This window comes from Myotis yumanensis, unplaced genomic scaffold, assembly GCF_028538775.1.
Source record: "Myotis yumanensis isolate MYYU_CA2020_CCGP unplaced genomic scaffold, mMyoYum1.0.hap1 SCAF_1, whole genome shotgun sequence".
Classification (NCBI taxonomy): Eukaryota; Metazoa; Chordata; class Mammalia; order Chiroptera; family Vespertilionidae; genus Myotis; species Myotis yumanensis.
Genome location: NW_027223752.1, coordinates 94,285,573 through 94,536,430, shown reverse-complemented (window position 1 = coordinate 94,536,430; position 250,858 = coordinate 94,285,573). Strand labels below are relative to the sequence as shown.

Sequence of the window (250,858 nt, the reverse complement as noted above, 5' to 3'; positions counted from 1 at the left end):
CTGTTGGTACATGGGAGGATGCTCAACCAACCGAGTCACACTGGCTAGGGAATTTTGGGGATATTTTAAACTACACACACTGCAGGCTGTAAGAATTATTTCTCACATTAAGCAAATCCTGATTCCTTCTTGAGGTTGTATTTAAGCTGGGCCCTGAAAGACACATAGGATTTTTGGATGCTACATACACTTTTAAAAAAATATATAGTTTATTGATTTTTTACAGAGAGGAAGGGAAGGGATAGAGAGAAACATCGATGAGAGAGAAACATTGATCAGCTGCCTCCTGCACACTCCCCACTGGGTATGGGCCCGCAACCAAGGTACATGCCCTTGACCGGAATCGAACCTGGGACCCTTGAGTCTGCAGGCCAATGCTCTATCCACTGAGCCAAACCAGTTAGGGCTATACACTTTAATACTGGAAGGAATCAACTTCATTTTCTTTTTTTTTTTTTTTAATCTTTATTGTTCAGATTATTACATTTGTTCCTCTTTTTTCCCCCCATAACTCCCCTCCTTCCAGCTCCCACCCCACCCTCCACCCTCACTCCCCACCCCCTGTGTTCATCCATAGGTGCATGATTTTTGTCCAGTCACTTCCCGCATCTCCCACACCCCTTTTCCCCCAAGAATAGTCAGTCCATTCCCTTTCTATGTCCCTGATTCATTATAGTCACCAGTTCATTCTGTACATCAGGTTATTTATTCACTTGATTCTTAGATTCATTTGTTGATAGATGCATGTTTGTTGTTCATAATTTGTATCTTTACCTTTTTCTTCTTCTTCCTCTTCTTAAAGGATACCTTTCAGCATTTCATATAATACTGGTTTGGCGGTGATGAACTCCTTTAGTTTTTCCTTATCTGTGAAGCTCTTTATCTGACCTTCAATTCTGAATGATAGCTTTGCTGGATAAAGTAATCTTGGTTGTAGGTTCTTGGTATTCAGCACTTTGAATATTTCTTGCCATTCCCTTCTGGCCTGCAAAGTTTCTGTTGAGAAATCAGCTGACAGTCGTATGGGTATTCCCTTGTAGGTAATTGAGCCTCTTTCTCTTGCTGCTTTTAAGATTTTCTCTTTGTCTTTTGCTCTTGGCATTTTAATGATGATGTGTCTTGGTGTGGTCCTCTTTGGATTCCTTTTGTTTGGGGTTCTCTGCGCTTCTTGGACCTGTAAGTCCATTTCTTTCTCCAGGTGGGGGAAGTTCTCTGCCATTATTTCTTGAAATAGGTTTTCAATATCTTGCTGTCTCTCATCTTCTGGCACTCCAATGACTCTGATATTAGTCCGCTTAAAGCTGTCCCAGAGGCTCCTTACACTATCTTCACACTTTCGGATTCTTTTTTCATTTTGCTTTTCCAATTGGGTGTTTTTTGTCGAATCTTTGGTTTGATTCTCGTGCTCCTCTGGTCTGCTATTGGGTATAATATTCTTTATTTCAGTCCGTGTATGCTTACTTTCTAATTTCTTTATCGTAGCATCGAGGGTCTCATTAGTTTTCGTGAGGCTCTGCACAAATTTATGGCAAGCCCTCAAAATTGCGATTCTTAGCTCCATATCCTCCATTTCTGTCATGTTTTTTTGTCTCCGCATCTTTTATGCTTTCTTGGTGCACCCCCTTGTGGTCTCTGTGCGCAGTCTTGTTCTAGCCAAGCCTTAATTGTTGTAGTTAACACTAGAGGGATTTGACCACCAGGCCGACTGGCTGTAGGAATCAGCTGTTTGGAAAGCTTCTGTCTTCTGGGGAGGCGCTAGTCCAGCCCTTGCCTGAGGCAGTCGGCAAATGGCTGTGCGCAGGGTTTGGGCGGGGCGGGCTCAACAGGGCGGGGGGGGGGGGGCAGGGAGCAGCTATGGCCGCTCTCAGTCCTGTCCCAGCAACCGCTGCAAACCTCGGAGGGGCCGTAGCCAGACAGTCCCGCTTCTCCCGTTTGAGTCGGGGTCCCTAGAGACTCGCCCGGATCTGTAGCCCAGAGTCTGAGACTCACTCCTGAGTGAAAACGACAACCGCGCCCTCAGCCACCAGCCCGCTTCGCGCGCGCACCTCCGCACCACCGTACCTTTAAATTTTCCACACTGCGCCTCCTCTGTGCGTCGGAATGCTGTTGTTTTTGCTTCTAGTTGAAGAGTCTCTCCTCAGCCAGCCTTCCTGTGGTTCTGGTTGATGTCCGTTCCGACTTTTAGTTGTATTTTTGAAGTGGTTGTTTACGGCGGCAGTCTCCGGTGTTTACCTATGCCGCCATCTTCGATTCCCCGGAAATGACCCCCAACTTCATTTTCAATTCAAACATAAACTGAAAGCTAGAATTAGATGTGTTTTGCTCCCCAGGATATCTCAATGCCAAACGGTGCCTAGCATGAAGTACTCAGATCATTCACTGAATATGCATTCTCACTATTTGGGTTTTCTATTATGTTTGTTTTTTTTATTTGAAGAGATTTGTAAATAAATGAGAAATCCAGATCTCAAAAACTTTAAAAGATCAGAGATTTTATATTAGAATTTGAGATTTTTCCACATAGGCAAATGAATTCCTCTGTGAAATCTTTCAGAAAGACAAAACCCCTTCTGATTCCATTGCTAAGGGAAATCCCCTGGTAGCAGATTTCATTGGGTGCCAAGCAGCAGCTAAACTCCTCAACCAGGTGGACTTCCCCTTGGGTTGAGCTTTCACCAAAGTCTGAGTACAAATACTCCTGCAGCTTTAACACAAGCCTATGGGGGCAGACTTGCTGTGTTGGTGTGGAAAGTTTGATCTTCCTCTATGTGGGGCCACCAAGTTAGACTTTTTGAAATGACTTTCTGGTTTTTTGAAAAATTTCAGAGATGACTTGACATCTCGTGAATCTTGGAAAATCTCCTGGTGGCTTCCGTTTGGCAAGGCTCACATTCTCCCCTGGGCGTGGAGGTAGGTGGGAGGTAGGGGTTACCCAGAAGGCAAAGGTAAAGAGTGGCAGCGTAAGTTCCCAGTGACTGCAGACATGCCGAATGCCATGGTGTTTAAAGACAAATAAGAATTTAGCCCTTAGCTTATGATGCTCTGCTGGCAGTTTGAGAGCCAGGGAATTAAAAAAAGGAAACTTATCTGTGTTTCTATGTGACATTAGCAGGTGTTGAAACACATTGCCCTGTAAGTTGGCCATAAGCACTGGTAATAGAGCATCTTAGGAAAGTTAGGACTCCCTGATATTAAGGGGATGTGGCCAGGACAGAGCTAGGGATGTAGCAGCTCTGGGTGGACTGTTGGAGGAAGGTAGAGCTCTGCCCAGATCCCTGGCCAGACTTTCACCAATCAGATGCTTCCTCAGGGGACTAAGGGCAAGTACCAGGCTCTCTTTGAATCATTCTCAACCAATCTCGGTCCTGCAGTTCTTCCAATAACTATTATAGGCTGCCTAGGAATTGTCATTCTGGCTCAGTCTCTGGGAAGGAGAAAAGGGTGGTTTCTCTGTACTCCAGTTCTATCATTTATGGGCAAAGGAGAGGGACAAATGAAGCATCAAATGTGAGTTGGGGTGTGCTTTCATGAGGCATTTGATTATGCTTCTCCTCAAAAACCCCTTACCTGACCAGATTCCAATAAAGCAACACATCCCTGCCCCCTTGTCCATAAAATCTAGTTCTCTCACCCTCCAGTACTAATGATGAGTACAAAATGGTGTCCAGCAACACACCAGTCACACAACTGGCATTCCCCTCCTCCCTCCTTTCTTTAACTCAGTGCCTGGATTATAGCATTCATCCCAATAATAATAATAATAATAATACCATCCTTTGATTTGAAAGGGAATAAACTTTTATCAGCTCAACCCAAAGGCCATTTAACTACCTCTTCTAGAGCCCAAACCGTTAGCTTTCAGTTTACCATTGATTTTTAGCTATAACAACTTCAGTATTAGCCTCTTACAACTTTTGATGTTTTTCTTGTTTTACCAAATTCCCCCTTAAATGAAGACCCAGTGCTCAACTGACCAACTGATCTTTTGTTTCTGAAAGCCATGGACTTTGAGAAACACTGAGAATTCTTGTGGGTCTCCACAGAATACTGGAAGGAGCAATGGGAGACCCCAGCTGGCTTGGGCTTAACCATTGGTGGTATTTAACATACAACTTCCCCTTAGGCATGATAACAGGAAAGCCTTATAGCTTGAGAAAGCAGCAAATGTTCCAGTGAAAAATAAGATGGGGAAGGGAGGGACCTGTGTCTTGAACATGGTCAGGCTCTGTTCTGGGTGTCAGAAGCGCTGGATTTGAATTTGAACCTTGCCACAGACTAACCTGGTGGCTATGGCCAAAAGGTGAGCACGTTGTATCAACCTTAAAGGTACAGAGGACAAAAATGTTAATTACGACAGTGAAAGTAAGCCACCTACTAGTAAGCTTGAACTCAGTTTTTCTCTGTGAAAGGAGCGGGGACTGGTAAGGCCTGGATTGCTGGCTATTTTGCTTTGATCTATCCCTAATTCAGAAGGAAACCAAGTATTATACCAACCTGCACTGTACTCTGCTGTTGTTCAGAAGTGAAACTCAGTCTCTTAACTTGGAAAGCAGCCAATTCTTACCCACCCTGTCCCATACACATGCAACCTCACCCGTGACTGTGGACAGGAGGATGGGAACAGTAAGAATCAAACAGTTCATTGAGATTTTCAACTCATGGTGCTTCCCTACACCCTGTGGTCTTTATGAATGGTATTTAACTTTATTCACTCTGTTCACCATCCTCACCCTTACTCCCACCCCCACTCCAGCCCCTTAATCAGATGCGAAAGGGAGGTGCAGAGGTTGGCCAGGAACCAAGAAAATGAGCCAAGAACAGAGAGGAAATAAGACTCAACAGCCTTCCCTTTAGCCTAGAGATAGTTCCTCTTCCTTGAGGTTTCCTAATTGGCTTCCTCTAATTCCTATTTTCTTACCACAAAATTAAGTCATCTCTGATGCTCAGAACAAGCCAAATTCTCTTGGGATAATGGCAGGGAGAGCAAATACTAAATGAGGTTTCTGACCATTATCACCAATATTTTCAGTCACTAATTTAGGAACCGGTTCTTGAGAACCCAGTTATTGATGAGAAAGCAAAAGAGTGCTCTAGTTTTATTTTTCACTTGCTGTGAAAGGACTTGGTGGACCTCAGCTAAAGTCCCCAAACTTCAGCATCTGCACTTCATTCATAGTGGTGAAACAAAGGCAAGTTTCAAAAAAAAAAAAAAAAATCAATCACAGGCCCTGTGACAGTGAAAATAAGCCACCTGGCCAGGTATCTTGGTTGGTTAGTGTGTTGCCTGATATGCAAAAGTTGAGGGCTTAATCCCCAGTCAGGGCACATACAAGAATCAACCAATGAATGCATAAATAAGTGGAACAGCAAATCAATGCCTCCTCCCCCAATTCCCTGCTCTTTCTCTCTCCCTGTAAAAAATCAACAAAAACAAAAATCAACTACAGGCAGCAGATCTAAAACATTTTTTAAATTATTTATTTCAGAGAGGAAGGGAAAGAAAGAGAGAGATAGAAACATCAATGATGAGAGGGAATCATTGATTGGTTGCCTCTTGCTCCTTGGACCAAGCCAGCAACCCAGGCATTTGCCCTTGACCGGAATCAAACCTGGGATCCTTCGGACTGCAGGCTGATGCTCTATCCACTAAGCCAAATTGGTTAGGGCTAAAACATTTCTACAGATTAAGTACATTTCTAAAGATTAAGTATAGGGAATGCAGGAATCCTATATAATAAAAGGCTAATATGCTAATTGACTGAACAGAGGAATGACCAGTTGCTATGACACACACTGACCACCAGGGGGCAGGCGCTCAATACAGGAGCTGCCCCCTAGTGGTCAGTGTGCTCCCGCAGGGGGAGCACAGCTCGGCCAGAAGTGGGGCTCTCAGCTGGTGAGCGCAGTGGTGGTGGCAGGAGCCTCTCCCACCTTCGTGGCAGCGCTAAGTACCCCTCGGGGGAGTGGGCCTAAGCCAGCAGTCTGACATCCCCTGAGGAGTCCTGGGCTGCGAGAGGGCACAGGCTCAGCTGAGGGACTCCCCTTAACCCCCAAGTGCACAAATGTCGTGCACTGGGCCTCTAGTGTAGTAAATAATATTGTAATAACTATGTATCATGCCAGGTGAGTACTGGAAATATTGCGAGGAACACTTTGTAAAGTATATGATTGTCTAGCCACTATGCTGTATACCTGAAACTAATACAAAATAATGAATGTAAACTATAAAAAAATGTAAAAATATCAGAAAAAAAACCATTTTCAAGATTGAAAACTTTGGAATGTGGAATGATGTGTTATAGGTACAGAGCAAATTTTATCATAGTGCCATGTACATAGATGCCTAATAAGTAAACATTGAATTCATTTAAGACATAGGGGAGGTTTGACTATAATGGTATGACTATAGAGAGTGGCATTGAGAAATTATTTCTTGAGGATCAGTTAAAATATCAGACTCCAATGACTATGTTCTTGAGCTAGTCAGTACATACACAAAATACCTAGGAGCACCCTGGCTGGGTGGCTCAGTTGGTTGGAGCGTTGTCCTGTACACCAAAAGGTTGCAAGTTCAATTCCTGGTTGAGGAGGGTACAGGAGGCAACCGATGGATGTTTTTCTCTCTTTCTCTCTCAAAATCAGTAAAAGCATGTCCTTGGGTGAAGATTAAAACAACAAACAAACCTAGGAGCAAGAGGGGAATTCACAAAGGAGAAGTGGGAATCAGAGATAAAAATCAGGAAGACATTTTCAAACAACTTCTCCAAAGCAATTCAACTAACATTTACTGAGCCCCTTCTGTGGGCAAGAAGCTGAGCTGGCTACACTGAGACACAGATGGGGTCCCCACCAGAGATCAGTGAGGAAGATGAAACATGAGGCAGCTCATGATACATAAGGCAGGTTCCAACAAAGGACTGCAGGTGGGAAATTACCTTGGGCCATAGCGGAGGCAAGCTGCCTGATGGGAGAAGTATATCCGAGTACAGCTTGGAAAGACAAGGACTCTGACAGAGTGGGTGGGATCAGTGTGGGTGACATCACAATACAACATGGAATAGGAGTGGCATGAACAAAGAAGGGGGCCTTAGGGCGTGGCCATGGCCTACTTTGACTAGGACACAAAATGCTCTGGATTAGGGTACAAATGCAGGGAGGAGGCCTTGAATGCCAAGCTAAGGAACCGAGGGCTCTGGTTGGAAGGCGGTGGGGAGACATTTAATGTTTTCAGTAAAAGCAGCAGCGTGATTAGAATTATGATCTGGGACAGCGATTTTCAACCTTTTTCATTTCATGGCACACATAAACTAATTACTAAAATTCTGCGGCACCCCCACAAATATATTTTTTGCCAACCTGACCCCCCCCCAAAAAAGTGTAATTTTAATTCATTCACACCAGACAATTATTTTGTTGGCTGTTGTCATTTTTTTATTTGACAAAGAGAAAAGAGGTCAGTACCTCTGGCTTCTGGTAAGTAGTCAGGTATTGATGTTTTAAAAATTCTTGCAGCACACCTGTTGAAAATTGCTGCTCTGGGAAGACAAACCTGTGGCAGTATTTATGATCAACTATAGATAGAGGTATCAATCAGGAGGCTATTGCTAAGAGTCCAAGTGAACGTTTCTGAAGGCCCGAATCCAGGCAATAGTAATGGGAATGGAAAGAATATCTGCAAGAGATATTTTGCGTGTATTTTTTAATTAATTTCAGAGAGGAAGGGAGAGGGAGAGATAGAAACATCAACGAACAGAGAGAGAGAGAATCATTGATCAGTTGCCTCTTGCATACCCCCTACAAGGATTGAGCCCGCAACCCAGGCATGTGCCCTTGACCAGAATTAAACCCTGACCGTCAGTCTGCAGGCTGATGCTCTGAGCCAAACTGGCTAGGCTGCAAGAGATTTTTTATTTTATTTTATTTTATTTTTTAAAAATATATTTTATTGATTTTTTACAGAGGAAGGGAGAGAGATAGTCAGAAACATCGATGAGAGAGAAACATCGATCAGCCGCCTCCTGCACATCCCCCACTGGGGATGTGCCTGCAACCCAGGTACATGCCGCAGACCCGAATCGAACCTGGGACCTTTCAGTCCGCAGGCCGACGGTCTATCCACTGAGCCAAACCGGTTTCGGCTGCAAGAGATTTTTTAATAGCTCTTCCCCAATATTAAACATAACACATTATTCAAAGTACTAGAGGCCCAAGGCACAAAATTTGTGCAATGGTAGGCCTTCCTTCCCCCGCTGCCAGCACCGGCTTCCCTCTGGCACTCGGGACCCAGGCTTCTCTTGCAGCCCCAGCTTTGTCCAGAAGGTCGTCCGGAAGGATGTCCAGTCTTATTAGCATATTACACTTTAAAAAAATATATATATATATATTATTGATTTTTTACAGAGAGGAAGGGAGAGGGATAGAGAGTTAGACACATTGATGAGAGAGAAACATCGATCAGCTGCCTCCTGCACACCCCCTACTGGGTATGTGCCCACAACCAAGGTACATGGCCTTGACCGGAATCGAACCTGGGACCGTTGAGTCCGCAGGCCGACGCTGTATCCACTGAGCCAAACCGGTCAGGGCTACGCTTTTATTATTATAGATTCTTTGTAATAAGCCAAAGCTGGAAGCTATCCAAATGCCCATCATCAGTAGAATGGATAAAATTGTGGTATATTCACACTATAGAACATTATCTATATATATAAAAGCCCAGCAACCGAATAGTGGAACGACTGGTTGCTATGACGTGCACTGCAGCGGCCAAGTGGCCCGATTTGGCCCCGCTTGGCCCCCCCCAACCTCCTGTGTCCCCTCCCCCTGGCTAGCCCCACCCTTGATGGGCCACCCCACCCCGATCGGGGGTGGAGCTGGCTGGCCAACCATCCACGGCTTCTCCCCCTGGCCGTCCCCACCCCTGGTCAGCCCCCACCCCTCATTGGGGTGGGGCCTGCCAGCCAACCGCCCATGGCCCCTCCTCCTGGCCGGCCAACCTCCCAGGGTCTCTCCCCCAGGCTGGCCCCCCAATAGGCCTCGATCACTGGCCAGGCCAAGGGACCCTACCCATGCACGAATTCTTGCACTGGAACTCTAGTCTACACTAATAAAAGAGAAACATGGTAATTAGCGTACGACCGCTACCCTTTTCATTGGCTAATCAGTGAGTATATGCAAATTAACTGTCAGCCAAGATGGTGGCCGGCAGCCAGGCAGCTGGAAGCAAACATGAGGCTTGCTTGCTTCAGTGATGGCGAACTCCAACGTTCCCCGCCTGCGCTGCTGGCCTCTCAGCTGCAACTCTAAGCAACTATGTACTATGTTACAAATAAGAAGCTAAACAAAACCCCAGAAACCGGCTTTCATTCAGCCGGGCTTTAGCAACATTGTATCGATGTGTTCAGCGGGGAGGCCTCAGAGCTAAAGCTGGCCCAGAATAAAAAAAAAAAAAAAAAAACAAGGAGCGGTTGGAAGCTTCAGTCACTTGCTTCCGGAAAACAGCCCTCAGCCCCTCACCCAGACTGGCCAGGCACCCCAGTGGGGACCCCCTCCCTGATCCAGGACACCCTTCAGGACAAACCAGCCAGCCCCTACCCATGCACCAGGCCTCTATTCTATAAAGTAAAAGGGTAATATGCCTCCCAGCACCGGGATCAGCGGAGCAGCAAGGCTCCCGGCACCGGGATCAGCGTGACAGGGGGCAGCGCCCAAACCCCCTGATTGCCCTGCGGCTCTGTATGTGACAGGGGGTGGGGCCACAACCTCCCTATCTGCCCTGCTCTGTGCCTGATAGGGGGGAGCTCCCCAATCCCCTGATTGCCCTGTGGCTCTGTGTTTGACAGGGTGCGGAGCCCCAACACCCCCCCGTCCCCCACGGACCCTGCTCTGTGTGTGACAGGGTAGAGCCATAACCTCTCCATCGGCCCTGCCTCGAGTGTGACAGTGGCAGCACCCCAACCCCCTGATTGGCCCTGCTCTGTGGGTGATAGAGGGTCGCGCCCCAACCCCCCTCCACCAGCCTTGCTCTGTGTGTGACAGGGTAGAGCCATAACCTCCCCATTGGCCCTGCTCTGTGTGTGACAGGGGGGAGCTCCTCAACCCCCTGATCGGCCCTGCTCTGTGTGTGACAGGGTACGGAGCCCCAACACCCCTGATGGGCCCTGCTCTGTGTGTGACAGGGGGTGGCACCACAACCTCCCCATCGACCCTGCCTTGAGTGTGACAGGGGGCGGTGCCCCAACACCCCAATCGGCCCTACCCTGAGTGTGACTGAGGGTGGCATCGCAACCTCCCAATCCGCCCTGCTGTGTGCATGACGGGGCAGTGCCCAAACTCCCCAATCGGCCCTGCTCTGAGCCTGACCAGGGGCTGCACCTAGGGATTGGGCCTGCCCTCTGCCACCTGGAAGCAGGCCTAAGCCAGCAGGTCGTTATCTCCCGAGGGGGTCCCAGACTGCGAGAGGGCACAGGCTGGGCTGAGGCCCCCCCCCAGTGCACAAATTTTTGTGCACCGGGCCTCTAGTCTATATATATAAAAGCCTAAGCGACCATTCGACCAGTAGCTATGATGCGCACTGACCATCAGGGGGCAGATGCTCAATGCATAGGCATGGAAACATGAAACAGACTGATGAATCTCAGAGTGAAGGGGGGAATTTTTAATTTTAAAAATTCCAAAAAGCATTGGAAGAAGTTTTTTTTTATTTGACTTGTCTGTTGAGAAACTATTAAACATTTTTAAGTAGGAAAGTGATGGACACATCAATGGTTTTAAGAAAATTAATCTGTCAATCGAGTGCAGGATGAATTAGATGAGAAATTAGAGAATGCTTCAGATACAGCGGTTCTCAACCTGTGGGTCGAGACCCCTTTGGTGGTCGAACGACCCTTTCACAGGGGTCGCCTAAGACCATCCTGCATATCAGATATTTATATTATGATTCATAACAGTAGCAACATTACAGTTATAAAGTAGCAAAGAAAATAATTTTATGGTTGGGTCACAACATGAGGAACTGTATTTAAAGGGCCAGAAGGTTGAGAACCACTGCTTCAGAAGATGGTGGTTGTGCCCTGGCTGGTGTGGCTCAGGTGGTTGGGTGTTGTCCAATGTATTGAGGGGTTGCCAGTTCAATTTCAAGTGAGGGCACATTCCTGGGTTGCAGACTCGATCCCAAGTAGGGCACATGCATGGGGCAGCCTGTCAATGCCTTCTCCCATCAATGTTTCTCTCTCCATCTCAGGAAAGCAGAGACAATGCCCTGCAGAGCATCCAGCTTCTATTCCTCCTCCTCCTCCTCCTGCAGAAGGATATAGGCGCCTCCAACCATCCATCCACACAGCATACAAAGCAGCTACGCTCATGACACCATCGCCTTTGCCTAGACAAGTGCCTCCACTTCACTGGGTGCTGCCATCTTGGGGTCAGGGTCCTGCCAGTCTCCTTAACCAAAGATCTTATATGCATACTAGAGGCCCGGTGCATGGATTTGTGCACCAGTGGGGTCCCTTGGCCTGCCCTGCGGGACTGGGCCAAAACCAGCAGTCCGACATCCCTCAAGGGGTCCTGGATTGCTAGAGGGTGCAGGCCAGGCCAAGGGACCCCCACGGGTGTACACATCTGTGCACCTGGCCTCTAGTATAATAATAAAACCAAATGAAATACAATTACATGCCACAATATGAATGAAACTCATATAAAATTGAATGAAAGAAGCCAGCCACAAAAGAGCACATCTTAAATGATTTCATTTACTAGTATATAAAGTACAAAGACAGGAAAAATGAATCTATATTGTTAGAAGACTAGATAGGGTTATCTTTGTTGGGACAAGAAATGATAGAAGTAGGCACCAGAGGGCATCTGGGTTCCGGTAACAAGATGATGGAGATTGTGATAAAAAGCACAATTTGATTATTTGTTCTCCCAGTCTTCCTTTAGTCTTTCTTGCTTTTAGATAAAAACTCTGGAAGGTCTCATTACTTCTCTGTTTCTTTTAGGTAACACACAGTGCTATGTCACTTTAAGTAACAAATGCAGTCTCAATTCAGAAATTAGGATAGTCTCTTCTATAACAATAAAAATTCCAAAAAGCAGTGCATCATTTCTACTCTGCCAGTTTAGGTTGGTTTCAGACTAAAGCCTCCAGTGGAAAAGGGGTGGGGGCATGGTTAGCTTTTCCTCTCTCATCACTTGTAGCTCACCCCTACCCCCACCCCAGCCAACGTGGAGGATGGGCAGTGGACAGCTAGGATAGGTAGTGGTGGTTCAATGCTTCTAGGCAGATGTTTAAAGGCCTGGCAGATGTTTAAAGCTGGTGTCTCTGGCAAGCCTGGCAGACTAAAGCTGATATTTCCCCTCTTGGTCACTTTTTCAAGCTCTTCCAGTGCTTCTCTATCTTTATATGTAGGTAGCCACTTGTAGGTCCTTCCTCAATCCCTGGGCATCAAAAAGCTCCCCTTCAGCCCAAGACAACTCTAAGGAAGCTCTCTCCCCACCTGTCTGACCTCATCTGGCCCTCAGGAAACCTGCAGTGCAGACCAATTCCAAGGCAGCAGCCCTCTCTGGTTCCCATTCCAAAGCTCCTTATCATCTAGATTTGCAGGCAGTCAGGCCCCGTCCACAGAAGCTTCAGCTTTCTCAGTCATCTGCCTGACCCCCGCCCCCTGCATGCTGCAGGAGGGGCCCCAAGACCTCCTACTGAGGCATCTTTTCTGGGGTCCTGGGTTTAGAGGGATCAAGGAACTTGGAGGCTGACGATGGCTCTCTCTAAAGAAACAACTTTATCCTTTCCTTTCCTCTGACATTTTTCTACCTTTGTTCTGACTGAGGGGCCAGGACTTATGAGGCAGATTTTCCTTTATTCTTTTTGTAAATTCTGCATATGTGGCATCTGCCTCACACTCACCTGGGAATCTTGGTATCCATTGTATTTGTGCTGCAGTGGAAATTGAGGCAGGAAGAGTTCTAATCTAACATTCTATTACCCACATACTCTAACAATTTCAGACTGTGCAGAAGATAAAAGAAAGTAAAAATCATCTGTAATTCCAACACCCCAAAACACCTATTAACATTTGGAATCAACAAAATGGTACTTCTTTCAGATACTTTTTTCCAAGTATCTCCGTCTTTCCTTCCTAATTAGAAAAATGGGATCATACTAGACATACCATTTTGTATATGCCTTTTCATTTAATCTATGCTAACACACAAAATATCGTTTTAATCACTGTGACACTTAAAATTATATTTACTTCCTCATTCATTTGTTTTGAACATTTAGTTATTTCCAATTTTATTATTATTAACACTATTGTAAATATCTTCATGAACAAAGCTTTATAAAACATGACTATTTCCTTTGGAAGTAGTCAAGAGTCAAATAACTAGGCTACAACAGACATTTTGCAAGTAGGTATGCAAGTAGGGGAGAAGGAGCAGGAATAATAAAGTAAGGCAGGAGGTCGTTTTGTTGGGGTGAAGATGAGTTGTTTTCAAAGTGGCTGAGCTTGTGAGTCCACAGTCTACTCAAATGGAAATGCTCAGCTACAAATGTGGAATTGGAAAAAACCAGAGGTAGAGATGGCTTCTTCCTTTGAGAAGCTTGGCTACTAAACGATCCCTAGAGAAGCACCATTTCTTCAGGCTGGAAGCCTAAAGATATTTGTAGTTAGATGGAAGAGAGCCAGTAGAAAGGGATTAACGGAGAGAGCCAGGTCCCAAGTCAGCAAAAAGTGGTAGTATGGAGGAGGTAGAAAAGGGTCAGGACAGGAAAGTTATTGGAAAGGGCAAAAATTGCTGGAGAGGCTCATCGCACATCGCTTTTAGTTGCTGGTTAAGTCATCTTTTGAAAGTGAGAATGACCAGGTTATGACTCAGGACTTAGAATCATGAATGTATTATCATTATCATTTTATATATATATATTTATTGATTTTTTTTTACAGAGAGGAAAGGAGAGGAATAGAGAATTAGAAACATCAATGAGAGAGAAACATCGATCAGCTGCCTCCGGCACACCCGCTACTGGGGATGTGCCCGCAACTAAGGTACATGCCCTTGACTGGAATCGAACCTGGGACCCCTCAGTCTGCAGGCCGATGCTCTGTCCACTGAGCCAAACTGGTCAGGGCTATCATTATTATTATTATTAAATTTTAAAATAGCCTTGGAGCTTATTTGAGGCTACTCAAAATACTGTTCAAAATACGGTCTATATAGCATTGGTATCAGCTGGCACACCAGACCTGAACCAGAATCAGTATTTTAAACAACCCAGGTGATTCGATGCCCATTAAAATTTTTTTTTTTTTTTTTTTTTTTTGTGTGTACAGTCTTTATTTCAGATAATTGTTAAAATACCATCAGGTTATTCCTCAAGAAAAGAGCAAAGATCACTCTCTACTGAAACTTAGGAATTATGTACAGAACTTTACAAAACAGAGGACAACACGTTAGCTGAAGCCTGACTGCTGACCAGAGAATGAATTCTGAGTAGACCCGGCGAAGGGAAGCAGGCAGGGAAGGGAAGGTAGCCATGTGAATCAAACTTCAGCTGCTATCAGGGAAAGTCTTGTGATGGTCACAGATTGGAGGCTCTGTGTTTGGAGGTTCAAGTACATCTCGGGTTCCATGTGTCTATCTGGCTACACCCCTGGCTGAGGTGCCATTAAATCAATGTCACTCAAATTCCTGGCCAGCCAAACTCCTGCAGCGAAAAGTCCCAAGTTGAGGATCAAGTTCCTCCGGAAGTCATTCCGGTCGGTGGCGAAGCGGTAGACGCCCCGGAGCCAATCTCCCACGTTGTCTGGGATTTCCGGAGCTTCATTTGCCGAGGCGCCAGCGCTCACGCCGACCCCGCTGGAAGCCATAGCAGCAGCTCCCTAAAATTTGACAAGTACAGCTGTAGCCCATCTCCCCCACTTAATAGAAAAGGAAATGGAGGCTGCATGAGATGAGTTACTTTTCAAGTCAAAATGACAAAGGCTGGGAGAATTCCTTCAGGAAATTAATGAGAAATCAACAAAAGCGGAAAAGCGGGGGGGGGGGGGGGGGGGGGGCGGGGGGGGGGCGGGGGGGGGCCTTCACAAGGGAGTGAAATTCCAAGAGTATAATTTCATGACTTTTCAAAAGTCATGACTTAGCAATAATACACTGTATAAGAGTGAAGGAAGTAGAATGGTCTGGGCTTTCCAAAATTAGGTTTAGAATTGCTAAGATGGACACCACAGACGTAAAATGAATGAAATAATCTGCAATATCCCTGAGATGAATGCTTTAAGAGCGGGGTGAGGTGGGGAAGGCCAGTGAAGCCAGATGGGGATGGACAATAGAGGGCTTCAGGTGAGGAAGGGATAGTCCTAAGAGCCCGCCAAGGAACTGGTAGTTGGGATAGAAGAGTGGAGTGGGTAAGGAAGCTGTGGTCAAAATGAAGACCTTGGAAGTTTGAGCTCCTGAAACTGGAGCACTTTCAAGTAATTTAAAAGGCCCAGGCTGGCCATCTCACAGAAGCCCCCAAATCATCAGTTTAAGAGGTTAAGTAACAGTGAGACTGGAATGTGGATGGTGTTGAAATCTCTGGGGATAATGGTAGTGGGAGTGGAAGGGAAAAAAATCTATTGACATTTATAAAGCACAAACTGTTCAATACTGATTTCCTCACATAAACTTCCCTTGGTATGTCAACAAATACAAGGAGGCATGTGATTTGCTTTAAAAAAAATAGAAAGCTCTTTATCTGTGTGGTGACAATTCTTCCTGAGACTCTCTTCAAAAACTGGGTATGACCAGAGTTTATTTCTTTAGGAGTTCTGCAACTCAGAGGGCCTAACTTGGAAAAGATCCATTTTTCAAGGATTTGACCACTCCTGCCAGAACAGGACTAAGAGCCAAAGGACATGACCCTTAATTTGAGCCAATAGCTATTATCTGAGTGACAGCTTTCTGGAACACAAATTTCCTTCTGAACACAAGGAAACCTTGAGTAGTTTGAGTATGTGAATAATATTTTGCCCCTCTTTATGAATTTGTATTATTATGATGAGAGCACACAAGGAAAAAGCGGTAGACTTTTAAGAACAAGGGGAAGTTTTCATTTTGTCAGGTTAAAAAAAAAAGTTACAGCCCAGCTGGCATGGCTCAGTGGTTGAGTTGTTGACCTATGAACCAGAAGGTCACTGTTTGATTTCTCATCGGGGCACAGGCCCAGGTTTCGGGCTCCATCCCCAGTGTGGGGTGTACAAGAGGCAGCCAATCAGTGATTCTCTCTCATCATTGATGTTTCTATCTCTCTCTCCCTTTCCCTCTCTGAAATCAATAAAAATATTTTTTTTAATGTTACAAGAGTTTACTGTGATAATCCTTTAAAATATATATGACATATATAACGGGCATACAAATTTAATAGCAATAGACTGCTCAATTTTGGAGCAGAGGATACAAAAAAAATGCAGCTTTGGATTCTAGGACATGGTCACTGAAAAGAAGAAAATAAAAGAATGGTTCATTTCTAAAGAATTAGTAATACAGCATATCTTAAGTAACAAGTGTGAACAAGGGACTTACCTTCAGAAGACCTGCTATAACCATTTCCAAAGGAACCTGTTTTATGGAGGTAGAGGCTCCATTCTATTCTCCTAGGGTACACTCTGCCCAGAGAGCCATAGAACAGCAGAATCGCCACAGAATTCTATTGGCATCTATTAGGAAACTGACATTCTCTGTTCTGATACCGTCAGACAAAGCACAAGGAATCTGTTTTAATAATAGACTTTAAGTATGTAGATGTGAACTAAACTTGATACCTGGTACTGTTCTAGTTCAGCTGAGAGTGATAGAGCAATCTCACCTGTTCTCTTTAAAATGAACTTACGTTTCTATTATACTAGAGGCCCAGTGCATAGGAGGGGGGGGTCCCCTCAGCCCAGCCTGCATCTTCTCCAATCCGGGACATCCCTCTCACAATCCAGGACTGCTGGCTCCTGACTGCTCACCTGCCTGCCTGCCTGATTGCCCCTAACTGCACCCCCTGCTTGGCTGATCATCCCTAACTGCCTCTGCCTGCTGGCCTGATTGCCCCTAACTGCCCCCCTCTGCCAGCCTGGTCGCCCCTAACTGCCCCCCTCTGCCAGCCTGGTTGCCCCTAACTGCCCCCCTTGCTGGCCTGGTTGCCCCTAACTGCCCCCCCCTGCTGGCCTGGTACCCCCCAACTACCCCCCGCCCCCGGCCTGGTTGCTCCCAACTGCCCCCTCTGCCGGCCTGGTTGCCCATGCAGGCTGCTATTCAGTCATTTGGCCGTCCCTCACTAATCCCCCTGCTGGCCTGTTGCCCCATGCAGCCTGCTGTTCGGTCGTCCATCCAGTTGTTTCAGTCATGACGGCGCCTGGCTTTTTATATATTAGGATTAGAAATTAAAGCCCCCTACCAGTGATTTCTCAAATATTTGCTTCTTGGGCTGGACTTTAACAAACATCAAAGAGCTGACTGGGGTAGTCATTTTAATGTGGTTGAAATGAACTCTGTACATCAAATTTCTTGTCAGAAGCAAAAACCTTCATAGGACACTGCTATTCATAACAAATTATCATGGTTATCTTACTAACGTAATCTACTTGATAATAGTGCACTTCTGAGAGTACTCTAGTAGCAAAATTATTTTTAGCTGCCATCAGTGACTAGATAATTATCTTCCTGTTTATTTCAATTGCTAGTTGAAAGCCAGTTGTGTATGTTGTCTCTGGAAGCATCTGTCAGATCAAATATTGTCAACAAAGAACAAACTTGGGGAGAGAGGGCTTCAAGGGAATCCTGAAACACCGTAAAATAGACATGGTATGAGAAAATTAAAGATCATTTCTCAAGACTTCCTACACTTACTCTTTGGTGTCCCTGTCTCATATTTTCTTTCACCCCACTGTTTTCTATGGTTTCATCTAAGTAGATCTCTTAGTGGAACGCTCTTTGTTTACATAGCATAGAAGCAAGCAGACGGCTTATCATTGACTAGGACAAGGCAGGAAAAAGCTTGTCTTCTCTCCTTTCTTCTTTCTTCCTTCTTTTCTTATCCTTGCTCCCCTCCTGCCTCCTGCAGAACTGCTGGGCTATATAGATGCTCCATTTCCATTCCCCTTCCATATAATTCCCACCTAGGGTTGCTAGAATTGGCAAATAAAAAGATACAGGATGCCCAGTTAAATGTGAATTTCAGAGAGACAATTCATATTTTTAGTACATATCCTTGCAATACTTGGGACATATCTATACTAAAAAATGGTTATTTATCTGAAATTCAAGTTTAACTGGGAGTACTATATATTATCTGGCAACCCTACTCTCACCCTGGGCCACAGGAGGCTCCAGCAGCTGCCTGGTCCCTATTGCTGAGAACTCTATCTGTGTAAGTCCCATTCTGGAAAGAATACCCAAATCTAAATACCACCATCTCATCACAGTGGTCCATGTTCCTATACACCCAGTCATTCCACCAAGGGTTTCCCTTAGAAGTTTTTCACTCTGAATTCCAAATTGCTGAAGGATGGGCAAAACACCAGACCTGGACCCTATTTTGCTTTGCCCTCAATTACCCCAGTAGTTTTGATTTTTAGCAAATGAAGATAAGACTCACCATGATGGACCAGAATTAAGGTGCCTACACAACACACCCAGCCTTTCCACACCTGCTTTAGAATGAAACTATCAAGGAAAGAGAAACCTAATGTGAACACATATGATACATTTCATAGTACCTTAGGACAGTTTTGAAAAATAGTTAATGGCCTCCATGGCTTTGCTGGCACATACACACTCTTTTGTTATTGCCTGAGCAGCCGCGTTTTCGAAGAAGAATGGTCTGATGATGCCTCCAGACCCAAATCTGCACCAAACAGTGACACGTTGTGGATGCATTTGTTTCTCAACAATCACTCGTGAGTTTTCTGAACCCCAAATGTGACAATTTTGTCGATTAACCAAGCCATCAAGATGAAAATGAGCGTCATCGAAATTCAGCCACATTTATGCAAAACGGTCATGGAAAACTTCAACAAAAGAGTGCATATGTGCCAGCAAAACCCTGGAGGCCATTTACCCGATATGCTATTCCATTCATAACCCTATACTGTATACTTTATGAATCAATAAAACATTTACAATTTTTAATTATAAACCTGTGTTTTCTATCAAAATTACTTCTTGCGTGAATTTTGGGACACCCTTTAGAAACCTGCTAGAGAACCAAGGAAGCACTAATTATACTTCAGTGCAAACTTGAAAAGTTAATTTCAAGTGAAGAACAAGGCAGCTGAGGTATGGTAGTCCTGAAGGTCCCCTGAGAGAATAAACTCAGTCTTCTGTGAGATTTCCTCTTTTTTGGGTCTGAGAACAGCAGGAGGAAAGAACAGCATAAATTCAGAAGCATGCCAGAGGGAAGCACAGTGCCTTTTCAAAACCTTTGTTGTTTACAGCTGACTTTAAAGACACTTTCAATTCCCAGGACCGCTTTTTAAAAAACTTCTTCTTTGCATTGTGTCTTGGACCTTGCGTGACAGGTAGCCTGTTTGACTCAGGTGACCAGAATACACAAAGGCAGCTTATGTGTTTGTTGCCCGTCACCTTTGCTCAGAGAACCCCTGCACTCCCCAGGTTCCTGTGTTAGACTTACTTTGTGGTCCTAGGATGGTTCCCCCGGCACTGGACAAAGAACAGATGCACCTTAATGTACCTCAAGCAGAAATTAGGGTTTTATTTTTCAATGTTATTAAAGAGTTAAAAAATAATGTAATTTCTCTATTACAATTGTCTACACTGCCAGCCATTCTGGAACTGTGGGGCCTTAAAGAGGTACTTCCGGTTCCCTTCCTCTCATTCTCCCTTACTCTTAAGTGGCTAACAAAGTTTCTAATATAAATACTGGATGCTCTACCATTCAGTCTGTTTTTATGAACCACTCTAGCCTAAATCAGTGCAAAGAAGGAAGAATAGTTAGCTAGGAATCAAAAGAGGTGGGTTATGGTTGAAATAGCTTCACGAACTAGCTGTGGGACCCAAGGAAGACTTTCCATCTTTCTGGGTCTGTTCTTCCTTTATAAAATGAGCTTTATGTTCTTCAAGGTTCACGCCTGCTCTAAAGTTCTAGCTTCTTTTTGTATCCTCTCCCATCTCTGTGTTCCCTGTGAGACATTTGCATTAGGCTTTCAGAAAAGCTTATTTAACAAATGCTTTAAAAATATCAATGATGAGAGAGAATCATTGGTTGGGCGCCTCCTGCATGCCCCACACTAGGGATGGAGCACTCAACCTGGGCACTCGCCTTTGATTGGAATTGAACCCTGAACTCCTCAATCTGCAGGCTGACACTCTATCCACTGAGCCAAACCAGCTAGGGCTGCTTTTTTTAAAAAAATTTTTCTTAAGATTAGGATAGTTCCTTAAAAAAGGTTTAGCTCACTGAAAGCACAGTTTTCTAAGTATGTAGTTTATGAAATTTAGAAAATAAACATTGGATTTATGAGAGCTTTCTGATTCTCAGAATCTTTCAATGCTCTTATTTATCAAGTATTTTCATGGAGAGTTCTTTAGTCTAGGTGTGCAGCAGTGCTGAATCCAGTAAATAGTTAAGGAGTGAAACATCCCCTCCTCTGTTTTTCCTGATTGATTGTCTTTCTGTCCATAATATACATCCTACTTATATCCATGTATATTGTTTTATGTAAACAAGGTCATTTTTTCATGTAATAGTTATTTTCTTATGCTAACATATTTTTCTGAGGCACATTGTTGTAAATGCATCAATTTTAAGTGTGTAATGAATTTTGACATATATATTCATATATTCATATATATGTGTGTGTCTGTGACAGCATCACCGAGAACTTCCCATCACCCCTAGAAAGTTTTCTTGTGCCCCTTTCCTCAGGCAACTACTATTCTGATTTTTAAAAAATGTTTTTATTGATTTTTTTTTTTTTTTTTTGAGAGAGAGAGAGAGAGAAACATCCATTGGCTGCCTCCTACACACATCCCCTACTGGGGAAACCTGCCCTGACCAGGAATGGAACCAGTGACCTCTTCCTGCATGGGACGACAGTCAACCGAGACACACCAGCCAGGGCCTACTATTCTGATTTTTATCACCATAGATTGGTTTTGCCTGTTCTGAAATATTAAATCATATGGTATGTAGGAATAAGGAAAAAACTAAAATAAAGTGCTGCAGACATGATTATTTTCAGCTAAAATCAAGGCCCAGTGTGGTATCAACTGCCTAGCAAAGGGATAAAACAGAGAGGCAACTACTAAACGTAATCACTTAGTTAAACTAAGTCAAACTTAATTAAATGAAGAGAAGCCCTCAAAGCAAGTGATGGGATTAGTGTTCACAAAAGTTTGAACAGATTTGAAAAAGGCATGTTCTGCTATTGGTGGAGGTGAGGTCAGGAGTAGCAAAATACCAGAAGCACCTGTTTCCTAAGCAAGGGAAACAGATGGCCCAGTAAGACTAACATAGGCTTCACTCCTCACTAAGTTCCCTAACTCTAATTAAGAATGAATGAATGAATGAATGAATGAATGAATATATGGCCAGTGTGACTCAGTTAGTTGAGCATCCAGGAGGTTGCTGGTTCAATTTCGGTTGGGGGTTTCAGGCTCAACCCCCAGTGGGGGACATGAGGGAGGCAGCTGGTCTACGTTTCTCTCTCATCGATGTTTCTCTTCCTCTCTCTCTAAAATCAATAAAAACATATTTTAAAAAAGCAATGGATTGTGAAAAGATATTATAATGTATTTAACTAAAAAATCACTTTGTTGACATACAAACCAACTGGAACAAACAGAGCAGGACAGAAGCAATGGTCTAAGCAAGCATCAACTTAAGAGTCTGATGCCAACCAGGAGGGCACCCAATACAAATTTAGCATGGGGGTAAAAGTCATTATGTCTTCCGGTGAAGGCAAAGCCATTTGGTTGGCACTTCATAGGAATATCTTTCCACCAGGTCTTCATCATATGGTATGTGCCACGAGTCTCCAGTTGTTTGCACCACTGTGTCATAGCTGGGAATATGCTGTTGAATTAAAAAGGGAACCAAACATTAAGAACAACACTAAAAGGATACCTAGCTATTTCCCTTTCCTTTAAAAAAAATATTTTTTTAATTGATTTAAGAGAGGAAGGAAGAGGGAGATAGAAACATCAATGATGAGAATCATTGATTGGCTGCCTCCTGCATGCCCCACACTGGGGATCGAGACCCCAATGTGGGCATGTGCCCTGACCAGGAATCGAACCATGACCTCCTGGTTCATAGGTCCGATTCTCAACCACTGAGCCTCGCTGGCTGGGCTATTTCCCTTTCTTCTCTGACTACTTCTAAATTTGCTTCAGGGACATATTCCTTGTCTTAACAATGGATTTTCAAAGAGCAGCTAGCTCTGTAAAAATGAACCCAGGTATTAGGAGTTTCTTTTTTGGGGTGCTTCATTTTTAAGGTTAAAGACCCTCTACACCAGTGATGGCGAACCTATGACACGCGTGTCAGAGGTGACATGTGAACTCATTTTTTTGGTTGATTTTTCTTTGTTAAGTGGCATTTAAATATATAAAATAAATATCAAAAATATAAGTCTTTGTTTTACTATGGTTGCAAATATCAAAAAATTTCTATATGTGACACGGCACCAGAGTTAAGTTAGGGTTTTTCAAAATGCTGACACGCCGAGCTCAAAAGGTTCGCCATCACTGCTCTACACACACACACACACACACACACACACACACACACACACAATACAATATTCCCTTTGTTGCCTTTACTAGTTTTATATGTGACAGAGAAAAAGTCAAATATACAAAAATAGAGAAATAGTATCATGAACTCCCATGTACCCATCACCCAACTTCAACCATTATCAACCCAAGGCTAATTTTATTTCATCCATACTCCACCCACTTCCTTTCCTCTGCCTCTACCCTCACCCAAGATTATTTTGAAGCAAACTTCAGATATATAATTTCTTCTGTAATTCAATATGTATCTCTAAAAGATAAGGACTTATTTTGTAAATATAAGATTAAAGCCATTTTTATACTTAAGAATTAATAATTCCTTAACAATATCAAATTTCTGTTTAGATTTCCAATTATTATGTGAATACATATGTTTTACAGTTTGTTTGATCAGGGATTGAAATAAGGCTATTACATTGTGACTGGCTGAACTGCCTCTCAATTCTCTTTTAATCTACAGCTTCCCTTTCCATCTCCATTATTTTGGTAATTTTTTGTTGTTGAGAAAATTAGGTCAGCTGTTCTATTATTTCCTAGTCTTGATTATGCTGATTGCATTTCTGTGGTATCACTTGATACTCTATTTCCTATAAATTTGTTTAGTATATTTTTTGACCATTAAAGCACATTTACCACTGGCTAGTGTATTTTTCTGTAATAACTCGCCTTTGGATTTTCTCCCTTTGTTTTCACACAAGAGACATTCTTGTATTCACAGGCATCTAAACTAGAATCAAAAGAGAATTCAATTGAAACCAACCTGTAGGAGTGGATTAACCAGGAAAATGGAGTTACTTAGCAAAAGTAGAAGTATGAAGAACCATAGGGATAAACAACTTTGAGTTATTACAAATAAATAAGAAAATAAAAACCATGTATGAATATTTGTATTTGATAACATAATTAGAGCCTAATTGATGTTATCCCAGGTGTTTTCAATATGTCAATTAATGTGGGGTTGGCCTATAAGAACTTTTGCTCTAGTAGACTTTCTGTTTCCAGGAACTGGCTAATTCCAAATATCAAACTAAACTGAGAAAAATAAAGCACTTAGGATTGCAACATTCTTTGCTTATGCCACATTCTTACTATGTACTTGATTCTGTTGACATTATGTAAAGAACAGATGACATACCTGAAAAGTTATTTTTGATCCTGGAAACCTATTAATAATTGCCAGCTGATGTCCCTGCTGCCACTTAAAGAACAGACGTTGGGTCTTGGCATCAGGTAGACAGGCCTTATGGTCCCGCAGCAGATCTTTTGTGATAAACTTGCAGTGATTCCCTGAGTGCAGTGTGGCATACAGAAGGAACGGATCATCCTCTGAGCTGAGTCAGGCAAAAGAGGGGACACAATCAAGCACACCACTGAGGAGGCACAGGATAGCATTCTTCACCATGTTTTTTATTTCTTTTTTCTTTTTAAAAAATTATTTTTTTTATTATCTAAAGTTTTACATAAGTCTCCTTTTTCCCCAATTGACTCCCCGCCCCCACCAGCCATTCCCACCCCAGGTAAGTCCCCACAGCCCCAGTGTCTGTGTCCATTGGTTAAGCTAATATGCATGCATACAAGTCCTTTGGTTGCTCTCTAATCACCCTTCCCCCCCCCCCCCCCCCGTCCCCCCCGCCGCCATTTGTCTCTGGATCTATTCTTTTTTTTTTTTTTCTGGATCTATTCTTGTTCATCGAATTTTGCTGATCATTATATCCCACATATGAGTGAGATCATGTGATATTTATCTTTCTCTGACTGTCTTATTTTGCTTAGCATAATGCTCTCCAGTTCCATCCATGCTGTTTGTTTTTTATTTCTTATTGTACTTTCCTCAGAGGTCCTCTGCATTCGTAACCAACATAATCTCAGTGATACTTAGGAACGATCTTAGCTGGTAGGCAACACTACCTAGAACACAGCTGAGAAGTAAGGGGAAAGAAATGCTGCTTGGGACTCTTAATAGCTCAACTGGACTCTTCCACTAGCAGCAGCTTGCCAAGGTTCACAGCTTGGCCTCTCCTGGGCACCTCCTAGCCCAACACAAGTAGCAGTCACCTGTAGATCACTCTGTAGCTCGTACCAGGTGGCCCCAGGCAGGGAACAGGCTGTGGCTGACTTTGCACTTCTCGGGAGGCACCAGAGCCAGTGCATCCGGTGGACAGCTTCAGACCATATCAGATTATAACTCGTACCAAATCCACAAGCGACACACTCAAGGGCAGACTCAGCGAGCACCAAAGCCCCACTAAAGCGAGTCCTACTCCACAGGGATGTCTCTTAAACAGCAGCTTTTACACTGTAGTCACAGCTGATCTTCACAGCCAACTGGCCTGGGGGTCAATTCCTCCTGGTGATGGCAACTGCAATCAAGGCTCAACTACAACAAGACTGTGCCCACAGACCACACAAGGGCACACCCTGTGAGTGGGGAAACTGAGCCACTGGGCCCTAAAGGACACCTACTACACAAAGCCACTCTACCAATTCCAGGAGACATAGTAGCTCTACCTAATACATAGAAACAAACACAGGGAAACAGCCAAAATGCGGAGACAAAGAAACATGTCACAGATGAAAGAACAGAAGAAATCTCTAGAAAAAGAACTAAATGAAATGGAAGCACGCAAACTACTAGATACAGAGTTCAAAACAATGGTCATAAGGATGCTCAAGGAACTTAATGAGAGCTTCAAGGATCTTAGTGAGAATGTCAGGGAACTTGGTGAGAATTTCAAGGATCTTAGAACATCAAAGGACCAGTCAGAAATGAAGGCTACACTAGCTGAAATGAAGAATAATTTACAGGGAATTAACAGTAGAGACACAAAGAATCAAATCAGTGATTTGGAAATATGAGGAAGCAAAAAACACCTAATCAGAAGAGCAAAAAGAATCCAAAAATATGAAGATAGTGTAAGGAGCCTCTGGGGCAACTTCAAGCATACCAATATTCACATTATGGGGGTGTTGGAAGGTGAAGAGAGATAGCAAGATATTGAAAACCTATTTGAAGAAATAATGACAGAAAACTTCCCTACCTGGTGAAAGAAATAGACATACAAGTCCAGGAAATACAGAGTCCCAAACAAGATGAACCCGAAGAGGTCCACACCAAGACACATAATTAAAATGGCAAAGGTTAAAGACAAAGAGAGAATCTTAAAAGCAGCAAAAAAAAAAAAAAAAAAAAGGCAGTCAGTTACCTATAAGGGTGTGCTCATACGACTATCAGCTGATTTCTCAACAGAAACTTTGCAGGCCAGAAGGAAGTGGCATGAAATATTTAAGTGATGAAAAGCAAGGACCTACAATTAAGATTACTCTACCCAGCAAAGCTATCATTTAGAATTGAAGGTCAGATAAAGAGCTTCCCAGATAAGAAAAAGCTAAAGGAGTTCATCACCACCAAACCAGTATTACAAGAAATGTTAAAGCGTCTTCGTTAAGAAAAAGAAGAAAAAAGATAAACAATATGAACAATAAAATGGCAATAAATACGTATGTATCAACAATTGAATCTAAAAACCAAAATAAATGAACAAATAATCTAATGAACAAAATAAATTGGTGAATAACATAGAATCAGAGGCATGGAAACATGAAACAGATTGAGAATCAGAGGGAAGGGGGGGTGGGAAGAGAGTAACTAAAGAACTTATATGCATTACCCATGGACATAGACAATAGGGTGGTGAAGGCCTGAGGCGGCATGGGATTGAGTGGAGGAGGGCAATGGGGGGAAATTTAAGAGGAGGCAGGGACATCTGTAATACTCTCAATAATAAAGATATTTTTTAAAGAAGAAAAAAGATCAGGCATCACATTTTTAAAATATTTCTAATAAAAGTTATAAAAATAAGAACAGAATAAATGGTTTGAGGAATACTGACATATCTTGAAGTTATCACATTCAACCTAATGAAACCTAGACTTGGGCTGAGGCACACACATTATCCATGCAAAGTTGGAAATAAACTTTGTCAGCATATAATATGAAAAATTAAATGCATGTTAAAGTTCATTTATGCTGCTGAGGATCTGTCTCCTTCTGATTAGCTTCATTCTCCTCACTTTATGGACACTGTTCATATTGTTGTTGACCATGTTTTCCATACTCCTTTGGCTTCCTGAGAAGCTGTAGCCCATAATAACATTCCTTTGATATTTAGAATAATATCCAGGCCCTTTGCTTGTTTACCAGAGCCCCTGAGTTCCTTTGTAATGTGGTCTCTGCCTTCTCTCTGACCTCAGAACTTACCACTTTCTCTCTTGCTGCTACAGCCCATCTATACTGGCCTGCTTGCCTTCCTCATGCCAAACTCATTCCTGCTTTTTGAACACTTGATGTTCCCTCTACCTGGTATGCTCTTCCCACCACCCCTCCCCTTTTCTCAAATGACTCACTGATTTCCTTCAGACTTGCCCCCTCCCCAAGGCCTTTCCTGACTATTGCACCCACTCCCTGCTGACCTACCCCTAACTAATTCCTTGCTATCTACTTATTCTGCTTTAGTCTTCATAGCATTGAGCCTGGAATTACATAACTTGTTTACCTGTTTACTATAAGTCATACATCAGAGACTTGTTGGTCTTGTTCTCTTCTCCAAGAACAAAGAAAGTGCTCATATTTGTACAGTATTTGTTAAATGATCTATTTAGGACCTTATAGCATTCTGTGTAATAATCTCACTTCTGACTATATTTTTCTTCCATTCTTCCTTTATCCTGATTCCTTCATCTAATCTAGTTAAATTTATTCTGCCATAGAAACTATTTTTGTAAGCAGCCTCAAATCTTTTTTTTTTTTTTAATGAGACTGAGTATACATACATATACACTTAAAAAAAATGGCAAAAATAGATAATTAACAAACAGATGACAGGAGCCTGGTGTAATTCAATTATTACCTTCAATACTTACATGTTGTCAGCAAAGAAACAGCTGGCTTGCTTTTGCACCTTTTCCATCTCCTCCTTTCTCCACCGGGCACACTGTACTGTCATATGCTTCCGGCCCAGGACCAACACTCGAAGATTATGCTTGGCTAGTTGAGAGACCACATTCAAGAGCTAAAAAACACAAAATCAGCCCCCAAGAGGGTCAAGGGAAGAAGAATCTCAAGTAAGTGGAGTGATTCTTCCAGCTGATGATCTCAATAGTGAAACACTTTTTTTTGTAAGGGATAAGAAAAACAATGTCCATCTTTTTAAATCTGAGGAAAATGCTTCTTTTTTTACAAATTAATGTCTAACACCTGCCCAATGATCAGTTTCCATTGGAGCCAGGCTGTGTTTTTTTTTTTTAAATAAGTATAAACTAGATTTGTTTTTAAACTGTGTTCCCTAGAGTCCACTGGGATAGAGACAGGGAGGCTAAGGAAGATGGGGTTTTGTTCCTATATACTCCAAACCCTGTATCAACCAAAACAGCTCAGCTTTTGCAAATTTATATAATAGCATTCTACATAAGTTTTCATTCAAATAAAGGGTTCTGCTTCTTACTTTAAAAGTTTGTAAGTAGCTAGACTAGATAGTGCCGCGACCTTTTGCAGAGAGGATTCAAGATCTGGAGAAGGGGCTGCTCACAAATGGATATACTAGACAAGAAATATAAATTTAGAAGGCATGGGGGAAGCCAGGCAGAGCTCTTACTCTCTAGTGGAGTGACTCCCTGAATCTCCGGACCCAGAGCTTTTTATTTACTAGACTAGAATACACATTTGCCCTTTAGCAAAGCAAACTGTCATTTCAATGGTAAGGTTTGGTAAACAATAAAGGATTATCAGGTTAGGGCAGTGGTCGGCAAACTGCGGCTCATGAGCCACAGCGGCTCTTTGGCCCTTTGAGTGCGGCTCTTCCACAAAATACCATGTGCAGGTGCACATGTACAGTGCAATTGAAACTTCGTGGCCCATGCGCAGAAGTCGGTATTTTGTGGAAGAGCCACACTCAAGGGGCCAAAGAGCCGCATGTGGCCCGCGAGCCGCAGTTTGCTGGCCAATGGGTTAGGGCAGGGGTCCTCAAACTATGGCCCTTGGGCCCCATGCGGCCCGCTGAAAACATTTATCCGGCCCACCGGGTGTTTTTGCCTTCTGTGTGCATAGGAATTTGTTCATAGTTTTTTTTTCAACTATAGTCCGGCCCTCCAATGGTCTGAGGGACAGTAAACTGGCCCCCTGTTTAAAAAGTTTGAGGACCCCTGGGTTAGGGGATTGCCTTCAGTCATTCAGCCAGCAGCAGGTAATATTATGCTGATTCTCAGCCCTTGCTGAATATCAAAGTCCATCAGCCTTCTGACGGACTTCTTGCATTTATATGTTAACTACTTGTTGGTCCTTGACTCCAGCAAGATAGTGACTTTTCAGCCAACCTTTCCATGTCATGCTTCTGCTGAGACTGTTACCTTTCATTGGAATTAATTTTCTCCCAAAGGAATGTAAATGTCATCTTCCATCTTCTAGCCCACTTTCCAGTCAATGAATTTACCCCCATTCTTTTTATTCCCCACATGTCTTGTGTGCACATGAACTCCTCTTAAAAGTCTAGACTTGGATTTTTAGTAAATCTAGTACTTTGGTGAGCTTGCCTATAGTCAGTCCTTCATAAGGAAAAGTCTGAAAATTACTTTCTTTTTAAAAATATATATATTTTATTGATTTTTCACAGAGAGGAAGGGAGAAGGATAGAGAGTTAGAAACATTGATGAGAGAGAAACATCGATCAGCTGCCTCCTGCACACCTCCTATTGGGGATGTGCCCGCAACCAAAGTACATGCCCTTGACTGGAATTGAACCTGGGACCCTTCAGTCTGCAGGCCGACACTCTATCCACTGAGCCAAGCTGGTCAGGGCTGAAAATTACTTTCATGTAAAACCTATTAAACTAAGTCACTATATTAAATGAAATAAAAGCTACTGAAAAATTATAATTTATGTTATATAATAGCGTGTTAGAAATATAAAAGTTCTTTAATTTATAAGAGTTCCTGGGCCTTCGAAAATCACAAATTCAAAGTCATTGAAGAAATCCTTAATTTTCTTGGGTCTTGGTTAGAAAAGGCACTGATTTTAGTCTAGCTTCCATTTACTCATAATTTCTTCCCATGTAGATTTTCAAGATATTACTTAAAATTCTTTAATCAATAACATTTCTTTCATTTATTTGGTCAGTTGCCAAATATTGCTTTAGTACTTGTTATGTCTAATATACATTTAGACTGTCTGACAATCAAATAGTGAATTAGCAAGGGCTGAATTTTTAAATTACTGTTTAGTGCTTTGGATTTATATTGTGTGTTTTTTGTCCATTCTACTTTTCTTATTATTTTAGGAAACAGTAATTGGTTTTACTATTATTAATTCTAGAATCACTGATAGTAAATTACTAATTCTAGATTTAAGAGACAGAATAGATACAACTTGCCCATTGAATGTGAGTTAATAAACAAGCAGAGAAGTGTACCAAGACCAGTGTGAGGACTCTAAACCTAAAGCTTTACAACCAGTAAAATATAATTATTTTCTTCCAAGCTAGGAATAATGGCTTCTGTGTTCATTCAACAGTTATTTTCTTGGCCTCTCTATGTATAAGGCACATGGTAGGTATCATAGCCTACACAATTTTAAAAGACATGGTCCCTGCCTTTAGTGAGAAAGTACCTAATAATTTTCTTACCCAACAACCAAGCCTAGGAAAATATATATGCTGACTCCACATATATGGAAAGTTTAATAAACATTTTCTGATTAACTGAAGAATATGTACATATCTATTTTTATCCAGCATAAAATAGCTCAATTTGAAAACTTGAAAAATATAGACTAGAAGGAAGATGAAAGAGAACACTTGTATCTCACTACCCAAAGAGTATTAACGTGTACAGGGTGGGGCAAAAGTACATTTACAGTTGTGAGTACATGAAGCACAGGATTTACTCGTGTACTATTATTTATTAATTATTGTATTAGTTTCCATACAAATTAGTGTAAACCTACATTTGCCCATTCCTGTATATATATACATCAAGTGTATATATTACTATATTCATGTTAGGGCATTAAATATACTCCCATAGTGACAGAAAACAAAATTATATATAGATATATATTTTTAAATCCTCACCTGAGGATATGTTTTTATTGATTTTTAGGGAGAGAGAAAAAGAGAGAAAGAAAAATAGAGATAACTTGCCTCTCATATATGCCCCAACCAGACTGAGCCAGCAACCTAGGTATGTGCCCCAGATTGGGAATCGAACATGCAATCTTTTGGTGTGTGAGATGATGCTGCAACCAACTGAGCCACATGGCCAAGGCCATTCTTTATAATATAAACTAAGAGGTATAACAAAGAAAGTAGCTACTGGCAAGTAATAATCACTTAAGATTCTAGGTAATAAGTATTAATTCAAAGTTAATTCACTAGAATCCTAGGTTTCAAGGAGTATGGGTTGGAGAGAGAAAATATGAACACAAACTGTCTTCAATTTCTATTTGAAAACAGCTTTACCAAGATACAATTCATCTTTCCTATATAATAAAAGGCTAATATGCAAATTGTCCCCACGGGAAGGAGTTCAACCAACCAGGAGTTAGACGTGCGCTGACCACCAGGGGACGGTGCAGAACATGGCGGGCATCGGCGATGCAGCGCTGGCAGCGGAGGCGCTGCCGGCCCCAATGAGAGCAGGACCATGGCGGATGGTGGAGCAGGTGAGAGGGTGGTACCAGGCCAAGGCAGGTGCGAAGGGAGGCCCCAGCTGGTGGCGGCTGCAGGCAGTTGGGGGAAGGGGGGTCCCGGCCAGGAGCCAGCAGCCGGCAGCCGGCAGCCGCTAGGGACCCTACCTATACACAAATTTCGTGCACTGGGCCTCTAGTATATAATAAAATTCACCCATTTAAAGTATATAGTTCAATTATTTTTAGTATATTCACAGATAAGTGTGTTCACCACCAGTCAATTTTAGAACATTTAATCACCTCAAAAGAAAAGCTTGTACCTTTTAGCTGTCATTCTGCACCCCCCACTTCCCTATCCCAAGCAACCATGAATCTTTGTCTTTTACAGACTTTACTATTTTAGACTTTCATGTGAATGGAATAATACTGTATTTACTAGTCTTTTTATTCTATGTATTTAATATAACTTTATAAGCTATTATTTTATTAAAAGTTAGGCTAGTAATCAAAAGCAAACATCTACACTAAGAAAAGTGTAGCCTGCTGGTGGGAATGCAGACTGGTGCAGCCATTATGGAAGACAGTATGGAGTTTCCTCAAAAAACTAAAAATGGAACTCCCATTTGACCCTGTGATCTCACTTCTAGGAATATATCCCAAGAAACCAGAAACACCAATCAGAAAGGATATATGCACCCATATGTTCATAGCAGCACAATTCACCATAGCTAAGATCTGGAAACAGCCTAAGTGCCTATCAGTAGATGAATGGATTAGAAAACTGTGGTACATCTACACGATGGAATACTATGCTGCTGTAAAAAAGAAGGAACTCTTACCATTTGCAACGGCATGGATTGAACTGGAGAGCATTATGCTAAGTGAAATAAGCCAGTCAATGAAGGAAAAATACCACATGATCTCACTCATTCATGGATAATAGAGACCATTATAAACTTTTGAACAATAATAGATACAGAGGCAGAGCTGCCTCAAACAGATTGTCAAACTGCAGTGGGAAGGCTGGGGAGGGTTGGGGGGCAGGAGGGAGGGGGGTAAGAGATCAACCGAAGGACTTGTATGCATGCATATAAGCATAACCAATGGACATAAGACACTGCAGGGTAGGGGAGGCCAGGGGATTGTCAAGGGCGGGGGAAAAAAAAGGACACATATGTAATACCCTTTGTAATACTTTAAGCAATAAAAAAAAAAAAAAAGAAAAGTGTAGCTCATGAATTCAAACACCTCAAGACATCAAGGGTGCCTGTCCTTCAGAATGTACTTATAACATTCCTTTCTTAAAGTTATGTTGAGATTACAGATTACTTTCAATGATCCCAGATATAAAATGGCAACTGGCTTCATTAAGAGAAATGACAATTTTTTTAAAGTTTCTATATGAATTCCCACAAAGTTATTGTAAAGGCACACAAAAATATTCAAACAAACACAATTTTTGATACTGATTGTTTAAGTTTCCATGCAACTGAGAAGACATGACTTAAAGAAAAACACAATTGGGTCTTCAAATTTATACCGAGGTGTAGAAAAAATAGCCTTGAGTTTACTAATAGTAAGTTAAAGATAGAGGCTCCAGGAAGAGCAGTAAAGACAGCTTGAACTACTTTGGGGCACCATCTTGTGGCTGAGAAATATCTGCTAGAAAAGCTCTTTGAAAATGATGCAAACAAAGGAGAATAAAGGAAAGACACAGGAAGGAAGGATGAGTGTACAGATTAAAGGTACTGGACTAAAACTCTGTGACAGTCTAGCTATGAGCCTACTTCCTCTGGGGTAAATTCCAAGGCTTGATCAGGTGGGCTAGATCAGAGTGATATTACTCAGAACAGTAAAGAAAAAGAAAATTTACCTTAATTATATGTTAGATCAAAAATAAAACTAGGAGAAATGTTCACTTCTGGGAAGATGGAGTCAATGTATTTTTCTCTATTTTCCCCACTAATTACAACTAAGAAGCTCAGACATTATATATAAAACAAACATAAGACTTTGAAAGGTAGAATGGAAAAGGGAGATTGGCTAGGTACCTCAGGACATGAGGAATGACATGGTGGTGAGTTCCTTGGATTTTTTTTTTTGTCTTATATATCCTAGACTTTAAGTTGAAGAAGCCAGCAACCTGAAAACGCCAATTAAAGCAGACAAAAAAAGACCAACAAAGGCATGTTCTCTCTAGCCAATGAACTAGGAAAGAGACAGTCTAGCGAGATATAATATGTAATACCTAAAGCAACCATTAAAAATGCAATGCAAAGAGATACACTAAAAACCACTATGATAAAAACAAAACGAAACACTATAGATACATAAAAATGGAATTCTTAAAAAAAGTTCAAATAGCCCACAGGAAGGTAGGAAAAAAACACAGAAAAATTAAAAACAGAGATGACAGAAAACAATAAATAAAGTGGCAGGCATAAGCCTTAGCATATCAATAATAGCATGAAATATAAAGGGTTTAAATACATTAATTAAAAGACCGAGGCTGGCAGAGTGGATTAAAAAACATGATCCAGCAGTATGCTATCTAAAAAAACTCGCTTCTAATATAACAGTATAGGCTAGTGGAAAGTAAAAAGATGGAAAAAATATATAATGTAAACACAACGGAAAGCTGGAGAAACTACATTAATATCAAATAAAGTAGATTTCAGAGCAAAGAAAATTACTATAGACACAGAGGGACAATCTACACTAATAAAAGAGAAACATGGTAATTGGCGTACAACCACTACCCTTCCCATTGGCTAATTAGCGAGATATGCAAATTAACCACCATCCAAGATGGCGGCTAATTTGCATACTGCAGGCGGGGCCGACAGTGCCAACCGCCAGCTCCCCTCCATCCAGGGCTGGCGGCAGAGGTCCCTGCCCTCATCCGGGCCTCCCGAGGGGGACCCAGGGCTGGCGGGTGGGACCGAACCCGCTCCACCCTCATCCGGGCCTCCCGCAGGGGACCTGGGGCTGGCGGGTGGGACCTCGGTGTTCAGCACCCAATCCGCCCTCCTGCGGGGGACCTGGGGCTGGCGGGTGGGACCTCGGTGTTCGGCACCCGATCCGCCCTCATCCGGGCCTCCCGCGGGGAACCCAGGGCTGGCGGGTGGGACCGAACCCGCTCTACCCTCATCCGGGCCTCCCGCAGGGAACCGGGGCTGGCAGGTGGGACCTCGGTGTTCGGCACCCGATCCGCCCTCATCAGGGCCTCCCGGGGGACCCAGGGCTGGCAGGTGGGACCAGGGTGTTCAGCACCTGCTCCGCCCTCATCTGGGCCTCCTGCCAGGTCCTGGGGTTGGCGGTGGGGCCGCAGCTATCGGGTACCCACCCCGGTATCCGCTGTGCTACGGGCCGGGCGGCAGCAGTGATCTGCCCGCTGGCGCATCCCATGTGCTACCCAACTCGGGCGGGCAGGTCACGGGCATGCCTGGCAGCCTCAGTCAGTGCCTCAAGCCCCAGCAGCAGCAGCAGCAGCAGCAGCAGCAGCAGCAGCAGCAGCGGCGGCGGCAGTGGCAATAGCAGTGGCGGCAGTGCCCCCGACTTGCCCGCCCAGGTTTGAGCGGCCCCAAGCGGGCAGTGCTTTCCATCAGCCGATGGTTGGCGCACACGCATGCAGGTGAAATCACCAGCGCCTGCTTTCCCACAGGCCTGAGCCCCTCAGGCCTGTGGGAAAGCAGGCGCCCTGAGCTGGTGATCCCAAAGGCCTGATAGCCGGGCAGTGGAGGCCGTGTTGGGACTGGGGAGTGGTGAGCAGGCAGAACATGGCCCTGATTGGGCCAGTCGCTATGACGCCCACTGTAGCCAGCACACCGCCTGATCAGGGGGCCAGCAGCCAACCTTGCAGCCCCTCCCCCCTGCAGGCCTTCCCCTGATCAGACTCTCCCATCCACATGGAGAGCAGGGTGTTCAGAGCCTGGACCCTTCCTGGCAGCCCCGAGTCCTGGGGTTAAGAATTCTGATGGCCCTGCCCAGAGAGTAGAGGTGCCTGAGGGGCAGGGACAGGGACCACAGGCCTCCAGGGAGCACTGCAGAGTTGGCAATGAGAGGAGAGGGCCTGTGAAGGGGGAGAAGGTGAAGCCAGTGGACATCAGCCCAGAATCCAGCTCTTCCCCTCCAGAGGCAGCAGGACCTAAACCCCAAACCCCAGCCAAAATTGGAAGAGCCTGGGGGAGCTTCAGGAAACTCTACGAAAAGCTGCTCATTGAGAATGAGAGATTTCGTGAGGCCCTGACCCAGACCATGCTGCGGCTGGAGCAGCTCAAGGTGGAGCTGAAGCGCACCATGCAGAAGCAAGAGCACTTTGCAGAGAGGCCGGCCATCCTGGAGCTGGCGAGATTTGAGTGCAGGGCCCTGGAGTGCAAGGCCGCTGAGCTGGAAGAGGAGCTGAAGGGCCTGTCCAATCTCCGAGCTGACAACCAGCGCCTCAAGGATGAAAATGTGGCCCTGATCTGCGTCATCAGCAAACTGTCCAAGTGACCCCGGAGGACTTGCTCCTGCACCCGCATTTATACAGCTGCTTTTGCCACATGCACCCCTTCCCTGTGTGAACATGAATGATAGGGCTGTCGAGGAGTCTCTGAGAAGCCATAACCTTCCTTGAGATCTCCAGGTTAGGAGGAGAGGACAGAGCCCCCAGGAGCCAAGGGGGCCATCTGAGGCCAGGTAGGGGGACCAAGGCTGCAGGCAGGACCAGAAAGGAACTGGGGACCAGGAAGTGCCAAGACCAGTAGCCAGGACCAGAGTGGTCACCCAGAGGTCCCCTCTCACGTGTGCTGCCACCAGTCACCCCTCCAGGCCCTGAGCAGGGATCCTAGAATGTGCCAAGCATCCCGCCGGCCTGGGCCAGGTGAGCATGTATATAGGGTCTGTGTGCAATAGGGAGGGATGTCTTCTATTTTTTGCTGCCCCCTCCCCATCGCTCTCCTGGGCAGGGGAAGAAGGTCTTTTTCAGACATAGCATAGGCACCACAAATTAAAATTGTGGAGTTGCCAAAAAAAAAAAAAAGAAGAGCAGGCCGGCTGGCCAAATACCCCCTCTCTTCCCACCCCACCCCCCGCCAGCCACATCCTTGACCAACCTGCCCCACCACAATAGGCCCACAGCCCCTCCCCGTGGCTATCTGCCCCTGATTGCACCCCCGCACCCCAAGAGGGGGCAGGGCTGGGCGGCCAATGTCCTGCAGCCCCTCCCCAGGTTGGCCCCACCCTTGATCCCCCCACTCCAATAGGGGGCAGGGCTGGCCAGCCAATCTCCTGCAGCCTCTCCCCTTGCCCAGCCCCACCCCATATTGCCCCCCCACCCCCACCGCAATCAGGGGCAGGGCTGGCTGGCCAACCACCCATGGCTCTTCTCCCAGGCCACTGGCCCTGATTGCCACCCCCCAACCCATTTGGGGGGGTGGTTGCCCAGCCCACCAACCACAGCCCCTCCCCATGGCCAGCCCCACCCCCAATCGGCCCCCCAACCCCAATCAGGCTGGTGAGGGGGGGGGCAGTTGGGAGCAATCAGGCTGGTGGCAGGGGGTAGTTGGGGGCAAACAGGCTGGCAGGGGAGGCAGTTGGGGGTGATCAGGCCAGCAGTTGGGGGTGATCAGGCTGGCAAACAGAGTGGTTAGGGGCAATCAGGCAGGCACGCAGGCAGGTAAGTGGTTAAGAGCCAGCGGTCCTGAGTTGCGAGAGGGATGTCCGGCTGCTGGTAAAGGATCAGGCCTAAACAGGCAGTCTGACATCCCCTAAGGAGTCCCAGATTGGAGAGGGTGCAGGCCAGGCTGAGGGGCCCCCTCCCCCCCCCAGTGCACGAATTTCGTGCACCGGGCCTCTAGTATATGATAAAAGGGTTACTCCACCAAGAAGACATAAGATCCTAAACAGAGATGCAAAATAGGTGAAGTAAAAGCTGATAAAAAATAAAGAAGAAATAGACAAATCCACTATTATAGTTGGAGACTTTAACACTCATCTGTCAACAATTGAGAAAACTAGACAGATAATTAGCAAGTAAATATAAGTATTCAATACCATGTCCATCTTCAAGGATTGGAAAACTCAATATAGCATATAGGTGTCAATTCTCCCCAAATTGCTAGATGGGTCTAATGCATTACTATTAAAATCCCAGCAAAATTTTTTCTATAGATATAGGACAAAATTATTATAAACATATATGGAAAGACAAAGGAATAAAATAGCTAAAACAATTTTGAAAAAGAAGAATAAAGTAGGGAAAATCAGTCTACCTCATTTTAAGCCTTATTATACTAGCACAGCAACAGTAATCTAAAGTGTGTGATATTCCAGTTAAAAAATGGGCAAAGGACCCAAATAGGCACTTCTCTGAAGTGGACATACAGATGGCCAAATATGAAAAAGTCTCAAAGTCACTGATCATCAGAGAGATGCAAATTAAAATGACAATGAGGTATCACCTCACACCTGTCAGAATGGCTACCACCAACAAATAAACAAATGACAAGTGCTGGCGAGGATGTGGAGAAAAGGGAACCCTAATATACCGCTGGTGGGAATGCAGACTGGTGCAGCCACTGTGGAGAACAGTATGGAGTTTCCTCAAAAATTAAATATGGAACTGCTATTTGACCCAGTGATCCCACTTCTAGGAATTTATTCTAAGAAACCCGAAGCACCAATCAGAAAGAATGTTTGCACCCCTATGTTCATAGCAGCACAATTTACAATAGCTAAGATCTGGAAACAGCCCAACTGCCCATCAGTAGATGAGCGGATAAAAAAGCCGTGGTACATTTATACCATGGATACTATGCAGCAGTGAAAAAGAAGAATTTTTTACCCTTTGAGACAGCATGGAGGGACCCGGAGAGTATCATGCTAAGTGATACATACTAAGTTAGAGAAAGATAAGCATCACATGATCGCAATCACATGTGGAATCTATTGAACAAAATAAACTGATGAACAAAACAGATCCAGAGACATGGAAGCATGGAACAGAGTGCAGAATCTTAGCGGGAAGGCAGGGAGAGTGGATAGGAGGGAGGTAATCAGCCAAAGACCTTGTATGCATATATGCATAATCCATGGACACAGACAATAGGGTGCTGAAGGCTTGGGGCTTGGGGGGTGGGGATGACAGGGGTGGGCTGGAGGGGATCAAGGGGGGGAATAGGGGACATATGTAATACTTTCGACAATGAAGATTTTTAAAAAAAGATTAACTAACTATATAAATAAAGTATGTGATATTAGTGGAAGATAGGCATATATAGATTAACAGAACATAATATATGACACAGAAATAGACCCACACAAATATGCCAAGAAAAAATAGCCTTTTCAACAAATGGTGCTGGAGTAATTGGACATGCATAAGTAAAATATGAGCCTCTATTTAAATCTCATACCTTATAGAAAAAAAAAAACAAATCAAAATGGATCAATGACTTAAATGTAAACCATAAACTATAAAGTTTTAGAAAAAACCTAGGAGGAAAAAAATCATCATGACGTAGAGCTAGGTAGACACCTAAGATTTGACACCTAAAACATAGTCCATAAAAGAAAAATTAATAAACTGGATTTCATCAAAATTAAAAATGTTTGCTCTGTGAAAGGTCCTGTTAAAAGGATGAAAAGACAAGTTACAGATTGGCAGAAAATATTAGCAAACCACACATCTAACAAAAAACTAGTATCTAGAACATATAAAAAAAGTTAAAGTCAGTTTTTAAAAAAAGCAAATAATCCAAATAGGACATGAGCAAAGAACTTTCACTCAAGAAGATATATAGATAATAAGTACATGAAAATGTCTAACATTATTAGCCATCAAAGAAATGCAAATCATAACCCAAAGAGGTATCACTACACACCTATCAGAATGGCTAAAATAAAAAATAGTAGTAACACCAAATGGTGGTGAGGATATGGAAAAACTGAATCACTCATATAATGCTGGTGGAAATTTAAAGTAGTACAGCCACTCTGGAAAACAGTTTGGCAGTTTCTTAGGCAATTAACGATGTAACTATCACATAACTGACTTATTGTACTTCTGGGCATTTATCCCAGACAAACGAAGACTTATGTTCACATAAAAACTTGTACAAAATATTTACCTACTTAGGTTTATTTGTAACTAGAGGCCCAGTGCACGAATTCATGCATGGGTCGAGTCTCTTGGCCTGGCCGGCGATCGGGGCCAATAGGGGCCATCTCGCCTAGTCCCAATCAGGGCTGATCAGGGGGAAGGACCATGGGACGTTGGCTGGCCAGCAGCGGGGAGGGACCATAGGAGGTTGGTCAGCCGCGGAAGGTTGGCTGTGGGAGTGCACTGACCACCAGGGAGCAACTAGTCATTTGGTCGACCGGTCATAACGGTTGCTTAGGCTTTTATATATATACTAGGAACCCAGCACGCGATTTGAAATCGCGCGGTGCTGCCTACCCTCGAGTCGCCGGTCCAGCCCTGCCTCCCTCCCGGGCCCCGCAGCAGCCACGGCCGCTGCTGGTCTGGCGCTGCCTCACTCCTCAGGCCCCACAGTTGCCGTGGCTGCTGCCAGCCCGGCCCTGCCTCCCTCTCTGGCCCTTAAAGCAGCCACGGCTGCTGCTGATCAGGCCCTACCCCCGCACAGGCAAGCGGAGGCCCCTGCTGCCCCACCCCCAATGCTGTGTGCGCAACCTCCTCCTGTCCAGTAGATCCGTTATGGCATCCCGGTTAATTAGCATATTTCTCTATTATATATAGATAGATAATCAAAGACTGCAACAGGTGTATTGTTAAACTTTGTATATCCAAACCATGAAATACTCATCCTATATAATAAAAGCCTAATATGCAAATTGTCCCCTTGGGCAGTTGTTCAACCAGGAGAGTGGGAGTTCAACTGCTAGCTATGACGTGCGCTGACCACCAGGGGGCGGTGCAGAACATGGCAGGCGTGGGCGACGTGGCACTGGCAGCAGGTGGCAGTAGAGGTGCTGCCAGCCCTGATGGGCCCCGACGAGAGCGGGACCATGGTGGGATGGTGGAGGTGAGTGGGTAGAACCAGGCAAAGGCGGGTGTGAACGGGGGCCCAATCGCCCTGCAAATAGTGACCAGCAGTGGTGGCGGGGTGCCCAGCTCCCAGGTGCTGAGGGAGCTGGGCGGGGGACCTGGCCCCAAACAATTGCCCTGCAGGCGGAATGGTGGAGCAGGTGAGGGGCAGCACAAGGCCATGATGGGGTGCCAGGCGGGGCTGTGGGGCTGCAAGGCTGGGGGCGCGAGCTGGGGCTGCAAAGCTGGGGATGCAAGCTGGGGCCTGATCCCCGCAGGCCACCTCAAGGAACCCCACCCATGCACGAATTTGTGCACCGGGCCCCTAGTCTATCCTATATAATAAAAGGGTAATATGCAAATTGACCCTAATGGCGGAATGACCAGAATGATTGCTCAACCAGTCACTATGAGGCGCACTGACCACCTCTTGGTCCCTTTCCTCAGCTGGCAGGCTCTCATCGCCTGATGGCAAATGGGGAACCAGGGGTGGGTGGTGGGGGATGCGGCAATGCCAGGCCAAGGCCCCCACTCCACCGGTCACCCCCACACAGAGGGTGACCCACGGCGGGGGTGGGGCCGGCAAGCAGGCAGGAATGGCTGACCTCTCAGTGCCTCCCCTGGCCAGCAGGCTCTGATTGCCCGATGGCAAACGGATCCAGGGGTGTCTGACAGCAGGGGGTGGAGCTGGCTGTGGGCAACTGGGGAAGATGGCCCTGATCATAGGCCAGGCCTAGGGACCATACCTGTGCACGAATTTTGTGTGCCGGGCCTCTAGTATATATACTGTATATAAAAGCCAAGTGTCCGGAACAACTAGTCACTATGATGCGTACAGCAGCTGGGCAACTGGCCCGATGGGGGCAGGGCTGGGTGGCCAACCTTCTGTGCCCCCTCCCCCCGACCAGCTGGCCCCGATTGGTGTGGGCCAGCTGGATCCCACCTGTGCACTAATTTGTGCACCAGGCCTCTAGTAAAAATATATTAAACAAAATAAAAATAGTTAAAGTGATAAGTTTGTCTTTTTAAAAATGTATTTTATTGATGTTTACAGAGAGAAAGGGAGAGGGATAGAGAGTTAGAAACATCGATGAGAGAGAAACATCGATCAGCTGCCTCCTGTACATCCCCTACTGGAGATGTGCCTGCAACCAAGGTACATGCCCTTGACTGGAATCGAACCTGGGACCCTTCAGTCCGCAGGCTGATGCTCTATCCACTGAGCCAAACCAGTTAGGGCCAAGTGATAAGTTTTATGTAATGTATATTTTAACATAATAGAACTTTTTATTGTAGAAATTTATTTATTTATTTATTTATTTATTTTTTTAAAAAAATATATTTTATTGATTTTTTACAGAGAGGAAGGGAGAGAGATAGAGAGTTAGAAACATGGATGAGAGAGAAACATCGATCAGCCGCCTCCTGCACATCTCCCACTGGGGATGTGCCCGCAACCCAGGTACATGCCCTTGACCGGAATCGAACCTGGGACCCTTCAGTCCGCAGGCCGACGCTCTATCCACTGAGCCAAACCGGTTTTAGCTAAAAAAAAATATTTTTAAAAAATTAACGAGAACCTTCTCTGTCAGTCACTATGCTGGGGGTACTGATGATACAGATATAAAGACACATTTATCCCTAACCTCCAGTATTTAGCAATCAAATGATTGTAATATAATGTAGTGTTAAGAGGGAGCACAAAGGATGGACACTTAAATCAGACTGGGGCTGGGGAGCGTGGTTAGAGAAGTCTCCACAGAGGAAGAGATAGCTGAGCTGAGTATTCAGATGAATTATCCAGATAAGGAACGGGAGTTTCCAAGGACAAGGAGCAGCATGTTGTAGGTGGGGGCTCTTTATTAATATGCTGAATACAGGAACTGCAAGCGGTCAAATGTAGGTGTAAGAGGATGGCATGCATGAGCAATGCCAGAAATAAGGCTGGAAAATGAATGCAGGGGTTCAGATCACAGGCGTCCTTATAAGCTGTAATGAGTCTTTTACCACCTGGAAGCAATGGGGGAAAACAAAGTATTTAAAAGAGGAGCATGACATGACTAACAATTTAGAGATCAAAACTGTGGATTGCAATAGGGAGATCAAGTAGGGGCTTCCGCAGTAATTCAGGTAAGAGAAGATGAGAAATGAGACATCAGCAGTAAAAATGGAGAGAAGAGAGCCCTCTGAGTAAAGCAGAGCTGAACAGACTTAGTCATTGACCGGATATGGGAAATAAGGAAAGGCATACACCAAGGAAGACTTAGAGAGCTGGACAGATGATGGTAGCAAGACAAGGTCTCTGAGAGGGAAGCTGGTGATGTCTCCAGATGGGAGATGTTCAGAGGGCAGCCAGTTATGTGACTCTACCATTTAGGAGAGAGCTTTGGGCTGCAGGTAAAGATTTGGAGTCATCAGGAAACATGCAATGGTAGGAACCATTAGCAAGTAGATGAGGCATAATAGGATAGGATACAAACTTAGAAGGAAGAAAGCTGAGGATGAAACCTGAGAAATACTATTACTTAAAAGATAGAATGATTTTTTTCTTTTTAATTAAATTTATTGGGGTGACATTGGTTAAAATATATATGTTTCAAGTGTACAATTCTATGATACATCATCTGCATATAGAGTGATTTTTAAAAAAAACCCCATTAGTGGAAGCTGAGGAATGGCCACAGGGATAGAAAAAGAATGAGGAAGCAGTGTTCTCTCAGAAAGATTATAAGGAACATTTCAGAAGGAAGGAGAGGCTAAGTGTATCAGTGCTACAGAGACACCAACATGTGGCCTACAACCTGGAGGAGGCATTTTGATGATGCCATGGGTGGCAGGCAGGACTGAGATTTCAGTTGGTTCCCTAAACTCTCTATGTATAAGGGTGTAGTTTGTCCAGAGACACTGTCTTACAAGCATGGCTCTATTTGGCTTACTGAAAATAACAAATCAACTATGCTTTCCATTTCAGAGAGGTGTGGCCTCTTCAAAGCCTCCCACCTCCCAGAAGCTTTATGTGAAGAGAGGTTTTTTTTTTTTTTAAAGATGGAGGAGAATTGAGAATATTTATATCAGAAAAAGCCAGTAGCAAGGTAGATGCTGAAGATACAGGCATAGAAGAATTAATTGTTGGAACAAGCTTCTGAGAAAGCAGATGGAGGGGGAACCTAGAAAACTGGTGGAGAAATCACCTCTTGCACTGAGATGGATTTGAGCACAGACAAGTTTGGTTTGATTGTGTGTTGCTGCATGTGGGGGGTGTTGACATGTGAGGTCATTCCTCTTGATATCTCCTATTTTCTCTGCACAACAGAAGCTAAGTCATTGGCAGGATGGTGGAGGAGGGAGGAGCAGGAGACTTCAGGGCAGTGGTGCAGGTCAAATATAGCTGGTGTGAGATTGGGTGCGGGAGCCAAATGCAGATAGTGTAAAAGCCCAGGCGAGGGTGGAGGCTAGGAGTGACTAGTAGCAGTAGTTGGCAAAATTAGGAGATTTACAGAACTCAGTGCCCTGGCTGCAGAGTGAGAGGGCCAATGTGGATAATGATCGCCCCTTGTTCCCTATTAACATCTGGTCAGAGGCACTTTCAGGTGGAACCATACTTGAAACATCAGTCTTCTAATATTATTCTCCCTACCTACTATTAGAGACAACATTTTAAATTTATATATCAGTCTAGGATCTGTGGTTTTGGGTTATGGCCTGAGTCAGGAATTCCAAATTCCTATTTTATTTATTTGTTCAGATGTCTTTATTTATAAAATGTGAATAAGGTACTCTTTCACCATCCTTAACATTATTATTATTTATCCACAAGTCATCATCAACAAAAACGTAAAATGTCAACACTCACATACCATTTCTATATGAAATGACCTTTGGAGAAAGGATCTCAAAACCACCTCATTTCAGGGGAGACTCTCTCTAGCAGTCTCCTTTTAATGGCTTTAGGAAAGAAACTAGGGCAGTGATGGCGAACCTATGACACGCGTGTCAGAGGTGACATGCGAACTCATTTTTTTGGTTGATTTTTCTTTGTTAAATGGCATTTAAATATATAAAATAAATATCAAAAATATAAACCTTTGTTTTACTATGGTTGCAAATATCAAAAAATTTCTATATGTGACACGGCACCAGAGTTAAGTTAGGGTTTTTCAAAATGCTGACACGCCGAGCTCAAAAGGTTCGCCATCACTGAAGTAGGGGCTTATTTGATAAGGTGGTCCCAGGAGGCCGCATGTTATTTATAAACTTAAAATTCCATGAAAAACAGAAGAGAAACTCTTAAAATCAGCACAAATAGCCTAGATACTGTTCCAGCATAAAAGAATTTAATAATTAAATTAACTTATTTGGATGCAGTTTAATTTCCACGTTCAAAAGCTGATTAAAAAATTTCCCCCCGAGGTCTAGATCCAGTCCATGTACAGCAACAATTTCTAATACCAGTTACACACCTGTTTGGGAAACTAAAACCAGGAAATACCTATTGGCTTTTATAGTACTGCTTCACTGAAAACAATCTCATAATAACTTGGGGCTTGAACTGGGATGGAGGGTGGGGGTTTTTCTATTTGAGTCTGGCTGAATTCCAGGATATGAAGGATTAAGTCAAAGGCAGACAGAAAGCAAGAAAAGTAAACAAAGATTCTATGGATCCTTTTCTTCCACGTGCATTAAATAATTTTGAAAATTATTTCCCACAAACTAAGTGAACATAACACCACTTCCGGACACACACAATGACTGATGAGCTCTATGGAGGCAGTGTTCTTGGACTGAGAAGACCACAAACACAATGTTTATAATTGATGCACTGTGTTCTCCACAGCAGAAAAAAAACAAGGTAAGTCATAACTTACACTAGAACAATGGAGTTTCCTTCTTGTTTCTATGTTCCTACTGTCTGCAGGTAGCCTAATATCAAGTTCCATTCCCTTCCTTGTCTTTGTTCCTCTCATTTCCCTCTTACGCTAAGTTTTGCGAAGAGAATCCCTGTCCCAGAGATAGTCCTTAAGTGACTGCTATATTCAACATTTTCTGTGTACCTCTAAAAATGCCACCAAGGAAGAGAGGTGGGAAACCCAGTAAAGTTGTGGCTTGAAGCTGCTCATCATGTTTTCATTTGCCTGCTACTCACAGTTCTACCTTTGGTAGTAGTTGTTGCTTGCAGACAGAGATAATATATCACTGTTTTTTGAAAGGAAGATTAGTGACATTTCATTGCTGGAACTGTTAAGTAGCCAAAAACCATGTAAGACACAGATTAGCACTTGAGAAAATTAGAAGATGAGGAAAGGAAGTGTTTTAGAGAAGTAGAAGCAGCTTGGTGAGGAGGGACAGAGAAGCTTTCACTGGGTGGTATTCAAGGAGAGGAAGCTTCATAAGGCTGGTGGTGTAATTCCAGAGAGGAGAAGTGGAGTCTTGCTCCCATCTTTGGGACCATGGGCTTTGAGCACAAGAAAATTTAAAACTCTGATGACTAACTGACTACTAGTATAAAGCTATTTGAATCTCTTCAAAGAAAGTATATACACAAAACAGTATTACTTTATTATGATGTCATAAATGATCCCACTGATTTACATTAGTCTCACCATGTCCTATATCCTGCTTTCGTCAGTCTTTGGTATTTTAGGGAGATTTCAATGATATCATGTTGTCCTTAGTCAATGAAACAATTCTACCAAGGAAGAGAAATGCCCTTCCTGTCTTGGGAACATCCTGCCAAGTGTGGGATGTGTTTCCTGCGTACCATGTCCTCTTCTATGTGATCAGCACCCACACAATTATCCAGCCTTTTAAAAAACGATTAAATTGTTGGCCTGGATGGATTTCCCCAGCTAGCTGAGAGTCAGAGCTATCTAAAAGACTGAGGATTTGGCTCCTGACTCATAGTGTGACTTTTCTCCAAACATTTACATGCATTCTTTGGTCTTTTTTAGTTTCTTTATGACATTTCTGTTTCCTTTATCACTGAGAGACAGGAAAGGATAATATTTTGAAGACTCAAAATGAACTGTAGAAAGATTAAATTAACTTATTTGGATGCAGTTTAATTTCCACTTTCATAAGCTTATTAAAAAATTTCCCCTAGGGTTCTAGATCCAGTCCATGTAGAGCGACTAACTTGTTTACACTGGGAAAGTATACAAACACTTTCAGGCTCATAAGACACCATTTAGTGATTAGAGGGGAAAGAATATGATGAGAGGCTCTGGATGTTTAAGAATTTGTGCAGCCTCTCCATGGCCGCACTGATCCACATATCTTTCGTCCTGGTACAGAGCCACACACCATTGTACACTATGGCTATTGATTTTGTTTTCTGGAATAATCCTGTCAGTTAAAAATATATAAAAGACCTACATATATAAAAGACACCTTGAACATTTCCAGTTAATGTCCCAAGTCATTTATACAGCCCTGCAGTGGAAGGGCTCATACAGTATAGAGACATAAAAGAGACTGAACAGAGACATAAAAGAGACTGAATAGAGACATAAAAGAGACTTTTCCAATTTATATTTATTATGTAATAGTATAGTAATAGTAATTGAGCACAAGCTTTGGCATCAGGCTGCCTGTGTTCAAGTTCTGGTTCCTCTATGTCAGAACTATGTGACCTTGGGAAAGTTACATTTCCTCTTTGGGCCTCTGTTTCACCATTGTTAAACTGAGATACAGTACAAACTAGGTTATTATGAGGATTAATTTATTTTTTTTAAGTTTATAATGGTCTTGATTATCCATGAATGAGGATTAATTTAAATGAACATGAATGCAAAGCACATGTTAAAGTACTCAATAAAAATGGGCTATTACTAGACAGTACAGCCTTGACTAAGTCATTTAGATCTCCCAAGCCCCACTATATTTTCACCACCGCCCCAAAAGAAAAAGAGATTCTTTTGGCAATATCACAGACTTGAGCGATTTTTATGTTAATCTTTCTGTCAACACTTGTGAAAAGTAAAACACAAACTTTCAGATTAAAAGACAAAAGGAACACATGCATCTAATCCCACTGAAATCCCACTAAAACTATAATACAGAGTCTTTCTAAAATGATAAACCCATAAAAACTTGGAGAACAAGATGGGAGACAATAGCAATAATATGGACGCTCGAAAGGCAGATAGACAAGTTGGTACTTAACGTTGCAGATCCAACAGTCAGATTTGGAGAGGAATAAGCTACGAACCAACCCAATTTCTCAAAAGACTCTAGAACTGGAAGCAAAGGTGTGAGGCTAAATTGGAGGAGTTTGGCTTAAATTAGGAGAACTGACAGGATTCAGTTGAAGCTATTGAAAGCTGCTGAAGAAGCATTTGATTCCTAGATTTGTGGCTCCCATTCCCATCCATATTGTTTCTGCTAGGGTGCTAGAGAGAAGTCTAAAAGTTCATTACTTGGATGTGGTAAATCAGAGGGTCTCTAGACTGAAGTACCAAACACATTTGACAGTGTGAGTATCACACTGAAAATAGGAAGTACATGAATGTAAGCATATTGAATGCAGAATGCAGAGAAACCCAGACCTCTTTCTTCCCTTACTTGGCTCTTAGACACTGGCAGTAAGGCCTTTACCCTGCAGCCAAGAGACTGAAAACTTTCCTTTGGGGAATCTGATCAGCGAAAGAGAAAAAAATCCTAAAGATTCTGAATATTGGGAATTCCCCAAGAAATGGCCCATCCACATCACCCACTTGAAGCTTCCAATGAGCTCTTCAAATCATGTTTAATCAGAAGCAGACAGCAAAGAATTACCAGACAGCTGTGGAGAGTGTAAAACAAATAAGGAAAATCAAAAAAGTGGAAAAACAAAGATTGTAAAAGGAGAAGGTAAAACCTCACATTAAAATCCTATGAGATACATAATGCATCCATGAACAGATTTTTTTAAATGGAGAGAAGAAGAGCTCTTGATATTAAAACATGCTTGCAACCATGAATAAAAAGAATCAATTGAACGGTAGGAAGAGAACACTGAGGAAGCCTCCCAGGAAAGGAGCAAAGAGGTAAAAAAAAAATAAGAAATTTAGAGGACCAATCTAGGAGATCTGACATCTGAATGAAACAGAAAGATAGAACAGGGAAAACAGAGAAGGAGTCACTAATGGAATAACCAAAGAACATTTCTCCAAACAGAGATATATGAGTTTCTAGAATGAAATAGTCCATTTCATATCCAACTCAATGGATGGCAGATAGACCATACCAAACCACACTACTGTAACCTTTAAAAAAAATTGGAAACAGGTAATTCAAAAAAACTTCCAGAGAGAGGAAAAAAAGAAAAGGAGGTAATACAGAAAATATTAGGAGTCAGAATGTCCTCAGATTTCAAGGATACACTGGAAACATGAAGCATTGTCGTCAAAAAATTTGAAAAAGCAGCCCTAACCAGTTGACTGCAGGGTCCCAGGCTTGATTCCAGTCAAGGGGACATTCTTTGATTGCAGGTTCTTGCAGGCTCGATCCCGGCCCTGATCTGGGTTTGTGTGGGAGGCAACCAATCAATGTTTCTCTCTCTGTCTCTCCCTCTCCCTTCCACTCTCTCTAAAAATCAATGGAAAAATATCCTTGGGTGAGGATTAACAAAATTTTTTTTTTGAAAGAATATTATTTCTAACCTAGAGATCTATTTTTAGCTACTATACCATGTATAAGAATAATATAAAGGCATTTTTAGACATGAAAACTCTAAAAAAATTTACTTCCCATCCACCCTTCAAGTAGCACTTGGTGAATGTTTTCCACTATTGAGACTAATTCAAGAAAAAGGAAGATAGGAAACAGGAGATCTAACACAGGAAAGAGGCAATGGGAATTACAGGAGGATGGTGAAGGGCAATCCCAGGATGAGGGCTGTATAACAGATACAGAGCAATTAGTTCAAATTGGAGAGTGTCTGCAGAGATAGCCACACTGGGAATAGTCATAACCATGATGCCCATTGCCATTTTATCCTGAGCATAGCACAGAATGCCTGTGTGAGCTTGTACTTGGCTTGTCTTAACTACAGGCTGGAGTTAATATACTCCCCTCCATGCCCTGCTGCCTGGATCAGTGAAGACTTGCGTTTTACTGAAAATGCAAGAAATTTTTTCTTTGGCTTATTCCTGAAAGCTGGAGAAAATCCATGGGGAGTTTAGAGGCAGTAAACAGAACCTATTCTGTTTGACCATATTTCTGTCAAATGTCATGCACCTGGTCCAAACTATAGTTCTGTCATATGCCTTCACTATGGTAAACCCTCTGTTTCCTAAGAGTCATTCATGACCTTGATCCTGACTGCACAAGAAGCTCTTATATGCTCTCAGAGAAGCCAACGCCAGACCATGAGCCAAGGACTCTTCACCTTTGTGAGGGAGCTGTCATCTAATACCTGCCCTTCCTCACACAGCTAGGACTGAGCTCACTGCTCAGTTTTTCAAACCTAAACAATGAAAAGCAGAATAAAATTATTTATACTATAGTCGGGGTGATATTACCTGGCTGGGGGTAAGGGGGAGTGAGGTTAAAGGTTAGACAGGGCACATAGGGAGTTTCTTAACATGACTAGTAGGTAGAGGGGTGTTAATTTTATTACTACTCTTTACATTATACATTTAAAGTCTGTATAAAATGTGATGCATTTTACACACACACACACACACACACACACACACACACACACGGGTTTTGTAATTACAAACCATATGAAGTTACTAATGTTCTGCCTTTTTTAAGGTACAAAAAATAGCAAGTTCATATTTTTAAACTTGATACTTCAGGCTCAGCAACGTACTTTGTACCCTTAAGGCAAGTTAAGGGCCCAAGTTTCCCCATATGCAAAACTGTAGAGTGGAAAAAACACAGAGGATTTCTTAAATGTAAAGAACTCTCATAACTGTGTAACTCTCATATGTCTATGCTCAATACAATAATAATTCCTGTCCTATAAAGAATTAAAATGTAAGTAAGACTCTACTGGGGAAATTCCTTTGTGCTTCCCAGGAAAAGATCTGGCAAATATTATATTCACATAACTATAGTTCACTATAATGTAACAATGAGAAATTAGGAACAGCTTTCAGAAATCCCCAAGCCTTCACATTTCCCTCGCTTCTGCTTTTCTTAGCAACAATGGGGACACAGAACTGGAAATGACAGGAAGCAATAATGGGGATGTGATTTGAGAGAGAAGTGTGAGAGCAGGCATCAGATATGAAATGAGACAAATGTATTCACTTTTTTTTCTAATCAAGGTGGAGACATGGGTAGACTGAGTTGGTTTTCGATAGAAGAGCTGTTTAGAGCTCTTATTTTCAGTTTTATAAGGTAAAAGAAACATCCATTGGTTGCCTCCAGTACGTGCCCCGACTGGGGACTGAACCTGCAACAGTATGTGCCCTGACCATAGGTATGTGCACAACCTTTTTTGGTGTACAGGATGACGCTCCACCCAACCGAACCGCCTGGCCAGGGCTGCACTAACTTTTAAGATTAAAAACTCACAAAGAAGAATCTTCTACTTTCCTCCCTTTAGCTATGATTTACTGAGCAATTATGATGTTTTAGAATAACTTTAAATGTTTTTATAAACATCATCACACTTCATCTTCATAGATACCCTATGAATTTGATACCATTATCACCACCCTGTTCCTAATGCCCTTTTCCATATGAGGTAACTGAGGCTGAGTAAGGTTTAGGAACTAGCTCAAGGTCACAGACCAGTAAATAGTAGAGCTAGGTTTAAAACCAAGGCAATTCTAACCTTAAACGCATGCTCTTAATCAATAATCTTCTTATACTGGTACTATACAACTCTCAATCCCACCTCTTTTCCTTTAAAAAAATTCCCTTCTTAATCCTGCACCTTATTCTACAGCTAAATGTTACTATGATTTCCCCAGTAGCATCTACTGCTCCATCCTTCCTAAGTGAGTTGTGGGAAATCCCTAGGTACTTTTGTTTGAAAGCCTAACACTGTATTTCTCACACTGGGATACACACAAGAGCACTTGGCAATTATGTTGGGGGTACTTGGAAGCTATAAAAATAGCAAGACACATCCTCCTGGAGTGACACTTTTTACTTCAGGTTTTATTTTTGGGGAGAATCTCCTTGTTTTTCACTTTGAAATCAAAAACAGAGATGCGTAATCTTCAAATACAAGATCTGCATTAACTTTTTTAAAAAAAAATCCTCACCAAGGATATTTTTTTATTATTATTAATTTTAGAGAGACAGGAAGGGAGAGAGAGAAAGAGAAATATCAAGGTAAAAGAAACATCCATCGGTTGCCTCCAGTGCGTGCCCCAACTGGGGACTGAACCTGCAACATAGGTATGTGCCCTGACCATAGGTATGTGCACAACCTTTTTTGGTGTACAGGATGACGCTCCAACCAACCAAACCACCTGGCCAGGGCTGCACTAACTTTTAAGATAAAACTAATAAGCCCGGCTGGAGTGGCTCAGTGATTGAGCATTGACCTATGAACCAGGAGGTCACTGTTCAATTCCTGGTCAGGGCATATGCCCAGGGTGCAGGCTCAATCCCCAGTGGGGACCTGCAGGAGGCAGCCAATCAATGATTCTCTCTCATCACTGATATTTCTATCACTCTCTCTCCCTTCCTCTCTGAAATTAATACAAAAATATTTAAGAAAAGATAAAACAAATTAGGACTCCAAAGACATTTTGTATTTGCAGCAGGTTCATAACTTCCAGTTTCTGGGGGATAAGAGGTCTTCCTCCTCTGGAAGTAGTATGAGGACCACCAACTTGTAAAGATAAAGACAGCTGAGCACAGTATTGCACCCAGGTCAGGAACAAAGTCACAATATGGAACAAGGCCTTAATCTGACTGTTCAAAGACACTTCTAAAACTTTGCATTTGAAAATATATATATTAAGGAAAATGTAAATTTTAGGGCAATATGTTTAATAATGGCAATTTTTGTACAAAATAATTATGTATACATATGTGAAAATAGTCTTGAAAGACATACATTAAACTGATACCAGTGGTTTCCTCTGAAGAACAAAACTGAGAGAATTTTCAATTTCTATTACTTGATATTATTAGACCTCCCCCCCCCCGCCCCCCCCCCCAGTAAACATGTTTACTACTACCTTTGTAAAGAAAGAAAAACATCTGAAGGTTAAAAAACAGAAACAACAGAGTGGGGGAAAAATGAAGGTGGTCAAAAGGTACAAACTTACAGTAATAAGATAAACAGGTTGCAAGGATATAATGTACAGCCTGGTGACTACAGTTAAATACTGTATTGTATATTCAAAAATTGCTGAGAATAGATCTTAAAAGTTCTCACCACAAGAAAAAAATTGTAACTATTTGAGGTGATGGATGTGTTAATTAAACTTAGTGTTAATCATTTCACAATATGACACATATAAAATCATGTTGTACACCTCAAACTTGCACAATATTATATGTCAATTATATCACAGTAAAACTGGAGAAGACCTCAGCAGCAATAGCACACAAAGTAATCCCAAAAACCAAAGATAAAAAAGGATTCCTAGAGATTTTCCCACTATATCCCACTGAAGGATTAAGCCTTAAGATCAATATGAAAGCCAGCAGATCCATGCAAAGTAGGTTCTGCGTAAATTTATTCAACTCATCTCAACAAATATTTACTTTGGTGTCCACTCTATGACAGGTACAATGTGAGGTTCTGGGAGATATATACATCTTTATATCAGTAAGATTCACTTCTCTTCTTCTTCTTTTTTTTTTTAAATGGTATTTTTAAAAATATATTTCATTGATTTTTTACAGAGAGGAAGGGAGAGGGATAGAGAGTTAGAAACATCGATGAGAGAGAAACATCGATCAGCTGCCTCCTGCATACCCCCCACTGGGGATGTGCCTGCAACCAAGGTACATGCCCTTGACTGGAATCGAACCTGGGACCCTTGAGTTCGCAGGCTGATGCTCTATCCACTGAGCCAAACCAGTCAGGGCTCACTTTTCTTCTTCAAAAAATTCATTCCATAGTAGAAAGACAGACATATAAATAAATCACTGTGGTATATATGATTCTAATACAACTAATACAAATATTTATCAAACGAATGTACCTGCTCTAATCCAGTATTGCTCAAAGAAGAGCTAGACACAAGGAGGAACAAAACATAACCTCTGCCCTCAAGGAGCTAGCAGCCTAATGAAGTAAATACAAGGTGTTTGCAGGACCTCTACAAGTGAGGGAGAAAAGAGGATCCTATGCAAAGTTTTGAAAGCTAAAATGGAACTTCCCAGTCAGATGGGGGAGGATGAAGGGGAGAGCATTCTAGATTAAAGAATCAGCAAATGCAAAGGCACAGATGAATGAAGCAACATATGTTTAGGAGAACACAGGAATTTGAGGATCAGTGGAGTATATAGAGCACGGTGGGAGGAAGAAGGAGCAGATATAGGCTGAGATACACACAGGGGTCAAATAATCAAGACTGTGCACTGCATACAGAACCTCAGGCTTATGTGAAAAGAAGTCTCTGCAGGGCTCTAGCAGGGTAGTAATACTTTTCAGAAAGAGCATTCTTTCTGAGGCTTGGAACGACGAAGGTCAAATATTAGACCAGCACAGTTAGAGATGAAGAATCTGAGTAAGATAGAAAATAGAGAGGACAAGACAGACTAGAGCAGTGCTGTCCAAAAGAAATAAAACAAGACATAAATGTAATTATAAGTTTGGTAGCCATATTTTAAAAAAAGATCATGCTGACCAATATCACCCCAATAAATTTAATAAAAAAGAAACACATGAGATAAATGTTTTACTCAAACCATCATATCAAAAATATTACTTCAACATGAAATTAATGCAAAAATTACTCATGTGATAGTTCTTATCCCTTTTTTATACTAATTCTTTAAGAGTTGGTATGTGTCTCATACACAGCACATCTCCATTTGGTTAGCTACATATCAAGTACTCAATAGCCCCACTGACTAATGACTATGTTAGACAATGAAGGATTAGAGGGATTGACTTAGAAAGCAATATTGGCAGGATTGGTCGCCTTAGTGAATGTAGAGAATAAGGAGGTAAATATATCTGGAACTGCTGGCTTGGATAACAGGATGGAGAGTGGTACCATCAAACCAAGTAGAAGAAACAGAAAGAACAGGCCTGAGTAAGGAGGAGATAGAAATGTTGTTTTGGAGTGTTAACTCTGAAATGTCTGAGCATGAAGTTATTTGACGAAGGTGATCTAGCTAGTAAGTGACAGTCAGAATTTTTATCCAGATCTCTTTGATGTCAACCCCTTCCTAAGAATTCCTCTCAGTCAGGATGAGGCATGGAAGGTCAAAGTTTGCTTTTATTTTCATTCAATATAAAATTGACATGTGTCAAAAACAAACCAAAAAATTAAAAATTAAAAAACTCGAGACCACATGCGAGATCTCCAAATTAACAATTTCTTGCATTAATAGTGCAGCCATAATTTTTAATATTTTTAAAGAGATTTGCCCTAGCCGGTTTGACTCAGTGGATAGAGCATCGACCTGCAGACTAAAGGGTCCCAGGTTCGATTCCGGTCAAGGGCACATGCCCAGGTTGCAGGCTCAATCCCCAGTGGGGAACGTGCAGGAGGCAGCCGATCAATGATTCTCTCTCATCATTGATGTTTCTATCTCTCTCTCTCCCTCTTCCTTCCTTTCTGAAATTAATAAAAATATATTTTAAAAATAAATAAATAAACAAAATGCCCAATGCCTTAAAAAAGAAAGTAAGAGAATTTTTTAAATGTTCCTAATTTTAAAATCTAATGTAAAAATATACTTCCTAAGGTACTTTATCCTATTTTGTAAATATACACCTAGCTTGGAAGAAGTGGTATTTTAAGATTTCATCAAAATTATGTCTATACCATAGGTGAAGACATTAATTTCTAATTAACCTAATAGTCCCCACAATACTAAGACCTCTGGATATGTTGAAGAGTAGAAAAGCAAGGGGAGCCCTAATTGGTTTGGCTCAGTAGATAGAGCGTCAGCCTGCGGACTGGAGGGTCCCAGGTTCGATTCCAGTCAAGAGCACATTTCTGGGTTGTGGGCTTGATCCCCAGTAGGGAACGTGCAGGAAGCAGCCAATCAATGATTCTATCTCATCATTGATGTTTCTATCTCTCTTTCCCTCTCCCTTCCTCTCTGAAATCAATAAAGATATATATTTTTTTAAAAAAGCAAGGGGTTCCAGTCTATTCATTATATGCTAGATCAGGGGTGGGCAAGCTTTTTGACTCGAGGGCCACAATGGGTTCTTAAACTGGGCCGGAGGGCCGGAACAAAAGCATGGATGGAGTGTTTGTGTGAACTAATATAAATTCAAAGTAAACATCATTACATAAAAGGGTACGGTCTTTTTTTTTTTTAGTTTTATTCATTTCAAACGGGCCGTATCCGGCCCGCGGGCCTAGTTTGCCCATGGCTGTGCTAGATCAAGGACATTTATTTGAACTAAATTTTGGGTTCTCTTCTAATATGTGCATATATATATAATACAGCATAGAAAATGATGCCCCTAAAATGTAGGTGGTACCGCAGCTAACCCTAAGATTGTTTGCTGTCTCAAAATACATTGGTTGCCTAGGAAATGTCTGTGATCTCTCTCTCTCTCTCTCTGTCTTTCTCTCTCTCTCTCTCTCTCTCCCCCCCCCCCCCCCCACACACACACACATCTAAGAATGGGAATAAACAAGTAAAGAAAATAACCTGTTTTTAAAGAATGGTTTTCCAAAATAGAAACAGGTAAATAGAGAAAACTCACCTGGGTAAGTTTGAAAACAAAGAAAATAATGGGTTAAAAGCTGACCACTATGCAGGAAGTAGTAGCCACAACATTTTTAAAGGATGCTAAAATTAGAATGTGTGTATGCAGAATGCAGGGAAATTGTTTGAGTAGTAACTATGGTGGTAGTGAAATGATTTATGAACCAAGAACTCTAGGCCAGTCTGCACAACAATCCTATCAAGCACTCTGTTTCAAACTCTTTTCTAATTTTTTTTTTAATAGAGGCCAGCATAGAAGATCCTCGCTTTTCTTTAGTTGGACAAGGCAAGACAATTCCTTTTAGTGGGGAACTTGTTTCTACATGACATGCCACTAAGTTGTTGCCATGACTCTGCTATGGCTTTATTTACGTACTTCTAATAGGCAATGTTTGAAATGCAGAAGAAATAATGTGTCATGTATCTGTCACCTATCAAAGGGACAAGAATTCTGTTTATAAGTCACAGACAAGGCACCTAATACTAGAATATATTCTAGAACAGAGGTGGAACTTCCAGCCCAAAACCACTTGGTCTGGCCCTGCCAAGGCATTAGGGGTGAGTTAATTAAATGTTTGACCAAATATAGCAGGCTAATTTTTAAGCTGATAATTTTGTATGGTCCATGAATGATGTTATAAATATCCAAATGGCCCTTAGCAGAAGAAAAGTTCCCCACCCCTGTTCTAGAATATATTGCACTTGGGGACAATAATTTCTAAATACCACCACACTGGGTTAGGGCTTCAACATATGTATTGGGGAGGGGAGGGGTACTTTCGCACAATTCAGTCCATAGCGTATATTACTAATATATAGTCTGTTCTTGTTCTTCATTCACTCATTGCCCAATCTAACCAACACACAATATGCTGCCAAGCTGGCATTAAAATGCTGAGAAGAAAAGGGGCTCCAATTTGATAATTTGCTTTGAAAAAATACTGTTTGTTTTCAAGGAAGTAGAACATCTCTGAAAAAAAGCACAGGATATGGATTTAGTGTATTAACCCTTTGCACTCCGCTGTCCCCTCTCAGGGGACATCGGAATTCTAGCATATCGCTCGGATGTCCCCTCTCAGGGGACATTGCAGTTTATTAGTGATTACGGGGAATTGAGTTATTTCAACGCAACTTTTTGAGACATGCATGTTTCCCTGAAGTTTTATCTTGAAATGGCACAAGAAATTAAATCAAAATATCGTAAAATTACTAAGATATATACAAGAAATGTCAGCGGGTTTTGTGTCGGATTAAACAATAAACTACATAGTCCCGATGTGGGACAAAGAAAACGGGACTGCATTGTGTGTTCTAACAGGAAAACACCTGGTGGCAGGCGTCAAACCACTTATTACTGTCAAACATGCACTAATCAGCCTGCAATGCATATTGGGGAGTGTTACAAAACTTATCATACTGTACAAAATTATAAACAATAAAATATTGTTTTTTTTTGCAAATATACATTCCTCGATGTCACCCAATTCATATAAGTCCAATATCATTATAATACGTTACTTGGTTCCAAAATTATACTAAATAATACGAGGGTCTGTAAATGCACGTTTCTGCCAAAAAGTAGCGTCGAGTAGCTGGTAGCCAATGTCCAGAATGGTTCGGAGTGCAAAGGGTTAATAGAGAGCTGTTACCTCTGGGCAAATCACTTAGCTTCTAAGCTAGTTTCCTCATATGTAAAATGACAAAAATAGAACTATTTACTCCATAGGGATATATGAGGATAAAATCAGATACTATCTATGAAAGGGCTCAGTAAGCTGTAAAAGACTACATAGTTAGGCTATGAAAGCACAAAAAATATAGCACATTTATATACAGTTTTGATATACCCTAAAAGATTAAGATTCAGAGAATTAAGATTTCTTCATGAAAAGAGTTGAGATATCTATCTATCTATATAAAAACAGGTAATATGCAAATTAGGCCAGGACACCATAATGGGTCACGACCAAAAGGAGGAGGTTGTCCGGGAGTGGAGACGGAGACAGACACAAGGGGGCCTGCCTAAGCTGGCCCAGCGGCTCTGGCAGCTGGAGCAGACACAGGCAGGGGGGCAGGAGAGGCCTGGGGTGGAAGTCAGGCGCGGGTCCCAGCCGCCCGCCCGTGGCATGGGTCTGCCTGACTCCCACAGCAGCCCTCCTCGCACGGTGGGAGGCGGGGCGCCTCCTCACGCGATTTCAATCATGCGCTGGGCCTCTAGTATTTTATAAAACCCTTTACTTTAACTCCTTGCCTTAAACACATTCATTTCTTCTTTCTTAGTTCCATTGTCATCACCTTAGTTCAAGATGCCATTAGGTCTGCTGATTGGTTTTTCTCCTGGATCATTGTCAGGTTATTTTTCCTACAACACTGCTTTCTTCACATCATTTTCATAGTCACCTTAATTTCAGAATTGGCAGACTGTCTTAACCTGCAGGTGTTAAGAAACCCAGAGAACTACGGGGTGAGAGGAAGACGAGATATGTGGATTTGGGATTACAATTGTATACTGCAGAGCATAGTAGTGTGGCATAGAGGGAAGACCACACACTTTGGCGTCAGATTGCCATTTGAATTCTGGAACTGTTACTTGTTTCAATGATCATTGAGAAGTGACCTAATTGCAATTCAATTCACTCATTTGTAAACAAGAATTTAATTATTTACTTCTTGGGATTGCGTAAGCATGGTGTCCAACTTTAAAAGTGCACAGTAAGTTTTAGTTTCTGTCCCTTCACATAATATAGACAGAAAAATAAGATGTGCTAAAAATAAAATGGTTACATTTGTAAAGTTTTATCTGCTCTAATAATGAGCAGATATTATATTTAATTTTAAAGTTAAAGAAGATAAAAAGGCTACATTGGAAAGGGAAACAAACAAAAAACTCACATCAGTTACCAAAATAATCTTTTAATAGATTCAGATATTTCCCTGGTCAAAACACGAACTGTAAATCTATTGAATTTGCAGAGTTATGTGGTTGTTTTTTGTTGTTGTTAATTTTATTGATTTCAGAGAGGAAGGAAGAGGGAGAAAGAGAAACATCAATGATAAAAGAGGATCATTGACCAGCTGCCTCATGCACGCCCCCTACTGGGGTTCGAGCCCGCAACCTGGGCATGTGCCCTTGACTGGAATCGAACCTGGGACCCTTCAGTCCTCAGGCTGATGCTCTATCCACTGAGCCAAACCAGCTAAGGCGTTATTTTTATTTTTGCCTGTGGAATAGAATAGATTTGAAAGAAACAAAACTGGAGATGAAAATACCAGTTGGGAGGGTATTGTATGTATAGGGTGGGGCAAAAGGGTTACAGTTGTTCATATGGAAAATAAAACAATAATTAATAAAAAAATAATATAAGAATAAATTGTGTTTCACATACAACTGTAAACCTATTTTTGCCCCATCCTATATTTAAACAGATGCTAATAAGGATCTGATGACAAGACAATGAAATTGAGGAAGAGAAGATAATTGATTGAGAAATAATTAGGAGGAAAAACTGGGAAGACTCAGTGAATGACTGGATGTGGGGGTTATGGCGAGTCACAGATCATTCCCAGGTTTCCAGGTTGGCTGGCTGGACGAATGGTGGTGGTACTATCTGTAGTATAGAGGTCTGGGAGAAAAGCGCTGAGTTCAGTTTTGGACATCCTTAGTTTCAAGTATGTGTCAATAGTAGAGATGTAGATTTGGAATTTGACAGCATATAAAGAGGGGCCTAAGACAGCCTCAGGGAATAGCAACATTTAAGTAGGAAGAGGAGGAAGGGGGCTCAAAAATAAGTCAGAGATAACAAGGAATGATCAGAGTATAATGAAAAGGATAAGAGTACAGACTCACAGAAATCAAAGACAGATTTTCAAGAAGAAAATAATAATACATACTATTAATCCCCAGAGGGAAAGTCTGGGAGGGAGGGGGCAAGGGGAAGAGATCAACCAAAGGACTTGTATGCATGCATATAAGCCAAACCAATGGACATGGACAACAGGGGGATGAGAGCATGAGTGGGGGCGGGGGGGGGGGGGGGAGGATGGGGGTTTAATGGGGGGGGGGGGAGATAAGGACACATTTGTAATACCTTAACTAATAAAGAATTTTTTTAAAAAAGAAAATAGTAATACATTATTAAACGCAGAGAAAGGGTCTGAATATTTATGTGTGTCACCCCCCCCCCCCCCCATTCATATGGTATTTGATAGTATCTGGAAGTGGGGACTCTGCAAGGGGATTAGGTCACCACTTCCCATTCCCAGGAATAGGATTAGTGCCCTTAGTAGGCCCCAGAAACTTTCTCACCCATTCTGCCAGGTGAGGTTACAGTGAAAAGATGGCTATTAATGAATGAAGAATCAAGCCCTCATCAGATGCTGAATCTGTGGTGCCATGATCTTGGACTTCCCAGACTCCAGAACTGTGAGAATAAATGTTTGTTGTTTATAAGCCACCAGGCTATGGTATTTTTGGTATCGTAACCCAAAGAGACTAAGGCACAAAAATAAATCCACCAGAGTTGGAAATTAAGAAATTACTGATGGTCTTAGAAAGATGGGTTTCAATGCAAGTGATGGGGGCTAAGCCAGACCTTCAGTAGGTTCAGGGGTTAGGAGTAAATAGGTAGCAAGAAAGAAAGTGTATCCCCGCTATTTGGGAAGTTTAGATGAGGAGGAGAGAGACTAGAGCAAACGAGCTATTTATGAGTTAATGATTAAAGCAATGGAAGTCCTGAAAATCATGTCACAAAAAGCCTAGAGTGGTATTTCAAAAAAGAGGGGGTAGATTAATAGGTTGAAATATAAAGATAGAACAGTGTTTTACAGAAGGAAGAACATGGATTTGGGAATGAGATATGTTAAGCCTGTGGCTTTGCCATCTATTAGCTACGAGACAAGTTACTTTACTTTTTCTGAGCTTAAGAAGGGAATACCACTAATTACGTAACCATTGTGAGAATTAAATGAGGCATTGTATATAAAAGTGCCTAGTATAAAAGGTACAGAAGACACTGATAATGTTGAAGACTGTCAACACAGTGAAAATGTGTGTTAAGTTGCCCAGAGTTACAGCATTTAGTTATGAAATATTAAAAATAGGGGACAAGAACTGAAAGAGGAAGGGTCAAGGAGAATTAACCATGTTTGAAGCCTAAGAATGATGAATCAAGTAAAGTGCCAAGAGGGAAGCAAGCTAGGGGAGAATGGAAACCCTTGTTTCTTACATATAATTAGCATATTCCAAAAAATATTTAAAATAAAGGCCCTTCATCCTATATAACAAAAGCCCAGTTACGATAATGGCAGAATGAGCAGAATGACCACTCGACCAGTCACTATGAGGTGCACTGACCACCTCTTGGTCCCTTTCCCTGGTCGGCAGGCTCCGATTGCCCAATGGCAAACGGGGACTCAGGGGTGGATGGCAGGGGATGTGGGCGGTGCCAGGCCAAGGCCCCCATTCCACCAGTAGCCCCACACACAGAGGGCGACCTAAGACAGGGGTGGGGCCGGTGAGTGGGTGGGAACGGCCGACCTCTCGGTCCCTCCTCCAGCTGTCAGGCTCTGATTGTCCGATGGCGGATGGGGAACCAGAGGTGGGTGGTGGGGGATGCGGGCAGCGCCAGGCCAAGGCCCCTGCCTCACTCACCCCCCAACACCAGTCACCCCACACACAGAGGGCGACCCGCGGTGGGGGGTGGAGCCACAGTGGGCGGGACCAGCCAACCTCTGGGTCTCCCACCTTCCCACGGCCGTTGGGCTCTGATCACCCTATGGCAAACTGGGAACCCGATTGGGTGGCAGTGGGGGGAGCGGCTGGCTGCGGGCAGCCAGGGAACACGGACCTGATCACAGGCCAGGCCTAGGGACTGTACCCACGCACAAATTTCGTGTGCCAGGCCTCTAGTTCTATATAATAAAAGCATAGTATGCAAATTGTCCCCTTAACCAGAGTTCTTTTCAGGAGTTCGATCAGGGGATGGGGGCAGGGCCAGGGCTGGCCAGTGGAAGGGAGGGAGGCCCTGGCCAGCAGCAGCGGCAGGCAGCTGGGGGTAGGGAGGGAGGCCCTGGCCGGTGGTAGGTGGCCGAGGGAAGGGAGGGAGGCCCCGACTGGCAGCCAGCAGCTGCTAGGGAGTCCTACCAATGCATGAATTTTGTGCACTGGGCCTCTAGTTGGTCTATAAAAGAGGAGATTTGCAGCAGAGATAAAGTTTTAAGAGGCTGGTATGGAAAAGATTAAAGAACAAGCAAACAAGGACGCCTCAGAGAGGAAAGTTGTTGGTGGAGTTGATACCTGATGCTGTTGATCATGTTAGTAAAGATGTAGGAGACAAAATATTTGGGAAAAATTAGTTTCCAAAGCAGATTTGAATCCAAATATTCTTGGGCCTAATTGATAATGAATGTGAAGGACATAGCTAGGGAATTTGTGGGTAGAAAACATTCCCTGATTGCACAATCTCTAAACCTTTCCATCTGATTTTAACTATAACGACGTGCAAATAAACATACTTCTCAGTTTTTCCAACCTTACATGCACAAATAATTGCTCTCTTCAAACACACATTTCATTCAAATGAGTGTTGACATGATACCATTTTTATGTAAATTCACAGAGATTTTCCAGATTGAAAGTGGGGGTATTATTATTCGATATTTTTAGCTTCATATTTTGATCATAGGAAAACCTGAGCTTTAAAGAACTTAGAACTCAACAGTAATCACAAGGCAAGATAATGGTATAATGAAATCCAATGCTATTCTTTTTCCAAATCTCTCTTCCTAATAAATAAATGAAATGTAACTTTGTCTTCAAAATATAGGGCACAGACTTCTTACAAACTACATATTTACTGACCACAAATCAAGGTGGAAACCACTGCATAGCTCAGGGGTTAAAAAAAAAAGATGTTGTAGTCATTGTAAAGGAAAAGAAACTAGGAAAAATACCCCACGTTTTACTATGCAAAGAAAAAAGATAAAAGAAAAAATTATAGAACTCCTCAAAGGTAAAGAAAAAAATCCTTCAATTACTACTGAAGGTAAAGAGAGAAACAATAAGTGAATATTAGAGCAGCTTAACACAGGTAGTCTAGGAAAAGACAAAGGTTGGTTTCTCTACAAAACCATCTTCCAGCCCATGGAGAGGACTGTATGTTTTCCTTAAAGGAGGGGGTTGCACTCTGGCAGTTGTTGGAACATGACAACTGAATGACTTTATAAGAAATTAATTTTGACAAAAATCCAAATTAGCATAGTAGACAGGAGCACTACACAGAGCTGAGCTGGCTGTGCACTGCACAGCTGTAGGGACAATACGCACACAGACCACAACCTGAGAGGCCCCCAGTTGAGTCATGCACTGCAGCAGCCCTGATGGTAGGTAAGTAGTAAAAACAACGTGAGCCCCATGAGGGGGAGGATGTTTTCTCTGTTTGGTTCACTTCTGTATCTCTGGCACCAAGAATAGGACCTAATGCTTAACACTGTCAATACATATTTGCTGAATGAGTGAATGAATTAATGAAAGGAAAAGGGAAAATAGAAGTTTGAGAGAAGAGAAAGAGATGAAGTATATATTAGAGCAGAATTTCTTACACTTGGAAGAGATTGAGCAAATCAAAAAATACAAACCCTTGGAATAGAATTCCTACCTGTTATGGAAGAGGAGAAGGAAGGGATGACAGAACCAATTTGGACTTGCCAGGTTTCTGTGCTCTGGCATGGACTAATTATGGGCTGAACTAAAGTTATATAATAAAAAGTAGTGGAAAGACCATGTTAACACTGATGGAGATTTTCTTCTTAATTAACATGCTTAGTATGTCAAGAAAAGTTCACGCAATTGCTTTTTCCCTATCAAAAGCATCTACATGGCAATAACCATATAGGGAAGTAGAAACCAGAGATATGATTTTCATAACATGAACCCCACCCCCAAAATAAATCCATGAACACATGAACAAGTGAGATAAATACTGCAGAGCTGATCTTTAAACTTTTAAATGCTACTATGTTAGCTGTTTTTAATTATCCGATTAATAGAAACCGAGTTGATAAAAATTAACTATCCAGTTAATGTCTACTGATCATTTTGTGCTTTGGCCAATAGGCACGTATATAAAATAGACTAGAGGCCCGGTGCACGAAATTTGTGCACGGGTAGGGTCCCTAGAGGCTGCCGGCTGCTGGCCAGGGCCTTCCTTCGTTCCGCGCCACCCCCTAGTGGTCAGTGCATGTCATAATAAGTGATCGAACTCCCAGTCAGTCAAATGCCCGAGGGGACACTTTGCATATTAGGCTTTTATATATATATATAGATATAGATAACATACTATTCCTATACTTGATTTTCATTCCGTTCTATTTATCAAGTTTCAACTTGACCCAAGTTCTGTTTCTTTACAACCCTCAATATCATCCTTACGTGATTCAGAAACACATACAGAATTTCTAAGGACATGGGCTATGGCTGATTCTATAGAATTTCTTTTCACATTCCCAGTATTTTTTATTTATTTCAAGAGAGTTGAAACCTCTACATTAAGTCAAACTCCTATTATGACTCCTCCAATGGTATATCACAAACAATTCATTTTGCCAAGGAAATCGGCCAAGTTGCTCTAAATTCTGAGCAATGTGAAGGGACTTACTGAACCATATTTTTTCTGCCAGGGTTATTTGGCACACGCCATCTGTAATTTCTATTAAAACAACAAAACCAGATAAAACCCAAACACATAGCTCTTTGGTGTATTAAAAAAAAACAACTACAGTTGGCTCCTATGGGAGGAACCACTCCCACTCCCAGCCACTTGATGTTTCTGAGGATATGCTAGTTGAGAGCTGTGAAAAATAAAGAATGGGAACTTCCCTGTAACCAAAACAAAAAATGTTACTTCAGTGATCCTTAGCAATAGCCTATCCAATGTATGTTTAGTTTAGTAGGTTACACAACCTACCAAATAAAAGACAACTGGTATATACTCTCCTCAGATGTGGTAATGTGATATACCAAGGAAGTAAAGCTTTACTTTATTTTTGTATGGGTAATAAAGTCAGATGATTCAAACTGCAAAAGAAAGCAAAGAATAGCCCTAGCTGATCTGGCTCAGTGGACAGAATGTCAGCCTGTGGACTGAAGGGTCCCGGGTTCGACTCTGGTCAAGGGCACATGCTCAGGTTGTGGGCCAATTCCCAGTGGGGGGTGTGCAGGAGGCATTCTCTCTCATCATTGAAGTTTCTATCTCTCTGCCTCTCTCCCTTCCTTTCTGAAATCAATAAAAATATGTTTTTAAAAAAAGAAAGCAAAGGGTATTCCATTTCTTGGGTAGCCTTTTAGAGACACAAGAACAAATAAGTGCGTGTGTGTTTTCTTTCCCATTCTTTACACAATTGGTGGCATAATGTACTAGTATACCACTTCTAGGCAGACTCTTAGTCACTTCTCCCAGTATGTCATGGATAGGAAATAGGCTTCTTCTTGCATGTCTTTGTTCACTGAACAATAGTAGCTTTCTCAAGTGCTGTGTTGTGAAGAAATTTGAGGCCAGCAGACTTGGAAGTAAAGTATGTTTGTTATTGATGTCTGTTACAGCCATCTATTCCTGTTTTATGTCTTACTATATCTTCTACATGCCTCTGTTGTAGGAATTACCACACCTTTATTATACTCGGGAAGGGGTGTCTGACAGTAACATGTCCTTTCATGTACATAATACAGGATGCCTACCCAGCTCAGTGCCTAGCATATAATTAGTACTCAATAAATATTTATAATTAATACCACAGCAAAATTCCAAGGTTTAGGGAGACGAGAGAGCTTTCGGCATTCCTAAATGAGCTACTCTCTTCTATACAAAGATAGACATGATCAAGCTTAGAAGTGTAGATTAGTACCATAATGAAAGTGTTGTTTTGTTGTTGTTGTTGTTAATCCTCACCCAAGGATATTTTTTTCTATTGAGAGTGAAAGGGAGGGAGGGAGGGAGGGAGGGAGGGAGGGAGGGAGGGAAGGAGGGAGGGAGGAAGGGAGAAACATCAATGTGAGAGAAACACACTGATTGGTTGCCTTCCACATGTGCCCCAACTGGGGCTGGGAATTGAACCCTCAACCCTTCGGTGCTCAGGCCGATGTTCTAATCACTGACCCACACCAACCACAGCAGTAATGAGATGTTTTTGAAACATATGACAGTGCTTTCTTTGTCCCTATCAGAATTTATAGCAATGCCATCTGACACTCAACCTGCTTGAGAAAAAATGCACAGAACTTTACACAGAATCCTATCATGTGCGTAATCACCTAGTTTCCAATCACTGCCATCTAAAGAGAAAATGGTTGTATAACGTGATTTCTGAAACAAAAGTGGGGTGGGGAAGGTGGGGAGATGATGGTGTCAGAAAGTTGAACAGAGACATGAGTGAAAAAGAAAGTTTATGATTGCTTTAAAAAATCCAGAGTATGAGAAAAATCAGCAAAGAACATTTCGATTGAACCTTACTCATTTAAGACTCCAATCTACTAATCATTCTCAAATCTCTTACATAAACTTATATTTTCCACATATAAGCACTGCCATCTACAGTACATGTAAGAACCATGGTTGTAATTTTTAATGGGGGGAAATAACTGAAAAGTCTGGCATACTACAGGCTAACATCTCCATGCCCTTTTAAATACACACACTTATTAAAGCTGCAAGTTATATTTTTTCTTTATCACATAAGGAAAGGCAATAATACTCAATTGGCTTGTTATTATCTTTTCAAAATTAATATTGTAAAGCTAGGGCTTATGACTTAAAGTTGTTAAATTACACGAGCATAACTATAAACAATGAAGAAAAAAGGAATTTATAATTTTGAACGAGAATTTTCAGAAATGTTTCTAATATGCCCAATTGCCATTTATTTCATTTCGCTATAAGATACAAATTAAGACTATCCAAAGAGAAGTAAAGGAAGTCCCTATAAGAAGTAAAAAGACTCTCTTATTTTTGGTGGGATTCATCTTTACTGACCAGTGGGGTTAATCTAGGAATACACAGGATGAAAGAAGAGGAAGAACATCAAAAGCAAGCAGACCGACTCAGATTTATAGGTGCAAGGGAGGAAAGCCTGAATAAAGTTATCCCAAACCACATATAATTTTCATGCTCCCAAAAGGACATTGTACAAATATGTTGTTTTGTCATAACATGGCTTTTAAGATAAGTAATTGGAATCCATTAAAACTATCCTATCTAATAAAGAGGGAATATGCTAATTGACCCCCAACCCGTCGCAAAGATGTCAGCGCCCACAGCCAATAAGGAGGAAATGTGCTAATTGATTGTCCTGCCCTCAAAGATGGTGGTGCCCACAGCCAATAAGGAGGGAATGTGCTAATTGATTGTCCTGCCCTCAAAGATGGCAGCGCCCGCAGCCAATAAGAAGGAAATATGATAATTGACTGCCACACCCTCAAAGATGGCAGCACCCACAGCCACAAGATAGCCAGCAGGGGAGGGCAGTTGGGCGGGACCAGGCCTGCAGGGGAGGGCAGTTGGGGGCGACCAGGCCGGCAGGGGAGCAGTTAGGCGTCAATCAGGTTGGCAGGGGAGTGGTTAGGGGGTGATCAGGCTGGCAGGCAGAAGCAGTTAGGGGCAATCAGGCAGGCAGACAGGCAAGCGGTTGGGAGCCAGCAGTCCCGGATTGTGAGAGGGATCCCAGATTGGAGAGGGTGCAGGCTGGGCTGAGGGACAGCCCCCCCCCCCCCCCCCCAGTGCATGAATTTTGTGCACTGGGCCTCTAGTTTTTTTTAATTAAAAAAAGAAGTCTGACCAATGATATTAAGAGGGTGATGAGAATATTTCTGGTTTGTTTAACCAACTATTCTTTTCTTTTTTAAAAATATATTTCTATTGATTTCAGAGAGAGAGAGAAACATCAATGATGAGAATCACTGATTGGCTGCCTCCCACATGCCCCCCAATGGGATCAAGCCCACAACCTGAGCATGTGCCCTTGACGGGAATCGAACCTGGGAACATGAGACCTTCCAGGTCACAGACTGATGCTCTATTCACTGAGCCAAACTGGCCAAGGTAACCAACTATCCTTAACTGGGTATTAAATATCTTTTTGGGGGGGCTGGGTTCTTCTTTTATTATTATTACTAGAGTCCTAGTGCACTGATGGGGGTGTGGCCTGTGGAGAATGGCCCACTGTGCTGTGGGAGCGCAGCTCATCCTGGTCAGCCGAGCAGCTGTGGTCCCGCCCTCTGAGTGGCTGCTACCACTGTGGGAGCACCGCTCATCCTGGTCAGCCAAGCGGTGTTCCTACTGTGGGAGTGCACTGACCACCAGGGGCAGCTGTTGCATTGAGCATCTACCCTCTGGTGGTCACTGTGCATCATAACGACTTGTCAACTGGTCGTTCTGGTCATTCCACCGTTTGGTCGCTGGGCTTTTATTATATAGGGTTATTATTTTTTTATTTTTAAAATCATTTATTTATTTTTCAATTACAGTTGATGTACATTATTATATTAGTCATGTGTACACACCAGTGATTAGATATTACATAACTTACTGAGTGATCATCCAGCTAAATATCATACCCATCTGACACCATACATAGTTATTATATTATTGACTATATCCCCTATGCTGTACTTCTCCCTATGACCATTTTGTAGCAACCAATTTGTACTTTTAATCCCTTCACCTTTTTTACCTATCTTCTTAACCCCCATCCCATCTGGCAACCATCAAAATGTTCTCTGTATCTATAATTCTATTTCTGTTTTTGCGTGTTTATTTTTATTTTTTAGAGGCCTGGTGCACAAAACTTGTGCACTGGAGGGGGGGGGCATCCCTCAGCCCAGCCTGCACCCTCTCCAATCTGGGACCCTTTGGGGGATGTCCGATTGCTGGTTTAACCGGCAGTCGGACATCCCTCTCACAATCCGGGACTGCTGGCTCCCAACCGCTCACCTGCCTGCCTGTCTGATTGCCCCTAACTGATTCTGCCTGCCAGCCTGATCACCGCCTAACCCAGTGATGGTGAACCTTTTGAGCTCGGCGTGTCGGCATTTTGAAAAACCCTAACTTAACTCTGGTGCCATGTCACATATAGAAATATTTTGATGTTTGCAACCATAGTAAAACAAAGACTTATATTTTTGATATTTATTTTATATATTTAAATGCCATTTAACAAAGAAAAATCAACCAAAAAAATGAGTTCGCATGTCACCTCTGACACACGTGTCATAGGTTCGCCATCACTGGCCTAACCACTCCCCTCCCAGCCTGATCGACGCCTAACTGCTCCCCTGCCGGCCCAATCACCTCCAACTGCCCTCCCCTGCTGGCCTGGTTGCCCCCAACTGCCCTCTCCTGCTGGCCCGGTCCCCCCCAACTGCCCTCCCCTGCTGGCCATCTTGTGACCACATGGGGTGGCCATCTTGTGAGAGGGTGTGACGGTCGATTTTCATATTACCTCTTTATTATATAGGTTTTTTTAGATTCAATTGTTGATAGATATGTATTTAATGCCATTTTATTGTTCATATTTTTAATCTTTTTCTATTTTTAAAGAAGAGCCTTTAACTTTTCTTGTAATACTGGTTTGGTGGTGATGAACTCCTTTAGCTTTTTCTTATCTGAGAAGCTCTTTATCTGACCTTCAATTCTAAATGATAGATTTGCTGGGTAATCTGGATTGTAGGGCCTTGCTTGTCATCCCTTTAAATATTTCATGCCACTTCCATCTGGCCTGCAAAGTTTCTGTTGAGTAATCAGCTGACAAGTTTTATGGGCGCTCCCTTGTAGGTAGCTAACTGCTTCTCTTGCTGCTTTAAGATTCTCTCCTTGTCTTTAACCTTTTGTATTTTAATTATGATGTGTCTTGATATGGCCCTCTTTGGGTTCATCTTGTTTGGGACACTCAGTGCTTCCTGGACTTGTATGTCTATTTCCTTCACCAGGCTAGGGAAGTTTTCTTTAGTTGTTGTTGTTGTAATTATTATTATTATCCTCACCCAAGGATGTTTTTCCTTGATTTTTAGAGAGACTGGAAGTGAGGAAGGGGGAGAGAGGAAGAGAGACACATTGATTGGTTGCCTCATGTACGTACCCTGTCTGGGGCCAAGGACTGAGTCTGCTACTGAGGTAGGTGCCTTTGACCATAATCAAACCCGTGTTTATTATTTTATTTTTGTCCATAGACTGATGCTCTATCCACTGAGCCAAACTGACTAGGGCTCTGTCATTATTCTTTTTTTACATTTCTTGTTCTCTCTCTTCTCCTTCTGGCACTCCAACAATGCAAATGTTGGTACACTTGAAATTGTCCCAGAGGCTTCTTACACTATCCTTTTTTCTTTTTCTTTGTTTTTATTTTTTTATTCTTTTTTTCTTTTCGCTGTTCTGCTTGGATGTTTTTTGCATTCTTGTCTTACAAATCTCTGATTTGATCTTCTGTTCATCTACTCTACTGCTGATTCCCTGTACTATATTCTTCATTTCAGTTTATGTATTGTAATTTCTGACTGGTTCCTTTTTACGGTTTCTAGTTCCATTTTTATGTTTCCTATAGCTTTGCTGAAATTTTCACTAAGGTCATTTACTCTTTCCCTAAGTTCATTGAGCATCCTTACAGCCAGTGTTTTAAACTCTGGTCTAGTAGATTGCTTGTCTCCATTTTGTTTAGTTTTGGTGTTTTTTTTTTCTGGAATTTTGTTCTGTTCTTTCATTTGGGAGATGTTTCTTTGTCTCCTCATTTTGGCAGCCTCTCTGTGTTTGTTTCTATATATTAGGTACAGCTGCTACATCTCCCAGGCTTGGTAGAGTGGCCTAATGTACTAGGTGTTCTGTAGGGTCCAGTGGCACAGCCTCCCTGATCACCCAAGCTGTGTACTCGAGGTGCACCCTCTCTGTGGGCTATGTACATCCTCCTCTTGTAGTTGAGCCTTGACTGCTGATAGCATGTCAATGGGAGGGATTCACTCCCAGGTCAGTCAGCTGTAGTACTGGCTACTGACCACTGACCTCCAACCATCATGGAGGATCAGCTGTAAGTCCCCACAGAGCAGGACATACTTCAGCTGGGCTCTGATATCTGCTAAGTCCACCCCTTGAGTGTGTTGCTTGTGGATGTAGTTTGGTGGTGGTGCTTTGACATGGTCTGAAGCTGATCACTGGGTAGGTTGGCTCTGGGGCCTCCTGGGAGGTACAGGCCAATGTCAGCCACTGCCTGCCTTCTGCCTGGGGCCACTTGGCATGAGCTACAAAGCCATCTGCAGATGGCTCTACTTCAGCTGGGCTTAGAGGTACCCAGGCAAGACCAAGCTGTGACCCAAGGCTAATTGCTGCTAGTGCTGGGCCTGGGGCCACTTAGTGAGAGGTATGGGGCTTGCTGAGGCCAGATGCTGCTTGTTTGAGAAATTTTAGGAAATTCTGAAACATGAGCCAAGACAGGCTGTTCATATGGAAAAGCCACTGGAAATAGCTTGGGTGGGCCCCAAAATTGGTGGGGTGGAGTAAACAGCGTGAGCCAGGTTGATGGAGTATCATATGTGGTGCCCACCTGTCAGCTCTGTGAGGAGAGGGCTCAACAAAGGAACAATGGCTTCTGCCAGCACTTCTGTCTGGGAGAAAGCTGCCCTCCTAGCTCTTGCCCTGATGCCAAATAATTCAGTTTCTTCCCATACATCTCTAGTTCCTTTCAAGCTGCTGCCCCAGTACGGGAGCTCAGATTGAGTGAGTCCATGCACAGGCCCTTTAAGAGGAACTGCCAAGGCCTCCAAGAGCCCTCTGTCTCCCTTAGCCTCAATCCCCACTGGTTTTTCTGGCAGAAGTTATGAGGACTTATCTTCCTGGTACTGGGACCCTGGGCTGGGGGACTTGGCATGGGGCTGGGACCACTTGCTCCTCAAGAGGGAACCTCTGCAACCAAGATATCCCTCCTGATTTTTATCTACCACATGTGGGTGTGTGACCAGCCCATTCCACATCTACACCCTCCTACAGAATTAAACCCTTTAATTCTGTAGCTGTAGGACTTCAATTCAGCCAGAGTTCAGATGGTTCTGAATGATAGTTGTTCTGTAGTTTAGATGTAATTTTGATGTGGTTGTGGAGGAGGCAAGTACCTCGTTTACCTTGACTGGCAAATCCTTAAATATCATCTTTCTTTTAAAATCTCATCATATTAAAGTTGCCACAGGTTCGATAATAGGGAATAAGGTTAGGTGAGAGTCTTTACTTTTCTTGCATCTTTCACCCCTATCTCCAAAGTATTACAGTACTACTTTGCTACATGGTGCTATTTGGACAGTGTTGTCTGGATATGGAATCAGCCCCTCTTCTTCCCACCCACTCCCAACTCTAGTTATCAAGACCTAACCTAATCATCAAGACCCAAATTAAATGCAAATGTCTCCATACAGCAGTCTTTGATGCCTCCTTAGCTAGAAGTAGTTTTCTTAGCCTATGAATTCTTTTTTATTTTTTCAGCTCTTTTCTCAAACATTTCTTGGGGCCCTTATAAATAGTCTACATATTAAAAATGTGAGTATTTACAGGGTTATAAACTCCTTGGCAAAAAAAGACCTGCATTTTATTCATCATCTTTGCATCTGCCATAGTACCTAGCACAGTGCCTGACACAGGATAGGAAATGAATCAACATTTAATGAATAATGTATGCTTACTTTTGAAAGTTATGTGGCTCACAGTAAACCAAGCAAATAGTTCTTCTGAGAAACATCATGGCACAACGATCAAGAACAAAAGGGTGTTTGTTAAATATTTCTTGTACAAGGAAAGCTAGAATTTATGACAGTAAAATATATATACTACTACATAAGGTCATGGTTTTTATGAGTGTAATATTTAGTGCCATTAAGTCACCAGCAGTCTAGTGACAGCTTAATGTTACAGCTTGTTAGAGTTCTGGCTAGGTTAGAGGCACATGACTTACAAGGAACTAAGATCTTTAGTAATTGATACTTTAATTTATAGGTTAGACAGGTTGTATTGTTGCCAGGGAGATGTCACAACTACCAAAAAGGAAAGCATAAACAAATTTTTAAAAATATCACATGTTGAAAGGAAAGGCAAATATTCAACAAAATGCTTAGCTTTATGTTTACTGACTTAATTCCTTGGGGCTGCCTTCACTATAGTATAAAATGCTCTACGAAAGTATTCAAGTATTCAAACCCTCCATAGATTTATTCAGAATCCCTAGCAAGTTTACATATATATTATATCATACTATACAAAATTAACTACAACAGAATTTTTATTAAAACAAGGTTAATATATTTAGCCCTGGCCAGTGTGATTCAATTGGTTGAGCATTGCCAGTGCACCAAAAGTTTGTGGGTTTGATTCCTAGTTGGGGCGTGTACGAGGGCAATGGATCGATGTTTCTCTCTGTTTTTCTCCCTCTCTCTCCCCTTTACCCTCTCTCTAAAATCAATAAGCATGTCCTCAGATGAGGATTTACAAAAAGATTCAGCCATGGCCGGTTTGGCTCAGTGGATAGAGTGCCAGCCTGCGGACGGAGGGGTTCCGGGTTTGATTCTGGTCAGGGGCACATGCCTGGGTTGCAGGATCGGTCCCCGGTGGGGGGTGTGTAGGAGGCAGACGGTCGGTGATTCTCTCTCATCATTGATGTTTCTATCTCTCTCTTCCTCTCTGAAATCAATAAAAATATATTTTTTAAAAATTCATATATTTAGAAAAGAAGCACAGAAAATCTATACAGAGACATGGAAAAGAATTTCTGATACTAGCAAAATCTACATGGAAGGTAAGATTGGATGTCAACAAGGATAGGTAGAAATAATTAGCAGGCAAGAATTATTAAGCTAAAAGAGAAACAAATTAAAGGACATTACTGGTCTAACCCTGGATACAATCAATAAACTTCTCATTATCACACAACATACCACAACCAACAAAAAGCAGCTTGTGATAAAAGATACACAAACAAGAGCTAGATACAAACCATGTAATTTGAAAGTTGAGAAATAGGTGGAAGAACCAAGCAGGCAATAATGAACAGGGAGGGAACTTACCGGAATTAGGCAGCTTTGGGGAAAGTTAAAACTACAAAGGTCAATGTGCTACACATCTGACAAAATACTTAAGTTTTTTTCAACTAATGTTTCCTGCTCATTTGGTATTTTCTGGTATAATATATAAAGTTTTTCTGCATTGAAACTTCAGGAAGAAAATCAATTGGAGAAGTTGCATTATGTAGTGTTCAGGGTATAGCCTCAAGCTGGATTTCTTGAATTCAAATTCCAACTCTCTCACTTACTAGTTGTGACCTTAGGAATGTTATTTAACGTCTATGTCTCAGCTTTCTTATCTGTAAAATGGGAACTAATATTAGTTCCTACCTGATAGGAGGATTTGTTATAAGGATAAAATAATTAATAATTTGGACATATATCCCATAGTAAGTGCTATGTAAATGTTTGCTAAATAAAATATGACCTCAATAGTTTAGATGTTCATCTGATATAAGAAAGAATTTGGCCCCCATGATTGATAAGGTCTCCAGATGTATCTATTATGATGACACTAGGTGGAACTTGATTTTTTTTCCTATTTTTGAAGAAACCCTGCTTTGACTTTATTTTCTGTCTCCCCTATGATTATACCTCTATAATGCTAGTTAAATGACAGTTATCTGGGAAACAATATGCCTCTTGCTCAGGGTCCTTACGTGTTCATTTCCACCAAGTTTGCCATGTCCCTACAGAAATAAGAGAGGAAAAGAGGAGATATATCACTTCCCTTATTAGATATGACAGTAAGCATTATAGCTGATGATAAAATCAAGAAAAGCTTCCACACAGAGGTGCTGCTATGATACCTAAAGAATAATATAGTAAAGCCTTCCAATAATTTATTAAAGAAAAATCAAGCTAATGGCTTCATTCCTAATGACAATCTCTATAAAATGAATAATAAAAGCAGTCCGGCCGGTGTGGTTCAGTGGTTGAGTTTCGACCTATGAACCAGGAGGTCACAGTGCGATTTCCAGTCAGGGCACATGCCTGGGTTGTGGGCTTGATCCCCAGTAGTGGGTGTGCAGGAGGCAGCTGATCAATGATTCTCTTTCATCATTAATGTTTCTATCTCTCTCTCCCTCTCCCTTCCTCTCTGAAATAAAATATATATAAATAAATTAATTAATCAATTAAGAAAAAAAAAAAAACTTGAAAGGTTAACCCAAGAAGGCAAGTTTCTCTGAGACTCCTGACACGGGAAAGGTATATTCTATTTTAATAATACTGTTGTGGTTGATGCACAGTGATGCTTTCCTAATACAGATTACAAAACAGATAGACACAATATACAGCAGTAACAGGAAATGTCACCTCTCCCAGCATCAGGGAGAAGTTTTCATTCTGGTAAAAGTAGAGCACTTGATAAATTGATACCATATAGACAATTTCATTTCTCAGAAAGTAGAGGAAACAGCAAAGAGAACTGCTATTCAGGACTATAATGACTGACAAGAAGGAAACTGTCGGTGATGCAAAGTGACAAGAGCTTTAAAAGTGGTGATGGTGCCTCCTAACTTGGACTTTGTAATAGCAAAAAAAGGAACCCTTTTGCATGGGAGGACCCTAGACCCTAAGAGTAAATTTCAAAATGTTCAGAGATAGGATGGGGGCAATTCCAAGCCAGAAACTCTAACAGGAAGTGCAAACTAAGAGATATGAAAGGATAGGCTTTAAAAATAAAATGGTAATATTACTGGTTCTAATAAGGAAAAAAAGGAAGCAACTAAAGAAAAAAACAACAGGTGAGATGCATTTATTAAAGGGTTAATGCAAAGAGTGGCACAAACACACTGTAATACTATCAGGAAGTTAATGCCCAGAGTGAGGTAAATATTTTTTTCCTACCCACATAACCCCCCGTTGTCCCTTGCAGGTCAGAATTGCTGGTTAAGTACTGTCTAGAAGTGAAGATATCAAAGAATTAGAACCTCAGTCTGGGAAAAGAACTTGGGAGTCCAAAATGGGGAATAGGCAGTATATTTTACAGTCTTGGCAGTACCCTAAATAGGCTATTTTATGGCCAACAAAGTGGTCTGAAAGGACTTAATATCAGGACATGCTAATTTGGACTGAGACTGCCAGATGATCTATAGGGATCCGGAGACAGAGCTGGCTCCACCTGTGGATCTTGGTAGTATGCCCATATTTCTCTTGACTTTTCCCTCAGGTAACTGTTATTGTTGAGCTTCTTGTTGCTTTTACCCTGAATATGCTTGAATTTTTTTGTTTTTGTGGTTTTGCTGCAAGTTTCTTGAACCAAACCTATAATACTGTTGGATATATGCCAATTTTTGAGGCCACTTCTTCCAAAAAATGAAGTTTGGGCATGGGTTCTTATTAAAGAACTAAGGGCCTAGTGCACAAATTTGTGCACCTTGAAAGGAACTGTGGGCCGCAAGGCTGCAATGGGCAGAGCGGTGGGTCTCAGCCCATCCTCTGCATCCCCGCCCGGCCCTTCCCACCGTGGCCCCAGATCCCGTCTGCTGGCAGCCCCACTCCCACCACCGCCACTCCCACGTGCTGATGGCGCCAGTCCTGCTCGCACCTGCTGATGGTGTGGAAGGACTGGGACCAGTGCCAGCAGCGAATGCAAGCGGGAGCTGCTGCCCCGATCACCCCTCAGGAGCAGGGGGAGGTGAAGAAGCCCTCAGAGGCAATCGGGGCTGGCAGCTGTCGCTCACACCTGCTGACAGCGCCGAGTGATCAGGCCCGGCGCCAGGCGCCGGCAGCGGGTGTGAGTGGTGGCTCCGGCGCTGGCTGTGAGCAGGGCTGGCATCGGCAGTGGGTGCGAGAGGCAGCTGCTCGCCCTGATTGCCCTTCAGGAGCAGGGGGAGGTGGAGAAGCCCTGAGAGGCGATCAGGGCTGGCAGCCACAGCTCGCACCTTCTGATGGTGCCCAAAGATCGGGGCTGGCGTTGGCAGTGGGTGCGAGCGGGGCCGGTGCCGGCAGCAGGTGTGAGTGCCGGGCGGGACTGCAGCACACGGGAGCAAAGAATTTTTAGTAACCACCAGAGGCTCACCCCGATGACAGTGACCGGTGCCCTGGCTTGGTCTGGCATTCCCCGCACACCTGCTCCACCATCCCAACGTGGTCAACGCCCACCATGTTCGGCACACGCCTCAGGGTAGTCAGCGCACATCACAGCGACCGGCTGTTCAGTTGTTCCGCCGTTCGGTCTATTTGCATATTACAGTTTTATATATATAGATATCTCTAAATCTTCCCACTGTTTCTTGGTGAAGTATACTGTTCATTGCTTCCATGGTGCCTCTGGTGCCTGCCTTTAGTGAGATCCTGAGTCTGGTATCAGTTAATCTTTGCTGTTCACATATTTAGATCCAGTGACTAGTTATTATTAAGTTATGGAAAACAAAACATCCTTTTTACATGTTTGGAGCAGTTAGTGTAATATTAAGAAATGACAACTAAATGTCCAAAATTATGTTCAAGTTGGAAATGTCAGACAAAAGACAGAATGAGAAAAGAAGTGCAAGATAAGGGAAGGGACTGAAAAAAATAATTACTTCAAACAAGTTTTTTCTAGGCCTCAATGAATTTCATCTTAAGATACCCATAAAACTTACATATATAATCATGCAAACATTACTGGCTATCACTAAAGAAGGGAGAATGGAAGTACGGAGACAAACAAACATGATTTTGATTTTCAAAAAGGAAGGAAATTTAGATCCTGAATACCAGAACACCAGCTCAGAAATGGAATAAGATCAAGAGAGGCCAGAGTGGTAGCATAAAAGGTCATACCACAGTAGTGACAGACATAGACACAGACACACACACAGTCATGGTAGGGTAGGATACTGACCACTACTGTTGTTGCTGTGAAGTATCTCTAACCACATCTGTGCCTTTACACCCTCCAGAGTCAAAGCTCAAAGAGGGAGAGCCCAACTGGCTGGCCATGGATCTTGTGTGTATGTCTTAGTTACAGGGCTGGGACCAGAGTGAGGTGACTAAGCACCTGCCTTAGGCACAAAATTTAAAGAAGCATGAAAAAAACCCTCATTTTCAAGATAAATAGAATTAATGCAGTATTTTTAAAAATCAAAATTAATGTGAAAAAATCCATGATGAACAAAATATAAAAATTTAAAGAAAGGCTCAATAAATAGTGCCATACCAAGCCTTATTGGTGCCCGAGGTAAGGAAAATATCGATAATACTGATCCCATCTTTCTTCAAAACATCTCTTAATGTTTTATTCATCACATGTTTTTTGCTTTAATTGTGACTTTTAAAAAATATTGCAGCCCTAGCCGGTTTGCGTCGGACTGTGGACTGAAGGGTCCCGGGTTCAATTCTAGTCAAGGGCACATGCGCAGGTTGTGGGCTCAATCCCCAGTAAGGGGCGTGCAGGAGGCAGCGGATCAGTGATTCTCTCTCATCATTGATGTTTCTATCTCTACCTCTCCCTTCCACTCTGAAATCAATGAAAATATATTTTTTAAAATATTGCATTAAAATATTTCTTATGCAGTTTTTTTACTTCCCCTTAAATACTGCAGCTGAGATGAGTGCCTTGTTCGCCTCACCCCAACCACAGCAACAAGAGGGACTACCTAGAAGCATCTTTGATTTCCCCTATGAGAGGCATGGCTCTATGACAGGATGTGGGTATAGATGCCCTTTCTGCCTGGAACACAAATCTGTCCTGCCTCCCTCCTCTCTTCTTGATCTATAGTTCTCAGTTTAGATATCACTTCTTCACTATTGGTATTCCTCTTTGTGCTCCCTCAGCGTCCTATACTTAAGCTTATCAAAATACTGATCACAGTATTTTGCAATTTATTTGTTTACATCCTCTCCCAGACAACAATCTTAGGTGACACAGATTCTAGGATAGTCATCCATGCATCCTCTAAAACCTAAAAGAGTACCTGGCACATATTAGGCCCTGAGTAAATATTTGCTGAATGGATGGCTTAGAAGCCATGTCATAGGGGAATAACTAAAATTAAAAGTGTTGATTTGGAAAAGAACAGACTCAGGAAAATATAAATAGCTGTCCTAATCTATCTGAATGGCTATCATGAGGAAGAAGGCTGAGATTGCTGTTTTGCAATCTTTTGCCCACCCCCAACCCTCCTGGAAGGGATTCATTTACATATCCATCACAACTGGCTCATAATGGCATTGACAATACATTAAATCTGGAAAAAAAATTTTTTGAGGGTGGTGATGGTAGTACATATGCTGGAGAAGATCTCATACCCCCGTGAATACTGTGTTAGAAGAGCAGAGAAGTAGTGCTTGTGTTATTCTCCCTCGACCTGAATCATGGAACCGGTTTTTCTTTCTTTTTTTTTTTTAGTTCTTTTATATATATATATATTTTATTGATTTTCCACAGAGAGGAAGGGAGAGGGACAGAGAGTTAGAAACATCGATGAGAGAGAAACATCGATTCAGCTGCTTCCTGCACACTCCCCACTGGGGATGTGCCCGCAACCAAGGTACATGCCCCTGACCGGAATCGAACCTGGAACCCTTCAGTCCGCAGGCTGACGCTCTATCCACTGAGCCAAATCGGCCAGGGCTGGAACCAGTTTTTCTTATCCCCTATAGCTTTGCAGGAGAGACCTAGAACCCACCACCAAATATTATCCCAGCACAGATTTTGGCTCAATGTAAGGAAGAACTTTTAACCTTTGGAGCTGTTCATAAACAGAATTGGTAAACATGTGAAATGAAGAATATGCCATGACCACAAACCCTGAAATTCCTTGTCAGGGTGCTAAGTGAACCTGGCAGAAAGTGGAATGAGCTTAGGGTGTGGTATTAAACAGTGGACCTTGTCCTAATGCCTGGAACCCATGAATATGACTTTATTTGGGAAAAGGATCTTTTGTAATCGAGTTATGTTAAGGATCTCCTAGAAGAGATCATTCTGAATTACCGAGTGAGTCCTTCCTCAATCCAATGACCTTATAAGATACAGAAAGAGAGAAGCCAAGAGACACAGAGAAAGGCAATGTTAAGTTGACACAGGGGGGATTTAGACAAGTAGACGTATAAGAACTTCTATATCTAAGAATCTTTGTTTCTAGTCATTTCCTACCTTGTGGGGAGGAAAAGGGGTCCATGTGGCAAGTTACCAGTTCAGAAAGTTTTCTGTAATGTTTCTATAAACTGTTTCCAAAAACAGACATCTCTACTCTCCGAAGGCAACAGAGAAGAGATGTATCCTATATAATAAAGAGCTAATATGCAAATGGTTGTCACACCCTCATGCCGTGATGCCCTCATGCCATCACAATCCATTATCAGGAGGCTGTGTGCACAGCAGGCGCCTGTGGGTGGGTGGGGCTGCATGTGCGGCGAGGCGCACGTGGGTGGGTGGGGACTTGACGCTGTGTGCGTGGCATGGAGGCGGGTCATGGCAGCTCCACGTGATGATGCTGGGGGGTCCTGCGGCACAGAGGCAGGACCCCCGGCTCCAGCCTACCTCTTTGGGGCAATCCATCAAGGAGCCTCGAATGGGTGGGTGGGGCCTACCTCTTTGGGGCGATCGACTGCAGGGCTCCCGTACTGTGAGAGGGCACAGGCCAGGCTGAGGGACCCCCCCACCCTGAGTGCATGAATTTTGTGCACCGGGCCTCTAGTTTTGATACAAGCAAGTAGGCATATAGAAATTCACCAATAAATTAACTGGTTGACATTATACAGTTCACAGTACCTGCCTATCTCCAACAAAAGCACAAAGCTGTGTCTAACATGTAGGGTGCTATTAAAATAGTTATCTTAATTACTCAGTTTTTTGGCATCCCCTTAAATGTTGCAGCTAAGATGGATTCTATCCAAATATCATGGTAACTTAGGGAATAGCAGCTAAGCCAAATTATGCAGGTTAAGAAAGTGTGCTTTCTGAGTGGCCACCAAACACTTTTGAAGTCTTTAGTGTCTAAACACTGTTATATGAAGGCCACTAGCTTTCAAACTGCTATATGTAGAAAAAATGTGTCCATAGGCCGATCTCACTCTTAACTTGATATTAATTTACCAAATGGTCTTAAAAATATGAGTATCTCATATGTTTTTTAAAGAAAATGGGAATAACAAAAAAGAATGATGTTCTAATTTCACATCCTATTTTGGTTGTTAATTAAAAAGGAAGATAGCATAACTAAAACAAAGAAACACATCATGACTATATGGCACCAAATACTGTTTTTTTACAAAATTTTTTATAAGACACAATACTTTGATTAAAAAGAAAAAATTTTCTTCTTTCATTAAAATTTTATTCATTGATCACAAAACCATTTTCTTAAACATCCTTGTGTGTGATGTAGGTAGGCTGCAGACAAATAATAAGTGGTAAATCTGAACCCAGACACTTATGTTCCTGAACTCTTAACCATACTATTTGCCAATTTATTGTTTATTCTATTAGTGTTAATAGGATACCCTGAGTGAGCTCACTGGATAAATTTATTCTGTTCAGTATATTTAATAAAAGTGTACTATGTGAGAATGTTAGACTACAAACATAAAAAAACACGAGAAATGTAAGGAGTAGAGTGACAAGTGGGAAAGACATGTACATAAATAGTTATAATGTAAGGTGAAGAATGGCAAGTGCTACAAAAAAAGTAGAGACAAAGTATTATAGGAGGGAGAGACTACTTTTAGATTGAAAGAAAAGTAGACTAGTGGAAATGGGTAATAATTTTAGATGTGCTTATGTGGTATTTCTGAGTCAGCTCAATAGAGGAGATGAGCAATGGAGTGGTGATGATCATCATATAACATCAACTATTAATTGAGCATTTACGATGTGGTCAACATTTAAAATGGGTTTTTTAATTTCATTCTCACTAGCATCCAACAGGTAGGTATTTATCCTCCTTTTAGAGATGAAGTAATTAGGTCACTCAATAAATGACAGCTCATGGGTAGGGCACATAATGCTAAAATGTATGTTATGAATAATATGAGGGATGCTTCTCAAATGGCATCAAGCTATAGACCTAGGGGGTACAAAAAAATTGTATTTGGTTCTAGACTGGGGAATACAGAAGACAAAAGCAGTGAAAAAAGAGGGTTGAGATGGGAATTTACATCTTGGAACTAAAATAGTTGGTTTGTCTATCAACTTCAGTATTTTTAACAGGAAGATGACCATGCCCCCATGACATCTGGTAATGTATAGAGACAATTTTGGTTTCCAAAACTGGAGAAGTCAAGGAAGGGAGTGCTACCGGCATCTAAGTGGGCAGAGGCCACTTAGATACTAAATATCTTGCAATGAACAATATAACCCCAAAAAAGGGATTATCTAGCTTAAAATGTCTATTGTGCCAAGGTTAAGAACCTCTGAGCTATCCTATCTGGTCTACCTAATTAAGGTAGGACCAGAAATGTTATATGCTTCAGAGAATGAGTCAGAAAAAAGAAGAAAGGGGTAAAGAATGAGAATTTAGCAAAGAAAAAGAAAAAACTCTACAGCTCTAAGCTGGCTAGTTAAAATGAGAAACATTAAAAAGAAAAATTAAAAAGAATAGTTACTCTTCTTTTCCATGCTTCTGACACATGGAAAGAAGCAAAAACAGAGCATAGGAAAGGAAAGGAAAATGTAAGGTTTTCTCAAAATTAAAACTGAAAACGGGAATCAAGACTAATTTTCCTATATGAGGCTCAAGTAAGGAACCTGAAGTCACACGGTTCTACTGAAAGTGACATGCATGTGAATAGAAAGGTCTTTAACACTAAGTAAATCAAGCAAATTATAGCAAGGTATTTTGGTGCAGTTTGTGAAAAAATAAAAAAAAATAAAAAATAAAAAACCGAGGGATTAAGTTAGACTGAGAATATTTGTGATGTAAGTGTTATAAAATCGTTAAAAATTTGTTTTATGACTAATGCAACAGTTCTGTTGTGTATATTTTTAAATAAATGAGTTTTAAAATACCTTATTTCTAAATTAAGTTTAACTAACTTGGTTTTCTGAACTGAGGTGGCCAAGTTTCTTCTGATTTCCTAAGAATAATGAATTTAGGAGGGGGCAACAGTTTCTAAATAAAAAAGCAAAGAAAAATAATTGATTTGGCCTCTTAAAACTCAAAACTTCTATATACCAAAGATCATAACATTAAAAGTCAAACTGGGAAAATATTTGCAATAAATATAACAAAGGACAATACACTTACTTTATAAAGAATGCATACAAACAAAATACTGTTAATATTGGGTCGTAAGATTATGTGTATTTTTCCCTTTGAAACTTTATTTGCCAGATTTTCTAAAATAAACATGTATTTTAAAAGCTTTAAAAAGTATCAGTAACATTAATATTTACATCTAAACAGATTTAAAGAACCAGACGCTATTTCTCAAAGGTTGGGAGTCTAAAGATACAAAATGAGGATGGATTTCATTCTGTTCAGTTCCTTTCAGAAAATGCTAAAGCACTCAAGTACCAATAGCACCCTCTTTTGGAAGAAATGCAGTTTTTCACAGGAGTCTATTAACTATATTTTTAGAGTTGAAAGAGTCTAAAGATTATGAAGCCTGGTCTCCCCATTTTATAAGTAAAGAAGTGGGGTTCAAAAAGAAGAGACCTCCCGAGATCATAGAGAGAGATAGCAGCAGAGCTGGGAGCAGGCCCCATATCAGACAGACCATAGCCAGAGCTTATTTTTTCTGATCTTCCCATTGTTTATTCAATAAACATTTTAAGAATTTAAAAAATACTATTCTTCCAATCTTTAGTAAGTATGAAGGCCCATATTAAAAATGACACTCCTGGGTACCCAGCCATTTAAAAGTATTATTTTAGAAAGACATGCCCATTCTTGCCTGTTGCTTGATACAAATCAGAACAAAAATTTATAAAACTGCAAACCTCTGCACTTGTCTATTAATAATGTATCCTTATTCTAAAAAGAAGCAATAGGAGATGAGAAAGTATAATCATTCCGTTTAATTCTAGAAAACAAAATCTTAAAATGAGAATAGACTCAATATTCATTTGGGACTTCTGAGAAAATGTGTTACGGTAATTTCCTTAGTATACTAGGATATTATTCTGGAGATAAGTCTGACAATTTCATTATTTTGGCTGGTTTATAAATGACTATTCATAAAAAAGTAATAGTACATAACTCTTTTACAAAAACATAAATATAGGGACTGCCATTTTAGCTTTTTATCATTTTCCAATTTCTGGATCTTTGTATTCTTTGAAAGAACATCGCGTGTTTTCCTTTTATTTGAAGGATAACTGACAAGAGGAAACAAATGGACATTAAACAACTGATAAGAATAATGTATGGCCATGACTGGTTTGGCTCAGTGGACAGAGCGTCGGCCTGCGGACTCAAGGGTACCGGGTTTGATTCCGGTCAAGGGCATGTACCTTGGTTGCGGGCACATCCCCAGTGGGGGGTGTGCAGGAGGCAGCTGATTGATGTTTCGCTCTCATCAATGTTTCTAACTCTCTATCCTTCTCCCTTCCTCTCTGTAAAAATCAATAAAATATGTTTTTTTAAAAAGAATAATGTATGGCTTTTATCATTATCAGCATTAATGGCCTTTACAGTATGCTGAGCAGATGGACTGGGGATACAATACTCATTCTTAGCTGATCTTTATTTATTTATTGATATATCTGTAAACAGAAAAAAATGCATGCCTGAACTGGTTTGGCTCAATGGATAGAGCGTCGGCTTTCGAACTCAAGGGTCCCAGGTTCAATTCCGGTCAAGGGCATATACCTTGGTTGTGGGCACATCCCCGGTAGGGGGTGTGCAGGAGGCAGCTGATCGATGTTTCTAACTATCTCTCTCCTTTCCTCTCTGTAAAAAATCAATAAAATATATATTAAAAAATTTAAAAATAAAATAAAAAATGCATTCTCTTGACAAATATTTACTGAGCAGCCATTAACTGTCAGTCATGGTTTCAGGTGCTGGGAAGATAGCAGTGAATAAAAGAGGCAAGGTCCTTATTGTTATAGAACTTACATTCTTGGGAGGTGGGTACCTGCTGGTAAACAAAAACAAATAAATGAATGAGGTGGTTGCAAAGTGTGAAGACAATGAAGCATGTACCTAAGGACAACCTTAAAATAAACTTTACAGTATTATACACCCACTGAAAAATGTTCATCAGTTCCACTGTGGCATCCAAGCCAATCCTAAATATATCATTGTCTATTATGATGCAACTAGAGGCCTGATGCATGAAAATTTGTGCAAGAGTAGACCTTCCTTCCCCTGGCTGCCAACACTGGCACTGGCTTCCCTCCAGCACCCGGGACCTGGGCTGGCTTCCTCCGGGACCACCGGCAGGCACCTGGGACCCAGGCTGGTTTCCCCTGAGCCATCCGCAGGCACCCAGGACCCGGGCTGGCTTCCTCCCGGCCCTGGCTTCATCAGGAAGGATGTCCGGAATGACATCAGGAAGATGTCTGGTCTAATTAGCATATTGCCCTTTTATTATTATAAACTAGAGGCCTGATGCACAAATTCGTGTACCAGTGGGGTACCTTGGCCTGGCCTGTGGGATCGGGCCAAAACTGGCTCTCCAACATCCCCCGAGGGGTCCAAGATTGTGAGAAGTTGGCCATCCAGGAAGAGACCACGGGAGGGCTCCAGGGCATGTCTAGCCTATCTTGCTCAGTCCAAATCGGCTGGACCCCAGCAGCAAGCTAACCTACTGGTCAGAGCCTCTGGCCCCTGGTGGTCAGTGCATGTCATAGCGACTGGTTGACCGGTTGATGTCTGTCCCCTGGTGGTCAGTGCACATCATAGCGAGCGGTTGAGCAGCCTTAGCATATCATTAGCATATTATGCTTTGATTGGTTGAATGGATGATGGGACGGACCAGGCACTTAGCATATTAGGCTTTTATTATATAGGATTTCAAGATCATGTTTTAATACCTAATTAAAACCAATGAACAAACACCACTGATGGCTTTCCTTCCATTTATGAAGCCCGATTTTCTCTGTTAATAGAGCACATGTATGTAAAGCTGGCAAGGTTGACTTCTCCAGCCCCTCAGTTTCTACATCTGTAAAATGAAAATAATACCCGTAAGACTGTTGTGAGGATTAAATGAGATAATAAATGTAAGGTATTCAGAACAGTTCCTGGCACATGTGAAATTCCTCCCCCTCCCATATTTTCATTGATTTCAGAGAAGAAGGGAGAGGGAGAGAGAGATAGAAATATCAGTGATGAGAGAGAATCATTGATTGGCTGCCTCTTGCACGCCCCCTACTGAGAATGGAGCCCACAACCCGGGCATGTGCCCTTGAGTGGAATCAAACCCAGAACCCTTCAATATGCAGGCCAACGCTCTATCCACTGAGCCAAACCAGCTAGGGCCATGTAAAATTCTTAATAAATGTTAGCTAAACTAAGAAGAATAAAAGATGCTGGGACCATTACACATAAATTAATTGGAAATGCCATAAATGTTTAACATTTCTGAGCAACTGGATAGAAAGATCAGATTGAACTATAGAAAAATCTAAGAAATGTTACTTGCAGTTCCTGTGCAGCTACTGGTATAATTAGCATACTGATCCTATTCTGTTTTTGATCATAAACATTTATCTTTTTTCTTATTTCCCCTAAGAGATTACAAAATTCTTGAGAGTGTAGACTATGCTTCTTTCACTTTTGTACTTTTGATATACTTGGCCCAAAGCCTTAAAACAAGGAGGCCCTCAAAAATATATAATTAGAGGAATAAAATTAGAACATTCTGATTAATGTAGTTGGAGCAAGTGGAAACAGATTGAATAAATTTGGTATCTTTGTATCACAGCAATATATCACAAAAATATATTAAAATCATAAAGTGATTAGAATGTGATTTATTAAAGAAACTAAATAGTATTCTTAAGAGGTAATTTCGTGATTAAGGAGGCAGGAGTCTTAACATATGCCTTTAATTTGAGCACACAAAATTAAATGTTAGATCTTGTGGTCTCATTGACCCATTTCTCTTTCAGCAGAAAAATTTTTTTTCTCATTTCTTTCACATATTTCTCCTAACATTACTTTCCAGTAACATGAGCATGTGCATGAGTATCACCTTTACCAAAAGTTTAAAGTAAAAAAAAAATTTTTAAGGAGCAAAATAAGTAAGCAGAATATTACCTAAAAATATAAACTGTTTCTCTGCAGGAAGTTTTTTGTGGTTGCCAGATTAAAGGAGATAACAGATACCACTTATGAAATACAAAGCTTAAGATAACTACATAGGTGTACATATTTAGTGGTGCAGATTTAATGAACCAATTCAATAAGAAAACCTTAGGATGTCCTAGATTTTCAAGGCAGTTTTTTTTTTTCCTTTTGCCTCAACACAGTAACAAAATGATCAATTCTATTCAGAGAATACCCTTATACTAAAATCTGGATGTTATTAGTGGCAAGATCAAGCAAGATCAAAATAAGGTTTAAATCTATATTAACATACAATTTCTTTGCTCTTGTAGACTAATCTTCAGAAAGTACAAAGAACATTTTACTATCTAAAATTACTTCAAATTTATACTAAATGGAAAAAAAGCAATTAATTTTGAATATCTGTTATGGCTTCTCATGTAACAAGTGAATAGTAACTGATTTAGAATATTCAGAAGAAAAAAAGAAAAAAAATAAGAAATAAAAAAAATAGAATATTCAGAAGATAGTTGTGCTTTAAGGCAATATTTCCTCAAATGTATTTTGAAGAACTAATATGTCCTCTAAAATACTCTGTAAAGAAAAGTTCTATAGTCAAATAATATATCCTCTTTAGGAAAATATCTGCGTATCTTGTATTCTTCTTCCCTCCAGACCTCCTGTTTTGGCTAATTTGCTCTTCTATGCTTTGGACCTTATCGCTTTTCACCGTTTCAGGTACTTGACACTAGCATTCACTCCTTTTCTCTTATATAGTCAACTTCAACCACTCATCTGGATCTTCTCTCATTTGATCATACACTTCATCCCCCCCCCCCGGCGCCAGACACTGCCCTATTTCCATCCTCCCCACTTCACTGTCTCAATTTCCTTTATTACTTGTGAAATAGAAGGCATATATATTGGTCTCTGCCCTTGATTCCTGAAACAGAGCTTCTAAAACCCTTGTAATTTCCCAAGTGCTAAGAGCTCTAGGGACATCTTTCCTTTTAATATTTATTCTTTGAGCCTAGTTCCTGAGACAGAGCTCCTTAAATCCCTTGGAATTTCCTGGGTGATAGGGGCATTTTTGTTCTATGGAGTTGATTCTTTTTTTTTTTTTAATATATTTTATTGACTTTTTACAGAGAGGAAGGAAGAGAGATAGAGAGTTAGAAACATCGATGAGAGAGAAACATCGATCAGCTGCCTCTTGCACATCTCCTACTGGGGATGTGTCCGCAACCCAGGTACATGCCCTTGACCGGAATCGAACCTGGGACCTTTCAATCCGCAGGCCGACGCTCTATCCACTGAGCCAAACCGGTTTCGGCTGGAGTTGATTCTTGGTGAGTTCTGGATAGTTTCAGGATCCAGGCTGGTCACCAGAAAGACCAAACCATAATTGGAAGCTTGGAACTTTCAGTCCCGCACCCCCTACCCCATCCTCCAGGAAGGAAAGAGGGGCTGGGAATTGAGTTAATGATGGATCATATCTATGTGATGAAGCTTCCATAAAAACCCTAAAAGTATGGGGTTCAGAGAGCTTCTGAGTTGGTGAACACATTCAGTGTGCTGGGAGGGTGGCATACCCTAATTCCACAGTGACAGAAACTCCCACTTGGGACCTTTCCAGACCTTGCTCTATGTATCTCCTCACTTGTATCCTTTGTCATGTCCTTTATTATATAATAAACTGGTAATCATAAGTTTTTTCCTGAGTTCTGTAAGACATTCTATAAAGGATGGAATTCAAGGTGGGTCATGGGAACCTCCAATTTATAGCTGGTCGTTGAGAAGTACAGGTGACAACTGAGAGGGATGAGGAGTCTTGTGGGACTGAGCCCTTAATTTATGGGGTCTACACTAACTCCAGTTAGTACCAGAATTGAATTCAATTACAGGACACCCAGCTGGTTTTGCAGAGAATTGCTTAACGTGTGGAAAACCTACATATCTGGTGTGAGAAGTGACTAGAAAGCCAACCTTTATTTTCTATTTCCTATAACTTATTCTTACTTTCTAATACCCAATAAGCTTAAGCTTCCCATTAAGCTGTGTAACTGATTTTTTTATCTTTTATTTAAATCTTTATTGTTGAAAGTATTACATATGCCCCACCAGTGTGGCTCAATGATTGAACATCGACTTATGAACCAGGAAGTCATGGTTCGATGCCTGATCAGGGCACGTGCCCGGGTTGCCAGTGTGACCCCCAGTTGGCTAACAATTCTAGTACTATGTCGAAAAGGAGTGGTGAAAGTGGTCATCCCTGCCTTGTTCCTGTCCTTAAGGGAAAAATGGTTTTAGTTTTTGCCCACTGAGTATGATGTTGGCTATAGGTTTGTCTTACATGGCCTTTATCAGGTTGAGATATGCTGTCTCTATTCCCACTTTACTGGGATTTTTTATCAAAAATGGGTGTTGGACTTTGTCAAATGCTTTTTCTGCATCAATTGATATGATCATGTGATTTTTGACTTTCAATTTGTTTACATGATGTATCATATTTATTGATTTGCGAATATTGTACCAGTCTTGCATCCCTGGAATAAGTCCCATTTGATCTTTGTGTGTTATCTTTTTAATATATTGCTGGATGCGATTTGCTAATATTTTGAGGATTTTAGCATCTATGTTCATCAGGGATATTGGCCTGAAATTCTCTTTCTTTGTAGTATCTTTATCTGGTTTTGGAATTAGGATAATGCTGGCCTCATAAGAAGAGTTTGGAAGTGTTCCTTCTCATGGATTTTCTGAAATAGTTTGAGGAGTATAGATGTTAATTCTTCTTTGAATGTTTGGTAAAACTCCCCTGTGAAGCCGTCTGGACCTGGGCTTTTGTTTGGGGGGGAGTTTTTATTTTTATTTTTTATTTTATTACTGCTTCTATTTCATCAGTTGTTAATGGCCTATTCAGTTTTTATTCTTCCTGATTCAGATTTGAGAGATTACAGTTTTCTAGGAATATGTCTATTTCATCCACATTGTCCAGCTTGTTGGCATAAAGTTGTTCATAGTATTTTCTTACAATCCTTTCTATTTCTGTGGTGTCAGTGTTTACTTCTCCATTTTCATTTCTGATTTTATTTATTTGGGTCCTCTTTGTTTCTTGATGAGTCTGGCTAATATTTATCATGTCAAAGAACCAGCTCTTGGTTTCATTGATTTTTTTTGTATTTTTCTTCTTAGTCTCTATGTTATTTCTGCTCTAGTCTTTATTATTTCCTTCCTTCTACTTACTCTGGGCTTTTCTTGTTGTTCACTTTCTAGTTCTTTAAGTTGTAGGGTTAAATAGTTTATTGCTGATTTTTCTTCTTTTTTTGAGGTATGCCTGTAGTGCTATGAACTTCCCTCTCAGGACTTCTTTTGCTGTGTTCCAGAGATTTTGGGTTGTTGTGTGTTCATTTTCATTTGTTTCTAGGAAGTTTTTTTTTTTATTTCTTTCTTGATCTTGTTGGTAACCCATTGATTTGTTTAATAACATGCTATTGCTTCCATGTCTTTGAATGTTTTTGGGTGTTGTTACTGTAGTTGATTTCTAATTTCATTTGTGCTCTTTTCTTATTTTAACTTAGTTTAAATTTTATTTTCTACATTGTGCACATTATTATAACCATCTTATATCTCATAGAAAAAAGGGAGGCAGAAAAAAATCTATAAATAAAAAAATCCACTTTGGAGGAGAATACTATAAATCCTTCCCAATACTATCTAGAAAAAAGACACCCACCATGTCTAGATGAAACACTGCAATAAACTAAGATTTGAATCAATTAATCATAACTATTTAACTGGAAGAAAAATCAGCCTTTACAATAGTGAAAAATCTGAAATAGAAAATATTTTAACAGAAAAATATTATCTGGCCCTAGCTGGTTTGGCTCAGTGGACAGAGCGTCAGCCTGCGGACTGAAGAGTCCCGGGTTCGATTCTGGTCAAGGGCACATACAGGGTTGCAGGCTTGATCCCCAGTAGGGGGTGTGCAGGAGGCAGCCAATCAATGATTCAATCTCATCATTGATGTTTCTATCTCTCTCTACCTCTCCCTTCCTCTCTGAGATCAATAAAAATATATTTTAAAAAATTACCTTAAAATAAACGTTAATAAAAACTTAATAATAAGATGTTACCATTGTAGTAAAATTAGGAAAAAATAATTTATACATCTTCAAAAACATGTTTCAGTAAATTTACTATTCACTCTGGAATTGCTGCTTACCTTGTACTCTTAACAAATATTTTTAAAAATTTTTGTTTAAATTGGTATTATATTTTCATTAGAGGCCCAGTGTATGAATTTGTGCATGGGTGGGGACCCTCGTGGTGGCCTGAGGGGATCGGGCCCCAGCTCGTGTCCCCAGGCTCACAGCTCCAGCTCCTGCCCCCAGCCTCACAGTTCCGCCTGGCACCCCACTGTGGCCTGGTGCTTCCCCTTCACCTGCTCCCCCATCCCGCCTGCAGGGCAATCGATGGGGGCTTGGCCCCCATCTGCGGGGCAATCGGCGGGGTGATTGAGCCCCCACTCACCAACCTTGGCCTGGCACCATCAGCTCATCTGCTCCACCATCCCGCCACTGTCCTGCTCTTATCTGGGCCCATCGGGGCTGGCAGCACCTCCACTGCCAGTGCCGCGTCGCCGACACCCACAATGTCCCATGCCGCCCCCTAGTGGTCAGCACACGTCATAGCGAGCAGTTGAAGTCCCAGTCAAACAATTTGCATGTTAGGCTTTTATTATATAGGACTAGAGGCCCGGTGCACAAAAATTTGTGCACTGGGGGGGGGGGTCCCCCAGCCCGGCCTGTGCCCTCTCGCAGTCTGGGACCCCCTCGGGAGATAACGACCTGCTGGCTTAGGCCTGCTCCCGGGTGGCAGAGGGCAGGCCCAATCCCTAAGTGCAGCCCCTGGTCAGGCTCAGAGCAGGGCCGATTGGGGAGTTGGGGCGCCGCCCCGTCATGCACAGAGCAGGGCGGATCGGGAGGTTGCAATGCCACCCTCAGGGTAGACTGATTGGGGGGTTGGGGCACCGCCCCCTGTTACACTCAAGGCAGGGTCGATGGGGAGGTTGCGGCGCCACCCCATGTCACACACAGAGCAGGGCCGATCGGGGGGTTGGGGCGCTGCCCCCCGTCACTCACAGAGCAGGGCCAATCAGGGGGTTGGGGCGCTGCCCCCTGTCACTAACAGAGCAGGGTCCATAAGGGGGGTTGGGGCATTGCCCCCTGTCACTCACAGAGCAGGGCCCATCAGGGGGTTGAGGAGCTCCCCCCTGTCACTCACAGAGTAGGGCCGATAGGGGAGCTGGGGCACCGCCACCTGTCACGCACAGAGCAGGGCCCATCAGGGGGTTGAGGAGCTCCCCCCGTCACTCACAGAGTAGGGCCGATAGGGGAGTTGGGGCACCGCCCCCTGTCACACACAGAGCAGGGCGGATCAAGGGGTTGGGGCGCTGCACCCTGTCATACTCAGGGCAGGGCCAGTGGGAAGGTTATGGCTCTACCCTGTCACACACAGAGCAAGGCCCGTGGAGGGGGGTTGGCACGCCACCCTCTATCACCCACAGAGCAGGGCCGATCAGGGGGTTGGGGCACCGCCACTGTCACACTCAGGGCAGGGCCGATGGAGAGGTTATGGCTCTAACCTGTCACACACAGAGCAGGGCCCGTGGGGGCAGGGGGTTGGGGCACCGCACCCTGTCACACACAGAGCAGGGCCTGTGGGGGCGGGGGGTTGGGGCGCCTCACCCTGTCACACACAGAGCAGGGCCGATCAGGGGGTTGGTGCGCTGCACCCTGTCACACACAGAGCCGCAGGGCAATCGGGGGATTGGGAAGCTCCCCCCCTATCAGGCACAGAGCAGGGCTGATCAGGGGGTTTGGGCGCTGCCCCCTGTCACGCTGATTCTGGTGCCGGGAGCCTCATTGCTCCGCTGATCCCGGTGCTGGGAGGCATATTACCCTTTTACTATATAGAACAGAGGCCTGGTGCATGGGTAGGGGCCGGCTGGTTTGCACTGAAGGGTGTCCTGGATCAGGGTGGGGGTCCCCACTGGGGTGCCTGGCCAGGCTGGCTGAGGGGCTGAGGGCTGTTTTCCCGCTGGCAGTTGACTAAAAGCTCCCAACCGCTCCTTGTTTTCTTTTTTTTTTTTATTCTGGGCCAGCTTTAGCTCTGAGGCCTCGCTGCTGAAAACATGGATACAATGTTGCGGTCCGGGGCTGACTGACAGCCGATTTTGTTTAGCTTCTTATTTGCAACATAGTAATAGTTGCTTAGAGTTGCAGCTGAGAGTCTGGCAAGTGAGGCGGGGAACGTTGGAGTCTGCAGTCCCTGGAGGAAGCAAGCCTCATGTTCGCTTCCAGCTGCCTGGCTGCCGGCCACCATCTTGGCTGACAGTTAATTTGCATAAGGATACGCTGATTAGCCAATGGGAAGGGTAGCGGTCGTATGCCAATTACCATGTTTCTCTTTTATTAGTGTAGATAGGATAGGTAGACTCTACCTATCACATTCCTGAGAAGTGTGTTTTAAAATACTGTCATAGAAGCAAGGTACACACAATAATGATTCACAAAGACAATCTCACCACACCCCAAATAGTTATCACACAAACATTATCAGTGACACATCAAGAGGAGAATCAACATGCCATTAAGATTTTGCCAGAGAAAACAGGTATGGGAGCTTGGCAACGCTGTGTTCCTAACATTGCTGCTCTAAGATATTGGACACTTGACTAATGCAATTGGGGAAATCTTGTTTCAAACATTATGCAAAGTGTACCTCTGGGGGATATTTAGAAAGAAAGCTTTATGAAGCCAAATTCACTATAGCAACTTTGCCTTCATCTTTCTACTTATTCCCTTGATCACATCACTAAAAAACCCACCTATCTGACAGTTGATCATTCACTGCATTAGCAGTAAGAATAATTTTAAGTGGTGTAGACTTTTCCAGCAGTCTCATGACAAAACAAAACTCCTACAATGTGTCATGCAGGTGGAGTAGGTAGAAAGGCACATGGATGGAAGGAAGTACCTACTCAGTCTGACACTGTTTGACCTAGGGCAATGTGACTTCCCTGAATTATGTTAGGAAAGAGGAATAGTGAGGAAAAAAAAAGAACTGTTTCTTGTGTTCTTCTGTGAATCCTTGATTGGCATCCACTAATGACTATTTATTTCCCCAAGTCTCTTAGATTACCCTTGACTAGCCAGATATAACTCTCTTTTTAAAAATATTTTATTGATCTTTTACAGAGAGGAAGGAAGAGGGATAGAGAGTTAGCAACATCAATGAGAGAGAAACATCGATCAGCTGCCCCCTGCACATCCCCTACTGGGGATGTGCCTGCAACCAAGGTACATGCCCTTGACTGGAATCGAACCTGGGATCCTTCAGTCTGCAGGCCAATGCTCTATCCACTGAGCCAAACCAGTTAGGGAAAGATATAACTCTTTTAAATATAAAGAGCAAAGATTAGATCTACTTTTGTCCCCACCATGTAATAAGTTTATAGAGAACTCGTATCAGTCCTTCTTAAACGCTAATGAAATAGTACTTAAATGCTGCCACCAGACTAACTGCCTTAAGACACAGTCCAAGTGTATGATTTCCACTGATTTTTTAAAAATCTTAGGCTTATGAATACATACTAATCTTGACTTATTTGAGTGATTATTTCAGATGTTCTAGAGCAGCGGTTCTCAACCTGTGGGTCGCGACCCCTTTGGAGGTCGAACGACCCTTTCACAGGGGTCGCCTGATACCATCGGAAAACACATATATAATTACATATTGTTTTTGTGAGTAATCACTATGCTTTAATTATGTTCAATTTGTAACTATGAAAATACATCCTGCATATCAGATATTTACATTACAATTCATAACAGTAGCAAAATTACAGTTATGAAGTAGCAACGAAAATAATTTTATGGTTGGGGGTCACCACAACATGAGGAACTGTATTAAAGGGTCGTGGCATTAGGAAGGTTGAGAACCACTGTTCTAGAGTGAAACATGCAATTGCATTCATTTGATAATGCATATAATTACTTTCAGTTTCAGGTTTCCCCAGTTAGCACATTCTCTTTTGGGCAGTTAACATATTTATTATCATCATTATTATTATCTTAATCCAAGAATATGTTTATTGATTTTAGAGGGAGAGGGAAGGAGAGAGAGAAAAAAACATTGATATGAGAAACATTGATCAGCCACCTCCTGTACACTCCCCAACCTGGGATAGAACCTTCAACCTAGGTATATGCCTTGACCGGGAACTGAAACTGCAACCTTTTTGGTGAATGAGATGATGCTCTAACCAATGGAACCATACTTTAAAAAGTCATACTCTAGCCTGGCCCGTGTGGCTCAGTGGTTGAGCATCGGCCTATGAATCCAGAGGTCATGGTTTGATTCCAGGTGAGGGCACATACTCGGGTTTGGGGCTCACTCTCCAATAGGGCATGTGCAGGAGGCAAGCAATTATTCTCTCTCATCACTGATGTTTCTATCTCTCTCTCCTTCTCCCTTCCTATTTGAAATCAATAAAAAGAATTTTTAAAAGAACAGTTGTGCTCTATTTAACATAATGCTAATATAATTACTTGATAACTGTTGGTTATGAAAACATGATAAACTTCTATTTTGAAAGTGGAAGAAATATATTATTCTTAGGACCAAGTTTCAGTACCTTAAAATGAGTTTCATATGTTTAGTTTAACAAACAAATTCCCAATCTAAGAATCACTAAAACTTCTAATAATTTTGAGTATTTGACTTCTACAATTGATTGTATTTGCAAAGCAGTATGAGTGCACTTCTGAGAAACTGTTTTTATGTAATAGTGGTTCTCAAAATATGATCCCCAAATAAGTAGTACTAGCATTAATTAGGAACTTCTTAGAAATGTAAATTTTCAGCCCCACCCCAGAACTTCTGAATCAGGAACTCTGGGTGTGGGCCAGAAATCTGGTTTAACAAGCCCTCCAGGTAATTCTGATGCACATTCAAATTTGAGAATCAATATTCTATAACAGAAACATTAGTAGTTAAATTTATAATATTAAACATTTATTTTAAATTTTCTTATCTTTAAAAATATGAGGTTTTAAAAAAAGAAATGTAATAAGTAGCTGTAAAAATATGTAATTGTATAAAATAAAAAATGAGGTAATTTCCTGGATTAGAGTTTAATCCATAAATAATTGGATTAATAATTGTTCTGTAATTCCTATCTTTAAAAATACAGAAAAAACTACTCTTTAAGTTCCATTGGGAAGAAACTATTGTTAACCAGTTGACTAAAAATAAAAAAGTGTTTGGAAGCAATCTCCAATCACTTGTCATTTCCAATCATTAGTAATCACAAAACTTATTAAAATAAACTGGGGAAAATAACAATAGATAAATATTACTCAAATACATTCTCAGAGCAGACATAGGGCAGTATGTTCTTTGAAAGCAATATAGCAGTATTGTAACCCACTCCTCTATCTATACTAATAAAAGGGTACTATTCTAATTAGATTGGGTCGACCGGGCATCCGACTTCCTTCCGGACAAAGCCATGGTGGTGGGGGCCAAGGCAGAGGTAGTTAGGGGTGATCACGCCAACAGGGGAGGGCAGGTAGGGGTGAGATCAGGCCGGCAGGGGAGGGCAGTTGGGGGCAACCAGGCCGGCAGGGGAGGGCCGTTGGGGGCAACCAGGCCAGCAGGGGAGGGCAGTTGGGGGAGATCAGGCTGGCAGGGGCAAACTGGCCAGCAGGGGAGGGCAGTTGGGGGCAAGATCAGGCCGGCAGGGGAGGGCAGTTGGGGGTGAACTGGCTGGCAGGGGAGGGTAGTTGGGGGCGACCAGGCCGGCAGGAGAGGGCAGTTGGGGGCGACCAGGCCAGCAGGGGAGGGCAGTTAGGGGTGACCGGGCCGGCAGGAGAGGGCGGTTGGGGGCATTAGGCAGGCAGACAGGTGAATGGTTAGGAGTCAGTGGTCCTGGATTGCAAGGGGGATCCTGGATTGGAGAGGGTGCAGGCCGGGCTGAGGGACACCCTCCCCCACCCCCCATGCATGAATTTCGTGCATCAGGCCTCTAGTCCTTAATATTGTTTCTGTCAAAAGTGTTTTTGCAAAAGATTAATTGTTAACTAACATGTAACCCATATATAAACAGCATACTTGTGAAAGTGTTCCAGGAACTAACTTGAAAGTAAGCTCTCTCCAGCAACTGGACATCTCATCTCCAGGAGACTTGCTGAATAAAAACCAAACCTCAAGATAATCATCAGAATAGTGTGTTGACTTACACGTGGAGAACTTTCAACCCCTTTCCCCCGGTTTCTTTGTTCTGCTTCCCCTCTCCCTACTAATAAAAAGTCCTGTTTGCACTGAGATATTAAGATGGTCTTTAAGCCCGTCTGGTGTGACTGAGTGGTTGAGCATCAGTCTATGAACCAGGAGGTTACCATTCGATTCCTGGTCAGGGCACACACAAGGGTTAAGGGCTAGATTCCCAGTAGGGGGTGTGCAAGAGGCAGCCATCAATGATTCTCTCTCATCAATGTTTCTGTCTCTCTCTTCCTCTCTGAAATCAATTAAAAAAAAAATAGAATGGTCTTTAGGACAGCAATCCCCCATCTTATCAGGCTGCTGACACTTGAAAAAACCATCTTTCACTACATCAGCACCTGTCTCTCAAGTATTGGCCTCCCAAGCAGCAGGCAGTTGAACTTGAGTTCGGTATTGGCATGACACTCAAGTTTTGAGATCCAATGAAAAAGACTGTCTACCTCTAAAACCTGCCCATAAGAGAGCAGGAGGAACAATTATATGAAAAATTTAAAAATTAAGGAGGTATAATAAAAATTCCACTTCAATACTCAATCTAAAATTTGCCATTAAAACACAGTAAGGTATTCATGAGTTTCCTTGCTACTTAAACATTACCAAAACAATTTCAAACACAGTTAGTGTCAAACTCCACGACACATTTACAATTTGGGGCAAAAAACATGCCCAAAATTATACATACAAAAACACTGAGCATAGTTTATTGTACCTTAGGTTCTTTATGTTATTGGAACATTTATAAGAGGTTATGTAAATCAACAGAAAGAAATAACTTGAGTGGCAAGGAAAAATTAAAACTCACTGCCAAGTAAATGCTACTGCTAACATGATCTTTAATAGCTAATGCCCTTGCCTGCATTTTCCTCTCACTGTGGTAAAACCAACTAAAAGATGGCAATCAAAACAAATTCTGCAGTGTTTCCACTAAACTACTTTCTATTCAATGGCCCAAGCATGCTATAAGAAGGAAAGCATTCAGTGCTGATGTCTGGCCATAATTATTTTAAATTACATTATAAGTTTTCATTCTGTGAATCATTTTAACTTATTCTCAGTTATCTACAAAAATAGGGATCAGTTTTGAACAGCCAGGCAGATTAACTAAAATGATGTACTTTCCCCCTATATACCATCTACAAGATGAACTTATGAACAACTGAAAGTCCAAAATGCAAACTGGAGGAACAAAGAACAAAAACATTAAGAATGAATCATGACATGGTCGGGTGGGGTGAGAGTGAGGAAGAGGGAGAGGCAGGGAGTGATAATGAGAGAGAAAATGCAGGATAAGTAGCTTTCCACATTATATCCTTTTGTTTTCTAGGTGAAAGGTTAGTGTGTTGTCTCTGTCCCTTCAAGGCAATCTCACATCACCATTTATTAATGATGACTCGGTGGCTCAAAAGAGAAACCCATCTTAAGGAAATGAAAGTTGTGAAGGTATGTGTGAAGTATGAATCACAAAGACTTTAGAATTCCTATCTGCTAATTCTAGAAAAAATAATCAACAAAGCATCAGCTCTTTCCACATAAAACAGCAGGTAAGGAATTTGATATTGAAAAAAAGAACTTAAAAATTCCACTTCAATACTCAATCTAAAATTTGCCATTAAAACACAGTAAGGTATTCATGGTAATGCAAAAATAGTATGCATTACCATGTTGAAATTCATTTATGATCCTGGGCTAGATGTGACCATTTGTGTGGTATGTGAGAAGATGGGCCCCTTCCCAAGTTCAACTCTCCCTTCCACCCTGTGGGAATATAATAAAGGCCATCTGTACGAGTGCTGTGGGACCTTGGGAGCCTGGCCAGTTCCTTGCTCAAGAAATGGTCAAACAGGAGGTAAATGCTGGTACTCAATGCCTCCCACAACCACATCAAAATACAAAACAACCATGATTTAAAACCATCTAAATGCTGGCTGAACAGAAGTCCTACAACTAGAGAAGTAAAGAAGAAAGCACACTGAGACTTGTCAGAAGGGGTGGAGGCATGGGACAGGCTGGTACAACACCCACAAGTGCCGTTATTTTAATCTGAAGGGATATCTAGGCTGCAGAGCCTCCCCACCTTCCGTAAGGAGCAAGGGGTCCCAGTCCCACACCAGCCCCCCAGCTCAGGCTTCCAGAGCTGGAAAGAGAAGTTCCTGTAACTTCGGGCTGTTAAAACCAGCAGGGATTATGGCTGAGTGAAACAGAAGCTGCTGGAGACACAGGTGTGCCTCTCAAAGGGCCAGTGCATGAACTTAGACTAGATCCCTCAGACTTCAGACTTGCTAAAATCTCTCAAACAAGCAGCAGCTGATGTCAGCGTGCCCCAAACCTATCAATAAAAGGCCCAACACCAGGCACTAGCACCAACCTGCCTTGCTTCAAAGCGGGGCCTCGCCTGGGCACTTCAAAAGCCCAATACAAGTAGCAGTCAACTGCAGATCTCCCTGTAGTTCCTGCGGGTGTCCTCAGGGCCAGTGCAACCAGTGGACAGCTTCAGACCATACCAGGTTACAGCTCTACACATCCACAAGCAACACATTCAAGGGGAAGATTCAGAGAGCACCAAAGCCCCAATGAAGCAAGTCCTGCTCCATAGAGATGTCTTCTGCATAGCAGCTCTCCCACTGTAGTCGCAGCTGATCCTTACAGCCAATTGGCCTAAAGGTCAATTCCTCCCTATGATGCCAACAGCAATCAAGGCTCAACTACAAAACTGTGTACACAGCCCACATAGGGGTGCACCTAGAGTGCCCAGCTCAGGTGACTGGGGAGGCTGAGCTACTGGGCCCTACAGGACACCTACTACACAAGGCCACTATACCAATTCCAGGAGACATAGCAGCTGTACCTAATACATAGAAACAAATACAGGGAAGCAGCCAAAATGTGGAGACAAAGAAAAATGTCACAAATGAAAGAAATAGAAGCAACCAAACTACTGGATACAGAGTTCAAAACCATGGTTATAAGGTTACTCAAGGATCTTAGTGAGAGCTTCAAGGGACTCAGTGAGACTTTCAAGGATCTTACTGAGAATGTCAAATACATGAAAAAGGACCAGTCAGAAATTAAGCATACACTAACTGAAATCAAGAATAATTTACAGGGATTCAACAGTAGAGTAGAGGATTCTGAGAATCAAATCAACAATATGGAATATGAGGAAGCAAAAAACACCCAATTAGGAGAGAAAAAAGAATCCAAAAATATGAAGATAGTATAAGAAGCCTCTGGGACAAGTTCAAGCATACCAACATTTGCATTAGGGGGGTGCCAGAAGGAGAAGAAAGAGAGCAAGATATTGAAAACCTATTTGAAGAAATGACAAAAAAAATTCCCCTACTTGGTGAAAAAAATACACTTAAAAGTCCAGGAAGCACAGAGAGTACCAAACAAGAGGAACCAAAAGAGGCCCACACCAAGATCTATCATCCTTAAAATGCCAAGTGTTAAAGACAGAGAGAGAATCTTAAAAGCAGCAAGAGAAAAGCAGTTAGTTACCTACAAGGGCGCACCCATATGACTCTAAGCCAGCGGTTCTCAACCTGTGGGTCGCGACCCCTTTGGCGGTCGAACGACCCTTTCACAGGGTTCGCCTAAGACCATCCTGCATATCAGATATTTACATTACAATTCATAACAGTAGCAACATTACAGTTATGAAGTAGCAACAAAAATAATTTTATGGTTGGGTCACAACATGAGGAACTGTATTTAAAGGGCCAGAAGGTTGAGAACCATTGCTCTAAGCTGATTTCTCAATAGAAACTTTGTAGGCCAGAAGGGAGTGGCAAGAAACATTCAAAGTGATGCATAGCAAGGACCTACAACCAAGATTACTCTACCCAGCAATGCCATCATTTAGAATTGAAGGTCAGATAAAGAGCTTCACAGTCAAGAAAAAGCTAAAGGAGTTCATCACCACCAAACAAGTATTACATGAAATGTTGATGAGTATTCTTGAGGAGGAAGAGGCTGAGGAGGAGGAAGAATAAGAAGAAAAGATAAAAAATATGAACATTAAGATGGCAATAAATACATATCTATCAACTATTAAATCCATAAATCAAAACAAATGAATAAGAAATCTTATGAACAAAATAAACTGGTGAATAACATAGAATCAGAAGCATGGAAACATGGAACAGACTGACAATTCTCAGAGAAGTCAGCCAAAGATCTTACATGCATAAATGCATCGCCTATGGATACAGACAATAGGGTAGTGAAGTCCTGGAGTAGGATGGGAACCAGGTGGAGAGGGGCAATGGAGGGGTGGAAAGGGGGACATCTGTAATAACCTCAACAATGAAGATTAAAAAAAGAAATGGCCAAACAGAAACTATTCTAGTACGTGAGACGGGACTGTAAGCAGCTTGCGTTTTGATCTTACACAGCTTGGGCACACATGAGCACATCCATCCTGAATGCCCTGTTTGCTTTGTTTTCTGTACTCTATGTAACCCTGTAACAAAAAAGCCTATGCTGTGGAGACGTCACCCACAATTCTCCACCCCCACCCCTCCATGCCCACATAAGACCTAATAAACCCATGTCTTTCATGGCCAGTCCTCCAGATTATTTCTTTGGAATTGGCAAGCAATAGCTGAGGTTTTCTTGGACCTCAGATTTTTGCATAACACCAATGTAATAAGCAAAACATTACCAACCTCAGTGTGGTAGTTAGGGATGTTCAAATATATGAATTCTTTTTCTCCTTTCAGAAACACAGTAGAATTGCATTCCCTATCCTGCTAAGTACAGGGTGGCTATGTAACTTGTATTAGCTGCTTATAAAAGATGAGCAGAAGTGATGGGTATCATATCTGAGCAGAAGCTTTATGTGTCAGTGTGTGCTTTGCCACTTTCCCTTTGTCATAATGACTGACAATATTTCAGAAAGTTATTCTGGGTTCTAGACTGTGGATGATTACGACATAGATGACCAACAATGGACATGTAGCATGAATACGAAATAATTTGTTGTTTTAAGTCACTAAAATTTTGTGTTTATTACTGCAGCATGATCTAGCCTTATCCCGACCAATATAATCAGTCTTATTTTCTCTATACTGTTGATATATTTCTCATTTAGTTAGAGAACTTAGCCTTTATTTAAACACTCAACTTTAGATTCTGAGCATCACTTCAAAAATAATAAAGACCCCAAACTGAAAAAAACTAAGAGTAAACTGTCAGTTATTTAAATTAGGAGACTAAACACATCATAAAAACTATCATGCTTTTACTTCCACAAAGCAAAGACCATGGACAACTAAATGCACTAACAAAGTTGCCGGGTTGTTTTTTTCCCTTTTAAACTTACTGAACCATGTGCCAGGTAATGCTGTAATAGCTTTTCAAGGATTAGCTCATTTAATCTTTACATAGGAACTCGGAAGTTAAAGAACTTAGACTAGGTCTCATAGCTAGCAAGTGAAGTAAGAGTAAAACTCAAGAGTTAACCTTGTAAAGGAGATTTTATTTCTAATAGCTCATAATTTACTGTATAAATATCTATTCATTCATTCACTAAGTGATTAGTGAGAACTTATTATGTTCAAGGCCCTTTTCCCAGTGCTGAGGATATAACAGTGAGCAAGACACATAGATCTTCAATATCAGGGCATTTATAATAGAAGACAGGTAAAGAAAACAAAGAAATGTATGTAAATCATTGTAGATACCAAGTGCTATGAAAAAATTAAACCAGTAATCTATTGCTGTGTAATAAACCACCACAAAACTTGGGAGCTTTGGTTAAAATAACCATTTATTTTCTCACAGTACTATGGATTGGATTCAGCTGGACAGTTATTCTGTTCCACATGGTATTGGCTAGGCTCATTCATGTATCCACAATCAGGTGGCAGGCTGCCTGGCGGCTGCCTCGTCCTAAATGACCTTACATGTCTAACTGGGATGACTGTGAGCTTCTCTCTCTTTCTCTCTCTCCCACCCTTCACCCTCTTCATATGGCATCTCATCCTCAAAGAGATTAGCCTGAGGTTATTCACTAGGTTGGGTAGTTCCTAGAGAGTGACAGCATGGCCTCTTAAATCCTTGCTTGGAAGTCCCACAATATCACTTTCAAATTCACTGATCAAAGCAAGTCAAAGCAAGCCCAGATTCAAGAGATGGGAAAATAGACTCTATCTCCTGATGAGAGAAACTGCAAAGAATCAGAGGCCTTTATTTTTATTTATTTCACAGAGAGAGTGAGAGAGAGAGAGAGAGAGAGAGAGAGAGAGAGAGAGAGAGAATCACTGATTGGCTCTGCTGCACGCCCCACCTTGGGGATCAAGCCCTGACCAGAAGTGAACCTGACCTCCTGGTTCATAGGTCAACATTCAACCACTGAGCCATGCCAGCTGGGCTCTGAGGCCATTTTTAATCCACACAGGAGTAACTGAAAAGACAAACAGAGGTAGGTGAGCAGAGTGGGGTTACTTTAGAAAAATCAGGGAAGATATTTGAGGTGCTGATAATGATCCAGCCATTTGAAGAAGGAAGAACATTAAAGGGTGAAGGAACATGAGGCAGGAACAAGTTCAGTATGTTAATCTAAGTGCCTCATAAAGGCTGGCTCAAGTGCTTACATTAAAGGGTTTATACCTAACACTTTTTAGTTTAGTCATTGTTTCTACAAAATTACAACATATTTTGGAGAATTGAATGTTACAAAATCGTTTTTGCAATAGTTACTTTCTAAAAAATTCTTATCCAAATATTTTGGGTAAATATTCTCCATTCTAACATTCCAAATAAATTTTTAAGAAAAGAGTCATACACAAACACAAGAATACTGTTAATAGACAACAGGATACACTATACTATGAACTTCATGTTAAGATAATGTAACCATTAGTCTAAATCATGTTTCTAGCATTGCCATTATTGGCTTATAGTCATATCCTCACACTTTAAAACTGTTTCTAGAATGGAATAGGTGCTCAATAAACAGCTACTGAAATCTGCATTGTAATTCCCTCTTAAGATACTTTGTCCTTTTGAAAGCAGAGGCTATATAATTAATCTGCCAGCCACTTCTTAGAAATAAAACTACAAACCTTTCTTCTGAAAAGTTGAAACCAAATAAGTATTTTTTAAAGCAGGATATACTTTACACTTGAAAAACATCTACAGACTACAGAGTGAGCAGCAAGTCTTATTTTGCCCAGATTTACAAAAGATTAAACAAATGAATTAGAAAGGGCCAAAGCTAGCCCCCTCTGACTCTCACTATACTATAATAAATGTTGGCTTATCACCTACCCAAGAGTAACTGTTTTTCTAAAAATACGGATACTATAAATGTAGTAACTAAAACTCTTAGAAAAAAAAACAGGCATAAATATTCATGACCTTAGATTAAGTAATAATTATTTAAATATGACACCAACAATGCCAGGCAACAAAAGAAAACAAACAGATAAATTGGACTTCATCAAAATTTAAAACTTTTGGCCCTGGCTGGTTTGACTAAGTGGGTAAAGCGTCAGCCTGCAGACTGAAGGGTCCAGGGTTCAATTCTGGTCAAGGACACGTGCCCAGGTTTCGGGCTTGATCCCCAGTAGGGAGTGTGCAGGAGGCAGCCAATCAATGATTCTCTCTCATCATTGATGTTTCTGTCTCTCTCTCCCTCTTGCTTCCTCTCTGAAATCAAGAAAAAAATACATATATTAAAAATACCATCAGGAAACTGAAAAGATAATTCAAACGGGAGAAAATATTTCCAAATCATATATATGTTAAAGGTCTAGTAATCAGAATATATAAAAAATTATAACTCAAAAATAAAAAGATAATGAACCCTACTAAAATGGGCAGATTTTAATAGGCATTTCTCCAAAGAAGATATACAAATGGCCAATAAGCCCACAAAAAGATGATTAACGTCCCCATGTCATTAGGAAATGCAAATCAAAGCCACAATGAGATACCACTTCATACCCACCAGGATAGCTATAATAAAAGAGACTGATGTTAACAAATGGTGATGAGGATGTACAGAAACTAGAACTCTTATACACTGTTGATGGGGATATAAAATGGGACAGTTGCTTTGGAAGTTTTCCAGCTCTTTTAAAGGTTAAACAGGGAGCTACCATATGACCTAATAATTCTATTCTAGGTATGTATCCAAGAGAATTGAAAAGATGTCCATACAAAAACTTGTATATGAGATGTTCAGAGCAGCATTATTCTTAAAGTAGAAATAATCCAAATATACACAAACTAATGAATGGCTAAATAAAATGTGGTATATCCATATAATAAAATATTACTCAGCAATAAAAAGAAACAAGGTACTAATTCATGCTACAATATAGATGAACTCTGGAAACACACTAAGTGAAAACATGAAATGTCCAGAACAGGCAAATCCATAAAGACAGAAAAGATCACTGGCTGCCAAAAATTAAGGGGAAGAAGGAACTGGGAATGACTACTAATGAGTTTAGGATTACTTTGGGAGGAATGAAAATGTTCTAGAATTAGATAAATTCCAGCTGAAAAACGCTGTGAATATACTAAAAACCACTTAATTGTACACCTTAAAAGTGACTAATGGTTTATCGAAAAATAAAACTAATGTAGACACTAACGAATTGAGATATCACTTCGTCAGGACACAAAATTATGCCAAAGTGAAATCCAGTAAGGGACTTCACAATCTCCAAAATTCCACTCAGTATATTTTGTAATTGTATTAACACCAGAGATTAGAAGATTAACCACTGATTTAGTAATAACTTTTAAGCAAAATACACAAAAAATTTTCTTTTTCAATAATCAACAAAATCATATATCAATCCATACAGCCCATACGATATTCTTTTTTCAGAATCACAAACAACATTTAAACATAAACCTTCATATGTGAGTTAAAGGCTCTTCGGAATCACTTTTAGCCATGGCAGCTCTGTACAGACTCATGGTGACATGTTATATATCACTCTTCTTAGAACCTGTGTTCTTCATTTTTACTTTTGTATCACTTTTAGGACCAAAAGCAAAAGCAGACTGCACATTTGATTATTATTTTTTCTTGCAATGAATTATACCATTCTGTAAATTAATCAACTCGAATGTCTATGGAAAGCTGTCAGCAGACAGACGTTTGCAGCCTAAGTGACAGCTTTTCAAAATGAAAAAATCAGTTATAACAATTTCTACTTGCTTTAAAATGCTGTACTTTAGTCTGAGAAATATGTCAATCACCACTACCTTTTAAGCATTGTTAGAAAACCTTCAGCCCCAGCAGGTTTGGCTCAGTGGATAGTGTGTCAGCCTGTAGACTGAAGGGTCCTGGGTTCAATTCCAGTCAAGGGCACGTACCTTGGTTTCAGGCTCAATCCCCGGCCCTGGTCAGGGCGTATGTGGGAAGCAACAAAACAATGTGTCCCTTTCACATTAATGTTTCTCTCTGTCTCTCTCCCTACCTTCCCCTCTTTCTAAAAATCATTGGGAAAATATCCTCGGATGAGGATTAACAACCACAACAAAAGAAAACCTGCAGCAAAAATTTAAAGTTCAGTGTTTGGACCTGCCAATGCAACTAACTCATCTGAGATGACGAGTAGATGAGCAGACATATGCTGTGTTTACCTAAATATGCCCAACCCCAGGCAATGACAACCATTAATAAGTCTCTACTCTACATGGTAGCCGGCAAGTTGCTGCTGACATCAATTGTAAGACATACTCTAGATTTTTAAAAGTATCTATGTCTATCAACAAATAAATAAAAGATGCATATGAAAATTGAGAAAGTAAAATAAATTCACAACCAGAACTTATTTTTAGCACCTTAATCTCTATCACTCCTACGATGTAGTCTCTGAGATCATGGTGCTATTCTCTAAATGATGAATGTAAAAATGGTCTTTTCCATTTACGAGCTTATGGAGAACTATGTTGGATATACAATTAACCATTAAGAGGAAAGACTGAAAAAGAATTTGGAACATATTATACAGAGTTCATGGGAAGAATGAAAATGATCTGTTACCTGTAAATCTGGAGCAGATACCTATTACATAGTCACAAACCCAAACAGGCACCCAAAATGAGAGACACAAGAAACAACCCCCAAATGAAAGAATAACAGAATTCTCCAGAAGAAGAGATAAATGAAATGGAGATAAGAAATTTATCTGAGATAGAGTTCATAATAATGATGGTAAAGATGCTCAACAGCATGAGAAAAGATATAGTAACTATGAAAACAGAAATAAAGAATATAAATCTGGAAACTTCTTCACACAAACACGAAAAACTCAAGACACAGAATTAGGATTTCTAATCTTTCCTTTATGTATGCTTATAGGCAATTGTAGCCCTAGCCAGTTTGGCTCAGTGGACAGACCATCGGCCCATGAACTGAAAAGTCCCAGGTTCAATTCCAGCCAAGGGTATGTAGCTTGGTTGCAGGTTCCCTGGCCCTGGTTGGGGTGCATGCAGGAGGCAACCAATCGATGTGTCTCTCTCACACATATGTTTCTCTCTGTCTCTCCTTTCCACTCTCTCTAAAAATCAATGGAAAAATATCCTTGGGTGAGGATTAACAAAAAAAGAGAGGGGGGTAGACAAATAAAACAGTCAAGGGTATTTTCTTTCGGACTATTTTAACATCATTTATAAATTTTTTAAATGTCTGACCTAAAAACTGGCCCAGCTCTTTTCACTTAGCAGATTCATGGCACAAGTGTAACTTAAATAGTTGAAGCAATCATGTAATAAGAAATCTTGAAGAAATGTGTTCTATTTGGGCACTTTTATACACTGTTGTTAGGAGCAAATGGTTACAATCATTTGGGTAAGCAATTTGGCAACATGTAGTGAAACCTTTGCAAATATCCATACCCTTTAACTCAAGAGTTCTATTTCTGGGAATCTATTCTAAAGAAATAATCTGAAACATTCACAGTAATCTTCTTCCAAGCATTATTATTTACCACAGTGAAAAATGGGAAACAATCAAATAGGCCCACGAACAGGGAAATGATTAAAAATTGTGGTACATCCCTAAGATACAGAATATTATAGTTATTTCAAAATATTTACCAAGAATGTTTTTTTACTTTTTGTAATGTGAATTTATTTCTTATTTTAAAGCAATATATACTCATTGTTAGAAAATTTTTTTTTTTAAATATGTTTTATTGATTTTTTACAGAGAGGAAGGGAGAGAGATAGAGAGTCAGAAACATCGATGAGAGAGAAGCATCGATCAGCCGCCTCCTGCACATCTCCTACTGGGGATGTGCCCGCAATCCAGGTACATGCCCTTGACCGGAATCGAACCTGGGACCCTTCGGTCCGCAGGCCGACGCTCTATCCACTGAGCCAAACCGGTTACGGCTTGTTAGAAAATTTAAGAAATGGATACTAGCACCTTTTAAATCTCTGCCAATCTGGGACATAAATGTTTTAAATTGCATACCTGTAAATATGAATAAGGTTAAAATACTTTTCTACTGCCTCATCTTTTTCTTACAGGCTTATAAGAGTCTTTGGTACAGTCAGGAAATTAGCCCTATATTATGTATGTTGTAAAAAATATTTTTCAGTTTGTTGTTGTTTTTTAACAGTGCTTGTAGTATTTTTTATAGTCTAGGAAATTTCTCTATTCTTTCCATTAGGGATCTTGGATTTTATGTATGTTTCAAACGTCCTTCTTCCCATCTCAAATATGACAGTGATTATTGCTGAATGGTAGAATTATATATGATTTCCCTTCTGTAATTCCCAAATTTTCTATAATTACTTGCATTACTTTTACACACAATAACTTTATAATCAGCAATCATGCATTAATTTTATAATCAGAAGAAAATAAAATTTATTAAATTATATTTAAAATTTTTTATTTTTTTTAAACTTTTTTATTTTTTTATTGATTAAGGTATTGGATATGTGTCCTTATCCCCTCATTGCTCCCCCCCCCACTCCCCCAATCATGCCCTCACCCTCACCCCCTGCTGTCTGCATCCATTGGTTATGCTTATATGCATGCACCGAGTCCTTTGGTTGATCTCTCGCCCCCACTACCACCCTCCCCTACCTTCCCTCTGAGGTTTGAGCACCTGATCGATGCTTCTCTTTCTCTGGATCTGTTTTTGTTTATCAGTTTATATTGTTCATTATAATCCACAAATGAGTGAGATCATGTGATATTTATCTTTCTCCAACTGACTTACTTCGCTTAGCATAATGCTCTCCAGGTCCATCCATGCTGTTGCAAATGGTAGGAGATCCTTCCTTTTTACAGCAGCATAGTATTCCATTGTGTAGATGTACCAAGGTTTTTTAATCCACTCATCTGCTGATGGGCACTTAGGCTGTTTCCAAATCTTAGCTATGGTGAATTGTGCTGCTATGAACATAGGGGTGCATAGATCCTTTCTAATTGGTGTTTCTAGTTTCTTGGGATATGTTCCTAGAAGTGGAATCACTGGGTCAAATGGGAGTTCCATTTTTAGTTTTTTGAGGAAACTCCATACTGTTCTCCACAGTGATTGCACCAGTCTGCATTCCCACCAGCAGTGCACGAGGGTTCCTTTTTCTTCACATCCTCAGCAGCACTTACTATTTGTTGATTTGTTGATGATAGCCATTCTGACAGGTGTGAGATGGTACCTCATTGTTGTTTTGATTTGCATCTCTTGGATGATTAGTGACTTTGAGCATGTTTTCATATATCTGTTGGCCTAATATTATCTAAAGTTTTACATATGTCTTCTTTTTCCCCAATTGACACCCCCATAAAAATTTTCTTAAGTTTTTGAGAAAACTACGTCATGCACATTAGACCTATTTTAAGTCTAATACTAAGGCAGAGTTTTGCATGTTCTTTTAACTTGATTGATATGAATGACATGATAGAAAAAAATTTTATACTGACAAATAAGGGTCTATTGAAAGCAAGAATTATTGTTCCATTTGGGACTTTCATTTCGGAGTAGTAATCACAATAATACTTACACTTATTAAGTACATACTATCTGCCAAGCTTACATACATTAACTTATTTACTCTTTACAACATCTTTGTAAGATAGGTACTATTATTATTTCCTTTTTACATGCTGGGAAACTAAGGCACAAAGAGGGTAACTTGCTCAAACTATGAAAAGGTACTAAGTAGCAGAGTCACAATTGGAATTCAAGGGTCTTCTGGCTCCAGAATCCCCATTCTAAACTTCTAAATGAAAATGCTATTTAAAACGTTAACAGAAAAAGTGGGAAGCTACTTCTCATAACCTAGAAAGTGTTAAAGAATGAAACATAGGGCCTTAGATTTATCCAAGAAATAAAAAAAGGGAGGAGCCTATGGGAAATATGATATGCCTTTATTATTGTTATAATTTACTATGATTATTATTTTGGGTTTTGGTTTTTTTGTTGTTTTTTTACAAATCTCTAGCTTTAGAGATTTGAGAAAAAACTTTATTTCCTCCTTTCTTACTCAGGTAGCGTCTCTAACCTGAGTCTGAATTAAGGTTTCACAAATATAATGTCTGTGCACTGCTGCAAGAGAGCAGTGTTCTAAAGAGCTGGGAATAACATTACTTATTTGTCACGTAAACTGTTGCCAGCATAAAATTCTTTTTTTTAAAAACATGTCTTTTTTATAGATTTTTAGAAAGGGAGAAACATCGATCAGCTGCCTCCCTTATGTACCCGACCAGGGACAAACCCACAACCTGGGTATGGTGCCTTGACCAGGAATTGAACCCCGGCGACCTTTTGGTGCAAAGGACAATGCTCAACCAACTAAACCAGTGATGGCGAACCTTTTGAGCTCAGTGTGTCAGCATTTTGAAAAACCCTAACTTAACTCTGGTGCCGTGTCACATATAGAAATTTTTTGATATTTGCAACCATAGTAAAACAAAGACTTATATTTGTGATATTTATTTTATATATTTAAATGCCATTTAACAAAGAAAAATCAACCAAAAAAATGAGTTCGAGTGTCACCTCTGACACGCGTGTCATAGGTTCGCCATCACTGAACTAAGCCATACTGGCCAGGGCCAGCATAAAATTCTTTTAAGAGTAAAAGCTAAAAGTAGTGGTAGGTGCCTATGATTTCCCTGGTTATTTTGTTCTTTGCCTATTTGCCACAATTTGCTAGAACAAGCATGTCAAACTCAAAGGCTAACATAGGCTAAATCAACAAGGTATAAGTTTATGTGGGCTGCAAAAAAACAAAAGCTTCAATTTTCACAGAAACATAGGTTTATTTCTATAGAGACATGCTGAATACAAAGGGCTGAAATAAATGAGTAATTGTTACATAAAATAATAGAACATTTTAATAAAAATTAATATTTTTTCTTGAACATTAACTTACCAGACACTGAATAATTGCACAAATTAATAAGCATAATGCAAATAAACCTACTTTTCTTGTTCTCTGAAAGTGAAATATTTCCTGTTGTGCACACCAAACAAGTCAGTCCAAGACTAATGATGTGGCAATCGGCCGCTAAAATATTCGCTGCTGGTATTAGTGGAGAGAAATGGTGCGCCCGCATGTAAGGCGTGTAAGGGAAATGAATGCAACACGATTATAGTAATCAGTCATTAGCGAACGTTGTAGTTCGTTATTAATAAATATGTATAACAGGATATTGTAAAAATTAAGTTACAAAATTTTTATTAAAACGTTTCTTACATACCGTTATATTGGCTGGGCCACAAAAATATTCATTGTGGGCCGCAAGTTTGACATGCTTGTGCAAGAATCTTTCAAAATGTGTACATTTTTCTTCCATAATAGGAAGAATGCATGGGAATGTGTCAACTACATCACATTCAACATTTTACTTTCCCCCCAAAAGTTAATTCAATTCAGGCTACAGTAGGTCCTTGGGTTATGTTGGAGATCCGTTCCTATGGCGCGACATAATGCGATTTTCGCCGTAAGTCAGAACCCACCTACATAAGCACCTACGTCACGCACATACACAGTAGTAATGAAGTAAAAAAAATTTAAAAGAAAGATAACAATTCCTGACCTTTACTTGTGGTAAATAAATAATAATAAACATAAAGCATATATGTACATAAGTCGAAATGACGGAACTTTTTTTTTTTTATAAATAAATGGGAGATGGCGACATACGAAAGGAAGTATGTTGAGTTCGACGTAACCCAAGGACTGTCTGTATATTTTTCTGGCAAGCCAATTTTTAGTGCTTTGTATGAAGTTGAAAGTCAAACAAAAGATAAACAAATATGACACTTTCTAATTCTCCTTGGCTTACAGAATAGGACATAAAGATTTTGACATTTCATTTTCATCATGACTATCGTGTCAATTTCACAGACTAGATTAGAGGATGAACTCTTTAGAATGAGCCTTTCTGATTCTAGCTCTACCAAGAATTAGTGATAATTATGTGTTTCCTTTTTTTTCGCTTTGCCTTTGTCAATGTTACTGCCTCAAAGGCCCCTTCAAGTGCCTAAGAGACGAAAATATGTTCCACTTGCTTTGTTTTTAAAAAAATAAGGATTAAAAAGTACATACTTGACCATAAACATAAAGAAAAGGCATATAAAGAAATTTCTGTAAATCAACCTTCTTCTTTGTTAGCACTTGTAAGCTTCTCTGAGTATGAATGGCAAAATATTCTAGTAGAATCTCTGAGAAACAGCTTTTAAGTTGGCAGCAATTTTTAAGAAATAAGAGTTTAACTACAGATGAATGACCATAGATTGCCAGCAGTAAGAGCTACAAGACTGAAACCTTAGAGCTCTCTACAAACTAATTTTGATGTTATGACTGCTTTTTAAGGATTTGCTGTATAAAATTAGCCTCAATTTTCTAATTTTCTGAACTGTAAAATGAGGATTAAAATAATTGCTCACAACTGCTATAAAAATCATTATATTCCTATTAGAAACTACTATGACATCTATAAACCGATTAAAAAAAGTGATTACCTTACCAAAAAAAAAGCCTGCTTAGGTTAATTTACAGACATATTATGTTTGAAAAAAACAAATGTGAGTAATGAATGATTAATGAATCTTGATAGTATATGCTGATGATTTTCAAATAAGGGATGTATGTGACCTACAAGGAAATGATAGAGTAAATGGAGAGTAGAAACCTAGAAGTTAGCAAAGGTTACAAAAAGGGCTGAACTGGCCCTTTATTACATGGACTTTTAAATCTCTCATTCTTGCTCAGCCTGTAAGAGCCATTTATTTTCCAGAGATGAAAACAACAAATCTTAGTTGAGCAGTTGGTTGCTATGGCACCTTTAAGAGCTTTATTTTTAGAGGAAGGAAAAATGGGGAGCTATGAGATCCCAGGAAGATCACAAGTGGGTACAATAAATAGTTTCTAGAGATTTGGAATAACAAAATAAAACTTGTACTTACAACTTGAGACTCACGAGCTTTAGGAAACATCTTGGCAACATTGAGCCCATCAATGACGACATCAAAAGGAGGACAGCGTTCTACAAAGTTCTGAAATCTCTTAAGTTCCTAAAAGAGAAAAATCAGACAAAACATTAATAAAGACATAGTAAGGGCTTTTTAATAAACATACTGCTATGACTTTTATTACTGTTTTGGGAATTCAAAATATTTATCTTTTAAAAAATACATAAACACAAAGATACTTTCAAAGAGAAATCTGAAAAAGCCAGCATAACAGTTTCAACTGCATATTCTTATCTGACACACCTTATAATCTCATAGTCCTTCACACTTCACAAAGTACGTTCCCATGCTATTTCATTTTATCTGTAACCAGCTTTCTATCCAGTCTGCTAAACTGACATACATAATAGTCATGATGAGAATAAAATGTGAAATCTCTATGTCCTGTTCTGTAAGCAAGGAGAAGTAAACTTAAGATATGGCAGCCTACCAGTGCAATTGTGTTGAAAGAACAAAGTTCTATAATTTGTAGCTCCTCTGTTGTCATCAAGAGGTTTTTGCTTACTTATGGCTGTTTGGAGAACTGAATATTCATCCATTTATTCAACAAATATTTGGTGAGCATCTACAATGTGCCAAGCAGTTACCAAAGAGGCAAAAAACCCTAACTTAATGGAACCTGTGTTTTAGTAGGAGGAGACATAAAATGAACCAAATAAGCAAGTAAATTATATTATACTAGAGGCCCGGCGTACAAAATTCGTGCACAGGTAGGGTCCCTAAGCCTGGCTGGCGATCAGGGCTGATCTGTGGGGCGACAAATGAGGCGATGGGGGGGAGGAGGCCCTGCTGACACCCGCCTTGTCTGGCAGCCTGGCGCCGCCTGCTTGCCGGCCCTGCCCCCTGCCACCACTGCCAGACAGGGCCTGCAGGCTGGGGGCAGCTCCTGCGTTGAGCGTATACCCCCTGGTGGTCAGTACACATCATAGCGACAGTTGTTCTGCCGTTTGGTCGATTTGCATATTAGGGTTTTATTATATAGGATTCAAGTGTGATAGAGGAGAGGGGGTTTCACTTCTGGTAATGATGGAGTAGTTTGTATTGGACTAATAAAGTCTATATAAAAAACAACTATTTGAAGGAACTAAAGAATGACTACAAGTAGGCAGAAATTGGAGGACACATTTGAAAAAAGATTTGGTGATTTCAAAACATGTCTGAAATTATTTGACATTACTCCCCACTCAAGTGGAGTCTAATTCCCTTCATGTGAATATAAGCTCACCTTTGTGACTGGTTCAATGAAAGGAATGTGGCAGAAGTGGAGCTATCTGAATTCCAGGACTAGGTAATAAAAGGCAATGTAGCTTCCATCTGACTCTCCTAGGATACTAGTGCTTAGAACCTAGCTTTCATAAAAAGCCCATGCAGAGGCCACATGTAGGTGCTCCACCTGATGGTTCAACTGAATTCCACGCAATAGCCAGGATCAATCATCAGACCTGTGAGAGTGAGGAAGAGTTCAAAATGACCTCAGCCCCCATTTGATTACAACAGAACACTCAAGTAAGAATCATCCAACAGTCTAGTCAAGGCCTAGAACCATGAAAGATAACAATAGTAACTGATAAATGTTTTTGTTTCATGCTACCACATTTGGGATGGCTTTTTACCTATCTATATAAAACCAGAAAAGAAGGAAAATGCACAAGGTAAAATTTGTCTATACATGGCTTTTTGCCAGAGTCAGCATGATTGGCAGAGCAGATAGAAATCAAACAGAAAGGTGCAGACTTACTGGTTTCAGGAATCAAAAGACAGAATTCAGGGCTGCCTGAGAGGCTAAAAAGTAAAAGAGGGATTGCTAGAAAGGAGGAAACAAGAAAATCTTTGTATAAATCTGCCCCAATCCTTGACTAACCCATCTGTACATGCATGAAGAAGACTCCAAAGAGCCCTGCAAAAACACAACAGATAAAAGACTTGAAAGACCTCAGCAGAGATTTCAGCTACTATCCACTGCAAGGGACAAAGTCTAAAGTTTAAACAAGTTTAACATTCCTCTAAAGCAAAAAAATCAATAATTTCTAGAGGAAGATGATAGAATCCAGAGCCTTTGAAATATGTCCATCACTATGTGCATATATAACTAAAAAATTAATATGAGGAAAATGTGACTCAGAGTCAAGTGAAAAGAAAGTCAATAGAAATCAATGTAAGGTCCAGATGCTGGAGTTAGCGAACAAGAACTTTAAAGTAACGATTGTGAATACATACAAGAATTCAAAAGAAAATATAGTTATGACGAATACAAAGAAGGGAAAACATACACAAATACAGAGAGTCCCTGACTCACAATTTTTCATCTTTATGATGGTGCATTCAGTAGAAACCATACTCTAATTCTGAATTTTGATCTTTTCTTGGGCTAGTAATATGTAGTATAATACTCTCTCGTGATGCTGGGCAGAGACAGTGAGCCATAGCTCCCAGTCAGGCATATGATCATGAGGGTAAACAACAGATATTCTATAGTATACTATGTTGTCAGTATTTTTTTTTTTAAATATATTTTATTGATTTTTTCACAGAGAGGAAGGGAGAGAGATAGAGAGTTAGAAACATCGATGAGAGAGAAACATCGACCAGCTGCCTCCTGCACATCTCCCACTGGGTATGTGCCCGCAACCCAGGTACATGCCCTTGACCGGAATCGAACCTGGGACCTTTCAGTCCGCAGGCCGACGCTCTATCCACTGAGCCAAACCGGTTTCGGCATGTTGTCAGTATTTTTTTATACTGTTTTCTGAGTACCTTTAAGGTAAATTAGGCAAGATAAGATGTTAGGTAGGTTAGGTGAATTAAATGCATTTTTTACTTACAATATTTCAATTTACAATGGGTTTATCTGGACGTAGCCTCATTGTAAGTTAAGAAGCATCTGTAGAAACTATAAAAACATTCTAGAACCAAAAATCACAAATGTGAAATAAAATATTCACAGGCTGGATTTAGCTGACTGGAGATGGCAGAAGTAAAAGTCAGTGAACACAAATGACAGAGCAATAGAAATGATCCAATATGAAGCGGGGGAAAGGTGGAAAGTAAAAGATGAATTGAGCCTTGGTAACCTGTGAAACAATGTGAAACAGATTAACCTATGTAATTAGACTTCTGAAAGAGAGGATAGAAAGGAGAAGGTAGGAAAAGTGTGAATAATAGTTAAAGGAGGAAACAACAAAAATCTGTGTATAAATCTGCCCCAGATTTTTGTTTTTCCCAAATTTGATGAAAAACATAAGTTTAGCGACCCAATAAGCAGAGCAAATTAAAAGGTAGATGGCAGAGCGCGGAACATGGCGGGCATCAGCTGCGGCAAGATGGTGGAGGTGAGCAGGGACACCAGACCAAGGCAGGGTGCTGTCATCGGGGCAAGCCTCTGGTGAATTCTAAAAATGGGGCAAGCCTCTGGTGATTACTAAAAATTCTTTGCTCCCGCGTGCCATGGTCCCGCCCAGCGCTCACATCTGCTGCCAGCGCCGGCCCCACTCACACCTGCTGCCCCTGCTGGCGCCGGCCGCGCTCACACCCATAGCCAGCACCGCTGTTCGCACCTGCTGCTGGCGTTGGCCCCAATCGCTCCACACTGGCAGCAGGTACGAGCGGGGCCGGTGCTGTCAGCATGTGGGAGCAGTGGTGGCGGGAGCGGGACTGCGGCAGACAGGGGACCAGGGGCCATGGCGGGAGGGGGAGCAGAGGATGGGCCGAGACCCAACCCTGTGCCCACCGCAGCCTCATGGCCCACAGTTTCTTTCAAGGTGCACAAATTCATGCACTGGGCCCCTAGTTACATATAAGATAACTAGAGACACTATGCACGAAATTTGTGCAAGGGGCTCAGCCCTCACAGCCACAGCTGCCTCGGCCCCTTGCTGCTGCAGCTGCCCTGGCTTCATCTGGAAGATCATCTGGACAGTTGTTCTACTGTCTGGTCTAATTAGCATATTAGCTCTTTATTATATAGGATGATACAAATGACAATTGAATTCCCATCAGACAATGGGACCAGAAGACAATGAGAGAATGTTTTTAAGTGATGACAGGACACAAACAAAACACCCTGTCAAACTAGACTTATATGTATCAAAAAATTTTTCAAGCACTGAGGTAAAAAAGTAAAGTGAAATAGGAATTTTCAAGTAAATGGAAACTAAGAGAACTCATCACCAGCAAGCTTGCATTATAAGAAATGCTAATGCAATTTCTTCAGGATGAAGGGAAATAACATGAGATGGAAATTGGATGTAGAAGAAGAAATGTAAAACATCAGATAAAACCCATATAATTTTGTTAACCAGTGTCATCCCAAAAACTCAATAAAAAGGGGGAGGGAAGAGAAAAACATTAGAAATGGTAAACATATGGGTAATTATAAAAAAGAATATTTTTCTTCCTTTAATTTCTTTAAAAGACCTGACCTGTTAAATAAAAATATTATGACACTGTACTATAAGGCTTAAAACATATACAAATGTGGTATGTATGACAATAATAGCATAAAGACCACAAAGTGGTAAATAAAATTCTATTGCTATTAATATTCCTACATTTTACGTGAGATGGTAAAACCTAAACTTCAAGTGGATTGGATTAAGTTAAAGATTCATATTGTAATCCCAAATCATACATTAAAAAGCAATGCAGAAAAGGTATAGGCAAAAATCCAGCAGAAGAATTAAATAAAATACTAAAAAAATTCTGATTATCCACCCTCTATCCCCTACACACACACACACACACACAAAAGGAGGAACAGAGGGAGCAAAAAAATAGAAAACAGAGCAAAATATTTAAATTCAACACTATCAAAAATGCTTTTTATCATAAATGTACTTTTAAATATAAAGATAGATAAATTGAAAGCAAAAAGCAGGGAGAAAATATATATTGGTAAGCTTAAGAAAGTGGAGTGGTAACAGACAAAATAGGCTTCATGAAAAGGAGTATTACAAAAAGTAAAAACAGACACTGCATAATGACAAGATCAATATTCCAGGAAGTTTACTCATATATAAGAAGATAGCTTTGAAATACATAAAGGAAAACTTGACAGAACTAAAAAGAGAAACAAATAAGTCTGCAATTATAGATGGAGATTTCAACACTCTTCCCTCCATAATGATATAACAAGTAGATAAAAATCAGTAAGGGTAGAGACAACATAAACTACACTAATAACTACTTGGTTGATATCTGAAGGATTTGAGACCCAACAACGGCAGAATATTTATTCTTTTCAAGTACACATGGGACACCAAGACATTCACAAGATCTACGCCATAAAATACTTCTCAAATATTTCAAAATATTAAAATCTGAAATAGTATGTTTGTTAATCACACACACAATTAAATCCGAAACCAATAGCAGAAAAATATCTATAAATGTCCCAACTATTTCTAAATTACACTTCTAATAACCTGTGGGTCAAAAAAAAATTACACAGGAAATTAGAAAATATTTTAACTAAGTGATAATAAAAGGTTACATATCAAAATTCATTGTATGCAATAAAGCAATCCTTAGAGGGAAATGTATAGCTTTAAATGTTTATATGAAAAGAAGGTCTAAAATCATTGATCTAAGATTTCACCTTAAGCTAGAAAAGAAGAACAAATTAAATTTCAAAGAAAGTAGAATAAGAAAGTGCAGAATCAAAGAAATAGAAAACAGAAAAGCAAGAAAATTAACCAGAGAAAAAGTTGGGGGCAAAATGAACCTCAACCCCTATCTCAGATCACACTAAAAAGTTATTTTGAAATAGAACTCAAGTCTAAATCAAAAAGCCAAAACTATAAAAATTCTTAAAGAAAACAGACAAATTTTTCACATTACGATCAACAAAAATGTCTTGGACAACACATAAAGTTATCACCGATATTCATATAGCGAGCCTCTTGATATGAAGACGTTGAGAACATAAGAGCATTTTTATGATATTTTTACCAAAAGTTCATAACTTGAATCTAATCATAAGGAAACAAAGATAAACCAATATCTCAAACTGAGAGACATCCACAAAATAATAGGCCTATAGTGTGTATGTTTTTAAGTGGAGGTCCAAGAAAGACAATGGAAACTGAGCTTTTAATTGAAGATTAAAAAAAAACAAGGAAACATGACAGCTAAACCCAAAATGTAATCCTGGACTGGATCTGGAAAAGGAAAAGCTTATTGTGACAAGTGACAAACCTGAGTATCAACTGTGGATTAGAAAATATTATGTATCAATGTTACAAAGATGAACTTTCTTTAGAGTCTAAAAAAAGTATCTTGGGGCTGGGTCAATGTGGCTCAGTGGTTGAGCGCTGACCCATGAACCAGGAAGTCACTGCACATGCCCAGGTTTCAGGCTCAATCCCCTGTAGGGGTGTGCAGGAGGCAGCCGATCAATGATTCTCTCTCATCATTGATGTTTCTATCCCTCTCTCCCTCTCTCTCTCCGAAATTAATAAAAACATATTTTTAAAAAAGAAAGAAAAAGTATCCTCAGGTAAGAATTAAAAAAACAAAACAAAAACTCACTGAGCCCTAGCTGGTTTGGCTCAGTGGATTGAGTATCAACCCATGGACTAAAGGGTCACAGGTTGGATTATGGTCAAGGGCACATACCTCAGTTGTAGGCTCGATCCCTAGAGGCAATCACATGGATGTTTCTCTCTTTGCCTCTCCCCACCCTACCACTCTCTCCAAAAATCAATGGAAAAATATCCTCAGGTAAGGATTAACAACAACAAAAAACTCACTAAATTGTACACTGGCAAATTTTAATATTTATAAATTATCCTATATAATAAAAGGGTAATATGCAAATCAACCGAATGGCGGAACGACTGGTCACTATGACGCACACTGACACCAGGGGGTAGATGTTCAACATAGGAGCTGCCCCTTGGTGGTCAGTGCGCTCCACATGGGGAGTGCCACTCTACCAGAAGCCGTGCTCACGGCTGGCAAGCGCAGCAGCACTAAGGATGTCCGACTGATGGCTTAGGCTCACTCTCCATGGGCCTAAGCCATCAGTCGGACATCCCCTGAGAGCTCCTGGACTGCGAAAGGGTGCAGGCCAGGCTGAGGGACGACCCCTTCCCTCCCCCGAGTGCACGAATGTCATGTACCGGGCCTCTAGTACTTTAATAAAACTGATCAAAAAGCAAAAGAAAGAAAATCCTAATACTATACATAATATACTTCATCTTTAAAATAACCATTGATCCATGTGCATGCTTTCTCATTTGACTTTTCTATCCTCTTCAACTCTAGTTGTCTGGGACCAACCTCTTTCCTTTCTATTCAGCAAAACACCATGTTTTAAAATTTCTCTACTCAAATACATTTCCTAGAAATGTTTAGAAAGCTCCAATTAGTATCAAAACTAGATATTGGTTAGAGTAGGGATACTATTTTTTTATAAATGAAAATAAAGCTATCAAGGAGAATTAAAACAGTTTCCATATAATATGACCATTTTTGTTTTACTCTGAATGAATCGACCGAATGGCGAACAAGGAAACAAAACAAGTGCACTAACTTTCGAAAATTCAGGTTTCACTAATAATGAACATGAGCAAGATTTCCCACTATACTTCCAATTTGTCATTTCAGGGCTGCTCTTAGTACTACATTATATTCACCTCAGGAGTAATGACAAACTAAGGTATCACAGTATTACTAGAAAAATAGACATTTGTAAAAATCAAGAGTTAAACTAGATAACTCATAAAATCCCCTTCCAGTTCTGATATTCTATGTTAACAAGACTTGGAAATCCCTTAAAATCACAGAATGGAAAAGGGTATACTTGAGATGGTTTGTTTGAAAGGTGAGTGGCAGGAGCCTCCGTGTAATCACAAAATGTGTAATAAAATAAAATTAAAAATCAGATCCAAATATCTTTCTCTTGATCCAGGTCTTCTAATAGACAGAAAAATCCAAGATGTCAAGTTGGGCTCTTTTTCCCATTACTAAAGCTCCGCTCACTAAGTATATTTCTAGTCTGGGATTCTTTGTAATACTTTCTTCCAGTGAGCCTCTAAAATGCTCACTTTTCCAATTACCCAAATTTATGTATGCCATTGCAGTCAAAAGCCTCTGAGTGGATCATGCTGAAAAGGCACAACAAAGAGTTGACCTAGTGAGATAGCAAACTAACTATGGCACAGGGCGTTACAAATCTGCAAGCTTAGCTATTTTAATGGAGGGTAAATTTAAACGAAGAACAAATATTTTTTTGTAGGACTACTGCTGGGATTGTGCTTGATTAAAGATTGGTTAATGATCTAGCATACAAAAATCCACAAATCCATACCATTCAATTATTTGAAGTATATAATTCAATTCACAGGTTTTCCAACATCACAATCGATTTTTAGAACATTCTTCAAGGTTCATCCAGAAGACATGGACTACTATCTTCAAAGTATTCAGGGAAAATACTAAAATTTATACAGTTAAACTATCATTCAAGTAAACATTTGCACACAAAGAATAAAACAGTTTACTACTCTTATCCTGTCACTGAGAGAATGTTATTCAGGAAGATGCCCAAAAGAAAGTATGGGATTCAATGTGAATGTGAGGGCTAGAGTTATATAGATATGTGTGTGTCACTGGCATGTAGGTGGTAGAGAAAACCAGAGGAGTGGGTGAAAATGGACAAGAAGAGGGGTAGAGTAGGAGGAGAGGAAGGAAGCCCAAGGAAACACCAGAAATTTAGGGGATAGGCAGTGGATATTTTTTATTACTGTCTTCTTACTATAAAAGGATAAAACTCAGTTTTATCTATTAAGAAAGAGCAATGAGCTGTAAGAACAGAACAGCAAGAGATGCAAAGGGATCTGGAAAATATATATATAAATTTAAGAAAAAACAAAATCCAACAGCAAAATTACATCTTCATTAGAACTAATATACTAGAACATAGATTACTGTGAAATGCAGCACAAACTTTGACAGATTCTATTAGAATGCAGAGGAAAAGAACAAAAAGAGAATGTTAAAAGGAAGAATGTTAATCGATATAAAGGCCAGAAAATAGAGCTCCAACTGAAATCTCACAAGGATGTTTCCAAGGAATAAATCAAAACAAAAAGATGAGAACTAACCACTAAAATATCCTAAGTGAAAGAAGTCAATCTCAGAAGACCACACATTTATATTATTCAGTTTATATGAAATATCCAGAATAGGTAAATCTATAGACAGAAAGTAGATTAGTAGTTGCTGTGTGGTAGGGTGTCAGAATGGAGATTGACTGCTAATTTGTAGGTATTAGCACCACTCTCCCTTGCCTCTCTCTATTTTAGATATGGTAAAAGGAAAAGCCTTTCTAATGAGGTGACACTTGAACACAACCGAATGAAGTGAAGGAGCATGCTCCCTTTGGGGGAAGAGCCTCCTAGGCAGAGAAAAGAACTGCCAAGGCCCTCCTTACTAAACTTTGACCAAAGAACTTTTTGCATCTTTGAGGCTTAATAACTACCAGTGGTTGGCAAACTCATTCGTCAACAGAGCCAAATATCAACAGTACAACGATTGAAATTTCTTTTGAGAGCCAAATTTTTTAAACTTAAACTATATAGGTAGGTATACTATTATTAACTTAATTAGGGTACTCCTAAGGCTTAGGAAGAGCCACACCCAAGGGGCCAAAAAGCCACATGTGGCTCACGAGCTGCAGTTTGCTGACCATGGAACTAGGCAATCTGGAAGCTCAAAGAATAAGAGTAAAGTCTTTATGAAAATCTATTCTTTATTACCATTATATGGGAAAGAGTAAATATACGCAAAAACAATCCTAAAAGTAAATAAAAAGTCTTAAATTTGCTAGCTTATTCAACTTCTTAATAGAAACAATGAAGCAGATCTGATATTTGTTGTTTTGTGGTTGTTACCTAATCATAAATGAGTAGCAAAAGGATCCAAAGATGTGCACAAGAAAAAGAAATGAAAGAATGGCATAGCTGTACCCTCCTCATGACACATGAGGTACAGAACAGAGGTGATCCAGCATATGCCATCAAAGAGCTAGCTTCATAATTAGAAACGACTCTAATAACAAACAAGACAGTAGAACCTGACTCTTCTATTTATTACTCCTCTACATTATAGATGAGAAAACAAATAGGTTAATCAACTGATTTTTCTCAATAAACGATATGAAAAGAGTCATTAAAACTTTTTTTACCTTTTTCATTTAAAAGAGGTTAAAACACTTAAATTTTTGTAGAATGATGGTCCATATGTGTATGATGGTTTACTTCTATTCTGATATTTTGATACTAATCTCACCAGGAAATTCAAAATAGATCTCTCATTCATTTTATTTAGTTAATGTAATCCTCTAGAATAACAACCAAGGAGAAACAGGAGGACTAAAATAACGTATATGCAAAACATTACATCATTAAAGAAACAGTGATCTTAACATGTTAATTATACTCAATATACTAAAAAAAAATTAGATAATACATATTTTCCAAAACAAAGGAGTATTAAAACAACTGACGTTAGTCATAGTGAATATGGAAAAATAGGGGAATACCAGTTATTTTGGTTGGAAGCACTGCTTTTAACATGGGAACAACAATAAAAAAATGCATCTTTGCATCTAATGGCCAAATTTCTTTGTGAGCCTTCTTCAAACCAAGGATCCAAATAAAGCCTAAGTAAAAAGAATGCTAGCATGAATACCTTAATGAAGCCAGAGAAAGAGATAAGTCACATGTCTGGAAAATGTCACTACAATTTAACAACTAATAATCTAAGAAAACTTATACACATTTAATAGCAAGCTATGTTTTTGAAGATTTTTTTCATTTAGTAATTATAGCTATAATTACAATAGTGTACTATCCTATTTAAAAATACGTATAGTGTGCCCTAGCCAGTTTGGCTCAGTGGATAGAGCATTGATTGGCCTGTGGACTGAAAAGTCCCGGGTTCAATTCCAGTCAAGGGTACATGCCCAGGTTGAGGGCTCAATCCTTGAGGGGGTATGCAGGAAGCAGCCAACCAATGATTCTTTCTCATCATTGATGTTTCTATCTCTCTCTCCCTCACCCTTCCTCTCTGAAATCAATAAAAAATATATTTTAAAAAATACTTATAATGTTATCTGAGTTTTCTGATACCAGTGAGATGAAAAAACAAACTAAAAAACTTCCTGAAACAATTATCTAAAAAGGCTGGATAAAACATAACAAACAAAGACTTAATGCATGGCTGACCTTGGAAAAAAGGAAGAGAAAAAAATCTCCAAGTGCCAGAGATGAAGCCAGATCTGAAAATCAAAATGGTAAGGATAAGAACTGATGCTAATTTTATCCAGGAGAGAAGTAAAGAAGACAAACGTAATGATCATTAATAAACAGGGTCTTGGCTTTTGATACCATAGGAACTGGATAACTATCAACCTGGGGCCCAAATGAGGGGAGAAATTGGAAGTGAACTCCCGAATAAAGGAGGAACCTTTACAAATAAGCACACTGATGTCAGAACACAATACTCCAGTATCTCTATCTCTTCTAGGGGTCTAAGTAGGAGGAAAAATCCCTTATGAATAGGAAACTCCAGTCTTAAGTGGGTTTGGAGTACAAATTTAGATAAACTGTGTGATACAAAATCATCACATTCCACCAAAAATTATTGAAAACTGGTTCTCTTCTAGTAATATCTCTCGGGCACTTGACAGAAGCAAACACAAAACCTCTCTAGACACTATCAACAATTCAGGCAACAAAGGGACCTGCATAGAAAGAGAAAGCCCCTCCAAAACTGTACTCACCAATTTAAAATGACAAAGCACAAGAGTAAAAATTCTACCATGTGTGAGAGTCCTCTAACACAAGAGAAGGATTTAAGTCCAAAGGATTCAGGATAAAAAATATAGAAAAGTCAAAGAGATAATTTAAAATAAGTCTGTAAGAATAATTAAAAGAAGAAGAATATAAAACAAGACAGAGACCATTAAAAAACTGAAAAGGAAAATTTTAAAGAGAAGTTCTAAAATTAAAATTCTAAAATAAAACTAAATGAATGGGGGGGGAATCCAAATGTTTATCATCTAGTGAATAAACAAATTGTGGTATATTCATACACTGGGACACTACTCAGCAAGAATTACTAATACACTTAACACAAATTCAAAAATATATTTGAAGCTAAATCTAATATATTGTAAAAACAAACATTATGGTAAGTGAAAGAAGACAACAATTACAGATATTATTCTACTTATATAAATTTTGTTTAAGTAAAGACAACTACAGAGACAGAGAGCAGATCAATAGTTGCTGTAGCAAAGGTAGGAGCAAAAGGGCATGATGAAACTTTTTGGGGTGATATAAGTATTCTAAAACTGAACTATGGTGATGGTCACACAAGTGCATAAATTTTCTGAAAAATCATTGAACTATATGTTTAAAATAGGTCACTTTCACGGCCTGTTAATTATTGAAACAATAGGGGAAATACCCCTAAATGAATGGGTAGAAAGAACAGACATATCTAAAGTGAGAAGTAGTGAACTAGAGGATAGATATGAAGAAGTTACCCAGAATGCAATTTGGAAAGATAAAGAGGTGAAATATATCAGAGAGAAAGTAAGAGACATGGAGGAGAGTATGAAAGGGCTCAACAAAAGTCTTATAGTAATTTCAAGAGAAGCAATATTTGAAGATATATGGGCTGAGAATTATTCGGAATTAATTCAAGATGTAAAACCCCAGACTCAAGAAGCTCAGTGAATCCCAAGAAGGAAAAATAATACATTCATATATACATATGATGGTGAAACAGCAAAAGTGAAAAAAAATCTTAAGAGCAATAAGGAAAATAGAGGTGGTCTACAATGGAACAAAAATTGGACCAAAAGCATATTTTTCAACAGTAGCTAAAATAGAGGCCAGAAGACAATGGACTACTATCTTCAAAGTGTTCAGAGAAAATACTAAAACTTATACAGTTAAACTATCATTCAAGTAAACATTTGCACACAAAGAATAAAACAGTTTACTACTCTTATCCTGTCACTGAGAGAATGTTATTCAGGAAGATGCCCAAAAGAAAGTATGGGATTCAACGTGAATGTGAGGGCTAGAGTTAAATAGATATGTGTGTGTCACTGGCATGTAGGTGGTAGAGAAAACCAAAGGAGTGAGTGAATGGACGAGAAGAGGGATAGAGTAGGAGGAGAGGAAGGAAGCCCAAGGAAACACCAGAAATTTAGGGGATAGGCAGTGGATATTTTTTATTACTGTCTTCTTACTATAAAAGGATAAAACTCAGTTTTATCTATTAAGAAAGAGCAATGAGCTGTAAGGACAGAACAGCAAGAGATGCAAAGGGATCTGGAAGAAATATATAAATTTAAGAAAAAACAAAATCCAACAGCAAAATTAAATCTTCATCAGAACTAATATACTAGAACATAGACTATTGTGAAATGCAGCACAAACTTTGACAGATTCTATTAGAATGCAGAGGAAAAGAACAAAAAGAGAATGTTAAGAGGAAGAATGTTAATCGATATAAAGGCCAGAGAATAGAGCTCCAACTGAAATCTCACAAGGATATTTTTAAGGAATAAATCAAAACAAAAAAGATGACAACTAATCATTAAAAAAAAACCTAAAAACTTTCATAGGATAAAAAAAAGCTATGGACTCATGAGGTTCACGGAAACTTAACGAAAAAATCCACCTACTCCTCTTCCCCCAAATGTTTTAATTGTGAGGTTAAAGAAGAACAATCCTATAATAACAACAACACAGAACTTTTACAGTGTATTCCATATACCATGTAGATCACAAAAATATGCAAAAACAAGAATTCTAAGTGCTTCCATGTATTACCTCTTTTATTCAATGGTACAAAGTAGATATTACCATTTCCTCCACTTTAACAGATTAAGAGACTAAAGCACAGAGAAGTCACATAACCAGAAAGTAGTAAGTTTAGAATCTGAAACCTAGAAATCTATCGTCTCATCATTCCACTATACCTCAGAACAAAAATCTCTCTGGGAAGCCCAAAGCCAGATCACAACACAACTATGTTTGCAGATGGTGGGAGCTGTCCTCACATGGGCCTGAACCTCCTAGCACCTGTCTTCTTTCTGGACAGTACATATTAATAAATTGTGGCCTATACTCAGAAGCAAAGCATGTCAATCAAGATTACTCTCCTTTCTTATAGGGCACTTGCAAACAAGGGGAGAGAAATGCAAATGCCCTTCAGGAGGCCTTTTGTTGAGAAATCCTACTTGTTTTGATGTAGTGTCCCAGGTTATTTAGGAAGAGGTATCCCTCCTTCTTCTGCTCCCCACCCTCAAAAAAGACAAATAAGAAGTATTGGGATTTCACCTGAATAGAAGTCCAGTAAGGTATTTTTCAACTACAGGTCATAAACAATTAAAATAGAGTGCAACACATGCATTAAGAGTAGTAATATTTTGCATGTAAAACATTTTTTTCAGCTATAAAAACAGGTTGTTATATAAAATGTATTTTGTACTTAAGTTGTGGTCAAAACTGTTTAAAAGTCACTGGTAATGAGACTCTGCCATATATAAAAAATATAATTTTTCCCAGAATAATATATTTTAACATCCTAATAAAAAAGTAATATGCGCCCTAACTGGTTTGGCTCAGTGGATTGAGTGTCAGCCTGCGGACTCAAAGGTCCTAGGTTCGATTCCAGTCAAGGGCATGTACCTTGGTTGCAGGCACATCCCCAGTAGGGAGTGTGCAGGAGGCAGCTGATCGATGTTTCTCTCTCATCAATGTTTCTAACTATTCCTCTCCCTTCCTCTCTGTAAAAAAATCAATAAAATATATTAATAAGACCCTGTGTATTAGCTTTGGCTATCAGTGCACATATTAAAAAAAGGGAAAAAAAGAAAGAAAAAAAAAAGAGTAATATGCAAATTAACCATCACTTCACGATAAAGATGGTGGCACCCACAGCCAATAAGGAGGGAATATGCAAATTGATGAGACAAAGATGGCAGTGCCAGCAGAAGCCACGGGGCCAGCCAGAGATCAGGAGAGCGGGCGGGAAGGCTTGGGAATGGGGTTAGAGGAGATCAGGCCAGGAAGGGAGGGCAGTTGGGGGTGATCAGGCCGGCATTGGGGGAAGTTGGGGGTAAGCAGGCCATTGGGGGGCCAGTTGGGGGCAAGCAGGCCATTGGGGGGGCCGTTGGGGGTGACCAGGCTGGCAGGGGGGGCAGTTGGGGGCAATTAGGCCAGCATGGAGGGCAGTTGGGGGTGAGCAGGCCAGCAGGGGGTGTCAGCTGGGGCCAAGCAGGCTGGTGGGAGGGGGCAGTAGGGGGCGAGCAGGCCAGCAGGGGGAGCCAGTTGGGGGCAAGCAGGCCAGCAGGGGGGGCAGTTGGGGGCAAGCAGGTGGCAGTGGGGGGGCAGTTGGGTGCAATCAGGCCAGTGGGATAGGCAGTTTGGGACAAGCAGGCTGGTGGGGGGGTACAGTTGGGGCTGAGCAGGCCAAAGGGGGGGTAGCAGGGGGCAAGCAGGCTGGCAGGGGGGGCAGTAGGTAGCGAGCAGGCCAGCAGGGGAGCCAGTTGGGGGCACGCAGGCCAGCAGGAAGGTGCAGTTGGGGATGAGCAGGCTGGTGTGGGGGCAGTTGGGGGCAATTAGGCCAGCAGGGGGGGGGGCAGTTGGGGGCAAGCAGGCTGGAAGGTAAAGTGGTTAGGGGCGATCAGGCAGGCAGGCAGATGAGTGGTTAGGAGCCAGCAGTCCTGATTACGAGAGGGATGTCCGACTGCTGGTTTAGGCCCGATCCCTGTGGGACTCGGGGTTTGATTCCCTGTGGGATCGGGCCTAAACCAGCAATAGGACATCCTCCAAGGAGTCCCAGATTGGAGAGGGTGCAGGCCGGGCTGAGGGATACCCTCCCCATGCACGAATTTCGTGCACCGGGCCACTAGTCCTATATAATAAAAGCCTAATATGCTAAGTGTTTGGTCATCCAGTCGTCCATTCAACCAATCAAAGCATAATATGCTAAGGCTGCTCAACTGCTCACTATGATGTGCACTGACCACCAGGGGGCAGATGCTCTGACCAGTAGGTTATCTTGCTGCTGGGGTCTGGCTGATTGGGACTGAGCCAGATGGGCCAGACATGCCCTGGAGTACTCCTGTGGTCCCTCCCTGCTGGCCAAACTCCCGCGTCCCTCCCGAGCCCCGATTGTGCACCAGTAAAGTTCCTCAGCCTGACCTGTGCCCTCTTGCAATCCAGGACCCCTCAGGGGATGTCGGAGAGCCGGTTTCGGCCTAATCCTGCAGGCATAAAAGGCTAATATGCAAATTGACCGAATGGCGGAATGACCGGTCGCTAGATGTGCACTAACCACCAGGGGGCAGACATTCAACGCAGGAGCTGCCCCCTGGTGGTCAGTGCGCACCCACAGGGGGAGCAGTGCTCAGCCAAAAGCCAGGCTCACAGCTGGTGAGCGGAGTGGCGGTGGTGGGAGTCTCTCCCACCTCCTTGGCAGTCAGACATCCCCAAGGGCTCCTGGACTGCGAGAGGGCGCAGGCCGGGCTAAGGGATGCGCCCCCCCCCACCCCCCGCCACCAAGTGCACAAATTTTGTGCACTGGGCCTCTTGTGGGTCTATAATATTTACCATTTGAAAGTTTATTAAGGGCCCAGAACCCCAGTTCTAAGGATTAGCCCTACCACATATTAACACGTTAAGCACCAAGCCTGTTTTGTCTTCCTTTCCGTTTAGCCCACAATATCCGATTTCACCAATATGCTGGCGGCACCAGTGACTGACCGGTCTGGATGGAAAGTATAGTGTCAGTCACCGGTGACTGACATGGTGCTTAACGTGTTAAGATATGTAATACAACTAAAGCATGCAATCAAAATTGTATGGTCATGTATGCCCTGGACAGTGTGTTCAGTGGTTAGAGCATGGGCCATGCACCGAAGGGTCTCGGGTTTGATTTCCAGTCAAGGGCACATGCCTAGGTTGTGGTTCAATCCCAGGCCCTGGCCATGTCTCTCTCTCTCTCTCACATCAATGTTTCTCTCTCTCTCTCCCCCACTCCCTTTCTCCCTTGCACTCTCTCAAAAAAAAAAAAAGGAAAGAAGAGAAAAGAAAACCAATGGGAAAAATATCCTTAGGTGAGGATTAACAAACAAACAAACAAAATAACATGATCATGTACAGAAGTTAATGGATGAGAATAGAAAGTTCAGAAACAGACCCCAGTATTAATGGGAATTTGATATATGCTAAAAGTGGCATCCCAATGTGGTGGGGGGAAAATATGGGTTGTTAAAAGATATTGACATAACTGGGTAATTAGGTAGAGGAAAATAATCAAGTGGGAACTACATATCTCATTTATACCAGAAAAATTCCAAATGAATAAAAAATTTAATGGAAAACAACAAAAATAGTAGGGAGCAAAGGGAGGTTTTTTGTTTGTGAGTGTTCATTGTTTAATCCTATATAATAAAAGCCTAATATGCAAATCGAACAACCAATGGAACAACCGGTCGCTATGACACACAATGACCACCAACACAGGAGCTGCCTCCAGACCGCAGGCCCCAGGCCAGCCAAGGCAGGTGCCAGCGGGGGGCCCCCAATTACCCTGCTGGTTGCCCTGCAGAGGAGAGGGAGGCAACCGGCGACAGCAGCATTGGGCGAGGCCAGCAAGCAGGTGGCACCAGGCTGGCCAAGGCAGGTTCCAGCAGGGGCCCTCCGATCGTCCCACAGATTGGTCCTGATCACCGACCATGCCTAGGGACCCTACCCGTGTATGAATTTTGTGCACCAGGCCTCTAGTAATCTTATAATGGAAAAGACCTTTCTAAGTATCAAACCCAGGAGCCATAAGAAAAAAGTTTGATAAATGTGCCTACTTTAAAACGTGCACGGAAAACTAAATATCTTAAGTTGTTTTTTTTTCAAAAAGGCCTCAGAAGATTGTAATTCAAATCACAATTTTTCAAATAAAGAGCTCTTACAAATCAATAAAAATAATGGACAAGACAGAAGCAAGCAGTTAGCAGAAATCTAACTGGCTTTAAATCTATGAAAAGATTACTTGACCTATAAAGAAAAATGTAGGAAAACAAACAGGGAGCAGCTGGGATGAGGAAACTAGAGCAGGAGGATGGCCAAGACTCACCCAGAGATATCTGAACCCACACTTCCTCCTGGTGCCCGAGCTCCACCTGCGGCCACCTCAGTCCAGCCCTCTATGGGCCTCCAGATACTAGGGTGCTCGTGGGGTGAGGGCGGCTTGGTTTTGGCTAGGGCCACCAGGGGAGGGGTCGGCAGGGCTAGGAACGGCTGTCCAGTCTATCCAATCACTGTGGCTGAAAGGCTGGTGCCGGACCAGCAGGATGAGCAGTGCCAGGCTCCGAAGCATGGAAGAGGTCTGTACAAGTGGACCAACTATCTTATAAGTTGACATCCTCAATGGTTTGCTTTAAATAATGTAATCCTGTCCTACTATGATACACAAGATGATGTTTGCAACAGGAGCAAAGAAAGTATAAAGATGGCAGTTTGTAAAATTAAAATCCATTTGGCAGACGACACAAGAAAGGAATTAATCATTCCAGGAGAGCAGCATTTCTACATGAAAGTGGTGAATGCAGCTGCAAGACAGAGCTGGCTGGTTGTTCTGGGGAGCTCTAAAGCCTGTTTGACTGATACTAGGACTAAAAAAGTAAATTAAGTGAAACCAGTGAATCTCTGAAAACCACAATGTCTGAACTTCGCCTCTTCTGTGACCTAAATACATAATTCATATAATTCAAGAATTTGTTCACCATGATGAAGATCATTCATCTCCCAGCATAGAGAACATGAATGAAGCCTCTTCTCTACTTAGTGCCACATGTAATACGTTTATCACAACGCTTGAGGAATATGTGAAGAGAGCAAATGCTAAGTTTAAACCTGAGATGTTTCAGCTATGCCATCCAGATTCCTTAGTTTCTCTTGTGTCATCCTTTCTGGTTCAAATGATGACGCTGTCTACGAGTCACCCCTGCTCTTGCAGTTCAGAGAGGAGTAGCCACTCTGTAAAAGAACTTGTGGTTATATTTCACCCACTCTCCCAGTGAGCTGAAGAACCTACTTGGATACACCTTGCAATGATATCCCTCATTTATACCCAGATAGGCCGGTTCACTGTTCAAGAAATACACTTATCAGAGATTTGGCATCAGCAACCATTCCTGAAGGAAGACTTATGGCCAAAAAATTGTGAATTGGAAGATTCTCTTTCATCCTTCTCTTGCTGAGGAAACAAAAGCATGAAACTTCCTTTAAGTATTGCTATGCAAAAATTGCTATAATTAAACTATGTGAAAGGGAGTAGTTTTTCCCTTAGAATATCTCAGCATTTTATAGAATACTAGAGGCCTGGTGCACGAAATTCGTGCACGAGGGGGTGCATGTCCCTCAGCCCAGCCTGCACCCTCTTGCAATCCAGGACCCCTTGGGGGATGTCCGACTGCCAGTTTAGGCCCGATACCACAGGATCGGGCCTAAACCGACAGTTGGACATCTCTCTCGAAATCCAGGACTGCTGACTCCTAACTGCTGGCCTGCCTGATTGCCCCTAACCACTCTGTCTGCCTGCCTCATCGCCCCTAACCACTCACCTGCCTGCCTGCCTGATCACCCCTAACTACCTCTGCCTCGGCCCCTGCCACCACAGCTTCATCCAGAAGGACTTCTGGAAGGCCATTTGGCTATCCGGTCTAATTAACATAATACACTTTTATTATTATAGATTGTAAAACAAACAAAAAACCCACATACCATTGAAGTGTATTTTATCTTTATATAGTTTATTTGCAAGAGTATTTTCCTAATAATTTCACAGTATGAATGTGTATCTTTTTTCTTTTTAAATAAATGATTATGTAATATTTTGACATCCATAAGGACAAATGTAGATATTTTTCTAAAAAATTGTGAGGGACTGACAGCTTAGTAAGTGTATTGTAGCTTATAAACGTGGTATCCCATAAACATACTGTTTCAGTTTGACAGAAGTATGATATATGTAACTTGGGCCATGGACCAAATAGTCACTTTACCACAGATGAAAATGAGTTACAATAGGAGCTTGATGGTGATTGTACTGTATTAATTAAAGCAAAAAGGAAACATTTAATATTCTAAATATTTTTAACCCAAATACCATGACAGTGAGGATATTTTATAAACCAAACTATGTTGTCCTTCATAAGTGAAGTTGACACTATTTATTTATCAATACCGAATGTTGGGTTTAAGTATTTAATTTTTATGTATTTATTTTTCTGTTGTATCAAAAAATGACCTACCAAATTTAAGATGTGCATACATTGTTATTTACACTGTTCTAGAAAAAAGGTTAGTGTTGTAGTGACATAGCTCTTTTCCACCAGAGAAATAAACGACTTTCGATGAAAAAAAAAAAAAAAGAAAATGTAAATTAACCCTATACCAAGATTCACTTTTCACTTCAGATAGGCAAAGATCAAAATGTTGGAAGGCACACTGGAACACAAAGGTGTGGAGACACAGAATTCTTACACTTTGGTGATCTGTGTATATGTATACTGATAAAATTTCCATGAAGGTCAATTAAATTTGCAGGGATCTACCTTACAAGCTGTCTTAGAATATGTAAGAAATTACAGATGTATAAGGTGATTCCCTGTGGCATTTTTGTAATAGTAAAAGACTTAACCTAAATAACCATTAATAGAAGACTGAATAAGTAATTAAATTTTGATAATTCTATACAATGGAAAATGACACAGCTAGAAAGAGAAAAAAGAAAGAAGAAGAGGAAGAGAAGTGGGGGAAAAGGGGACAGAATATATTTTTTTGTCTTGAATTACAAAATGATAACCCTCAGTCAATTACGCAAAGGACAGAAAGAGTTTCACTAAAGAATTCTCAACACAGAATTACGAGTTAAAGACACATGTTCTCTAGCAGCTAGATATATTTCCAAGTAGATTTTTAAAATAAATAATCAGACAGAGTGGAATTTACAAATATAAAGTTAGTCCTTAAATCTTGCCTGAGCTTGGGGAAAATAAATTTTATTCAGGTAAGGATAGTTTAGAGTTAATTTTATTTTAAATTAAATTTCTATATAGAACAAAAAAAAAGCTGTATTCTTTTTAATCCCTTCCTTTTCCTATCATATCCTGACAGAACTATAGAAAATGGCTAAAAGAAAGGCAGAAAGACATATTTTTCTTTGTTAAACAAAGATTGCAGAGTCTTGCTCTCAAATTAGAAAGGAACGAATCAGGAAAGCAATAATATGGCTTACATCCTGCACCCTAGAAATGCTGCTAACTACTTTTTATTTTTAATTCTGCTCTCAGTTCAAGGAGTTCCTCCATGCTTACACACCCTAGAAAGCCCCTCTGCTTTATAACCAACCAGGAACTGACCCTAAAGCATCAACCTAGAACCTAATGTCCCTCTTCCTTAAAAGTAAAAAGAATATTTAAGTCCTTTCACTGGGTGATTATTGCCCAACAGCAAAATAAAAATATTGCACAGATGCCGAAGGTTAAAGCAAACAGCAGTTAGCATCAAAAAGAGATATTGGAAGGCCAATGGACTTTGATATTCAGCAGAGCTGAATATCAGCCTAAGTTTTGCTCCTACTATGATTGCAATGGCTCAAGGCTTCTTCCTGACCTGATCATCTTTACATTGTATACCAAACTTTACCTTTGATCTGCCTGTATGCATTGCTAAAGGGCAAATGTGTATTCAAAGTGAATAAAAAGGAGATGGGAGCAGGCTCAGAGAGCCTCTTCATGAAAGAGGTTTCCACCTGGCCACCCATGCCTTCCAAATTCTTATTGTATAGCATTTTCATTTGTGCATTGGCCCCTCCTTCAGATCCTGAACCTCGCTGTGCAGGTCACAGCACACAGATAAAACTCATTGGAAAACTTTTCAAAAATAAATCAGAAGAGATAGAAGATGGCGGAGTAGGTAAATGCCTGTACTCACCGCCTCCCACAACCACATCACAATTACAACTAAAATACAGAACAACCATCATCCAGAACTGCCTAAAAACTGGATGAATGGAAATCCTACAACTAGAGAAGTAAGGAAGAAAGCATACCGAGACTGGTAGGAGGTGTGGAGGCACCGAACAGGCTGGTTCGTTAACTGGGAGGGAGATCATCTCTGCGGAGGCCGGAGGCCACTCAGAGGAGCAAGGGATGGCAGCCCAACACCAGAACCCCAGCCCAGGGTTCCAGAGCTAGGAAAACAAGTCCCCATAACTATGGGCTGTAAAAACCAGTGTGGCCCTAGCTGGTTTGGCTCAATGGATAGAGCGTCGGCCTGCAAACTGAAGGGTCCCAGGTTCGATTCCAGTCAAGGGCAAATGCCTGAGTTGCGGGCTCCATCCCCAATAGGGGGCGCGCAGGAGGCAGCCAATCAATGATTCTCTCTCATCATTGATGTTTCTATCTCTCTCTCCCCTCTCCCTTCCTCTCTGAAATCAATAAAAATATATTTTAAAAACAAAACAAAACAGTGTGGATTGGTGACACAGAGGCTGCCAGAGACCCAGCTGTTCTCCTCTTAAAAGGCTGGCATCGAGAAGTGAACTTATAAGGTCCTGCTTCCTCTAAGCTCCAGCACCAGGGTGAGGCTTTGAAGGACACAGACACTTAAGAAGAGAAACTGGATTATCTGGCATCAGGGCAGGAACTCAGGGGCAGCTTTCTCCCAGACAGAGGTGCTCGCAGGGATCATTATTCCCATACTGGGACCTCCCTGGTAGCAGGGCTGACTGACCACCATTTCTGTTTGATCTGCCCTGGTGATTCCCTAAGACCCACACCTCATCCAATTTACAACCCCACCCAAGCTGTATGGAGTGGCTTTTGCATATGAATGACCCATCCTTGCTCGGGATAAAATGTCTCAAACAAACTGCAGCTGGGTCAGGGAGCCCCAAACCTATCAATAAAAGGCCCAAGACCCAACACCAGCACCAGTCTGCCTTGATTCATAGCTGGGCCTCGCCTAGACACTTCCAAACTCCATACAGAGAGGAGAAATCTGTAGATCTCTCTGTAGCTCCTGTTGAGTGGCCACAGGCAGTGGCTGACTTTGCACCTCCCTGGAGACCAGTGGTCAGTGTCAGACCATACCAGATTACAACTCTACACATTCATAAGCGACACATTTAAGGGACAGACTCAGAGAGCACCAAGCCCCACTGAAGCAAGTCCTGCTTCATAGGGGTGTCTCCTGCACAGCAGATCTCCCACTGTAGTTGCAGCTGGTTCTCACAGCCAATTGACCTGGAGGTCAATTCCTCCCAGTGACACCAACACCAATCAAGGCTCAACTACAACAAGACTGTGTTCAAAGCCCACAAAGGGGTGTAGCTAGAGTTCCCAGGTCAGGTGAATGGGGAGGCTGAGCCACTGGGACCTACAGAACACCTACTACACAAGGCTACTCTACCATCTCAAGGAGACATAGCAGTTCTACCCAATACATAGAAACAAACACAGGGAAGCAGCCAAAATGTGGAGACAAAGAAACATGTTACAAATGAAAGAAATGGAAGAAAGCAAACTACTGGATACAGAGTTCAAAATCATGGTTATAAGGTTACTCAAGAATCCTCTAGAAACACCAATCAGAAAGAATATATACACCGCTATGTTCATAGCAGCACAATTCACCATAGCTAAGATTTGGAAACAACCTAAGTACCCATCAGCAGATGAGTGGGTTAAAAACTATGGTTCATCTACACAACGGAATACTATGCTGCTGTAAAGAAGGAACTCTTACCATTTGCAATAGCATGGATGGACCTGGAGAGCATTATGCTAAGTGCAATAAGCCAGTCGGAGAAAGATAAATATCACATGATCTCACTCATTTGTGGAATATAATGAACAACAAAAACTGATGAACAAAATTATATCCAGAGACATAGAATCATCGAACAGACCATCCAACCTCAGAGGAAAGAGAGGGAAGTCAGGGAGGTGAGGATTAGAGATCAACCAAAGGACTTGTATGCATGCATATAAGCATAACCCATGAACACAGACAGTAGTGGGGTGAGAGCATGTGCTGGGGGGAAGGGGGAATGACGGGGAGAGGTCAATGGGGGGAAAAGGAGATATATGTGATACTTTAAACAATATAGAATTAAAACAAAAAATCTTCTAGAAACCTCCAAGGGATTTAGTGAGGCTTTCAAGGATCTTAGTGAGAATGCCAAAAAAAAAAAAAAAAAAAAAAAAAAAAGGAAAAAGACCAGTCAGAAATTAAGCATACACTGACTAAAATAAAGAATAATATACAGGGATTCAACAGTAGAGTAGAGGATTCCGAGAATCAAATCAATGAATTGAAATGTGAGGAAGCAAAAAACACCCAATCAGAAGAACAAAAAGAAATAAGAATCAAAAAATATGAAGATAGTATAAGGAGCCTCTGGGACAACTTCAAGCATACCAATATTCCCATTATGGGGGTGCCGGAAGAAGAGAGAGAGCAAGATATTGAAAATCTATTTGAAGAAATAATGACAAAAAACTTCCCCTATCTGGTGAAAGAAGTAGATTTACAAGTCCAGGAAGCACAGAGTCCCAAGCAAGAGGAACCCAAAGAGACCCTCACCATGACACATCATTAAAATGCCAAGGACTAAAGACAAAGAGAGAATCTTAAAAGCAGAAAGACAAAAGCATTTAGTTACCTACAAGGGAATGCCCATACAACTGTCAGCTGATTTCTCAACAAAAACTATGCAGGCCAGAAGGAAGTGGCAAGAAATATTCAAAGTGATGAATAGCAAGGATCTACAACCAAGATTACTCTACCCAGCAAAGCTCTCATTTAGAATTGAAGGGCAGATAAAGAGCTTCACAGACAAGAAAAAGCTAAAGGAGTTCATCACCACCAAACCAATATTATTTGACATGTTGAAGGGTATTCTTTAAGAAGAAGAAGAAGAAAAAAATCAAAACTATGAACAAAATGGCAACAAATACTAGTAAATATCTATCAACAATTGAATCTAAACATCAAAATAAACAAATAAGAAATCTAATTAATAGAATAAACTAGTGAATGGAATGGAATCAGAGGCATGGAAATGGAGCAGACAGATGATTGTCAAAGGAAAGGGGGATGGGGGAGGACACTAAACAAAGATCTTATATGCACATATGCATTACCTATGGACACAGATGATAGGGTGGCAAAGGCCTAGGTTGGGGTGGGAACTGGGTGAAGGGGAGCAATGGGGGGAAAAAAGAGGGACATATTTAATAATCTTAACAATAAAGATTAAAAATAACACTAGAAAAAAAAGAAGTAAAACAGGTCAAGAGAGAAAGTCCTTAAAATGGAAAACAGGCAGAAAAGATTTAACATATGTCTTATTAGACTCCTAAAAGGAGAAAAACAAAGCAAAGGAACAGGACTAATGTTTATAACTATAATCCAAGAACTTTGTGTAAAAACTGTTGGACATTAAGGAAAAATAATAAATCATTAAGGCCAATCTATAATAATAAAAGCATAATATGCTAATTAGACTGGACAGCCAAATGACCTTCAGGACGTCCTTCCGGAGGAAGCCACAGCGGTGGGGGGCCGAGGCAGAGTGGTTAGGGGCAATCAGGCAGGCAGGCAAGCAGTTAGAGGCGATCAAGCAGGCAGAGGGGTTAGGGATGATCAGGCTTGCAGGCAGTGGGGTTAAGGGCGATGAAGCAGGCAGGCGAGCTGTTAGGGGCAATGAGGCAGGCAGGCAGAGGTGGTTAGGGGCAATCAGGCAGGCAGGCAAGTGGTTAGGAGTGACCAGGCAGGCAGGCAAGTGGTTAGGGGCAATCAGGGAGACAGGTGAGCAGTTAGGGGTGATTAGGCAGAAGGGTTAAGGGCGATCAGGCAGGCGAGCAGTTAGGAGCCAGCAGTCCCGGATTGCAAGAGGGTGCAGGCCAGGCTGAGGGACTCCCCCACTCCCGTGAACAAACTTCACGCACCAGGCCTCTAGTAAGTAAGTAAATAAGTAAGTAAGTAAATAAATAAATAAATCAGAAAATAAATACTTTCCAAATAGGGGGCAGAAAGTCTTGGAGAAAAATTTAACACTAACTAAAAACTCTCAAAAAGAATTCCTAGAGAAAAGCAATTACAAGAGGGTTGCCCAAGGCTCTTTTTAAGAATCTTTATAAATTTTTCATTGTTTATCCCAGCGGTTCTCAACCTGTGGGTCTCGACCCCTTTGGCAGTCGAACGACCCTTTCACAGGGGTCGCCTAAGACCATCCTGCATATCAGATATTTACATTATGATTCATAACAGTAGCAAAATTACAGTTATGAAGTAGCAACGAAAATAATTTTATGGTTGGGGGTCACAACATGAGGAACTGTTTTAAAGGGCCAGAGGTTGAGAACCACTGGTTTATCCTCAAAAGTGGCCAAACTAAAAACGTTTCCCTTAACAATAAATTTGGATACCATATTATCCTTCTCAGATACATGCACAGCCCTCAGCTGTGAGGATACTAAAGGAGCCTGGACTAACCACTGCCTATCTGTGTTTGCATCTTCTCTGCATTAGCTTATATACCTTAGATCAGTTACCTCACTTTTCTGGACCTCAGGTTCCTGAGAAATGAAGTGGGGCTACTTCAAAGGGCTGTCGCAAGGATTCAATAAAATTAAGTGCTTGACTACAATAAGACCATACCTCAAAAGTCTCTTCATGTGCTAAATTTAGGTCAGTAGTAATAATGATACAAATTTTACCAACAGTTTGTCACCATTTATAACTCTTTGGGTTTTAAAACAGATATCAGCAAAACAACTTTCCCTGCTTCCTGTTCCTCATACAGCAGTAGAATAGATGGATCCCTATAAGTACCAATAATCTAACTGCCTCCATATGTGTAAAAAAAGCACATCTACATTTCATTTGTTCCCAGGTTGTTCTGATTTAGGGGCCAAAGGGACTATTCAGCCCATCCCCTTCAGAAGGACTCTAGATTGAACAGGTTCTCTTGCCCTTGCAGTTCACACATACAGATGATTCATAAATCAAGTGTTCTCTGCAGGGGAATCCTGTAGGACACCCTTGTAGATTACTTTCTGCCTTACAACATGCATACTAGTATATGTACTCATTCTATCCTCAAAACAATCAGGTGAGAAAACCAAGATGCAAAGAGAAAAAAGACCAAATCAATGCCTACAGAAAAAATACAGAACCTCTATTTCTGACTCCTACTTAACTCATAACTTCACTGAGTTGAATGAGCTATCTATCTATAATAATAAAAGCATAATATGCTAATTAGACTGGACATCTTTCCAGATGACTTTCCAGATGAAGCCAGGGCTGCAAGGGAAGCCCGAGTCCTGGGTGCCTGCCAGCAGCCAGAGGGAAGCCTGGGTCCTGGGTGCTAGAGGGAAGCCGGTGCCGACAGCTGGGGGAAGGCCTACTCTTGCACGAATTTCATGCACTGGGCCTCTAGTCCTATCTAATAAAAGAGAAACATGGTAATTAGCCGTACCTCCGCTACCCTTCCCATTGGCTAATCAGGGCAATATGCAAATTAACTGCCAGCCAAGATGGCGGCTGGCAGCCAGGCAGCTGATGCGAACAGGGAGGCTTGCTTGCTTCAGTGACGGAGGAAGCCAAGCTTCCCTGCCTGCCTTGCCGGCCTCTGAGCTGCACTCTAAGAAACATTGTAACAAATATAGAAGCTAAACAAAACCCCAGAAACCTGCTTTAGTCAGCCAGGCTTCAGCCAGCAGGACCGCAACATTGTTTCAAATACAGAAGGTAAACAAAGGCCAGAAACCTGCTTTCAGCAGCTGAGGCCTCAGAGCTAAAGCTGGCCCAGAATAAAAAAAAAAGAAAAAATGAGCAGTTGGGAGCTTCAGTCACCCGCCAGCCTGAAAATGGCCCTCAGCCCCTCACCCAGACTGGCCAGGCACCCCAGTGGGGACCCCCACCCTGATCCAGGACACCCTTCAGGTCAAACCAGCCAGCCCCCACCCATGCACCAGGCCTCTATCCTATATAATAAAAGGGTAATATGCCTCCCAGCACAGGGATCAGCGTGACAGGGGGCAACGCCCAAACCCCCTGATCGCCCTGCAGCTCTGTGTGTGACAGGAGGCGGGGCCACAACCTCCCTATCTGCCCTGCTCTGCTCGTGACAGGGGAAGGTGCCCCAACCCCCTGATCAGCCCTGCTCTGTGCCTGATGGGGGTAGCTCCCCAATCCCCTGATCGCCCTGCGGCTCTGTGTGTGACAGGGGGCAGTGCCTCAACTCTCATATCGGCCCTACTCTGTCAGTGACAGGGGGGAGCTCCTCAACCCCCTGATCTGCCCTGCTCTGTGCGTGACAGGGGGGAGCTCCCCAACCCCCTGATCGGCCCTGCTCTGTGTGTGACAGGGTATGGAGCCCCAGCCCCCCTGATGGGCCCTGCTCTGTGCATGACAGGGGGCAGCGCCCCAACCCCGATCCACCCTGCTCTGTGTGTGACAGGGGGCGGTGCCCCAACTCCCCTATTGGCCCTACTCTGTGAGTGACAGGGGGGAGCTCCTCAACCCCCTGATCGACCCTGCTCTGTGCATGACAGGGGGGAGCTCCTCAACCGCCTGATCGGCCCCGCTCTGTGTGTGACAGGGTACGGAGACCCAGCCCCCTGATGGGCCCTGCTCTGTGCGTGACAGGGGGCAGCGCCCCAACCACCTGATTGGCCCTGCTCTGTGCATGACAGGGGGTGGCACCGCAACCTCCCCATCGACCCTGCCTTGAGTGTGACAGGGGGCAGTGCCCCCACCCCCCAATTGGCCCTACCCTGAGTGTGACTAGGGGTGGCATCGCAACCTCCTGATCCGCCCTGCTCTGTGCATGACAGGGGGCGGCGCCCCAACTCCCCAATCGGCCCTGCTCTGAGCCCGACCAGAGGCTGCACCTAGGGATTGGGCCTGCCCTCTGCCACCCGGGAGCAGGCCTAAGCCAGCAGGTTGTTATCTCCCGAGGGGTCCCAGACTGCAAGAGGGCACAGGCCCGGCTGAGGGAGCCCCTCTTCCCCACGAGTGCACAAATTTTTGTGCACCAGGCCTCTAGTATATATATAAAGCCTAAGTAACCATTACAACCAGCTGACCGACCAACCGGTCGCTTGACACACATGGACCACCAGGGGGCAGACGCTAAATGCAGGAGCTTCCCCCTGGTGGTCAGTGCGCTCCCACAGCCAACCTCCTGTGGCCAGCCAACCTCCCTCAGTCCCTCCCCCCAGCCGGCCGGATGGTCAGTGCACTCCCACAACCAACCTCCAAAGGCCAGCCAATCTCCTGCGGTCCTTCCCCACGGCTGGCCAGCCCTGATGGCCAGCCAGGTCAAAGGACCCCACCTATGCATGAATTCGTGCACCAGGCCTCTAGTTTATTTATAAAACAGAATAAATAATTTATCAGTTGTATCTGCAAAAGCTATCAAAATTTACCATTTTCTCATAGCAATGAAGCAGAATTTACTGTCATCTATGCTTAATTTTATTGCTAATTTATAAAGAAAATAGTTTGGGTTGTCTTTTTGTCCTCTTTTAATGAAAAAAAAATCACGAATAGAAAAGGGAGAACAGAGGTAGAAAATTTTTTAATTCTTGGAAATTCTAAGATAAGCAATACTAAATCTGACTCATTTTAAGTAAGCATATAGTTAATCTTTGCGCATCACAGTATAAGAAAGTAGCCTATGGAAGCTGTCCAGATGGAGGGCAGAAAGGAAATGGGAAGTGATTTTACTCTGAAAAAAATCCAAACGTGAAAGAGTCAAACAGTAAATAGGAGGCAAGAATACTAAGGTACAAATCTTGGGGATATCCCAGGAACAGTCATTAGCTCAAATGACGATTCTTGTACATCTCATCAGTGATTTTCCCTCCCTTGTCTAACTTAAACAAATATTGAATAACTTAAGAACAACGCACTACTGGGGGGTGAGTCATTCACCAGTAATTGATGAGATTAAGGGAAATTCTATTTTCCTGTGAACTCTGACACAGTTTGCAACTGTTTTATTGTTCCTGCTAGCAATTACTGCTTATTCATGTTAGCACACTTTTTCTTCTGCTGCCATTAATTAGGCAAGTAACAGCAAGCTAAATATTAAGCACTCTCCCAACCTCAAAAAACATGGTGACAGGAGGAGATTTGACTTTGGGTAATGGACACACAGTGAAATATATAAACCTTGTAAAACAGAAACCCACAACTGAAATCTATATGATATTAACCAATGTCACCCCAATAAATTTAATTAAAAAAAGAAGAAAAATACATCAGACTAATAAGAAGGTAGAATTACTAATAAGTGTAAAAGCATCTGTAATTGAATCCAAAGATCTGGGTTTGCATACAGCCTTTATGACTTAAACTGTGAGGCTCTGGCAAGTCACTGAACTTCTCTGAGCCTCAGTTTCCTCATTTGTAAAGTATATAAAATACTCCTTCCCTCAAAGTAATTGTAATGATTAAACAATACAATTAAATAAATGGTAGCTATGACATAAGAAATGTAAAATGAATGGCAATGGATAAATAACAACATTTATTGCACACCTACTGGTTGTCAAGCATTGAGGAGAATACCTACAAAGAAGGGAGCTCTGTCCCTCAATCAGTGCATAATGTAGTTGAAAAGACAAGATACTGATGTGATAAACTAAGCACAAAAACAAGAACACATGGTGCAGACTAATAGCCAAGAGCGTGCCAGAGTTAATAAATGCTGCGAGTTCAAAGGAAGAAAAGATAAACACAGACTATAGAGGTCAGGGAAGACTTTGTGACAGAAAACATACTTGAGAAAGCCTTGACGAAAAAACAGGATTTGAAAACAGGAGTACAGAGTAGATAAAGGAGAAAAGCAGTCCAGAGGCAATGAATAGCCAAATCTAGCTGAAGCAGATGTGTGTAGAGCAGAGTATTAAAAGATGATGCTTGAAAATTAGGTTGTAGAGAAACTGTGAAGGAGTTCCTTTCAGGGCAGGAATGGGAAACTGCAGATTTTGGGACAAGAGAATAATGTAATTAAATCATTGTCTTGAAAAGACTGATGTGGCAATAGTGTGAAGATAAAAGGTGGAAGAAGAGTGTAGATGTAACACAACCCACCATTCTTTCAACACTGTTTCTGTAAATGCTGGCTCTAATATGTAACTTGTAGATAAACAGCATGTTTGTATAAGAATTCTAGGAACTAACTTCAAAAGGTACAGACTCCAACCTTCAGTCATCCCAGCTCTGGGAGATTTGCTGACCTTCAATCGTAAAACCAGGAGGACAAAAACCAAGATGACACACACCACACCATCACTTGACCACTTTCAAAGTCCTTATTAAAAAAGACTGCTGGTATGCAAGAGGAATTTTTAACCCCCTCCCTTTTATCTCTTTGTTGTTTTCCCTCTCCCTCCCTATAAACCTCTGCCTGCAGTGAGATGTTAAGACGGTCTTTGGGATGAGTCTCCTCCCCCCATCTTATTAGGCTGAGGGCTCTTGAATAAATCATTTTTCCTTACACCAGCACCTGCCTCTTGTGTATTGGTTTTCGAAGCAGCATACAGCCAATGGAAGTAGTGGAAACGGAACAACAGAGGCAGAATTGAGAAATGCTGCATAATAGGATTAGTGACTGATACCACACAAAGTTTAAGGATAAAAGAGGAGTCAAAATCAGTTTGTTTCTTTAAAGTCCTTTTTAAAAAAATGTTTTTGGTTTTTTTTTTGAGAGAGAAGGGGAAACATGGATGGGGTTGCCTCCTATACGCACCCAGACCTGGACCAAACCCACAATCTGGGCACGTGCCCTGACAGAGAATTCAACTGGTGACCTTTCGGTGCATGGGACAATGCTCAACTATCTGAGCCACTCCAGCCAGGACAAAATCACTTTTAATTTCTCCAGTCTGGGTGGCAAAGAGGAAAATCAAAAAAATAAACTCAGTGATATGTGATCGAAGGCTAGAATTTGTTTTTGACATGTTGAACTTAAGTTCATGGCATATTCACACAGAAATGTCTTACAAGCAATTGGTTACACTGATCTGGCATGTAAAAGAGTAACCAGGATTAAAGAAAACCACTTGGGAGTCACTTGGAGAAGTGAGAACTAGAGCTGAAGAAAAAAGTCCCATTAGCAACACAGCTCTAGGTCCTCTTCCATGAGAAAAATTATACACCCTCACCACAGGGAAATGGTTCTTTCCTCTAGTGAGGAGAGGACATGGAGTCCAGGAGAGCCCAATATTCATAAAAGTCCTCTTAAAGGAGGCATGAAGATTGTGGTATAAGTCTTTGTGAACAGCAGTGTCAACCTAGATATAAAAGATCTGTGATGCAATGTGACTTAAGATGCAGAGATCCTACCTTGGATGGACACTGCCACTCACTGCTCAGTCCCATGTAGAAACTCTAGGGGCCTAGGAAAACTGTGCTGAAATTCACTGCACCTGCTTCTGCTCTGGCCATTTTCTAATAAATTTTGGTGTCCTGAGCTATCTAAACTTGGAATTTAATATAATTTTACCTTATATGTACATGTCATGTCTACCTACCAGGCTATAACCCACCTAAAACAAGGCTGCACATATATTTAGACAAAAATTTACCAAAACTTCTGGGAGTTCAGCATCCTATGGAACAATATCTGAAAACCAACAGGGTTAATCACAAAACAAGAAAGAGAAGAATTATGGCCCTTTCCTCTTCCCCCCAAGTCAATTATCATTGTTTTATTTATAAGGGTATCTAATATAATAGAGGAATATTCAAATTATTCAGGATGCCATAACATCACAACCGATCTACAAGTGGCAGAGAGCTACAGGATTGGGGGGGGGGGGGGGGGCGGGCAGCGGGCAGAGAGCTACAGGAGAGCAGGGCAGTGAGCTACGAGTGCACGGATTCGTGCGCAGGGCTACTAGTTCTACTATAAAAGTTTTATCCTAACACAATAATGATAAATTAAAGATTTAAATACTAATTTACTGGTAGCTTCACTGGTGACATAGTTGACAAGGGAACATGAATGCGGTACTTTGGATCTGATCATTCAGCTCTGCTAGTTCTGAAAGTGATTTTTCAGTTTGTTTTGGTACTTAATAATAATCAGTTCCTTACAAATATCAAATCATTATGTTGTACACCTTAAACTGACACAATGTTATATGTCAATTCTATCTCAATAAAACTGAAAAATTGGTGTTTAAATCAGCTGTGTAGGTAACTCAATCCATACACGTTCCACTCTTCTAATTATAATTTCCAAAAGAAAAGCCAGAAACCCAAGGGCAGGAAATCACATTTTACTTCCCTGCAGCTGCTTCACAGCTGAGAGAAATGCAAAAACAAAGAGGAAATGCGCCTGGAGATCTTATTAACAAACAGTGGAAATCCCCTTACTCCACATCTCCCAATTAGCACTGCTGAGGACACAGGCTCTCAGGTTCAATTTCTCTTCACGGAAGGCCTGACCACACCACAATTAATCTACAGTTGCCACCTGCACCAGAGGCAGGGGTAGAAGCACACCGAGCATTCCAGATTGTCACTTTAGCTATAGTTTTCACTACATAATGGATTAACAATGATAGGATTTCTTTTTCCACTCCAGAACTAATGTTAACATCCCTTTTGCAAAGGAAAAGCAATGCAGTTCAGTATAAAATCTCTCTCTAGCTCTTGGTTGATATATCACAAATTGCTTTTGATCTATAGGTCTTTCCTCTCTTAAAATTTTTTTATTGAAAGAAACTGGGTTTCCCATGGACTGGATTTGATGGTTGCATCCTTAAGGTGTAATATATCCCCTATATTTCCTGTAAATTAGTACTTGGCTCTCGATGCTTAATCAGATTCAAATTTTATATTTCATGTACTAAATTCTTAACTCTTCTATTTCCTATTTCTTGAAACCTTGGGGGAGAAGTCCAGGCTAAGTTTCAATCTATAGCTAAAAAAGTGCCAGATAATAAGGAGGTGTCATGTGCTCTGCTCAAGACTTAAACAACTTTGAATTTCTACCTTAAGATATTAAGGAAAGGCAGTGAGGTAGTTAAACAGTTTCACATCATCAAAAGCTCAACAATGATTTGATGTACTCTTTCTTCCTTCCCAGACTGACACTTTGCCAGATACAGATTCTGCACTTACATTCATCCAAATAACAACTTCCTCTCCTACTCTGCACTATTTTCAGGGCTTCACCATCATCTCTGCTCCCACTAGGAAAAGATGACCTGTCTTAATTAACACATAACTAGGTTGCCTGGCCAACAGTTAGAAAGTTTTAACATTTCAGAGCTGGAAGGGGCCTTGGAGATTATGTAGTCCAATCTTCTCTGTTTAAAAATCAAGAAACAGAGGATAAGAGAAATAAGTAACTTTCCCATGATTATTATAAAGATGACATTAAATGAGTTGTAAAGTACTCACAATAATGCATATATTAAGCCTTATATAAATGTTTAGTTAAAACCAATTAAGAAGCATAACTAGAATTTGAAAAGATCTTTTGAACTTCTTCAAGAATATAAACACTGCCCGACCAGTGTGGCTCAGGGTTTAAGCCCTGACCTATGAACCAGGAGGTCAAGGTTCAATCCCAGTCAGGGTACATATCCGGATCACAGGCTCGATCCCCAGTAGAGGACATGCAGGAAGCAGCCAATCAATGATTCTCTCATCGCTGATGTTTCTATTTCTCTCTCCCTCTTCCTTCCTCTCTAAAATCAATAAAAATATATTTAAAAAGAAAAAAGAATACAAACACTGCCCTAACCAGTGGTTAGAGCATCAACCTTCCAACCAAAGGGTCCTCGGTTCAATTCCAGTCAAGGGCACCTTGGTACAGGCTCAATCCCCAGCACCAGTCAGGGCATGTGCAGAAGACAACCAATCGATGTGTTTCTCTCACATAGATGTTTCTCTCTCTCTGTTTCTCCCCATCTCTTCCACTCTCTCTAAAAATCAATGGAGAAAATATTCTTGGGTGAGAATGAACAACTAAATAAATAAAATTTAAATTAAAAAAAATTTTTAAAGGAGTTTAAGAATACAAACACTATCCCCTTGTACCTTGCATTTTCGGGGAATGTGTTCTACATATAAGTAAACATTCCAGATAACTGAGGCATGCTCCTTTAAACACTCAATTTTATTTCTTCTTAATCTTTTAAAGTAAAAATAATCCAAAATGAAAATTGTTATTAAAAAGGCATTGCATATGTTCTTTTATCAAATGAAGAACACCAAATGGTATCTTATTAAATTTCTTGGTGACTCAATATTTCATTGTAAACACACCTCAATTGCAGGCTCAATCTCAGGCCCTGGTTGGGGCGTGTTTGGGAGGCAATCAATCGATGAGTCTCTCCCCCTCCCTTCCACTCTCTCTAAAAATCAATGGAAAAATATCCTTGGGTGAAGAGCTTCTATTCGAATATGGAAAAAAAAGATAGACAATGAAAGCAAATAAAATATATAGTATGTCAGATGATGGTAAGTGCTATGGAGAAAAATAAAGCAGAGACAGAAAATAGAGAGTTCCTGAGTGAGAGTGAGGGTATACATGCTATTTAATTTTATTTTAATTTTATTATTGTTGTTTTTTGGTAATCCTCACCAGAGGATGTTTCCTCATTTATTTATTTATTTATTTTTAATATATGTTTATTGATTTCAGAGAGAATGGGAGAGGGAGAGATAGAAACATCACTGATGAGAGAGAATCATCAATCGGCTGCCCCCTGCACACCCCACACTGAGTATCGAGCCTGCAACCCAGGCATGTGCCCTGACTGGGAATCAAACCTGTGACCTCATGGTTCATAGGTTGGTGCACAACCACTGAGCAACACCAGCCAGGCCCAATGACTTTTTTAGAGAGTGGGAGGAAAAGAGTAACATTGATGTGAGAGAGACACATTGATTGATTAGCTCCTGAATGTGCCCTGAGTGGGCTGGGTATCAAACCTGCAGCCCAGGTATGTACCCGTGACAGGGAATTGAACCCCAACCCTGCGATGCTCGGGTCAACACTCTAACCATTGAAGCATACCGGCCAGGGCTATTAATGCTATTTTAAACAGGGTGATCAGGAAGAACCATTCTAAGAATTTAATATTTAAGAAAAAAGTTGAAGGAGATGAATGAACAATCATAGATATCTGGAGGAAAAGGAAATAGTGAGTGTAAAGGTCCTGAGGCAGGAGTGTATCTGGTGGGATCGAGAGTACCAAGAAGTCCAGTATGAGTAGAATCAAATAAGACCTGAGAAGCAAATGCAAAGGGCTTACAGGTCCCTGTAAAGACTCTTAGTTTTAATTTGAGTGAAATGGAAAGCTACTGGAGAGTTTTAAGCAGAGAAGTAACAGGATCTGATATGGACTTAAAAGGATCACTCTCACCCTAACCGATTTTGGCTCAGTGGATAGAGTGTCAGCCTGTGGACTGAAGGGTCCCAGGTTTGATTCCGGTCAAGGGCACAAGCTCGGGTTGCGGGCTAGATCCCCCACTGTGGGGCGTGCAGGAGGCAACTGATCAATGATTCTCTCTCATCACTGATGTTTCTATCTCTCTCCCTCTCTCCCTTCCTCTCTGAAATCAATAAAAATCTATCTATATATATATAAAAGCCTAAGCGACCGTTTCAACCGGATGACCAGCCGGTAGCTATGACGCGCACTGACCACCAGGGGGCAGATGCTCAACCCAGGAGCTGCCCCCTGGTGGTCAGTGCGCTCCCACAGCCAACCTCCTGTGTTCCCTCCCCCCGCCGGCTGGCCCTGATCAGCCCCTATTGGGACTGGGCAAGGCGGTCCTTATCGGCCCTGATTGCTGGCCAGGCCGAGGGACCCCACCCATGCACGAATTCGTGCACCAGGCCTCTAGTTAAAAAATAAAAGGATCACTCTTACCAAACAGACATGGGCATTGGGAAACAGGGAAACCAGTTATGAAGCTATTATAGTTGTCTAGTTTAGTGGCTTGAATCAAAAAGTGGTAATAATTGTATTTACTGAGATAAGAAAGACTGCAAGAGGGGCATCTTTATAAAAATCGTTTGTGCTATGGAGAATGGAGGAGGCCTTTGCCCTGATTGTCAACATCTCAGCTGCTACTCTTTCAAACTGATCGTTTTCTCTTACCTCAGAAGTAGGCTATCCCTCTTCAGTACCAGTGTGTTATTTCTAATCTACTGTCTTATTTACATTATTCTATTCTCTAGGGAGACGAAATGAAAAGACAATAAAAACTGATACATTTAGTTATCAGCAAAAGAAAAAATGAATCCAAAATCTAAGCCAGCACTTTCTAAGTAAAAGAAAACTAAAAGTGTGGTCACTCTGGATATTGCCTCACTTCCAACATATTGTTTCCAAAACTTCACTTATAAGATGGCTATTTAGAACTCAATACTTTTCCTATAAATACAAATTTATAAAAAGTGATTTGGTTTCCATGCCAAAACTACATAATAAGGCCACACTATGATAATAGTGCCAGCCTGAATCTGAGAGACAAAAAGTCACAGGATATAAGAAAAACAACACTTTTTAAAACTATACTTTATTACGCTTGGCCTAAGAAAAACATGTTTCTCTTTTGCACACTCCCATGTTGTTCAAAACTCTTAAAGTTAAGAAGCCTTTATCCCTCTGCCTCTAGTACTGCCACGTCAAAACACCCACTCTTGCACCCTCCTAAGATCTGTCCCCCAAAATGTTCTCCATGTCTAAAAATCATCCCGAAATTTTAAAACAGCAGCAACCAAAGACCCATACCCACATCCAATTCTCATAACTTTGTAAAACAGAAGTCAGGCAGCAGGAGGAAATGTACTACTTCAAGCTAGTTCTTCTGAAAAAGACTGGGGCCCAGTTGGTAGAATTTCAGCAAGTACTTTATTAGAGAAAATAAAGAAAAATAAAGAAATAAGGGAAACGTGTGATGCTGAGAAGGCATTGCAAGGAGTCAGCCTGTTTCTCTTTTTATATTTTTACCCTTTCTGTACTTCGGAACTCACTGATTTTTCTAAAAGTTTCACATTTTGGCCACAATTCTTACACAAGACACCTTGATGATCCAGAGATAACAAGCCTATTTTTCAGTTTTCAATTGTGGAGTTGAAGCGGAAATGGGGAATAGCATTACAGATTAATTAAGTATGCACTGAGTAAAATGTGCTTAAGTAGAGGAATATTTATCTTTAATGGGCTTTTATAAATAGAGAATTCAAAACACATGTTTTTAAAACTATACTTTGCAGATAATTAAATTTCTTTCTCAGTTTTTTGTTTTAACTACCAAACCCCCAAAGTTTGCCATTTACCACTCAACATTTTTTAAATCTGAGGGAAAACCTCATAGTTCATCTTAGAGATAACCAGATCTTCAAACCCAGGAGAGATGAGAGTGGAAGGTTCTGAAGACTGTGATGAAGAGCTCAGTTAGTTCACATCTTTCATAGTCTGCAGCTGCCACTCTCAAATGAAAAACAAAACAAAAACAAGCCTACATTAGATCAGATCTAATACTGACATTTCATTTGGGTCACATTTGCTGTCTAAAATCTGTAATTAGAAAAACACCAGAAGGCCTCCCTTCTGTCAATTAACTGAAAATATATTATCAAGTAGAACAAATTATTTGATTTAAACCTAACCCCTAAAAACTCAATTAAATGTACTACAGGCAATTTGCCTGCCTCCAATTTCTTTTTCAGAAAACAGAATACATAGTCATTAAGGTTTTATTTAAGAAGTTCTAAATCACAGGATTATGGGAGAGTGCTCTTATAATTAAAGTTTCATTAAAAGTTCAAAATGAGAGGACTATGTTGGGCTATTTTTTCCTTCTTTAGAGTTGTCTATTTTGACTGCAGTTTTTAAATAATTAATAAATAATTTTAACTACAGCGGGAAGGCCGGGGAGGGTTGGGGGGCGGGAGGGGGGGTAAGAGATAACCGAAGGACTTGTATGCATGCATATAAGCATAACCAATGGACACAAGTCACTGGGGGGTAGGGGAGGCCAAGGGAATGTCAAGGGGGGGTGGGGGGGAGACATATGTAATACTCTTTGCAATACTTTAAGCAATAAAAAAATAAAATAAAAAGAATGGTCAAAAATAAAATAAAATAAATAAATAATTTTATAATTAGAAAAAAAAACACTTCTATTTTGGAAAATGAAAGATGATTAAAGAAGTCTCAGTAAGAACTAAAACAGAATAGAAGAAACTAAACAGAAGATATGCTTAGTGAGACTGTCTTTGTTTTGTTTTAACTTCTTTTGTTAATATGCTTTTGTAACAAAATTGGAGGAAATATATTTTACTCAAACTTTTCAAATAGAAAGAAGAGGAAACTATTTCTAAAGCATTTCTAGAGCAGTGGTTCTTTTTATTTTATTTTATTTTCCTGTGATTTGCTTTATTGCTACATTCATTTTATGGCAGTGGTCTAGAACCAAACCCACAATATCTCCAAGGTATGCCTATACAATGTGAGGTATGCACCAAGGTACTTTATTTTTATTTGTTTATTTTTCTTAAAATTAAATTTATTGCGGTGACATTGGTCAATATGAACATATACGTTTCAGGTGTGGGTTTCTATGTTACAAGATCTGTATATTTCACCATGTGCTCATTACCCAAACTCAGATCTTCTACCTTTTTCTCCCACCCCTTGAGCAGTGGTTCTTAAACTAAGATATTACCTGTTTTTTTCACTCTCATTGCTCACAAATGTGTAGTGGAGTTTTGGCATAATATTAAAGAATAACTATAATAATCTGAAAATACCAATAAAATACTCTTACCCTTTCCAACTATATATCTCTATAAGCCTCCATTTTCTTCATATACTGCAACCAAAATAACTTACCACAACAGATTAAATACAGAAGCAGATATAAAAATTCAGCTGTCTTCTATTAAGCCATACAATTAAAGAGATTTACATGTAAAACAATGCCTATCTCTTCACATATTGTTTTTTGTTTTGGAGAACAGTTATTATTGAGAAAAATGTATTTTATGTCAACATGTAATAGTTTTTATATTGTTATTTTAAATGAATTAATATATATTTTTAAAGGTTTTCAGTTTTAACTTCTAATGAAGTAATTATCAGTAAATATAATCCCACATAAACAAAAGCTTTCAAGAGTCCTTAATTTTTAAGAATGTAAAAGGGTCTTGAGACCCAAAAGTTTGAGAATTGCTGTTCCAAAGTATTTCTTATTGTATAGGAAAAAATATCACTCTACACAAATAAGTATGTTTTAAGATAGGGGAAATAAACTTGCTTAAAAGTGAATTTATAAGTTATAGGGCAAATGATTAAGCTCAGATTTGCTTCACAAAAACCTGAGGGCCAAGGGAGGAAGAAGAAGTATAAATCAAATAAGAGTGGCCATGAGTTAATAATCACCGAGGTAGGGGTTCGTTATAATGTCTCTACTTTTGCACGTGTTTGAAATTTTCCCTAATAAAAAGATTAAATAAAGAATTGAATTCATAACTGAACAGTTAAATATGAAAAAAGAAATCTGTAGTTGTTAAGAATAAAGGAAATTAAGAAAAATTTAATTAATATTAAACTAAAAAAAAAATTAAACTAACACCATCCACATAGCTCCAAATTCACTTTTTGATCTTCACTGATGTCTTCTCAATTAGTTTCATGGAGTTAAACCAGTAGTGTACATGGATATAATATGGAGTTCTATTTTGTTCACTTAAAATTCACATACACAGCTCCCATCGTTATCTATTACTAATCTGACTTAAACAAAAATGACAGAGATCTTTCAGTTTAGTAATAAAAGAAGCCCACCAAATCCTTCAACTTTGTTGACTTCTATAACCTAAATAATTTTTACGTTACACTATCGCCATCTGCTGGCTGTAACATCTCAGTACAGTAAACAAAGGTTTCAGAAAAGCTACTTATGATTGAGAATTTTCTCCCAAAATTATCCTAAAGAAAAGAAGTTGCTATACATAATTAGGGTTCTTCAAAATCTCACATGAGAAGCAGTGATTCTCAACCCTGACTGCATTTTAAAATCATCTAAGCTTTTGAAAGTCCTGATACCTGGGCTTCAATTAAACCAGAATCTCTATTTGATAAAAATGAAAGGCAAGGCACAGACTGGGAGAAAATATTTGCAAAAGATCTATCTGATATAGGGCTTGTACCTAGAATATATAAACAACCATTATAACTCAATAATGGGAAAACAACCAAATTTTTTAATTGGGGAAATGATCTGAACTTCACCAAAGAAGATATATGGATGGCAATTAAGCACATAAAAATGCTCAACATTGTCAGTCTCTAGGAAAATGTAAATTAAGACCACAATGACATACCACTTCGATCCATTAGAATGGTTAAAGGTAAAGAGATTGACCATATTAAGGTGACCAGGATGTGGAACAACTGTAACCCTCATACACAGACAGTAACAATGTAAAAAAAGACACCATTTTGGAACACAGTTTGATGATTTCCTTACACACACACCTACCAAAAGACCCAGCTATTCCATTCCTAGATATGTACACAAGAGAAAGAAAAGTTGCAGTGGGTTGAATAGTGTCTCCTCTAAAATTCATGTTGCCACATCTAAGCAACAATATCCCCCACCCCTCAACCAAATCTGATTTCCACTCTCACTCCCTTTATGCTCGATCTTCAACCTCCAAGAGCCTTCAGTCCACTGTTCTCTAGCCTCCTAATCCATGTCCCACCCATCTTTACTTCCTATCAACTTTGACCTCATGGTCCATTAATCTAGCCGCCTCTCACCTAACACCCTCCGTTCCTGTTTTCTCTTTTTCTCAACTGTACCAGACCAGCAATCTCCTGTACCATCCCATCCAACTGCCTTCTCTGTTTGCATACTTGGATGGCTCAGGACCGCTGGAAATGGCTTAGTGAACAATGCTATCCAGCCTCAGTTGGGGTTTAGCACCACCAGCAATACTGGCCCAGTCCTCTCACAAATAATCCAAACTTCCCAGGCTTCAAACTCTCCTCAAGCGCCCTTAGACCAGTGGTTCTCAACCTTGGCTGCACATTAGAATCACCTGGGAATCTTTTTAAAATCCCGATTTCTGGGCCTCATCCTCCGGAAATTCTGTTTCTTTGTTACTAATGTTGTGGCCTCACCCCATAACAAAGAAACAGAATTTGCCCTGACCGGTTTGGCTCAGTGGACGGAGCGTCGGCCTGCGGACTGAAGAGTCCCAGGTTCGATTCTGGTCAAGGGCATGTACCTTGGTTGCAGGCATATCCCAGTAGGGGGTGTGCACGAGGCAGCTGATGTTTCTCTCTCATTGATGTTCCTAACTCTCTATCCCTCTCCCTTCCTCTCTGTAAAAAATCAATAAAATATATATTAAAAAAAGAAAAAGAAACACAATTTCTGGAGGATGAGGCCCAGAAATCAGGATTTTAAAAAGATTTCCAGGTGATTCTGATGTGCAGCCAAGGTTGAGAACCACTGCCTTAGACTATCATGCCTTCTCTCATTTTCAAATAATCGATTTGCTCTCAGAGAAATTAGAGGTCTGAATAAATGCTCCAACTCTTTGCTGCACCTATGTATTTAATGTATCCACTATCCTTAATTCCTTCCCTCTAGTCCCAGAAAAAGAGTTGGTTTTACTTCAACCCACCAGAAGTGCTCTGGATTAATCCCTGCCCCTTCTGCCTCACCAATACTACAAAACCCTGACCCAATTCACTGCTCTTTAACCATGGATACCTTTCTTATCCTGACCTTCCTTATCTTCAAAATGGTGGTATCAATTGCTAAATTATTGTGAGTATAAAAGGTCTAGAAGTACCTGACATATGGTAATCATTCAATAAACAGTAGCAATGGTTACTATTATGTTAATACCTTAAAGAAGAAAGGCAGATGACAAGAAATGGAATACAGAATTGGGGAATTGCAGAGGGAAGGAAGGATGATGCCTGGAGAGAAAAAAGAAAATAACTTCCCTTGTCATAAAATGTCTCAGTCCTTCTGTGAATATCTTCAGTTGCTTTGTGAATTATGGTTAATTAAATGTATGACTACTCTTTTTTATTTCACCATAGTCATGAACCTGGAATTCCTCTTACAAAATAACACTCTTCAAAGAGAAGATTTGCTCTAGTTACTAGGTCTTTGTCAGCAGAGAAAAGTAACAACTTTTCTTTCTATTAATCCAGAATTAAAGTGATATTCATTTTTTAAAAAATTATGGCAATGCTTAGCCATTGAGAGTGTTAAACATATGGTGATTACTGGAGGGAAAGGGGGATGAGGAAAGGTAGAAGAGGTAAAGGGGAATAAATGATGATGGAAGGATACTTGACTTGGGATGGTGAATACACAACGCAATATATTGGATGATGTATTGTAGAATTGTACACCTGAAGCCTATATAACTTTATTAACCAACTAGAGCCCATTGCAGGAAGATTCCTGCAAGAATAGGGCTTCCTCGGGCCTATTCCTGCAAGAATAGGGCTTCCTGCAGCTGGAGCGAAGCAGAGAAGGGAGCAAAGCCCGCCCTTCTCCGCTGCCTCACTCCCTCCCGCCTCCGCTGCCTCAGCTCTGCTCCCGTGTCCGCTGCCTCAGGACATTCCATTGGCAGCTGAGTGACGAGGCTGGATCAGCTGCCGGAGTGAGCGGATCGTGCCTCGCTGCTCGCCCCCGCGACCCCCGGCCGGGTCAACAGGCCCGGACACTGCAGCAGTGGCGGAGCGGCGAGGCTGGATAGGCCACCAGAGTGGGTGGATCATGCCTTGCTGCTCGCCCCTGCGGCCCCTGGCCGGGTGACACTCCAGCAGCGATGGAGTGGCCTCCACCCTGCCTCCCCCGCCACCTGCCTGGCCAACAGGCCTGGACACTTCAGTGGCAGGGCTGAGGGAACTGGGCACCACCATCTTGTGGCTATGGGCACCGCCATCTTTGTGATGGAGTGACAGTGATGATTAATTTGCATATTACTATTTTATTAGATAGGATGTCACCCCAGTAAATTCAATAAAAAAGAAAACACAAAAGAGAGTGTAAAGAAAAGTATTCAATTAGTGATTCCACAACTGGGACAAGAGCACTTCAAGGTAAGAGCCTAGGACATGTGCCAGAAAGCACAGAAGTGCTCAAAAACTGATTGGGAGGAAAAAATGATGAGGGGGGAGAGAGATGTAAAAGTCACAGTTGCTTGAAGGAACTCCCACAGGTCAAATTTGGACAATTTGAGCATCAAAAAGAATAATGAAGGTAATGAACTCTAACACCGTTAATTAAAAAAAAAAAAAAAAAAAAAAAAAAATAGAATCCTGCCCAGCCGGCATGGCTCAGTGGTTGAGAGTTGACCTATGAACCAGGAGGTCACGATTCAATTCCCAGTCAGGGTACATGCCCAGGTTGGGGTCTCGATCCCCAGTGTGGGGCATACAGGAGGCAGCCAATCAATGATTCTCATCATTGATTTTTCTATCTCCCTCTTTCTTCCTCTCTGAAATCAATAAAAATATATACTTTTTAAAAATCCTCATGTCCATACAGATTAATTTTTTTAAAATTGTTGTGGGGGAGAAAGACAGGGGAAAGGGAAACTTTTTATATAATGATGTCAGCTAATAAATGCAGAGAAATAAAATAGTCACCACTTTGCTACCTCCAAAGGTAGAGAGCATCTCCACGATTCTAAAAACATTGAGTGAAGAGTTAATGGGTGATAAGCTATCTGCACAGTCTTTTTAAAATATATATATTTTTATTGATTTTAGAGAGAGAGGAATAAAGAGATAGAAACATCGATGAGAGAGAAACATCGATCGGCTGCCTCCTGCATACCCCCTAGTGAGGATTGAGCCTGCAATCCAGGAATGTGCCCTGACTGGGAATTGAACCAGCAACCTCCCAGTTCCTGGGTCAAGACTCAACAACTGAGCAACACTGGCTGGGCTAGTCTTAAAGTATTATTTCACAGATCACTTATTTTTTAATTACAAAGGGAAATTATAAAGGGAGGAAGGTACCTTTACAATGCAGACATCTTGTATAGTGATCAAATTTAACATCAGCAAAAGTGAGCACAACTTGATATTATTTGGCTGCTGTGAGTCAATAAGAACAGAACATCATCCATGTAATCTACTAGTGCATTCATACTGAATTAATGAAAAGAAAATAATAAACAATTATACACAGTCTTGCTTCTCAATATGTGGTCCAAAGACCATAAACACATCACCTGGGATCTTATCAAAATACACAATCTCAGGCCCCACTTCAGACAGCTGAATCATAATTTGCATTTTAACCAGATCTTCAAGTGATTCGTACGTGCAAAGTTTGAAAAGCCCTATACAAGATAAACCACCCAGACTTTTCAGAAAAGTCAATGTTATAAAAACAAAAAAAGGCAGAGAAGACAATTATGGATTTAGAGAGACATAACAACCAAAAGCAATGAGTGAACCTTGACTGAATCCTGGATCAGAGATGGAAAAGTTATAAAGTACTATTTGGCGTGACAATGGGGAAAATCTGAATATATACTTTTTATTAAATGACACTGAATTAATTGTAAAGTCCTTAAATGTGATGCTATTTAATTACACAGAATTTTCTTATTCTTAGAAAATATTTGCTGAAACATTTAAAGTAACATAACTTATTTTTAAATGGTTCATAAAAACACATATATAGAGAGAAAGTGTATAAGCCATAATAACAACTGGTTACTAGATGAAGAGTAGGTAGATGTTCAGTGTGCTATTTTTTCACTTTCCTTTAGGTTGAAAATTTTACTAAATAAAAAATTGGAGGGTGGGAAGAATATTCAATTAGTCCACAACAGAAATGGTAAGTTTTTGGTAGCAAACAGCATAATTCATACAACCTTGACTCTAAACACCTACTTCAGAAGATACACATAAGTGCTCAAAAGATAAGAGAAAGGAAATCTGTTTAATTCATATTTTAGTGGTAGGAATTCCTAAGGCATTAAAGAGCTGTTACAACCAGTTGGCTGTCAGTTACAGTTGTCACTGTAACTTTTCATTTCATGAGAGGCAGTATTGTAACAACGGTTTTTAGGGTCAAACCTAGATTTTATTAGCAAGGTATCCTCTGGCAGATTTAATCTCCCAAAGTCTCAATCACTTTATCTGTAAAATAGAAATAAAATAGTTCCATATAGAGTGGTTGTAAGGGTTAAGATATAAAATAATCAATGTAAAGTACTTAGCATCACTTGATAAATGTTAACTATGATTTTATCAATAAAGTCAGCTGAAAATATTCCATAAAATGAAGATAATGTTTTTATGGACCAGATACTGACTTTATTCTGAAGATTAAAGGTTTTCATATAATCTAGGGCAGTGATTGGCAAACTCATTAGTCAACAGAGCCAAATATCAACAGTACTTCTTCAAAATAGACTCGCCCAGGCCGAAAACCGACTTCTGCGCATGGGCCACAAAGTTTCAATTGCACTGTACGTGAGCCCGCACGTGGTATTTTGTGGAAAAGCCACAACTCAAGGAGCCAAAGAGCTGCATGTGGCTGGCGAGCCGCAGTTTCCCGACGACGGATCTAGGGGCATTATCTGACATGTTATGACCGGCTGGTGTGGCTCCGTGGTTGAGCATCAACCTATGAACCAGGAGGTCATGGTTTGATTCCCAGTCAGGGCACATGCCTGGGTTGCAGGAGGCAGCTGATCAATGATTCTCATCACTGATGTTTCTATCTCTCTCTCCCTCTCCCTTCCTTTTAGAAATCAATAAAAATATATGATCTGACATTTTAAGTCAAGGTAGGAAGGTAGAATAATTTTCACTTCTTGTTTTTATTTAGTACCTTGAAGAAAAAGCATTCAATGAGATGATGGGCAGCTTTTCCCGAAAATAAAAGCATTTTACATCCACTTAATCTTGGTAAACCAGCATAAAGTACTGAAGACTAGCAAAATAAAGCTATTGAAAATAATTCAGAGAATCAAATTCAATACTAAGAAAACTTGGGAGCCCTAGCCAGTTTGGCTCAGTGGATAGAGCGTGGGCCTGCGGACTGAAGGGTCCCAGGTTCGATTCCGGCCAAGGGCACATGCCTACATTGCAGGCTCCATCCCCAGTCAGGGGCATGCAGGAGGCAGCCAATCAATGATTCTCTCTCATCATTGATGTTTCTATCTCTCTCTCCCTCTTCCTTCCTCTCTGAAATCAATAAAGAAATATATTTTAAGAAAACTTGGGAGATAATTTTGTTATCTGAAACCAGAGCTCCTCAAACTACTGCCTACATGCAAATACAAATATTGTATTTGTTCCCGTTTTGTTTTTTTACTTCAAAATACGATATGTGCAGTGTGCATAGGAATTTGTTCATAGTTTTTTTTTAAACTATAGTCCGGCCCTCCAACGGTCTGAGGGACAGTGAACTGGCCCCCTGTTTAAAAAGTTTGAGGACCCCTGTCTTAAACTCTCTTGACTAAAAAAGTTGTGAGAAACCATAATACTTTCATGGGAGTTTACTGAACACAGTTTTCTGGAAACACTTAGATAAAGAATAAGCATCGTCTTTTTGGCTTAAGTGCACCTTGTGTCCAGATGAAATAGGACTGACTTCAATAGATGGATAATAGTCTGACCCAATTGTTCCATGAAATTCTAAAGCAATCTCTCTTAAAGGCTGACAACTATGGCCAGCAAGCCAAATCCAGTCCACTGCTTCTCTTTGCATTTAAAAAAAAAAAAATCCAGTCTACTACTCATTTTCATAAATACAATTATTACTGAAACACAGCCATGCTCATTCATTTATGTATTGTCTATGGCTATTTTCACTACAACAGCAGAGTAGAAAAGTTGCAAAAGGGACTATATGACCCACACAACTGAAAGTATTTACTATCTGTCCTTTTAGAGAAAAAAATGCCATCCCCTGCTCTTAGACACCAAGAATGCAAGAAAACCTGGTCCAGACTCACCTGAGGTGTCGTCTTTTTGTATTGGTCACCTCCATCTATCACATCGCTGAGGATTTTTCTCTTGAGGAATTCATACTCTTCTGGACTCAAGTGAATAGACTCTATGGTTTTCCCACAGCCCAAACATTGACCACTGTAATTACAATTGTTTGTGTTAAGTAGTGTCCTGGAAAAGGACTTTTTAAAGAATGAATAATCCTAAGACATGAGGAAATTGAAGGATAACTTTTAAAAGAAGAATATAAGCTTTATGATCATCACATGCATTATGTGATTTTTTTGTACACCTGGTAATATCACACATTAGTGTGCCAGAAAACACAAAAAAGTAGACTGCTGGGCATCCAGATAAAGTGTTAAAAGTTATTCCTAAAACACAACTAGGAGAAAATATCTGACTTTTCACACAGGCTCACAGTACCGACAGGAAAAACACTTTGAGCACCGCGTATGCAAAACATGGCTTTTGCCTTGGGTACTCTAAATCTTAATTATTTTATCTCTAAGACATTCACGAATTAAAAGGTTTTAAACAGTAGCAAAACAACCTATTAAATCTGAATCAAACAAGTTAAAAATAAAATATTGGCCTTACTTTTTCTGGATTGTGGTAAATTGTCCTTTCCATTGTTCTCCAGGAACACTAAAAAAAAAAAAAAAAAAAGATTCCGACTGAAATCCAAAGTTTAGAAACTAGATAGGCAAAAGCTCTTAAAAGTTCAGACTATTTCCCTAGACAGGTTTAATTAGAAGAGTGGTTGATATACTGTAATAGGGCTAAGAAGCTTATGGTACCCCTCCCCTACTCTGGATCTCGTCTTCCCTTCACTTCTCTCATATGACCCGCATCTCCAAGTCTAAATCTACCTTCACAGGACCTGTACAGAAAGCAGCTGGTATTAATAGTGTAACCTCTTAATTAAACTCAACTCTAACCTTCTCCATAAAGTTGCCAGAGATTGTTCCTGCCCATGATTCAAGAGTAATTTCTTCTCTTATACTATCTTATACCACCATTATTTTTTTAAATGTTTTTATTTATTTTAGAGAGAGAAGAAGGGAGAGGGAGAGAGAAACATCGATTGGTTGCCTCAAGTGCTCACCCTGACCAGGGATGGAACCCGCAACCTGGGCATGTGCCCTGACCAGGAATCAAACCAGCAACCTTTTTGGTACATGAGACAATGCTCAACCAACTGAGCCACACTAGCCAAAGCTACTACTATTATTTAACTGACATGTATTGCATTCCCAATTGTGAATGCCATAAAAGATCTTGTGTCACAAAATATCTTCAGTGCCTACCCTAATTAGTGGCATTCAAAATACTTATTTGCTCAACTTATCATTTCTTCTTTCCTCTTACATATATCACCATGATTCTATTAATTCCATTGCTTTCTCTTCTTCAGTTCTTAATTCAGAATCTCATAATCTCTCATTCAAACCTTAATTGCCTCCAAACATATTTGTTTTCAATTTTAATCCCTCTCCAATCTTCTTTTCTCACTGTTTTGGCAGTTACCGTTCTAAAACTCCACTCCGAGACCAACACTCTTGATAACAGAATAAAATCTAAAATCCTTGCAAAGATTTTTCACAATCTAGTGCCTCTGTTGATATTCAATAAGTTTATTAAATAAGATAATTCAGCCATAGTAAGTTTGGCTCAGTGGATAGTGTCAGCCCTTGGACTGAAGGGTTGACGGTTTGATTATGGTACCTTGGTTGCAGGCTCGATCTGGAGCCCAATTGATTTGTCTCTCTCACATGGATGTTTCTCTCTCTATATATATACTGATGATATATAGTAGAAAAAGAGAGGGGAAAAAAAACAAAAAAATGAGAGAAAAGGAATAAAATTTTAGGAAATAGCCTGAAGCAAATTAATGGTGAAGAAATGAGAAAGTTAAAGACTGAAGCAATAAATAGGCACAGAGCCAGTAACTTAAATAAAAGCAAAAGAAAGACATTGAAGAGCTTTGGAGAGAGCAGTTTAATGATAAAAAGATCTAAAATGAACTGCAAGGATTAAGATTTTTCATGCTAATGCTTACATATCAGGTTTGATCAGGATCTCCCCCTCCACTCTAACCATCCAAGTTGATGAAAATGCATAGATTAAACAGAACACATTATACCAGTCACTAGGTTTCAGAACTTCTGAAAATACTAATACGACCCAGGCAGCTCGTTTTCTTGCAATAAACTCCAGCCAAAAGTGCTATTCATAAGTACTTACATCTTGCCAGATCCTTCTAAATAGAAAAATACATCAAAACTACAAATTCTCTATAATTTCCCTTTTATGTGATGAGTAGAGATTAACACAATTTGTTTATGCTGCTTTTTTTAGAGAAAGAAGATTTTGTCTTAAAGGGAAACAAATCTTAATAAGAGATGGAAAAGGTACTATAATCTGAATAATCTTTATTGGGAACCAAAAAAAAGGCAGCTATATAGGTATTAAAATAAAAACATGCAGAATAAGAAAAATCAAAATTACCTCTCAAACCATGTTTTTATACTGTGTGCAAATGATTCCCCAGGATATAGCTGATTATTTCTTAGATACAAAAGAATGTCTAGCAGTTTCTTTGAATATTGATCATCTTTTATGTCTTTTCCAAAATCAAAGAAGGCTTTTAAAGTTTCCATCATGGGAATAAGATCATGATCTAACAATTCCTGAAACAAATTCCAAGCTGTGTTTACATCTTGATGAAGGAGGGCTCCCTGGATACAGTCACCATAATTCTTTTTTGAAGGGGTCATGACTTTTTTGATGTCTTCTAACAGCAGCAAGGCCTCTCTCCATCTGTCTGAGTGGATTAATCCTCGGATGAGAAGAGTGCTTGCCGAAGATTCTAAACTCTTGTATCTGGCTTTCAAGATTTCGTAGACATCAAAAACTTCTGATGTCTGCTTATGAAAGACACAGAGACACAGATACTTGACCAGCAAATTATAGCTTACAATACCATTGTTTTTTGCAGCTACCCAGGCCAGCAAAGATTTGGCCACATCTATAGAGCTATTGTAGGCAACCATCCGTGCAATGATCCAATCTTCAAAATTAGCTCTCCCTTTGAAATCTTCTTTAAGTTTATCCCACTGCTCTGATTTCAAAGGTTGTGTTGGGAGCTGAATACTGTTTCTCTCCGGTGGCAAGGCATGATCGTGACTCCGAGGATTCATCTGAGATCTCTTCTTAGCCGCTCCAGCTGCAAAAAGGTGAGGAAACTCAGAAGAAACTTTATTACTGCCCTCATCTTTTCTGCGATATCTGGCCTTGGCAATCAGATTTATTGCTTTGGTATTTTGTGGAGACACTGTTTTAAGAGAAAACAACTTCTGTTGGTTCCTGATGCCATAACAGTCTTTCAGAAAGAAAAAGTTACAAGAGTGTCCTGGGCCTACTACCCCACGGTATGGGTTGTTTTTCCAAAGCTTCGGAAAGCTTCTAATGCCAGTGAAACAGAAAGTCATTATGCAGTGAGATCAGCAGATGGTGAAGAAAAGCCCCTACTTCTACCGCATAATTAAGGAATTGGGGGGTGGGGGGTGAGGGGACGAGTTGAAGCGCAACTTTTTAAAAGATGATTTTCAATTTCTCACAAAAAAACCAAGGCTCTGCTTTTGCGGCTACTTAATAGCAATGAAGTCTTATGAGTTTTCACCCTTAAAAAAAAAAATGTTGCTCCGGGGGCATCCGATCTCCGTCGCAGTCCGCAGAACCGGGGCAGCAATGTCTGGCGCCGGTTACAGTGCAGTCCGCGAACCTGAGGAAAGAGCACAAGGAGGGCCGCCCAGTTTCACTCACGGGAATCACAACGGTCCTTGAAACGGGATCGGACCCCATGGGTGCCTCGCTGAAGGGGAGGCGTAAAGTCGAAAATCGTGACCCAGAGGCCCAGTCCCACCAGCAGCAAGGGCAGCGGCGAGAGCAGGCTAGGGGCCCGGGCTCCGCATAACTGACCCCAGACCCCCAAACCCGCAGGCCAGGGAATGGGCTGGGGAGGCGGGGGGGAGAGCGGGCCAACTGCTCAGGTAAGGGAGGGGGTCCACCAAGGGCTCCGCCCACAGCGCACAGATCCATCACAAACCAAGTTAACTTCATTCAACAACTCACCGCAGCGCGCACGCTTTGTGAACGCGGCAATAACCGCGGCGGAAACTACCGGATCCACAATGCACCGCGACGGCCCCGCCGCGGGGGCGTGGCTGAGCTGGGCCAGGCCTGGCGGCAGAGAAAGGCGGCTTTGAAGCTTTTAGTGGCAGAGGGAGCCTACGGGGGCTGGTCAAGGCGTCTACTACATTTAGGGGAACCTTTAGGGCCTCATATATCCTCAAGGAACAGTAAAAAAAAATTGTGGCGAAAACGCTTCCCGGAAACGCCAAAGGACTCCTGAATCACGTGGTGCGTGCGCGCCAAAGGCCCAAGATGAACTAAAAGTACGGGCTCCCTATCCTGCGCCTTTACAATCTGGCGCTGTGCGATTGGGAAGGTGCCTTAAGGACATAATTTTCCACCTTTTCTCCCGCCAGCTTTCCCCGCTGTTGGTGTGACCGCCGCGTTCTCCGCAGTGACCACATTCCCCGTTTTGCCTCCTCAGCCGACTTCCGCCCGAGTCCAAGATGGCGGCCGGGCGGCCTCCGCAGCCTCTCGGAGACTGGCGGCGGGTTGATGTCTGAGCTGGTGGCGGGGGTAGCGATTAGCAGATGCCGGAGCTGCTGCGCGGGAGTCAGTCATGGACTGGAAAGAAGTGCTTCGCCGGCGGTTAGCGACGCCCAACAACGGCCCCAACAGTGAGTCCGGGAAGGGCCGCCCGCGGAGACAGCCCGGCCCTCACCCCCTAGAGGTGGGGGCAGAATGGGAGGGGCGGCGGCGGGGAGCCGCGCTTTCCGCTGCTGTGAACACTCTCCCGAGAAAGCGGGCGGAGTGGGCTGCGCTTCAGATCGGGGAGGTTCACCCACACTTCCCGAGGAAGGATGTGCGGGCGGGGAGCTCCCAGATGGAGGAGGAATGAGAACCCTGGTTCCAACAACTCCGGGGTCCTACCGCCGTTTTACTATCACTTTCCCTTCCCTCCTTATCCATTTAACTGTCATACTCCACTTTTCTTTGTCCCGTTCCCCATCCTTCACTCTTGCTTGTTCACCAACCTGTTTAAACTCTTTCCTGTTTCACACCTGCACCCTGGGCAGCCGAAAGTGCCGGAGAAAAACGGAACCGGGCACATTGTCTCTCACTTTTGATTCTTATCCACTAACGCAGCGGTTCTCAACCTGGGGGTCGAACGACCCTTTCACAGGGGTCGCCTAAGACCATCGGAAAACACATATATAATTACATATTGTTTTTGTGAGTAATCACTATGCTTTAATTATGTTCAATTTGTAACAATGAAAATACATCCTGCATATCAGATATTTACATTACGATTCATAACAGTAGCAAAATTACAATTATGAAGTAGCCACGAAAATAATTGTATGGTTGGGGGTCACCACAACATGAGGAACCGTGTTAAAGGGTCGCGGCATTAGGAAGGTTGAGAACCACTGCCCTAGACGTTCACTCTCCTGCAATCCTCACTTCCCAACCCTCCAGCCTTCCACTGTAGCCGCCTACTCCTTACCCTCAGCCGCTGAGCTTGTCTGTGTGTTTGAGTAGAAGCAATCAAGGCTCCTCGCCTGTTCCCACCGTGTCTGTCACCGCCCCCACTTTGCTTAAAAATGGGGAACTGTCAGTTCCCTGTTTGAGGCAGTCCCTCCACTCCAGCACTAGGTCGTGTCCCCTTTCTTTTATTCTCTCTCTTATTCGTCATCAAATGTTCCTTCTCTGCTGGAGCATTTCCATCAGTTACAACAAACATGCTGTCACATCCCTCACCTTAAAAAAAGTAATTTGATCTCATAGCCCCCTCCAGCTTTAGCCACATTTCTCTACACGCTTTATAGGAAAACTTACTGAAAAGGTTACCTGCACTTGTGCTTTCTCCTCCCCTTCGTTCTTAAAACCCACTCCATTGCATGTCTGTGACATGCTAATTACTGTTCCAGCTACAGGAGTAAATACAACACACAAAAACCCTGGTTCTTGTAGAACTTACACTTTAGCATCGGAAGAGATGATAAAATAAGCAAATCATACGGGCCGTACAACTTCGGTTTGAGACTGTTTGCTTCCTGGGTGTGCTAGATCCCGTTTTTGCCCACTCAAGGATATGTCCTCTCGCTCCGGCATTCTTGGTTTTTCTTTCTGTCATTCACAGCAGCATCTTCACATGGTGGTATTTCTCTCACCTTAAAGAGACTCTTAACTTCCACTTCCAGCTATGCCTTATTTCTCTGTTCCCCTTATATCTTCATCCTACACATACATACTTTCTTTTTTTTGGTTTCTAGGAGACATACACTCTTATTTTTCCTCCTGCCTCACCAGTCATCCCTTCTCAGTCTGCTTTTTCTTCCTCTTCTCCCCAACAACTTAACATTGAGTGACATAGGTTTGGGACTTAGAAGTTACACTATGAAAGTTGAAATGATAGAGGAAGAAGAAATAAAAAAAAAAGAAGAAATGTCCAAAAAATAGGAGAATCAACAGCATGGTCTCATAAAAGCCAAGAAAAGGTTAGACTCAATAGTATCAAATTTAACAGAGAAACCAAGGACAGGTGTGTCCATTAAACTAAGCAACAGAGTGGAGGGGTAGTGAAGGGTAAAGGGGCCAAATACATGGGGGTGGAAGATGATTTGACTTTGGGTACAGAGCACATAATTATACAGATTATGTATCATAGAAATGAACACTTGAAACCTCTATGATCTTATTGGACAATGTCAACCCAATAAATTTAATTTAAAAAAATAAATAAGCAATTAGGTCATTGGTTGCCCTGGCAAGAAACTCTACAGTTTCTGTAGAGTGGTAAGAGTAGAAGCAGGATTGCATACAGAAGGGATGAGAGATACGAAAGCAGAGATGGCCAACGTAGGCTTTCTTTTTGACAAAGTGTATGAGAAAGGAAGGAGTTATGTGTGGTAGTAGGTAGAAAGGAAGGACTTTTGGGGGGTGGGGAGATGGAAGAGACCTCTGTGTGTTTGTAAATTAAAGAAAAGCCAGTAAAGATGAAGGAATTGAAGGTAACTGAATGGGGGAGGGAGGGAGAAGGAAAGAAGTGATGGGACAACCAGAGAATTACAAAGGCTGAGATTAAGCACTGGGTTAAAATGAGAGGTTAGCCTTGGATGAGAGAGGAGATACCTCGTCCCTTAAAACTGGCAGGAAGAAGTAAGGTACAGATTTGATACCTTCCTGCCCTCCCACTTCATTTAGATGTTTATGGGTATCCATGTGCAGTAGACTCTGTTGTGATGAACTGGGAGAGATTGTCATCTGTTGATGGTGAATACAGAGGGGGTTTGAAGAATGTAATGACAGTTTGAAGCAGTTGGTCAACAAGAGGAATCAGCAAGAGAACATCAAGGGCAAATAAAATATGTCCTGGTGTTTTGAAAAGCTGACTTACTAATTAGTAACCATGAAATAAATTTGTGGGACCAAAATTGTACAGTTTTCTCCAAAGGTATTAAGCCATGGTAAACAAGATGTTAAGATTGGTCCAAGGGTAAAAATTAACATGGCAGATGTGTCAGAAATGCAGGCATAAGAGGAGTTTAAGGGAAAGAAATGAGACCAGGAAGAGGAAAATAAACTTTTGAGAAAATAGATAATAGAATTGGAAACCTCAATGAGGCTAAAATGCAGGTATTATGGTAGTGAGGTTTTGAATAACCAGAAGAGAAAAATTATCTGAGAGTATATTAGAGTTTTAACTTTCAGAAGAAGAGCAGATAAGATCTGTGGTCTTGCCATGGAACTGAGTGGCACAGTAGAAGTAAAAGCAAAAGCCTTCAAGGTTGAGTCACCCACATGTCTGCTCTTCCTTGATGATTGCAGGACATTGAGGTGAAGAGCCCTGTGCACCAGTTATGATCCACAAACACTTGTGGAGGAATGGATAAATGACAGCTTCCTGCCAGCAGCAGGCAGGTGGAGAGGTTGGAGAGTAACAGTATCTGGATATGTGAGCTACAGAGGAAAGGGTTTTCGGAGGAAGAGTGATTACAAGGCTGAAACTTCATGAGGTCAAGGGCTGTGCCTGTTTTCTCAGCGCCCTAGCATCAGTGACTAGTATAGGGTTCAATATGTAGTACGTGCTCAATAAATACTTTTAATTGAATGAATTAGGAACATGCCATAGGTCTATAAGAGAGGCAATGGCTTGAGGAGGAAACAAGTATAGTGATTTAAAAAAAAAAAAAAGTAGAGGGAGCAGCTGAGAGTGAAGATGTAGGAGAGGCTGTTTCAGTGGAAGATAGTGAGTCTTGGTATTTCAAGGAAGTTAATGTAAATGTTTAGTGTCTAAGCACAACCGTGAAGACCTTTTTTGCACTGTAATTAGGCTATACTAGATGACCTAAGAAAAGTATTATTTGATTTTAAAAATGCTTTCCCCCTGAATCTATTTAATTAACAGGAAAAAAAAGTGAACAGGAATTAAAAGATGAAGAAATGGATTTATTTACCAAATACTACTCCAAGTGGAAAGGAGGTAGAAAAAACACAAATGAATTCTACAAGACCATTCCCCGGTTTTATTATAGGGTAAGTGGTATCTAAGCAAATGTCTTGCAGAGTTTATAAATAAAATGCAATTTTAAAAATGGAATAAGAATATTTTATAAATAAATTGAGGATTATATCCATTTTTACTTATTTTTTTATTTTTTATTTTTTTGTTAATTCTTACCCGAGGATATTTTTCCTTTGATCTTTTATTTATTTTTTTAATTGTTTTATTGCTTAAAGTATTACAAAGGGTATTACATATGTCTCCTTTTTTTTTCCCCCGCCCTTGACAATCCCCTGGCCTCCCCTACCCCCCAGTGTCTTATGTCCATTGGTTATGCTTATATGCATGCATACAAGTCCTTCGGTTGACCTCTTACCCCCCCCCCCCCCCCCCCCCAGCTCCCCAACCCTCCCCAGCCTTCCTGCTGTAGTTTGACAGTCTGTTCGAGGCAGCTCTGCCTCTGTATCTATCTTTGTTCATAAGTTTGTAATGGTCTTTATTATCCATGAATGAGTGAGATCATGTAGTATTTTTCCTTCATTGACTGGCTTATTTCACTTAGCATAATGCTCTCCAGTTCCATCCATGCAGTTGCAAATGGTAAGAGTTCCTTCTTTTTTACAGCAGCGTAGTATTCCATCGTGTAGATGTACCACTGTTTTCTAATCCATTCATCTACTGATGGGCACTTAGGCTGTTTCCAGATCTTAGCTATGGTGAATTGTGCTGCTATGAACATATAGGTGCATATATCCTTTCTGATTGGTGTTTCTGGTTTCTTGGGATATATTTCTAGAAGTGGGATCACAGGGTCAAATGGGAGTTCCATTTTTAGTTTTTTGAGGAAACTCCATACTGTCTTCCATAGTGGCTGCACCAGTCTGCATTCCCATCCTTTGATCTTTTAGAGTGGAAGAGAGAGAAACATCGATGTGAGAGAAACACATCAATTGGTTGCCTCCTGCACGTGCCCCAACCAGAGCCTGGGCCAGGGAGGAACCTTACAACCAAGGTGCCCTTGATCAGAATTGAACTCTGGAGCCTTTGGTTCACAGGCCAGTGCTCTAGCCACCAGCCAAACCGGCTAGGGCTGGTTATATCTTTTTTAAAAAATACATTTTTGCCCTAACTGGTTTGGCTCAGTGGATAGAGCGTCAGCCTGCGGACTCAAGGGTCCCAGGTTCGATTCCAGTCAAGGACATGTACCTTGGTTGCTGGCACATCCCCAGTGGGGAATGTGCCGGAGGCAGCTGATCAATGTTTCTAACTCTCTATCCCTCTTCCTTCCTCTCTGTAAAAAATCAATAAAATATATATTAAAAATAAATAAATAAAAATAAATACATTTTTATTGATTTCAGAGAGGAAGGGAGAAGGGAGAGGGAGAAATAGAAACATCAGTGATGATAGAGAATCATTGATCAGCTGCCTCCTGCATGCCCCATACGAGGGATCAAGCCTGTAACCTGGGCATGTGCCCTGACCAGGAATCGAACCGTGATTTCCTGGTTCATAGGTCAATGCTCAACCACTGAGCCACACTGGCTCTGCAGGATTATATCTTAAATTTTATATATTTATTATTTCATTTTAGTTGATCTTACCATTATTTTGGAGCTGATAAAATCCTGCGTTTTCATATAAATTAGTATAAGATCACAAAGTTGTTAATTGCCCCCTCTTTGAGTTACAGGCTTTTTCTTCCTAATTTTTATTATGGATATTAGTAATGGGTATACTGTTGGATTATGTTGTCAGGCTTTTTGTAAGATTTAGGATTACCTGACTGATAACAATTTTTTTTTAATCCTTACCCAAGGATATTTTTGCCAATGCTGTTAAGAGAGAGTAGAAGGGCGGGCAGGAGGAAGAGAGAGAGAAACATGGATGTGTAGAGGGGCACATCTATTGGTTGTCTCCCATACTCACCCTAACGTCCTGGGGATCAAACCTGCAACCCATGTATGTGCCCTTGACCGGAATTGAACCTGTGACCCTTTGGCATGAGAGCCTACTCTAGAACGACTAGTCACACAGGCCAGGGTTGATCACAGGTTTTAACTTTGCTTTTTACTTATGTTGTAAGGTATATAATGTTTTGTTCAAGGTTAAACTGAAAAATAGATTAAGAATAGAAAGCTTGAAGAGTTATACTTATTTATATGTTTCTTTGTGCCAAAATTGTAAAAAAGTGTTTGAAGAGGGTTACAGATTAAAACATACCTTAAGAAAGCGATTTACATACAGAGAACAAATGGGTGGTTGCCAGTTGGGAGGAGGGTTGGGGGCTGGGTGGAAAAGATGAAGAGATTAAGAAGTACACATTGGCAGTTATGAGCCCTGGCCAGGTGGTTCAGCTGGTTGGAGGGTCATCACCTACACCAGTGGTCGGCAAACTCATTAGTCAGCAGAGCCAAATATCAACAGTACAACGATTGAAATTTATTTTGAGAGCCAAATTTTTTAAACTTAAACTATATAGGTAGGTACATTGTTATTAACTTAATTAGGGTACTCCTAAGGCTTAGGAAGAGCCACACTCAAGGGGCCAAAGAGCCGCATGTGGCTCGCGAACCCCAGTTTGCTGACCACGGACCTACACCAAAAGGTTGTGGGTTTGATTCCTGGTCTTGGCACATACCTAGGTTATGGGTTCAATCCTTGGTCAGGATTCATATGGAAGGAAACTCATCTCTCTCTCTCTCTCTCTCTCTCCCTCTCTCCCTCACCCTCTCTCCCTCTCTCCTTTCCCCTCCCTCCCACTTTCCCTCCTTCTCTCCCACTCCTCCCTCTTGCTCTCCACCCTCCCTTTCTCTCTCTAAAAAAATCAATAAAAAAAGAAAGCTATTTCCAGCTAAAATTGAAAGTGACTGGAAAGAATAAGACTTATTTAGCATTATTAGGTAAAATGTAACCACTGTTGGAATTTTAGATGAATGTATTTGTAGCACATTCTTTCTCTTGTTCCTTCTTCTCCACTGCTTCAAAGCACTTACCTTTGGTAACCATTTAACCATTGAGAGAGAGAGAGAGAGAGAGAGAGAGAGAGAGAGAGAGAGAGAAAGAGACACTGATTAGCTGATTGACTAGACACTGGAGCATAATCCTAGACTCAGCCTCACCTCCAAATATTTTTTCCTTCTCCACTCCTTCCTTTTAATGGAAGGGATGGTTATTTTAGTTTTTGAAAATAAAAGATGAAAACCCTAACCTCTGATTTGAACCAAGGGATACTTAGCTACATTTAATGGGCAAAGATATAGAAAAGGAAGACAAAATCTTTAAAAAAAAAAAAAAAAAAGTTTGAAGTTGAGTTGGAACTACGTGTACCGGTTAATAATAGCGGATTTTGTAATCAAAGAAAACACGATAATTTCAAGAGAAACATCAAAAGTGCTTTATTCAAAGTAATGTCCATCGATAGCTACACATTTCCCCATCTTTCAGATAATTTGTGGATACCGTCCCAATAGAACTTTTCTTGTTTTGAGGCAAACCATTCAGAGACCCAATTTTCCACTTCTTCATATGTTTTGAAGTGCTGCTCAGAAAGTGCGTGTGCCATCGATCAGAACAAGCGGTAATCTGAAGGAGCAATGTTTGGTGAATACAGCGGGTGGGTTAATACTTTCCAGGCAAGATCTTTTAACGTGTCTTTAACTGGTTTTGAAGTGTGTGATGGTGTGTCATCATGAAGCAAAATTACTTTGCCGTGCCTTCTGGCACATTCTGGTCATTTCACGATCAAAGCGTGGTTCAAATTGATTATTTGTTGTCAGTAGCAATTAGTATTAACGGTTTCACCTGGTTTTAGAAGCTCATAGTACACCACACCTTCCCGATCCCACTAAACGCAGAGCATTGTCTTCTTTCCGAAGCAATTTGGCCTTGCAGTCGATGTTGATGGTTGACCTGGATCAACCCATGATTTTGTGCACTTGGGATTCTCAAAATAAATCCACTTTTCATCGCCAGTCACAATTTGATGCAAAAAAGACTTTCTTTCGTGCTTTTGAAGTATCATTTTACTGATGACTTTTCAGTTTTCCATTTGTCTTTTGTTCAGTTGATGTGGCACCCATTTTCCTTCCTTTAAAATCTTTCCCATTGCTTGTAAACAATCAGAAATTGTTTGCTGAGCAACATTTAATCTTTCTGCAAGTTGTTTTTGAGTTTGACACGCATCTTCATCCAATAATGCTTGTAATTGTTGGTCTTCAGACTTTTTTGGTTGACCCGGACATCTTTGTCTTTCACATTAAAATCATCACTTTTAAGGTGTTTAAACCAGCATTCACAAGTATCTTGAGATGGAGCATGTTCACCATAAGCTTCCTGAAGTATTCAGCAGCACTTTTCTTCTAAATAAAGTAATGAATTGCCGAGACCGGTTTGGCTCAGTGGATAGAGTGTCAGCCTGCGGACTGAGAGGTCCCAGGTTCGATTCCGGTCGGGGGCGTGTACCTGGGTTGCGGACACATCACCTGTGGGAGATGTGCAGGAGGCAGCTGATCGATGTTTCTCTCTCATCGATGTTTCTAGTTCTCTGTCCCTCTCCCTTCCTCTATGTGAGAAATCAGTGAAATATATTTTTAAAAAAAAAAAAGTAATGAATTAAAACTTCCAATGGGCAAAGGATCTAAATAGACACCTCTCAAAAGAGGACATTCAGAAAGCCAGGAGACATATGAAAACATGCTCAAAGTCACTAAACATCCGAGAGATGCAAATCAAAACAACAATGAGGTACCATCTCACACCTGTCAGAATGGCTATCATCAACAAATCCACAAACGACAAGTGCTGGAGAGGATGTGGAGAAAAAGGAACACTCGTGCACTGCTGGTGGGAATGCAGACTGGTGCAGCCACTATGGAAGACAGTATGGAGTTTCCTCAAAAAACTAAAAATGGAACTCCCATTTGACCCTGTGATCCCACTTCTAGGAATATATCCCAAGAAACCAGAAACACCAATCAGAAAGGATATATGCACCCATATGTTCATAGCAGCACAATTCACCATAGCTAAGATCTGGAAACAGCCTAAGTGCCCATCAGTAGATGAATGGATTAGAAAACAGTGGTACATCTACCCGATGGAATACTATGCTGCTGTAAAAAAGAAGGAACTCTTACCATTTGCAACGGCATGGATGGAGCTGGAGAGCATTATGCTAAGTGAAATAAGCCAGTCAATGAAGGAAAAATACCACATGATCTCACTCATTCATGGATAATAAAGACCATTATAAACTTATGAACAAAGATAGATACAGAGGCAGAGCTGCCTCAAACTGATTGTCAAACTGCAGTGGGAAGGCCAGGGAGGGTTGGGGGGCAGGAGGGAGGGGAGTAAGAGATCAACCGAAGGACTTGTATGCATGCATATAAGCATAACCAATGGACATAAGACACTGGGGGGTAGGGGAGGCCAGGGGATTGTCAAGGGTGGGGAAAAAAAAAAGGAGACATATGTAATACCCTTTGTAATACTTTAAGCAGTAAAACAATTTAAAAAAATGAATTAAAACTTCCCCCAAATGCTCTTTTTTTGGCACAAAATTCGACATTTTTAAGTGTAAAAATATCTATGATGTTTACACCTTCAGCAAATTTGACATATGAAATTTTGAAGCTTGTTGTCAATACAACAAAATAGCATACATATCAAACCACATATATATCAACATATGTGTAACTCCATCTATTGAAAAAAAAATCCGCATTATTAACCAGTACACCTAGTAAGTCATTATAAAGCCCTGCTTATGGAAATCACCCCAGTGGGCAGTCTGCCTTGGAGGCCAACGTAATAGACACTGGCTTGATCATCTCCAAAGTGAGGTGATTCAGTCTCAAAAGACATAATTTGGTAAGACTGGATCTTCAATAGTCCCAATATAATTTTATGTCCACCTATGGTTACAGTGGAAACAGTGCTCTAAGAATTGGTCATTTGTTGGTCGCTGAATTCTCTGTGGATCTCTTTTTGTTAAATGAACTTTTTAACTTTTTAAAAATATATATGTTTTTATTGATTTCTGAGGGAGGAAGGGAGAGGGGGAGAGAGTTAAAAAACATCTATGATAAGATAGATCATCGATTGGCTGTCTGCTGCACACCCACTACTGGGGATTGAGTCCACAATCCGGGCATGAGCCTTGGAATCCAACTGTCACCTCCTGGTTCATAGGTCAATGCTCAACCACTGAGCCACACCTGCCAGGTTAAATGAACTTTTTTTTTTTAATGAATGATGACTTGAAATTAAACAAAATGGAGATATAAAAAGTAATTGAGGAGTGGAATACATAATTATTTTATGAGATCATGTACATTTTACTTAATCCAATAGTCTAGAATGTAAGTATAGAAATTAACTACAATGTATTTTTAGCTGCCAGCTGAAGATGAAGTCTTACTACAGAAATTAAGAGAGGAATCCAGAGCTGTCTTTCTGCAAAGGAAAAGCAGAGAACTGTTAGATAATGAAGAATTACAGGTAAGAATGGAATAAAAGCTTGCTTTGGATGTTAGCCATTTCTTATTTGTACTACTTACATCATACAGGATCTCACGGCTGCCTTAATGGAGAGGTGCCTGCAGAGTGGGTGAAAGACAAGCTCTGGAGAGATGGCTTCCACTAGAAACAGCGGCAAAGCTTGTGTGGGCCCATCTCCCAAGGATAGTTTTGTTTTTTAAAGTCCCTAGGTGATTCTAATGGAAGGATAAAGTTGAGAAACCCCCTACTGTAGAGTCAAACTGCAGGGGTTCAAATCCCAGCCCTGCTCTGTGATCTTGGGCAATGTACTTAACATTTTTTGTGCTTCAATTCTCATCTGTAAAGTAGGCATAACAATATCTACGGTATATAGTTACGTAGATTAAAGAGGCAATGTATATGTCTATTTTTATTGTTATTAATTAATCAGAAGAATAATAGGGGATGAGATTCATCTTAATATTAACTTTACTATCAGACTATCATTTAATGCAGTGGTTCTCAACCTTGGCTGCACATTAGAATCACCTGGGAATCTTTTTAAAATCCTGATTTCTGGGCCTCATCCTCTGGAAATTCTGTTTCTTTGTTATGGGGTGGGGCCACAACATTAGTAACAAAGGATCAGAATTTCTGGAGGATGAGGCCCAGAAGTCAGGATTTTAAAAAGATTCCCAGGTGATTCTAATGCGCAGCCAAGGTTGAAAACCACTGATTTAACCCCTAGAGTGCTGGGGTGCGCAATCGTGCTCCTCCTGCAGTGTCCAGTTCTAAGTCTGCTTTTATTAGTGATGATGATATTGCTAAATATTTCAATTCTTGCTGTGAAGATGACGATTTTGTGGAAGATATTGAGTATGTAACTTCATTTACTTGTGATTCATAATTTTTTTCCTAAACTGCTGTAAAATCAGCAAAAATGCCTTGGCAATTTTAGCATAGTTCCTAGGATATTGGTTGGCACTCAAAGGGTTAATATAAATAACATTTAACTATGCCTTTAAGTTTTTTTCTGTTAACTATAAATCTCCATTTTTTGCAATTCTTCTAAGAACTTATGGTTTTTGCTGGACAAGCACCAGACACCACCTATGATTGGAGAGGAAGCAATGATTAATTATGAAAATTTTTTGAAAGTTGGTGAGAAAGCTGGACCAAAGTGCAAGTAAGAATAATATCCTATATAATAAAAGCCTAATATGCAAATTGTCCCCTCAACCTGGAGTTCGACCGCTCGGTATGACATGCAGTGACCACTAGGGGGTGTCGCAGAACATGGTGGGTGTCGGTGGCACTGACAGTGGAGGCGCTGCCGGCCCCGATGGGCCCTGACAAGAGCGGGACCACAGTGGGATGGTGGAGCAGGTGAGCAGGTGGCACCAGGCCAAGGCGGTTGCAAAGCGGGGCCCAATCGCCCCGCTGATGGCCCTGCAGACTTCGACCAGCAGCGGCTCCCAGGCACTGAGGGAGCTGAGCAGGGTCCGATGACTCAGGCGGAGCGGGGCGCGTGGGGGCCCAGCGGCCCAGGTGCTGCCCAGGGCCCAGAGACTTGCGCTTAGATCGCCAGCCAGGCTTAGGGACCGCACCCATGCACAAATATTGTGCACCGGGCCTGTAGTATTTAATAAAGGGATATATTTCATTAAGCATTTTAAATACCTCAAATGATGAAAATTTAAGTCAGTGGTATGACAATTTGAGTCAATTTTGAGTTATTAATGAAGTTTAAAAAATTAGTAAAGAATTATATTGGTATGAATTCATTAAAAGAAATATGACTTATAACACTATAGGCCTTCATTCTTAAGACAAGAGAGTGTAAAGTAGGACAATATTTTTGAACTATAATTCTCACTGTTTTTTCACCACTTTTATTTTTAATTGTTTGAATTTATGCTGTTGTTTGCTAATTTATATAGAAGTAATTTTTATGTTATGTAGCAGATGATTTTAATCCTTATTTCCTTTCCTTAGGCAATTTTTCACAGCAAAAGTCTTTGCTAAACTCCTTCATACAGATTCTTATGGAAGAATTTCCATCATGCAGTTCTTTAATTATGTCATGAGAAAAGGTGATTTCATTTTCATTGTGCTCTCCCTATCTGGGACTCAAGTAGGATTTTGGTTGATGCTTTTAGAGTATCCCTCCCATGCAAAACAACTCTCTTAGTAAGTTTGAAAAGCAGATTTTCTTGTCTTTTGAACAAGATTTTTTTTCCTAGCATGATTCTCTCCTAGAACTGACTAGAGCTGAGATTTTTCTGCCATAGATTTGAGTTCGTCATTATAAAAAGAGAAACAAAACAAAAACCTCCCATCCTAAAGATATCAGCTATCGATATATCAAAAGCCGAACCAAGAGTTTTAATGTGTGGTAATTTGAAATTATTTTAATTCCCTGGTAATTTTATTTCACCAACATATGGGTTGAGCTGCCTGAGAAGGTAGTTTCAAACTCACAACTATAGTATGAGTTTCAAGGAGTTTTTACCAAACAACTGGAGTTGTATGATTCCTATAAGTTCCATAATGATCTGTCAAGTCTTATGTATATCATCTTTAATTTGGTGCAGTAGTTAACCTCCGTAGAATAAAAACAGCTTGTTAAAAGCATAACATTGCACTCGCTGTCCCTAGTTGGTGGAATGACAAGTTTAATAAGAACAATATCCTCAAGGGCATCAACTTTATTAACACTTTAGGCATTGCAGAATTGTTGATATCTGCCATTAATTCTCTGGTAGGTTTTTGTTTCGTTTCGAACAATTTTAGGGTTAACAAATAAGTAATATGTGTGAGAATAAAGATGTTCATAAAGATATTAGCTTGTCCCTCTAATATAGCTCTTTATCTTTTGTCCTTATATATGCTAAAGGATAGCACTTAGTAATTACATTTCATTTTCTTGTTTATTGTCAGTTTGGCTTCATCAAACAAGAATAGGACTCAGTTTATATGATGTTGCAGGACAAGGATACCTTCGGGAATCTGTAAGTATTAATCTACTTTAATAACTACGATAGACATGAAAATGTTAAGAGTGGTTACCACTGGGTGTTGGAATTACAGATGGTACTTTTTTTGTTTGTATCTCTGTTTTTGTTTGTTTTTACAAATAACATGTTACTAAAAAACCTTTTAAATGTATATTGACCACAAAAATTCATTTTTAGATTCTTTTCTCTAGTCTTTAGAGAAAAAGCTTTTTATAGGAGAAAATAAGAATGTAGTGTTTTAATAGGATTAAAACCATTGAAACAGTGAAAAACTTGTGATTATTCATGTGTTATCAGTGTATGACTGTTTTAAAATGTAAAAGCTAGGAATTTTTCCTCTTAGAGGAAATATATAAGAGAAAAATAATGTGACTGTCTTCCCACCAATAGGTTTGGGTTGTAACGTCAGTTACCAAGAGGCTGTTTGGTAATTAATACCACTAGGTATTAAAGTAGTTAGGCCAAGTTATCAGTAGAGAATTATAGTCTCATGATCTAAATGGCTATGCTTCTTCTGAGTGCAGGAATCTAAATTATATGGTCATGCTTCTTTTCAGCTCAGGCTTTTCCCACCAAATACAGAGTGCTTTTTAGGGTTGTCGGGGAAAGGGGCAGGGAGTTAAGCATAAATATGAAACAGGTTAATTAATTGCTTAAATATATATTTAAATATTAGATTTTAAGACAAATTCCCTGTTATAGTTTGTTTCCTGTTATAATTTTTTAGTGTCTGTTTTATCCAGATTCTGTAGGTAGAATGTTAGCTCATACTGAACATTTACACTTACAAACCTTTCTGGGGCCCTGGCTAGTGTGGCTCAGTTGGTTGGGCATCATCCCATGCACTGAAAGGTTGCTGGTTCGATTCCTGGTCAGGGCACATGGCTGGGTTGCAGGCTCAATTCCTGGTCAGGGCACGTGTGGGAGGCAGCCAATGTTTCTCTCTCCCTCACCCTTCCTCTCTCTCTAAAAATCAATAAACAATCAAAACAAAACAAAAACCTTGCTAGGGACACAGTACAATTCTTGAACTTTAAGATTCAGATCAACTTGACAAGAAAAGGTTCTTGCTTTGCCCTGACTGGATGGATCAGCTGGTTGGAGCATCGACCCATACACCAAAAGGGTGCAGGTTTGATCCCCGGTTTGGGGCACATGCAGGAGGCAACTGAACAATGTTTCTCACATCGATGTTTTTCTCTCCCCCTCTCTCTTTAAAATCAATAAAAACATATCCTCAGGTGAGGATTAAAAAATAATTATTTTTAAAAAAGGTTCTTTTATCCATCTCTCTCTAGCAAGGAAGACATATTAGCCACCTATTGATACTTTCTCAGATCAGATACTAAAGTAGTTCTATAGCTCTAATAATTCTTGTCAGCAGTTAGTTGGTTTACAAGACATATTTCCTTGCGCTGGCCAGTATGGCTCAGTAGTTGATTGAGTATTGTCCCATGCACCAAAAGGTCAAAGGTTTGATTCCCAGTCAGGGCACACCTCCAGGTTGCGAGATCAACCCCTGGTTGGATGTGACACATTGATGTTTCTCTCTCTCTCTTTCCTCTCTCCTCTCTCTCCTCACCCTCTCTCCCTCTCCCTTCCTCTTTCTCTAAAATCAATAAGAATACATTGGGATTTTTTTTTTTAAAGACACTCTTCCTTTTGCTTGCCTCTTTCCAGGAATGGAAACAAAAATTGAAACAGGGATGAAGGGAGGGGAGAGAAGACAACAGTACATCTCTGTAGTTGTGTTTAAAAGGGAGTAATTTTTCCTTCTCTCAAAGAAAAGAAATATTTCTTATGCCCTGGGCACTTTGCCTTTTGAAACCAGATCATGTATCTTCACTTAAAAGACAGTGGTTTCCAGAACCAACATCTGTAATTTGAGTAGTTTAGGCAAACTTTCATTCACTTACTAAATCTTACTAAATAAGCACTTAAACACCTAATTTGTGCTAAGTACTATTCTTTTCTTTATCCTCACCTGAGGATATTTTTTCCATTGACTTTTAGAGGGAGTGTAAGGGAGGGAGGAGGAGGGGCGAGAAAGAGAGAGAAACATCGATGTGAGAGACACACATCAACTGATTGCATCCTGCACACACCCCAATCGGGGGCGGGGTGTGAACCCACAACCGAGGTATGTGCCCTTGACCAGGAATTGAACTCGGGACCCTTCATTCTGTGGGCTGATGCTCTAACCACTGAACAATGGGCCAGAGCTATTCTAAGTACTACTCTAAGCCTTACTCTTCTGTAGCTTTTTTCTAGCAGAGTAGGGAGGCAGACACTAAATTATAAGCAAGATAATTTCAAATAATGACAAGCTCTATGGTGAAAATATAGAGAATGGGAAAGAGTATGATTGAGGTAGGGGGGTTATTTTAGGTAAGATGAAAGGGGTGCTTTTTTGAAATAGTGATTGAATTTTAGCTGTGAAAGATGAGAAAGAAATCAGCCTTATGAAAATGTAGTACAGGGGAAACAGTAGGGTCAGTGTCCCCAAGGCAAAGTTAAATCTGATCTGTTTAGGAACTGAAGGAAGCCAGTATGGCTAGAGCATATGAGCAATATAGTTAGAGTAATAGGAGTTGAGTTGGGAAAGTAGGCAGGGACCACATGGGCCTTTTAGGGCCATGGCAAAGGAGTTAGAGTTTTATTTGAGACTAATGGGATGCCATTAGAAGTTGTAAGCTGAATCTTTCAGAATATGATTTACATTTTAAAACATCACTGTGGGTGTGTGTAGAATGGGTTGTAAGGATAGAAGGAAAGAAGGAATATTTAGGCTACTGCAGTAGTCCAGGTCAGAGATGATGGTGGCCCATACCAGTGTGATGCTGTAGAAAAATCCAGTAATGAATTAATTTACTATATATTTTGGACACACTCTCACCCCAAAATTTGCTACTGGATTAGATATTGGGGACAAGGGATAGGATCCTTAGTAAAGGAGAGGCAGGAACCTAAGATGAGTCTTAAATTTTTATTTTGAATGACTGCTGGAATAGAGAAAAAAGGGTGAGGACCAGGGTTGGGGATAAGAGTCCCATTTCAGACATACCAAATTTGAGAACAATAAATTCAGCTAAATTTTTTAAAAATCTGTAGACTATAATAAAGCTAAAAAAAGACAAACTGGAAAATATACTTGAAACTCAGTCACAAATGGCCAAGTATCCTAATGTATAAAAAGCTCTTAAGAAATCAGAAGAAAATGGGTGCTAAGTCATGCAAAACTGGGCAAAGGAGTGAGTGTATTTTGCAGAGAGCAAACTACAAATGCTTCTTAATCATAGAAAAAAATCTTAAGTTCACATAATAAGATAAATGTCAAGTAGATCTACATTAAAATGTCATCTTTCACCCATCAGATTAGCATAGATCAAAAGGTTTGATAATACCTTGGCTGGTGTGGCTCAGTTGGTTGAGCATTGTCCTGTGCACCTAGAGGTTGTGGGTCGAATTCCCAGTCAGGGCACATGCCAAGGTTGCAGGCTCAATCCCCGGTCAAGGGTGTGCAAGAGGCAGCCAGTTGGTTGGTGTTTTGCTCTCACATCCATGATTTTCTCTCTTTCCCTCTACCTTCCTCTCTAAAATTCAGTAAAAAAAAAATCTTTTAAAAAAGAAGTTTGATAATGCTTGTAATGAAGGAATGTAAAATAGGCCATGGTTTCCCCAAACTTTTTCAATTTTCAGTACCCTTATTGTCTCAGTAGATTTTTCATAAAACCTCTATACCAGAAGAAATACCTAAAAACTATGTTCCATTTATTAATCAGTTCTGAACAATAAGAGCATTCATTAAACTTAATTCTATTAAGTCTTTTGAAAAGAATAATACACTTAAGTTAAAAAAAAATATTTTTACTTCATTATTAAAGAACAATTTCCAGGGAGCACTGTACAGCCACTCAACCTGGGAATTAGATTTGACACAGTCATCCTCAGTTCCTCTCTCACACTGATTTTCCTGTGGCACTTGCTTTATTACAGCAACCATCAAGAACCTAGCTTTGCTAAGATTGATGTAATCAAAAGGGATATATATTTAAAACTAATGTTGAAACTGTGAACTTCCCTGAGCCATAGCTCATGCAGTGTCTGGCAGATGTTGCTAAAATATATCCTGCTGCATCCCTGTGAGTTCAATGTAGCACTCCTGGGGCACAATTTGGGAACTGTTAATATAGCCTCCCATTGGTGGTGGGAGTATAAAATGGATGTAGCCTTCATGAAGGGGTGGGCAGTTTACCATATCAATATCTATCAAAATTATAAATGTGCATATGTTTTGACACAGCAATCCACTTACAGAGATTATATCCTATTATTCTTCCATATCTATGAATGAAAAATTTGCTTAGCCACTGTAGTATGTTTTTAGTGTTGCAGAAGATTAAAAATAACCTAAATATCCATCAATAGAAGACTAAATAGATTATGATACATCTGAAATATTTTTTAATCTTCACCAAGGATATATTTTTATTGATTTTTGAAAGAGAGAGGAAGGAAGAGAGAAACATCAATTGCCTCCTATACACACCCTGACTGGGGATTGAACCCGTGACCTAGGTTTGTGCACTGACTGGGAATTGAACTCACAACCTTTTGGTGTACAGGATAATGCTCTAACCAACTAACCCACTGGTCAGAGCACCATAGCTTTTTTTTTTTTTTTTTAAATAATAGAAGCTCTTTGAGAGCCAATGTGGAATGACTGCAAAGTATAGTGTTAAGTGATAAAAGCAAAGTACAGAAGAATTTGCATAGTATGCTTCGATATTCTGTGTTAAAGAGGAAAGGAAATATACATATACACTGTATATGTATTGGCTGGTATGTGCGTCAGTTAGTTATCTTTGGAAAAATACATCAGAAGCTGATGATATGGGTTACCTCTGAGGAGAGGAAATAGGTGAGAAGAAAACTTTTCAACGAATACTCTTGTTCCTTTTGAATTTGGAACTATGTAGGATGCATCACCTATTCAAAAATATGTTAAAATTTAAGTAAGAAATAAATGAATAAGAACAAATTGAATACAAACTACTAAACTAGTTATGAATTAGTATTAATGTTGAACAATTTTTAGGACTAAAATTATATTCCAGTATCTAATGAAGAAACAAGATCAGACTTTTAATACTTTAAAGTTTTATTTTGTTTTCATCTTTCAGGATTTAGAAAACTACATATTGGAACTTATCCCTACTTTGCCACAATTAGACGGGCTGGAAAAATCTTTTTATTCCTTTTATGTTTGTACAGCTGTTAGGAAATTCTTTTTCTTTTTGGACCCTCTAAGAACAGGTAAAATAAAATCTTATCTAACTTAGATATTATAAAAATAATACTTTTAAATCTCAACTAGAGAAAAGTCTTGAAATGTCATTTTTTATTTTCCCAACATGTCATTACCATCTATATATATAAAAGGCTAATATGCTAAGTGTCCCTCCGACCATTTGACCGATCGCTATGACATGCACTGACAGCCAGGGGCAGACGTTCAACACAGGAGCTGCCATGACGTGCACTGGCCATTTACAAAGAAATGGCAGTGCAGACCTGGTGCCGACAAAGCAACACTCAGCTTCCCTCAAGTGGGACACAGGCCCCACCACCACCCCAGAGAGACAGCCCACCAAATTGCAGCCAACACTGCCGAAACCCCATGGCGCAAAATGAGGCCCACAACCCAGCCCAGCCCAGAAACGGTGGCTGTGGGTGCTGGGTAATGATGTCACATAGCAATGCCTGGCTTCCTCTCACTAGCAACTAGCCTCCTTGGAGTTTCTTCAGCTCAGGAACACGACTCGCTTTATAGCCAGTTGCAAACATTTGACACTTTAACCAAATGTGAAGCGTTTTCATGTGACTCATCTCATTTGATCCTCACAGAAGTCCTGGAGTAGGTAGATAGGAGACTCAGTAGAATCCTATTTTATTTTTATCAGCCAGAAAACGGAGATTTAGAAAGCTTAGAAACTTGACCCAACTGAAAAGAAGTAAGAAATGGTGGACCTTGAAAATGACTTAAGGTTTTCTCACTGAGCAGAATGTAGTCAAATACTGCTGAAGTTACATATTTTACCCTTTGTTCTCCCTGCGTGATCTACAATAATAATCTGCATGATGTTGATATTTACTGCTGTGTTGCTGACAATTACCTGAAAGAGAAGTTGGGGTGCTTCACTGGGCTGGAAAAAGTTTAGCTAAATCAGAAAGCAGATCTAATTAAGCAAGTTTATTCTATATATATAAAGTTCTCGCTGGCGCCAATCGCACACATGTGTTTCCATCTGTCATTGTCGATCATGAATTTGGTTGACACTTATAAAGAAAGGCCAAATAGCGATATTAAAATATTTCTTCTAATGAATTTCCTTTAAATGTGCACAAATTCGTGCACTGGGCCTCTAGTTAATATATAAAGATCTTTTATGATTTACTTGCACTAACCATAACCAGCTATGTGACAGTGGCATGTCACCTAACCTCATCTCAACTAACAGGGGCTGATGGCCGTTTCCAGGCTGGCCACGCCCCCCAGTGACCCAAGCTCTCTTTTTTAACATCTCTAAATGAAGTATGAACTGGGTAATTTATGACTCTCTCTAGTTCTAAGAAGCCAGTTATTCTGATACCAGAGGCCCAGTGCACAAAAATTTGTGCACTCGGGGGGGTCCCTCAGCCTGGCCTGTGCCCTCTCACAGTCTGGGACCCCACAGGGGATGTCCACCTGCTGGCTTCGGCCTGCTCCCCGGGGGATCGGGCCTAAGCTGGCAGTCAGACATCCCTCTGGCAGCCCAGGAGCCATTGGAAGATGTCCACTTGCCAGCAGGGAGCAGGCCTAAGCTGCAGTCAGACATCCTTAGTGCTGCTGAGGAGGCAGGAGAGGCTTCCGCCACCACCATTGTGCTGGCAGCCATCAGCCTGGCTTGTGGCTGAACAGAGCTCCCTCTGTGGGAGCGCACTGACCACCAGGGGGCAGCTCCTGCATTGAGCGTCTGCCCCCTGGTGATCAGTGTGTGTCATAGTGACCAGTCATTCCCAGTCATTCTGCCTTTGGGGTCAATTTGCATATTACCCTTTTATTACATAGGATAGAGTCCTGGTGCATGGGTGGGAGCCGGCCTGTTTGCCCTGAAGGGTGTCCCGGATCAGGGTGGGGGTCCCGCTGTAGTGCCTGACCAGCCTGGGTGAGGGGCTGAGGGCCGTTTTCAGGCTGGCCAAGCCCCCCAGCAGGGACCCTCACACCATGGGGGTGAGGCCAGTGTGGGTGAGGGGCTGAGGGCTGTTTTCAGGCTGTCTACACCCACTTCAGGGTGGAGGACCCCGCTAGGTAGCCTGGCCAGCCTGGGTGAGGGGCTGATAGCCGTTTGCAGGCTGGCCACAGCCTCTTCAGGGCGGGGGCGTCCCGCTGGGGTGCCTGTTCGGCCTGGGTGAGGGGCTGAGGGCCATTTTCAGGCTCTCCACGCCCCTCCGGTGACCCAAGCTCTTAGCTTCTCCTTTTGGGCTGGAAGCAGGTATCTGGGGTTTATTTATCTTCTACTAGAGGACCAATGCACAAAAATTTGTGCACTCGGGGGGACCCTCAGCCCAGCCTATGCCCTCTTGCAGTCTGGGACCCCTCAGAGGATGTCCACCTGCTGGCTTAGGCCCGCTCCCTGGAGGATCAGGCCCAAGCTGGCAGTCAGACATCCCTCTGGCAGCCCGGCAGCCCTCAGGGGATGTCCACTTGCCAACAGGGAGCAGGCCTAAGCTGCAGTCGGACATCCTTAGCGCTGCTGAGGAGGCAGGAGAGGCTCCCACCACCACCGCTATACTGGCAGCCATCAGCCTGGCTTGTGGCTGAACAGAGCTCCCCCTGTGGGAGCGCACTGACCACCAGGGGGCAGCTCCTGCATTAAGCGTCTGCCCCCTGGTGGTCAGTGTGTGTCATAGTGACCAGTCATTCCCATTCGTTCTGCTGTTAGGGTCAGTTTGCATATTACCCTTTTATTATATAGGATAGAGTCCTGGTGCATGGGTGGGGGCCGGCTGGTTTGCCCTGAAGGGTGTCCCAGATCAGGGTGGGGGTTCCGCTGGGGTGCCTGGCCAGCCTGGGTGAGGGGTTGATGGCTGTTTGCAGGCTGGTCACACCCCCTTCAGGGTGGGGGTCCCCACTGGGGTGCCTGGCCAGCCTGGGTGAGGGGCTGAGGGCTGTTTTCAGGCTGGCCACACCCCCTTTAGGGTGGGGGGTCCCCACTAGGGTGCCTGGCCAATCTGGGTGAGGGGCTGAGGGCCATTTTCAGGCTGGCCAAGCCTCCCAGCGACGGAAGCTCCCAGGCTCTCCTTTTTTTTTTTTTTTTTTATTCTGGGATTTTATTTACCTTCTGTAATTGAAACTTTGTAGCCTTGAGAGGAGCTCAGAGCCAGCCAGGGTGGGCGGGAGAGAAGCCTCCTGCTCGCTCCAGCTCTGTGGCCACGGCCGCCTGAAAGCAGGTATCTGGAGTTTATTTACCTTCTATAATTGAAACTTTGTTGCTTTGAGTGGAGCTCAGAGCCCAACACGGCAAGCGGGAAGCTTGGCTTCCTCCATCATTGGGGCAACCAAGCCTCCTGCTTGTTCCAGCTCGGTGGCTGCCGGCCGCCATCTTGGGTTAATTTACATATAGTCACTCTGATTGGCTGTTGGGCGTGGCTAAGGCATAGCAAAGGTACGGTCAATTTGCATGTTTGTCTTTTATTAGTGTAGATAATTGAAACTTTGTAGCCTTGAGCAGAGCCCAGGGTGGGCCAGGGTAAGCGGGAAGCTTGGCTTCCTCCATCACCAGGGGCAACCCCAGCCTCCTGCTCACTCCTGCTCCAATGGCCGCCGCCATCTTAGTTGGGTTAATTTTCATATTCGCTCCTAATTGGCTTGTGGGCATGGCTTGTGGGTGTGGCGGAGTGGTGGTTAATTTGCATGTTTCTCTTTTATTAGTGTAGATAATTTGCTTTCTGATATGTAAGGTAATGGAGAACTACGCTTTTTGATCAAATTTGTGAATTGGGAGATAGAACCATTTAGCCATGATGTGTTTTTCTTTTTCTCAAGTGAACTATCCTATATGGAGCTCAGATTGCTGTTCTAACCTGTTGAAACTTAAAAGACTTCAATATATGTATCTGGGACCGGGGAAGGGACAGAAGGCCCAAATCAAAGTCTTTAAGTCTCCTATACTTGAAAATTCAGCTATGAGTCTATCATAGTATGTCATAGCTGACAGGCTTTTTTAAACATCTCCATTATAGGAACATACTAGTACATATCTTTTTCCTTAAAATTTTACAAAAATAATAGCTAACAGGTTTTTTTTTGTTTTTTATTAATTTCAGAGAGGGAGAGGGAGAGATAGAAACATCAATGAGGAAAGAGAACCATTGATTGGCTACCTCCTGGGGATCAAGTCTGGAACCTGGCCATGTACCCTTGACCAGAATTGAACCTGGGACCCTTCAGTCTGCAGGTCGATGTTCTATCCACTGAGCCAAACCGGCTAGGGCTAGCTAACAGTTTTGACTATTTATTATGTACCAGGTACTATGCTAAGCATTATACATTGATTCTTTCATTTCCTTCCCATAACTCCATAAGGAAGGTATTACTATTATCCACATTTTATGTGTGAGGCCACTGAGACTTAGATTATGTATCTAGAAGTGGCATTTAAATTCTGATCCTTCTACTCATAACCATGCTTCTATATTGCTTCCTATTCCAGAACCTGCCAAAGAAAAATGGAGACGGTCTCCTTTTTTGATTACTAGCTGTATCATTTTCATCTCCACAGAATACTCAACATAATTTTTTAAGGAATCAGTTATTAAAGTAATTTTAGAAAGAATTTACCAATTGATTTACATAGTTGGGGTATACAGGTAGACAAATGAAGTAGAGATTTTATTAAATACTAGAGGCCCGGTGCATGAAATTCGTGCACAGGTAAGGTCCCTAGGCCTGGCCGGCGATCAGGGCCGATTGGGGCCTTCCTTCCCCTGGGTGCTGGCTGCTGGCCAGGGCCTTCCTTCGTTTCGCACTGCCCCCTCGTGGTCAGTCGTGGTCAGTGCACATCATAGCAGGCAGTCGAACTCCTGGTCCATCAAACTCCCAAGGGGACAATTTGCATATTAGCTTTTTATTATATAGGACTAGAGGCCCAGTGCACAAAATTCGTGCACTGTGTTTTTGGGGGGTCGGGGGAGTCCCCTCAGCCCAGCTTGTGCCCTCTCGCAATCCGGGACCCCTCACTCCTTAGCACCCCCCTTCTCGCTGCTCCTTACCGCTCGGCTCGCTGCTCCTTAGTGCTGCCCCAGAGGCAGGAGAGGCTACCGCCACTATTTTCACTAGCCATGAGCCTGGCTTCTGGCTGAGCAGCGCTCCCCCTGTGGGAGCGCATTGACCATCAGGGGGCAGCTCCTGCGTTGAGCATCTGCCCGCTGGTGGTCGGTGTGCATCATAGTGACCGGTCATTCTGTTCATTCTGCCGTAATTGCTTAGGCTTTTATTATATAGACTTCCTGCACATTTCCCCTTTCATAGCACTAAAGACTTTGGAGCATAAGAGCTAAGAAGGTTTAAAATATCAATTGTTTGATTGTTCTTACAAAATAGTACCTTTATAAAATTGCTCTTGTTTTTAAAGTGTAATTAAGTAATCATATTTTTTATGTTCTTTAAAGGGAAGATAAAAATTCAAGATATTTTAGCATGCAGCTTCCTAGATGATTTATTGGAGGTAAATGTTTTTTTAAACCACTTATAAATTATATCACTTGACAGTTGCTATCTTCTAATTGTCTCTGCGTTCATTTAGTTAAGGGATGAGGAACTGTCCAAGGAGAGTCAAGAAACAAATTGGTTTTCTGCTCCTTCTGCCCTAAGGGTATATGGTAGGTTCCTGTCATAATACTAAAATTTGAATTATTAATTCCTTAGTTAATTGGTGTTCAAAGGCCATTTTTTTAAAATATGTATTTTTTATTGATTTCAGAGAGGAAAGGAGAGAGATAGAGATAGAAACATCAATGATGAGATTCATTGATTGGTTGCCTCCTGCATACCCTCTACTGGGGGGATCAAGCCCACAACCCAGGCATGTGCCCTTGACCGGAATCGAAGCTGGGACTCTTTAGTCCGCAGGCCGACACTCTATCCGCTGAGCCAAACTGGCTAGGGTGACTGGTTTTGATAGAGATTGCAGGGATTGATGATTTCACTACCCTTACTGTAAAATAATTACTTTGAAAGTCAAAATATTAACCAATAAAAAGAACTTTATGTGTTTATTCTTTTGTATTAGAATTTTATTTGGTCACAACTGTCTTTTTATCGTCTTTCTTCTCAAGGCCAGTATTTGAATCTTGATAAGGATCACAACGGCATGCTCAGTAAAGAAGAACTCTCCCGTTACGGAACAGCAACCATGACCAATGTCTTCTTAGACCGTGTTTTTCAGGAGTGTCTCACTTATGATGGAGAAATGGTATTAGTTTAAATCTAACAAGTTTAAAAAATATACGTTCCCACAGCTTTCAAAAGCCTTTTTCTTGATGTGATACAGTGTTTTTTATATAAGTGTGTAACAGTATCTTAAAATGTATTAAATGATCAAATTATTTGAGATTCAAAGAGCCTTGAATCTTAAGGTAAATTTGTTTTACAACATGACTTGCCTATGGATTCTGGGCAAATAGAAAATTTTAATAATTTGTTCATTTCATTGTTAGTGTACCGATTGTAAAGGGATGTAGACTAGGTAAAATAAAAATCTGAAAATTTGGCAAATGCTATTGACCATTTTCATAGAGATGGTTCATCCATTAAATTACCAGGTCAGATATAGTACCACATACGCCATGATTTAAATCTAAGAATCAGGTTATATTACTCTCCATAAGTGGCTATATTAGTAGCTAAAGATTGACTAACATGTAACTGTCCTTATATTGCAGAAAATTATAATAGTATTTTTAAATTACCATTCTTGCTATTAAATACATGTGTTAAGGGTGTGATAAATTTTCCAAACCCAATGATGCTTAAGAAATGGTCAGACTGTCAGAAGAGAATCAGGGTTCTAGGTTTTATCACTAAGCTTTAATAGCAGTTTTCTAAACAATACCATTGTTAGCCAACTGCAAAGGAAAAGGGGGGAAAGGCACAGAAACTTTCGTGATTCCCACAATTGTCTACTATAGACAGTGAGGAACTTTATAAATGCTTCTGGTGAATAAAGAAAATCAGAAGCTACAACTATGCTTGGAGATAAGACGATGATTAGGCTATATCTCTCTAGTTCTTTATACTGCAATTTAAGCAAAAAGGAATTCTTAATCTTAGCCTAAAAAAATCTCTTCCAAGAATAGGAATTTGTATTAAAAAAAAGAAAAAAAAAAGAATAGGAATTTCTGAGATTCTCCCATGTATTTTACTTCTTTTCACTATGCAGAAAAAGTAATCTATGACTAGATTTAAAACTTTTAAACAGTATATCAAATAGCTATTTGAATTTAGTTCTATTCATTCCAGATAATTTTTTTTCAAAATAACCAAACTGAAATGAAGACATAAATGTAGTGGCAATGTACACTAGCTTAGTCACTATTATTCAAAAGCATAATAAAAGAAAATTATGATTTAACACAGAAAATCTCTTCTCATAAGAAATGAACTGTGTCCCAAAACCTGTCCTGTACAGATTAACTGCTATATAGAATTCCTAGAAACCAACATTAACTATACAAATAGATTTATCATTTCATGTTTTAAAAATCTTGCCACTTTTGATTGCGGAGTAGTTTCAGATTATTAGACACTCAAAAAGTTAATTCCAAATATGGTCTCTAATAAATTTTCTTTTCTTTTTTTTTTTTAAATATATTTTATTGATTTTTTTTTTTACAGAGAGGAAGGGAGAGAGATAGAGAGTTAGAAACATCGATGAGAGAGAAACATCGATCAGCTGCCTCCTGCACACTCCCTACTGGGGATGTGCCCACAACCCAGGTACATGCCCTTGACCGGAATCGAACCTGGGACCTTTCAGTCCGCAGGCTGACGCTCTATCCACTGAGCCAAACCGGTTTCGGCAATTTTCTTTTCTTTTCTATAGGACTATAAGACCTACCTGGACTTTGTTCTTGCATTAGAAAACCGAAAAGAACCTGCTGCTCTGCAATATATTTTCAAATTGCTTGATATCGAGAACAAGGGATATCTGAATGTCTTTTCTCTTAATTACTTCTTTAGGGTAAGTCTCATTCATGTAAATGAGTCATTGTTCCTTAACACTTGGAGTGGGGGAAACGAGTTAAGTCGGCTCGCGTGAATTGCGCGTACTCCGCGGGAGCCGTCTTAACTCGGTTCATATAGATTTGCGGTGGAGTGCGGGAAACGTGTAAACTCGGGCCGATTGTAACTGCGTATTACCAAATATTTGTTTGTTTGCCGTTCACAAAGATACCTACCTGCGTATGCGAACCGTTTCATACCCATTGGGGTAATAGGTATCATAAAAATCCCTGATTTTGCGCGGGAAACCTAAATAATTGCCCGCGCCATCTTATATTTTGGCAGGAAATTCACCCGACACCGGAGTGTTAACATATATGTTACATATACCATTTGGTTTAAAATACCTATTCAGTGCCCTGGCTGGTGTGGCTCAGTTGGGCGTCATCCCATGCACTGAAGGGTTGCTGGTTCAGTTCCTGGTCAGGGCACATTCCTGGGTTGCAGGGCTTGATTCCTGGTAAAGGGAGGCAACCAGTCAATGCAGGAGGCAGCCAATTGATGTTTTGCTCTCACATCAGTGTTTTTCCCCCTCTCCTTTTTCTTTCTAAAAATAATGTTTAAGCTTCACATTTTCTACTGAATGACTCAGCTAAAATGTTTGTCAAATTGAATCACAATACAGTTGACCCTTGAACAACATGATTTTGAACTGTGTGTGTGTGTGTCCACCTGTATGCAGATTTTTTCTATAAAAATTTTTTTGAGATTTCCTCACTACAGTGAAGAAGTCATATCAGAAGTGTAGGGTGGGAGGGGAGGTGGTGGATTGGGTATCTTAAAGAATAGGGAAGGTATGAACAGCATTCGTGGGTAATGGGAAGACATAATGGAATAATTGCTAGGCCATGTGAAAGGCTCATCTAAAGTTGGAGAATATTCCTATGTTGTAGCAATAATCTGTAGTTTTGTATACTTTCTTTCTGAAGCTCTCAATAGCTAAGGTGTAGGTCTAGAAAGGTTGATGGTTACACTGACCCAGTAATTAGATTTTGCTGAGTAGTGATATGCAAGGTCAAGGATGTTGAGAATTTTGGCAAGAGTGGTTGAAACGATGAGGCTTGTGGTTTGATAGGAAAGTAATTGGAACTAGAAAGAGGCCATGGGAATTTTTTTTGGGGGGGGGGGGGAAGGGGCTGTTCTGTATTTCATTTTTTATTTACAGATTTATTTCTGTTAAATACAGGCCATACAGGAACTAATGAAAATCCATGGACAAGATCCTGTTTCATTTCAAGATGTGAAGGTTACTTTTTCCTTTAACTTACATAATACCAGCTAACCATTTGTATTAAATGAAATTTTATATGAAAGTAACTTATGGCCGAAACCGGTTTGGCTCAGTGGATAGAGCGTCGGCCTGCAGACTGAAAGGTCCCAGGTTTGATTCCGGTCAAGGGCATGTACCTTGGTTGCGGGCACATCCCCAGTGGGAGATGTGCAGGAGGCAGCTGATCGATGTTTCTCTCTCATTGATGTTTCTAACTCTCTATCTCTCTCCCTTCCTCTCTGTGAAAATTCAATAAAATATATTAAAAAAAAAAAAAAAAGAAAGTAACTTATGAATTATAAAGTACTGAACCAAATCAAGTATTTGCTCTTATTTGTTCCAATGATATTTAAGTCATTAGAAACTGAGACCACAGTTTGACTAATGATTTTTGTAGTTTGATTTTAGCATTTTCACCCTTGTGTTCTCATTGACAGCTTTAATTCATTTTGATTGAAAATTAAAAGAGAATCAATCTGGCCAGTATCCTTTGGCAAACTATAACACTGTAAACTGAATTTTTAACTTGGGAACTATTTAGGTCAGGCACATTTTTAGTCTGTTATTTTAAGGGCTTGCTTTGGTATTACTTAAGGAGACATCAATCCTACACTATGAAAACTGTCACTGAAACATATGCTGCTACTTAGCACTTTAGTATTGAGACTTTCTCCAGCTATGAAAAACAAGGAGTATACAGTATTGATTCAGGTTCAAACTGAATATATATATATATATATATATATATATATATATATGCCTAAACGACCATCGCAACCGAAACAACCGAACAGACGACCTAATAGGCTGCGTGGGGTGACAAGGCCAGCAGGGGGGTTAGTGAGGGACGACCAAACGACTGAACAGCGGGCTGCATGGGGCGACCAGGCTGGCAGGGGGATGAGTGAGGACCGACCAAACGACCGAACAGCAGGCTGCATGGGTTGACCAGGCCAGCGGGGGCGGGGGGAGGGCAGTTGGGGGTGACCAGGCCGGCAGGAGGGGGGCAGTGAGGGGCAACCAGGCTGGCAGAGGGGTGCAGTTAGGGGCAACCAGGCTGGCAGGGGGGCAGTTGGGGGTGACCAAGCCAGCGGGAGAAGGGGGTAGTAAGAGGTGACCAGGCCAGTGGGGGAGGCAGTTGGGGGTAACCATGTCAGCAGTGGGGGCAGTTAGGGGCAATCAGGCATGCAGGTAGGTGAGCAGTTAGGAGCCAGTGGTCCCGGATTGTGAGAGGAATGTCTGACAGCCGGTTTAGGCCCTATCCTCAGGATCTGGCCTAAACCGGCAGTCGGACATCCCTGAGGGAGTCCCAGATTGGAGAGGGTGCAGGCTGGGCTGAGGGGACCCCTGTTCCCCGTGCACCAGGCCTCTAGTAATGTAATAAATAACTCATTCAGATTTAACCAAGTATAAGATAAAGGGTTATTTTGGTTTAATATAAATGACACAAATTTTAAACTATGCAACAGGCAACTTAAGAACTAGTTAAGCCCTACCTGGTTTAGCTCAGTGGATAGAGTGTTGGCCTGCGGACTGAATAGTCATGGGTTCGATTTCCTGCCAAGGGCACAAGCTGGGGTTGTGGGCTTGATCCCCAGTAGGGGGCATGCAGAAGGCAGCCAATCAGTAATTCTCTCTCATTGATGCTTCTCTCCCTCTCCCTTCCTCTCTGAAATCAATAAAAATAAATAAATAAATAGAACTACTTAATTTTAAATGGCCACCAACCTGGAAGAGGAAGTTTCACAAACATATAAAAGTTCATTCATTTCTTTTACCTAAATTGTTCTAAACTTTTTTTTTTTAATATATCTTATTGATTTTTTACAGAGAGGAAGGGAGAGGGATAGAGAGTTAGAAACATCGATGAAAGAGAAACATCGATCAGCTGCCTCCTGCACACCCTCTCCTGGGGATGTGCCCGCCACCAAGGTACATGCCCTTGACTGGAATTGAACCTGGGACCCTTCAGTCCACAGGCCGACGCTCTATCCACTGAGCCAAACCGGTTAGGGCTGTTCTAAACTTTTGAAAATGTAATTTTCCTCCTTTAATGACACTAAATACTGAGTAATTTTATTACAAAAAGATTAGGGAACACGTACTAATTCTTTGTAAGTATTCATTTAGAAGAGGTTCTTCCATCTATTCCAGTAAATTTTAGCACAATTAGTGTTCTTCTGGATGACTAATTCTTTGATACCAACCCCCCACCCTCATCATAGGTCCAGAGTGTAAAAGGTTACATCAATATTGGAAATGAAGCTTTGTCATAATCTTGGCTCTGAAGGCTTTAAGTTTGAGCTGGGTTTGCACTTAAATTCAATCAAGGGTTTGCTTCATCACTAACAAAAGTACAAGTAGTTAGTTAACATGTACTCAAAGAACACTACATTAAATTGTTTAGCTATTAATTACCTATGTACCTTGTATTAGCTTAAACTCGAGCCTCAGTTTCTTACTCTTTGATGGTTATCACATAACTAAGAAATATTCCAGTAAAATTCTGTGATTGTACATAAAAAAGGAGACTGCGTATCTGTTGGTTTTTTTCTTTTACAAAAATTTTACATAAGCTTAAGTGCTGAATTTTAGGTCACTGTGTGATAAAAATTAAGTGAATCATATATAACATTTCATTGTGTTTTTCTTTTCTCTTGCAGGATGAAATCTTTGACATGGTAAAACCAAAGGATCCTTTGAAAATCTCTCTTCAGGATTTAATCAACAGTAATCAAGGAGACACAGTTACCACCATTCTAATCGATCTGAATGGCTTCTGGACTTATGAGAACAGAGAAGCCCTTGTTGCAAATGACAATGAAAACTCTGCAGACCTTGATGATACATGATCTCAAAAACTAGACTGTATTCATTAACATAAGCTTGAATGCTGCATGTAAAACCTTTGAAGCAGAATCCTTAGAAATGGTCTAAATAAAAGACTTCAAATGCCTATAGAACACAGCAATTGTTCTCATTATTGGAATTAATATTTTGGAAGCAATAGGACCAAATTAGGAAGCAGTAAATCCTGTTTCCACTTAGTTTAAATGTGACAAGTGTGATTTGCTGAAGGTAGAAGGAGTCCACTTTAAATCTGTGTAATATTTAGGACTATTTCTGACATTAGTCATTAAGAATTTGAATATCTGAAGGGTAGTTTAAATTATAATGTGATCATTTAACCTTAAGGATTCCCCTAAAGTATTATGTATATCAGAGATTACAGACTTCCCCATTCATGTCATTTCTGGGTTAGAAGTGTTTAGATATGATGTTTCTTTTAATAGGATATTTCAATAAAGTACTGAAGTTAATATTTTACTTTAAAATCATTGGTATAAAAAAATCTGTCTGGTTTTATTAACCAGTACCAGGCTTACCTTTTATAAAACTTCAGTTTGTTAAGGATTATTGTTAGAGAATTTAACTCATTGTAAGGGTTCTCAATTATATTACGTCTAGTTTTTATGAGATGAAAGATTAGAAAAAGAATATCACAAACTATGATCCACAGGGGACAGTAAATATTAAAAGGATTGAAAGGAAGAAAAACTGAAAGGCTTAAAAATAAGACAAAACCATTTAATGCATTTATGGGAAATTTTATAGATTGCATAAATAAAAATATAAAAATTTAAGGCACAGTGTATAACTATGTAAACATTACAAACTGGCCACTGTTAGACAAGTAAAATAAAATTCAAGAAGCACACAATCTTCATAGGTCATTATCTTCCTTCTACTATAATCAGACAAGTTTCTAGTTTTTGTTAGATATATTACCTCTAAGGAGAAAGATTCAGATCACCTTTAGATATGTATGCCTTCACTGGATAACCAAATATCTGAGTTGGAAGTACTAACTCAAATTGGAAGTTAAAAAAAAATTGGAGGGAAGATGGCAGGTTAGCATGTTTTAGAGCTACTGGTAAACTGTAACTTATGGTGACATTAATTACATAATCTGATAACTAATCCTTTAAGCACTAAATTATGTAGTATAGGCCCATTACTAAAAAGAGTGCCATCATATGCCATGAATCACACCATAAATCCATAAAAACATTTAAAAAAGAAAAAAAAGGAAACCCATCTTATTTGGTGTTACAGACTCAATCACCTTTCCATAAAATAAAGTTATTCTCAAGGAAAGAAAATTCAAAGTGCTTTTATCTTACTCCTTTTATTACTCAGTGAATCATCTTTAGTATGAAGTTAATGGTTAGATATGAATAAGAGCATGAAAAAATCAGGGAAAATCCTTTTTCATTTGAGATTAGGAATATCAACTCTAGCCTTAATCAGCAACTTGACCCATTTTTTTTGTACAAACACAAATAACAGACAAGCATGATAATGAACTCTTAATTGGCAGGGCTCTAAAATGTCCTTAACATTTTTATAAAGATCATTTTAAAACCAAAACACTAATTTGACACAGTAAAAGCATAGTACAAATATCCAAATTTCAGATCTGACTTTTGCTAGATAGAGCCCAAGAATAAAGAGTTTTCCCTTTATAGATAATAATTTAAAATATAAATAACTGTATTAAATCCCACTGAATAGAGAATGTGAAAGTTCCTGGTATAAAAACCACCTTAGAGTTTGAAGTCTGAGAGTCGTTGCATTCTATGGTGGGACAGAGATTGGATTTTGTTTGTTTTCTGTAAATACTTCACACTCTCCCTCCATTTCAAAATTGAGATTCACAAATGAACTGGACACCACTGTTTCTGGTTGATCTGTCTGAACAATGGAATCAGCCTGCAGCTTATTCTGTTGGTAGTGTCTTTCTGCTTCTTCAGACATTCTGTTTTCTTCTTCCTCCTCCTCCTCCTAAAAAGAGGAAATACCAAGAATCGTTCAAATATTATGTCCGAAAAGAATAATATTTGTTCCCCTAATTGTAGCTGCTTGTTGTTTTTTTCTTTTTTAACCAAAACAGTATCATGTCCAATTCACTTTGGTCTAATTAAGATAAGACATACTTTCCTTCCCTTTCATTCCCAAATTGAAATGAAAACTATTACATGACATTTTAGAAAAGTGGTGTCATTTTAAAAAATGTATCTTTATTATTAAAAGCATTACAGATATCCCCATTTTTTCCCCCATTGACCCCTCCACCCTGCTCCTGTCGCCTCCCCAGGCCTTCATGGCACCATTGTGTCTATGAATTATGAATATATGCATATAATTCTTTATTTAACCTCTTCTTGCCCCCCCCTTCCCCTCTGAGATGAAACCTGAAGTAACTTTGACAAGGGATATATCTTCTCAGATTAATCTAAAACTATAGCTAATACTATATCACTTCGATTATAGGGTATCAGCCTGTTCACTGGAACAGGGTGGTCTATTCACTAAATTGACATAGCGTGGTTAGTGTTCCCATAAGCACCTGGTAACAGATAGGGCAGTCTCTGCCCTCTGACCTCAGAAAGTTTACAATCTAAGAGGGAAGTTAAGACATGTAAAAACAGCACTGAGACAAAGGAATAACTATAGAGATTGAGAAATAGTAACTTCCAGTTCCAGAACTACTAAGTTCATGGAAGAGGTGGCATGTGTATTTGTCCCTGCAGTATGGGTACAGAATGACTAACCTGTCAAGAAGATTAATCTAGGGCTTTCTTGAGAGTGAATGAGAAAAAAAAAAAGAGAGTGAATGAGAAAGGCCATTTAGAAAGGCTATTCAATACTCCCCATGAGGTAATGAGGTTCTAAACAAGTCGTTCATCAAACGTTTTTGAAACCAAATAAATATAAAGTCAGTTGAGCTTTCCAGATTCATCTCCAGCCATTCTGTTGTACTCTCTGCTCCAATTACAATAAAGTAGTAGTCTTGCCATTTCCCCAAACATACAACGTATTTTCATTCCTCTCTATTCTAAGTTTATCTAAATTACCCTTAAGTGCTTGAAGGAGAATAGTAAGAGATACTAATATTTTTTTCATTTTCACTAATATATACTAGGTGCTGTTCTGTTTTACATATTAACTCATTTAATCCTTAGAGCAACCCCAGCATGGATGCTGCAATTTTCATTATAAAGATGAGTAAACTGAGGCTTATAAAGGTTAAGTATTTTGCACAAGGTAACAAAGTTAGAAGTGGCAGAGTCAGAATTTGAATTCAGACTCTTTGTTTCTTGGGCCCATGCTCTTAAATGCTAAAGCTTTCTCATTGTTTAAGGCTAAACTCATTTCACCCCCACTCTAAGACCTCACTATAGACAGGTTGCCTTAACTACTGACACTTACACATTCCTAGTACCTATAATTTTCTGTGCATCAAACTCACTCCAGTTCTACATGCGGTCTATGCATCCTAAGTAGAGAGACTGAGTCTTGTTTCCTTATCTTAAAATTGGAAGATAATAATCCAGAGAGAGGTGTGTGAAGATGAATAACATACATAGCACCTAGCACAGTAAATCTAGCTCAATTTTACAAATAGATCCTAGGAAACTTTCAGTATTAAAAAATTCCAAAAATGTATGCTAATTTGATAAACTGACTCTAAAATGAAATGCCTAGCATAAGGGAGTTTCCTTTCGGGCACCTAGATAATACATGTGTTCAATATACAACCCATCAAGTCCATAGCAAAGCAAACCTAATCAAGAAAATGTAAAAGGGAGACACACCTCCTTCTTCATCCGGTAATACTCATCAATGGCATACTGGTATTTTGGGGTACTGATGCCCAAAACAGATGCAATCTTCTCTCCAAGAAAGTCACACACTAAAGATACAAAAGTTAAATAGCTTACATAATTCCATAAACAATTCTTTTTTTTAAAAATATATATATATTTTATTGATTTTTTACAGAGAGGAAGGGAGAGGAATAGAGAGTCAGAAACATCGATGAGAGAGAAACACCGATCAGCTGCCTCTTGCACACCCCCCACTGGGGATGTGCCCGCAACCAAGGTACATGCCCTTGACCGGAATCGAACCCAAGACCCTTGAGTCCGCAGGCCGACGCTCTATCCACTGAGCCAAACTGGTCAGGGCAATTCTTTTTTTAAAAAATGTATTTTTTATAAACATTTCTTGAGCACTTTCTATGTGCAAAGCACTGTAGAAATACAAAAGTTATAGTTCCTGCCCTCAGAGAGATTATGAAGATTCAATATCTCTTCTGCATATAATTCCTTGATTTCCTCAAGAAGCACTATGGCTCCTTTTAGGCACCTGTTAACACTCCCAGTAATGTCTATTTCTTTTTTTAAAAAAATGCATATTCTTAGAGAGCTAAGATGCCAATGGGCTGGAGGAGAGGAATGGCTTATATCATACATGCCAGGCACTGTGAAAGGTTAGACTCAGAGAGGTTGAAGAACTTGCCAAGCTGACAAAGCAAATCCAAAATTTAATCAGGTCTGTATATAAAGCTAATGTTCTTTTCATTTCAACAGACTGTCCAGCATATACTGAGTGCTCAGTAAATGTTTGTTGAATGAATTACTATTCAAAATTTGATCTAATAAAAAAGCAGAAAGTGATAGAAGCTATGAAGGAGTTAAAATTAGAAGAGAAAGCTTTATGATTTAAAACCTATATTTAAAGTTAGCATGATTAAGTCATAAGCTGAAAATTCATTTCTTTCAAATATGACTTAGTTATATCTCAATCTAAATATATAAAAGCATAAGCGACCGGTGGACCAGCCGACTGGCTGGTAGCTATGACGTGCACTGACCACCAGGGGGAAGATGCTTGACCCAGGAGCGGAAACCACAGCATGGAAACATGGAACAGACTGATGAATCTCAGAGGAAAGGAGGGCGGGGGAGGGCTGGAAGAGATTAACCAAAGATCTTATACACATACTAGAGGCCCGATGCACGGATTGGGGTCCCTCGGCCTGGCCTACAGGGTTCGGGCCGAAACCGGCTCTCTGACATCCCCCCAGATTACGAGAGGGTGCAGGCCAGGCAGAGGGACCCCAATAGTACACAAATCCGTGCACCAGGCCTCTAGTTTAAGAAATAAAACACTAGCCCTAGCAGTTTGGCTCAGTGGGTAAAGTGTCAGCCTGCATACTGAAGGCTCACAGGTTTGATTCTGGTCAAGGGCAAATACCTCAGTAGGGGGTGTGCAGGAGGCAGCCAATCAATGATTCTCTCTCATCATTAATGTTTCTATCTCTTTCTCCCTCTCCCCTCCTCTCTGAAATCAATAAAAATATATTTTTAAAACGGAAATAAAACATTGTCCATGCCTGGTAGCTCAGTTGGTTAGAGAATCAGACGCCAAGGTTGTGGGTTCCATCCCTGGTCAGGGCACATACAAAAATCAACCAGTGAATGCATAAATAAATGTAACAGCAATCAACATTTCTCCTTCTCTCTCTCTCTCTCACTCTCTCTCTCTCTCTCTCTCTCTCCATCAATTAAAAAATATATTAATGACATAAAATAAATGAATTATAACTACAGGCATTAGGGTACCAAATGACAAAATAAAACAGGTGCTAACAAAAAAGGTTTAAGACTGTGAAAATTGTATCTAAATTAATATAGCCATTTTCAATCCTTTAAAAACACACACACACACACACACACACACAGCCAAAAGCTGAAAAATGTTTTAAGGTGAAGTACAAGTGAGATTGATATCTATCAGTGCTAACTAGCTTGAGAGTGATTAACTCTCTATTGTTTCTCCTTCATTTCTGAAACACCCCTTTTTGGCAGAGCTCTTGGAGCATATTACAGTAGTTATACAATATTCAAACAGAAAAGTAATACCTGAGAGAGTTGACGTGGCAGCACGAAGCATATAAAACCATAAGTAGGGACCCCAGGTAAGTTTTGTCTGCAACAAAAAGTTGGGTTAGCAATATTCAAACCTAAACTCATTCTATTTATTAAGGCCAAAATGAAGTAACCAATACTTGGTGAGCACACAGAGTAATCTATAGACAGTACTACAAATAAATTACACTCCAATAAAAAATGTAAAACCTTTTTAGCTAGAACTCCATTTTACATTTACCCATATAACTACTACCACCTTAAGCCCAAGGAATAACCAAAAAAAGCAGCAGTCACTGAAATAGAGTTGGTAAGTCATAGTCTTAATTATTTAAGAGTCGATATTTCAGAGCCTTCCTTTTCCTGCCATGCTGCTTTCTGTCTTCATTGTTCACCAGCATTATCAGAAAAAGTGCAGTCAATGGAAAGGGGCCTTAAGAAATCATAAGGAACACACTTGTGGTATAGTGGGGAAATTAAGGTTCAGAGACATTAAGCAGAACAACAGCATAGCAAATAAACTTTATTAGTGGGAAAATAAATAACCACTAAGTGGCAAGATGAGTTTCTTGTTTCTTTAAGGTCTAAAAAGGAATTAGACCATAGCTCAGTGTATATTTCGTAGGCCAGGACCACTGGGAAAATGCAACCTCCATTGCACACCTTAATTAATTTTGGTGCTGTAAGTCCAAAGAATACTTTTGTGAATTGAAGCCTGCCACATAGATGACAGTATCTGTGGATGAAATCGGCAATACAAGCATGCTTGCCTAGCCAGTGTGGCTCAGTGGTTGAGCGTTGACCTATGAACCAAGAGGTCAAGGTTCGATTCCCTGTCAGGGCACATGCCCGGGTTGTGGGCTCCATCCCCGGTGTGGGGCATGCAGGAGGTAGCCAATCAATGATTCTCTCTCATCACTGATGTTTCTGTCTCTCCCTCTCCCTTCTTCTCTGAAATAAAAAATAAAATAATAAAATAAAATAATAAAAAATACAAGCATGTTTCACTGTACCAATACTTTTATTCATCAAAAGAAAAGATAGTGCCTGGGCCAGTGTGGCTCAGTTGGTTGAGCGTTGTCCCGTGCACCGAAAAGTCACTGATTTGATTCCTGGTTAGAGCACATGCCCAGGTTGCAGGCTCGATCCCCAGTACAGAAGGCAGCCAATCGATGTTTCTCTCTCACATCAATATATGTATCTCTCTCTCTCTCTCTCTCTCTCTCTCTCTCTAAAAAATCAATAAAAACCTCTTTAAAATCAATAAAAACATTTTTAAAAGCCCCCACAATTTAAAATAAATAAGAAAAGAAAACATAGTATAGAGTCTGCATTCAATCAAATACATTGTTTTGATATTTGCTCCAGGGAGGGGAGAAAAGGATAAACTTGTCCATAACCTTCTTAGCTAAGACATGTTAATGATTATAAGGGCATTAAAAAAACAGACACAGACTATTTGTAAGACTAAAAACTGTAGACACTAGAAACAACTCTTTCCTCTTTGTTGGTGAAATAGTATCTTCCTTTTCTGATATCTAAAGCTGACATCGTTGTAAATGTTAATGTTATTTCCTTTTCTTCATGGTTAAGAGAGGGAGATTAATTTTTTTTATTTTCAACTACAGTTGACATTCAATATTATTATTATTAAAGAATAATTTATTGATTTTGAGAGAAAGAGGGAGGAGAGGGTTCTTGAGCCACCTGTCCTTTTGATTCAGCAAGATCAGTGTCTAAACCAGGAGTGGGGAAAGTCCAGCCCTACCAAGGCATTAGTAGTGAGTTAATTAAATGTTTGACCAAATATAGCAGGCTAATTTTTTTAAGCTGATAATTTTATACGGTCCACAAATGATGTTATAAATATCCAAATGGCCCTTGGAAGAAAAAAGGTCCCCCTCCCCCAGTCTAATCAAAGGACCCTATAAATTCATTCTGTATAACTGTGTGATGACAGATGTTACTCAGGAATCCTTATCCATTTCCTCAGCTCTGGAACAAGTTTGGCTCTTTTGTAGTCACAGCCTGATATTAGCAGTTACTTTCTCTAGAAACAACCCCAGCATATAGAAACCTACGCTTTCTTCCAAAAGTATGCTTAATCCTTTTCTATATTTAGTCCTTTTTTATAGTTTCTTGGTTCTATCATTTACCATGTGCTATACAATTTGGTTCCATTCTCTATATTTCTGCACTGTCCATTTGCTGCAAAAATCATAAGTAAATACCAATGTCAGAGTATCTTAAACAGTAGCTCCTAAAATAGCTTTTATCCCAACATAAGAGATACCTCCTGCTCTAAATATAGAAGATATAGCAGATTATTTTTCCTGAGGGTTTTCAAAGTCATTTTGAGTGAGCACTGACTGTTAATTTAAAAAATAAAGTTGGCCCTGGCCGGTTGCTCAGTGGTTAGAGCGTCAGCCAGTCAATTCTGGGTCAAGAGCACATACCTCGGTGCAGGCTCAACCCAAGCCCTGCTTGGGGTGCATGCATCGATGTTTTTCTCTCTTTCTTTCTCTCTTTCTCTCTCTCCCTCTCTCTCTCTCTTCCCTCCTCCCTCCCCAAATGCCAATTTCTGAGACAGTAGTCCTGAAAGACAAGTAAGGTAGTTCCTTAGTTTTTATTTACACAAGAATGAATGGCCCAGCAAACAAATAAATTTAACTAAGAACATACTGTTGTCTTCCCCATTTACTACCTTGAAATATATAGCAAATTTCCCAAATGCTTAGATTCCTAAAGTGGAATAACGAGGCCAAAAATATAATCATTTGGAAAGCTCTTCCTTCAGACTGTAAAACTTTACACCAGGAAATTTACCCATATACTCAGAGCCATGCATGAGATGCCCATTCCCTAGTACCCTTAGCACAGTATATTGTTCTTTTACTTTTTTAAAAAACTGACAAGTGAAAAATGAGCCCAGATAAATTTGAGTTCTTTATAGGATTTTTTAAAAATCTATTTTTATTGATTTCATATAGGAAGGGAGTGGGAGAGAGAGATAGAAACATCAATATGAGAGAAAATCATTAATCAGCTGCCTCCAGCACACCCCCACTGGGGATTGAACCTTCAACCCAGGCATATGCTCTTTACCAGAATCGAACCCACAACCCTTCAGTCTGCAGGCCGATGCTCTATCCACTGAACCAAGCCAGCTAGGGCAATTTTGAGTTCTGGCTATATTACAAAAGGCATCAGCCCATTTATATAGGTAACAATTATGTGCATAATCATTTTTTTACTTTTTTATTGAATTTATTGGGGTGACACTGGTTAATAAATTTATATAGGTTTCAGGTGTACAATTTTATAATACATTATTGGCCCGGTGCATGGAACCGTGCACACTGAAAGGAAATTAATTAGAAGAAACATTTTAATATTGCTATTCGCCTTTTCTCTATATTAGAAGTGTCAACCAAATTCATGATGGACAAGGACAGATTGAAACACACATGTGCGATTGGCGCCAGTGAGAGTTTTATATGTACCACACATGCACGAGTCAACGTTTATTTTTAAATTGCTGGTCGGTTGGTCACTTAGCCTTTTATATATATACTAGTGGCCTGGTGCACAAAAATTTGTGCACTGGGTGGGGGGGGGGAGTGTCCCTCAGCCCGGTCTACACCCTCTCCAATCTGGGACCCCTGGAAGGATGTCCTACTGCTGGTTTACAGGGATCGAGCCTAAACTGGCATTCGGACATCCCTCTCACAATCTGGGACTGCTGGCTCCTAACCACTCACCTGCCTGCCTGCCTGATTGCCCCTAACCACTCTGCCTGCCAGCCTGCTTGCCCCCAACTTCCTCCCGCTGCCAGCCTACTCGCCCCCAAATGCCCCCCCCACCAGCCTGATCAGCCCCAATTGCCCCCTGTACCAGTGTGCTCACCCCAACTACCCCCCCTGCCGGCCTGCTTGCCCCTAACTGCCCCCACCCCCTACTTGCCTGCTTGCCCCCAACTGTCCCCCTGCTGGCCTGCTCACTCCAAGTGGCTCCATATTCTATTCCATTTGTGTCCTTTCCACCCCTAAGTTAATGCCGTGTCCTTAATATGTGGTTATGAGATGCCTCTGTGACTGAGCTGGGAAACCTTTCATGTTTCTCTTTCCTTTCCTTTCATCTCAGAATAACTGAGCTCTGTGGTTTGTGTGGGACGAAAGTCCCTGGGAATACAATGCTGAGCCCTCTGAACTCATTTTATTCTTTATTGTATTATTTGATTCTTGGGGCTGAATTAAACATGAAAACAGAAGAAAACATACCCTTAGATATAGAATGAGTCATTACCCGGAGATTTCTGTGGTAGTTAACACTGAGGCATGAGACACCTGTGTTTATTGGTCAATTTCCTCAACTACGGAACGAAGGTTGATCCTGCCCCTCGGATCCTATGGAGGTTGGATATGATGCATCCAGAGGGATTAACTGGCAGCTCTGAGAATAAGATCAACAGACACTTGTTTCCTTTACCCAGAGTTAGAAAAACACAACTCCTTTTATCATAACAGCAGCCAGGGCCATGCCTGTGGGAGGAGGAGCAGGGAACCAGGGCTTCCCCCTTGCTCCTTCCCCGCCTTCCCTTCCTCCATCCCTGCACTGGTCCAGCTGCTATGCTATGGTGGAACCCCTCAACTCAGGCTCTGGCCCCGCCCATGTCACAGGGAGGAGCATGTGCACTTCTTGCAGACACAGAAGCAGCTGTGGAGTAGGGAGGTGGTGGTTATTCCCCTGAGCAGGCGCTGAAGTCCTTGTTGAAGTCTCCACTCCGGAGCCTGCGAGTCCAAGTTCTGGGAGGCTGCACAGTGGAGGCACCACATTCCTTTCAGTAGAAACTGAAGATTGATAGGAGCCTGCCAGCTGAGGGGAAGGACCAGGAGGTCTGCCTTGTGCCCATTCCCAATCCACAGTCCCGCTTTGCTGGTGGAGCCTCCTGAGCCCGACTTCCATGGCCTGGGCGCACAGGGGGCGGGGCCAACGCCATTGCTATGTTCCCTCTGAGCCCCGCGGATGGCTGGAGCTGCACTCAGGAAGGGCTGAACACAGAGTGGGCTGCACACGGGGCAGGGACCCCGCCTTCGCCACTTTCCACCTGATCTCCGCACGGATGGCCTGGCCGCACACATGGGGCGGGCTGCACATGGGGTGGGGACCCCTGCCATCCCCTTGTTCAGCCTAAGCTCCGAGCCGATGGCCTGGCCGCACACGGAGCGGGCTGCACATGGGGTGGGGACCCCTGCCATCCCCATGTTCCGCCTGATCTCTGTGCCAAGGGCCTGGCCGCACACGGAGCGGGCTGCACAAGGGACGGGGACCCCGCCTTCGCTGCTTTCCACCTCAGCTCCTCGCAGATGGCCTGGCCGTACACAGAGCGGGCTGCACACGGGGTGGGGACCCCTGCCATCCCCATGTTCCGCCTGATCGCTGTGCCAAGGGCCTGGCCGCACACGGGGCGGGGACCCCGCCTTCGCCGCTTTCCACCTGAGCTCCGCGCAGATGGCCTGGCCGTACACAGAGCGGGCTGCACACGGGGTGGGGGCCCCTGCCATCCCCTCCAGCCTGAGCTGCCTGCCGATGGCCTGGCCTCGCATGGAGCAGGCTGCACACGGGGCGGGGGACCCTGTCATCCCCATGTTCCGCCTGATCTCCACGCCAATGGCCTGGCCGCACAGGGGGCGGGGCCCCACCATCGCCTCCTACCGTTTGAGCCCAGGGCCACTTTTGCCTTGCCACCCGGCTCTTAGCTGCCACTTGGGTTTCCGATCACCTGTGGCAGGCGGCTTCTTCCCCTTTCACCTCCCAGCATTGCGCCTACATATGCAAATTAACTGCCATCTTTGTTGGCAGTTAATTTGCATATCGCCCTGATTAGCCAATGGGAAGGGTAGCGGTTGTACGCTAATTACCATGTTTCTCTTTTATTAGATAGGACTAGAGGCCCGTTGCATGAAGAGATTCGTACAATAGGCCTTCCCTTCCCCTGGCTGCCGGCACCAGCTTTCTTCCGGCACCCGGGATCCAGGCCTTCACTCCGGCCGGAGCCTTCCGTCTTCGTGGCTCCAGATGGAGCCTTCAGTCTTCACTCCACCGCTTCGCCCCTACGTATGCAAATTAACCACCATCTTTGTTGGGTTGATTTGCATACTCTCCTGATTGGCTGGTAAGCATAGCGGAGGGACAGTTAATTTACATGTTTGTCTATTATTAGGTAAGATAGACTAGAGGCCCAATGCACAAAATTCATGCACGGGAGTGGAGGGGTGGGTCCCTCAGCCCAGCCTGCACCCTCTGTAATCTGGGACATCCCTCTCGAAATCCGGGACCTCTGGCTCCTAACCGCTTGCCTGCCTGCTGGCCTGATCGCCCCTAACAGCCTCTGCCTGCCTGCCTGATCGCCCCTAACTGCTCTCCCCTGCCTGCCTGATCATCCCTAACTGCTCTCCCCTGCCTGCCTGATCGTCCCTAACTGCTCTCCCCTGCCTGCCTGATCGCCCCTAACTGCTCTCCCCTGCCTGCCTGATCACCCTAACTGCTCTCCCCTGCCTGCCTGATCACCCTAACTGCTCTCCCCTGCTGGCCTGATCACCCTAACTGCTCTCCCCTGCTGGCCTGATCACCCTAACTGCTCTCTGCCTGCCTGCCATTTCGCCCCTAACTGCTCTCCCCAGCTGGCCTAATCCCCCTTAACTGCTCTCTCCTGCCGGCCTTATACCCCTAATGCCAGCCTGATCTCCCAAACTGCTCTCCCCTGCTGACCTGATCTCCCTAACTGCTCTCCCCTGCTGGCCTGATCGTCCCTAACTGCCTCTGCCTCGGGCCCGCCATCATGGCTTTGTCTGGAAGGACATCCAGAAGGTCACCCAGAAGATGTCCAGTCTAATTAGCATATTACCCTTTTATTAGTATAGATTATCTGTATATTGTATTGTATGTTCACCACCCTAAGTAAAGTCTCCTCCCATCACCATTTATCCTCCCCACTAGTATTTCCTCTTGTACCTCCTCCCCAACCCCCCTTTTCCCTCTGGTAATCACCATACCATTGTCTGTGTCTATGAGTTTGGGGCTTTGTTTTGCTTTGTAAGCTTAATCCCTTCACCTTTTCACCCAGCCCTGCAACCCCCTTCCCCTCTGATAGCTGCCAGTCTGTTCTCTATCAAACAACGAGCTCTTTGTCAGAAGGAAGCAGTCAGACAGACTCGGCATCCCTTGTCCCCAATGGCAGTAGGAGTTTCCTAATCAGAGGGGGAACTGAAAGGAGATTTTAGGGCTGAAATAGACAGGTTTAGGAAATTTTTAAAAATGAAAGGGTCCATGGAAAAAGCACAGGGCTACAGAGCTGCAAAAGGGCACATTTCCATAAGACAAGGAAGCTGGGAGTAGCAAAAGGTCTATATTTACAAAATAAAGGAGGAGGAAGAAAGCCCAAAGAGAATAGGAGAACAAAAGGGAGAAGGAACTTCACATGAGATTTAAGCTCAGGAGTTGCTATAGTGACCAAATCAAAGGGGAATGGTGACTAATCAGAGGGACTATCAAGGCACAAACATCTGCAGCCTTTATAAACCATAGGGAAAAGGGACTCAATGGGACTCTTTCCCCCTCCCCATGTGGGAGTCTGTACTTGTTCTTCAATAAATTTCCACCTTTACTACTAAAAAACATTTTTTAAATATATATTCTTAGAAACACACATATACACATAGTTGAGTAACCCAAATCAAAACTAAATCAAAGGTTAAACAAATGCAGAGAATGTGTTTATTCTTAGGCACATATACTAGTAAGGTAAAATCTAAGGGGAAGTATTACCATAAATAAGACTGCAAGAAAAATCTAGGTCTCCATTTCTTTTTTCTTAAATATATTTTATTGATTTTTTACAGAGAAGAAGGGAGAGGGATAGAGAGTTAGAAACATGGATGAGAGAGAAACATCGATCAGCTGCCTCCTGCACACCCCCTACTGGGGATATGCCCACAACCAAGGTACATGCCCTTGACTGGAATCGAACCTGGGACCGTTCAGTCCAAAGGCCGACGCTCTATCCACTGAGCCAAACCGGTTAGGGCTCTGTTTTCTTTTTAAAAGTAATTATTGTTGAAAGTATTATATATGTCCCCTTCCACCCTTCCTCCCCATCCCCGCTCCTCGACCCCAGGGCTTCAGCACCCTATTGCCCATGTCCATGGGTCATGCATATATGCAAATAAGGTATTCGGGTGATTACCTCCCACCCACCCTCCCCCACCTTCCCTCTGAGATTCCACACTCTGTTCCATGCTCCCATGTCTCTGGATCCATTCTGTTCATCAGTTTATTTTGTTACTTAGATTCCACATATGAATGAGATCATGTGATACTTGTCTTTCTCTGACTGACTTATTTCACTTGGCACGATACTCTCCAAGTCCCTCCATGCTGTTTCAAAGGGTAAGAAATTCTTCTTTTTTACTGCTGCATAGTGTGCCATGGTAAAAATGTACCACAGCTTTTTTATCCATTCATCTACTGATGGGCACTTAGGCTGTTTCCAGATCTCAGCTATTGTAAATTGTGCTGCTATGAACATAGGGGTGCATATATTCTTTCTGATTGGTGCTTTGGATTTAATGTTTAATTTTTTGAGGAAACTCCATACTGTTTTCCATAATGGTTGCACCAGTCTGCATTCCCACCAGCAGTGTACTAGGGTTCTCTTTTCTCCACATCCTCACCAGCACTTTCCATTTGTTGATTTGTTGATGATAGCCATTCTGACAGGTGAGAGATGGTACCTCATTGTCATTTTGATTTGCATCTCTCAGATGATTAGAGACTTTGAACATTTTTTTCATAAGTCTCTTGGCCATCTGTATGTCCTCTTTGTCTATTTAGGTCCTTGACCTATTTTTTTTATTGGATTGTTTGACTTCCTTTTTGTTAAGTTATCTGAGTTCCTTATTAGTTTGGATATTAACTCTTTATCAGACGTATCATTGCCAAGTATGTTCTCCCGTACAGTGGGCTCTCTTTTGATTTTGGTGGTTTCTTTTGCTGTGCAGAAGCTTTTTATTTTGATGTCATCCCACTTATTTATTTTCTCCTTAGTTTATTTTACCTTAGGAGATGTATCTGTAAACATATTGCTACAAGAGACATCTGAGATTTTGCTGACTACTGGTATAGTTTCTTCTAGGACAGCGGTTCTCAACCTGTGAGTTGTGACCCCTTTGGCGGTCGAACGACCCTTTCACAGGGCTCGCCTAAGATCATCCTGCATATCAGATATTTACATTACGATTCATAACAGTAGCAACATTAGTTATGAAGTAGCAACAAAAATAATTTTATGGTTGGGTCACAACATGAGGAACTGTATTTAAAGGGCAAAAAGGTTGAGAACCACTGTTCTAGGATATTTATGGTTTCATGACTTACATTTAAGTCTTTTATCCATTTTGAATTTATTCTCGTGTATGGTGTAAGCTGGTGGTCTCGTTTCATTTTCTTGCATGTATCTGTCCAATTTTCCCAACACCATTTATTGAAAAGACTGTCTTGACTCCAATGTATACTCTTTCCTCCTTTGTCAAATATTACTTAAGTGTAATAGCTTGGGCCGATTTCTGGGTTCTCTATTCTATTCCATTGATCTATATGCCTGTTTTTGTGCCATTACCAGGCTGTTTTGATTACGGTGAGTATAACTTGAAATCTGGTATTGTGATCCCTCCAACTTTGTTTTTCTTTCTCAAAATTGCTGCAGCTATTTGGGATCTTGTTTGATTCCATATAAATTTTTGTAGTGTTTGTTCTAGCTCTATAAAATTTGCCATTGGTATTTTAATAGGTATTACATTGAATCTGTAGATTGCCTTTGGTAGTATGGACATTTTAATGATGTTGATTCCATTTCTTGTTTTCTATCAAGTATACCAGGAGTATTATTAAGTCTTCATTTTAAATGTCAGGGTTTAAAAAAAATATTGAGTCTGTTTTACAAATCTACTATTTAAATACAAGACAATATCTTTGCCCTGGCCGGTTTGGCTCAGTGGATAGAGCGCCGGCCTGCGGACTGAGGGGTCCCAGGTTCGATTCCGGTCAAGGGCATGTACCTTGGTTGCGGGCACGTCCCCAGTGGGAGGTGTGCAGGAGGCAGCTGATCGATGTTTCTCTCTCATCGATGTTTCTGACTCTCTATCCCTCTCCTTTCCTCTCTGTAAAAAATCAATAAAATATATTTTTTTTTTTAAAAAAAAAAGACAATATCTTTTCAAAATTCTTTTGCCTTATCAGACAAAAGTTTACTTTGCTATTATTCATCCTTTAAAAGAAGGGAATCCTGTCATATACAATCACTTAGTGAACCTTCAGGACATTGTGCTAAGTAAAACAAGCCAGTCACAAAAGGACAAATACTTCTTGATTCCACTTATATGAGTTATCTAAAATAATCAAACATAAAAACAGAGAATAGAATAGTGGTTGCCAGAAACTGGGGGAAGGAGGGAACTGGGGAGTTGTTATTCCATCTGTATAACATTTCATTATACAGGATGATTACGTTTTAGAGATCATGTTCTGTACCATGTAGTGACTATAGTTAACAATACCTTATTGTACACTTAACAATTTGTTAAGATGGTAGCTCTAATGTTAAGTGTTCTTATCATAATTTTTTTTTAAACCAATGAATTTTGTGAAAATAGTATAAGAAAGGAAGACATTTTCATAGATAGATTTCTTAGTAGTTACAAAATAGTCATGGAGACGTAAAGTACTACATAGGGAATATAGTCAATAATCCTCCTATCTAATAATAGACAAACATGGTAATTAACCATACCTACGACACGCTTCCCATTGGCTAATCAGGGCGATATACAAATTAACTGTCAACCAAGATGGCGGCCGGCAGCCAGGCAGCTGAAGCAAACAGGAGGCTTGCTTGCTCCAGTGATGGAGGAAGCCAAGGTTCCCCGCCTGCCGCCGCCCAGCTCTGAGCTGCACTCTAAGCAACTATGTTGCAATTATAGAAGCTAAACAATCCCCAGAAACCTGCTTTCAGCCAGCCGGGCCTCAGAGCTGGAGTTGCAACAGTGTTTCAATTATAGAAGCCAAACAAACCGAGGTCTCAGAGCTGGAGCCAAGCCTCAGAGCTAAAGCCGGCTCTCAGCTCCAGTGACAGTCACAGAAGGTAAATAAATCCCAGAATAAAAAAAAAAAGAAAAAAAAGGAGAGGTTGGGAGCTTCAGTCACCCGCCAGCCTGAAAACGGCCCTCAGCCCCTCACCCAGACTGGCCAAGCACCCCAGTGGGGACCCCCACCCTGAAGGGGGTGTGACCAGCTGCAAACAGCCATCATCCCCTCATCCAGGCTGGCGAGGCACCCCAGCGGGACCCCCACCCTGATCCAGGACACCCTTCAGGGCAAACCAGCCGTCCCCAACCCGTGGACCAGGCCTCTATCCTATATAGTAAAAGGGTAATATGCAAACTGACCCTAACAGCAGAAGGACTGGGAATGACTGGTCACTATGACACACACTGACCACCAGGGGGCAGACGCTCAATGCAGGAGCTGCCCTCTGGTGGCCAGGGTGCTCTCACATGGGAGGAGCTCTGCTCAGCCACAAGCCAAGCTGATGGCTGCCAGTACAGCGGTGGTGGTGGGAGCCTCTCCTGCCTCCTCAGCAGCGCTAAGGATGTCCGACTGCAGTTTAGGCCTGCTCCCCGCTGGCAGGTGGACATCCCCCGAGGGCTGCCGGGCTGCCAGAGGGATGTCTGATTGCCATCTTAGGCCCAATCCCCCGGGGAGCGGGCCTAAGCCAGCAGGTCATCCCCTGAGGGGTCCCAGACTGGGAGAGGGCACAGGCCGGGCTGAGGGACCCCCCTCCCACCCTCCCCGAGTGCACAAATTTTTGTGCACCAGGCCTCTAGTATTCTAATAACTATGTATGGTGTCAGCTGGGTATGAGATTTATCAGGATAATCACTTGGTAAGTTATACTGTCTAATCACTGGGGCGTACACCTAAAACTAATATAATATTGTATGTCAACTGTAATTAAAACCTTAAAAAATGATTAAAAATAAAATAAAACAAAACTATTTCAGGCTTCTGAAATGCAGGAAATATTTCCATCCATATTGTATAAAAATACTATTTTTTACCAAAATTATAATGCATCATTTTATAATCAGAATATAGATGACCAAAACCTCAGAAGTCCCCTCCCATTCAATGGGGAAACAAATCAATCTAACCAAAACCCACTGACACACAAAAAATCGCTATTATCAAACCTACCGGATCAACAGTAGGCAAAACATCTTTCTTTTCCAGGCCATCGACTTCATCTTCATCCGTGCTATATTCTTCCATTGTTTCACCACTGACAAAGTGGATGACTCTCCTTGGGACTTTCTTCTTTTTTCCGATGACTCCCAGTTCTACATTTTCAAAGCTTCTTTCATTACTCATCTAATGTTGATAATAAATTAAGAAAATGAGAGTTTCAAGTGAGATTAATATTCATTCATATGACCAAAAAAATTCCAGGTTGCTTTATTTTAGGGAATAAGAACATAAGCCAATTCTTAAACAGTTTTTAAAAAAATTAAACAGCCCTGACCGGTTTGGCTCAGTGGACAGAGCACCAGCCTGCGGACCAAAGGGCCCCGGGTTCGGTTCCAGTCAAGGGCATGTACCTTGGTTGCAGGCTCCTCCCCAGCCCCAGCCATGGTCAGGCCTCCTGCAGGAGGCAACCAATCGATGTGTTTCTCTTACATCAATATTTCTCTCTGTCTTTCCCTCTCTCTTCTATTCTCTCTAAAAATCAATGGAAAAATATCGAGTGAGAATTAACAAAAACAAACAAACAAAAAATAAATAAATAAAGGTGACTAAATGTTTAAAATAAAAAAATAAAACAGATCATATACACACAAAAGCATCAATAGCATTTAAAAAGAGTTTAATCAATAATAAAGCAAACATCTGCATAGTCAATAACAAGGTGAAAAAACAGAACTTAACCAATTAAGTTTAATTTTGTTTAAGTAAACAGCTAAGAAATCAAGCACCACACTTCAAGTCATAGCAATTCCAACACTGTATAATATGTGAAGACATGCTGAACATCAATCATTTTAAAGACTAACACTGCCCTGGTCAGTTTGGCTCAGTGGATAGAGCATCGACCTGCGGACTGAAGGGTCCCAGGTTCGATTCCGGTCAAGGGCATGTACCTTGGTTGCAGGCACATCTCCAGTGGGAGATATGTAGGAGGCAGCTGATCAATGTTTCTCTCTCATCGATGTTTCTAACTCTCTATCCCTCTCCCTTCCTCTCTGTAAAAAATCAATAAAATATATTTTAAAAAAATAAAGACTAACACTAATTATGGCTGAGTTAATGTGTAATATCAAGAGAAAATCATATGACACACATATACATATGTTAAATACATAAAAAAACTGTTTATATTAAGAAAGTCTAATTAGTATTTGAATTTGAGCTTAGCTATGTGTGAGCGAAACAAAACCAGTTCAGCTAATTCTGAAGCTCTCCTTTTCTCAAAACAGGAGTCCTAAATTCAAATGCCTTTTAGGGCCAAACAGGTACCAAAATGAATAAAGCTACAGATGGCAGGATAGATGCTTTAGAGAAAAAATGCCTCAACTAAAGACATTAAATTGAAAATAATTTTAAAGCACTGTGCAGGTCAAATAAAACTCATTTATAAACCAGATCTGTAAAGCAGGCCATCAGTGTTTTATCTCTGAACTTCCAGATTTCTTAGTCAATAATATACAGGTGACAACAGAGTTTTTCTGATAGTAAAAAATTTTACAAATTTTTAAAGTATAATACTTAAGTCTATGGAATTCTAATTATATCCAATTCCACTCCTACATATATATAGCCAAGTGCCAAACTCAGAGTAAGTGCAAACAATGGGAGAATATAAGTAACTTTTTTTTCCCCTCTCACCTTGCCTCAGGTTTAAACTCCTAAGAAAACCTTCATTGAATCTTCTTACCTGAAGATTTTGAAAAGGCACAGTAATAATTGTGGGGGGAAAAAATCTGGCAACAGTGAAAATGGGGGAGGAGGGAATGATCAAGGGGGCTTTTTGTTCACATTTTAATTTTGTTTTGTTTTTGTGATGAGGATGTGTTCATGTATTACTGATACAATTTAAAAAGTAAACCAAAGCAAAATGATACAGGACTACAGGACTGTCATGATTAGAATCCATGTCTGTAGGATTCTCTAGGATAGTCCAGAGTTTAAAATTTTGTCTTCTATAAGGATTCTTAAACTTATAAATATGACCAAACATAATTTAAATCCATGATTATTGTTCAACTACTAGTTAAGTTTTCTGAACTACATTTGCAGAGAGGGACTGTACTGATAAAAAATTCTAGTTGACTAGAATTGCCAAGTTATGTAAGTATAAGTAACTTTACTTTATGCATTGTTCCTCTTAATCTTCTAAGGTCCTTCTTAGAAAATAGATATGGTTCTTCTGTGTCATTCACTTGCCAAAAGTAAATTTAGTAATAAGCCAGGATTTGAATCAAGATACAGTATATCCAAAGAATTCAGGCATTCATTGTTCCATTAAGCACATGGTCATCACTGGCAGAACTATCACTGCTGTATACTCTAGTAGCAAACTGAGATCATGAAAACCTTGATAGCATGGGCTATCTATGAATTAATCTTTAAAAAAAAATTTCCTTAGCCTGTCCTAAGGGCTCAAACAAAACCCAGCCCTTAATAAAGAAAGACCAATCCATTTAGTGTGTCCATTAAAAAAATGGACAACATATGGCCTATCCACATCTCCTTTCTTCTATCCCTGATCCCTAGCCACAGTAAGCCCTTCCTACCCAATCTCATATTACCCCTTGATGTAAGATTTGGTTTGGATTGTCCTGACATCAAAGTCTCCTTTTGGACCATGACTTTTTGAATTCCCTTTTAGACAAGGGAAAGTCAGAAGAGCTGGTTTAGATCTCCAGTCATCATGCTAACTAGATGGATCTGATGTCAAAGCAACAATCCCTGTCAGTGAATAGAGCTGAGAGCATTCACAGTACATCACCATGCTCCCTTCTGCGCCCAACCCACTCCCATCAGAGCAGAAGCAGCTTCTCACGGCTCCCTAAGCAATCTCTCAGTGGCTCAACTACTGTATCTTCCTTCGACAACTTTAGTAAATCAAAACACTCTGGCTGGGTCATAACATCTAGTATAAACTTAGTTACTATCTCTATTCTATGACTTTTGGTTATATTCTTTCCAAAACATTTTTTAAAAAATCTATCCAGCCGGCGTGGCTCAGTGGTTGAGCATTGACCTATGAACCAGGAGTTCAAGGTTTGATTCCTGGTCAGGGCATATGCCCAGGTTGCAGGCTCGATCCCCAGCAAGGGGCATGCAGGAGGCAGCTGATTAATGATTCTCTCTCATCATTGATGTTTCTATCTGTCTCTCCCTTCCTTTTTGAAATCAATAAAAATATACTTTAAAATAAATAATTAAATAAATAAATAAATCTACAAAAGGGCAGAGAGGTGAATGGGGGAAGATTAACCAGGAAACCTATATGCATATATGCATAGCCCATGGACACAGACAATAGTGTGGTGAAGGCCTGGGAAGGGCGGGTATGGGGGGGGGGGGGGAAGACAATGGGAAAAAAAAACACAAAGGGGAGGATCTATAATACTATCAACAATAAAGATAAATTTCTTAAAAATCTATAAAAAAGAAGGCTGAAACACAAAATTTTTTTCCTAAGCAAAATTTTTATTTTAAAATAAAAATTCCTTCAGATCTTCACTTACACAACAAATAGTTATAATTAAATCTTTCCTAACTCACAAGCATTATAATTTATAATTACTGAACATTTGCCCAGTTTTCCAGGAAAATATCTGCACACTACACATCAGGAAATGCTCTTAGGAATCAACACGGGATAAATGAAAAACTAAAAGGTCACAGCTTTTGCTTTCATGCACAGTAAACCTAGTTGTGTCTTCATAAATTACAGGAACCTTATCTTTCTTACCTGTTTTAGCCAACATTCATACTAGTGCATCCCTTCTGTGAAAGACATTGCTGATATGGTAGGAAATACAGAGGGAAATGAGCCAGTCCCCGCCCTAGGGGGATATGGAAAATACACCCACAAGGACAGAGCACAGCTAGTGAAGTAACTCAGGAGGAATGGTAACAAAAGGAAAAGGTGACCTCACCTGGGCCCTGAAAAATGAGAAAGATACCACACAGGAGATGGAAAGGGAGAGCACTTCTGACTGAAAGGACATAAATGTTCAGTTCAGTTGCAGTAACAAAAGCAACCCCCAGATCAGGTTCAAAATTGAAAAGCTACATGTACAAAAAGGCAAAAGCATCTATTCTACTTGCTTTAAAAGAAAACTGTAACTCATTCTAGCTGCATGCAAAGTAGAAACGAGGAACGAGGGGTGACTCTTTGCCTGTCAGTATCAGAGACGGGCTGGAATCAGGGCAACAGACTTTAAGCTGGAGGAGTGCTCCCTGGTCTTCAGAGCTGTCAGCCAGGGGATGGGGGCTCTTTTCCCTCACCTCCTTGGGGGCCTAGGCATTGGGGGGACCAACTGCTGCAGTTGTGCCAACAAGGCAGAACTATGACAAAACTGCTGGTTACCAAAGGCTTCTCTGTACCACACACAGTCAGTTCTCAACCAGAGAACTGGAAGAGTCAGTTCTCCCAGGGTATACTTTGGAGCCACTGGCACAGAACTAAGGAAATCCCTCTCCTAAGAACACACCTGTGCCTGATGGATCCCAACCCAAGTTACCTTGATGCCCCAGCTCAGAATAAATGGGGTTCCTTCGGCTGGGGAACCTCAGCCCTGAACCACAGCTCCTCCAACGGGGAGCACTGTCACCAGATCCAGGCCCAGCTGGAGCAGTAACAGCCACTCTAGCATGGCAGAGATTTCAGGTCCTCACCCCACCAATGAAAGGCTACAAGAGAGGTTGCGCCCAGGTTTCACACATTGAACCATCTGAGCACATCCTGGCTGGTGCCCAAGGGCCACTTCCCAAAGCCAGGCCTCCACGCCTCCATGGACCACGGGTGGGCCGGTGAGCGACTGAGGGCTCAGAGCAAGTGCTGGGGTCGGAGGCGGGCTTCGCCCGCAGCTGGGAAGGAGCACGTACATGGGTTCCCCGGGCTTCCCACTCCGAGGACAGAGCCTGTTACCTCCAGCTCCACAACTCTGGCACCCAGCACCAGGCTCGGGCTGGGGGCTCCAACCCAACTCCAGACTCCGATCTGACGCCATGACCCGTGTGCTGACTCATTGTGGTTGACCCAGGTCGACTTCAGGAGCAAGACAGGGGCAAGAGCGGGCATGCAGGCCAAGGAGGCTTTCTCACCCACTGTCTGCCCTCCAGACGCAGCCCTACCCGTGCCCTCAGAGCCACCATGCAACCCAGGCATGTGCCCTTGACCGGAATCGAACCCGTGACCCTTCAGTCCGCGGATGCTCTATCTACGGAGCCAAACCAGCTAGGGCTCCACAGATTTTGAGTGGAAAAGAGAAAGAGAGAAACAGCGATGTGAGAGAAGCACATGGATTGGTTGCCTCCTGCCGGGGAGGAGCCTGCAACTGAGGTACCTGCCCTTGACTGGAATCAACCCAGGAACCTTGGGTGAGCAGGCCAAGGCTCTATCCACAAGCAAAACCAGCTGGGATAATAAAAATATTTTTTAATGGCATTTTAGCCCTAGCTGGTTTGGCTCAGTGGATAGAGCATCAACCTGTGGACTGAAGGGTCCTGGGTTCGATTCCAGTCAAGGGCACATGCGCGGGTTGCAGGCTTGATCCCCAGCAGGGGGTGTGCAGGAGGCAGCTGATCAATGATTCTCTCTCATCATTGATGTTTCTATCTCTCTCTCCCTTTCCCTTCCACTCTGAGATCAATAAAAATATATAAGTATTTTTATATACTGGCGTGGCTCAGTGGTTGAGCGCTGGCCTATGAACCAGGAAGTCAGAGTTCAATTCCTGGTCAGGGCACATACCCAGGTTGTGGGCTGAATCCCCAGTAAGGAGCGTTCAGGAGGCAGCAGATCAATGATTCTCATCATTGATATTTCTATCTATCTCTCCCTTTCTCTCTAAAATCAATTTAAAATATATATATATATTTTTAAAGGCATTTTATTTGCTCTAATAATTATATTTCAGAGAAAGATTTTTACTAATGAGACTTTTAAGGAATTTTTTAAATTTAATATTAATTTTTTATAGTAAAACCCAAGTTTATCATCTTAAGCATGAGTGAGCAAAGTTTTCCTGTAAAGGCCAGAAAGTATTTTACGCTTTGCAGCTATAGTATCTGTCACAACTACTGAACTCTGCGAAAGCAGCCACAGACAATCCATAATGACTGGGCATAACTTTGTCTCAATAAAATTTTATATAAACTGGTGGTTGGTAGGATCTGGCCCATAGCTTATAATTTGTCAACCTCTTTTCTGAAACCAGATTGGCATATTTAAAAATCTGTGAAAGAGCTTGGCCAATGTGGCTCAGTTGGTTGAGCATCGTCCCATGACCTGGAGGTTGCCTGATAGATTCCCCTCAGGGCACATGCCTAAGTGCAGGAGGCAGCCAATAGATGTCTCTCTCTCATCAGTTTCTATCTCTCCCTCTTCCTTCTCTCTGAAATCAGTTTTTTTTAAAAAAACAACATATTTTTTAAAAATCTGTGAAAGAATCTAGACATGTGATTCCAACCTCTTCTTGGGGTGGAGGAGTCAGTTATGGGAGGTATTTGAAAACCAACCAGAAAGTGGTTTAGTACAAAATTTCCAACAATTATAAATAGAAGTTATTTTCTGAATTTTGCAAACATTTTATTTTTACAGTAAAACAGTAATCTGCAAATAAAAATGGTACTGTCAATTATACAAATTCTCTTTTAACAAACTGCAGATATCTGAAAATACAGTTTTAACACCAGGAAATTATGAGATGTAATGTCATAAAAAAATGTTATACGTTTGATTATATTTTATAATCAACCAGTCTATTATTCTGCTTTCTTGTTCCTCAGTGCCTGTTTTTAATGGCAATATGCTTTTTATAAACTCCCATGGCAGCCAGAATTTCTTTAAAACATTTACTTTCCCAATTAGGTGGTTAGCAACATAGGAGTAGGAAGTGTATCCTTCATTGCTATATCCTTTAGCCTACAGCTCCTGGCACATGGTAAGTGCTTGGTAGCAGAGCTGCTAAATAATGCTAAATGAAGTAGTAGTGAAATTTTAATTCCTTTCATTCTAATTAAGTCTAGTCAGAGAAGCTGCTGGTTTGAGGCCTAATGCTAAACACAAATCAAAGCTCCTATCTCTTTTTTTAAAAAATATATTTTATTGATTTTTTACAGAGAGGAAGGAAGAGGGATAGAGAGTTAGAAACATGGATGAGAAACATCGATCAGCTGCCTCCTGCACACCCCCTACTGGGGATGTGTCCACAACCAAAGTACATGCCCTTGACCGGAATCGAACCTGGGGCCCTTCAGGCCACAGGCCGACGCTCTATCCACTGAGCCAAACAAGTTAGGGCAAAGCTCCTATCTCTTACTCCCTTCCCTACACTTGGGACTTCTCAGTTCTGACAAACTAATAAAGGAGTACAGGATGGCAGCCTCTCCTTCCATCCAAATCTCCACCTCATTGATCTCTTCCCTTACTGTGGTCAAACCCCTAGGCACAGATGTGGAGTTCCCAAAGATGTTTCTGCTTCAGGAATGTGTGAATGAGAGAGCAAGAAGAGAAAGTTAGAAAAATAATATGTATAGTATGAACCCATGTTTGTTTAATAAGAAATATTATTATATATGCATAGGAAATCCCAGAAAGAATATACCAGAAACATAGTGACTTTAGGAGAATGTGAATGTGAGGAACAAGTGATGGGGGGATTCCTATGACTTTACTTTTTGCTCTAGGGCAGCGGTTCTCAACCTGTGGGTCGTGACCCCTTTGGAGGTCGTACGACCCTTTCACAGGGGTCGCCTAAGACCATTGGAAAACACATATATAATTACATATTGTTTTTGTGATTAATCACTATGCTTTAATTATGTTCAATCTGTAACAATGAGATTAGGGGTCACCACAACATGAGGAACTGTATTAAAGGCTCACGGCATTAGGAAGGTTGAGAACCACTGCCCTAGGGCCTTTTTTACTGTTTAAGTATTTGTTTTATTATTTTTTAACCAAGGATATGAAAACAACATAATGTCACCAACCCAAAACAAAGAGCCTCGCCCTAACTGGTTTGGCTCAGTGGATAGAGCGTCAGCCTGAGGACTGAAAGGTCCTAGGTTTAATTCTAGTCAAGGGTACATGCCCAGGTTGTGGGCTCGATGCCCAGTGGGGGGAGTGCAGGAGGCAGCTGATCAATGATTCTCTCTCATCACTGATGTTTCTATCTCTCGCTCCCTCTCCCTTGCTCTCTGAAATCAATAAAAAATGTATTAAAAAAATAAAAGTAATGAAAGAAATTATGAACAGCTTTGAGATAATAACTTAAAAAACAACAACAAAGAGCCTCTCTTCATTTATCTGGTTAGTCAGTATGGGTATGTTTACTTTGCCATTAAGTGTCAAAGCTTAAGTAATAATGAAAACAATTATAGTAACAGAAGAAAAAATCAAATGGAAAACACATCAAGTACTGTGGACTTAAAAGTTCAATTCAACTGTGCCTGTCAACAACAGGTCTCAAATAAAGTGAAAAGTGGCTTCCTAATCAATTACCATTACCCCCTGAATTCCTCCCAGCCTACCTTCCTCCTTCAGTAGAAGAAAAACAAGAAATTACATATAAAGAGTAGTATGTAGAAAAGTTTTTGTTAATGCAAACTAACATTAACTAACATTAAGAGAGCTATACTAACATTCAGACACTGTTCTCTGGGAATCTGTAGTTTGGGGCAAATGTTTCACTAACATTCAAGTAGTTAAGTCTCAAAAATGAAGCTACTGAAAAAGCTTCATTCTCAATGAAGGTGGGAAGATTTCTATACAGGAGCAAAGCTAAATTTTTAATAGCCAAAGTGTATATAATTGAGCTGGTTTCAAGTTAAAGCAATATTTTCATTAGTTTTATCTGACCAAAGATCCTAAACTACCATTTTAGAGTACCAAATTCAAAACAAATTAAACCTCCAAACCTTACCTAACTCTCTAAACTTATGCTATCCAAAACAGTAATCATTTGCCACATGTGGTTAATTATTGCTCATGTGCAATGTGGCTAGTTCAACGGAAATTGCAGTAGGGTTTAAAATGCATATAGGAGGACACACAGATGGCCAAGAGACATATGAAAACATGCTCAAAGTCACTAATCATCTAAAAGATGCAAATCAAAACGACCATGAGGTACCATCTCACACCTGTCAGAATGGCTATCATCCACAAATGAACAAACGACAAGTGCTGGCGAGGATGTGGAGAAAAAGGAACCCTCGTGCACTGCTGGTGGGAATGCAGGCTGGTGCACCCACAGTGGAGAACAGTATGGAGTTTCCTCAAAAAGTTAAAAATAGAACTGCTATTTGACCCAGTAATCCCACTTCTAGGAATATATCCCAAGAAATCAGAATCACCAATCAGAAAGGATATATGCACCCCTATGTTCACAGCAGCACAATTTATAATAGCTAAGATTTGGAAACAGCCTAAGTGCCCATCAGCAGATGAGTGGATTAAAAAACTGTGATACATCTACACAATGGAAAACTACACTGTGGTCAAAAAAAAAAAAAAAGAAGGAATTCTTACTATTTGCAACAGCATGGATGGAACTGGAGAGCATTATGCTAAGTGAAATAAGCCAGTCAGAGAAAGATAAATTCCTCATGCTCTCACTCATTTGAGGAATATAATGAACAAAAACAGATCCAGAGACTGAGAAGCATCAATCAGATGCTCAAACCTCAGAGGGAAGTAGGGGAGGGTGGGGGTAAGGGGGAGAGAGCAACCAAAGGACTTGTATGCATGCATATAAGCATAACCAATGGACACGCGGGGGGGGGGGGGGGGGGGGCGGGGGGGGGGCAAGGGGGGATAAGGACACATATGTAATACCTTAATCAATAAAGAAAATAAAAATAAAAAATAAAATAAAACGCATACAGGATTTCACAGACTGGTACCAAAAAGAGAATGTAAAATATCTCATTGATAACTTTCACATTAATTACATGTTGAAATCTGTGTTCTGAAAACTGAATTAAATACAATATAATATTAAAGTTAAGTTCAATTCATATTAATTACATGTTAAATTTTTTTAACTGGGTTAAATAGAATATAATATCGACTTCACGGATTTCGTTTTACTTTTTAAAAAAATGTTTTTATTGACTTAGAGAAGGGAGGAGAGAGAAACATCAATGAGAGAAAATCATTGATCGGCTGCCTCCTGCCCGCCCCCTACTGGGGATCCAGCCCGCAACCCCCTCTGACCCGGAACCCAACCGGGACCTCCCGGCTCGTGGGGCCACAACGCTCAACCACTGAGCCACACCGGCGCGGCTCTTTTTACTTTTCCGATGTGGCTCCTAGGAAATGCAGCATTTCCGATGAGGCTAGCACTGTACTTCTACTGGAGAGTGCAACCCTGGGCCTCAGTTACCTCGCTGGTGAACGGGGTAAGTCCCACCTCAGGCAGAAGCTAGAGGGATTAAATGAAAACGCCTGCAAACAGGAGCCCTGATTTGCTACCAGCTCAGCCAAGGGCAGCAGCCAGGTCGGGAGCTGCAAACGGAGAGACCGAGACGGGACCGAGCCGCGCCTCCTGCCACCAGGCCGCCTGGGGGACACGCCCGCATTCTCTCGCTCACAGACCCGAGGCTCCACGATCACCCCTGGAAACAGGGGCCGCCCCCCTACCCCCCGCCCCGCGCCTGAGGCGCAGCCAGCGGAGGGGTCCGCGAGGGGTCCCTCCTCCACGCCGGTGTTTATGAGCCGAGGCGGGGACACTGAGGGCGGCCTGCTCGGAGCAATGCCGGGCGCGCCCCAGGCAGCCGCGGACCCGGCAGAGAGGAGGCCGCGCTCCCCGGGCCTCGCCTCGGCCGCCCCTCCCTCGGAGCCTCGCCTACCTGCCGCGCTGGGTCGCGGAAAGCCGCGGCGGCCGCAGCTCCCGAGGCTGCGACGGCTTCTCCCGCCTCCGCACGGCTCCCTGGCTCCCGCTCCATCGTCGTCGCCGCCACGGGGCTGCTGGCGCTGGCGAGGTAGAGCGTGATGGCCGACAAGCCCGCTTCCATCCTCCGCCCGCCCGCCCAGTCGTGGACAGAGCCCGGTCCGCCAACCGAGCCGGAGGGCGGGGCCTGCGGGCGCCCGGACGGCGGGGCTCGGCTGCCGGGCTCGGCCAACCGCGGCCGGCGAGGCCCAACCACCTGCTCCCGCCCTGCGCGGCTCCCGCTTCCGGCCCGCGCGGCTCCCGCTTCCGGTCCGCCCACCCGGAGCGCCCGGCCCCTCCTGGTGACGTCGGGCCTGGTTACCTGCACCTGGAGCTGGGCTTTGGGCTCTGCGCAGCCTCTCGCCTGCATCCTGCGAAATCGCCCTCCCAGACTTTGGTTTCTGTGCTTGTGAGATGGGAACAGCTGCTAATGGTCCTGAAAGGCTGGGGCTGAAATGTGGCTGCTGAAAAAAAAAAACTTAAATGCATGGCGGCTCATGCTACCTACTCCATCCCCAACCTGGAGGACAGTCCAGCCAAAATAGCCTTGAAAGAAGAGCCCCGAGGGTGAATTTCACTTACACGTGTCTGAAATAGTGAAAGGTCACTGTAGACAAGTTAAGGTGTTACAGGAAAACCGGACCAGAACCAAACAGCGCCCTGAGAGTTTGGAGTTACACTTTATTCACCACGGTGGGCTTAGGGAAATGAATCCAAATTCTAAGCAAAGCTACAAGCAGAACTTCCCTTTTAATAGAAGAGCCAGCCCTTTGTGTGCTTGCTGGCGACGGCCTTGAAAACTACACAGTTCCATCCAATTAAAAAATGCACCTGGCATGGCATTGGGTGTATATCTACCAGGGGTGGGCAAACTTTTTGACTCGAGGGCCAAAATGGGTTCTTAAACTGGACCAGAGGGCTGGAACAAAAGCATGGATGGAGTGTTTGTGTGAACTAACATAAATTCAAAGTAAACATCATTACATAAAAGGGGACGGTCTTTTTTTTTTTTTAGATTTATTCATTTCAAATGGGCCGGATCCAGCCCGCGGGCCGTAGTTTACCCAGGGCTTATAGTCTCTGGCCTACAAGGTCAGACAGCTAAGTTTATCTCCCCCATTATTCAAGCAGGCTAGAAAGCAAACTTATTTTCTCAGAATAAGAGCCCGTCCAAAGAATAGCAGAGAATTCCAAACAGTAGTTTTACAGAATAGGGGTTTTCCTTCACAAAGGGAGACCTGAAGAAAAGCAAAGGGCAACAGCAAGCTTCCATTTTGACAAATGTGTGTGTGTGTGTGTGCGCGTGTGTGTGTGCTCATCCTAGACTTTTCCCATTTTTCCAAGTGTTCAACCAAATTAAAAAGTCATGATTGTAATGATTATTGCATTACTTAAACTAGTTGGGGGCATTTCCAGCTAAATGACTTTTTATTGTAATTTTAGTATGAAAGTTTTCACGAAAAGGTCAAATATAAAATACATTATTTTGGCCAAGGAGAGTGGAGTTCGTTTGGCATTTTAAATTGCATTTTCATGCCAATAAAAATTCAGAAATGGTCCGCAAAGGTAAGTCCTAGGATATCTGTTCTGCGGCATGGCAAGAGCAGCCAGAGGGCAGAACACCCCTAGAACCGTAAATATTACTTTCTCTCCTGTGCAAAAGTTTTTTTCCTTACTCTCTGCTTAATATTGCTGTACACTTTCTATCCTGCTATAACTATGATGATCTAAAAAAACAAACCAAAAACCTTAAAATAAAGTTGGTGATTTGAAAACCATCTACATTTTAAACAATGGTTGGAAATTCATAATCTGTATTCCAGTAATAAAATCAAATTAGCTTATTGCTGGGGTAAACACATTTTATTAACATGATCTGATGCTGCCTAGTGGCATGCGTCAGGGTTTGACTCAGTCTAAAATGGCAAAAACAAGCTGCAATAAATTGAAAAGAAAAATAAAGAGCCAATTGTTAGACTACATGAATTGACTTTCATAAACAAGATAGCTCTACATTACATCTATTCAAAATCTCGTTCCTCGTAGTGGCAAGAAGGGTAATCAACAATAAAAATTTGTGGAATGTTTATAAATGCATTATTTTTATTTTACAAATTGGCAATTGAACATTGAATTACAATTTTCACTGCTGAAGCGGAACTGATTTTCATGGTTTATAAGTTTAATGAAAACTTAAAATGCAAGTCACATTCCAATATGAACTGGAAGTATTTTCTAAGAAGAGTTATCTTTAACACAAATATACAATTGAAGAGCAGTCTATTACAAACAAACAATTTATGACAACAGAAAAGCATAGAAATTCTAATGGTTTTAGTTTGGGCATTTACATTTTGTGATTATTTTCAGACTGTTACAGGTCAACTAAAAGTGGACAACAGAGCAACATGCCAAATCTCTCCTTCTTTCACTTTATGGTGTAAGTTGTATCACTATGACAAAAAATAAATTCAGGTATTACTATAATTTACTTGAAAACATAATTGTGGTCTAACTTTATCATTTAATGATGCATACAGAGCTAAATAGATAAACTTGGATCTATTTCTGTGAAAGGCTGGAAAAACAAAGCTGAATAAAATTCAATAACCAGGACTGTCCATCAAATTTAAAAAAACAAGACTTTCTTGTTATTTTGACACTAGAGGCCCAGTGCATGACATTCGTGCACTGGAGGGTGTGGGGGTTCCTCAGCCCGACCTGTACGCTCTCCAATCTGGGAGCCCTCAGGGGAGCCCTCTCCAATCCGGGAGTTTCTATCTGTCTTTGAAATCATATGAGCGAATTGTCTGAGACACCCCAACCCAGTTTGGTTTGTTGTTCACAGAATAATAGAGGCATTTTTTTTTTCTTTGCTTCATTGGTGGAGATTTCCTGGAAGTTTTAGGATTTATCTTCCCTTTAATTTTTCCTAGACACTCTGATTTTACTTATGCTTTCCCTCCAACCCCCACCACAATAGTAACTTGCTCCAGGCTCGCTTTGCTCTAGTGCAGTGATTCTCAACCTTCTGGCCCTTTAAATACAGTTCCTCATGTTGTGACTCAACCATAAAATTATTTTCGTTGCTACTTCATAACTGTAATGTTGCTACTGTTATGAATCATAATGTAAATATCTGATATACAGGATGGTCTTAGGCAACCCCTGTGAAAGGGTCATTTGACCGCCAAAGGGGTCATGACCCACAGGTTGAGAACTGCTGCACTAGTGTCTAGGAGATCTGTCTGCCACCAGAACTACGATTCCCAGTATCCCTGATGCCCCCCGCACTCTGGGCTTCCGCTTCCGGTTCTGGGACTGCCATCAGAACTACTATTCCCAGAATTCCTGGTGCTCCCCACACTGCTAGGAGCGACCGAGGGAGCCATGTCCCCCCAAGCCTCCAACTCTCCCACTCTGCTCTCTGCCCGGTGCCTGTGTATGCAAATTAACCTGCCATCTTTGTCAGGTTAATTTGCATACTCACCCCTGATTGGCTGGTGAGTGTAGCAGAGGGATGGTCAATTTAAATGTTTCTCTTTTATTATATAGGATAGTTACATACATATTTTACTAGATCTTATTTTTTTAATACATTTTATTGATTTTTTACAGAGAAGAAGGGAGAAGGATAGAGAGTTAGAAACATCAATGAGAAAGAAACATTGATCAGCTGCCTCCTGCACACCCCCTGCCTCCTATACTGGGGATGTGCCCACAACCAAGGTACATGTCCTTGGCTGGAATTGAACCCAGGACCCTTCAGTCCGCAGGCCGACGCTCTGTCCACTGAGCCAAACCAGTTAGGGCTAGAGCTTATTTTTAAGGTAATCCCATCCCTCAAATAGGGAGATGTATTTTCATCATCACTGATGCACAAAAATCAGGTGGTAAAAATGCACGTTAAGTTGATTTTAAGCATAAAGACATTGTTGACAGTAGTGGCTTCACTTATGGAGCCCAATATGCTAGGTACTATGATAAGGGCTTTCCTTGTATTAACTCTTTCTCACAACTCTGAGATCCTATCTAATAAAGAGGGAATATGCTAACTGACTGACCCGCCCTCAAAGATGGTGGCACCCACAGCCAATAAGGAGAGAATATGCTAATTGACTGCCATGCCCTCAAAGATGGCTGCACCCACAGCCACAAGATGGCGGTACCCAGTCCCCTCAGCCCTGCTGGGGTGGCAGGCACCTGGCCTTGCTGCGCGCCTGCCTCCGGAGTCCCCCAGTCCCCTCAGCCCCGCAGCCACCCAGCCACCCAGGGCCGGCCCGAGGTGCAGGCAAGCCTCAGATGTTGGCTGCCCAGCCACCCAGGGCCACCTGAGACTCAGGTAACCAGGGCTGGCCAAGGCTTGCGCTGCTGGCAGTGGCAGCACAGAGGTGTGCTGGGGCGTTGCCTTCCCCTGATCACCGGGTCACCTCCCACCCCTGAGGGCTCCCGGACTGTGAGAGGGGGCAGGCCGGGCTGAGGGACACCCCCCTCCAGTGCATGAATTTTCATGCACCGGCCCTCTTGTATTATTATAATCACCAACATTTTATAGATGAGCAAAGGCTTAGTAACTTGGGGAAGGACACAGCTGATAGGTAAGCAGCAGAGCAAAGATTGAAACCCAGGCAGTCTGATTCCAGAGCTTATCCTCAGTGACACTGCCCCTTTGAGAATGAATATGTCAGAAAATAGGCTAGTAGGAAGGCAGGCAATTCTTAGACCAAAAGGACGTGTGATATTTGGAAAGATTTGCATGAAAATTAGTAAAGTGTGTACATTTTTAAGTCTATTGTAAGTAATAGCCATTTGTACACTTTAAGTCCCTATATGTAAGAAACAAATGAAAATACCAAGTAAACTTGCTTTATTTGATGTTATGTGAATTCATTTGTTTTAATTGAAATTTGGTCAGGTTTGTTGTCATGAGAATATACTATTGATATTCAACTACCAGAATTCTGTATATGGCATTAAGTCATAAAATATTAGTTTCTTTGTACACAATGCCAAAACACAGTAATCTCAAGGTTGAAGACCTGTGCATCATAATCTGAAGTCTGTAGAAACCTAGAGATCTTTTAACAATAATCTAAAAAACAAGTATAAAGATTTAATAAGGATTTCCACCAGTAAGGATACCTTTCTTCTTGGGGCAAGATCATCCATTGTGTCTTTTAAAACAATAAGAAGGAAATTGCAGAAAATCAAAGTACACACATCAACTGAAGGATTTCACACTCCCTGCATTTCCTATTAAACATAGTGTCAAGAAATCGGCTATTTCTTGCACCACTTCTGCCAGAAATGAAATTCTGAACCACTCAAATGATTTCCCAGTCAAAATTATGGACCCATGAATATATCCAATAACAACTCTTACCTCCTTTGGGCCACTGAGGAGCCAATTTCCCCAATTCTATTATGAAATGCAAAAATCAAGCAAGCATGATTTATAAACTATGCAGATAGGCAGACATTACATGTTCTTCTCCCTTGTTGCAGATTTGGGAACTTTCTCTGGAAAGAGGCTCACAAAACTTTACCATATGTTGCTTAAGAAAAATAGGTCTCAGTCACAGGGTATTATTCCCTTCTGCTTTCCCTAAGTAGGAAAAACCTTTAGCAGCAGTGTCAGAAAACCTCAGGTAGGGGGTTTTCTTACTGTCAGCCTTGTCTGAATTATCCCTCTTAAAGCAAGTACTGTTGTGTAACTTCTTGACTATTTTTCCATTTATGATACAATTACTACTGAGAAATGCATTGTTTTAGGCCAGCGACTTTCAATCTTTTTCATCACATAAACCAATTACTAAAATTCTACAGCACACCAAAAAATATAAAATTTGCAGATCTGTCAGAAAAACTGGTATAGCCGAACCAGTTTGGCTCAGTGGATAGAGCATCGGCCTGCAGACTGAAGGGTCCCAGGTTCGATTCTGGTAAAGGGCATGTATCTTGGTTACGGGCACATCCCCACTGGGGGGCGTGCAGGAGGCAGCTGATCGATCTCTCTCATTGATGTTTCTAACTCTCTATCCCTCTCCCTTCTTCTCTGTAAAAAATCAATAAAATATGTATATTTTTAAAAATTGGTATAATTTTAACAGATTTGCCAAAAATAAAAATAAAAAGTAATTACATATCCTTTTTGCTTCAAAGTGACTTTTTTTAAAAATCAGGTGTCTATACTTGTATATAAGGATTTCTGGTACCAAAAATTAACCAATCAAACCTTATTATGCAACGTGACCAATAAGAGGCAACTCTATTATATGACCTATACATTTAAGGTTTAAGACAGGCCATTCACACTGGACGACTATTGTTGTGTTGGCTGTTGTCATTTTTTATTTGTCAATCTAAGGGAAAAGAGGTCAGTGTACCTGACTAAGTAGTCAGGTATTTCATATTTTAAAAATTCTTGTGACACACCTGTTGAAAATCACTGTTTTAGGCTAAAGAGAGAACCCATTAAGCTAAGTGAAGCTAAAGATATACCATGCTGTTCAAATAATTTCAAATGGAAAGTACTGAGAGAATTGCAAACTGTAGGATAGGCATGCCTAATTTAAAAAATTTGTGTGGCATTACATTAATGTTATCAAAGAAAATGTGCCATAATTATCAGCTTACAAGGTATCTTTTCACTTTAAAGGTTTTCAAAATTACCTTCTATTCAATATGCCTATCTATAATAATGAAAGTGTAATATGCTAATTAGACCCGACAGCTGAACAACCTTCTGGATGTCGTTCCAGACGAAGCCGGGGCTGTGAGGGCTGAGCCCCTTGCACGAATTTCGTGCATCAGACCTCTAGTATTACAGAAAAGAGGTCAGAAGGGAGGAATTGGGCTTAGAGTAGGGGTGGGAAACGCCCAACTTCGGATTGTATAAGGCCCATGAAATCATTTGGTCTGGCCCTGTCAAGGAATTAGGAGTAAGTTAATTAAATGTTTGATCAAATATTTTTAAACAGGCTTATTTTTAAGTTGATAATTTTGTATGGTCTGCAAATGATGTTATAAATATTCAAATAGCCCTTGGCAGGAAAACGTTTCCCCACCCCTGGCCTAGAGTCTTGAGTTAGCAACTATTCAACACTAAGCACCAATAAATTGTTACCTACCCGTAATGACAAAGCATGGGGGAATACGATCATAAAATTTCATATTATATCAATAACTATTTTACAAAAGTAACAAGCCATAGACTACACAACTGATCTAGAAGTAAAATTTAAATAACCCCCCAACACCTGATCTAAATTCATTCTGATTAACTCATGGTTCAGAAGCAAAGAGGATACTTGGTTCAATCTTCACGCAATGGCTTAATCTTCAGAGCATAGTAATTGGGATTTAAAGCAGAATTTTATTTTTAAATTAAATTTATTGGGGTGATATTGGTTAATAGGATCATGTAGGTTTCAAGTGTACATTTCCATGATACAAACTCTGTATATTGCAGTGTGCCCACCACCCGAAGTCAAACGATCTTCTGTCACCATATATTAAGCACCCTCCAATCCCCACCACCCACTTCCCTCTGATAACCACCACACTGTTATCTGTGTCCATGAGTTTCAGTTTTATGTCCCACATATGAGTGAAATCATATGGTTCTTACCTTTTCCGACTGACTTCACTTAGCATAATATTCTCAAATTCCATCCATGTTGTCCAAAATGGCAGTAGATCATCTTTCCTCATGGCTGAGTAGTAGTCTGTTGTATATTTGTACCACTTCTCTTCTCCTTTATCCAATCATCTATTGCAGTGGTTCTCAACCTTTCTAATGCCATGACCCTTTAATACAGTTCCTCATGTTGTGGTGACCCCCAACCATAAAATTATTTTCGTTGCTACTTCATAACTGTCATTTTGCTACTGTTATGAATCGTAATGTAAATATCTGATATGCAGGATGTATTTTCATTGTTACAAATTGAACATAATTAAAGCATAGTGATTAATCACAAAAACAATATGTAATTATATATGTGTTTTCTGATGATCTTAGGCAACCCCTGTGAAAGGGTCATTCGACCCCCAAAGGGGTCGCGACCCACAGGTTGAGAACCGCTGATCTATTGAAAGACACATTGGTTGTTTCCATATTTTGGCCACTGTGAATAGTGCTGCAATGAACATAGGGGTGCATATATCTTTGTGCACACATAGTTTAGAACTTTGGGGGTAGATACCCAGGAGAGGATTGCTGGGTCAAATGATAACCCTATTCTTAGTTTTTTAAGGAACTGCCATACTGTTTTCCCACAGTGGCTGTACCAGCCTACATTCCAACCAGCAGTGAATGAGGAATCCGTTTTCTCCACAGCCTCTCCAGCACTTGTCATTACCTGTCTTGTTAATAACAGCTATTCTAACAGGTGTGAAGTGATATCTCATTGTAGTTTTGATTTTCATTTCCCTAAGAGTCAGTGAAGTTGAACATCTTTTCATACTAGTGGCCTGGTGCACAGATTCGTGCACATTGAAAGGAGACCGGGAGCCCATGTGCCTGGGGAGTTTCCACATCCCCATGAGCTGCCGGGAAGTAGTGTGGGGAGTCTGTCCTCCTCTCCAGAGCTTCCTGAAAAAATATTTCCAAATGTCCCTTTTGCGGCCAGGGTCATGCCTTGCCGGCTGGGAGGTCCCCAGTGGATGCCTTGGGCCATGTTGGACACTTTCCACCGCTTGGAGCCAGATAAGAGATGCTCCAAGGTGAACAATACAAAGTTGAAGATCTTGAGGGGCAGGTGTGCTCTTTTGCCCACGTCCCCACCCTTCAGATCCATCTCTCTTTGACTTTTACCCCAATTGTCAGTCGCCACCTTGTGGCCACTGTTATATTGCTGTCTTTCTCTGTAGCTCCGGGACAATCAGTAAGGGATGAGATTTGATCTCAATGCCCGAGGCAGAGTTCCAGGAGCCCGGCAGCAGCGATATCGGGCTCCTCCTGGTTACTCCAAGTGTCTGTGCTTCAACTGTTCTCTGGAGATTGTAATTGCAGGCTTTTGAGGTACAAGGAATGTAGCAGTGCGCTAAGCAGCAGGCAGCTGCGGAGGAGCCTGAGCCTGGGCAGGGCGCCACGCTACTCCCACTCATCCCAGCCCTGCTGTGCCTGCCGCCACCGCTTGGCAGCTGCACTTGCCAGCTGTGAGCTCAGCTTCTAGCTGAGTGGTGCTCCCACTGTGGGAGCACACTGACCACTAGGGGACAACTCCTGCATTGAGCATCAGTGCATGTCATAGCGACTAGTCAACCAGTCGTTCCGGTTGTTCTGGTCATTCTGGTTATAATGGTCGCTTAGGCTTTTATATATATACTAGAGGCCCGGTGCACAAAAATTTGTGCACTCGGGGGGCGGGGGGAGGGGGGTCCCCCAGCCCGGCCTGTGCCCTTTCGCAGTCTGGGACCCCTCGGGAGATAATGACCTGCTGGCTTAGGCCTGCTCCCGGGTGGCAGAGGGCAGGCCCAATCCCTAGGTGCAGCCCCTGGTCAGGCTCAGAGAAGGGCCGATTGGGGAGTTGGGGCGCCGCCCCATCATGCACAGAGCAGGGCGGATCAGGAGGTTGCTATGCCACCCTCAGTCATGCTCAGGGTAGGGCTGATTGGGGTGTTGGGGCACTGCCCCCTGTCACACTCAAGGCAGGGTCGATGGGGAGGTTGCGGCGCCATCCCCTGTCATGCACAGAGCAGGGCCGATCAGGGGGTTGGGGCGCTGCCCCCTGTCACTCACAGAGCAGGGCCAATCAGGGGGTTGGGGCGCTGCACCGTCACACTCAGGGCAGGGCCAATGGGGAGGTTATGGCTCTACCCTGTCACACACAGAGCAAGGCCCGTGGAGGGGGGTTGGGGCGCCACCCTCTATCACCCACAGAGCAGGGCTGATCAGGGGGTTGGGGCGCCGCCACTGTCACACTCGGGGCAGGGCTGATGGAGAGGTTATGGCTCTACCCTGTCACACACAGAGCAGGGCCCGTGGGGGGGGGGGGGTTTGGGGCGCCGCACCCTCACACACAGAGCAGGGCCAATCGGGGGGTTGGTGTGCTGCACCCTGTCACACACAGAGCCGCAGGGCGATCAGGGGGTTTGGGCGCAGCCCCCTGTCATGCTGATCCCGGTGCCGGGAGGCATATTACCCTTTTACTATATAGAATAGAGGCCTGGTGCATGGGTAGGGGCTGGCTGGTTTGCCCTGAAGGGTGTCCTGGATCAGGGTGGGGGTCCCGCTTGGGTGCCTGGCCAGCCTGGGTGAGGGGCTGAGGGCTGTTTTCCCGCTGGCAGTTGAGTAAAAGCTCCCAACTGCTCCTTGTTTTCTTTTTTTTTTTTATTCTGGGCCAGCTTTAGCTCTGAGGCCTCGCTGCTGAAAACATCGATACAATGTTGCGGTCCGGGGCTGACTGACAGCCGGTTTCTGGGGTTTTGTTTACCTTCTTATTTGCAACATAGTACATAGTTGCTTAGAGTTGCAACTCAGAGGCCGGCAAGTGAGGCGGGGAACGGGTTTGGAGTCTGCAGTCACTGAAGCAAGCAAGCCTCATGTTCGCTTCCAGCTGCCTGGCTGCCGGCCGCCATCTTGGCTGACAGTTAATTTGCATATACTCACTGATTAGCCAATGAAAAGGGTAGCGGTTGTACGCTAATTACCATGTTTCTCTTTTATTAGTGTAGATACTAGAGGCCTGTTGCACGAAGAGATTTGTGTAATAGGCCTTCCCTTCTTCTGGCTGCCAGCACAGGTTTTCCTCCAGCACCCAGGACCCAGGCCTTCGCTCGTGGCCCCGGCTGGAGCCGCCTTCCATCTTCCATCTTCGCAGCCCCGGCTGGAGCTGCCTTCTGTCCTCCGTCTTTGCGGCTCTGGCTCACCTTCAGTCTTCGCTCTGCCGCTTGGAGTCTACGTATGCAAATTAACCGCCATCTTTGTTGGTGGTTAATTTGCATATCATGCTGATTAGCCAATGGGAGGCGTAGCAAAGGTATAGTCAATTACCCTGTTTTTCTATTATTAGATTAGGTATACTAGAGGCCTGGTGCACAAAAATTTGTGCACTCGGGGGGTCCCTCAGCCAGGCCTGTGCCCTCTCGCAGTCTGGGACCCCTCAGGGGATGACCACCTGCTGGCTTAGGCCCGCTCCCTGGGGAATTGGACCTAAGCTGGCAGTCACACATCCCTCTGTCACCCCGGGAGCCCTCAGGGGAGGTCCACTTGCCAGCGGGGACCAGGCCTAAGCTGCAGTCGGACATCCTTAGCACTGCTGAGGAGGCAGTAGAGGATCCAACCACCACCACTGTACTGGCAGCCGTCAGCCTGGCTGAGGGACCCCCCTGTGGCTGAGCAGAGCTCCCTCTGTGGGAGCTCACTGACCACCAGGGGGCAGCTCCTGCATTGAGCGTCTGCCCCCTGGTGGTCAGTGTGTGTCATAGTGACCAGTCATTCCCAGTGGTTCTGCTGTTAGGGTCAATTTGCATATTACCCTTTTATTATATAGGATAGAGGCCTGGTGCATGGGTTGGGGCCGGCTTGTTTGCCCTGAAGGGTGTCCTGGATCAGGGTGGGGATCCCACTGGGATGCCTGGCCAGCCTGGATGAGGGCCTGAGGGCCGTTTGCAGGCTGGCCACACCCCCTTCAGGGTGTGGGGTCCTGCTGGGGTGCCTGGCCTGTCTGGGTGAGGGGCTGATGGCTGTTTGCAGCCTGGCTAAGCCCCCCAGCAGGGACGCTCACCCCATGAGGGTGTGGCTATCCTGGGTGAGGGGCTGATGGCTGTTTGCAGGCTGGCCACAGCCCCCAGCCACCCAAGCTCCCAGTGGAGGCTGGCTGGAAACAGGTATCTGGGATTTATTTATCTTCTATAATTGAAACTTTGTTGCCTTGAGTGGAGGCCACAGCGGGCCAAGGCAGGTGGGAAGCTTGGCTTTCTCCATCGCCGGGGCAATGAAGCCTCCTGCTTGCTCAAGCTCCGTGGCTGCCAGCTGCCATGTTGGTTGGGTTAATTTGCATATAGTTGCTCTGATTGGCTGGCGGGTGTGGCTTGGGGTGTAGTGGAGGTGCAGTGTATTTGCATGTTTCTCTTTTATTAAATTAGATAAATTGGCCATTTCTATGTCTTCTTGGGAGAGGTGTCTGTTCAGGCCATCTTCCCATTTTTTTTAAAAGGGTATATTTATTTTATTTTTTATATCTTTATTGTTGAAAATATTGCATACAGTGGGGCCTTGACTTACGAGTGTCCCGACTAACGAGTTTTTTGAGATACCAGCTGTCTCAGCTGATTTTTTGCATTGAGTTGATAGAGTAATTTGAGTTAACGAGCTCCTTAACGAGTACTTTAACGAGCTTGGTCTCGGAATGAATTAAACTCATAAGTCAAGCCCCCACTGTATGTCCTTTTTCCCCCCTTGACCTCTTCTAGCCCACTCCCCAACACCCCAGGCCTTCACCACCCTATTGTCTGTATCCACGGATTATGCATATATGCATACAAGTTCTTTGGTTGATCTCTTGCCACCCACCCACCCCACCTTCCCTCTGAAGTTCATAAGTCTGTTCCATGCTTATATGTCTCAGGATCTATTTTGTTCGTCAGTTTATTTTGTTAATTAGATTCCACATGTGAATGAGATCATGTTATACTTATCTTTCTCTGACTGGCTTATTTCCCTTAGCATAATGCTCTCCAGGTCCATCCATGCTGTTGCAAATGGTAAGAGTTCTTCCTTTTTTACAGCAGCATAGTATTCCATTGTGTAAATGTACTACAACTTTTTTATCCACTCATCTGTTATGGGCACTTTGGCTGTTTCCAAATCTTTGCTATTGTAAATTGTGCTGCTATAAACATAGGGGTGCATATATTCTTTCCGATTGGTGTTTCTGATTTCTTAGGATATATTCCTAGAAGTGGAATCACTGGGTCAAATGGCAGTTCCATTTTTAATTTTTTGAGAAAACCCCATACTCTTTTTTTCTACAGAGGCTGCACCAATCTGCATTCCCACCAGCAGTGTATGAGGTTTCCCTTTTCTCCACATCCTCACCAACACTTGTCTGCCCATTTTTAAGTTGCATTGTTTGTTTGCTTGGTGTTGAGTTTTATGAGATCTTTCTATTTTGGTTATTAAACCTTTGTCAGAATGGTTGTTGGCAAATATCCCATTAGGTTGGTTGTCTTTTTGTTTCGTTGTTGGTTTCTTTTGCTGTGCAGAAGCTTTTTAGTTTGATATAGCCAGATTCACTTATTTTAGCCTTTACTACCCTTGCCTTTGAGGTCAAATACATAAAATGCTCTCTGTGACCAAGGTTTATAAGTTTAGTACCTATGTTTTCTTCTATGTAATTTGTTTCAGCTCTGGTATTTAGGTCTTTGATCCATTTTGAATATTGTATATGGGGGCAAACTGTAATCATTCTTTTGCATGTGGCTTTCCAGTGTTCGCAGCACCATTTAATGAAGAGGCTTTTTTTTCTCCATTGTGTGTTTCTGGCTCATTTGTCAAAAATTATCTGCCCATAAACATGTGGTTTTATTTCTGGGCTCTCAATTCTGTTCCATGGATCTGTGTATCTGTATTTTTTGCAAATAGCACATTGTTTTGATTATTGTAGCTCTGTAGTATAATTTGAAGTCAGGTATTGTGATACCTCCAGCTACATTCTATTTTTTTTTTTCAAGATTGCTTTGGCTATTTGAGGTATTTTGTGGTTCCATAATAATATGATGATTTTTTTCTTCTATTTTTAAAAAATTACATTGGGATTTTGATGAGGATTACATTGAATTTGTATGTTGCTTTGGGTAATATGGCCATTTTAACTATGTTGTTTTTTCTAGTCCATGAGCACGAAATATATTTCCATTTTGTTGTATCCTTTTCAATCTTTTTTTAAATGTTTTTTCTTAATTGATTTCAGAGAGAGAGAGAGGGAGAGGGAGAGACTTAGAAACATCAATGATGAGAGAGAATCATTGATCGGCTGCTCCTACATGGTCCACACTGGGGATCAAGTCCACAACCCAGGCATGTGTCCTGACCAGGAATCAAGCTGTGATCTCCTGGTTCATAGGTTGTGCTCAACCACTGAACCACACCAGCTGGACCTTTTCAACCTCTTTTAATAATGCTTTGTAGTTTTCAGTATATAGGTCTTTTACATCCTTTGTTAAGTTTATTTCTAGGCGTTTTATTCTTTTGATTGCAATTACAAACAGAATTGTTTTTTGTTTTTCGTTTTTCCTGAAGTTTCGTTGTTAGCATATAGGAAAGCAGTGGAGTTTTGTACATTAAATTTTGTATCCTGCAACTTTACTGTATTTGTTTATTGTTTCTAATAGTTTTTTTTTTTTTTTTGGTGGAATCTTCAGGATTTTTATGTACAGAACCATGTCATCTGCAGGTAGTGACACTTTTACTTCTTCCTTCCCAATTCGGATGACTTTTATTTCCTTCTCTTGTCTGATTGTTCTGGCTAGGACTTCCAGAAGTATGTTGAATAAGAGTGATGAGAGTGGGCATCCTTGCCTTGTTTCTGATTTTAGAGGAAAAGCTTTGTTTTCACCATGGAGTATGATAGTGGTTGAAGATTTGTCTTATATGGCCTTCACTATTTTGAGATGCTTTCCTTCTATACCTATTTTATTGAGTGTTTTAACCATAAATGAATATTGTATCTTATCAAATGCTTTTTCTACATCTACTGATAAGATTATATGATTTTTATCCCTTCCTTTGTTAATATAGCATATTACATTGACTGATTTGCATGTTGAACCATCCTTGTGCCCCTGTAATGAACCCCACTTGATTGTGATGCATTATTGTATTCAATTGGCTAGTATTGTTTAGGATTTTTGCATCTGCATTCATCAGAGATATTGTTCTGTATTTTCTTTGGTGTTATCCTTGTCAGGTTTTGGTATCAGGGTTATGTTGGCCTCATAAAATTTATTAGAAAGTATGGCCTCTTCTTCAATATTTTGGAAGAGTTTGAGAAGGATAAGTTTCAAATATTCTTTGAATGTTTGGTAGAATTCACTTTGAATTGTTTTGTGAAACCATGGTGTCCTGGACTTTTATTTTTGGGGATGTTTTTCATGGTTGTTTCAATTTCCCCACTGCTGATTGGTCTATTTTCCAGTTCTTCCTGGTTCAGTCTAGGAAGGTTATATATTTCTAGGAACTTAGCCATTTCTTCTAGGTTATTGAATTTGGTGGCATAAAGTCTTTCATAGTATTCTAGTATGATCCTTTGTATAACTGTGATGTCTGTAGTGACTTCTCTAGAGCAGAATTTTAAAAATGACTGCTTCTAATCCCCAGCAATGAATGGAATCATCTAGATTTGAGCTGTAATTATGGCTTTCCAGTTTGGGGTATAACTTACTTAGCTTTATTAATAGTTATTGCTAGGTTTTAAGGAAGACCAAAATTTATTTACATTTATTTATTTATTTATTTTTTTAAATATATATTTTTATTGATTAAGATATTACATATGTGTCCTTATACCCACGTTACCCCCTACCCTCCCCCCCCCGCTCATGCCCCCCCCCACCCCCGCTGTTCGTGTCCATTGGTTAGACCTACATGCTTGCATGTAAGTCCTTTGGTTGATCTTTCCCCCTTACCCCCACCCTCCCCTACCTTCCCTCCAAGGCCCGACAGTCCAATCAATGCCTCTCCGTCTCTGGATCAGTCCTTGTTCATCAGTTTATGATGTTCATTATATTCCATAAATGATTGAGATCATGTGGTATTTATCCTTCTCTGACTGGCTTATTTCACTTAGCATAATGCTCTCTAGTTCCATCCATGGTGTGGCAAATGGTAAGAGTTCCTTTTTCTTCTTCCTCTTCTTAAAGAATACCTTTCAGCATTTCATATAATGCTGGTTTGGTGGTGATGAACTCCTTCAGCTTTTTCTTATCTGTGAAGCTCTTTATCTGACCTTCAATTCTGAATGATAGCTTTGCTGGATAAAGTAATCTTGGTTGTAGGTTCTTGCTATTCATCACTTTGAATATTTCTTGCCACTCTCTTCTGGCCTGCAAAGTTTCTGTTGAGAAATCAGCTGACAGTCGTATGGGTACTCCCTTGTAGGTAACTGACTTTCTTTCTCTTGCTGCTTTTAAGATTCTCTCTTTGTCTTTTGCTCTTGGCATTTTAATTATGATGTGTCTTGGTGTGGTCCTCTTTGGGTTCCTTTTGTTTGGGGTTCTCTGTGCTTCCTGGACTTGTAAGTCTATTTCTTTCACCAGGTAGGGGAAGTTTTCTGTCATTATTTCTTCAAATTGGTTTTCAATATCTTGCTCTCTCTCTTCTTCTGGTACCCCTATAATTCTGATGTTGGTACGCTTGGAGTCGTCCCAGAGGCTCCTTACACTATCTTGGTATTTTTGGATTCTTTTTTCATTTTGCTTTTCCGGTTGGGTGTTTTTTGCTTCTTCGTATTTCAAATCTTTGACTTGATTCTTGCGATCCTCTGGTCTGCTGTTGGGAGTCTGTATAATATTCTTTATTTCAGTCCGTGTATGCTTAATTTCTAGTTGGTCCTTTATCACAACATCGAGGGTCTCATTAGATTTCTTAAGGATCTCACTACATTTATCGGCAGTTTCCATAAAATTCTTGAAAAATCTTAGAACCGTGGTTTTGAACTCTATATCCAGTCATTTGCTGTCCTCCATTTCTGTCATTTGTGACCTGTTTCTTTGTCTTCACATTTTGTCTGCTTCCCTCTGCACTTCACTTTCGTAGTTCCTCTGAGTCTGTGTGCTCTTCTCTTTCCTTCTAGTTGTAGAATTTCCACTCAGCCAGCCTTCCTGTGGTTCTGGATGATGACTGTTCTGTCTTTTAGTTGTATTTTTGAAGCTGTTGTCGGAGGCAGCAATTTCCGGTGTTTTTCTATGCCGCCATCTTGGTTCATCTCACATTTAATTGTTTAATCAAGGTTCTCACTAACACAATTTTTTGTTGTTGATTTTTGTTAATCCTCACCCGAGGATATTTTTCCCATTGATTTTTAGAGAGTGGAAGGAAGGGGTAGAGACATCAATGTGAGGGGGACACAACGATTGGTTGCTTCCTGCACACACCACGACAGGGCCGGGGATTGAGCCTGCAACCCAGGTATATGCGCGCTTGACTGGAATTGAACTCATGACCCTTCAGTCTGCAGGCCAATGCTCTAACCACTTAGCCAAACCAGCTAAAGCTTTAACACAATTTTTATTAGAGATTATTCAAATTCTTTGGTTGCTCTTTGTATTCAAATAGTAAAAGACTTGCTTTACTATATACACAAAAGTCAAATTGAAATTCCTTCACATTTATTTTAAATGCTTTCTTCCATTTTTTACTGAAATATTTGTTTATATGTACTAGAGCTACCTGCAAAAGACATTTATTCAACTTTATTTTATATTATGGTTTACTTTTTAGACCCCCTACATTCACTGACATAAGGTATTAATATTATATTAATTTTACCTACTTTAATACTCATGAGACTTTAGTTCTAGTAAATTTCCTGGTTTTCTTGCCTCCTGTGTAGTAGTATTTGCCAATTACTTTTTTAAAAAAAAATATTTTTATTTATTTCGAGAGAAAAAGAGAGGGAAAGAGAGATAGAAACATCAATGATGAGAATCATTGGCTGGCTGCCTCTTGTACGCCCCACACGGGATCGAGCCCGCAACCTGGGCATCAAACTGTGACCTCCTGGTTTATAGGTCAATGCTCAACCACTGAGGCACGCCGGTTGGGCACATTACATTTCTTTTTAGCTATGTGACATTATATTCCTATTCAAGATTAATACAGTATGACTGCTATCAGAACTTAGCCTCTCACATTATAAAATACTGTATTTATTTGAATAAAAATTGTTTATGTAACACTCTAAAATCACTTTTACTACATGAAGATACTTTTTGCCAAAAAATTATGCCATAAAAGTGTAATGTATTATGTGTATGTATATTTGTGTATATGTATATACACACATATATATACCTTATATCCTATATGCCAACAAATGTGATAATTCCAGAATATTGATATCCATCATATCACAGTTAATTTGCCCTTTCTTGTTATAATTTGTTGACAATTCATTTCTAAGTGTGTTTTTGTTTTATAATTACATAAGCATTGTAAACTTAAGGAATTATATACCTAATTTTATATTTGTATATATTTCAGTAAAATTTTAATAAAATTCAGGACGAATCAAATGTTGTATGACATTAGATCTAGCTAGTGGTCTAAATCGTGAATTTAACATATCAAAAAGTTAAAAAAAAGCAATTTTAAGAATAGCGAAAAATAAACAAAAATGTGTTCAAATTATTAAAGAATTTAATTTTGGTTTGTAGTACTTACGCTGTCAAAAATCAGTTCCTGATACAAACTGTGAGAACAGAAGGATAGCTTTTGTAACTAAAGATCCCTGGTTACGGAAGTAATAAAATCAGGATTTCAGAAAGCTTTTCTAATTCCCTCATTTTACAGAATAGGAAAAAGAAATGGAAGCTGAACAAGGTGTTTCTAGACTTTTAGTTGTTCTTTGCCACTGTTATTTTTGCATCAGAAACAAATATATTAAAAACAATGCCTGAAGCCATAAAGTTTGGCCAAGTATCTCATTTCCTTTTCTGGTCAAAATGCAAAAGTGGTACATTGAAGATAGAAATCACAAAAATGCATGCCCAGAAAAGGCAGTAGCATCAGTTTAATTAGAAACTAAGTTGGAGAACAAAACTTTCTCAATTGTCAAATTTCTATAGCTGGATCTTGTGATGACATTTTTGCGGAAACAGGATACATAATTTTCATAAGGTATACGATGTTCTTCTATAGGATTTTCTAGGTTTTTTTAAAAAATATATTTTATTGATTTTTTACAGAGAGGAAGGGAGAGAGATAGAGAGTTAGAAACATCGATCAGCTGCCTCCTGCACATCTCCTACTGGGGATGTGCCCGCAACCCAGGTACATGCCCTTGACCGGAATCGAACCTGGGACCTTTTAAAAAGTCCACAGGCCGACTCTCTAGCCACTGAGCCAAACCGGTTTCAGCAGATTTTCTAGTTTTTAGCTGGTGAAATAACTTTGTGGGATATAAAATCTTTACCAAGTAAACACGGAAAATCAGTTGCATTCTTTATGTAATTATTTTTGTTGAGTTCACAAATGACACTTTAAAAAATATATTTGTATTGATTTCAGAGAGGAAGGGAGAGGGAGAGAGAGAGATAGAAACATCAATGATGAGAAAGAATCACTGATTGGCTGCCTCCTGCACACCTACTGGGGATTGAGCCAAGACACCCAGGCATGTGCCCTTGACCAGAATTAAACCCAGGACCCTTCACTCCACAGGCCAACGCTCTATCCATTGACCCAAAAAGGCTAGGGCTGTGTAATTATTTTTTAAAAATACTTTGACTTTTTCCTGGCCAGAATGGCTCAATGGTTGAACATTGTCCTATGAACCAGGAGGTTACGGTTCAATTCCCCATCTGGGCACATGCTCAGGTTGCGGGCTCGATCCCCAGTGGGGAGCATGCAGGAGGCAGCTGATCAATGACTCTCTCTCATCATTGATGATTCTATCTCTCTCCCTTCCTCTCTGAAATCAATAAAAATATATTAAAAAAATAAAATACTTTGACTTATGAGACCTTAAAACACCTGAGTCATAAAAAATTAGTACTATAAAAACTAGTTATTTCTTTCACTCTCTCCTACTACCATTAACCAGTCCTTTGATCCTAGTTCAAAATACACTACTACACTATATCTACTATCTTCATGATATCAATAATAAATAGGCATAATAATTATTCTAGCATTTTTTTAAAATCTTTATTGTTCAGATTATTACATTTGTTCCTCTTTTTTCCCCCCATAACTCCCCTCGTTCCAGCTCCCACCCCACCCTCCACCCTCACTCCCCACCCACTGTCCTCATCCATAGGTGCATGATTTTTGTCCAGTCACTTCCCGCATCTCCCACACCCCTTTTCCCCCCAAGAATAGTCAGTCTATTCCCTTTCTATGTCCCTGATTCTATTATAATCACCAGTTCATTCTGTACATCAGGTTATTTATTCACTTGATTCTTAGGTTCATTTGTTGATAGATGCATGTTTGTTGTTCATAATTTGTATCTTTACCTTTTTCTTCTTCTTCCTCTTCTTAAAGGATACCTTTCAGCATTTCATATAATACTGGTTTGGCGGTGATGAACTCCTTTAGCTTTTCCTTATCTGTGAAGCTCTTTATCTGACCTTCAATTCTGAATGATAGCTTTGCTGGATAAAGTAATCTTGGTTGTAGGTTCTTGGTATTCAGCACTTTGAATATTTCTTGCCATTCCCTTCTGGCCCGCAAAGTTTCTGTTGAGAAACAGCTGACAGTTGTATGGGTATTCCCTTGTAGGTAATTGAGCCTCTTTCTCTTGCTGCTTTTAAGATTTTCTCTTTGTCTTTTGCTCTTGGCATTTTAATGATGATGTGTCTTGGTGTGGTCCTCTTTGGATTCCTTTTGTTTGGGGTTCTCTGCGCTTCTTGGACCTGTAAGTCCATTTCTTTCTCCAGATGGGGGAAGTTTTCTGCCATTATTTCTTGAAATAGGTTTTCAATATCTTGCTGTCTCTCATCTTCTGGCACTCCAATAATTCTGATATTAGTCCGCTTAAAGCTGTCCCAGAGGCTCCTTACACTATCTTCACACTTTCGGATTCTTTTTTCATTTTGCTTTTCCAATTGGGTGTTTTTTGTTGAATCTTTGGTTTGATTCTTGTGCTCCTCTGGTCTGCTATTGGGTATAATATTCTTTATTTCAGTCCGTGTATGCTTACTTCCTAATTTCTTTATCGTAGCATCGAGGGTCTCATTAGTTTTCATGAGGCTCTGCACAAATTTATGGCAAGCTCTCAAAATTGCGATTCTTAGCTCCATATCCTCCATTTCTGTCATGTTTTTTTGTCTCCGATCTTTTATGCTTTCTTGGTGCACCCCCTTGTGGTCTCTGTGCGCAGTCTTGTTCTAGCCAAGCCTTAATTGTTGTAGTTAACACTAGAGGGATTTGACCACCAGGCCGACTGGCTGTAGGAATCAGCTGTTTGGAAAGCGTCTGTCTTCTGGGGAGGCGCTAATCCAGCCCTTGCCTGAGGCGATCAGCAAATGGCTCTGCGCAGGGCCTGGGCGGGGCGGGCTCAACAGGGCGGGGGGAGGGAGCAGCTATGGCCGCTCTCAGTTCATCCCCAGGGGCTCTGCCTCTCTGTCCCAGAAACCGCTGCAAACCTCGGAGGGGCCGTAGCCAGACAGTCCCGCTTCTCCCGTTTGAGTCTGGGTCCCTAGAGACTCGCCCGGATCTGTAGCCCAGAGTCTGAGACTCACTCCTGAGTGAAAACGACAACCGTGCCCTCAGCCACCAGCCCGCTTTGGGCGCGCACCGCCGCACCACCGTACCTTTAAATTTTCCACACTGCGCCTCCTCTGTGCGTCGGAATGCTGTTGTTTTTGCTTCTAGTTGAAGAGTCTCTCCTCAGCTAGCCTTCCTGTGGTTCTGGTTGATGTCCGTTCTGACTTTTAGTTGTATTTTTAAAGTGGTTGTTTACGGCGGCAGTCTCCGGTGTTTACCTATGCCGCCATCTTCCAAGAGCCAATTATTCTAGCATTTTAAAACAATTCCATAACTTATTTAAAAGCCATTGTTCTAGCCCTGGCTGGGTGGCTCAATTGGTTGGAGTGTTGTCTCATACACCAAAAAGGTTTAGGGATCAATTCCTGGTCGGGGCAAATATGAGAGGCAACTGATGGATGTTTCTCTTTCTCTCCCTTCCTCTCTCTTTAAAATCAAAAAAACATATGTATCTCAGGTGAGGGTTTAAAAACAAAACAAAACCCATGTTCTAAATGAACTGTGTGGCAATCCAAAGTAACCAACAGCTGGATCAAACTTGTTATGGTCTCATTATTTGTAATATACAGCAGTGACAGCCTAATATTTGCAACTAGAGGCCTGGTGCACGAAATCGGACACAGGTGGGGTCCCTCAGGGTGGCCTGTGGGGATCGGGCCGAAACCTGTCCAACATGGCCTGCCGCTTCTGTCTGCCGCTCCCTTTCATCCTGGCCCCCACTGTGCCTGCCAAGGGCTCACGCCCAGTCAGTCCCAATCAGGAGAGGCTCGCATCGCTGTAGCAGTGCTCGCCAGCTGTGAGCCCTGCATCTGGCGCCCATCCTGAGAGGGGTGGGGGGGCTGGGACATGATCAGCCCTCTGGGCGGGTGGGCGAGTGGTGGGACGCCCTTGCCCACCCAGGATCGGATTCATCCCGATGATGTTCTAGCCAGTTGTCAGGAGCCACCTGGTGGCTGTTTTTATATAGTTTCTTCCTTGCAGAGCATCTAGGGAGGGGAAGCAGCTGCAGTGCCTGAGGCCAACTTCCAGAAGGTCGGTGGTGCTGTCAGTGCCTGGCCCATTCTCCAGAGATTGGACCTGCAGGACTACTGAGGGAGTGAGTGGCTGCCGCCAGGCTGGTGGTCCAGGCTATGGGAACGCACTGACCACCGGGGACAGCTCCTGCATTGAGTGTCTGCCCCCTGGTGGTCAGTGCACATCATAGTGACCAGTTGACCAGTTGGGTTGTTGGGTTGACCAGTTGCTTAGGCTTTTATATATAGAGACTAGGGGCCCAGTGCACAAATTTGTGCACCTTGAAAGGAACTGTGGGCCGTGAGGCTGCGGTAGTAGGCACAGGGACGGGTCTCGGCTCATCCTCTGCTCCCCCCACCGGCCCCTCCCGCCGCAGACCCTGGTCCCGTCTGCCAGCAGCCCAGCTCCCGCCACCACCGCTTCCACGCTGACAACACTCGCCCGCTCGTGCTCACACCCGCTGATGGCATGGAGTGATTGGTGCCAATGCCAACAGCAGGTGCAAGCAGGGCCGGCGCTGGCAGCAGGTGTGAGTGGCGGCTGCTGCCTGATTGCCCCCAGGAGCAGGGGGAGGTGGAGAAGCCCTCAGGGGCAATCAGGGCTGGCAGCCGCTGCTCACACCCACTGATGGTGCCAAGTGATCAGGACTGGCGCCGGGCACCAGTAGTGCGTGTGAGCAGCAGCTCTGGCACTGGCTGCGGGTGTGAGCTGGGCCAGCGCTGGCAGTGGGTGTGAGTGGAGCCAGCGCTGGCAGCAGGTGCGAGCGCCGGGTGGGACCATGGCACTTGGGAGCAAAGAATTTTCAGTAACCACCAGAGGCTTGCCCCAATGACAGCGACCGGCACCCCGCCTTGGTCTGGCACCCCCGCTCACCTGCTCCACTATTCCACCATGGCCAATGCCTGCTATGACCCGCACACACCCCTTGGTGGTCAGCGCATGTCATACCAACCGGTTGTTCAGTTGTTCCACCGTTTGGTCTATTTGCATATTAGCCTTTTATTATATAGGATTCTTTTTCCATTAGAAGGTCTATACATTAGCTATTGTCATCTAGGTATATCAATTTCTTCAAGCTGACTTTTGGTATGTAAGAAACAAAATTGGCTTTTCAAAAATATCAAATATTGCAATTAAGGCTTCAAAAATATGAGATAAAAAAAGCAAGTT

The 250,858-nt window shown here is 41.4% G+C and overlaps 3 protein-coding genes and 2 pseudogenes across 4 annotated transcripts; 2 read left to right on the top strand and 3 right to left on the bottom strand.

The window, feature by feature from the left end:
- Window positions 1-14,046: 14,046 nt before the first annotated feature.
- Window positions 14,047-14,943, bottom strand: LOC139004278 (mitochondrial import receptor subunit TOM6 homolog pseudogene; annotated as a pseudogene).
- Window positions 14,944-19,715: 4,772 nt separating this feature from the next.
- On the bottom strand, window positions 19,716-166,256 carry PRORP (protein only RNase P catalytic subunit). Its single transcript, XM_070428001.1, has 7 exons — window positions 164,950-166,256; window positions 163,039-163,086; window positions 162,444-162,576; window positions 114,264-114,371; window positions 27,706-27,854; window positions 23,921-24,116; window positions 19,716-22,063 (listed from the first exon to the last, which is right to left on the bottom strand). The coding sequence occupies exons 1-7, from the start codon at window positions 165,930-165,932 to the stop codon at window positions 21,932-21,934; spliced, it is 1,749 nt and encodes a 582-aa protein (XP_070284102.1). The 5' UTR covers window positions 165,933-166,256; the 3' UTR covers window positions 19,716-21,931.
- Window positions 132,477-133,617, top strand: LOC138992244 (pleckstrin homology domain-containing family A member 3 pseudogene; annotated as a pseudogene).
- A 481-nt stretch (window positions 166,257-166,737) lies between the features above and the next one.
- Window positions 166,738-198,146, top strand: PPP2R3C (protein phosphatase 2 regulatory subunit B''gamma). Of its 2 annotated transcripts, XM_070427946.1 has the most exons (14): window positions 166,749-166,898; window positions 166,992-167,252; window positions 170,990-171,117; window positions 177,485-177,589; window positions 178,642-178,754; window positions 179,564-179,661; window positions 180,509-180,579; window positions 185,769-185,901; window positions 191,299-191,354; window positions 191,433-191,508; window positions 191,965-192,101; window positions 193,731-193,868; window positions 195,096-195,155; window positions 197,843-198,146. In XM_070427946.1, exons 2-14 carry the CDS (start codon window positions 167,195-167,197, stop codon window positions 198,029-198,031), a joined length of 1,362 nt encoding a protein of 453 aa, XP_070284047.1. In that variant the 5' UTR covers window positions 166,749-166,898; window positions 166,992-167,194; the 3' UTR covers window positions 198,032-198,146. The 2 variants fall into 2 exon arrangements, with proteins under 2 accessions (XP_070284057.1, XP_070284047.1); XM_070427956.1 differs by lacking the exons at window positions 193,731-193,868; window positions 195,096-195,155 and having other exon boundaries at window positions 166,738-167,252.
- Window positions 198,147-198,753: 607 nt separating this feature from the next.
- FAM177A1 (family with sequence similarity 177 member A1) lies at window positions 198,754-227,454 on the bottom strand. The gene is made up of 5 exons (XM_070427986.1): window positions 227,159-227,454; window positions 216,266-216,439; window positions 203,951-204,017; window positions 201,839-201,936; window positions 198,754-200,024 (listed from the first exon to the last, which is right to left on the bottom strand). Exons 1-5 carry the CDS (start codon window positions 227,321-227,323, stop codon window positions 199,818-199,820), a joined length of 711 nt encoding a protein of 236 aa, XP_070284087.1. The 5' UTR covers window positions 227,324-227,454; the 3' UTR covers window positions 198,754-199,817.
- Window positions 227,455-250,858: the final 23,404 nt, after the last annotated feature.

What these genes read in the sequence shown, in the direction of transcription:
- PRORP (XM_070428001.1), bottom strand. Translation starts at nt 165,932, where the DNA reads ATGACTTTCTGTTTCACTGGCATTAGAAGCTTTCCGAAGCTTTGGAAA. An exon ending in TTTACCACAATCCAGAAAAA is followed by an intron (nt 162,577 to 163,038) that starts GTAAGGCCAATA and finishes TTGTAATTACAG; the next exon opens with TGGTCAATGTTTGGGCTGTG. An exon ending in AAGCTCGTGAGTCTCAAGTT is followed by an intron (nt 27,855 to 114,263) that starts GTAAGTACAAGT and finishes TGTGTTTTTTAG; the next exon opens with CTCTTGAATGTGGTCTCTCA.
- PPP2R3C (XM_070427946.1), top strand. Translation starts at nt 167,195, where the DNA reads ATGGACTGGAAAGAAGTGCTTCGCCGGCGGTTAGCGACGCCCAACAAC. An exon ending in TTCCCCGGTTTTATTATAGG is followed by an intron (nt 171,118 to 177,484) that starts GTAAGTGGTATC and finishes ATGTATTTTTAG; the next exon opens with CTGCCAGCTGAAGATGAAGT. An exon ending in AAGGATACCTTCGGGAATCT is followed by an intron (nt 180,580 to 185,768) that starts GTAAGTATTAAT and finishes TTCATCTTTCAG; the next exon opens with GATTTAGAAAACTACATATT.
- FAM177A1 (XM_070427986.1), bottom strand. Translation starts at nt 227,323, where the DNA reads ATGGAAGCGGGCTTGTCGGCCATCACGCTCTACCTCGCCAGCGCCAGC. An exon ending in TTTTGCCTACTGTTGATCCG is followed by an intron (nt 204,018 to 216,265) that starts GTAGGTTTGATA and finishes TTTTTGTTGCAG; the next exon opens with ACAAAACTTACCTGGGGTCC. An exon ending in TGCCACGTCAACTCTCTCAG is followed by an intron (nt 201,937 to 203,950) that starts GTATTACTTTTC and finishes TTGTATCTTTAG; the next exon opens with TGTGTGACTTTCTTGGAGAG.